The following is a 288,358-nucleotide window of genomic DNA, read 5'->3' as shown; positions in this document are numbered from 1 at the left end:
AACCTGAACAGACCCATAACCAGCAAAAAAATTGAACCAGTAATCAAAAATCTCCCAACAAACAAGAGTCCAGGGCCAAATAGCTTCCCAGGAGAATTCTACCAAACATTTAAAGAATTAATACCTATTCTCAAGTTACTTCATGAAATAGAAATGGAAGGAAAATTTCCAAACTCATTCTATGAGGCCAGCATTACCTTGATTCCAAAACCAAATAAAGACCCCACCAAAAAGGAGAATTATAGACCAATATTTCTCATGAATATGGATGCAAAAATTTTCAACAATATACTGTTAATCAAATCCACAGCACATTAAAAGGATTATTCACCATGATCAAGTGGGATTTATTCCTGCAATACAAGAGTGGTTTAATATCTGTAAATCAATCAATGTGTACACCACATTAATAAAAGAAAGGATAAGATCTATATAATCCTCTTAATCAATGCAGAAAAAGCATTTAACAAAATATAACATCCTTTCTTGATAAAAACCCTCAAGAAAATAGGGATAGAAGGAATATACCTCAACATCATAAAGACCATATACAAAAGACCCACAGCTAAAATCCTCAGTGGGGGAAAACTGAGGTCTGGAACAAAACAGGGATGTCTGCTCTCACCACTATGTTGTTTAACATGGTACTAGAAGTCCTAGCCTCAGCAATCAGACAACAACAAAAATAAAAATCATCCAAATCATCAAAGGAATCAAACTTTTACTATTTCAAACAACATGATAATCTATGTAGAAAACCCAAAGACTCCACCAAAAAAATTTCTAGAACTGATACAGGAATTCAGCAAATTTGCAAGATAAAAAAAATCAACATATAGAAATCTATTGTGTGTCTATACATCAATAATGGAGCAGTAGAAAGAGAAATCAAGGAAATGATCTCCTTTACAATTGCACCAAAACCCATAAAATATCTAGGATGAAACCTAACCAGAGAGATGATGGATATGTACACCGAAAACTTTAGAACACTTATGAAAGAAATTAAGGAAAACACAAAGAAATGGAAAAACATTCCAAGCTCATGGATTGGAAGAACAAATATTGTGAAAATGTCTATACTGTCCAAAGCAATATACATTTAATGCAATACCTAGCAAAATACCATCCACATTTTTACAGAGCTAGAACAAACAGTCCTAAAATTTGTACGGAACTGGAAAAGATCCCAAATAGCCAAAGGAATGTTGAAAAAAAAAAGTGGTAGGTATCACAATTCCAGACTTCATGTTGTATTACAGAGCTGTAATCATCAAGACACTGTGGTACTGGCACAAAAACAGACACAGATCAATGGAACAGAATAAAGAACCCAGAAATGGGCCTTCAACTCTATGGTCTTTCACAAATCAAGAAAATGGAAAAAAGATAATCTCTTCCACAAATGGTGTTGGGATAATTGGAGAGTGATATGCAGAAGAATGAAACTGCACAACTTTCTTACACCATACACAAAAATAAATTCCAAGTGGATTAAAGACCTAAATGTAAGAAAGGAAATCATCAAAATCCTAGAGGAGAAAGCAGGCTGCAATCTTAACTTCAGGTGCAGCAACTCTTTCACTGGCCATGTCTCCAGAAGAAGTCCCAATAGTTCCTTTCTTTCCCTTGCTTAAAAGGAAAAAAAGGAACTATTGGGACTTCATTAAGATAAAAACTTCTGCATAGCAAAAGAAACAACCAACAAAACTAAAAGGTAACCTACAGAATGGGAGAGAATATTTGCAAATGACATATTGGATAAAGGGGGCTGTATCCAAAATCTATAAAAGTCTTATCACATTCAACACCCAAAAACAAACCAGTTAAGTAATGGGTGGAAGACATGAATAGACACTTTTCCAAAGAAGATATCCTGATGGCTTTAGACACATGTAAAAATACTCAATATCACTTGGCATCAGGAATTACAAATCAAAGCCACAATGAGATATCACCACACATGGCTAAAATTAACAATTCAGGAAACAATGGGTATTGGTGAGGATGCAGAGAAATGGGAACCCTTTTGCACTGTTGGTGGGAATACAAACTGGTGCAGCCACTCTGGAAAATAGTATGAAGGTTCCTCAAAAAGTTAAAAATAGAACTACCTTACAAACCTGGGACAACTAGGTGGCTTAGTCGGTTAAGCCTCCAACTCCTGATTTTGGCTCAGGTCATGATCTCAGAGTTATGAGTTTAAGCCCCATGTCCAGCTCTCTGCTCAGTAAGGAGTGTGCTTAAGGTTCTCTCCTTATCTATCTGTCCTCCTCCCCCCTCAAATCTCTCTGAAATAAATCAATAAATCTTTTTTAAAAATTAAAAAAAAACTACCCAGCAATTGCACTACTAGGTGTTTATCCAAGTAAACTAGGTGTTTATCCAAAGGATATAAAAATTCTGATTCAAAGGGGCACATTCACTCCAATATTTATAGCTGCACTATCAATAATAGCCAAATTATTGAAAGAACACAACTGTCTATCAACTGATGAATGAATAGAGAAAATGTGGGATATATATATATACATATATCACACACATATATAATGGAATATTATTCATAGATCAAAAAGAATGAAATCTTGCCATTTGCAACAGCATGGATGGAACTAGAGTGTATTACACTAAGCAAAGTAAGTCACTCAGAGAAAGACAAATATATGATTTCATTCATATGTGGAACTTAAGAAACAAAACAGATGAACATAGGGTAAGGGAAGGAAAAACAAAATAAAAAGAGAGAAGGAAGCAAACCATAAGAGACTCTTAAATATAGAGAATAAATTGAGGGTTGCCAGAGGGTGAAAGATGGCTAAAGATGGGGAAAAAGATTGGGGAAATGGGGAAAGATTGGCTAAATGGGTGATAGGCATTAAGGAGGGCACATTAGATGAGCACTGGGTGTGGGTGACAAATCACTGGATTCTGAAGCCAGTCCTGCACTGTATGTTAACTAATTCAAATTTAAGTAAAAAAGTAATAAAGAGAATGGAATCCAAGTATATCATTAATAAATCCAATAAACCATGAGGCAATGGAAGAAAGGAACAGAGAAGAACTACAAAAACAGCCATAAAACAAACAATAAAATGGCAATAAATACAAATCTATCAATGATTAATTTGTATGTAAATGTACCATACATTTCAATCAAAAGACATAGCATGAATGGATAAAAAAGCAAGACTCATCTCTATGTTCCCTACATGTAACTTATTTCAGACCTAAAGACACACACAGATTAAAAGTGATGAGGTAGAAAAACATTCATCATGCAAATGGAAGTGAAAATAAAGCTGAGGTAGCAATATTTATATCAGACAAAATAGAATTTTTCTCTCACACACACACACAGAGAGAGGCAGAGACACAGGCGGAGGGAGAAGCAGGCTCCATGCACTGGGAGCCCGACGTGGGACTGGATCCCGGGTCTCCAGGATCGCGCCCTGGGCCAAAGGCAGGCGCTAAGCCGCTGCGCCACCAGGGGTCCCCGAAAATAGAGCTTAAAATAGAATATAAAAGAGACAAAAAAAGGACACTACATAATCATAAAGGGAATAATCCAACAAGAATAACAATTGTAAATAATTATGCACCTACAATGGAAGCACCCACACACATAAAGCACCTTTCAACAGTCATAGAGGAATGAATCAATAGTAATAAAATAACAGTAGGGGACTTTACCATCCCACTTAATTCAGTGAATATATCAACCAAACAAAATCAACAACAAAACAGTGGCTTTGCATGATACATTGGACCAGATGGCTCTATCAGAGATATTCAGAACACTCCATCCTAAACAGCAGAATGCACATTCTTTTCAAGTGCACATGGAACATTCTCCAGAATAGATCACATGTTCATGCACAAAACAATTCTCAACAAATTAACAAAGATTGAAGCCATACCATGTACCTTTTTTGACCATAACACTATGAAACTAGAAATCAACCACAAGAAAAAAATCTGGAAAGAACACAAATGCATGGGGGTTAAATAACATGCTACTAAACAATAAATGGGTCAATCAAGAAATAAAAGAGAAAATCAAAGAATACCAGGAGCCAAATGAAAATGAAAACACAATGGTCCAAAGTTTGGGGAAAAAGCTGTTCTAAGATGAAAGTTTATAGCAGTATAGGCCTACCACAAGAAGAAGAAAAAAATTTCAAGCAACCTAATCCTATACCTAAAGGAGCTAGAAAAAGAACAAATAAAATCCAAAGCCAGTAGAAGAAAGGATCAGAGCATAACTATATGAAATTGAAACTAAGAAACAATTGAAAAGATCAATGAAAACAGGAATGGTTCTTTGAGAAATCAACAAAACTGATAAACCTATAGCCAGACTGATCAAAGAGAGAGAGGACTCAAATAAGTAAAATCAGAAATGCAAGAAGAGAAATCACAAGTGACACTACAGAAATGCAAAGGATTTTAAGAGAATATTATGAAAAACTATATGCAACAAATTGGACAATCTAGAAGAAATGGATATATCACTAGAAACATATAACCTCTGAAAATTAATTGGAAAGAAATAGGACAGACAAATTATCAGTAACAAAATTGAATCAGTTATCAAAAAAATTCCCAACAAACAAAAGTCCAGGACCAGAAGCCTTCACAGATGAATACTACTAACCATTTTAAAAGGAGTTAATAGCTGTTCTTCTCAAACTGTTCAAAAAAAGAGAAGAAGCTTTCAAATTCATTCTAGGAGGCCAGCATTACCCTGATACCAAAACTAGATAAAGACTCTATGAAAAAAATGAGAACTACAGGTAAATATCTCAGATAAACATAGATGCAAAAATCCTCAACAAAATTTAGCAAATCGAATCCAACAATACATTTAAAACCTCATTCATCACAATCAAGTGGGATTTATCCCCATGATGCAGGGATGGTTCAGTATTAACAAATCAACCAGGATGATACATCACATTAACTACAGAAAGGATAAAAGCCATATGATCATTTCATAGTTGTAGAAAAAGCATTTGACAAAGTACAACATCCTTTCATGATTTAAAAAAAAACCATCAACAAAGTAGGTTTAGAAGGAAAACACCTCAACGTAATAAAGGCTATATATGACAAGCCCACAGCTAAAATCAAACTCAAAACGTATTAAGGGCCTAAATGTGAGACCTAAAAGCAATCCTAGAAGAGAGCACAGAAAGTAATTTCTCTGACATTGGACATAGCAACACCTTTCTATTGTTTTTAATTTGAATTCAATTAGCCAACATATTACATCATTAGTTTCAGACATAGAGTTCAAGAATTCATGAGTTGTGTATAACACCCAGTGCTCATCATATCACATGCCCTCCTTAATGCCTGTTACCCAGTTACCCCAATCCCACCGACCCACCTCGTCTCCAGCAATCCTGTTTGTTTCTTTTTTTTTTTTTTTTCCTGTTTGTTTCTTATAGTTAAGTGTCTCTCCTGGTTTTCTCCCTTTATGATGACTTCACATTCAGTTTTCCCTCCCTTCCCCTATGATCCTCTGCACTGTTTCTTATATTCCACATATGAGTGAAACTATACGACAATTGTCTTTCTCTGATTGACTTATTTCATTCAGCATAATACTCCACTTCCATCCATGTTGATGTAAATAATAAGTATTTATCTTTCTAATGGCTAAGTAATATTCCATTGTGTGTGTGTGTGTATATATATATATATATATACACACACACTCTTCATACAGCTTCATATATATATATACACACACATACACACAGCTTCTCATATATATGTATATATGTATATGTATATATACATACATATACCACATCTTCTTTATCCATTCATCTGTCAAAAGACATACACATCTTGGCTCTTTCCAAACTTTGGCTATTGTGGACATTGCTGCTACAAACATTCAGGTGTAGATGCCCCTTCGGATCAATACATTTGTATCTTTGGGGGAAATACCTACTAGTGCAATTGCTGGGTTGTAGGATACCTCTATTTTTAACTTCTTGAAGAATGTCCATACTATTTTCCAGAGTGCTGACACCAGTTCGCTTTCCCACCAAGAGTCAAGAGAGTTCCCATTTCTCCACATCCTTACCAACATCTGTTATTTCCTAAATTGTTCAGTTTAACCATTCCAGTAAGTGTGAGGTGGTATCTCATTGTGGTTTTGATTTGTATTTCTCTAATGCTGATGATATGGAGCCTTTTTTCATGTGTCTGCTGGCCATTTGTAGGTCTTTGGAGAAATGTCTGTTCATGTCTTCTGCCCATTTCTTAACTGGATTATTTGGGTTTTGGGTGTTGAGTTTGATAATTTCTTTATAAATTTTGGATACTAGCCCTCTATCTGATATGTCATTTGCAAATATCTTCTCCCATTCTGTAGGTTGTCTTTTAGTTTTGTTGATTGTTTCCTTTGCTGTTCAGAAGCTTTTTATCTTGACGAAGTCCTAATAGTTCATTCTTGTTTTTGTTTCCCTTGCCTTTGGAGACATGTCTAGGAAGAAGCTGCTACAGCCAAGGTCAAAGAAATTGCTGCCTGTGTTCTTCTCTAGGATTTGGATGGACTCCTGTCTCACATTTAAATCTTTCATACATTTTGAGTTTATCTTTGTGCATGGTATAAGAAAATGGTCTAGTTTCATTCTTCTGCACATGGATGTCCAATTTTTGCAACCTCCTTTGTTGAAAAGACTGTCTTTTTTCCATTGCATATTCCTTCCTGCTTTGTTGAAGATTAGTGCACCATATCATAGGACCCACATATGATTGTGGGTCCATTTCTGGGTTCTCTATTCTGTCCCATTGATCTATGTGTCTGTTTTTGTGCCAGTACCACACTGCCTTGATGATAATAGCTTTGTAGTAGAGCCTGAAGTCTGGCATTGTGATGCCACCAGCTTTAGTTTTCTTTTTCAACATTCCTCTGGCTCTTTGGGGTCTTTGCTAGTTTCATACAAATTTTAGGACTATTTGCTCTAGCTCTGTGAAAAAATGTTGATGGTATTGATAGAGATTACATTGAATGTGTAGATTGCTCTGGACATTTTCCAGAAAATGTCTATGTTACATAGACATTTTCACAGTATTTGTTCTTCGAATCCATGAGCATGCAGTGTTTTCCCATTTTTGTGTGTATCTTCTTCAATTTCCTTCATAAGTGTTCTGAAGTTTTTAGAGTACATATCCTTTACCTTTTTGGTTAGGTTTATTACTAGATATCTTTATGGGTTTTAGTGCAATCATAAATTTGATTGATTCCTTAATTTCTCTTTCTTCTGTATCATTGTTAGTGTAAAGAAATGCAACTGATTTATGCACATTGATTTTATATCCTGCCATGTTGCTAAATTCCTGTATAAGTTCTGGCAATTTTGGGGTGGAGTCTTTTGGGTTTTCCACATATAGAGTATCATGTCATCTGTGAAGATAGGGTTTGACTTCTTCTTTGCTAATTTTAATGTCTTTCATTTCTTTTTGTTGTCTGATTGCTGAGGCTAGGATTCTAGTACTATGTTGAACAACAACAGTGAGAGTGGACATCCCTGTCGTGTTCCTGACCTTAGGGGAAAAGCTCTCAGCTTTTCCCCATTGATAATATTTGCTCTTAGCTTTTTCATGTATGACTTTCATGATACTGAGGTTTGTTCACTCTATCCCTACACTATGGAGAGTTTTAATCAGGGAAGGATGCTGTATTTTGTCAAATGCTTTTTCTTCATCTATTGAGAGGTCCATTGTCCTTTCTTTTATTAATGTAGTGTATTACATTGACTGATCTGTGAATGTTGAACTAATCTTGCAGCCAAGGAGTAAATCCTACTTGGTCATGGTGAATAATCTTCTTTAATGTACTATTGTTTCCTATTGGCTAGTATCTTTGTGAGAATTTTTATTTTTATTTTTATTTATTTATGATAGTCGCACAGAGAGAGAGATAGAGAGGCAGACACAGGCAGAGGGAGAAGCAGGCTCCATGCACCGGGAGCCCGACGTGGGATTCGATCCCGAGTCTCCAGGATCGCGCCCTGGGCCAAAGGCAGGCGCCAAACCGCTGCGCCACCCAGGGATCCCTCTTTGTGAGAATTTTGATGTTGTTGATGTTGATCAGGGATGTTGATCCATAATTCTCCTCTTTGGTGGGGTCTTTGGTTCTAGGATTGAGGTAATGCTGGACTCATAGAATGAATTTGAAAGTTTTCCTTCCATTTCTACTGTTTGAAACAGCTTCAGAAAAATAGGTCTTAGTTCTTCTTTAAATGTTTGATAGAATCTCCCAGGGAAGCCATCTAACCCTGGACTCCTGTTTGTTGGAAGATTTTTGATTAGTGCTTCAATTCCTTGCTGGTTATGGGTCTGTTCATGTTTTCTATTTCTTCCTGTTTCAGTTTTGATAGTTTATAAGTTTCTAGGAATGCATCCATTTCTTTCAGGTTCCCTAATTTGTTGGCATATAGTTGCTCCTAACAGTTCTTAAAATCGTTTGTATTTCCTTGTTGTTGGTTGTGATCTCTCCTCTTTCATTCATGATTTTATTAATTTGGGTCCTTTCTCTTTTCTGTTTGATAAGTCTGGCCAGGAGTTTATCAATCTTATTAATTATCTTAAAGAACTAGCTTCTAGTTTTGTTGATCTGTTCTACTGTTCTTTTTGGTTTCTATTGCATTGATTTTTGCTCTAATCTTTATTATTTCTCTTCTCCTGCTAGGTTTAGGCTTTATTTGCTGCTCTTTCTCCAGCTCCTTTAGTAAGGTTAACTTGTGTATTTGAGACTTTACTTGTTTCTTGAGAAAGGCTTGTATTGCTATATACTTCCCTCTTAGGACCGTCTTTGCTGTATCCTAATGGTTTTGAACAGTTGTGTTTTCATTTTTATTTATTTCCATGACTTTTTTAATTCTTTAATTTCCTGGTTGATCCATCCATTCTTTAGTAGGATGCTCTTTAAGCAACAAATATTTGAGTTCCTTCCAAATTTCCTCTTGTGATTGAATTCAAGTTTCAAAGCATTGTGGTCTGAAAATATGCAGGGAATTATCCCAATCCTGTGGTACCATTTGAGACCTGATTTGTGATCCAGTATGTGGTCTATTCTGGAGAATGTTCCACATGTACTCCAGAAGAATGTGTATTATGTTGCTGGAGGATGGAATTCTCTGTATATATTTGTGAAGTCCATCTGGTCCAGTGTGTCATTCAAATCCCTGGTTTCCTTGATCTTCTGCTTAGATGATCTGTCCATTGCAGTGGATGAGGTGTTAAAATCCCCTACTATTTTTGTATTATTACCAGTGTGTTTCTTTAAGTTGTTATTAATTGGTTTATATAATTAGCTACCCCCAAGCTGGGAGCATAGATATTTATAATTTTTAGATCTTGTCGGATCGATCCTTTAAGGATGATATAGTGTCCCTCTTTGTCCCTTACTACAGACTTTGGTTTAAAATATAATTTGTCTGCAATAATAAGAGTCTCCTAAGCCCGAGAAACAAATAAAGGTTGCAGAAGGGGAGACAGGTGGAGGGATGGGGTAACTGGTTGACAGACACCAAGGAGGACACTTATCCAAAGAGGATAGGATGAGCACTGGGTGCTAGCTAAATTCAAGGGACCAAATGAAAACATGAGTCCCCTACCCTTCTTCCATCTTCCCTCTACTTAGAAACATCTTTCTAGATATGTCTTTTGAGGCAACGGAAGCAAAAGCAAAAATAAACTACTGGAACTATATAAAGATAAAAATCCTCTGCAGGCAAAGGAAACCATCAACAAAACTAAAAAACAACCTATGGAATGGGAGAAATATTTGCAAAGGACATGTCTGATAAAGGTTTAGTATCCAAAATATATAAAGAACTATACAACTCAACACACACACAAAATAATGTAAATAAAAATGGACAGAGGACCCAAATAGACATTTTTACAAAGAAGACATACAGATGGCACATGAAGAAGATGCTCAACATCACTAATCAGCAGAGAAATGTAAATCAAACCACAATGAGGTATCACCTCACACTTGATAGAATGGCTAAAATTGAAAACACAAGAAACAAGTGTTGGTGAGGATGTGAAGAAAAAGGAACCCTCACAGACTGTTGCTAGGGATGCAAACTGGTGCAACCACTATGGAAAATAATATGGAGAGTCCTCAAAAACTTAAATGAAAATACTACATAATTCAATAATTACATGACTATTTACCCAAAGAATACAAAAACACTAATTCAAAGGGATATATGCACCTCTATTTATAGGAGCATTATTCATAATAGCCAAATTATGGAAGCAACCCTAAGTATTCTCTAATAGATGAATGGATAACGATGCAGTACACACACACACACACACACACACTGGAATATTACTCAGCCATAAAAAAGAATGATGAGCATTGGGTGTTATGCACAACTGATGAATTATTGAACACTACATCTGAAACTGATGATGTATTATATGTTGCCTAAATGAATTTAAATTTAAAAATGAAATCTTGCCATTTGCAATAACAAGAATAAACTAGAGAGTATAATGCTAAGCGAATAAGCCAGAGAAAGACAAATACTGTAATTCACTCATATGTGGAATTTAAGGAAAAAAACGAAAAAGAGAGAGAGAGAGACAAACCAAAAAACAGACTCTTAACTATAGAGAACAAGCTGATGGTTACCATGGAGAGGCTGGGGGATCGGTGAAATAGGTGGAGGGGCTTAAGAGTATACTTACACAATGAGCACTGGATGATGTATAAAATTGTTGAATTGCTATATTGTACACCTGAAACTAATATAACACTATATATTAATTATACTGTAATTAAATTTTTTAAAAAAAGAAATCTCTTCATTTCTGAGTCTGCTTCCTTACCTGTAAATTAGAAGAGTGATTTAGATAACTACTAAGGCATCGGTCTGTCCGAAAATTCATACTGCTACCCCTCCCACTTCTTTTCCTCTTGATGCTTCTTATCTCAGTAAATTTTGGTACTACTATCCACTAAAATTAAACTTGTCACCTTTGACCCTTCTCTCTCCTAACTTTCCTCTTTTTAAACCATTCAAGAGCCAATTGTCCCCACCTCTATAACATCTCTGGGATAAATCTATTTTATTTCTACCACTGCATTTGGCTATGTGAATGAGCTCTCCTTATTTGGGGAAGTGATTTTATAAGCCAGGAAGGTTGAGAATTACATTTTTGGAGATATAACTAATTTAAGTCTGTGACTTTATGCTGCATTTATTTAATATCAATTTTAAGCATATTAGAGTATGTAAGAAAATTCAATATGCAAAAAACTATAATTTTATATATTTTATTAACTAGATTTTCTTAAATAGTCAAGAAGACTTGTTAAGGTTGTGATTTTGCCTTGCCAAGTATTTTTTTTTTTTTGCCAAGCATTTTAAATACCTGGGAAAAATTAAATATATTACTTTATGATGTTTATTATAAAATTTTTAAAGGATTGAATTCAACCAAGTTTGTAAATAAGGTAAGTTTTGTTTGCTGGACTGGAATCAAGCATTACTTAAAGTGATTATTAATATTTATATAAATATTAGAATAAGATTTATAGGCAAACTTGATAAAAATATAAATTTGAAAACAACATTAATTTTAAATAGAAGCAACTACTAATAGTCCTTTCTGGGCTCAAAATTCCCCTCCAAACATTAGCTTTGCTGACTATGGTAAAAAAAGATTTCCTTTGTATCATGGTACTGCGAACATGATATAGGGATTTAGTCTGGAACACTTTAACCTGTGTCTTGTTTCTCAATTAAATACTTGAATGCAAAGTCAAACGAAGTTCAAGAGCATACAGCAATTTAAATACTTTGATTTTAGTGTAACTTTTTGTGATTTGTTAGAGAAAAGGCACATGGTATCTTTTAGGGTCCTACTGAAATACTGCATCCCAAATGTTTTTCAAAAACAGAGAAAATGTCTTAGCAACTTGATTTTCTCCAAACTATGGCCCAGTCTTTTTTCCCTGCTATGTTGCCATTTAAAACAAATTTTTTTTATTGGAGTTCAATTTGTATGACCCAGTCTTGACTAGAAATTTGTCATTTCTTCTACATAACTAGACCAGCATCTCAGCTCCTTCTTTCTCTGGCTTGGATTTGTTATCAGTTGGATGATAATTCTTTTAAAAATAGCTCTTATGGGTTGATAAAATCTGAAAATACAAAACTATATTACCGTGTAAGAAAGAAGTTTCCCCAAGTCTCTGACATCATAAAGAGGTTTCTCTGTACTCACTTTGCTAATATCTCCATCCACACCATCAAAGTTTACTTTCCTTCCAGCTAATGTACTTTATTATTTTAAACTCAAATAAGCAGTAAGAACTGAATGAAGGGCTTTTCTACTTTACAGATAATCTTTTCCTTTGCCTGAAGACATTTTGGAAAGAATCCAGCTTGCTTCATTCTGACTCAAAGCTGTGCACAACCTTATGGAGAAGGGAAAGTTTGTGGGGAGATTTCTAGAGCCAAGTATTCACAGTGTCCTCTATATGCTGAACTGAATGTGAATAAACCAAGCATGAGTCTACATATACAGAAATCCATATGGTGGATCATTGCTACTTCCATCTCCCCACCCCCACAACCTCCCTAATAGCTGATTGTATGTATCTGCAATGCTTTTCCACTAGAGGAGGTAGAAAATGAAGACTCATAGATTATCTTCCCATGGCTTTTCAACAGGAGCACTGTTAGCATTTTCACTCCTGCACATTAGTAGAAACTTCTCATCTCTAGCCCCAAGTCACAAATACCACTAATCACTGGAAATTTGTAGGATCATATTTTTCACCAACATCCCACCTGTAAGGCACCCCTCCCTACTCCCCCAAGGACTACTAGACCTCAGTAGAACAGAGAAGACTTCCACTATTGTTTTCAGCCCCTTGAACTCTGTGTGTGTGTGTGGGGGGGGTGTCCAGCTTTTTGCCATGTCTCTGCTTTAACAGAATGAATGATCTCATAAACAAATGAAACTATGAAGCCAATGTATGTGAATGTCTTCACCAACATTTAAAAAAAAGATTTTATTTATTTATTGTCACAGAGAGAGAGCGTGCACATGTGCACAAGCAGGGTGAGTGGCACAGAGAAAAGAACAGGGACTTTGACACGGAGCTCCATCCCAGGTCACCCTGGGATCATGACCTGAACTGATGGCAGATGCTTAACTGGCTGAGCCACTCAGGTGTTCCTTCAGACATTTTCTATCCCATCTTTCTGCCATTAGGCCCAGAAGCCCAGGAGTGATGAGAAGCAGGAGTTATGTTGTGATATCAGTTTGAGCAGAAGAGGAGATAGTAGAACATTTGAGTTGGAAGGTATCTTAATAATCACCTAATCAAACACCCTCACTTTAGAGATGAAGAAAATGGGGTTGTAAATCATTACCTGTAAAATATACTCCAATGTGAGTTATTGCTATGATGATTAGTGATTTTTATATTTGCTACTACCATATCTGTCTTAAAATTGCTTAACCTCATAAGAGGCCATTTTAGTTCAAGTGTTCACCAGAAACAGCCTGATCCAAACATTTGGGTGAAAGATTCTAGCAGTGACCCAGGCAGTGTGGTGATGACTGGGGAAGTGAATCTATGTGGAGGCTGCACTGGACCAATGTGTCTACTTTCAGATCCCAACTCCCAGATGTTGGGCCTGCAGCTGGCAGTCTCTGGAAATTGATTTTATTCACAGTCATGTTCCCTTCCTAGGAGCAGCCTGTATCCAGGAACTGGTTGATGCAAGGAAGTCTATGTGTGCCACCCCCACTTCTCTAATTCCCAGCAAATCTGAATGGTCATCCCAACTTCAGAGCTTCCTGTTGGGTCATGGACTCCTTTGCTAACAACTGCCTCCTGTTCAAATTTTCCCTCTGCTCATTCTGCTCACTTCTCTTTCCCTGCAGGTGTTAATCTCCAAACAGTACCAAATAAATATTCTGCTTGATAATCTCTTTATCAGTATACTTGACCAGGGATCCTCACCTGCAAAGGGTAGGTACCAGAAGTTGTTAGAAGCAGAGGCTAAAAGGGAATTCTAGAGCTGAACCATGTGCCAGCCAGCTGACAACAAAGACCACGTTACTGGTCACACAGGGAGTCTACTAGCCCCTACATAAGGTAGCAGTGAAACTGAATACTTCTACTGGTCATGAACAAAAATAGATGGCAAATTGATTAAAGCAAATGTACTAGGAGATGTAATGCATCAGGTGTTTAAGAAATATGGGGGATTAGTAGTTCTAAGACAAATGGAATCAGATGGCTATTGCTGAAAGCATTAGATGATTTGGGAAAAGTAACTGAAGGACTAAACAATTGCCAGAAATAAAGACTAGATAAGAAAGCCAGAAAGCCTCTTTGGAGCACATTAAGAGATTTTCTTCCCCTGCTGGCAAAGATAAGGAAATCTGAGGACCCAGTCTATGACTTAACCATAATAGTAGAACTCAAAGAAAGTTCAACTCTCAGTCTGGCAATATGGGACCAGCAATAATGGGACCCTAAAACTGAGTTAGGAACTTTGAGGTTGATGCATGTGAAACATTAAATCTTCAGAATCCACTGGGGTCTTGAACCTGCAGAAATGGACAGTACTGTTGGAATCAGTACATTCTCCCCAGCCTTGATTTTTTAAAGATTTATTTATTTATTTATTTATTCATGAGAGACACAGACTGAGAGAGAGAGACAGAGACATAGGCAGAGAGAGAAGCAGGCTCCATGCAGGGAGCTTGATGAGGGACTCGATCCTGGATCCCAGGATAACAACCTGAGCTGAAGGCAGCTGCCCAACCACTGATCCACCCAGGTGTCCCTCCCACCAGCCTTGAAAGATAATGTGAGCCTCTTTCAGTTTCTGCCCTAACACTTTTCCTTCCACCAGACCAGTCAGTAGAGTAGATCACACACAAACATGAGGCCTACTAAGGGAGAAAAGGGACTATACCTCAGAGACCTGCAGAACCTAGTTAACATGTGCCAGTTAAGATCTGAGAAAGCACATGTGAAAGTAAATTCTAAGAGTGCCAAGTCAGGGGGCTGATAGGACATAAAATGGGATAAGGCAGAGTTATCCATATTCCCAATATGGGAATGCTTTCTGGGGTAAAGGGTTTAATCTCAAGGCAGACACACTCCTGGGTAGTTCTTAGTCTGAGCTGTCACTTTCTCAAGCTCCTAAATGAAATAGAACTTTTAAATTTGCAGTGGCAGACAGTGCAAGAAGGGATCAAATATTTCAGAAAAGTAGGCATGCTAGAGTGGAAGCACTATGATATAGGAAACCCCAGCATACAATTATGTCTGGTGAGAGGGATGGAAGTTTAATAAAACAGTAAGTAATGCTACTGAGAAGGCTTCTAGCATCCCTGAGATACTCTACTCTGTAGCAGAAGCCATGATAGAACTGGGCTCCCTGATTTAAAAAAAGTAATAGGGATGACAGCTTCTGGAAATAATAGAAGTGAAGTGGCAGCACTTAACCATCAGAAACAAGGAGTATACAGTTATAATATGCAACAAGGACTACTAGTATTGTATCATTGGGACTAAATTATAGGAGCTAACCAGATGGTTAGTTGAATATGTCACTCATATGGGCAAGATAGATGGGCTGCCAATAAGGGTATCGTTAAATCTATATTACAAAAAGTAGAAATTTATATACACAGACAGGAAGCTAAGATCAGATGTCACAATAAAGAGTTAAGGTCTCTTGCCTGGTTTTTGGACCTGAGCCCATTTTTGGTCCCATAAATTGTTGACTGAAGATGTCTAGTTCCCCAGGGAAAAGACTCAGCAAAATCATAAGTTGTGCATATGGAAATGATTCTCCCAAGATGACTCCAAACAGACCATTTACTAAGAAAACTATATGTGGGAAGAACAATACCCACATATTTGGGGAACTCTTAGACACCAGGAGTAAGCAGGCATGTGAAACACCATTATAGCCCAGATCCAGTTCACAGTGAGTTCACTGAGTTTATAGACCTACCAAGTAGTTATTTCCCCAATCACTAAATGTGTAATTGAAACAGACATACTTGGATATTGGCAAAATCCCCACATTTGTTCCCTGGCCTGTTGTACAGGAGCTATTACAGCATGAAAGATCAAGTGGAAACTCCCTTCACCACCCCCACCTGAATCCAGCAACACAGTAAATCAAAAAGTACAGCATAATGGGGGAAAATGGTAAAGATTAGTACCACTCTTAAAGACCTCAAGGATGCAGGAGTGATAGTCCTATCACATCTCCATTTCATTCACCAGTCTGGCCTATACAAAAAAGCCAGTTGGATCCTGAAAATATCCTTCTTCAAACATACTCAAATATTTACACTAATTGTACACTGGGCCAGGTGTGGTATACTGACAGCAGATTAACAAGTCCTCAACCATATGGTATACAGTCATTAATCTGATGAATAGTTTCTTTTCCATTCCCATCAGAAAGGAGATTCAGAAACAGTTTTCATTCTTGGAACAGACTACAATATACTATAAATACTATATTTATAGTTTAGCCTCAGGACTAAGTTTACTTTCCCATAATCTGTTATAATATAATCTAACATTCCCCTAGAATTTCACTCTGGCCCTCTATATTAATGACAGCATGCTGATCCAACTAGATAAGTAACAAATGGTAAGCATGTGAAAAACTAAGGCACATGTGCTCCAGAGAGGGTAAGACAAAAGAAGAGGTAGGAGTCAATCTTAACAAAGAAATGTTGAGGGATCCAGTGGTCTTATAATGCTAGTGCCTGATTTGAGTTTTGATTGCCAGGCATCCATTTCAAAGAGGTATCTGCCATAACCATGGTTATCTCCAGTAAACATACTGCCACGTGACTAAATAAAGACCAGGCTACCTCCTCCAACTCAGCTTCTTTTGTTTTAGAAATCCTGGTTGATTCTGATAACTGACTATATGGGGCATTTGTTTTCTCTCTTCCCAGGCTTTAAATTCCTACTCTTAAGCTTAAAATTCACCAGTAAGGAATAAGCCCAAGAAACCCTAGGTCTGCCACCTTCCACTCCAGTAAAAGCAGAACACCAGTCCCCTGCAGCATTCACATATGCTCACTTTATCCTCTCTCTACCTGCAACCTCACACTATAGCCCCAGGTGTGCTGTGTAGTTTCCAGGTCCTATAATAAACCTTTATTTTTTTCAGTCTCCTAAAAGATATTGCTGAAGGGTGACTTGCAATCCTTTTTTTTTTTTTAATTAATTTTTATTGGTGTTCAATTTACCAACATACAGAAAAACACCCAGTGCTCATCCCGTCAAGTGTCCACCTCGGTGCCCGTCACCCATTCCCCTCCAACACCCGCCCTCCTCCCCCCTTCCACCACCCCTAGTTCGTTTCCCCAAGTTAGGAGTCTTTATGTTTGACTTGCAATCCTAATAAGAACTACCAGGGACCAACTTACACAGATAACTTTCAAAACATCCTGAACACCTATGAATTTGGCCTGAGATTTAAAGAGAGAACACACGGAATGCTACAGAGAGAAGGTTCTTGCAAGAATAATCTAGGGTGAAATTAACTTAGGTCATGGTTGATATTCTTGACTCAGCCCACTCATATAGCCACTCTGCACTGAGCAAAATGACTAGAAGGAAGAATTCACTGCCAAAAAAAAAAAAAAAAAAAAAAGAATCAGAAACAGTACTCTGTGCCAGCGAGTTACAGAGTATGGATTACATTTTGATGTCAGAAAGCCAATTCAGAAGCACAATTATAAAGCTGCTGGTGGCTCTGGAAAAAAGCATAAAGGAGTCTAGAGACTTTGTTACTGCTGATTTTAGATCTAATCAGGCCGAAATTAGAAATCAATTAAATGAGATGCAATCCAAACTAGAGGTCCTAACAATGAGGGTTAATGAGGTGGAAGAAAGAGTGAGTGAATAGAGACAAGCTGATGGCAAGGAAGGAAGCTGAGGAAAAAAGAGAAAAACAATTAAGAGACCATGAGGAAAAGTTAAGGAAAATAAATTATAGCCTCAGAAGGAAAAATCTATGTTTAATTGGGGTTTCAGGGAGCGCCAAGAGGGCCAGAGGGCCAAAAAGTATATTTGAACAAATCATAGCTGAGAACTTCCCTAATTTGGGGAGGGAAACAGGCATTCAGATCCAGGAGAGAGAGGTTCCCCCTGAAATCAATAAAAACCTTTCAACACCTCGACATTTAATAGTGAAACTTGCAAATCCCAAAGATAAAGAGAAAATCCTTAGAGCAGCAAGAGACAAGAGATTCTTAACTTATATGGGGAAAAATATCAGATTAAAGCAGACCTCTAGACAGAGACCTGGCAGGCCAGAAAGGGCTGGCAAGATATATTCAGGTACTAAATGAGAAGAACATGCAGCCAAGAATACTCTATCCAGCAAGGCTCTCATTCAGAATAGAAGGAGGGAAAAAGAGCTTCCAAGATAGGCAGAAACTGAAAGAATATGTGACCACTAAACAAGCTCTGCAAGAAGTATTAAGGGAGACCCTGTAAAAGAAAGAGGAAGCCCAAAGAAATAATCCACAAAAACAGGGACTGAATAGGTATTATGATAACACTAAATTCCTATCTTTCAATAGTAACTCTGAACATGAATGAGCTAAATGATCCCATCAAAAGATGCAAGGTTTCAGACTGGATAAAAAAGCAAGACCCCTCTATTTGCTGTATACAGAGACCCATTTTAGACTTAAGGATACCTACACCCTGAAAATGAAAGGTTGGAGAACCATTTACCATTCAAATCATCCTCCAAAGAAAGCTGGGCTACCAATCCTCATATCAGATAAATTAAAGTGTATTCCAAAGACTGTAGTAAGTGAGGAAGAGGGACACTATATCATACTTAAAGGGTCTATCCAACAAGAAGATCTAACAATCATGAGTATTTATGCCCCGAATGTGGGAGCTGCCAAGTATATCAATCAATTAATAACCAAAGTAAAGAGATACTTAGATAATAATATAATAATAGTAGGAGACTTCAACATGGCACTTACTGCAAATAACAGATCCTCTAAGCACAACATCACCAAAGAAACAAGGGCCTTAAATGATACACTGGATCAGATGGGTTTCACAGATACATACAGAACTTTCCATCCCAACACAACTGAATACACATTCTTCTCAAGTGCCCATGGAACTTTGTCCAAAATAGACCACATACTGGGTCACAAATGAGATCTTAACCAATACCAAAAGATTGGGATTGTCCCCTGCATATTTTCATACCACAATGCCTTGAAACTAGAACACAATCACAAGAAGAAATTTGGAAGAAACTCAACACATGGAGGTTAAAGACCATCCTACTAAAAGATCAATGGGTCAGCCAGGAAATTAGAGTAGAACTAAAAAGTTTCATGGAAACTAATGAGAATGAAGATACAACCGTTCAAAATTTTTGAGATACAGCAAAAGCAGTCCTAAGATGGAAATACATCATGATACAAGCCTCCCTCAAAAAATTGGAAAAAAGTCGAATACACAAGATAACCCCACACCTAAAGTAACTGGAGAAAGAACAGCAAATAAAGCCTACACAAAGCAGAAGAGGAGAGTTAATAAAGTTTCGAGCAGAACTCAATGAAATAGAGGCCAGAAAACTGTAGAACAGATCAACAAAACCAGGAGCTGGTTCCTTGAAAGAATTGATAAGACAGATAAACCATTAGCCAGGCTTATTAAAAAGAAAAAAGACTCAAATTAAAATCATGAATGAAAGAGGAGAGATGACAACCAATACCAAGGAAATACAAACGATTTTGAAAACATATTATGAGCAGCTCTACGCCAATAAATTAGACAATCTAGAAAAAATGGATGCATTTCTGGAAAACCACAAATTACCAAAACTGGAACAGGAAGAAATAGAAAACCTGAACAGGCCAATAACCAGTGAAAATTGAAGCAGTCACCAAAAACCTCCCAAGACACAAAAGTCCAGGGTCAGATGGCCTCCCAGGGGAATTCTATCAAACTTTTAAAGAAGAAGTAATACCTATTCTACTAAAGCTGTTCCAAAAGATAGAAAGGGGGAGAATACTTCCAAACTCGTTTTATGAGGCCAGCTTCACCTTGATTCCAAACCAAAGACCCCACCAAAAGGAGAATTATAGACCAATATCCCTGATGAACACAGATGCAAGAATTCTCACCAAGATACTAGCCAATAGGATTCAACAGTACATTAAGAAGATTATTCATGGGCAGTCCGAGTGGCTCAGCAGTTTAGCGCCGCCTTCAGCCCAGGCCCTGATCCTGGAGACCTGGGATCAAGTCCCATGTTGGGCTCCCTGCATAGAGCCTGCTTCTCTCTCTGCCTCTTGCACTCTCTCTCTCTTCGTGTGTCTCTCATGAATAAATAAATAAAATCTTAAAAAAAAAAAAAAGCTTATTCACCATGATTAAGTAGGATTTATCCCCAGGATACAAGGTTAGTTCAACACTCATAAAACAATCAACGTGATAGATCATATCAACAAGAGATAAAACAAGAACCATATGATCCTCTCAATAGATGCAGAGATAGCATTTGACAAAATACAGCACCCATTCCTGATCAAAACTCTTCAGAGTGTAGGGATAGAGGGAACATTCCTCAATATCTTAAAAGCCATTTATGAAAACCCACAGCAAATATCATTCTTTTTTTAATAATAAATTTATTTTTTATTGGTGTTCAATTTGCCAACATACAGAATAACACCCAGTGCTCATCCTGTCAAGTGCCCCCATCAGTGCCCATCACCCAGTCACCCCCAACCCCCGCCCTCCTCCCCTTCCACCACCTCTAGTTTGTTTCCCAGAGTTAGGAGTCTTCATCTCAATCGGGAAACACTGAGAGCCTTTCTCCTAAGATCAGAAACACAACAGGAATATCCACTCTCACCACTGCTATTCACCATAGTACTAGAAGTCCTGGCCTCAGCAATCAAACAATAAAAAGATATAAAAGGCATTTAAATTAGCAAAGAAGAAGTCAAACTCTCCCTCTTCACAGATGACATGATACTGTACATAGAAAACCCAAAAGACTCCACCCCAAGATTGCTAGAACTCATACAGCAATTTGGCAGTGTGGCAGGATACGAAAATCAATGCCCAGAAATCAGTGGCATTTCTATACACTAACAATGAGACTGAAGAAAGAGAAATTAAGGAGTCAATCCCATTTACAACTGCACCCAAAACATAAGATACCTAGGATAAAACCTAACCAAGGAGGTAAAGGATCTGTACTCTAAAACCTACAGAACACTTCTGAAAGAAATTGAGGAAGACACAAGGAGATGGAAACATATTCCATGCTCATGGATTGGAAGAATTAATATTGTGAAAATGTCAATGCTACCCAGGGCAATCTACACATTCAATGCAATTCCTATCAAAATACCATGGACTTTCTTCAGAGAGTTGGAACAAATCATCTTAAGATTTGTGTGTAACCAGAAAAGACCCAGAATAGCCAGGGGAATATTGAAAAAGAAAACCAGAGCCAGGGACATCACAATGCCGGATTTCAAGTTGTACTACAAAATTGTGATCATCAAGACAGTGTGGTACTGGCACAAAAGCAGACACGTAGATCAATGGAACAGAATAAAGAACCTAGAAATGAGCCCAAAACTCTATGCCAACTGATATTCGACAAAGCAGGAAAGACTATCCACTGGAAAAAGAACAGTCTCTTGAATAAATGGTGTTGGGAAAATTGGATAGCCACATGCAGGAGAATTAAACTGGACCATTCTCTTACACCATACACAAAGATAAGCTCAATATGGATGAAAGATCTAAATGTGAGACAAGAATCCATCCAAATCCTAGAGGAGAGCACAGGCAACAACCTTTTGAACTTGGCCACAGCAATTTCTTGCAAGACACATCTATGAAGGCAAGGGAAACAAAAGTAAAAATGAACTATTGGGACTTGATCAGGATTAAAGCTTCTGCACAGCGAAAGAAACAGTCAACAAAACTAAAATACAACCTACAGAATAGGAGAAGATATTTGCAAATGACACATCAGATAAAGGGCTAGTATCCAAAATCTATGAAGAACTTATTAAACTCAACAGCAAGGAAAAAAGCAATCCAATCATGAAATGGGCAGAAGATATGAACAGAAATTTCTCCAAAGGAGACCTATACATGGCCAAGAAGCACAAAATGCTCCTCCTCACTTGCCATCAGGGAAATACAGATCGAAACCACAATGAGATACCACCTCACACCAGTGAGAATGGTGAAAATTAACAAGACAAGAAACAACAAATGTTGGAGAGGATGTGGAGAAAGGGGAACCCTCTTGCACTGTTGGTGGGACTGTGAACTGGTGCAGCCACTCTGGAAAGCTGTGTCGAGGTTCCTCAAGAAGTTAAAAGTAGAGCTACCCTATGACCCAGCAGTTGCGCTACTGGGAATTTACCCCAAAGATACTGATGCAGTGAAACACCAGGACACCTGCACCTCAATGTTCACAGCAGCAATGTCCACAATAGCCAAACTGTGGAAGGAGCCTCAGTGTCCATTGACAGATGGATAAAGAAGCTGTGGTCTATGTATACAAGGGAATATTACTCAACCATGAGAAAGAATAAATACCTACCATATGCTTCAATGTGGGATGGAGCTGGAGGGTATTATGCTGAGTGAAGTAAGTCAATTGGAGAAAGACAATCATCATATGCTCCATTCATATGAGGAATATAAGAAATAGTGAAAGGGACTATAAGGGAAAGGAGGGAAACTGAGTGGGGATAAATTAGAGAGACTCCTAACTCTGGGAAACTAACAAGGAGTAGTGGAAGGGGAGGTAAGTGCGGGGGGATGGGGTGACTGGGTGATGGGCACTGAGGGGGGGGGAGCACTTGAGGGGATGAGCACTGGGTATTATACTATATATTGGAAAATTAACTCCAATTAAAAATATACATATATTAAAATAAAAAGAAGCACAAGGTCTGGAAGAACCACAACTTTGGTTATCAGTAGGCTGAGACTGGCACACAAGGTAATGAGGGTGGGGCCCTCTTGATGGGATGAATGTCCTTACAAAAAGAGGAAAGAGACACAAGATCTCTCTCCCTCGACATGCATGCATTAAAGAAAGATCTTGTGTCAAGAAAACAGACATCTTTGAACCAGGCAGAGGGCCTTCACTGTATACCAAATCTGCTAGCACCTTAATCTTGAACTTCCTAGCCTCCAGAACTGTGAGAAATAAATGTTTGTTGTTTAAGCCACCCCATCTAAAGTATTTTGTTATAGCAGCCTGAACTATGACATGTATTCTTGATAACAGGTTTAACCGTGGGCCAGAGGCTTGGAAGGAGAAAAGTAGAAGAAAGGAAACAAAAAGGTTTAGGTTCAAAGTATGAAGATCTGTGGGAGTGGTCACACAGTGAAGACCTCTGCACTGCATGTTAACATCCATTAAAGCATATCCACTAAAGAAGAGGCACTAAACAACCAAGAACATAGAATGATTTAGTCAGATGACATCATCCATCTTCGTTACTGGCCACTTGAGTGCTGACATAGTGAGTATATGAAGAAACTAGCATAATCTCCATGGGATCAATGGCATGGTCTCCCATTCAACAATGCTGATCTAGATATTGCTGCTACCAAATGACCATCCCAATATCACCAAAAACAAATCCTGAACTCCCGATTTAACACCATCCCTTCAGAAGCCACATGGTGCCAAAATAATTGCATTTGACCCTTTCTATCCAAGAAGGGATGGAAATTCATTTTGACTGGAGTCAATATGTATTTTTTTAAGATTTTATTTATTTATTCACAAGAGACACACAGAGAGAGGCAGAGACACAGGCAGAGAGAGAAGCAGGCTCCATGCAGGGAGCCCAATGTGGGACTCAATCCCGGGACTCCAGGATCATGCCCTGGGCCAAAGGCAGGCTCCAAACCGCTGAGCCACCCCGGGATCCCCGTTAATATGTATTTTTGATGAGGCTTCTCCTTTCCTGCCCTTGGGGCCTTAGTCAGCCCCATTAACAAGGACTTACAGTATTTGATCCACATAACACTGCATCAGAACAAGGAAACTCCTTTAAAGAAAAAGATATGGTGTCGAATGCAGGATCTATAGATTTGCTGGTACAATTCTATATCATGCCACCTAGATGCTCCTAGTCTAATACAGTGATAGAAGCCCTTTGAGGGCACAACTGATGTGCTGCTTGGAGATAACAGACTGAGAATGAGGCACAGTCAAGAGCTCAATACAGTCTAAGTTAATGATCACTATATGGTGTTGTGTCTACAAGATGAAGAATATATAGTTCTAGAAACTAACAGGTAGGAATAGTAGGGTACTATTTACCATTATTCTCAGTGACCCTCTTTGGGATTTTTAGCTTTATATCCTCGCATCTCTTTGCCTTATACGTTTAGGTATACTAGTTCCCCAAAAGAAAAATGTTTCTGCTTGGGCATAAAGCAGAAATGGCATTAGATTTAAGCTACAGCAACCTCTGGCAACTTTGGACTATTTATTTCAAAGGACAAACAATCAAAAAGAGTCACTGTCTTAAGGAGGTAAGGGTGAAGGGAGTCAGAGAGGTTAGGCTTCATTTACACATGCAAAAAGGCATATTAGGAATATGTTTGACACCCCAGCAATTCACTTAGGCATCTCTTGGTCTTACTTGCCCAATTCTGCCTATAAATGAACAACTTCAATAGTTACTGCTTGAGAAGGGAATGGCAACCAGGTTAAGAGCCCTCAAAAATGAGATAAACCACAATGGAGAATAAAGGAAGAAGACAATGGATATCATTCACAGCCTTGATGTTAGCACTCTAGAGGTTGTCATTCATCCTTCCAAATTTCTTCTTATAAGTTTGCCACAGGAAAAGAGGTCCATCAGAATCCTAGAAACACTGCTCTATGACTTATATGAAGTGAATCTGAGTGGAGCAAGGGGTGGATCAAGCCATTAGCCTACAAAGGGACTTCATCCCCAGGGTAAGTGAGTGAATGCTGTGATGAACTGCTTAGATCCCCCTCCACGGCTGAAGGAACTGCTAGGAGTGCTGCTAAGCCCTGCAACCTCCCACCAGCCTCTCCCTTAACCCTCTCCAGATATTGCCTTCAGTGTCAGATCTATCTCATAAAATCATCCCTCTTTCCCAGGGACAGGTTAAGTTTGATAATAACTTGTCAATTCAGGGATATTATGGCCTGGCCCCTCATCCCAGTTCAGATAACTGTGATGAGCCATCCCAACTTCAGATCTCCCTGTGGGGTCAGTTGATGATTTTTGAACATTGCTGTTCAACTTCTCCCTTGGTCCAATCTTCCTTACTTCCCTTCTCTTCTTAGTAATTAATCAAATAGAGCATCTCAGGGAGCCATTTGCCTAGAAGGGACCTGCCCCCAGTGTAGAGGTTATAAGAGAAACATTGGGATCACTAGCAACAGAGGTCATGTGGAGTCACATAGGTCATTTCTATTGATGGGAAAAGGCTAAATTATGTTTGCAAATGATAACAGAAATAACCCCACAAAATGCACAAGATACATAGTACTATTATCTTCATTTTCTAAGTGATGGAATGGTGATGTAGAGAGTTTCAGTAATATAGTTAAGGTCCTCGAGCTGTTGAGTGGCAGAACTGATACCTGAGGCCCAGTTTTTCTGTCATATTAGTCATGGTGCCTGGCATGGAAAGGCAAGGTGGCCCCCAAACCCACAACATTCTGCAACATCAAAGATGAGCAAGACAATTCCTTTCCTGAAGAGCTTTGTCTCTCCTTCAACTCAGAAACCAGTGCAATGCTTGTAGGTTTTTAAAATATGGTCAGGACGGACCTTTCCCCCACAGCAACCCTATTGCACCTACCCCTGCTCTTCCAAGGCTGTCTCAGACACTCCATGCCAAAAATAGATGATAACAAAGAATCATTAGATGTTTACCCTTCTCCTAGCCTAAAACTATGTTGCTTTATTCCAACAGTCTTCCTGAGTTCATTTCTGTTATCAGGCTCCAATACGAATAATATTTAAATTTAGCTTCAAACTACACTATGTTTAAATGGAAACAAGTGACAGTCACAGTGGTGATTGACTGGAATCACTTGGATCACTTGGAGTCTGCTTATTAATAGTGTCTTTAAAATGCCTTTTGAACCAAGGCCACTCTACTCTACTTGATCTTTTTATGACAGTTTAGTATTTAAGAGTATGCTCCATTTTTCCAGAGCTGTTTTTTTTTGTATATTTTTTATTAGAGTTCAATTTGCCAACATAGAGTATAACACCCAGTGCTCATCCCATCAAGTGCCCCCCTCAGTGCCTGTCACCCAGTCACTCCATCCCTCCTCCCACCTCCCCTTCCACTACCCCTTGTCCATTTCCCAGAGTTAGGAGTCTCTCATGTTCTGTCACCCTCTCTGATATTTCCCACTCATTTTCTCTCCTTTCCCTATAATCCTTTTCACTATCAGAGCTGTTTTTTTAAATAATTTTTTAAAATGCATTATATCCTGAGTGGGAGAGTAAAGAAAAAACAGTACTTAATCCCACTAATTCCTCTTCTTCTGAGTATTATCCATCTTTCCAATCATTCCCCATTCATTTTACTCAGTCCTTGAAATGCAATGTTGGAAAGAATAAAATAACTTACTCAAGACTACTGGGGGAGAGTTTCAGGATCTGTTTTCAGGATTTTCATTCATTTTCAAATCCTTGCAGTTGTTGATTATTACCCCAAATCCCTGAATATGTCATCATCAGATTTTTTAGAGAAATTGTAGAATGACCTTATGCTTTATAGATTGAGAAAAAGTCTCAGCTGAAGGAAATCTTGAGAAAGTCACACACATACAAAAAGAAACAGAAAGAGTCCATTCCTAGAAGGCTGCTGAGAAAGCAGAGGACAAGGCAAGTAGAGATTATTTATGTTGAGAAATATAGGGGGGTGGGAATTGGGCTTTGTAATCTGCTAATCACTATTTCAAATTAATTTTCAGTCGGCAGTGGCCCAAAGCTATCTTAATTTATTTGCTGCTGGCAACCAATAATAATGATAATAATAATAGCTAATATTTACTGAATTAACATCCATTAAAGTACTTTGCATTAATACTCAGTATTAATACATTGTAATATTAATATGTTTGTATTAGTACTCAGTAAAGTACTTTCTATTAAGTATATACTACTGAATATTAAGTACAGTTAAGTGTCTATCATATATTAAGTACTTTGTAAGTATTATCTCAATTAACCCTCATTCCTGCCCAGTGAAATGGATTCTTTTATTATACCCATATTACAGCAGATGAGATAAGTGAGGCTTATAAGGGTTCATATCAATCAGAGTTCTGGCAGGAAAAAGCAAATGACTTCCTTCAAGCATTTAAATAAAGTGTTTAATGAAGAATCCCTTTGGCCTCCTTTATATAACTTGAATGGAACTAAAAGGAACAACAAAGGGAACAAGCAAAAGCTGGAGTTGTGGAGAGGTGCACTGCCAAAATCATGGCCCTGCAACCAAGGCATGGGGCCCAACTCCCTGCCCTCAGATCTCCTGCCAATTTCTCCCACTGGCTAACCCAATCAGACACCAGAGGAAAGGTAGCCCAGTTGCTGTATTTGGTGGAGGTAAGCAGGGCAAAGAAAGATGGAGAATAGATCTGGAATGGAAAGAAGTGAATGATCTGTTACATGGCTACTTGGTCATCCATCAAGAATGACTTGAAAACTCATATTGGCACTTGACGGGATGAGCACTGGAAGTTATACTATATGTTGGCAAATCAAACTCCAATAAAAAAATAAAATAAAAAAATAACAAAAAAGCTCATACTATGTGGCATATGAAGGCCTAAGGGACCTTAATTATAGTTCCCAACACAGGATCTAGAAATGAAATAGAATATCTTACTTATCCATAGCTTACCTGTCGCAAGTTCAACCTTCAACTTGATGAGCCTGAAGAGAAAGTGGAGACGGAGATGGGTAGAGCTAGCTTACTCTTACAGCTGTCTTAAAATAATGGTAGTAAGTGGGCTGGCCTTATTCAGGGATTATGACCTTAGGGGTTGAAGAAAACTACACAAAGCAAAAGTGATCACCATCCTATTTTCTTCCAAGGCAGTGATACCTCAGTTTCAATAGAGAAGACAAAGTCATTATAGTAGTTTCACTATCATCCTCACTTAAACTTTGATCCCTCTTTACACCCAGAGATCCAAGGGAATATGGTTATGGATCCCTTTTACTTGGAAAGTATATTTTTATGATAATACTAATAATAATATTACCATTCAACTAAGCAAACACTCATATAGCCTTTTTAGCCTATTGACATATTTAAATGAATTAACTCAAGGAACTTTTAAAGCTTTCCTGTGAAGTGGGCAAACAGATGTTGTAAGCTTCATATACAGATGGCCCATAAGTAACAGAGATGGGATAAGATCTATAAAATCACTTTTTTAAAAAAATTGAGTGTAATTAACACACAATGTTACATTAGTTTCAGGTGTACAACTTAGTGATTTGACAAGTTTATACGTTATGCTATGTTCACCACACATATAGCTGCCATCTGTTCCATTACATTGCTATTACAATATTATTGACTATATTACTTATGCTCTGCTTTTTATTCCCTGGACTTATTCATTCTATAACTGGAGGCCTCCTCTTCACCTATTTTGCCCAACCCCATCACCACCATCTCCTTTGGCAACCATCAGTTTGCACTCTGTATTTATATTTCTGATTCTGCTTTTTGTTTATTCATTTTTACATTCCATTTATGAGTGTAATCATATAGTATTTGTCTTTCTCCGTCTGACTTATTTTGCTTAGCATAATACCCTCTAGGTCCATCCATGTTATCTCAAATGGGATGATGTCATCCTTTTTCATGGCAGTGTAATATTTCATATCTGTGTGTGTGTGTGTGTGTGTGTGTGTGTGTACACACATGCATTTTCTTTATCCATTCATCTATTGATGGACACTTAGGTTGCTTCCATGTCTTGTCTATTGTAAGTAATGCTGCAGTAAACATAGGAGTGCATATATCTTTTCAAGTTACTGTTTTTGTTTTCTCCAGGTAATATCCAATAGTGAAATTATTGGATTAGATGGTATTTCTATTTTTTAACTTTTTGTAGAATCTCCATACTGTTTTCCACAGTGGTTGTGCCAATTTGCAATACTGCAAGAGGGTTCCTTGTTCTCCACATCCTCACAACATTTGTTTCTTGTTGTTGTTGTTGTTGTTGTTTTAACCATTCTGACAGGAGTGAGGTAATATCTCATTGTGGTTTTGATTTGCATTTCCCTGATAGCAAGTGATGTTCAGCATCTTTTTATATGTCTGTTGACCATCTGCATGTCTTCTTTGGAAAAATGCCTATTCAGGCCCCCTGCCCACGTTTTAATAACATTGTAAAATTACTTTTGTTGAAATAAAGCTTTCTCTCTCTGCCTCTCAAGATTATATTATATATGAAATGTCTTTAAACATATAACCTCTTTATATATGTAATCTTTAGGGACTCAAATAAGTGTGTATATGTGTGTGTTGTGTGTATGTATGTTGTGTGCATTGTGCATATGTATGTTGTGTGTGTGTATAAAAACCTGAGGATTAGACTCTGTCCTCGAAAATGCATAAGATGCAGGTACCTTCTATAACAATCAATGCCAGATTACAACTACACCAGTCAGGTAAAAATTTTTGTACACCAACCCTGGAGGAGGTAGAGAAGACATTATAAGTAGAGGACAAGTTTCAGAAGAAAGATACTACAAAAGCTGCCTATGTCCCTTCCTGACTATACATTTTTCACTTAAGACAAGCCTGAGCTAAGAAGAAACTTTAATTTGGATTATCCAGTCCCGTCTAATGTAAACATTTTAATCTCCAAAAAAATACATTCTTTATTAATCCTTGAGAATAACCACAAAAACTATGGTATTTGCCCAAGATTTTGTCCATGTCCTAAAGAGACAAATGATAACAAAGGAGAAAGTTGCTTTCTTCTCACCCCAAAATGTCCTGACACTGAGGTCAATGGTAACATGAGGAGGGCATGGTCTGATGGCAGGGCCAGATGGACTGGATTGAGGAATGAGAGAGATTGAAGAAATAGAGACAGCAAGAGTAGACACTTGGTCTTTTTAGTTAAGAAATTCCCTTTTAAGAAGTTTGACTGTGAAGGTAATAGAAGAGTTTGGAGGCATGCTAGAGATGATTGTAAGATCAATGGAGAAGTTTCCTTTTTTAAAGAGAGAAAAAATGGAAATGTGTTTAAATACTAGGGGGATTACCTAATGGAGAGTCAAGGGTTGATGACAAAGAAAAGAGACAAAACCTGGAATACAGGTCCAGAAAGGAGTGGGGAGGGGAAGACCTAGGTACATGGGGAGGTATTAGACTTGAATGTGGATGGAGGACAGTTATTCCATTCAACAGAAAGAAAGGAGGAAAGAATAGGTAAAAACAGGATCTGGGAATAGGAAAGTAAGATATTTTTTCTAGAATAGTTGCAATTTTCCTTAAGAAATTGGAAATAATATAATAGAAAATAAAAAACTGATCCATCTTCTCATTGATTTTATCTTGCATATTAATTGCCAATTGATATTCGAGAATCCAATAAATGGGTAAACTTTGACATTCTTTATGTCTTTAGTGGTTGGTAATGTTTTTAGTAACATTGCTGAAAAGGTTTTAAAAATTCCAAATGATCACTTCCAGCTAGCTTTTTGGACCATTTATATTAAATCATCCCACAGCTGCCACAGTGGAGTTTTGGAAGTTCCCTACTCAAATGTAAACAGAACACTCTCTCCAATTCACTTTTCTCTTTCTTTTTCCTTTTTTATTTTAAACCTCAGTCAGCAGGGCTCAAAAGTTCCTTCAGTGTGAAAATTAGAGGAAGCAGTAGCTGTGTAAATCCCTGTGGATGGATATTACTTTGCAGTTATAGTCTCTGATCTTTACTGAGCTCATAATTATTGCCCATAGTCTCTTTGCTTCTTGCAGGAAAATAAATGTTAATATAAAGGGTAAAGAATAATAAATTCCCATGTACCCACCACCATAATCAAGAAATCTGAATATATTTACTTCAGATCTTTTTTCTTTTTACTAAAAGAAATAAAGCATAACTGATAAAATTGAAGTCTCTTTGAGTGTGGAAAAGCCAATAGAGAGAATGAGAGAGAGAGAGAGAGAGAGAGAGAGAGAGAGAGAGATTGAAGATACAACAGAGTGAAGGTATAATCAATTGACCAAGATCCCTAAGATGGCAATTGACAGTTCAAGGCAATTCTGAGAATGCGGTAATATAGCATAGGCAGAGATATTAGGCTCCAACAGTAGGGGACCTCCTTTTGCCTTTCACAGGAGAAAGGGGGCAAAAAGTGGCTGTCAATTCAGAGCTAGTAGCAAGAAGTGGAGAAATTTTTTGTCTTACTGTTTCTATTTTTTCTGTGAGCTGGAAACCCATTCATTTGTTGAGAGTGAAAGGGACATTGGTATGATCAGAAGCTTGGGGAAAATAGAGATTTGAAACAATCCTTGGTGCAAGAGGCAAAATGAGACATGATAATAAGCTCTAGCTTAGCAGGTTGCTTCCTATAGGACTTTATGTTATAGTCAAGTCTCCTGAGTCTCTTCCATCTCAAGTTCTTCTGTAAAATGAAAGAATTCAAATAGATGATTTATAAGGTCTTTTCAAGTTGTGTATCATAAGACCTACCCTCAAATTGCTCCAAACCATTGGAATGGCTTCCGAAGACTTTTAGCAGAATTCTCAGATTAGGAGTGCCCCAAGTCTTTATCCTCGGATGGCAGTTTTCCTGGCATCATCCCCACCTCAAGTGACCCCATCATGAGTTCCCTATCCCCTCCTCATTGCATCCTTTCTCACTTCAAAGGTGGCATAACCAATTTTTCATTGGATAGCTAATATTATTACTTGAAGGACTTAGATATTTTAAATTAACATTCAGTGCACTTATACTCCACAGCCTTGGTGTTTATGCCATTGGTGAAAAGTGGTGTCTCTTCCCTGAGAAGTAGCTATTAAAAACAAGAACAAAATAGTCTTAGATGAGACTTGTCTGGAAAAACATATTTCTAATTTGTATGCTTATTGTTTGAGAAACAAAACAAAATAAGCTACTGTCTGAATCTTAAGATTTGACCATCATATATTTGGTTCATGTTCAGCAGTAATCATTAACATTTCACTCCTGTTTGCCAGTGAGTATTGATCCTAGTTTCCCTATGAAGAACAAAAGAAACCCCAGAAGTCCTCTCTTTGCCATGAAGGAATTTGCATGACAACATACTATTGTTCTGGATTATTGAAACAATGGCCAAATAGCTCTCTAATCAGACCTTTTTCCTTTAAGTTTCAACATAAGCTATATGAACAGCTAGCACTGTTTGTTCAAGATAGGATTTTTTTTTCACTAGAGCCCCTCCTTGTATGAGGGAGAAACATGAAAGTCATCATGAAAGTCAACATACTGCAGCGTGCTCAGGGATGTGTGACTTCAAACAAGGTATTGTTTTTTGTACTGAGCACCCTATTCTGAGAAATGTTTTCTTCCCCTTATTAACCTTTCTCATTAGAAACTGAAGTGTCTAATCTTAAGTGTGGTAAAGAAAAGATGATGGAATCACAGACTTTCAGAGTCAGAACAAATAGCAGAAGTCCTCTAACTAAATTATCCCACTTTCTAGATGAAGAAAGAGTAAAATCCAAGCTGGGTAATAGCTTTGCCAAGGTCATGTCCTAGTAGATGTAAGAGTAAAGATAGGGCCAAAAATAGTTTATGGTGTCTTCCTCATTCAATGTTCTTTCTGTCATCTGATCCTAATGTTGGAATAGAAAACAAAGAGGAAGACACACAGCTCTTAATTAATTAAATTTGAGGATCTAGTCCTTGAAGTGTCTCCATCATTCCCACTTTGCTCACTGGTTGTCTACAGATTACAAAATAGTGAGAGAGAAGTTCCAAGAAAGTTTAATTCAAAAAATAAATATTGGAGACAATACAGAATGAATTACATATTTCAGGCACCACAGTGATTGCACCATTACTTCAAGGCAGAGAAATCACAACATTTTGTTTGCATCTCATTTCTTAGATGAGAACTGAGGGCTAAAAAAGCTTAGCCCACAGAATATTCTTGGCACAGCCAAAAGGAAGACCCCAGCCCTCTGACTACTTGCCAGCTTACCATCTTAAGCAAGTAATCTCTCCATATCTCAGTTACCTAATCCATAAAATGGGTGCAATAATAGCACTGTCCTCATAAGGTTGTTATGAGGACCCAAAGCATAATATATATTTTTATAATGATTATAATAATATAATTATCAATATATTATTATTACTATATGTTATACTATATATAATCACAGTGTGTGGTACACAGTGAAATTGTATAGGTGTTTGTTATTCTACTTCTTGTTAATGTATCCAAAAGGGTCTTTTATTTAAAAATAAATTTTATTTATTTTTATTTATTTATTCATGAGAGATACAGAAAGAGAAGTAGAGACATAGGCAGAGGGAGAAGCAGGCTCCCTCCAGGCAGCTTGATACAGGACTCGATCTCAGGATCCCAGGATCATAACCTGAGCCAAAGGCAGATGCTCAACCACTGAGCCACCCAGGTGTCCTTAAAAGGGTCTTATTCAACAAAACTGGTTTGGGGGAATAGAAGCATGAAAAGCAAGCCTGAATTAGTACTTGTCAGATGCCCTCAAGAAAAATTTTCCCATAGGTACAGAACTGCACAACTGAATAACCTGAGAGTATAAGGAGGTTAAGAGGGGAAAGATTGCAGTGTGGTTGCAGAGAGGTATGAGTGCACAAACTGTGTTCTAAGATTAATCACCTTGGGCGTGAATATTCCCAACAGAATCCACCATCCTTTGCCACAATGCAGACCAAATTTCAATGGAAACATTTGGGGTACAGTTTCCTAAGGGGCAAGCTAATATATAGAATAAAATGTAATGAAGTCTCTTTATGTTCTGAATTCTATGACTTTAAGGGACGTACCTGAGACTACACAGCCAATCCTGGCAGGACCAGGGTTGAAATTCACATTTCCTTACTCTCACTGCACTTTCACTTCTCTATTCTTGCTCCCATTGCACAATTATTTTCTTGTGCTTTTGTGTTCTTACATTTTTTGCTCAATACTCTTTTTAAAGTTCAATTTTGTTAAATTGGATAGTGGCTTTATCCTAATTTTTTATAATAAATTTATTTTTTATTGGTGTTCAATTTGCCAACATACAGAATAACACCCAGTGCTCATCCCATCAAGTGTCCACCTCAGTGCCCGTCACCCATTCACCCCCACCCCCTGCCCTCCTCCCCTTCCATCACCCCTAGTTCGTTTCCCAGAGTTAGGAGTCTTTATGTTCTGTCTCCCTTTCTGATATTTCCCACACATTTCTTCTCCCTTCCCTTATATTCCCTTTCACTATTATTTATATTCCCCAAATGAATGAGAACATACAATGTTTGTCCTTCTCCGATTGACTTACTTCACTCAGCATAATACCCTCCAGTTCCATCCACGTCGAAGCAAATGGGGGGTATTTGTCGTTTATAATGGCTGAGTAATATTCCTTTGTATACATAGACCACATCTTCTTTATCCATTCATCTTTCAATGGACACCGAGGCTTCTTCCACAGTTTGGCTATTGTGGACATTGCTGCTAGAAACATCGGGGTGCAGGTGTCCCAGGGTTTCTAATTTTTAAAACATCTTATGCATTCAATTTTAGTCATTTATCTTATCAATATTTGAGAGACAACAAGCTATGTGGAAATAATAACTTAAGAGTTAGATGGATCTGATTCAAATTCTAGTTCTATTATTTAAGAGCAAGGTGACTTTGGCCCAGCTACTTACTTTTACTGATTCTCAGTCTTTCCATCTAGAAGATGGAAAGAAAAATATCGACTTCTCTTATTTGGATGAGGATTAAGATAACATCTTTAATGGAGCTGACACTCTACATCTTCTCCCTTGTACTCTCAGTTATAAGTGATAAAACTTTTTTAGCTTACGTATGAAAGGGAATTTTATTTGTGCCATGGAACTCAAGGATGGAAGGCAAGAGGTGAATGGTATAAGCAGAAAAGCAGAGGCACTGTCAGATTGCTCCCATGTGAAGTCAGTTGGAGCCCATGCAGAACTAGAACCAGAGACAGCTGAGGTCAAGAGGAGATAAGAAGTGTGTGATCAAGGTGGCTCCCCAGAAAGAAAGGTGCTGTGGAAACAACATGTGTCTGCTATTCCCCCACTGTGGATAGGCATTGGGAACACTGGGATCTGACTTACGTCACAGGCAGCTTATTGTTAATGTATGTCTTAGGGCAAATGTGCAGGATCAAAATTAATCCTAGCTCCCTAAGGTAACACATATTTCTAATATTCTGCTACATACACTACATTAACATTATCATCCTAGACTTCAACTTGGTGAGCCATACAGGCTGTTTCACAACTCTCATTACAAACTGTTTTACATTTTTCAGTATTTTCTCTGTGTCCTAAGTGATAGGCGTTCCATTTTGGTGATAAAATCTATTGATGTTGCCTTTAAAGTTTCATTGGCCTAGAAAAAAAAGAGTCAGCATTTTCACACCTGGTTCAGTTACCTTCACACATAAACCTTTAAGATAAATCCTCAAAACACATCCAATCATTTGATTATAGCACATGAAATTTAGTTATAAAAATTGCATTGTTTCTGAGCCTTGACTCAAAGTTCAGAGCAGGAGATACATGTTTAATTTTGTCTGTGCCAAAAATTCTAAGTGTAAATTTCTAAAGATTCAATAAACAAGTACACTTGCATAAAGGCCAAACCTCAGGCAACGTATCTGAACCTAGTTACATCCTCTCTCTGCTTCTGACTCACCTTACTGTTCCCTTTAAGTCACTACAATTAGAAAAAATTCTCCTCTTGCTCTGCACTGGGAAGCTCTGTCTACACTTGAGCCTTTTCCAACTCTGTTTCTATCCCAAGTGGCTTATCAAGAAATATCTTCCAAACCAAATAAAGTACTCTCAATGAAATATTCTAATAAAACATGTTCCACTTCACTTCAAAGCACGTTCAAATTAATAGAACAATATAGAGTATAAAGCTGTATCTTCCAGATATGGAATATTATTAACATTCTTATTATCATCACATAAAACTCTAAAATTTTAATTGTGGATCAAGACTATAGGGAGATTCTGGGCTGGGACCTCTAAAAGTCACACTGCTGAGTAAGTGAATTCTACCTTAATGTAATTAAGACTGGCACAGAATTTTCTTTCATTCGTACTTTCCTCAGTACAATGATTTAGCTTCAGAATCTTTTCTTAAGTTTCAGATTATGATATTGTTGGGAAATAGAATATTTATAATACTGCAGGAGTACAATGATGATGATTCATGGCTTTTCTAGGTGTTCCCTGGAACCATGGGGGCCATGACTAAAAATCAGCAATTTGATATAATGGGAATGTGTGGTTTTTAAAAACAGTAAAATGACTGGTTTTGCATAGGCCAGCCTCGGCAGCCTTAGCTATTCCTTCCCTACTTCTTCCACACTTCAGCACCTCTGTTTCTTCCAAGATTCTGAATGCATTATGCTCAAGAGTTTGAAGGCACTTGCCTCCCTTTTCTGCCATCTTTCCCCATTGAAGCATCAGGAGCAAATCAGACTTGCCTATTGGAGGCAGCCAAGGGCAACTTCCATTGGGAATTGAGAAATAGAGCAAATCATATTAATCAAGTTCATATGGCCTTGGAGATCTCAGCCAAGCATTACTAAGCTCCTACTTACTGAACTGTAAGGAGAAACAGAAATGAGTAAAACACAGTCCCTACTCAAGTTGCTCATCATCTCACTGGGAGATAACTATAATGCCAGGCAAAATGCAATGAGAGCTGTGACAGCAGAATTGAAAGAGGAGGGTTTGACTCTTACTGGCTGAACAAGGGAAAATCTTTTGGGTTTTGAAGAGTAAGCAGTGTTTATACTTGTGAATGTATTTTCAGGTAAAGGAAAGAGCTTGTACAAAGGCATGGGAACATATGAAAGTGTATTGCGTAGAGATGGAGCCCAGAGAGTAGAAATGCTGAGAATAGAAGGGCAAGTCTCCTAAGCAACAAGTACATTGTAGGGATGCCTGGCTGGCTCAGTTGGTGCAGCATGCGACTCTTGATCTTGGGCTTATGAGTTCAAGCCTCATGTTAGGTGTAGAGATTACTTAAAAGATAAAATTAAAATAAGATAAAATATTAAATTTAATTAAATTTAAAAGTTCATTGTAGAGCCACAAAATGGGCCTTGTCCCTGTTCATTTTCTTCATGGCACCTATTACAATTACTAAGTACATATTTATTTATTAGCTTATACTTTCTAATTTCTTTATAGGTTTATGGATTCCTAACATAATTTAAGCATGTTCTTGTGGAAATGCAAACTGTGTGCTGTCCCCATAGTAGCCATCGGCCACTCACATTGCTTTTCATTTTTCCATGTTCAGAATTATAGTAGAAGACAAATATTTTAACTGTCATTTATGAAAATATCAGTTGTATATCACTCTCGCCATTTTCCCATTTTAATATTTGGAGCTGTTGTTTGAGAGTACCATCATTCCTGATGAATCCCTTCCCTCTGGCCCCCATTGTGACATCCTACCTGTTTCAGGGCTTTGCAGCCAGGTAACAGAATCTCCTTGCTTGATTTTACAAGTTTTTAGAAGTTTTCGTAAACTTCCCACAGGAGAGAACTTAGTGTTGGCGCTATTCATAGCACTAGACCACCCAGCCAGCCTCTGAACAATCACTTTCTGAGGACACTGATATCCACATCCTAAGGAATCACCTCTCCCAAGTACTTACTGTACATTGTCTATCAGAAGCATGGGGGCAGTAGAATCACTTTTATTTCATTGGCCTTTCATGATTAACCTTTCTAAAATAGCAATGACCATGGCATTCCCAAATTTAAGATCTTTTGGTATCTCCTTTATATCTTTCAAATTTAAAGCCAAAGTGCTTGGCTCAGCATATGGCCCTACAAGCTCAGTCTCCTGACTTTGTCATCTCCTGTAACTCTCCCTCATCAATCTCCATTATAGCCATGATACAGCTTCCTGGAGGAGTTAGAATATTTTATGCAAACCTGTTCCTTCATATTAGAGTTATCCCTGTTTTATTTTCAAAATTATATATATATATATATATATATATTTGGTTTAGAACAGTGAAATAGTTCTACAAGACTTATGTAAGTTTCTTACCCCTGACTCTTACTACCCAGAAACAACCAAAATTTACTTTTTATTATGTCTTCTTTATTTGACTCCATATTTCTAAATAACATTCTTATATTATTCTTAATTTTTTTAGGTTTTGATATTATCAATTATTTATTGACTTCCAACTATATATGTTAAAGGATTTAGCTGTCTAACACACACACACACACACATGATTTCCAGTATCTTGATTCTTCTAGTTATGATGTATGGTTAGCTCAATATTTAGTATTAATATTACAGAAGGTCCATGTAGATACTTTGTTGTTTGTTTCCTTTTAATTTGGTAAATTTGTCATTTTTAAATTTAAATTCAATTAATTAATATATAATTACTATTAATTTTCAGTGGTAGAGGTCAGTGATTCATCAGTGTTATATAATACCCAGTGCGCATTATATCTTGTGCTCTCCTCAATGTCCATCACTCAGTTACCCCATCCCCCCCACTCTCCTCCCCTCCAGCAATCTTCAGTTCCTTTCCTATGAATAAAAGTCTCTTATGGTTTGTCTCCCTCTAGAGGGTATTATGCTAAGCAAAATAAGTCAATCAGAGAAAAGCAATTGCTCTATGATCTCACTCATATGTGGAATTTAAGAAACAAAAACAGAGGACCATGGGGGAAGAGAGGAAAAGGTAAAACAAGACCAAACTATGTAGATATTTTGATTACAGTTTCTGTTCTGTTTTGTTTTCTGTGATTTTTGTAATTGTCTTTTTTCAATTTATATTCTTTGTTTTCTTTTTTTTTTTTTTAAAGAATGAAATACTCAGGAATTTAACCAAGGAGGTAAAAGACTTTTTTTTTTTTTTTTTATGATAGTCACAGAGAGAGAGAGAGAGAGAGAGGCAGAGACATAGGCAGAGGGAGAAGCAGGCTCCATGCACCAGGAGCCCGACGTGGGATTCGATCCCGGGTCTCCAGGATCGCGCCCTGGGCCAAAGGCAGGCGCCAATCCGCTGCGCCACCCAGGGATCCCTACTCTTTGTTTTCTAAGCACTTATAATTTATTAACCTTCAAACTCCCTAAAAAAAGATTGCTCTCCTATAACTTCAATCATGTCTGATAATCAGTCGGTTTCACCTTTTTCTTCCACACATGTGTCCTGATCTTTTAATTCCTGTTCCAATCTAGGCTGATTGGTGCACAGTTGCCATCCTAGGATCTTCCTTTGCCCCTTTCCATGTTGGATCCACTGGCTGCCCCCTCCTTTGGTTGGAGCATATCCTACAATAGCTTTCTTAAAAGGAAGGGAAACTTTTTGAGATAACAATATCTGAAAATGGCTTAATTATAACTTTCTTTGTGCCTGATTATATCAAATTATAGGTCGGAATTATTTTCCTCAGAAGTTTAAAGACATTGCTCTTTCCAACTTCCAACCTCCAGCATTGGTATGAACAAATTTGATATGATTCTAACTACTGATCAACTTATATATAACCTCTGCTCCTTTTCTTTTTAATCTCTGAGATTTAAATATCTCCTATTTGGCTTAAGGTTCAGAAATATCATCCGTGATGTGAGTCCTTTATCACATCTATTATGTGAAGTTTATTGTAATGAATTATTCCACTTCAGAGTTTCCTTTACTTTCAAAGAAGATTCCACTTACTCTGGTCCACTAAGTTAATTACCCCTTGTTCGTTTGTTATATAGCTTCCTTTTTCTCTCAGTATCTTTGTTCTTGGGTTTTTGCCTTTTAAAAATTTCTTTAATGTCATTTCAGTGGGTTTTAAAGACTTCCAGTCTCTGTTAGAGGGTGGGTATCACCACAGTACTCTATATTACTGGGCAGGTTTGAATCCAGAATAGCCCGGGCAGCTATCCTCCCCTCCTTGAACCAGGCTGCTTTTTTCTGTGACTTCCCATGTGACCTGAGGCCTATGCCACCCAGGATCCTCCATGTTCAGGCTGGAAACCATCTAGGATGCTTGATCTAAATCAAATGTTGACAGTTCTTTAGGCATTTCTACCAGAATATTGGAATTGAACACACTGGCCAAATAAAGTTGAAATTAAAAAAGAAAATTTGAGAAAAGAGGGACTTCTTCAGCCTTGAAAACTGTAAGTTCATCCCTCAGGGCACTGAGAATCCTTCCTCCCCAGAAAACAAAGGTAGTTACAGTTTTTCTTCCCCTTGGTCAGTGGTTCCTAACCTTTTAGTTATAATGGCTTCCTTTTGTTGTGTATATGTTCTCTTGCTCCCTTCATTTTTTTCTGCACTGCCCCCCTCTTTTTTTTAATGAAACCACCCATTTTCCTTTAATTACTCCCTAGCAACACACAAAAACAAATGAACAAACAAAAAAATCCAGAGTGTTCATTACAGTTTTCTTAAGTTAAACCAAGCTATTAACAGGGTAAAGAGTCAAACTAGTCCATGAAAATTATATAAAGACATTTTATAATTTATAATTCATATTCTTAAGAAAGAAAATGTGAAACCCAATGATCAACATTTCATCCACCTTTGGCTTCCTCACAATCATATTAGAGATGGAATTATTGGAAGCTGGCTGATGATCATTGGATGTGATAATGCGGCAGATTTTTTTAAATGGCATATTCATCACTCTGCCCATGGTGATTGCTTTTCTTGGAACTCTTCTTTCCAGGACATATGTGTCACCTGTGTATAGAGTGCACCCAGCTGTCTCCTTTCAACATCAAAGTGGTGTTAATAGAGGTGGACAAAACTCACCTTGACTTGCACCCATATAGGGCTCTGGCTATTTCAGTCAATATTTGCTCCAAGGTCTGCACAGGAAACATTTCGAGCTCCTGAGCTAGTAATTTATACAATAACAGACAAAAAGCAGGAACAACTAACTCATCCTAGGAAAAAAGCCCAAGTGTTGATAAACCTATTTATGCTCAATTTATCGTATTCAACTGGGAGTCCTCTGTTTAGTCTACTCCTCACCTACCTAGAGGGTTGGACCGTATTAAATCTCCAATAACCAACCATTTCTGAACTATGAGAATGGAAATATCAAACCAAATAACTCTACTTGCCCTTCAGAACTGGCTCAGCTATTCCCTCATCAGGACTCCTTCTCTGGCTTCTCTTGTTTAGATGCTATTGTTCTGCTCCATTGCCTGCTGGGCATATCACTATGTGGAACTTATTTCACTATGACTGTATCTTGGATTTACCTCTCTGTCTTTCCCACCAGACTTAAAGTAAGGAATCATGTTTTATTTAACCTTTAATACCCTGAATATAACTCAGACACTTGTAAGCAGTAAATATTCAATAAGTGCTTAAGTAAATGAGGATACAAAAGAGAATAGCTGAGTGGGCAGTGTGTACTGGTACCAAAATCCAATCTTCTCATCTAAATGAGATCCTAGGATGAGGCTCTTGGATGTGTCCCCTAAATACAGTTCTTTTGAGTACAGTTTCTCTCAATCTGTAGATCTGTAAAAGTAAAGCTAGAGTTATCTGTCTCATATACACCAAAAATACAATAATGGTGCAGGCATAGGGTAATCACTATAGATACTACAGCTCTAGAAAAAGGGAAAACAAGATACAGAAAGGAGTCACTGCCATAGCAATTCTGAAATCCAAAATTGAAAATACTGGAGTTTCCTCTATTAGTATTCAAGGCCTGACAATAATTCTCTATGACTCTGGTCTCTACTTTCTGGGCTACTGAACCTCCTTTAAGTCATCCTATCTTTATCATGGAAAGCAGCACTTGCTTATAACTAAATAATTTTCTCAGCTTGTTTCCCCACCAGCAGAATTTTGGAGGACTTATTGCCTCTCATTGTGTTCTGTCCCTGTCCCTTTCAGTCCAAGCCAGAAGTGTTTTTGTTGATACAGTTTTCTCAAAAACTTGATAGGACTTCTGTGAAATGCATTGGTGTTCACACCATTAAATAAATTCACACCCATAAATCTCTTCTAAATAAGCCCTTCTCTACATTGGGCTTCTGCAAGAAGGCTGAGACCACAGTGTAAGCTTCTCCTGGGCCTGCTGTTGGAAAAGGCCTGTGAGTGCATGCTTATTCTCTTTATGTGGCCTTTTGTGAACTGAATAATAACCTAGTCCTTCAATCTTTCTGAAGTCTGAACATGTTACAGTTACTTCCCTGGTTTTATCTCTAGATCATTTGCCTGACAGTACACAGAAACCATTTCTTAATTTTTTTTGTTCTCTGGAGAGGAGGAGACTTTCCAAAACCGTCCATTTATGTCTCTTTTCTGATTAACCATTCTGTCCTCCTTCATTTCCCTTCTTGAATAAGTAGCAAAAAGAAACTATCACCTTCAACACTCTTCCTGGAAATGTCTTCAGCTACATTACCAAGTTCATAGGTACTTTTTCTGCTTCCCATGTAAGTGCAGATGAGTTTTTCTGCCAAAACATAACAAGAATTCTTCCAGTTTTCAATAGCATGTTTCTCACTTCCCTTTGATCCCTCCCAGGCAGTATCCCCAAGGTCCAGATTTCTACTGTCAGTTTGTTCAAGGCATCTTAGGTTTCCTTTATTGTGCTCCTCAAAATCTTTCCAGCCTCCTCCCACTGCCTGGTCCCAAAACAGCTCTGAAACTTTTTAAGTATTTAAGTACTTTTTAAGTACTAAGGCACCTCACCTCTAGTAGTAAAATATATATTAATATTAATCATATATTACTGCATAACAAATTATCCCAAACTTAGTGGATTAGAATAGCAAACATTTTGTCACAGTTTCTGTGGGCCAGGAATCTAGGTGCAGCTTAGATGAGTCTTCTGGCTCAGTGTCTGTCATAAGGTTCCAATTTTGCTGTCAGAGGGGCTACAATCATCTCAAGACTTGAATAGGGAAGAGCCCTCTTCCCAGCTCACTTCCATGATTGTTGGCAGGATTTGGTTCCTAGGACTGAGGGTCTCAGTTCCTTACCAGCTATTGGCAGCTCTTAGTATGGCAGTTTTCTTTCTTAAGAGTGAGCAACTAGAAACAGTCAGAGAGAGAGTACAAGCAAGACAGAAATCACCATCTTTTATAGCCCCATCTCAGAAGTGACATCCCATCACTTTTTCCATATTCTGTTAAATTATTAGCAAGCTTCTCCAGCCCACACTAAAGAGAAGGGGATTACACATGAGAATGAGTAAAAAATGACAGGGATCACTGGGATCCATTTTAGAAGCTGCTGAACTAGAACTTCATAAAGATGTACTATTGGGCAGTTCTTATTTTTAAAGTTAATATTTAATCGCTTCTTGGCCTTTTGGCTAAGATCAAGTGTAAAGTTAATATTTGTTCAAAGCTATTATTCTAAGTGTTTTGCAGACACTTGATTTTCATAACAGTCTTATGAGGAAAGTAGTATTATCACCCCATTTTACATTTAAATAATCTCCTAATTTAAGTTTAAAGTAATTTAAATTTGAGTTTAAGCAATTTACCAAGGATTTTCAATAAGTAAGCATCTTTTTTCAAAGATGTATTTATTTGAGAGAGAGAGAAAGGGAGAGAGAGAACAGGAGGAAGGACAAAGGGAGAGGGAGAGAGAGAATCCTCAAGGTTCTTATTCCTCTGAGTACAGAGCCCAATGTGGGGCTCATTCTGAGGACTCTGAGATCATGACCTGAGCTGAAAGCAAGAGTTGGCCATTTAACAGACTGCACCTCCTAGGTACCCCAAGCCATTATTGAAACCCGGGCAGTATGGCTCTACAGCCCCTTAACTACCATAATCTATACCATCTTGTTTAAAAAAAATGAGACTTTAGGGATCCCTGGGTGGCGCAGCAGTTTAGCGCCTGTCTTTGGCCCAGGGCGCGATCCTGGAGACGCGGGATCGAATCCCACGTCGGGCTCCCGGTGCATGGAGCCTGCTTCTCCCTCTGCCTGTGTCTCTGCCTCTCTCTCTCTCTCTGTGACTATCATAAATAAATAAAAATTAAAAAAAAAAAAGAACTATTGGGCTCCTTGGTGGTGAGGGCTGCTTGGTCCTCCTGTTTAAAGAAAAAAAAAAATGAATTAAAGCTAATGAAGTACAGACATTAATTGTCATATTTTTAAGAGTGATTAATGATATGGGAAAATTTTTACAATATGATAAAAGCAGCAAACAGCATAGTGTCTTAGGTAAGTCACTCAAATCTTTCCGATCCTATTTTTTTCTAATTTTTATTTATTTATGATAGTCACAGAGAAAGAGAGAGGCAGAGACACAGGCAGAGGGAGAAGCAGGCTCCATGCACCGGGAGCCCGATGTGGGATTCGATCCCGCGTCTCCAGGATCGCGCCCTGGGCCAAAGACAGGCGCTAAACCACTGCGCCACCCAGGGATCCCCGTTAGCTTTAATTCAATATTCATATCACACTGCTTCACTGACTATGGTATTTAATTTTTTTTTTTTTTTTTTTGAGATTAGAGGCCACACAGCCATTCTGAGCATGCTTGACACATTTGAATTAAATCCTTTGAAGTCACAATGTGTTGCTATGTGTGGAATTAGAAATTCTGAAGGAAATGTAATTTCTAGGGATGCCTGGGTGGCTCAGTGGTTGAGCATCTGCCTTTGGCTCAGGGAGTGATCCTGGGATCCTAGGATTGAGTCCCACATTGGGCTCCCTGCATGGAGCCTGCTTCTCCCTCTGCCTGTGTCTCTGCCTCATTCTCTGTGCCTCTCATGAATAAATAAATAAAATCTTTGAAAAATAAACAAAGCACATTTCTAGAACACAATAGTGTCAGACAGACAATATGGAACCTAGAGTCTCTTCTCTCCCATGTCTTTTGAAATTCCCATTTATATAAAAGAACTGTTATAAAATTTGAGGAACATAGCAACTACTCTAGAACTACTGTCCACATACAATATTCTTTGTGATATTTCTTTTAGATAAAATGGATTTTTATAGCACTGATTTCCTTATTTAATTATTACATTATAACATTAGAGGCTTAAGAGAAAAACAGAATTTAAACAGAAATTTCACATTACTGGATGTCTGTGTGGCTCAAATGGTTGAGCGTCTTCCTTTGACTCATGGCATGATCCTGGAATCTCGGGACTGAGTCCCACATCAGGCTCCTTGCATGAAGCCTCCTTCTCCTCTCTCTGCCTATGTCTCTGCCTCTCTCTCCACCTCTCACTCTGTCTCTCATGAATAAATAAAATCTTTTTAAAACAAAGACATTTCACATTACTACACAATATTTTTAAGATTCATCCATGTTTTCACACATATGTTTATTTCCTTTTTATTGTAAAATAGTATTTAGTTGGGTGTATAAACCATATATATTTCTCATACAATATATATTTTACTGCAGTTAGCAATAGATTAAAATTGTTTCATTACAAAATATTAGAAAGAAATATGGTTTAAAAAAATCAGACTCAGTCCAAAAGTTTTAAGTTGAAGTACTTAAGAGACTTCTCACAGAAAAATCTGAAAATAGAGTAAAACATAGAAAAAGACACTTTATTTTTTTGTATATTTTTTTATTGAAGTTCAATTTGCCAACATATACTATAAGACCCAGTGCTCATCCCGTCAAGTGTCCCCCTCAAGGCCCATCATCTAGTCACCCCAACCCCCCACCCACCTCCCTTTCCACCACCCCTTGTTCGTTTCCCAGAGTTAGGAGTCTTGCATGTTCTGTCATGCTCACTGATATTTCCCATTTTCTCTCCTTTCCCCTTTATTCCCTTTCACTATTTTTTATATTCCCCAAATGAATGAGACCATATAATGTTTGTCCTTCTCCAATTGACTTATTTCACTCAGTGTAATACCCTCCACTTCCATCCACATTGAAGAAAATGGTGGGTATTTGTCATTTCTAATGGCTGAGTAATATTCCATTGTATACATAGACCACATCTTCTTTATCCATTCATCTTTCGATGGACACCGAGGCTCCTTCCACAGTTTAGCTATTGTGGACATTGCTGCTAGAAACATCGGGGTGCAGGTGTCCTGGCGTTTCACTGCATCAGTATCTTTGGAGTAAATCCCCAGCAGTGCAATTGCTGGGTGGTAGGGCAGGTCTATTTTTAACTCTTTGAGGAACCTCCAAACAGTTTTCCAGAGTGGCTGCACCAGTTCACATTCCCACCAACAGTGAAAGAGGGTTCCCCTTTCTCCACATCCTCTCCAACATTGGTTAGTTCCTGTCTTGTTAATTTTCCCCATTCTGGCTGGTGTGAGGTGGGATCTCATTGTGGTTTTGATTTGCATTTCCCTGGCAGCAAGTGATGCGGAGCATTTTCTCATGTGCGTGTTGGCCATGTGTATGTCTTTTTTGGTGAAATTTCTGTTCATGTCCTTTGCCCACTTCATGATTGGATTGTTTGTTTCTTTGCTGTTGAGTATAATAAGTTCTTATCTTGTATACTAGCCCTTTATCTGATATGTCATTTGCAGATATCTTCTCCCATTCTGTAGGTTGTCTTTTAGTATTGTTGACTGTTTCTTTTGCTGTGCAGAAGCTTTTTATCTTGATTAAGTACCAATAATTCATTTTTGCCTTCAAAGATGTATCTTGCAAGAAGTTGCTGTGGCCAAGTTCTAAAAGGGTGTTGCCTGGGTTCTCCTCTAGGATTTGGATGGATTCTTGTCTCACATTTAGATCTTTCATCCATTTTGAGTTTATCTTTTTGTCTGGTGTAAGAGAATGGTCCAGTTTCATTCTTCTGCACGTGGCTGTCCAATTTTCCCAGCACCATTTATTGAAGAGACTGTCCTTTTTCCAGTGGATAGTCTTTCCTGCTTTGGCAAATGTTAGTTGACCATAGCACCGAGGGCCCATTTCTGATTTCTCTCTTCTGTTCCATGGATCTATGTGTCTGTTTCTGTGCCAGTACCGCACTGTCTTGATGATCACAGCTTTGTAGTACAACCTGAAATCTGGCATTGTGATGCCCCAGCTCTGGTTTTCTTTTCAATATTCCCCTGGCTATTCAGGGTCTTTTCTGTTTCCACACAAATCTTAAGCTGATTTACTCCAACTCACTGAAGAGAGTCCATGGTATTTTGATACGGATTGCACTGAATGTGTAAATTGCCCTGGGTAGCATTGACATTTTTCACAATATTAATTCTTCCAATCCATGAGCATGGAATATTTTTCCATCTCCTTGTGTCTTCCTCAATTTCTTTCAGAAGTGTTCTGTAGTTTTTAGGGTATAGATCCTTTATCTCTTTGGTTAGGTTTATGCCTAGGTATCTTATGCTTTTGGGTGCAATTGTAAAAAAGATTGACTCCTTAATTTCTCTTTCTTCAGTCTCATTGTTAGTGTATAGAAATAAAAAGAATATCTGTCAATTGCAGAATGTGCCGTGTTGAAGTCTCCCAGTTAGTCTATTATCTAAGTATGTCTTTACTTTCGTTATTAATTGATTGATATACTTGGCAGCTCCCACATTTGGGGCATAAATATTCATTATTGTTCATTATTGTTAGATCTTCTTGTTGGATAGATCTTTTAAGTATGATATAGTGTCCCTCTTCATCTCTTACTACAATCTTTGGGATAAACGTTATCTGATATGAGGATGGCTACCCCTGCTTTCTTTTGAGGACCTTTTGAATGGTAAATGGTTCTCTAACCATTCATTTTCAGGCTGTAGGTGTCCTAAGGTCTACAATGGGTCTCCCGGTGCATGGAGCCTGCTTCTCCCTCTGCCTATGTCTCTGCCTCTCTCTCTCTCTCTCTCTCTCTCTTTGACTATCATAAATAAATAAAAAAATTTTTTTAAAAACTTAAAAAATAAAAAAAAACATCTCTATTTCCAGGGGCACCTGGGGGATTCAGTCAATTAAGAGTCTGACTCCTGCTTTCAGCTCAGGTCATGATCACATGGTTGTGAGACTGAGTTGGCATGAAGCCTGCTTAGGATTCTCTCTCCCTCTCTTTCTACTACTCCCCTTCTTCCCTCTCTCTCTCTCAAAAAAATAAAAAAGAAGCTCTATTTCCAAATATAGTGATTATGATTTTGATTTTTGGGGGACACAAATCATTCCATAGCATTACCTATAAAATATACAAATAGCCTTCTTACACTAAGTTGATCAACTCTAGAATTTAGACATTTTTAACATCTGTTGAGTTTTGAATCTCTCCAGAATTATGTAGATAGCTTTTATTTCTGTACATTTAAAATATCCATTTAGAAAATATCTACAAGGTAAAAAATGAGAAGAAATAGCAATGTATTTTTTCATGAACATGTTTATAAACATTTCATCAAGTTTATTGATTAACCATTTCTTACACTGGCTATAATCAGTATTTGATTCAGAGAGGGAAGCATTCATTATTGATATAAAAAAATTATCAAATTATATTTTTATCATGGGAAAAAAATTCAACTCCCTAAGTCCTAATGTTGAACAGAATTGGAATGTTTTCTTTAGAATTACTTGAAAAGGCAAATGAAAGCTTATTATAGAATGCTTGTATTTTCTTTTCTCTCTCTAGAACCAGTATATTGCTGGCAGCTATTGTATTAAAAAAATAAAGTATATTTTCGCTATCATAAAAGGTTCTTTTTTCCCCCTCTCATGAAAATAAATAACAGCCTGGGGGGGGGAACCTTTTCATGACTCACAGCTCCACCAAGCGCTCCAAGGAGGAGTCAGCCCACTGGGTAACCCACATGTCCTACTGCTTCCGAAGCCCATGCTGCATTCCATGCCATGCGGACTCTGTTCTGTTTCCATGGGGGCAGGTGGCGTGGGTGTCCCTGTCCCCTGTACTCTGCTCGCTCTCCATTTGTGTGGGGCAATAAAGTCCTCCTCCCCCCCCCAAAATACAATACAAATGGATTAAAATTAAAATGATGGAAAAATAGAGCACCTGGGTGGCTGCGTTGGTTAAGCATCTGTCTTCAGCTCAGGTCATGATCCAGGGGTCCTGGGATCAAGCTCCCATTCTGAGCTCCCTATTCAGCAACGGTCTGCTTGGCCCTCTGCCTCTGCCCTTCTTCCCCCAGCTTCTGCTCTCTCTTTCTCAAATAAATAAAATCTTTTAAAAATAGAAATAAATAAAAGGAAGAAAAAATATCACATGCAAACAGGAAGCCAAAAGAAGCTAATGGGACTATATCAATATCAGATAGAATACAACTTAAGAATAAAGCTAATACTAGTGATAAAAAGAAATACCTCATCATGATAAAAGGAACAATTTACTAAGACATAACAACACTGAATGTTTATACACCTAATAAGACAGCTTCAGAAAATGTAAAACAAAACAGAAAACTAATGGGAGAAAGAAAAATTTGCAGTCATGGTTGGCTATTTGAATGCCCCTTTCTCAGAGCAATTTTATTTTATTCTTACTGAATAAACATTTTATTTATACTTTTACTGAATTTTATCAAGGAGTAGATAAAATTCAGTAAGAATATAGAAGATCTGGAAAACACTACCAACTTGATTCAGTTGACATTTACAGAATACTATAGTCCAATAACTACACAACACACATTCCTTTCAAGGGTAACAGCATACTCACCAAGATATACCAAATACGGGTATGCAAAATATTCACAATACAAAGGACTTATATCTAAAATATATAAAGAACTCTTACAACTCAATAACATGAAAACACATAACCCAGTTTAAAAATGGGCAAACAACTTTAATAGGTACTTCACAAAGAAAGCTTCTTTCACCTGGTGTAATATTTTTGGTATTCATCTACTTTGTTGCCTATATCTATCTTTGTTCCTTTATATTGCTAAGTAGCATTTCATTTTATGCAAATACCACAATTAGTTCAGCCATTCACTAGCTAATGGTTTGTTTCCAAATAACCACTTTGGGGCTATTATTAGTAAGGCTGCTAGAATATTCTTGTACAACTCTAATTGTGAACACCTGGTTTTGTTTTTCTTAGTTAAATACCAAAATTCTTGTATGTTTTCATACTCATACCAAAAAAAAAAAAAAATGTACAAGAGTTCTGATTGCTCCACATTCTTGCCAAATCTTGGTATTGTCAGTGTTGTTAATTTTAGAGATTCTAGTACTTAGGTGGTATTATAATACTATAGTTTTCATTTTCTTTTTTAAAGATTTTATTTATTTATTCATGAGAGAGAGAGAGAGAGAGAGAGAGATGCAGAGACACAGGCAGAGGGAGAAGCAGGCTCCACACGTGGAGCCTGACATGAAACTCGATCCTAGGTCTCCAGGATCACACCCTGAGCTGAAGCGGCGCTAAACTGCTGAGCCACCCAGGCTGCCCTATAATTTTCATTTTCATTTCTATGATGACTAAGAATACTGAACAGCTTTTATATGCTTAATGGCTATTCATTATTTTCCTTTGTGAAGTGTCTATTCAAATCTTTGCTCATGTTTTCAATTTCTTTTTATTATTGATTTGAGTGCCTTATATATCCTGGATACCATTCCTTTGTAGGATATATGTTTTGCAAATATTTTTTCTAACTCTGTGACTTGCCTATTCATTCTTTTCTAGTGATGTCTGTTGTTGAGTCTAAGTTTTAAATTTTTGATAACACATAATTTGAATCAACTTTTTTTATTTTTTTCATTTTTATTTTTTAAGGATTTTATTTATTTATTCATGGCAGACAGAGAGAGAGAGAGACAGGCAGAGGGAGAAGCAGGCTCCATGCAGGGAACCCGATGCGGGACTCGATCCCGGGTCTCCAGGATCACACCCCAGGCTAAAGGTGGCGCTAAACCACTGAGCCACCAGGGCTGCCCTCAACTTTTTTTTTTTTTTTTAAGATTTATTTATTTATTCATCATAGACAGAGAGAGAGAGACAGACAGACAGACAGACAGACAGACACAGGAGGAGGAAGAAGCAGGCTCCATGCTGGGAGCCTGACGTGGGACTCGATCCTGGGACTCCAGGACCACGCCCTGGGCCAAAGGCAGGCGCCAAACCACTGAGCCACCCAGGGATCCCATCAACTTTTTTTTATAGTTACTGTTTTCTTTGTCCTAAAAACAATATCTGCCTGTTCTCAAGTCACAAAGATATTCTCCTGTGTTTTCTCCTAAAACCTGATAGTGAGCTTTCATGTTAAAGCCTTTAATTCACTTCAAATTGAATTTTGCTTCAGATGTCAGTAGAAGTCAAGATTCATTTTTTAAATTCGGATTACATTAACTTACATTTAGAAGCTGAAGATATTTTTCTGCCATGCACTTTCCTTAAACAAGCAAACACACAAAAACTCCTGCAAGGAAATTCTATATTTTTTGTATTAAACATAAAAAAGAATCAGAATATTTATATCAGTTATGATTAGCTTTGCCTGTGTGTCATAGAGATTAGAAAAAAACAGTGACTCAAGAGGTTAGTTCTTTCTCTTTCACATAAAAGAACAGACTGTCTCAAGTTTTTACAGTACCTGAAGAGCCATCAGAGACTCAGGCTCCTTCCAGCTTCTTCGCCATCCTTAAACTGTTGCCCTCATTTTCATAATCTAATGTGGGGATAGAAATCCAACCTGTATGCACATGTTCCCAACAACAGGATAGATGAAGGAAAAAGAGCATTTGAACACCTTTCAGGTGACTTACCATTTATATATCATAGATCAGATTTTACTCATTTCATCACATTTAACTACAAATGAGTATTTTATCAAGGAGGTTAAGGCAGCTAGGATGGCTCAGTGGTTTAGCGTCACCTTCAGCCCAGGGCCTGATCCTGGAGACCCAGGACCGAGACCCACGTCGGGCTCCCTGCATGGGGCCTGCTTCTCCCTCTGCCTGTGTCTCTGCCTCTCTCTCTTTCTCTGTGTGTGTGTCTCTCATGAATAAATAAATAAAATCTTTAAAAAAATAAATCTTTAAAAAAGGAGGTTAAGTGATCAACTAAAAGAGTTCTATTGAGAGGAAGAGCAGAATTAATACATAAAGTATTTAATACTTCCTGAATGATGTACAGCATCCTGACACTTTAGAAAAAAATGTGTAACTATTCAACTTTAAACAAAACAACTCACTGGAGTGCAGGTGTCTCAGTCATTCACTGCATCTGTAACTTTGGGGTTAATCTCCAGCAGTGTAATTGCTGGGTGATAGGATAGCTCTATTTTTAACTCTTTGAGGAACCTGCACCCCAATGTTCATAGCAGCAATGTCCACAATAGCCAAACTGTGGAAGGAGCCTCGGTGCCCTTCAACAAATAAATGGATAAAGAAGATATGATCTATATATACAATGGAATATTCCTCAGCCATTAGAAATGACGAATACCCACCATTTTCTTCAACGTGGATGGAACTGGAGGGCATTATGCTGAGTGAATAAGTCAATCAGAGAAGGACATTGTATGATTTCATTCATATGGGGAATCCTAAAAAAAAACTCATAAGCTTTTCTTCTTGGACAAAATCCTTCACATTTGTTTTTCTTTAATTTTCAATTAATCTTTTAAATATTTCAATAAGTATTTTCCACTATGTAATGCTAATTAGAAGAAAAGGTCATTTTCCTTACGTTAGCATCACTTGTATCCTTCCTCAGCCTGTTAAAAGAAGCTTTAGAAAAAGTGTGACAGCAAACAGCCCTGTGTGGAAACAGGCAATTTATTTAATACACACAAAGAAATAACCCCCAGAAAGAACTGAATCTAAGGGAAAAAGGCATTTGATATCATTCCTAACCTCAATTTTCCCAAAAATAGGTTTCACAAAATCTTAAATTAAAATCCAAGTTAACTATTCTATAGGACTCATAACATATATATACTACATATTTCACTAGGCTTTGTTTTGTTATTGTTGTTTTTTAAAATTTTCTCCTTGGTCCCTAAGACCAAACTATTTTCAAATTTCAACTGCTGCTTAAAACTGCTGTAAAAATGGGATGCCTGGGTGGCACAAGTCGGTTGAGCCTCTGACTCTTGATTTCAGCTCAGGTCATGATCTCAAGATCATGAGATTGAGTGTATTGGGCTCCACACTCAGTGCAGAGTCTGCTAGGGATTCTCCCTCTTCTTTGGTCCCTCCTGTTCGTACTCTCTGCCTCTAACAAATAAATCTTTTTAAAAAATGATCATATATACCAAAAGCTCAAGCAAGAAAAGGTAAAATCAACAAGTGGGAGTACATCAAATTAAAAAGGTTCTGCAAGCAAAAGAAACAATAAATGGAATGAAAAGGCAATCTGTAGAATGGGATAAAATATTTGCAAATCATATATCTAATAATATCCAAAATATATAAAGAGTTCATTTAAGGGATCCCTGGGTGGCTCAGTGGCTGAGCGCCTGCCTTCAGCCCAGGGCGTGATCCAGAGTCCCATCCAGAGTCCCAGGATGGAGTCCCCCATCGGGCTCCCTGCAGGGAGCCTGCTTCTCCCTCTGCCTGTGTCTCTGCCAATCTCTCTCCGTGTCTCTCATGAATAAATAAATAAAATCTTTTTTAAATTCTGCAGTCATGAAGTCTCTTGAGTCCTTTATGCTTTTTTCTAGAGCCACCAGTAGCTTTATAATAGTGCTTCTGAATTGGCTTTCTGACATTGAATTGTAATCCAGATTTTGTAACTCTGTGGGAGAGAGGACTGTTACTGATTCTTTCTTCTGAGGTGAGGTTTTCCTTCTAGTCATTTTGCTTAGGGCAGAGTGGCCAAAAACAAGTTGTATTGGGAAAAGGAGAAAAAGAGAGGAGAGAGAGAAGGAAAGAAAAGAGAAAAAGAAAAAAGGCAGAAAAAAAAGAGAAAAGAGAAGAAAAAGAGAGAAAAAAATGTGGGGGAAGCAAACAGAAATCAAAAAGAAAAAAAAAAGAAAAAGAAAACCACGGGGGAGTATCCTCTGATTCTGTATACTGTAAGTCCCTTCACTTCCCCTGGAACTTGTCAGTCCAGCTGGTCTTCTGGGGGAGGGGCCTGCTGTGCTGATTCTCAGGTGTTAGCACTTGGGGGAGCTGCTCTCCCCCTGCCTGGTGCAGGGCTCAGTGGGGGTTGTTTGCCCCGGGAGGCCCCAGGAGGAACAGCCCCAGTGGCGGGGGCAGCTCTGCAGCCCTGGAGTCAGCTCCCGCAGTAGCTCCGGGGCTCTCCGTCTGCAGGGCCTGGAGGCTCCGGGGCGGTCCGCTGATCTGCTCAGCTCGGGGCAGGAGCGTCCTTGCTGTCCTGGGCCCTCCCGGCCTCTGCCTGTACCGGGGGAGGCCGGATCCTGGGCTGTGTCCCGGCGCCCTGTGCTCCGGGGCCTGCGCTGTTGGGTTCGCGCTCCCGCCCCGCAGCCCCCTCCGCGGAGCCGCCGCCCGAGCCCCTCCGAGCTGCTCCGGGTCCCGCCGTGCGCGCTGCAGCCCTTAGGGTGCTCGGCGCACTCTCCCGGGGCGCAGGTGCCTGTTAGTGTCCCAGGGAGCCCAAGGGCATCCCCGCCCTCCTGGGTCCTGCTCTAACTCCCTGCAGGCCCCTTTCCGCCCGGGAAGGTTGGTGCAGCTCCTGCTTCTCCGGGACGGGGCTCTCCTGTCCTGGGGACACTTGCCCCGGCCTCAGCCCGGCTCCTCACGGGGCCCCTTCCCCTTGGAGGCCTTTTGTTTCTTTATTTCTTTTTCCCCGTCTTCCTACCTTGATAGAAGCGCGAACTCTTCTCCCTGTAGCATTCCAGCTGTTCTCTCTTTAAATCTCAGGCCGAATTCGTAGATTTTCAGGATGATTTGAAGGTTATCTAGGTAATTTGGTGGGGACAGGTGACTTGGGGACCCTACTCTTCCACCATCTTGCCCCTCCCTCCCATATTATCAATTTTTTAAAAAAGCAGATAAGATTAGGTAGATGGGAATAAAAACTGGGGTTTCCAGTAAAATTGACAGAATGGATGAAATTGTGATTCAGAAATCTCCTTAAAACATATCAGAATTTGTCTATTTACAGGGTAGGGTGGAGATGGAGAATGGGGTGGTGCCAGCTGAGACTAAACCCACATTCAGATTTGTTCAGATATATGTTGACTAGAAGAAGCTTCTTAGGAAAGAACCCATATTAAGGAAGGAGAGAATAAAGACACAAGTTTTATCCAATAACAGTATTATCGGTCTTTGGTATGAAAGGGAAGTCATGTCTGAGTACTTTAATTTGTTCTCTGATCCAAACCCCTTGGAGTCATGTCAACACTCGAGAGCTATTTGGCACATAAGTTTGTATGTATATTGTCAAAAGCATAAAGCCATGCTACTTTGGGAACATAGTAAGAGTATGACACAGATATGGTAGTCAAAGATTCACCTAGATTCAGTAGATAGCAGAACAGACCCAGTACAGCTTGGAGCCAAAGCATTGTAGTAGACGGCTAATATCAAAGGCACAGCAATGACACCAGCAAGCCAACTCCCAGATGGCAGCAAAAGCGCTTTACATGATAGGCTCATCATGATCCCAAGTGTAGCATGGCTTAGAGTTGCCAATTAATTCAGTAGCAGTGACAGGCAACTTTTGAGTAAGGGATGGCACTCATAGTGTAGACATCAGTACTGTGGATGGTAGCCCTTGGTTTTGGGAGCAGTAGTAACCTCAGAAGTCAGCAGAGGTTATACAAATGTATTCATGCTCAAGTGTGTGTGGTATCCTGGGAACTCTCAGAAGAAAGAGTAAGAGATTTGCAATAAGTCAGAGACTCTGCAGAAGAGGACAGGAGATCCCACAGTGTGTATAGTCAAGCCAAGAAAACATCAGTTACTGTGGTGACCCCATTTTCTGCCCTGACTGCACATCTTAGGACATTCATGTTTCTGAAATTATGGACAATTTAACAGAAGAAAAGGGATCAACCTGGGAATGGATAAAGGAGAGTCAGGCATTTCCTAGAGTTTATCTCTCCAACACTATCCACAGGAAAGAAACTGAATCTGCAGGAGAGAAGGCCACAGATCACTGGAGAAGAGTTTACTAGGCCTGTAGAGAACCTCCCTCTTTTAATACCCATTTTGACATCCCAGGTGTCTTGATATTTAAAAGATGCTGCTCAGGAGAGTAGACGTGAATATTTCAATTACTGTAAACTAACTCATTGTTTTGGAGGAGTTAATTATCAGTGATACTACAAAGTACGTGGTCCCCTTCATAATCATTAAAAAATAAAGAGGCATTCTTGGTTGGAAAGAACCTGTTCTCAAGAGATCCATTGCTCTTGAGTTACACTGGTAAGATCACTTTTGAACCTACAAAGCTAAGGTTTGTGAGTCTAAAGAAAGGCATTGTAAGATATCTAATTATAGCTGCTGACTAAATTGCTGATATCATTAGCACACTCTTCAGCTGCAACAGAAATTGTAAAATGCATGTATATACACAAATATGTAAAATGTATATATATACATATGCAAAATTGTCAAATCAAGTTATTAAAATTTATATAGTAATCACACAATCAACACATATATGTACACATATACAAGAGAACAAGAGAAAATGAGAAAAAGAAAGAGTATGCTGGATATTCTCTGTGCCTTCAGATTTTTAAAAAGATTTTATTTATTTATTCATAAGAGACACAGAGAGAAGGCAGAGACATAGGCAGAGGGAGAAGCAGGCTCCATGCAGAGAGCCCCATGCGGGACTCCATCCCAAAACTCCGGGATCACGCCCTGAGCCAAAGGCAGATGCTCTATCGCTGAGCCACCCACATATCCCTGGGCCTTCAGATTTAATCTCCAACCTTAACTACCCTGTTTCACACCCTTGGTAGGTGACTTCTACTATGTCAACCCAATTTGTTGTCTCTGAACTTTATGGTGTCCTTCATGGAACATTTCATAAAGTCAGTTCCATCAACATGTTGCCCTATAGTTTGTGCTTTTAAGCTCTTATTTTGAAATACCTTTCCTATCTCAAATATTACAAAAATATTCTCCTATGTTTTCAATTCTAAGCTCTAATTCTCACATTTATATATTTAATACATCTGGGGTTCACCTTCACATGTTGTAGGACAGGAAACCAACCTTTTCTCTATATAGTGAGCTACTTTCCCCAAATTCATTTGGAAACATTCTATAATCTTCCCATTGATTGTGAAGTTACTTCTATCATATAACAAATACTCATATATATAACATTTCTGGATTTCATTCTATTTTTTCTATTTTGTTCCACTGGATTATCTTTCACTATGTTTCAAGTATAGCTTTTAAGTATTCCTATTATCTGTCACATTTTCCAGAGTTGGCTTCGTAACTTTCATGGATTTTTATTTTTTTAAATTTAGGATAAATTTGTTAAGTTTCTCAAATACACCTGCTAGAATTTTAATTGGAATTACAGTGGATTTATCAATTACTTTAGAGAGAATTAAAATGTTTATAATACTGCCTTGCCTGATCTAAGAACATGGAATATCTCTTCACTTATCCCAATATTTCTGTACACTATGTAGCATGATTTTAAATTGTTCTCTTAAAAGGCCTTGTGCATTTTTATCAGGTTAATTCCTTGATACTTTACATTATTTCTTGCTACAAGTAATAGTAAAACCTCTAAAAATTTTATAAGAAGGACAAATTTTGGAAAGACATATACCTGAGAATATTTTTATTTCACCCTCAATTTAAATGATAGATTGGCTGGTTATAAAATTGTGATTTCAACATTCTTTTCATTTACCACTTCAAAATATTTTTTTGTTTCCAGTATGTTGTAATTCTGATTCTTGGTTCTTATAGGTACTCTTTATTCTTGAAATTTTGAGAATTTTCTTTTTATCTTTGGTTTTAACATTTTTACTATATAATGCATTTAGGGACTTCTATGATTACACTTTCATTCTAAGGTCTTTCATTTTCTTTCAATTGAGAATCTTTTGGTTATTATCTATCTTCAAATATTTTTTCCTCTTTGTATGTGTATTTTTACTATCTTCCTAGTTGTACAATAAAACAGATGTTTACATTACTACTATAATCTTTTAATTTTTCTCTCATATTTTCCAGTCATCTCTTTATCTCTGTCTGATGTTTTATGGGAGAATTAATTGATTTGATCCTCTAGCTCATTTATTTGTTTTTCAACTGCATTCACTTTGGAATTCATCTCTATTATGTAGTTTTCTATTTTAGTAACTTACTTTTTATATACATTATGTGAAATCAGATTTAATAGGTTAAGTCTCAAATAAGAATCTTTCACCCCATATAGTTCTCAGGATATAGGAAGTAAGGTCAGGGTGAGGAAATGCTCAGAGACTGAAGTCTGTGGCATCTTTGGTTTCACTTCATTCCAATCACACTTGAATACTGTCCTGATATCATACTGTCTTTGGACCTGCACTGACTTCCAAGACCAAGTTGGTGGACAAAAAGGGGCATGCGTTGTGGAACTTTTCCCTGGTCTCTCTGCATCAGTGGCATTAGGTCCTCTTCCATTCTGGGGTGCCATTGTCTCCTGCACCAGAACTCAACTACCTTTATACTTTTATCTTAATTTTTCAGCTTCATTGATTTCTACTTCTGTGGCTTTGAGTGAGGAGTCATTGTTCTGGTAAATTTATCATCTTTTTGAAGTAGAAAGGGGAAATTCTTTCTAAGTTTAAATGCAGAATAGAAAGCATTTTATAGATCTGAATCTGGCAAAATTTTGTTGATATTCCTTGGGAATATCTATTGGCTTGTAATCAGATACAACAGAGAACTGTTAGCACTACTTTAAAAAATTAAAATACCTTCAGGGCATTCAATGTAATTAGAAGTGTGGTCTTTGATAGAAAATAGGGAACTCATCACTAAAAATGCTCATAAGCAAAGCTTTCAGAGTAAAAGTGAGGACTGTCAAGGGGCTCGCCTTATTTCCCCCCACTGAAGGCAAGAGCAACAAGGGGACTGGAGCTTCTGGGTTCCACAACTGCCCCACAATAGAATAGTATAGCTAGCAGGTGGGCTCAAGTCTTAGCAGCCACTACCATCTGGAAGATGAGTCAAAAAAGAGTCTCCGGGGATCCCTAGGTGGCCCAGTGGATTAGCGCCTGCCTTTGGCCCAGGGCCCGATCCTGGAGTCCCAGGATCAACTCCGGCTTGGGACTCCCAGCGTGGAGCCTGCTTCTCCCTCTGCCTGTGTCTCTGCCTCTCTCTCTCGAATAAATAAATAAATAAATCTTAAAAAAAAAAAAAAGAGTTTCCAAGAAAGAAGCAGAGTTGAACAGCAAAAGAGTGGAAGAAACATACATAAAAATAGAGCAGGGGAGATATTTTGATGACTGGATGAATGTAGACATTTAGGAAATGTTGATATTTAGAGAAAAATCATTCTACATGGTATGCTATATAAAACCCCAATAGTAAAGGTCTATACTTCTCAAGGCACCTGGAGTCATATTTGTGTCTTCACTTCCTAAGATTCTATGCAGAGGCTGGGCCTCTAAGGCCTTGGGTTTTATTCAGAATGTTGATAAATAAACCCCTGTCCAGGTACAAATTATTTTAGTTTGTTTGCTTTTCCAAGTCATCAAATCCTGAGTATCTCATGTGTATCCTTTAACACAGCATTTGCCAAAGTGGGTTTAGCAATCATAAGTTTGGGATGTGTAGGAGTATATAGTTTTTTAAATTTTTTATTTATATTCAATTTAATTAACACATACTGTATTATTAGTTTCAGAGGTAGAATTTTGTGATTCATCATTTGCATACAACACCCAGTGCTTATTACTTCAAGTGCCCCCCTGAATGTCCATCACCCAAGTACCTCATCTCTCCACCTCCCCTCCAGAAACTCTATTCGTTCCCTATAATTAAATCTGATGGTTTGCCTCCCTCTCTGTTTTCCTTATTTTATTTTTCTTTCCCTTCCCCTGTGTCCATCTGTTTTATTTCTTTAATTTCACATATGAGTAAAATCATATGGTCATTCTCTGACTGACACATTTTGCTTAGCATAATACCCTCTAGTTCTATCTACATTGTTGTAAAAAGCAAGACTTAATTCTTTTTTATGGATGAGTAACATTCCAATATATATATTTTATATATTTATATAATGCACCTCTTCTTTATAGATTCATCTGTTTATAGAAATCTGGGCTTTTTCCATTCATTGGCTATTGTGGACATTGCTGTTATAAATATTGAGGTGCATGTGCCCCTCTATTTTTTTTTTAATTAATTTTTATTGGTGTTCAATTTACCAACATACAGAAAAACACCCAGTGCTCATCCCGTCAAGTGTCCACCTCAGTGCCCGTCACCCATTCCCCTCCAACACCCGCCCTCCTCCCCCTCCACCACCCCTAGTTCGTTTCCCCGAGTTAGGAGTCTTTATGTTCTGTCTCCCTTCCTGATATTTCCCAACATTTCTTCTCCCTTCCTTTATATTCCCTTTCACTATTATTCATATTCCCCAAATGAATGAGAACATACACTGTTTGTCCTTCTCCGACTGACTTATTTCACTCAGCATAATACCCTCCAGTTCCATCCACGTTGAAGCAAATGGTGGGTATTTGTCGTTTCTAATTGCTGAGTAATATTCCATTGTATACATAAACCACATCTTCTTTATCCATTCATCTTTCGATGGACACCGAGGCTCCTTCCACAGTTTGGCTATTGTGGCCATTGCTGATAGAAACATCGGGGTGCAGGTGTCCTGACGTTTCATTGCATCTGAATCTTTGGGGTAAATCCCCAACAGTGCAATTGCTGGGTCGTAGGGCAGGTCTATTTTTAACTCTTTGAGGAACCTCCACACAGTTTTCCAGAGTGGCTGCACCAGTTCACATTCCCACCAACAGTGTAAGAGGGTTCCCTTTTCTCCGCATCCTCTCCAACATTTGTTGTTTCCTGCCTTGTTAATTTTCTCCATTCTCACTGGTGTGAGGTGGTATCTCATTGTGGTTTTGATTTGTATTTCCCTGATGGCAAGTGATCCAGAGCATTTTCTCATGTGCTTGTTGGCCATGTCCATGTCTTCCTCTGTGAGCTTTCTCTTCATGTCTTTTGCCCATTTCATGATTGGATTGTTTGTTTCTTTGGTGTTGAGTTTAATAACTTCTTTATAGATTTTGGAAACTAGCCCTTTATCTGATACGTCATTTGCAAATATCTTCTCCCATTCTGTAGGTTGTCTTTTAGTTTTCTTGACTGTATCCTTTGCTGTGCAAAAGCTTCTTATCTTGATGAAGTCCCAATAGTTCATTTTTGCTTTTGTTTCTTTTGCCTTTGTGGATGTATCTTGCAAGAAATTACTGTGGCCGAGTTCAAAAAGGGTGTTGCCTGTGTTCTCCTCTAGGATTTTGATGGACTCTTGTCTCACATTTAGATCTCTCATCCATTTTGAGTTTATCTTTGTGTATGGTGAAAGAGAGTGGTCCAGTTTCATTCTTCTGCATGTGGATGTCCAATTTTCCCAGCACCATTTATTGAAGAGACTGTCTTTCTTCCAATGGATAGTCTTTCCTCCTTTATCGAATATTAGATGACCATACATTTCAGGGTCCATTTCTGGGTTCTCTATTCTGTTCCATTGATCTATGTGTCTGTTTTTGTGCCAGTACCACACTGTCTTGATGACCACAGCTTTGTAGTACAACCTGAAATCTGGCATTGTGATGCCCCCAGCTATGGTTTTCTTTTTTAAAATTCCCCTGGCTATACGGGGTCTTTTCTGATTCCACACAAATCTTAAAATAATTTGTTCTAACTCTCTGAAGAAAGTCCATGGTATTTTGATAGGGATTGCATTAAACGTGTAAATTGCCCTGGGTAACATTGACATTTTTACAATATTAATTCTGCCAATCCATGAGCATGGAATATTTTTCCATCTCTTTGTGTCTTCCTCAATTTCTTTCAGAAGTGTTCTATAGTTTTTAGGGTATAGATCTTTTACCTCTTTGGTTAGGTTTATTCCTAGGTATCTTATGCTTTTGGGTGCAATTGTAAATGGGATTGAGTCCTTAATTTCTCTTTCTTCAGTCTCATTGTTAGTGTATAGAAATGCCATTGATTTCTGGGCATTGATTTTGTATCCTGCCACGCTACCAAATTGCTGTATGAGTTCTAGCAATCTTGGGGTGGAGGCTTTTGGGTTTTCTATGTAGAGTATCATGTCATCGGCGAAGAGGGAGAGTTTGACTCCTTCTTTGCCAATTTGAATGCCTTTAATGTCTTTTTGTTGTCTGATTGCTGAGGCGAGGACTTCCAGAAATATGTTGAACAGCAGTGGTGAGAGTGGACATCCCTGTCTTGTTCCTGATCTTAGGGGAAAGGCTCCCAGTGCTTCCCCATTGAGAATGATATTTGCTGTGGGCTTTTCGTAGATGGCTTTTAAGATGTCGAGGAAAGTTCCCTCTATCCCAACACTCTGAAGGGTTTTGATCAGGAATGGATGCTGTATTTTGTCAAATGCTTTCTCTGCATCTAATGAGAGGATCATATCGTTCTTGGTTTTTCTCTTGCTGATATGATGAATCACATTGATGGTTTTACGAGTGTTGAACCAGCCTTGTGTCCCAGGGATAAATCCTACTTGGTCATGGTGAATAATTTTCTTAATGTGTTGTTGGATCCTATTGGCTAGTATCTTGTTGAGAATTTTTGCATCCATGTTCATCAGGGATATTGGTCTGTAATTCTCCTTTTTGGTGGGGTCTTTGTCTGGTTTCGGAATTAAGGTGATGCTGGCCTCGTAGAACGAATTTGGAAGTACTCCATCTCTTTCTATCTTTCCAAACAGCTTTAGTAGAATAGGTATGATTTCTTCTTTAAACGTTTGATAGAATTCCCCTGGGAAGCCATCTGGCCCTGGACTCTTGTGTCTTGGGAGGTTTTTGATGACTGCTTCAATTTCCTCCCTGGTTATTGGCCTGTTCAGGTTTTCTATTTCTTCCTGCTCCAGTTTTGGTAGTTTGTGGCTTTCCAGGAATGCGTCCATTTCTTCTAGATTTCCTAATTTATTGGCGTACAGCTGTTCATAATATGTTTTTAAAATCGTTTGTATTTCCTTGGTGTTGGTAGTGATCTCTCCTTTCTCATTCATGATTTTATTAATTTGAGTCTTCTCTCTCTTCTTTTTAATAAGGTTGGCTAATGGTTTATCTATCTTATTAATTCTTTCAAAGAACCAACTCCTGGTTCTGTTGATCTGTTCCACAGTTCTTTTGGTCTCGATATCATTGAGTTCTGCTCGAATTTTAATTAACTGTCTTCTTCTGCTGGGGGTGGGGTCTATTTGTTGCTTTTTCTCTAGTTCCTTTATGTGTAAGGTGAGCTTTCGAATTTGAGATCTTTCCAGTTTTTGAATGGATGCTTGTATTGCGATGTATTTCCCCCTCAGGACTGCTTTTGCTGCATCCCAAAGATTTTGAACGGTTGTATCTTCATTCTCATTAGTTTCCATGAATCTTTTTAATTCTTCCTTAATTTCCTGGTTGACCTTTTCATCTTTTAGCAGGATGGTCCTTAACCTCCACGTGTTTGTGGTCCTTCCATACTTCTTGTCGTGATTAAGTTCTAATTTCAAGGCATTATGGTCTGAGAATATACAGGGGACTATCCCGATCTTTTGGTATCGGTTCAGACCCGATTTGTGACCCAGTATGTGGTCTATTCTGGAGAAAGTTCCATGTGCACTTGAGAAGAATGTGTATTCAGTTGAGCTTGGATGTAAAGTTCTGTAGATATCTGTGAAATCCATCTGGTCCAGTGTATCATTTAAAGCTTTCGTTTCTTTGGAGATGTTGTGCTTAGAAGACCTATCCAGGGTAGAAAGAGCTAGATTGAAGTCACCAAGTATAAGTGTATTATTATCAAGGTATTTCTTCAGTTTGGTTATTAATTGGTTTAAATATTTGGCAGCTCCCACATTCGGGGCATATATATTGAGGATTGTTAAGTCCTCTTGTTGGATAGATCCTTTGAGTATGAGATAGTGTCCCTCTTCATCTCTCACTATAGTCTTTGGGGTAAATTTTAATTTATCTGATATAAGGATGGCAACCCCTGCTTTCTTTTGAGGACCATTTGAATGGTAAATGGTTCTCCAACCTTTTATTTTCAGGTTGTAGGTGTCCTTCTGTCTAAAATGAGTCTCTTGTAGACAGCAAATAGATGGGTCCTGCTTTTTTATCCAGTCTGAAACCCTGCGCCTTTTGATGGGGTCATTAAGCCCGTTCACGTTCAGAGTTACTACTGATAGATATGAGTTTAGTGTCATCATATCTGTTCAGTCCTTGTTTTTGTGGATTGTTCCACTGAACTTCTTCTTAAAGGGGAATTTTAAGAGTCCCCCTTAAAATTTCTTGCAGAGCTGGTTTGGAGGTTACATATTCTTTCAGTTGCTGTCTGTCTTGGAAGCTCTTTATCTCTCCTTCCATTTTGAATGAAAGCCTTGCTGGATAAAGTATTCTTGGTTGCATGTTCTTTTCATTTAGGACCCTGAATATATCCTGCCAGCCCTTTCTGGCCTGCCAGGTCTCTGTGGAGAGGTCTGCTGTTACCCTAATATTCCTCCCCATAAAAGTCAGGGACTTTTTTTCTCTTGCTGCTTTAAGGATCTTCTCCTTATCTTTGGAATTTGCAAGCTTCACTATTAAATGTCGAGGTGTTGAACGGTTTTTGTTGATTTTAGGGGGGGATCTCTCTATTTCCTGGATCTGAATGCCTGTTTCCCTTCCCAGATTCGGAAAGTTTTCAGCTAGGATTTGTTCAAATACATATTCTGGCCCTCTGTCCCTTTCGGCGCCCTCAGGAACCCCAATTAAACGTAGGTTTTTCTTCCTCAGGCTGTCATTTATTTCCCTTAATCTATCCTCATGGTCTTTTAATTGCTTGTCTCTTTTTTCCTCAGTTTCCCTCTTTGCCATCAACTTGTCTTCTATGTCACTCACTCGTTCTTCCACCTCGTTAACCCTCGTCGTTAGGACTTCTAGCTTGGATTGCATCTCATTTAATTGATTTTTAATTTCTGTCTGATTGGATCTAAATTCTGCAGTCATGAAGTCTCTTGAGTCCTTTATGGTTTTTTCTAGAGCCACCAGTAGCTGTAAAATAGTGCTTCTGAATTGGCTTTCTGACATTGAATTGTAATCCATATTTTGTAACTCTGTGGGAGAGTGGGCTGTTTCTGATTCTTTTTTTTGAGGTGAGGTTTTCCTTCTAGTCATTTTGCTCAGTGCAGAGTGGCCAAAAACAAGTTGTATTGGGAAAAGGAGAAAAAGAGAGAGAAGGAAAGAAAAGAGAAAAAGAAAAAAGAGAAAGAGGGAAAAAAAGGGGGGGAAAAGAGAAGAAAAAGAAAGAAAAAGAAAGAAAGGAGATAAAAGAAAAAAAAGGGGGGGTGGGGCGGGGTAAGCAATCAGAAATCAAGAAGAAAGAAAGAAAAAATAAAAAAAGCACAAAACAAAACAAACAAATAAAAAAAAAACACACACACAAAAAAAAACAAAAACAAAAACAAAAAAAACCAAAAGCAAAAACCACGGGGAGTATCTTCCGATTCTGTGTACTTTAAGTCCCTTGACTTCCCTTGGAACTGGTCCGTCTCGCTGGTCTTCTGGGGGAGGGGCCTGCTGTGCTGACTCTCAGGTGTTAGCACTTGGGGGAGCTGCTCTGCCCCTGCCTGGTGCAGGGCTCAGTGGGGGGTGTTCACCCCGTGAGGCCCCAGGAGGAAGCCACAGTGGCGGGGGCAGCTCTGGGACCCTGGGGTCAGCTCCCGCAGTAGCTCCGGGTCTCTCTGGCTGCAGGGCCTGGGGGCTCTCGGGCGGGGCCGCTGATCTGCTCAGTTCCAGGCAGGAGCGTCCTTGCTGTCCTGGGCCCTCCCGGCCTCTGCCTGTCCCGGGGGAGGCCGGATCCTGGGCTGTGTCCCGGCGCCCTATGCCCCGGGGCCTGCGCTGTTGGATTCGCGCTCCCGCCCCGTAGCCCCCTCCGCGGAGCCGCCGCCCGAGCCCCTCCGAGCTGTTCCCGGAGCTGCGCCGCCCCCTCCGCGGAGCTTCTTCCTCCGCCCGAGCCGCCGCCGCCCAGCTGTTCCCGGAGCCGCGCAGCCCCCTCCGCGGAGCCGCCGCCCGAGCCCCTCCGAGCTGCTCCGGGTCCCGCCGAGCGCTGCAGCCCTTAGGGAGCTCGGCGCACTCTCCCGGGGCGCAGTTCCTCTGTTACTGTCCCCGGGAGCCCGAGGGCATCCCCGCCTTTCTGGGGATCCTGCTCCAATTCCCCGGGAGGCCTTTCCGCAGGGAAGGTTGGTGCAGCTCCTGCTCCTCCGGGACGGGGCTCTCCTGTCCTGGGGACACTCGCCCCGGCCTCAGCCCGGCTCCTCGCGGGGCCCCTCCCCCTTGGAGGCCTTTTGTGTCTTTATTTCTTTTTCCCCGTCTTCCTACCTTGATAGAAGCGCGAACTCTTCTCACTGTAGCGTTCCAGGTGGTCTCTCTTTAAATCTCAGGCCGAATTCGTAGATTTTCAGGATGATTGGATGGTTTTCTAGGTAATTTGTTGAGGACAAGTGACCTGGAGACCCTACTCCGCCGCCATCTTGCCCCTCCCCACCGCATGTGCCCCTCTAAATCACTATGTTTGTATCTTTTTTAAAAAAGATTTATTTATTTATGAGAGAGAGAGAGAGAGAGAGAGAGAGAGAGAGAGAGGCAGACACAGGAGGAGGGAGAAGCAGGCTCCATGCCCGGAGCCCGACGTGGGACTCAATCCCGGGACTCCAGGATCACGCCCTGGGCCAAAGGCAGGACCTAAACCACTGGGCCACCCAGGGATCCCCTGTTTGTATTTTTTAGATAAATATCTAATATGTAACTGCTGGGTTGCAGGGTAGTTCTATTTTTAACTTTTTAAAAAATCTCCATACTGTTTTCCAGAGTGGCTGCACCAGCTTGCTTTCCCACCAACAGTGTAAGGGGGTTTCCCTTTCTCCACATCCTTGCCAACATCTGTTGTTTCCTGAGTTACTCATTTTAGCCATTCTGGTTAGTGTGAGGTAATATCTCATTGTGGTTTTCATTTGTATTTCCCTGAAGCTGAGTAACATGGAGCATTTTTTCACGTGTCTGCTGGCCATTGTCTTCTGCCCATTTCTTAACTGGATTATTTGGGTTTTGGGTGTTGAGTTTGATTAGTTCTTTATCGATTTTGGATACTAGCCCTTTACCTGATATGTCATTTGCAAATATCTTCTCCCATTCTGTAGGTTGTCTTTTAGGTTTGTTGACTATTTCCTTTGCAGTGTAGAAGCTTTTTATCTTGATGAAATCTTAATAGGTCATTTTTGCTTTTGTTTCCCTTGCCTTTCAAAATGAGTCTAGTAATAAGTTGCAGTGGCCAAGGACAAAAAGTTTGTTGCTTGTGATCTCCCGTAGGATTTGGGTGGATTCCTGTCTCAAATTTAGGTCTTTCATCCATTTTGAGTTTATTTTTGTGTATGGTGTAAGAAAATGGTCCAGTTTCATTCTTCTGCATGTGGCTGTCCAATTTTCTCAACTCCCTTTGTTGAAGAGACTGTCCTTTTTCCATTGGATATTCTTTCCTGCTTTGTTGAATATTAGTTGATCATAAAGTTGAGGGTCCAGTCCTGGGTTTTCTATTCTGTTCCATTTTGATATATGTGTCTGTTTTTGTGCCAGAATTGTACAGTTTTAACATGAGTTTTTTTGCTGCTGGATTTCTCAGAATCTTTAAAATGCAAATGTTGCTATAATTGCCCAAGAAGGATACATGGTATGCCACATTTCTCCAATTTGACCACCGAATCCTTTTTCTCAAGACATCTCAGGATACTACAGTTCCATGGAACAAACTCCAGAAAATAATTCTGATGGATTGTTTGAGTTAGAATGTGGCCTTAGCAGATATGGTCAAGGGCAATATTTTTTTTTGTAAATGGTGAGAAATAGCATCTTGCAAAATACATTCGTCATCTTATTACAATCCAGCAATTGTTTTAACTATGAAATTGTTATTTTCCATTTATATCAATATGAAAGACCACATTTAATTAATTTATTTCAAAGTCTCTTGATTTTTCTCTCTTTGTGGCATTGCATGTGGTTGGTCTTGTTTTCCTAAAAGTGTGTAAGCTCCATAAAGTCAATTATCATGCCTCCACTTTCACTGAATTATGCGTAGCACTTTGCCGCAGTGTTAGATGCAAGATCAATATTCAGTAGGCACACCTTGATTGAAGAAAATAAAACTTAAAAATGGAACAGAAGCAAATTTGTATAAACTTCCTATGTATTTGATAATGTCATCTAAGATTGTTGTGTTTTAATTATCACTCTCTGCTCCTTTCCCTCTGTCCCTTTTTAGCATCAAATACACCCTGCAAGGAAGGTAAAGGCAATAAATCTAAACAAGGCAATATTTTGAAAAAAAATTACGTGTTGCAGATAAATCTTTGGCTAACAACTTAAAACTATTCCAATTAGTCTTTTGTTTGATTGCCACCCAGTTTATTCATTAATTGGCCAACATTTTCATTCATACTTTTCATGGCTATGTTTTCCTTAATTATAAAATACAGTATCTTTCAGATATTTTTCCTTGCTTTGCAAGTCAGGAAAAATTTCCCTGCCATCTCATTCTGAAAGCACTTGGCAGGTAAACTTCTGTTATCATATCCTTGTGTAAGAAGGTCCTTAGCTTAGTCTAATGGTATGTTGCCAAGTAAACAATTTACAGTCTATTATTTCCACTGGAAATTCCCTTTTTCAAATTGAAGAATTTCACAATAAAAAGAATCACTAGTCAGAAAAACCTCAAGTTCTTCTTAGCTTTGGCATTTGAGGGGTGCAACTTAACCAGGTTGATGGTACCAATATATCAAACTATAACGGAAAATTAAAGACCAAGTAGTTCTGTTAACAATTTCATTGTCCCCACTTCCCTTGTCTGCCTGCTACTTCCCCCAACACCTTCATCCATAAAATCATTGGCCCCTCTGCATAGACCTCTTCAGAACCTGCCCTTGCTATCATCTCAGCCTTATCCCTGCCCCCAAACTTGTCCCTAATCCCTACTTCTTCCCATTAACAACCTTTGCTGGCTTCTTTCACGGTTCCTTTTCAAACTTTGTTAACTGTCAACATACTTTCTCTTTTTTCTCAAATCTCTCAATTAATGGCCTTCCTTTCTTCCAATCTAGCTCAAAAGCAAGGCAGGATATGGTTGGCATACTCTTCACTGAAAGTTCCAGACCATAGGCTCCAAAACACCTATTCACAATCCCATTTACTCTATTCATACAGGATTCTCCCAAACATTCCTATGGCTGTCATCCATAGTCTCTAGGGCCATCCCTCAAGTTTCTTGAAGTCAAACTCAGTTTTCATTCCTACTCCACTCAGTAACATCCTGTATATGGATTATAACATCAAAGTTGACCATCCAGCCAACATCCTGGCCTCCCAACTCCTCAGACTTTTCCTCCTTTCTAATTCACTCTACCTAGGTGCCTCCCCACCACCCATACACACAGTTATGCCTTAGAGGTTTATACTGAGTGTTGATCATGTCTAAGATATTGTAACTGGCTTATCAAACAAGCTGAACTCAGTAGAAGAGACATTATAAACTAGTTTAGGTGTTTATTTTCATATAACTCTCTTTGACTCTATTGAGCTTGTTCTGTCTTTCCCATCCCTGAATAAAATTTCAGGCAGATCCTATGGGTTTTTTCTGGTTGCTCTCATTTGTTAATTAAAAGCTTCATCTTTGACTTAGTAAAAAAAAAGTTCAATTAAATCTAAATCAAAACTTCACTCTTTTAGTCCATTCAAGTATTCCTTCCCCCATACTCTTTGAGCTATTTTCCTCTATCTCCTCCTCCATTACTGTCACTTAGCCACTCATTTTGCCCTCTAGGGAAGGTAAGAGAGGTGGGAGGGAAAGATTTAAGGAAAAGGAGAAGTCTCATTACACTGATGCCACTGAAATCCCTGTGCTTCATGCCCAACTTCTGGCATTTTTTCTCTTTAGTGCTTTTACAAATTTTTAGGTGACCCATCTATATTCCTTTAGCAAAGGTCATGTCTCCTCCTCATGGTCACACACAACGTATCTCACAGGCTCTGAATTCTGGTGATCTATGGGAGTCTGACTGTCTCACTCTTCCCAAAAGGACTGTATGGCAGAAATCCTTTAATACAACTCAAAAACAGTTATCCATAACTCAATGATAAGAAGAAATATTATCCAATTTTTTAAATGGACAAAAGGATTTGAATACATTTCTTCAAAGAAAGTATACAAATGGCCAATAACTCCATGAAGAAAAGATGCCCAACATCAATATTGTCAGTGAAATGAAAATCCAAACTACAATCAGACACCACTTTATACCTATTAGACTGGCTATAATTTTTTTTCTAAAAAAAAGACAACAAGAAGTGTTGTGAAAGATATGGAGAAATCTGAACTCTCATACATTGCATTCTCATTGTTACTAAAACTGTACAATGCTACAGCAGCTTTGCAAACAGTCTGGAAATTCCTCAAAAGGATGAACATAAAGTTACATATGATTCCATTCTAAGATATGTATTCAAGAGAACTGAAAACAGACATTTAGACCAAAACTTGAAACACAAATATTCATAATAACATTATTTGTAATATCAAAAACAAATATCCCTCAACTGTTGAATAAATAGACAAATATGGTATACCCACACAATGGAATATTATTCAGCCATAAAAAGTAAAGAAGAAGTGATTCATACTATAACGTAGATAGACCTTGAAAACATTATGCTAAGTGAAAGAAACAGACCAAAAAAGGGGGTAGCAAGATTTAAGATATAAATTCCATTTATATGAAGTGTCCCAAATAGGCAAATCTATAGATATAGAAAGTGGGTTAGTGGTCAACTACAGCAGATGGGTGGGGAGAATGGAACAGGGAGTGACTGCTAATGGATAAAAGGCCTCTTTTGGGGGAGATGGAAATGTTCCACATTTAGATAATGATGATAGTTGCACATCTCTGTGGCTAATCTTAAATCCACTGAGTTTATACTTTAAAAGAATGAATTTGATGGTAAATAAAGCTGTGAAGAAAAAGACAAGGAAAAGGAAGACCTATATCAGGTCCTATCACTGCCACATTGGTCCTTTCTCCTTACTGTAACCAGCCACCCTCTAATTAGGATTTCCCTATGAGACTTTTTTTTAGGAACTAGTTCCTGTGTCATCCAAATTTCAGGAAGCATATGTTAAGCTCTCAAAGTGACTCTTTGAAAAAGCAGTGTGTTACAGGCAAAAAGAAAAAAAAAGAAATGAATGAGCATGGCTGTGTTCCAATAAAACTTTAATTATAAAAATGAGGGTGGCCAGAGTTGGTCCATGGGCCTTAGTATGTTAACCCTGTTCTAGAGTCAAGTAGAAGAATTGATAGTGAAGGAGGATTCTTGACAACTTTGTCCAACTGGAAGAGCCCATTTTAACATCCTGTTAGAGTATCACATGATGAAAACCCTCTCCCCAACACTACCATCCTGTCCTTATGCTGGGCCAGCATTTTGCTCTCATCACCTCTCCTGTCCCTTCACACCTCTCTGTTTACCTGCTTGCCTCATTTCAGTCATTTCCTCCCATTCTGGTCCATGATGTCAATTTTGCTATACCTTCATCCTACATTCCATCCTACATTCACTTACCTCTGATCTTGTACCAAACCTTTCTTAAGAATTCCCAAGTCTCAGTAAATCCAGCCTTGTGGGATTTTTCCTGGCCCTGTAGTGTCCAGTGGTGCCAGGGCAATCTCACAACCATAGTATTAAGCTGTTCTACCACATGGTTAAACCTCTGGCTGCATCAGAGCCTTGCCACAAGCTAGCAGGATTTTCTCTAACTCTCAACAAGGACTCTTAACTTCTGTCATGCAGAGATGGTAGGGACCACCTTTATGAACTCTCCTTCTCCAGCTTAAAAGTACTTTGTGTCTCAATCTGTACCTAAATTGTCCAATATAGTGGCCACTACCTACACATGGCTACTGAGTACTTGAAAAATGTATAGCATGACTGAGGAACTAAATTTTTAAATTTTATTAAAGCTTAATTCATTTAAATGTAAAAAAACTGAAGCAGTGTAAAATATTTTCTGCTAAACACACAGTTCAGTGTTAGCTGGACTATTTAATTTTAACAATTGAAACTGTAGTTTCTAAATTAAGATGTACTGTAAGAATAAAATGTACACTGAATTTCAAAGACAGTAATAAAATATGAAATATTTCATTGATAGTTTTATACTAATAACCTGTTGAAATAATATTTTGATATTATTTCAATTAGTGTGATGCTATACTCTTCTCAGTTCTTCCTGTATCAGAATAAAAGACTTTTTTTTTTTCCCCTTCAGGTCCATCTCCTACAGAATTTATAAATCCTAGATTCATTTACCCTATACCGTGCCACATAATATCACTTTTCTTAATTATCATCAAACATTTCCTCTCTACTAGTTCATTTTTTATTAATGAAATATCAGAAAATAAGGGAGGAAGGTTAGTAGCCAGTTCTATTGATGCTTCCAGGAGTAATAGATAGAGTTACTCAGCTATCTAAAGCTAAGGGCTTGAAAGTCCAAAGAAATTCCCTTTGGAATTTCTTCCAAAGAAGAGGAAGAGCCAATACCACCCCACCAAATGAAAGAGACCCTCAGTATATTTGCATTAGTATTGTTGCTAGTTATGTCTACCTAAGTAATAAAGAACTTAATCAAGAATTTAATCCAGACAGGGTTCTTAAAAACAGACAGTCCGCCAATTGGAATTTTGGAGATGTGGCTATGAAAGAACATATCTGCCCTCATTTAAGTGAAGACTAACCAATAACTATGTGTATTTGAGGGCATTTTTTGCTGCTATTTCTTGTTTATTTTTTTAAGATTTTATTTATTCATGAGAGAGAGAGAGAGAGAGAGAGAGAGAGAGAGAGTCAGAGACATAGGTAGAGAAAGAAGCAGGCTCCGTGCAGGGAGCCTGATGTGGGACTCAATCCCGGGACTCCAGGACCATGCCCTGGGACGAAGGCAGGCACTAAACCACTGAGCCGCCCAGGGATCCCCTATCCCTTGTATCTAATACGATATTTTTTATTCTGCATAATTGCTAACTGTAAAAACAAAAAGAAGAAATGATGAATGTGTATCCTCCTTTGAGAAGGTAGGGCCAGGGGAAATTACATTTCTCTCTCCTGAGACTCACTGGGTACTGAACCCAGTTTCCAAGTGGAAATAGAAGCTAGCAGGTCAAATCTCTGGGGTCCCAGAAAAAAAAAACCCAACACTAACCATTTCAGAGGCCCAGGCTGGGCTCTTGCAGGTCCATTACTCCTTACCAAAGAAGAGTGCTGGATTCATATTTTATTATAATTTTATCTCGAGTCATAAAACCTACACCCAGCAGAAGGAGAGTTAATAAAGATTTGAGTAGAACTCAATGAAATAGAGACCAGAAGAACTGTAGAAAAGATCAACAAAACCAGGAGTTGGTTCTTTGAAAGAATTAAAAAGATAGATAAACCATTAGCCTTATTAAAAACAAAAGAGAAAAGACTCAAATTAATAAAATCATGAATGAGAAAGGAGAGATCACCACCAACACCAAGGAAATACAAACGATTTTTAAAACATGTTATGAACAGCTTTACGCCAATAAATTAGGCAATCTAGAAGAAATGGACGCATTTCTGGAAAACCAAACCTACCAAAACTGGAACAGGAAGAAATAGAAAACCTGAACAGGCTGATAACCAGGGAGGAAATTGAAGCAGTCATAAAAAACCTCCCAATACACAAAAGTCCAGGGCCAGATGGCTTCCCTGGGGAATTCTATCAAACGTTTAAAGAAGAAACCATACCTATTCTACTAAAGCTGTTCGGAAAGATAGAAAGAGATGGAGTACTTCCTAAGTCATTCTATGAGGCCAGCATCACCTTAATTCCAAAACCAGGCAAAGACTCCACCAAAAAGGAGAATTACAGACCAATATCGCTGATGAACACGGATGCAAAAATTCTCAACAAGATACTAGCCAATAGGATCCAAAAACATTAAGAAGATTATTCACCATGACCACGTGGGATTCATGCCTCGGATGCAAGGGTAGTTCAACACTCATAGAGCAATCAACGTGATTGATCATATCAACAAGAGAAAAAAAGAAGAACCATATGATCCTCTCAATAGATGCAGAGAAAGCATTTGACAAAAGACAGCATCCATTCCTGATCAAAACTCTTCAGAGTGTAGGGATAGAGGGAACATTTCTCAGCATCTTAGTAGCCATCTCTGAAAAGCACACAGCGAATATCATTCTCAATGGGGAAACACTGGGAGCCTTTACCCTAAGGTCAGGAACGAGACAGGGATGTCCACTCTCACCACTGCTATTCAACATAGTACTAGAAGTCCTAGCCTCAGCAATCAGGCAACAAAAAGAAATGAAAGGCATTCAAATGTCAAAGAAAAAGTCAAACTCTCCCTCTTCACAGATGACATGATCCTGTGCATAGAAAACCGAAAAGACCACCCCCAAGATTGCTAGAACTCATACAGCAATTTGCAGTGTGGCAGGATAAAAAGTCAATGCCCAGAAATTAGTGGCATTTCTATACACTCAATGAGACTGAAGAAAGAGAAATTAAGGAGTCAATCCCATTTACAATTGCACCCAAAAGAATAAGATACTTAGGCATAAACCTAACCACAGAGGTAAAGGATCTATACCCTAAAAACTACAGAACAGTTCTGAAAGAAATTGAGGAAGACACAAAGAGATGGAAATATATTCCATGTTCATGGATTGGAAGAATTAATATTGTGAAAAATGTCAATGCTACCCTGGGCAATTTACACATTTAATGCAATCCCTATCAAAATACCATTGACTTTCTTCAGAGAGTTGGAGCAAATAATCTTAAGATTTGTGTGGAACCAGAAAAGACCCTGAATAGCCAGGGGAATATTGAAAAGAAAACCAGAGCTGGAGGCATCACAATGCCGGATTTCAGGTTGTACTACAAAGCTGTGATCATCAAGACAGTGTGGTACTGGCACAGAAACAGACACATAGATCCATGGAACAGAATAGAGAAATCAGAAATGGGCCCTTAAGGCTATGGTCAACTAATTTTTGCCAAAGCAGAAAAGACTATCCACTGGAAAAAGGACAGTCTCTTCAATAAATGGTGCTGGGAAAATTGGACAGCCACGTGCAAAAGAATGAAACTAGACCATTCTCTTACACAATACACAAAGAAAAGCCCAAAATGGATGAAAGATCTAAATGTGAGACAATATTCCATCCAAATCCTAGAGGAGAACACAGTCAACACCCTTTTTGAACTTGGCCACAGCAACTTATTGCAAGATATGTCTATGAAGTCAAGGGAAACAAAAGCAAAAATGAACTATTGGGACTTTCTCAAGATAAAAAGCTTCTGTACAGCAAAAGAAACAAGAAACAGTCAACAAAACTAAAAGACAACCTGCAGAATGGGAGAATATATTTGCAAATGACATATCAGATAAAGGGCTAATATCCAAGATCTATAAAGAACTTATTTTTATTTATTTTTTTTATTATTTTTTTTTCTATAAAGAACTTATTAAACTCAACAGCAAAGAAACAAACAATCCAATCACGAAGTGGGCAAAAGACATGAACAGAAATCTCACAGAGGAAGACATAGACATGGCCAACAAGCACATGAGAAAATGCTCTGCATCACTTGCCATCAGGGAAATACAAATCAAAACCACAATGAGATACCACCTCACACCAGTGAGAATGGGGAAAATTAACAAGGCAGGAAACCACAAATGTTGGAGAGGATGCGGAGAAAAGGGAACCTTCTTGCACAACCCTCTTGTTGGTGGGACTGTGAACTGGTGCAGCCACTCTGGAAAACAGTGTGGAGGTTCCTCAAAGAGGTAAAAATAGATCTGCCCTACAACCTAGCAATTGCACTGTTGGGGATTTACCCCAAAGATACAGATGCAATGAAACGCCGGGACACCTGCACCCCGATGTTTCTAGCAGCAATGTCCACAATAGCTCAACTGTGGAAGGAGCTTCGGTGTCCATTGAAAGATGAATGGATAAAGAAGATGTGGTTTATGTATACAATGGAATATTCCTCAGCCATTAGAAACGACAAACACCCACCATTTGCTTCAATGTGGATGGAACTGGAGCGTATTATGCTGAGTGAAGTAAGTCAATCGAGAAGGACAAACATTATATGGTCTCATTCATTTGGAGAATATAAAAAATAGTGAAAGGGAATAAAGGGGAAAGGAGGAAAAATAAGTGGGAAATATCAGAAAGGGAGACATAACATGAAAGACTCCTAACTCTGGGAAATGGACTAGGGGTGGTGGAAGGGGAGGTGGGCGGGTGTGGGGGTGACTGGGTGGCTGGCACTGAGGTGGGCACTTGATGGGATGAGCACTGGGTGCTATTCTGTATGTTGACAAATTGAACACCAATAAAAAATAAATTTATTAAAAAAATAAGACACAGAGATAGGGTAGAAATATATGGGGGGAGGGAAGAGATATGTTTAATAAGAAATTTTCTCCTGTGTATATGTATACAGAATATACAGTTGTTTGTATATACAGAGTATATATATGTATATATATATATAGAGAGAGAGAGAGTATATATATATACACACACGTATACATATTATATATATGTATATATATACAAATAAAAATAGTTTCCATTTAGCATATGTTTAAAATCTATAATGATGTATGTATAAATACATTTTAAAAAAAGAAATAAGTCAATCTCATCTTCTTTATCCATTCCCACTATTTGCTTCGATGTGGAGGGACCTGGAGGGTATTATGCTTGAGTGAAATAAGTGAATCGGAAAAGGACAAACATATGGTCTCATTCATTTGGGGAATATAAAAATTAGTGAAAGGGAATAAAGGGAAAGGAGAAAAAATGAGTGAAAATATCATGGTGACAAAACATGAGAGACTTCTAACTCTGGGAAATGAACAAGGGGTAGTGGAAAGTGAGGTCGGCGGGGGTTGGGGTGACTGGATGATGGGCACTGAGGGGGAACTTGGCGGGATGAGCACTGGGTGTTATGCTATATGTTGGCAAATTGAACTCCAATAAATTTTTTTTTAAAAAAATAAGTCAATCGGAGAAGGACAAAGATTATATGGTCTCATTCATTTGGGGAATATAAAAAATAGTGAAATGGAATAAAGGGGAAAGGAGAGAAAATGAGTGAAAATATCAGTGAAGATGACAGAACATGAGAGACTCCTAATTCTGGGAAATGAACAAGGGGTAGTGGGATGGGAGGTGGGCCGGGGGTTAGGTAACTGGGTAATGGGCACTGAGGGGGACACTCGACGGGATGAGCACTGAGTGATATGCTATGTGTTGGTAAATTGAACTCCAATAAAAAAAATAAAAATAAAAATAAAATACCCGTCAAGTGCCCACCTCAGTGCCTGTCACATTTCCTTTATGTTGTTGTTGCATGGATTTGGGTGCTCCCATCCTGGGTGTATAAATATTTATAACATTAAAAAAAAACAACAAAATAAAATAAATTTTGTCTCGAGTCTATCAAAACAAAAGGTAAAGTCTTGTTTCTCTGAGTTTCATCTTTAAGTTTCATTTTTTAATGCATCTGTATAATTTTTGGAGACTTCTCTTCCAGGATTAAGGAGTGCACTTGTGATGAGTACCAGTTGATGTACGGAAGTATTGAATTACTATATTATACACCTGAAACTAATATCACCCTGTATGTTAACTAACTGGAATTTAAATAAAAACTTTAAAAATCACCCTTCCTTTCAAACCTCTGGTTTCAGTGTATAGTCTTTGATAAACTTCTGGCACAGAAAGATTTCATTGGTAGCCTCAATTTTGACTTTGGATATTTTTGTGTAGAGACAAGAAAGAGAGATTTTGTGGTAAACACTTGCACATGAGTGCATATCCATGTATAACATGATCCAAAAGGTAATGCCAGAATAAAATTAATATAAAATTCAAATTTTATGAGATTCCTGGGTAGCTCAGTTGGTTAAGCGTCTCCCTTCACTTCAGGTCATGATCCCAGAGTCCTGGAAGCAAGTCCCACATTGGGCTTCTTGCTCAGCAGGGAGCCTGCTTCTCCCTCTGCCTGCTGCTCCCCCTGATTGTGCTCACTCTCTTTCTCTTTCTGACAAATGGTTAAATAAAATCTCTTTTAAAAAACTAGAATTTTAAAGAAATCTGAGCTGCCCTCAAAAGTAGGTGAATCTGACTTCCTTCCAAATGGATATAGATATGGTATGGAAACGGGGAGAAAGTAACTTTAAAATAAAGAAAACAAACACTATCATCAAGCAGGTGGTCTAATCAACACCAACAGCAATAAGATACGTTGATAGTATATACCTTTGATATTGTGTGATAAAAAATGGTCTTTATTTCTGTGGCCTTCCTCCCCAAAACACCTAACTCTAGTCTAGTCATGATTTAAAAAGAAATCAGAAAAATCCCAAATGTGTGGTTCAATCAGTTAAATGTCTAATTCTCGATTTCAGCTCAGGTCATGAACTCAGGGCAGTAAGAAAAAGCCCTGCGTCAGTCTCTGCGCTGGGCATGGCGCCTGTTTAAGTTACTCTCTTCTTCTTCTCCCTTAGCCCCTCTCTCCGGCTTTCTCTCTCTCACAAACAAAAACAAAAGAGGGGTATTCTACAAAATACCCGATAAATATTCTCCAAAATTGTCAAAGCCTTCAAAACCAAGGAAGGTTTAAGAAACTGTCACAGCCAAGAGAAGCCCAAGCGATATGACAAACGTAATGTGATATCCTGAATAAGAACCTGGAAAGGAAAAAGGACATTAGGTAATACACTAAAGAAGTCTGAATAAATTATGGACTTAAGCTAATAATACATCAATACTGAGTCATTAATTATAGCAAATGTATAATACTAATGCAAGATGTTAACAATAGGGAAACTGCGTGCAGAGTATATGGGAACTCTGCACACATATTGTTCTAAAATAAAAGGTTTTTTTATACACAAAAAGAGAAATGTTGCTTATTTGTTCTAGTACAGGCCCCTAATAGATTACTAAAGAATATGAATATAAATGACTTGTTATGAACCTTGCTATAAAAACATCCTGGAGCCCATGCCATATAATTAATTATCTTATTAATAAGATCTTCGTATCATAAGCTTCTATTAGTGTCTCAGTAATTCAATGCCCCAAATAGTAGTATTCCACCCCTCAAAAAAAGTGGGTGGATTCCTGGATCACACTATACTTGAACAGATAAAACTTTAGCCTAGCCAAGCCAATTATACTGCCCATTCTAGTATTGGCTGGAACCCACTGCTATTTATGCCATTAGTAATTGGATTTCCTTGGAAAAAATCTTTCTCAATGTAATAAAATACCATAAAGTTCAAACTTAGTAGCAGTAGGCAAATTTTAATAACCCAATCTGCTCTCCATTGCAAAGTACACCAATTTGGAAAGAAGCTTGTAGACATATAAAATAAAATATTTGTTTTATTTGCCAATCCCATTTTTCTGTTCATTTTTTTCAATCGAGGTAATAAGTAAAAGTTATAGATTGATTTAATACTAGTTTCTACTTGAAAAGCAGAATCTCTGCAACTTTTTCTTTTGACTTTAGACACACAAAGCTAGATTTTTCAAAAGATGTTGCAAATTTAATGTTATATGGTATTATACTTTTATAGATGATTGCCTTCAGAGAGTTTTTAATTATCATTCGGACTGTGTGCAAGTTTTTCGTTAGAACATAAATAATGGTGATGAGAAAAACAGATAACTTATGTTATCTATTCACCAAATATTGAACCATCATTTGCTATGTCCCAGGCCCTATGCTCAGTGTAAGGATATAGTGGGGGCCAAAAACAGATGCAGGCCTTGTCTTCTTGGAACAAGTGACATTAGCCAAATAATTTATGTCAGATTATGTAATCAATTTGATTCAGTAGCCTCAACAATTTGGATTTAAACAAAGAACTGTTTTATTTTTCTAGTAAATGTTCTAATTCTGCTCTAATAATTCTCCTTTTTACTGGGTATCAAGACCCCTACTATCATCTCTGCCCTAATCCATGATTTGATGTCTCTTACAGTTATTATAACAGAATGCTTTTGCTTATGAAGATTCATTTCTGTTTATTTTTAAATTTCAATCACTTATTTGATAGACACTCCCCTTACCTACCTTGCAACTAGACTTACAGCTTAGGCAGGAATGGCTAGAGTATGTGGGAATTCCCTTTCACAGCATAACCTCCTTTCCTGCAATTTCCCTTCTTCTGAGTCCAACCCCAGAGGGGTCAGAGAAAAAGACATCTGGTTATAGAAAAGCCCACGAATGTCAGTATCTCCTTTCTTTAGTCATCACCACTGTTCATGCTTGCTGCGCATAGATATGGTGAGGGGAACCAGTGCTCAACAGGTTCACTGATGAGGAATTTATCCCAAGTAATTTGTCTAGGTTTGGTAGTCCCTTGAGAGATCCAGCCATATTTTCCAACTGGATGTCTCATACGTTTACCCCTTCCCTACAAAGAATTCAGAAAGAGAGGAGTATTCTATACTGCCGTCTTCAATGGCAACTAGGTGTATCAACTAATTATGCAATGGCCTATGCCCCATCTTCTGAGATGCTTGAAGTTACTGGGCCTCCAGACAGGAAATATGGGTAATTATAGGTGAAATATATATGAAATGTATAAAGGAAATAGAATCTAAGCAATCCAGGTGCAGAACATCTGTTTTGCAGTATCTATTAAAGCTGAACGCACAGGTACCCTATGACAGTAGCAATTCTACCCCTGAGCATATAGCTAACAAAAATGAGTACATAAGCACTCCCAAAAGTTACAATAGTATTCATAATAGTCAAAACTGAAAATAAATAGTAGAAATTTAGTAAAACAGCTAAATAAGTAATGGCATTCACACACAGAAATACTTTGCAGCAAAAAGACAAGACCAACTCCTATTATATGAAACATGGATGAATTTCACAAATATTGAGGCAAAGGAGGCAAAGGGAAAAAAAAAGCTATATATGTAAACTTTAAAAGTAATCAACATAAATGATAGTGCTAGGTATCAGGATAATGATTACCCTTGGAGAAGAAAGATATATAATGGTGGGAGACAGGGTGCTGCTAATGTTCTATTTCCTGATCTAAAGTGTTTATTGAGCTCTACACTTTACAATCTGCATTTTCCTGTGAATTACATAAATTACACTTCAACAGAATAATTACTTTTTTATTTGATTTTTTTAAATATTTCATTTATTTATTCATAGAGACACACAGAGAGAGAGAGAGAGGCAGAGACACAGGCAAAGGGAGAAGCAGGCTCCATGCAGAGAGCCCAACGTGGGACTCGATCCAGGGTCTCCAGGATCATGCCTTGGGTTGCAGACGGCGCTAAACCGCTGCGCCACCGGGACTGCCTGAATAATTACTTTTTTAAAAAGGACAATGTAATTCTTTCTATAGTAAGTTAGCAGTTATTATGTAAAAACTGTGCCCAAGGAAGCAGATTTAACACATATAGTTTCAGGAGGAGCTAATACTTATATATTCCCAGATAAAGCATGACTTCATTTGGAGCAAACTTATAAATTATTTTACTCATTTTCAATTCTTAGTGTTTTTTGCATGTGCAAAAGGAAAGTGAGAACTATCAGTGTGTTGGCCCCGATAGCAGAAGGACTTCTCAAAGTCTTAAATTATGTCAGTTTTACATCAAAGTCAAAGTTCAGACACTTCAGAGAGAAAGTAATTTAGGTTGAGTTCAATAAAAATTCATTGTTTTCTTCTACTGCAGGGAATCAAGGTTAAAAGTTCATTATGATGAAAGTGAAACAGCTCTCATTATTATGAATGCCATTGTAAATTCAGTTTAAAATTTCAACACAAGATAAATTTATTTGGCTTAACATACATAGGTATATATTTTTATTGCAAATATTTTTATTTTTTTTTTTGCAAATATTTTAAAATAGAACTATTCCATATAGGCCTACCAGTATAACAAAGCCATTATCTTACACAGTTAGCAAATTCCAAAAATTACATGATTTTAACCACTCCATCTCAAAAATGTCCCAGTTGAGTTATAAGCTATATGTAAATTAAGTTCACTCTCAAAAGTGCTGATGTTGGGTGAGAATGAGAAGACCCAGACCTCATTCCCCCACAGAGACACCAACATAATATCAATAAATGGTACGAAGAGTCTTTTTGAGAACTACAGAAAACAGTTAGGTAGTTACAGTACTCCAGGCAAGTACAGAGGCAAGAATGATGGTACTGAAATAAGTAAGAAAAGTCATTGCTTGGGATGCCTGGGTGGCTCAGCAGTTGAGCATCTGCCTTCGGTTCAGGGCATGGTCCTGGAATTTTGGAATCAAGGCCCACACTGGGCTCCCTATAGGGAGCCTACTTCTCCCTATGACTCTGCCTTGTCTCTGTGTCTCTCATGAATAAATAAATAAAATCTTAAAAAAAAAAGTCATTGCCTTTTATCCAAGATAACACTTTCACTAAGCTGGTACAGTGCTTAGCCTGATCAGGATAAAATACCCAACTCATCATGGTTTCTCCTTCAGGAAGAAAAGAACAGAATACCATCTAACATTCTAGCTTTTCAAGTGCTACCAAGAACTTGTTTCTATATAATCCAGTTTGGAACACTGACAGGAAGCTGACATATAATCAATGTCTGAGGGACACTGAAAACAAAGGAGAACTCAGTAGCTTGTGTGGCACCTGAGAACCTGAAATTCAGATAGACATCAGAGGGAACAGGAGGTTATGAACTGAAGAAAAAGAAATAGGCAAATCTCTCTAGCTGGGAAATTATATGTACAAGCCCAGAAAACACATCCCAAGAAAACACTTTAGAGGCCTTCAAAATCAGGCCAGGCTGACTGGTAAAGGTCTTCTACCCCCATGCAAAGCCAGTCTGTAAAGAACAGGAGAGGTACTTTTTCTTTCAAATGCCCAAATTTGAGGGAAGGGGCAAGATGCTGGAAGAGTAAGGGTCCTCAACTCACCTGGCCCCACAAACTTACCTAGATAACTTTCAAAACATCCTGAACACCTATGAATTTGACCTGAGATTTAAAGAGGGAATAGCTGGAATGTTATAGAGAGAAAAGTTTTCGCTTTTAACAAGGTAGGAAGGCGAAAAAATAAAATAAATAAATAAAAAAATAAAGTGGGGGAGGGGCTCCGCGAGGAGCCAAGCTAAAGTGAAAGGGTGAGAGCCTCCGGGGCAGGAAAGCCCTGCCCTGGAGAAGTGGGAATTTTGAAAATCTGAGCCTGAGCCTTCCCTGACAGAAAAGTGCTTAGCAGGGAAATCAGGCAGAGTCGCAGGGGGTGGGGGTGGGAGAGGAGGGGTGGGGGTGGCGGGCAGTGAAGCCTCAAGATTCCCAGAGCCACTATAAGAGGAGGGGCACCTGGGAGGAAGGAAGCTCACTGCAAACAATGGACCAATCTTGGTAAGTGGTTGGAGTGGAGCAGCCTTCCGGGCATTTGGGAGAAGCCAGTCGGTTAGGCAGGCTGGCTCCAGAGCTCCCTTTATCCTAGAGCCCGGCTCCAGACAGAGATAGCTGTTCCCCATTTCCCCTCGGGAGAGGTGGCTCCCAGGGGGCATGGGTCCAGCAGCACAGGGCCCCGGATCCCACGGTGCCAGGGGACACAGCCCCTGATCCTGCGGTTCCCCCAGGACAGGCGGAGGCGGGGAGGGCACAGGACAGTGAGGACTCTCCTGCCACTGGGTGCCCCCAAGCCGTGCAGGTCATCGCCCCTGCCCGTGAGCATCTAGGCCAGTGCAGACTGGGTGACTGTGGTTGATTAATGGGGGAGCTGACTCCGAAGCTGGAGATCTGGCCACCACCAGTGTTGTTGTTCCTCCTTGTGCCACCTTGTGCCTGGGAGAGGTGGGGCCACCAGGGAACAGAGGCCTCTCGGGGTAAACAGCTCTCACTGAACCCAGCACCTGGTAGGTGGGGGGCATCGCCGCCAGGCACACACACCTGAGAATCAGCACAGCAGACCCTCCCCACAGAAGACCAGCTGGAAGGACAGGGGAAGAGCAAGTTCTTGACCAAGCAGGGCTGAAAAGCGCCAGGACTGAGGGAAAATAGTATATAAAACTAGAGGGTCCTTTTTTTTCTTTTTCCATTATGATCCGTTTTTATATCAGACTAAACTTTTCCAATATTTTTTCTCTTTTCCCACCTTAACTACAATATTTTAACAGCTCTTCAATTTTAAGTTTTTTCCTTTTTGACTTTAATATTTCTAAAATTACATGTCTCAGATATGTTTTTCACTTTGGGATTCCCTTTGGTGTATTCAACTTAATTTTGGTAGATATACAAGATATGGGTATTTGTTTTTTGTTTTTTTCTGCCTCATTTTGTTTTACAATAGTGGAAGTTGGTAGCTTCTAAAAAATGACCAACATACACCTAGAACCAAGAAAAACACCATGCTGGTCCAATCTGTTAGATTATATTCCCTCTTCCTTACCATTCTGCCCCCCTCTTTTATCATGTTTGTTTTTGTGGTCAATGTTGGAGCTTATATATAAGTATTGCTGGTCTGTATAAATTTGGGATTGAGCACCTTCTAACATACAGAACAAAATACACTCAGAACCAAGAGGATCACCTTAGGTAGACTACATTCTCTCTCCACTACCACTTCTTCACTACCACCATCCCCCTGCTTTTTTCTTTTTCCTCTTTTGTTTTGTTTTGTTTTTTTTCTTTTCCTTTTTCTTTTTCCTTCTTCTTTGTTTTTGGCTTATTTTTACTCCTTTGTTTTAAAATTTGGTTTTCACTTTAGTGGTCCTTTTGTTTTATTTTGTTCTGTTCTTCTTTTATTTCCTGGTCTCCAACCAACTTGGAATCATCTAGGGTATATTTTACTTAGGTTCTGGTTGGTATTTTTGACTCAGCCCACTGATACAGCTACTTTGCTCTGGACAAAATGACTAGAAGGAAGAATTCATCACTACAGAAGGAACTGAAAATAGTACTCTCTGCCACAGACTTACAGAATTTGGATTACAATATGGTGTCAGAAATTCAATTCAGAAGTACAATTATAAAGTTACTGATGGCTCTGGAAAAAAGCATAGAGGACTCTAGAGACTTCATTACTGCAGAATTGAGATCTAATCAGGTCAAAATTAAAAATAGATTAAATGAGATAGAATCCAAACTGGATGCTCTAACTGCTAAGGTTAATGAGGTGGATGGAAGAGAGAGTGAGTGACATAAAAGACAAGTTCATGGAAAGGAAGGAAGCTGAGGATAAAAGAGAAAAACAATTAAGTGCCCATGAAAGAAAGGCTTAGAGAAATAAATGATAGCCTGAGAAGGAAGAATATATGTCTAATTGGGATTCCAGAAGAGACTGAGAGAGAAAGAGAACCAAAAAGTATACTTGAACAAATCATAGGTGAGAACTTCCCAAATCTGGGGAAGGAAACAGGCATTCAGATCCAAGAGATAGGGAGGACCCTCCCCCCAAATCAATAAAAGCCATTCAACACCTCAATATTTAATAGTGAAACTTGCAAATTTAAAAGATAAAGGGAAAATTCTTAAAGCAGCATGAAACAAGAGATTCTTAACTTATATGGGGAGGAATATTAGATTAACAGCAAACCTCTCCACAGAGACCTGGCAGGCCAGAAAGGGCTGGCAGGATATATTCAGAGTACTAAATGAGAAGAACCTGAAGCCAAGAATACTTTATCCAGCAAGGCTCTCATTCAGGATAGAAGGAGAGATAAAGAGCTTCCAGGATAGACAGAAACTGAAAGAATATGGAACCACCAAACCAGCTCTGCCAGAAATATTAAGGGGAATCCTGTAAAAGAAATAGGAAGCCCAAGAAACAATCCACAAAAACAGGGACTGAATACGTAATACAATGACACTAAATTCACATCTTTCAATACTTTCTCTGAACATGAATGGACTAAATGATCCCATCAAAAGACACAGGGTATCTGACTGGATAAAAAAGCAAGACTCATCCATTTGCTGTCTACAAGAGACTCATTTTACACCTAAGGACACCTCCATCCTGAAAGTGAAGGGGTGGAGAACCATGCACCATTCAAATGGTCCTCAAAAGAATGCTGGGGTAGCAATCCTCATATCAGATAAATTAAAGTTTATGCCAAATACTGTAGTAAGATATGAAGATACTTAAAGAGTATATCCCACAAGAAGACCTAACAATCATGAATATTTATATCCCTAATGTGGGAGCTGTCAAGTATATCAATCAATTAATAACCAAAGTAAAGGGATACTTAGATAATAATACACTAATAGTAGGAGACTTCAACACAGCACTTTCAGCAAATGACAAAATTTCTAAGCACATCACCAATGAAACAAGGGCCTTAAATGATACACTGGACCAGATGGATTTCATGGATATATACAGAACTTTCCATCCCAACACAACTGAATACACTTTCTTCTCAAGTGCACATGGAACTTTCTCCAGAATAGACCACATACTGGGTCACAAATCAGGTTTCTACAGATACCAAAAGATTGGGATTGCCCCCTGCTTTTTTCAGACCACAATGCTTTGAAACTAGAACCAAATCACCAGAAGAAATTTGGAAGAAACTCAAACACATGGGGGTTAAAGACCATTCTACTAAAAGATGAATGGGTCAACCAGGAAATTAGAGAAGGATTGAAAAGATTCATGGAAACTAATGAAAATGAAAATATAACCATTCAAAATATTTGGGATACAGCAAAAGTGGTCCTAGGAGGGAAATACATCGCGATACAAACCTCCCTCAAAAAAACTGGAAAAAACTCAAATACACAAGCTAACCTTAAACCTAAAGGAACTGGAGAAAGAACAGCAAATAGAGCTTACACCAACAGAAGAAAAGAGATAATAAAGATTCAAGCAGAACTCAATGAAATAGAGACCAGAAGAATTGTAGAAAAGATCAACAAAACTAGGAGCTGGTTCTTTGAAAGAATTAATAAGATAGATAAACCATTTACCAGCCTTATTAAAAACAAAAGGGAAAAGACTCAAAATAATAAAATCATGAATCAAAGGGGAGATATCACAACCAATACCAAGGAAATACAAACTATTTTAAAAATATATTATGAGCAGCTATATGCCAACAAATTAGACAATCTAGAAGAAATGGATGCATTTCTGGGAACCCACAAATTACTAAAGCTGGAACAGGAAGAAATAGAAAACCTTAACAGGCCAATAACCAGTGAAAATGGAAGCAGCCATCAAAAACCTCCCAAGACACAAAAGTCCAGGGCCAGATGGCTTCCCAGGGACTATCAAACGTTTAGAGAAGTAATACCTATTCTACTAAAGCAGTGTCAAAGGATAGAAAGGGATGGAATACTTCCAAACTCGTTTTATGAGGACAGCATTACCTTGATTCCAAAACCAGACAGAGAACTCACCAAAAAGAAGAATTATAGACCAATATCCCTGATGAACATGGATGCAAAAATTCTCACCAAGACACTAGCCAATAGGATCCAACAGTATATTAATATTATTTACCATGACCAAGTGGGATTTATCCCCGGGATGCAAGGTTAGTTCAACACTCATAAAACAATCAACATGATAAATCACATCAACAAGAGAAAAAACAAGAACCATATGATCCTCTCAATAGATGCAGAGAAAGCATTTGACAAAATACAGCATCCATTCCTGATCAAAACTCTTCAGAGTGTAGGGATAGAGAGAACATTCCTCAGCATCTTAAAAGCCATCTATGAAAAGCCCACAGCAAATATCATTCTCAAAGGGGAAACACTGGAAGCCTTTCCCCTAAGATCAGGAATGAGACAGGGATGTCCACTCTCACCACTGCTAGTTAACATAGTACTAGAAGTCCTAGCCTTAGCAATCAAACAACAAAAAGAAATGAGAGGCACTCAAATTGGCAAAGAAGAAGTCAAACTTTCCCTCTTTGCAGATGACATGGTACTGTACATAGAAAACCCAAAAGACTTCACCCCAAGATTACTAGAACTCATACAGCAATTCGGCAGTGTGGCAGGATACAAAATCAATGCCCAGAAATCAGTGGCATCTCTATACACTAACAATGAGACTGAAGAGAAATTAAGGAGTCAGTTCCATTTACAATTGCACTCAAAAGCATAAGATACCTGCGAATAAACCTAACCAAAGAGGTAGAGGATCTATACCCTAAGAACTACAGAACACTTCTGAAAGAAATTGAGGAAGATGTAAGGAGATGGAAAAACACTGCATGCTCATGGACTAGAAGAATAAATATTGTGAAAATGTCTATGCTACCCAGGGAAATCTATACATTCAATGCAATCTCTATTAAAATATCATCAACATTTTTTCACAGAGCTAGAACAAATAATCTTAAGATTTTTGTGGAAGCAGAAAAGACCCCAAATAACCAGAGGAATATTGAAAAAGAAAACCAATGCCGGGGCATTACAATGCTGGATTTCAAGCTATATTCCAAAGCTATGATCATCAAGACAGTATGGTTCTGGCACAAAAACAGATGCACAGATCAATGGAACAGAATATAGAACCCAGAAATGGGCCCTGAACTGTATAGTCAACTAATATTTTATGAAGCAGGAAAGACTATCCATGGATAAAGGACAGTCTCTTCAATAAATGGTGCTTGGAAAATTGGACAGCCATGTGCAGAAGAATGAAACAGGACCATTCTATTACACCATACACGAAGATAAACTCAAAATGGATAAAAGATCTAAATGTGAAACAAAGATCCATCCGAATCCTAGAGGAGAGCACAGGCAACACTTTTTGAACTCGGCCACAGTAACTTCTTGCAAGATTCATCCACGAAGGCAAAAGAAACAAAAGCAAAACTGAACTAGTGGGACTTCATCAAGATAAGAAGCTTTTGCACAGCAGAGGATACAGTCAACAAAACTAAAAGACAACCTACAGAATGGGAGAAGATATTTGCAAATGACGTATCAGATAAAGGGCTAGTTTCCAAGATCTATAAAGAACTTATTAAACTCAACACCAACGAAACAAACAATCCAATCATGAAATGGGCAAAAGACATGAACGGAAATCTCACAGAGGAAGACATAGACATGGCCAACACTCACATGAGAAAATGCTCTGCATCACTTGCCATCAGGGAAATACAAATCAAAACCACAATGAGATACCACCTCACATCAGAGAGAATGGCAAAAATTAACAGGACAGCAAACAACAGATGTTGGAGAGGATGTGAGGAAAGGGGGACACTTTTGCACTGTTGGTGGGAATGTGTACTGGTACAGCTACTCTGTACCAGTGGAAGTTGTGGAAGTTCCTCAAGATGTTAAAAATACAGCTACCCTATGACCCAGCAATTGTATGACTGGGGATTTACCCCAAAGATACATATGTAGTGAAACGCTGGGACACCTGCATCCCCATGTTCATAGCAGCAATGTCCACAATAGCCAAACTGTGGTAGGAGCCATGATGTCCTTCAGCAGATGAATAAATAAAAAAGATGTGGTCTATATATACAATGGAATATTACTCAAACATTAGTAATGATGAATACTCACCATTTGCTTTGATATGAAACTGGAGGGTATTATGCTGAGTGAAGTAAGTCAATTGGAGGACAATCATCATATGGTTTCATTCATACAGGGAATATAAGAAATAGTGAAAGGGATTACAAGGGAAAGGAGGGGAACTGAGTGCGAAAAATTAGAGAGGGAGACAAACCATGAGAGACTCTTAACTCTGGTAAACTTACAAAGGGTTGTGGAAAAGAAGATGGGCAGGGGGTTGGGGTGACTGAGGAGGGGACTGATGGAATGAACACTGGGTGTTTTACTATATATTGGCAAATGGAACTTCAATAAAAACAAATGAAAAAATAAAAATATTTTAAAAATCAAATGCCCAAGTTCCAGCAAAATATAACTACACATCTAAAGCAACAGAGAATTATGGCACAATCAAAGAAACAAAATAAATCTCTAGAAACTGACACTAAAGAAACAGAAATCAATTAATTACTTGACAATGAATTTAAAATAACCCTTTTTTAAATGGTCAACCAGCTGTAAGAGAACACAGATAACTACCAAAAAAATTAACTAGGAAATGATGCACGAACAAGAATGAGAATATCAACAAGGAGACAGAAACTAAAAAAAAGAACCAAACAGAAAATCTGGAATTGAAGCATCCAACTAAATTGGAAAATTCACTAGATGATTTCAAAAGCAGACTTGATCAAGTAGAATAATTAGTAACTCAAACACAAGTCATTTGAAATTATTGAGTCAGAGTAACAAAAAGAAAAAAGAATGAAGAAAGTGAGGAAGAGAGGTACTTGGCTGGCCAGTCAGTGGATCATGTGACCCTTGATTTAAAGGTTATGAGTTCAAGCCCCACATTGGGTGTAGAGATTACTTAAAAATAAAGAAAAAAAGAAAAGTGAAGAAGACCTAAGAGATTTATGAGATGTGACAGAGGAGACCACTTATGGGAGTATTTGTGGAGTCTTGTAAGAGTCCTAGAAGGAAGAGAAGGGAAGAAAGGTAGAGAGCTTATTTGAAGAAGTAACAACCAAAACATCTTAATTCTGATTAAGAAAATGGACATCCAAATTCAAGAAGCTCAAGAGATACCAACTAAGATGAATCCAAAAAATCCCTCACCAAGACACATCATAACCAAATTGTGAAAAGTCAAAGACAAAGAGAAAATATTGAAAACAGCATAAGAGAAAAGTGACTTTTCATATGCAAGGGAGTTCCCAAAAGATTATCAGCAGAAACCTTGCAGGACAAAAGAAAGCATGGTAATTTATTCAAAGTGCTGGAAAAAAATCTTCCAAATAAGAATCCTATAGTCAGCAAAACTGTCCTTCAAAAATGAAGGAGAAATCAACTTTCCTGGATAAACACAAGCTGAGGAAGTTCGTCACCACTAGACTTGCCTTACAAAAAATGGTTAAGGGAGTCCTTCAGGTTGAAATGAGAGGATGCTAGACAGCAACGCAAACACACACAAAAATATTTAGCTCTCTATGAAAGCTAAATATATAGACAAATCAGAATCCTTTAAAATTGTAGTGGTGGTGTGTCAATCTCTTTTAATTCTGTTCAGAATTTAAAATATAGAAGCATAAAAAATAACTATAAAATTATGTTATAGACAAACATAAAAAGATGTAATTTGTGACATGGTTAATACAAAGGAAATAATGTTAAAGAGTAGAGACTTTGTATGAAATTGAAGTTAAGTTGCTATCAGTTTAAAATAGATTGTGACAACTATAAGATGTTTTAGATAATCCCATGGTAACTACAAAGAAAACACCTAGAGAAAGAGAAAGGAATCATAGTATACACTACACAAAATCAACAAAACACAAAGGAAGACAGCAAAGAGTAACAAAATAGCTACATGACATAAAGAGAAAATTAACAAAATGGTAACAGTAAGTCTTTATCAGTAACTACTTCAAATATAAAGGGATTAAACTTCCTAAAAGACACAGAATGGCTAAATAGATTTTTAAAAACCCAACTATATGCTTTCTACAGAAGTCTCACTTCAGATGTAAGAACACACATAGGCTGAAAGTGAAAGGATGGAAAAAGACAGTCATGCAAATGGTAACTTAAAGAAAGAAGAGATGGGTATACTTTACTAGATAGCATAGACTTTACATCAAAAACTACCATGAGACAAACGAGGACATTATACAATGATAAAAGGGCCAATTCATTGGGAAGACATAATATTTTTAATATATGTGCACCTAAAATCAGAATATTCAAATATATGAAGCAAACACTGAACAAATTGAAGGAAGAACTAAACAGTTACATAATGAGATTTCTGTATCTTTTAATAATGGTTGACCAACCAGACAGAAAATAAGAGAAAACGGAAGACTCAAACAATACTATAAACCAGTTGTACATAACAGTCTGTCAAATGGCAGAATACGCATTCTTCTTGAATACACATGGAACATTCTCTAAGATAGGGCACATGTTAAGCCACAAAACAAGTCATAACAAATTTAAGAAAACTGGAACAAATATTAAGTATCTTTTCCAGTCACAATAGAACAAAATTAGAAATCAATAGCAAGGAGTGCCTGAGTGTTCAGTCAATTAGGTGTCCAACGGTTGGTTTTGGCTCAGTTCATGATCTCATGGGTTGTGGGATTGAGCCCTGTGTCACGCTGTGTGCGCAACGTGGAGACTGTTGGAGTTTTACTCTCCCTCTACTTCTGCCCCTCCCCATCCCCATGCTCTCTCTCTCTCTAAAACAAACAAATAAATTCTTTTTTATAAACTGGCAAACTCTTATCTAGACTAAGAAAGAAAAGATTCAAATAACAAAAATTATAACTGAGACAGAGGACGTGACAATTTATACTACAAAAATTGAAAAGTATTATAAAAAACTACTATGAATAACTATATGCCAACAAATTGGATAACCTGAAAACACACAAATTCTTGGAAATGTACCATGACTGAATTATGAAGTAAAAAAGAAAAATCTGAACACACCTATAACTAGTTAGGAAGTTGAATCTGTAAATGAAAACTTCCCAACAAAGAAAAGCCCTGGATCTGAAGTCTTCTCCGGAGAATTCTACCAGACATTTAGAGAAGAATTAAACCAATCTTTCTCAAACTCGTCAAAAAATTGAAGAGGAGGAAGCATTTCTAGACACATCTTTGGGGGCCAACATTGCCTAGATACCAAGGCTAGACAAAGATACCATAAAAAAAGAAAAATACAGACCAATATCCCTATGAATATCGACGCAAAAATACTCAACAAAATACCCAAAATTGGTACAATAACTGTGGGAAACAGGATGGAGATTTCCAACCCCCCAAAATAAAAATAGGAATACCATATGATCCCGTAATTCTACTATTGGCTGTTTACCCAAAGAAAACAAAAACACTATCTAGAAAAGATATATGTACCTCTATTTTTATTACAGCAATATTTATAATAGCCAAGATATGGAATTAATCCAAGTGTCCAGTGACAGAAGAATGAATAAAGAAAATGTGGTGTATATATTTACAATGGAATATCACTTATCAATAAGAGTAGAATCTTGTCGTTTTTGATAATGTGGATGGACCTAGAAAGTCCTACACTAAGTGAAATAAGTCAGACAGAAAGTCAAATACCATACGAAATCTAAAAAACAAGCAAAATAACACAGTCTCTTAAACACAGAAAACAAACTGGTTGTTGCCAGAGGGACAGAGAGTGGAGGGTGGGAAAAAAATAGGTGAATATTAAGAGATGAAAACTTCTAGTTATAAAATAAATAAGTCACATAGATGAAAGTACACTATAGGGAATATAGTCAGTAAGACTGTAGTAACATAGTATGGAGACACATGGTGACTATAGCTACCATGTTGAACACTGAGTAATGTATAGAACTATTGAAATAATATGTTGTACACCTGAAACTAATATAACATTGTATGCCAGTTATAGTTCAACAATAAAAAAGTGTTCCCCCCAAAACAAAAAATAAAACATTGTTGAAGAGTAAAAGACATCAGAAATAAATAGAAAGACATTACATATTCATGAATTGGAAGACTTTTTACCGCAATTTATTTATTTATTTTTTTGTTTTTTTAAAGATTTTATTTATTTATTTATTTATGAGAGACACACAGAGAGAGAGAGAGACAGGCAGAGGGAGAAGCAGGCTCCATGCAGGGACCCTGACGTGGGACTTGATCCCAGGCCTCCAGGATCTGGCCCTGGGCTGAAGGTGGCGCTAAACCACTGAGCCACCCGGGCTGCCCACCACAATTTTTTTTAAAGTGTCTTGCTTAAGTCATGTTATGTGGTTTCCCTACCCGTGACACATAGTGATTCAATCAACTGATCATTTTTGAAGCAAGCCATCTCCAACACTCCTCTCCAACCCATTCCAGAGAATGAATCTCTAATTCTGTGAGTTATGATAAATTTTCCTGGGATGAGGGTGGTGTAGAGAACATTCAAACATGGTTTTGGCAATGTCCACAATAGCCAAACTGTGGAAGGAGCCTCGGTGTCCATCGAAAGATGAATGGACAAAGAAGATGTGGTCTCTGTATACAATGGAATATTACTCAGCCATTAGAAACGACAAATACGGGATCCCTGGGTGGCGCAGCGGTTTAGCACCTGCCTTTGGCCCAGGGCGGGGTCCTGGAGACCTGGGATCGAATCCCACGTCGGGCTCCCGGTGCATGGAGCCTGCTTCTCCCTCTGCCTATGTCTCTGCCTCTCTCTCTCTCTCTCTCTCTCTGTCTCTCTCTCTCTCTGTGATGACTATCATAAATAAAAATCTTAAAAAAAAAATAAAAGAAACAACAAATACCCACCATTTGCTTCGACGTGGATGGAACTGGAGGGTATTATGCAGAGTGAAATAAGTCAATCAGAGAAGGACAAACATTATATGGTCTCATTCATTTGGGGAATATAAAAAATAGTGAAAGGGAATAAAGGGGAAAGGTGAAAATGAGTGGGAAATATCAGAAAGGGAGACAGAACATGAGAGACTCCTAACTCTGGGAAACGAACTAGGGTGGGTGGAAGGGGATGTGGGCGGGGGGGGGGGGGGGGGGGGGGGAGGGGGGGTGTGACTGGGTGACGGGCACTGAGGGGGGCACTTGATGGGATGAGCACTGGGTGTTATTCTATATGTTGGCAAATTGAACACCAATAAGAAATAAATTTATGTTAAAAAAAAAAACATGGCTTTGCTTATGCTCTTCCCAGTTTGGAAAGTACATGACATATTTGGGAAACTAATTAATCTGTAGTGGCAGGGGAATGAAGGCTGAAGCAGTGGGAAAGAGGTAAGGTTAGAAAGGTCCAATGTTATAGAAAGGCTTCCAAACTCTGTCCCCATCCAAACAGGTGGAATTTTACCTTATGGTCAATGGAAAATCTCTAAGAAGTTTCCACAGAGGCAAGTGACAAGATCCCATTTGCACAAAGGATGTACTGGCAAGAACAAAGACTAGAAGCAAGGAGACCAACTGATGTAGTTAAGCTGGTGTCATCTGTATTTTTGCAAAAACTTCTTAAAGAAATTGTGGAAGGGATGAATTTAAGAGATGTTTTTGAGGTAGAAGAGGATTTGGTGACAAACGAGGGGATGAATTGAAAAGCAATTAAAGAAACAAATATTACTTGGCATAAGCCTGCACATAGTAGGCATCCAATAAACATTAATTTCTCTATTTCTTAAGAGTGTACATAGACATATAACTAGCATGAGTTTTCTGTTCCTTTGTTACTGGAAGAACTATGACTTTTTAAAAATAAATATATTTTCATCTGGGAAAATATGTCAAATACAATAAAAATTAAAACACCACTGAGGGGGGCACTTGATGGGATGAGCACTGGTTATTATACTATATGTTGGCAAATTGAACTCCAATAAAAATATATATATGAAAAAAACAACCACTTTGGAAAAATTTTGGTAATACTTGACAGAACTTGGCTACATTGAGTAAAGTTGAAGATACTCATATCCTAAGACCCTGCAAATCCACTTCTGGCTATAACCTCTACAGAGACTCTCACACATGTGAAAGCTGGAACCAATCAAAATGTCTGTTAAGAGGAAAGTGGATACTGAATTGTGGAACACTGATGTAATAGCATATACCACATATATAGTGTTTCAGCATGGATAAATTCCAAAAATGTATCAAGCAAAACAAAAAAAAAATATTACAGAGCGATATGTATGACCATGTGTTTAAGGCCTATTAAATAATAGTATGTAATAAGTAAGGGAAGAGGCTTGTGAAAAGAGGAGTGCACAGTAGATCTTAATTATATTTATGACATTTAATTTCTTTGAAAAAAGGACTTGAAACATAATGGTAGGATTTGATAGAGGTGGACACACTGGTATTCATCACAAGATTCTCTATCCTTCAAAGGGAAGGGGGGGGCAAACCAAGAAATATACTCTTCAATATAGAGAAAAAAACTGACGGTTACCATAGGGGAAAGAGGTGGGGGAATGAGTGAAATAGGTGATGGATTAAGGAGCGCACTTGTTGTCATGAGCACTGGATGTTGTATGTTAGTGTTGAATCACTATATTTTACACCTGAAAGTAATACTACACTGTATGTCAACAGGAACTTAAATTAAAACTTTTAAAAACCCCAAGATTTTCTAATTATTCATAGTTTGAAACTTCTGCAATAAAATACAAAGAAAAATGCAGTAGTCATTTGTCTATTGTCCTCTAAGCTGCCGAATAATATTATGTCCAGTATATGCTAAAGTTTTCACGACAGAAATTAGGCCACTTCTTTAACCTTGAATGATCTCCATAGAAATAGCAACCACTTTGGTGCACCACATAGAGAGTTCTGAGAAATTGGTGCTCATTTTGGCTCTGATCTTGAGCAACTCAATAACTGTCTTATGGAGAGGAGACAAAGAAAAAATCCTAAAAGTAGCTCAGGACAAGAAGTCTTTAACATACAAGGGTAGAAATACCAGACTGGCAGTAGACCTATCCTCAGAGACCTGGCAGGCCAGGAAGGACTGGCATGATATATTCAGGGTACTAAATGAGAAAAATATGCAGCCAAGAATACTTTATCCAGCTAGGATGTCATTCAAAGTACAAGAGATAAAAAGCTTCCAGGACAAACAGAAGCTAAAAGAACTTGTGATCACCAAACCAGTCCTACAAAAAAATATTAAAAGGATCCTTTAAGCAAAGAGAGAGCCCAAAAGTAACACAGACCAGAAAGGAACAGAGACAATCTACAGAAACAGTGACTTTACAGGCACTAAATTCATATCTTTCAATAGTTACTCTGAATGTACTCTAGACACAGGGCATCAGATTGAATAAAAAAGCAAGACCCATCAATATGCTATCTGCAATAGACTTAGACCCAAAGATACCTCCAGATTTAAAGTGAGGGGATGAAAAACCATTTATCATGTTAATAGATATCAAAAGAAAGCTGGGGTAGCAATCCTTATCCCAGACAAGTTAAATTTTAAACCAAAGACTATAATATGAGGAAGGACATTATATAATAATTAAAGGGCCTATCCAACAAGAAGATCTAACAATTGTAAATATTTATGCCCCTAACATGAAAGTAGCCAATTATATAAACCAATTGATAGAAAAATTAAAGAAACTCATTGATAATAATACAATACTAGTAGGGAAGTTAGCATCCCATTCACCGCAATGGACAGATCATCTAAACAGAAACTCAACAAGGAAACAAGGGCTTTTTTTTAAAAGATTTTTATTTATTTATTCATGAAAGACACACAGAGAAAGAAAGAGGCAGAGACACAGGTAGAGGGAGAAGCAGGCTCCATGCAGGGAGCCTGATGTGGGACTTGATCACAGAACTCCAGGATCATGCCCTGCGCCAAAGGCAGGCACTAAACCACTGAGCCACCCAGGGATTCCTGAAACAAGGGCTTTGAATGCACCAGAGGAACTTCACAGATATATTCAGAGTATTCCATCCCAAAGCAACAGCATATTTCTTACATGTATATAGAACATTCTCCAGAATAGATTACACACTGGGTCACAAATCAGGTGTCAACTGGTACCAAAAGACTGGGATCATTCTCTGCATATTTTCAGACCACAGTGCTTTGAAACTTGAAGTCGATCAGATGAGGAAATTTGGGAAGAACTCAAATACATGAAGGCTAAAGAGCATCCTACTGAAGAATGAATGGGTCAACTAGGAAATTAAAGAAGAATTTTAAAAACTCATGGAAATAGATGAAAATTAAAACACAACTTGTTCAAAACCTTTGGGATGCAGCAAAGGTGGTCTGAAGAGGGAAGTACATAGCAAAAGAAAGCTTCTCAAGAAACAATAAAGGTTTCCAATACACAAGTTAACCTTACATCTAAAGGAGCTGGAGAAAAAAAAAACAGTAAATAAAGCCTAAACCTAGCAGGAGGAGAAAAATAATAAAGATTAGAGCAGAAATCAATGCAATAGAAACCAAAAGAACAGTAGAACAGATCAATGAAACTAGGAGCTGGTTCTTTGAATGAATTAACAAGATTGATAAACCCCTGGCCAAATTTATCAAAAAGAAAAGAGAAAGGACTCAAATTAATAAAATCATGAATGCAAGAGGAGAGATCACGACCAACATCAAAGAAACACAATTTTAAGAACATATTATAAGCAACTATATACAATAAATTGGGCAATCTAGAAGAAGTGGATGCATTCCTAGAAACTTAAAAACTATCAAAACTGAAACAGGAAGAATTAGAAAACCTGAACAGACCATAACCAGCGAGGAAATTAAGCAGTAATCAAATATCTCCCAACAAACAGGAGTTCAGGCCAGATGGCTTCCCAAGGGGATTCTAACAAACATTCAAACAACTAAGACCTATTTTTCTGAAGCTGTTTCAAACAATAGAAATGGAAGGAAAACTACCAAACTCATTCTATGAGGCCAGCATTACCTCAATCCTAAAAATCAAAGACCTCACCAAAGAGGAGAATTACAGAACAATATCCCTGATGAACATGGATGCCAAAATTCTCACCAAGATACTAGCCAATAGAAACTAATAATACATTTAAAAGATTATTTACCATGACCAAGTAGGATTTATTCCTGGGCTGCAAGCCTGGTTCAACATCCACAGAATCAATGTGATACACTACATTAATAAAAGAAAGGACAAGAACTATATGGTCCTTTCAATAGGTGCAGAAAAACCATTTGACAAAATGCAGCAACGTTTCTTGCTTAAAACTCTCCACAGTGTAGGTAGGGATAGAGCAAACATACCTCAATATCATGAAAGTCATATATGAAAAGCCCATAGAAAATATCATTCTTAATGGGAAAAAACTGAGAGCTTTTCCTCTAAGGTCAGAAACACGACAGGGATGTCCACTACTACCACTGTTGTTCAACATAGTACTAGAAGTCCTAGCCTCAGAAATCAGACAACAGAAAAGAAATAAAGGGCATCTGAATCAGCAAAGAAGTCAAACTCTCAGTCTTTGCAGATGACATGATACTCTGTATGTGGAAAACCCAAAAGACTCCACCCCAAAATTGCTAGAACTCATACAGGACAGCAAGTTGCAACCTTTCTGGATATACCATCAATGCACAAAAATTAGTTGAATTTCTTTACTCTAAAAATGAGGCAGAAGAAAGAGAAATTAAGGATTTGATCCCATTTACAACTGCATCAAAAATCATAAGATACCTAGGAATAAATGTAACTAAAGAGGCAAAGGATCTGTACTCAGAAAACTATAGAACACTTATGAAAGATATTGAGGAAGACACACAGTAATGTAAAAACATTCCATGCTTATGGATTGGAAGCATAAATATTGTGAAAATGTCTATGCTAACTAGAGCAATCTACACATTCAATACAATCCCTACCATCAACTTTTTTCCATGGAGCTGGAACAAATAATCCTAAAATTTGTAAGGAACCACAAAAGACCCCTAATAGCTAAATGAATATTGAAGAAGAAAACCAAAGCTGGGGGCATCACAATGCCAGACTTTAAGCAATTTTACAAAGCTGTGATCATCAAGACAACACGGTACTGGCACAAAAACAGATACATAGATCAATGGAACAGAATAGAGAACCCAGAAATGGGCACTCAACTCTATGGCCCACTAATCCTTGACAAAGCAGGAAAGAGTATCCAATGGAAAAGAGATAGTCTCTTCAACAAATAGTGTTTGGAAAATTTGACAGCCACATGCAGAAGAGTGAAACTGGACCATTTTCTTACACCATACACAAAAATAAACTCAAAATGGATGGAAGACCTTAATATGACACAGGAATACATACAAATCCTAGAAGAGAACACAGGCAGCAACCTCTGTGACCTCAGCCACAGCAACTCCTTCCTAGACACTTCTCCAAAAGGCAAGGGAAACAAAAGTAAAAATGAATTATTAAGACTTCATCAAGATAAAAAGATTTTGCACAGCAGAAGAAATAGTCAAAAAAACCAAAGTCAACCTATAGAATGGGAGAAGATATTTTCAAGTGTCTTATCAAATAAACAGCTAGTATCAAAGTCTATAAAGAACTTATCAAATTCAACACCCAAAGAACAAATAATCCAATCAAGAAATGAGCAGAAGACATGAGCAGATACTTTTCCAAAGAAAACATACAAATGGCCAACAGACACATGAGAAAAAGTTCAGCATCACTTGGCATCAGGAAAATACAAATCAAAACCACCATAATGTACCGCCTCACATCTATCAGAATGACTAAAATTAACAAGGCAGGAAATGACAGATGATGCTGAGGATGCGGAGCAAGGGCAATCCTCTTACACTGTTGGTGGGAATGCAAGCTTGTGCAGCCACACTGGAAGACAGTATGGAGGTTCCTCAAGAAGTTGAAAATACAGCTACTCTACAACCCAGCAATTGCACTACTAGGTATCTATCCCAAAGACACAAATGTATTGATTCTAAGGGGCATATGTACCCCAATGTTTATAGCATCAATGTGCACAATAGCCAACCTGTGGAAAGACCCCAGATGTCCATCAACAGATGAATGGATAAAGAAGATAATGGAATACTATTCAGCCATCAAAAAATGAAATCTTGCCATTTGCAAAAATGTGGATGGAACTAGCAGGTATTGTGCTAAGCAAAATAAGTCAATTGGGGAAAGAAAATTATATGATCTCCCTCATATGTGGAATTTAAGAAACAAAACAGAATAGCATAGGGGAAGGGAGGAAAAAATAAAATGAGACAAAGTCAGAGAGGGAGACAAACCATAAGAGACTCTGAATCATAGGAAAGAAACTGAGGGTTTCTGGAGAGATGGGGTGTGGAGGATGGTGTAACTGGTTGATGGACATTAAGGAGGATACATGATGTAATGAGCACTGGGTATTATACAAGACTGATGAATCACTGAACTCTACCTCTGAAACTAATAACACATTATATGTTAATTAATTGAATTTAAATTTAAAAAATTAATAATTGTCTTATGACCTTGAGCAATTCATTTTATTTTGGTCCTCAATTTCTTCACCTCTTCTTCTACCAGTTAGCTAAGAAGATAGTCTGAATCTTATTGTGAATCTTAAAAACAAGAAGGATGGCTGCCACATATTGCTACACCCAGATGCTGATAAGCATTTTAATTAGGATTAAATTGTAGATGCATTTATGTCCTGTTATAATCTCTAATCTATCCACCAGGAAACTAAGGCTTAGAAAAGTTAAATAACTTGCCAACAGACAAAGCAGGAATTTTAACTTAGATACATCTATCACTTTGCAAGTCCAAAGTCCACGCATGGACTTAACCTGACCCAAAGACTCTTACTAGTTGGCAAATTGAACACCAATAAAAAATAAATTTATTAGTAAAAAAAAAAAAAGACTCTTACTAGCTCAGATCATACTATTAGTGAGTATTCCTCTTAATGTTCTGAGTAGGTTAGACATGTAACTTATCCTTCAAAGAAGGATACTTCAAGAGTAAAAGGGACACTGTTAATAATTATGCCAGGCATAAACCAGGACTGTACCAGCAAACCCAAATACATGGTCACCACAGTTCTGACTCTGTAGCAAACAAATTCCAGTAGGCTTTTCAGAGATATGATACAAGCTTAGTGGTTTTCTAGTGTAATAACACAGGTCATTTAGATGCCCAATCTAAGGTTCTGTTGCTCTCAGCACTAGAAGTTCTCCCAACCCAGCTGGCTAAATAGAGGGCTGGAATGGTGCCTTCCAATGGTGTCTTTATACACAGCTGTTGCCCACAGAGGGGCATAGCAGCTGTTCCAAAGTCCTTCCATGGTTTTTCCTTTACTGTCCTATTCATGTTCTAACATACAGTTTCTGCTTCCTCTGTTACTGAGGCACTTAGAAAAATCCTATCTGCAAAGAAGGCTCTCACTCCTGAAGCCTTTGATATAAGAATGGGATGATGTTGCCCTCTGGTGTTATTAAGGAGGCAGCAAGGCTGTCAGGATGGTCAGGACAAGGGTGCCTAACCTTTACCAAGCAAGTGCATTAAAACCTCTTCATATTTAATGCTTACAACAACTTTAAAGTTCATTCTTATATTCTCCATTTTATAGATAAGAAAAATGCTCAGAGAAATTAATTTATTCAAGGTCACACAGCTAGGAAGTAAATTGAAATTCGATCTCAAATCTGTCTAGCATTAAAGCCCATGTCTTTCCTTGTATTAGTCTATAGGCCACATAAAAACCGAGTCTTTAAGTATTCAAAATATATTAATGGAACGCTATTTTATAAAAGAAATTGAAGGGCAGCCCGGGTGGCTCAGCGGTTTAGCGCCGCCTTCAGCCCAGGGCCTGATCCTGGGGACCCGGGGTCAAGTCCCACGTCGGGCTCCCTGCATGGAGCTTGCTTCTCCCTCTGCCTGTGTCTCTAACTCTCTCTCTCTCTCTCTCTGTCTCTCATGAATAAATAAATAAAATCTTTTTAAAAAGAGAGAGAAAGAAATTAAAGTTGAGGATAGGTTGACTTATTCCATAAAGAGATCTCGGAGTACTTTAAAATGAAAAATGAAATATATATACCCTTATATGCTTGGGGGCTGGGGGCAGGCAGTCCATTTTGCCTTGGCTTGTGGGATTTTTTTCACTTTTAATACATTCCTACATCTTTATTAACATTTTCCTACATTTTAAAAAAACTATCTCATTGATCCTTGTTTCTTATTTCTGAACCTCCTGCCACTTTCTCTGTACCAGGTTTCTTAGTCCCCTTGTGTTACAGTCATTGGTGAACCTAATTCTGCCATCCATCATCCTCATATTACATAATAAGCTACCTGAGAGCTAAGACTATGTCTTACTTTTTTCATTTCAAACCCTACAGTATCTATCACAGCACTCCACAAAGAATAAAGCCTCAAGGCATTTGCAGAATTCAGACTGCAAGAGATGTCAGCCACTGTCCTTGATTATATTTTAATTCCACAACATTAATATTTTCTTCCAACTTGATAACATCCCACTGGGTCCTCTTACAGAGTGAACTGGCCATGTTAAATGCCTAATAGCCTGACAAGATCAATGCTCTCCTACACACATCCACATACTGGCAAAAGCATACGTCAGTGAATGTTGAGGTTGGGCTAGAGATGTGGTCTCTTCCACATCTCAAGAGTGGAGGCTGTGGGGCAGTCTGCTGCCCTTGTCTCTATCTTCCCTCATTCTCCCATTCCCTTCCTCCATATTTAGTCATTATTCTGTTCTACCCCAGCATCATCTACCCTCTCATTCGATTGCTCCCTTAAATAGAGCCTTTCTACTTTTTCCTTTCCCTAAATGGCTTTCACTGATTCTGGCTTTTGTGAGTCCTCTGTTTTCAGGGAAATGTAGCTAACCTCCTGACCTCTAATTCTGCTACAGACCAGCTGTCTTGCCACAGGCCATGTATTAACCCTGTTTAAGCAAGTCTTTAAATTCCTGGGATGCTCAGTCAGCAGCATCACCATCTGCTAGGAGTTTAACCCCTGGCTCCCTGGGTTTTAACAGTGGAGGTGGATCAGACACACAAGTTTCCATATGTGAGTAGGTATGAGCCACATAATACTTTAATGCTTCTCAGCAATTCCACTCAAGGTCAGCAAAGTAAGTTTTGATATTGAAAAGCATGTTTATGTCAGTTTGTTTCAGTGATATGTAATAGCAAAATACTAGAAGCAATTTATATATTCATGCAATACAAAATTCAGCCCTATGATAACACAACAAAAATGTTTTAAATGGCTTTAGAATATTCTATGGTTTTGAAATATATTTCTTAACCTGCAGAAATGCTTAAGTTATAATGTTAAGTGGAAAAGAAGAATATAAAAATAAATTAGGGACTCCTGGGTGGCTCAGTTGGTTAAGCATCTGCCTTTGACTCAGGTCATGATCCCAGGGTCCTGGGATAGAGCCCTGCATCAGGCTCCCTGCTCAGTGGGGAGCCTGCTTCTCCTTCTCCCTCTGCTGATCCCCTTGCCTGTACTTTCTCTCTCTGTGTCAAATAAATAAATAAAACCTTTTTAAAATGCATCAAATATGGGGTGCCAGGGTGGCTCAGTGGTTAAGCATCTGCCTTTGGCTCAGGTCGTGATCCCAGGGTCCTGGTATCGAGTCCCCGCATCAAGCTCCCCGCAGGGAGCCTGCTTCTTCCTCTGCCTGTGTCTCTGCCTCTCTCCTGGTGTCTCTCATGAACAAGTAAATAAAATATTTCTTTAAAAAAGCATCAAATAATAACCATTTTGAGGTATTTTATCCAATTATTTTTTCCTGCAACATACATTCTAGAAAACATTTAAAAAAACACTTTTACATATTCATAGTAATAAATCAGTACAAATACAATAGCTCTGGTGTAGGTACAGCATATTAACTAGCATAAACCCACAGCTGACAGGTGGGATAAACTATTTTTATTGCTTCCACCAAGTCCTGGAACTTTCTTCTGTTAACAATTTTTCAACAATGCCTCCATAAAACAAAACAAAACAAAAAAACTACTTTATTTCTCTCGTCTCTTCTCTCTTTCTTCTCAAAGTCATCCCAGGTCTACTTCTTGGCACCTCTCTGAGTCACAGCTCAGGGAAGTAGAAAAGCAGAATACAGCAAATACTTCTATTTCATCTTTCTACTAAGACTCTCTTGCTTGAATCCCTGAGAAGACACAGGACACTGTCATCAGAGAAAAACTGGTTGCCCCTGAGTACACAATTCTATTAAAAAACTACAATCTAAAAAAATAGAAATAATAAAAATAAAAATAAAAAATTACAATCTCACCACTGTCATTTCAGACAGGTGAGATTAGAACTTTGTATAGTAATTGCCTAATTCTGGCAAATAGGCAAGTAAATACAATACTTTTAAAAACTGTAATATAAGGCACTCTCAGGCCTTTGGCATGTATGCAGAAAGGGTCTTATTTCTCTCTCTTGCATTTGTTTGCAGGATAGGGCAAAAACACTGAGAGCCCACATGACAAAACATTTGTCCCTCCAGACAGCTGAGCATTCCCATGGATAGACAATGGCATCTACTTGGAGGAGTCCTTTAATATGTATTTAAAAAGCAGATGTTTAAAATATAATTCAGCTCTGTCAGACAAAGAACCATCTCCAGTTATTCCATTTGTATTCATAATGGAATCATGTTGGAGGACTATCCATAGATAATTTAGAGAGAAAAAAATTAGGTCAGTATAGGCCAGTAACAAACTCCATTCATTGTGGCTTGAAATTTGAGGAAGTATATGGAAGAGAGGTACAAGGAGATTCAATTAGTTCCTTGACAAGTTTTCCATTTTTACAAATGCCCACACCTGATAAAGTTCTCATTGTCCTTTATTGACTATTGCAAATATTCACATACACTACCACCCAAACTGTGGAGATTAAGTTTCCAGATACATTTGACCATCTTAATAATTTTGATTAACAAGAATTGTGATTAACAAGGAAGAGCGTACACAAAGACAAGCCTAAGACCTTGAACTTTTAACACAAAATCTTAGGCTATGTAGTCACATTCCATAGTCCTATAGTCATAGGATAGATAGGGCTGAAAAGCATCCCCAAGTCTTAATATAGGTTGCAAAGCTGCAACATTAGTTAAATTACTTACCAATTATTTTATGTTAAGTTAAGGGCCCTGGATGGAAAGGAGTGTTTCACTGAGATTTTGGTTGGTGACATTTGGGCAGACAGAGTGGAGGCTGCGAATTCTTAACTCCCCCAATGACCTGGACCCTCCTAGCTAACAGAAGCAGTTCTCCTCTTGTAGGTTGGTCAATGTAACACCCCACCTGAGGCAACCAATCTTCACTTGCATAAAAATATTTACATGACTTCACTGTGGCAGTTGCCTGAGAAGAGAACACTGATTCTCTGCAGAAACCATTCTAACCACCCATCATTGTCTCTAGTCTCACAAGAGTTCTATCCTAACAGCCCAGATGGAAAAGTACAGGACCTATTCCAATGAGATACAGCAAACACATCAAAGGAGTTGCAAAATTCTGTCAATTTGTATTAAAAGAAATCTGGGGAACATGTATGAGAATATATCAGTCTGTTTAGGCTACTATAACAAAATACCACAGATTAGTAGCTTATAAACAATAGAAATTTATTTCTCACAGTTCTGGAGGCTGGAAGCCCAAGATCAAGGCAACATAGTCACCTTCTATTGAGGGCCCTCTTCCTAATTTATAGCTGACATCTTACTACTGTGTTTACACACTGGGGAAGGGGCACAGGATCTCTCTGGAGCCTCTTTTATAAGGCACTACTACCACTTATGAGGAATCCACCCGCATGGCTTACATACCTCCCAAAGGCATCACTTCCTAATATCATCTTTGGGGGGTTAGAATTTCAACTTACAAACTTTGGAGTGACACAATCATATAGACCATAGTAATATTTTTTTTTAAGATTTTATTCATTTATTCATGAGAGACAGAGAGAGAGAGAGGCAGAGACACAGGCAGAGGGAGAAGCAGGCTCCATCCTGGGACCCTGACGCGAGACTCGATCCCGGGACTCCAGGGTCACTCCCTGCACCAAAGGCAGGCGCCAAACCGCTAAGCCACCCAGGGATCCCCTTGAATATGTATTTTTAAAATTATTCTTTCCAGTGCTCAATAACCACATGAGGCTAGTGACTACCATACTGGGTAGCATAGCATAGGCAAAGGAGTCTAGAGAATCCTAGAGACAGGAATTTGGAGTGGGTTCATAATGTACAAACTGCTTAGCCACTCCCATCCATACCCTCACTGTGAAGAATAGAGAAGCCATTTCTCTCACCTCAATATCGAGAAATTCATTGGTGAAAGCATATTCATATAAAGGTTAGTTGCAGAACAAAGCTGGAAGAGTCACTCTTCCTGATGTCAAAACTTACTACAAAACTGCAGTTACCAAAACACTATGGTACTGACATAAAGATAGACATACAGACCAATGGAACAGAATAGAAAGACAGAGCAGAAATAAAGTTTCATGTAAATAGTTAAATTCTTAGCAAGGGGGCCAAGATCATTCAATGGGAAAAGGACAGTCTTTTCAACAAATAAAGCTGGGAAAAATAAATACCCAATGCAGAAGAATGAAGTTAGGTCTTAATACCATGTACAAAATTTAACTCAAAATGGACCAAGGATCCATTATTCAAATGTAAGACCTAAAGCCATAAAACTTTTTAAAAATAGGGTAAAAGCTTCAAGATATTGGATTTGGCTGTGATTTCTTAGATATGACACCAAACGTACAGGCAACAAAAACAAAAATAGACAAATTGGACTTATACAATGAAAAACTTCTGTGAATCAGAGGACACTATCAACAGAATAGAAATACAATCCCCAGAATGGGAGAAAAATATTTACAAATCACATATCTGATAAGGAATTCATATCCAGGATATATCAAGACTCCCCAAACTCAACCATTAAAAAAAAAACTCAATTTAAAATGCACAGAGGACTCAGACATTTCTGCAAAGAAGATACAAAAATAACTCATAAGAAGATGCTCGACATCACTAATAAGTAGGTAAATCCAAATCAAAACTACAATGAGACATTGCCACCTCACACCTATTGGGGTGGCTACTGCCAAAAATATAAAAAACTGAAATAACAAGTGTTGGTGAGGATGTGAAAATATTGGAACTCTTGTGTTTGCTGGTAAGGATGTAAAATGGCACTGTCACTGTGGAAAATAGTATGGTGGTTCCTCAAAAGAGACACAGAGAGAGTGAGAGAGGCAGAGCCACAGGTAGAGGGAGAAGCAGGCCCCATGCTGGGAGCCCGATGTGGGACTCAATCCTGGGATTCCAGGATCATGCCCCAGGCCAAAGGCAGGCGCTAAGCTAAACCGCTGAGCCACCCAGGGATCCCTATCCTACTCATCTTGATTGAAATAGAGTATCTTCTGGTCTTTTTCAACTGAATCCTACCTAATGTAATATTATTATAGACACTTCCAAACCAATCCACAAGAGACCATAAATCCCCATAAATTGTGCCATTTGATTCACAGACCTCTTTTTTCTTAATATATATATATATATATTTTTTATTTATCTTAGAGAAAGAGAAGAGCACATGCAAGCTGGGGAGGGACAAAGGAAGAGAATCTCGAGTAGACTCCCCACTGAACGTGGAGCCAGAGCCCAATGCAGGGCTCAATCCCACAACCATAAGATTAAAACCTGGGCAGAAACCAAGAATCAGGCACTCAATTGACCCACCCAGGTGCCCCAGATCTACAGGCCTTTTAAATAAGGTCTACATGTTTATTTCTATGTTTTGCACAGCTTTATGTGTTTGATATACATTTATAAAATATACACACATAAATACACACATACATACTGGAAATTTATCATATATGACAAGTACTATAGTTTTCTTTAGTAAGATTCTTATAATTCAAGAACACTAGTATAATTACCCACCTTGTGGATATTCCAAGAAACAGATTTTGAGATGGAGACTGGCATTCAGGAAGTTTTTTGGAGAGTGCCAAAATCAAACCTGGGAAGTGAAGGAAGCAATACAGTCGCAACAAAGATCCCAGCCATTGCCATGAGGGCTCTGGAGCTGGCCATGTCCATTCAGAATGGTCACATGTTGATGTGAGGAGGCCAAAGTCAGTAACCCCACATTAGCCAGCCATTGGCCCCAGACAGAATGGGGAATGATGTTGGGCAAGGCAGCTGTCCTTCCTCAGCCTAAGGTAGTTATTAGGAACATTCTCAGTGGCGAGCCCACTCCCAGATGAAAGAATAAGTGTTTCAGTCCACTTATTGTGGACTGAGTGGGACTGAGTCCCACTCCAAGAGAGTAATCAGAGTAGTATACCACACCGCCACCTTAAGTCAGTCACTCATTTTGCATAATACATTTTGAAAGCATCTCCATTCTCTGCCCCCCAAATCTTACAAGGGAAAGTTTAATAAGATGAACTAGTTTTGTGCTACAGCTGTTCTGGGGCTACAGTTGATATTCATCTCCCTTCTCCACTATCCACCCACCCTTAGCTCCCTCTCATTCTCAACTAGCATCCCTATTGCTCTTAGTGCCTGATCTGATGGGGTAACCTAGAATCTGGTTAACATGCCCTTTTCATGATTCTTGCACTTGCCAATTACACAGCAAAATGGAGCAGGGAAATGCCAAGAGTCACCCAAGTGTACGCCTGGGTGCTAAATATATTCCTCCCGCCTCTCATTGTGTAGTAGCAGCTGGACCTCTAATGCCATAGGTCTGCATGGCTCAATAGGAAGGGCCACTTGCACTGTAGCCTAAACCTGCTGCAAAGCCTTTTCCTGCTTCTTACACCAGCTCATGACCAAGAAATTGAGTTACTAACCTCTCAGAGCCTCAGTTTCCTCACCTGAAAAATTAAGAGAATTACAGTACATATTTTATTAGGTTGTTGTGAAGATTAAATGATTTCATGTATATAAAGCATACAAATAGTGCCTGGCACAAAATAAACCTTGAAAGAGGAAATTCTAGTTTTTATATTAATTTACATATTTGCCATGATCCACAATAAAGGGATACAAGTACCTATAATATGCTTAGAAAACACAGGACTACTCTTAAATTTATTTTAATAAGAACTTGAACATTTGCTGTTGTAAATTTAAGTACATTTCCTTGACTTGTTTTAATAGAAGTTCAAGATCCCCTACCATGTCATATTTGAGGATAAAACCTGGGCCTGAACAGATGAGAGAGTTAACATTTAGGTAAATGACCTTTGATCAAGAGGATCTAGAAACCATTGGATAAATCTCTTCTTCCACTCCTCAGGTGGACATTCACAGGTGCATTTTACTTGGGTCCTTGGAGAGCTCCTGGTAAGATCAAGCCTCAGCTGCTCACAGAAGTGATCAGCTCAAGAACTCACCATTGAATTGGCTTAGGTTCTTTCCTCATTTAACTTTTCCTAGTCTCCACCTGTCTTTGTTTTGTTTTATCTAAATTCAGTTTGCCAACATATAATATCCAGTGCTCATCACACATAACATGCCTGCCTTAACGCCTGCCATCCAGTTACTCCATCCCCCACGCCGCCCACGCCCCTACTGCAACCCTCTGTTTTCCCAGAGTTAGGAGTCTCTCATGGTTTGTCTTCCTCTCTAATTTTCCCCCAGTTTCCCCTCTTTCCCTTATGGTACCTCCCACTATTTCTTATATTCCCCGTATTAGTGAAACCATATGATGATTGTTCTTCTCCGATTGACTTACTTCACTGAGCATAATATCCTTCTGTTCTATCCACGTCGAAGCAAATGGTGGGTATTCATCCTTTTGGATGGCCAAGTAATATTCCACTGTATATATAGGCCACATCTTCCTTATCCATTCATCTGTTAAAGGACATTGTAAAAAAATAAAAATAAAAAATAAAGGACATTGTAGCTCCTTCCACAGTTTGGCTATTATGGACATTGCTGCTGTGAACATTGGGGTGCAGTTGTCCCATTTCACTACATCTGTATCTTTGGAGTAAATCCCCAGTAGTGCAATTGCTGGGTCGTAGGGCAGATCTATTTTTAACTCTGAGGAACCTCCACACAATTTTCTTGAGTGGCTGTAATTCCCACGAACAGTGCAAGAGGGTTTCCCCTTCTCCACATCCTTTCCAACATTTGTTGTTTCCTGTCTTGTTAATTTTAGTCATTCTCACTGGTGTGAGGTGGTATCTCATTGTTTTGATTTGTATTTCCCTGATGGCAAGTGACGTGGAACATTTTTCCATATGCTTGTTGGCCATGTATAGGTCTTCTCTGGAGAAATGTTTGTTCATGTCTTCTGCCTATTTCTTGACTGGATTGTTTGTTTTTTGGGTACTGAGTTCAGTAAGTTCTTTATAGATCCTGGATACTAGCCCTTTATATGATACGCCATTTGCAAATATCTTCTCCCATTCTGCAGGTTGCCTTTTAGTTTTGTTGACTTCTTAGGATCACATCCCAACATCAACAACCTGCAAGGAAGATCTCCTAGACTCTGTCCTTTTGAGAAACTTAGGCCAAGATAGTCAGTAACAGAAGTAGCTCAAAAAAAGCAAATGCTTCTGGACATGGATCACTCTCTAGTCACTCCATTGTTGGTTGATGACCCCAATGTGCTTTCACTCATGGTGGATTTGAAGTACAGGTAGAAGAGAAGCACTGGCTTATATGTAAAGCCGTAGCATTTAAACAGTATTGCACACACACACACACACACACACAAAACAGTATGGCACAATTTTAAGTATAAGGACTGTGAGGGTGTCCAGTTCCCAAAACCGACTTTGGACATCTTGAAAAAAGAAAATGACAAGCTCAGATTAGCCAACTGTAACTCAAGACATACTGTGAAAGCCAAATACATCCAGGGCAGTGCTTAAATGATTATTTCAGTAGCCACAGGGCAAACAATGCTAAAGATCAGGCACAGGGTTTGTATAACAGTAGTAGAGCCACAACAAATATGAGCATAATCTTCAAGGTTGTGCAAAGTGAAACTGTAAACGCTGGGATGGAAATATTTTGTAGAAAAGCCAGAGAAGGGGTACCTTGGTGCCTCAGTCAGCTGAGAAGCCAGCTCTTCATTTTGGCTTAGATCATGATCTCAAGGTTGTGAGATCGAGTTGCACATTGGGCTCTGTGCTCAGCAGAGTCTGCTTGAGATTGTCTCTCTCCCACTGCCCCTCCCCTTATGCTCTCTCTTAAATATTTAAAAAAAAAAAAAAAAAGATAAAAAAGGAAAAGCCAGAGAAGCTCAAATCCCCAGATGTCATTGAACCCTCAGGGCCCTCTCCCTTCCTAGAAGAAAGAAACCTCCTTTTGCCTGGAAACTTGCAAAGTTCTTACTTGCAGAAGCCTCAAAAGTCCTTCCAAAGTCCCATTCATGCCTCCATTCTTTGAACTTGGGACCAATAACTATGGTGACATTACAGTACCAACTGAGCAGAGGTATACAGCACTTAAACCAAAATAAACTAGCTTTCACACCCAAAGAATTCTAAGACCTGGGCTAACATTATGACCAGGATTAAAGAGAAATATGAATGTGGATCTTGAAAAGTGCTGAATCTGAGAGACCTGAGTAGGACTCTATATGGAATAATTTATTGACATAGTGGCCTTATATTGTGATTCAAGATTTAAAGTCTTAGCAAACAATCAGTCCTAATATGCTGCTGGCATGATTCCTTGAAATTTGGTGTGGCAGGCTGTGTTCCTTGGGAAGCATAGTCTGAAATACAGATTAATATGCAATTAGTAGGAAACTGAAGATGGGATGGTGTTTCAGAGGTGCTGAGGTGGACTTAGACTGAAACTTAATACCCACATACCTCCCAGGCATTGGATGCTCCCAGGAAGGGTCATTTAGGGTTCACAATGCTGGTGCACAAATATTCATCATATTGGCATGAGAAAATAGGGCTGCTGCTACACAATGGAAGGCAGGAATAAGTATATCTGGAACCCAAGGGATTCGTGGGGCAGCTCTTGGTTCTTCCTTGTTCAGGGGTGGCTGGGAAAACCCAAGCAACCTATACCCAACAAGCACAAAACATCTTGTTGGGACGACGGTCTGGGTCGCCAAATCTTAGGAAAGCAATCTAGATCCACTGATGTGCTGGTGCAAAACTGAGTAAAATCTGGAATGCATGACAGAAGAGAGAAGGTGACAAATATTAATCAGCCTCAAAATCAGTTGCGATGGATTGTACCTTGTTCTCCGACTCCTTATTTTGTTGAGATTACAGTGTATCATTACGTCAGATTCCTCAGATGCCTCACATCCTCTCAGCTCACTTCCTTACTGCAATCATAGCTTAGCAACCAGTTGCACACAGGTGTAACTTTTTTGTAAAAAAGATTTTATTTATTTATTCATGAGAGACAGAGAGAGGTAGACACAGGCAGAGGGAGAAGCAGGCTCCATGCAGGGAGCCCGATGTGGGACTCCATCCCTGGTCTCCAGGATCACGCCGTGGACGGAAGGTGGCGCTAAACCGCTGAGCCACCCGGGCTGCCCACACAGGTGTAACTCAATAGCGCTTTGCTTTCCGGACCACCACCCAGTGTATTTCCCCCCTATGAGATTCTTGCATGAATCTACTTAGTGAATTTAATAGATGCACACAGGTAAGAGTTAACACCCTTTTTTCCTGGGAGCCCCTACTCTCCTCTCCCACCCCTCATGAAGACAATTTTGAGGTGCACCCTACTGAGCTCCTCAGAGTCAGTGGTCAGTTTATGTCCCAGTTGCCCATAGAGGTGATCGGCTCAATATTGCATCCTTGACTTGGCTTTCCCTCTTTCTTGTCATTCCTACCCCCTTACTCTTTCTTGGGATCACTTCTCCAAATTACCTGCGTGCAAGCTTATCTTGGTGCCTTTTTCTATAATCTCATGAGATTGTTTCTTACATTCATTTTACTAGTATCGGTACATTTTTGTCAAGGTCATGTGGTGAAATGCAAGGACACTTAGTGTCTTGATTCCTCTATTTTAGAGTATCTTCTTAATAAGCCAGTTATCCTAAAGCCTGGTCCCTCTGAGATACAGTTCAAGTGATTCTACTTTTGGAGTACTTCCTGAAGGCTGCCAATGTCAAGACCTCTATATAGAGAGGATCCTTGGAGTCAGTGACCAACTTATACTGGATCCTTGGTAAAAAGGGCCAATCAATAGGCACTGGGCTAAAGATCTGTCAATGTTCACAATCTGTTCCCCCCAAATCTTCCATTATCTTCCCTAAGCACTTACTAAACTGGACAGCTCAGTTGTTTCATTCTCTTCAAGAATAATCTGGTCCCAAGTATACCATATCTTAAATAATTTTTCAACTGAATATCCCTGAATGTAGTTTCAAAATTGCTATTTCAGTGTGCCTTTCCCTCCCCCGTCCCAAGACTCTAAAGATGTAAGATACCATTACTATAAAACACTTCAAATATTTTGTGTCAAAAATAGAAATGTTTGAAAAGTGAATTCTTCGAGGATGAGGAATCTGTCCAGCCTTATATCCCCAAAGCAGCTTGTTCCTAGTAGATAATTGAAATGTTGAATGAGTTTACTCTGTCTTGGGAAGTCTACTTATTAAGACTGGTTAATGTGGTAACTCAGCAGATCTGAAGGTTGCATATCAGCCAGTATGGGTTAGATCATGCTGCAATAACAAACCTTTATGAAGACACTAAGATTTGGCTGTTGTTTCTCACACATTTCCGTGTACGTCAGCAGGAAAGCTCTGTTCACCACTCAAAGATCTAGGATGGGAAGTTGAATCTCAATATATGCTTCCATTATCACCAAAGCAACAAATGGGAATACAGCAAACTGCACACTGGGTCTTAAAGCCTCACTCAGAAGTGACACATGTCCCTCTGCTCAGATATCTTCAGCCAAAGCAAGTCATAATTATGGCTAACTTCCAAATCTATTCTAATCAAGGTACTGTTTAAACAGTAATACAGTTTTCACTAGAAAAAAAATGTAGCATGAATTTATAATTTTTTGTCTGAATTACCTTGGCTTCTTACTTCACTTTCCAAGAGATGTACTGACCTAAAAGCAGACACATACTGCACAAAGAGTAAAAAATCAAGACAAAGGTACGCAGTTGCAAAATGGCCATTTATTGCCTACAGGGGAAAGGGAGGGAAAGAAGAGGAAGTACACAGGTGCAAGGAAACAAGCATATATTTAGCCCTATACATCATGTGTGATCAGTACCCAATCTCCAAAATGGAAAAAAGTATTTTGTCATCTGACATAGTAGTTAAGGTTCTTAAGCACCTCCCTTCTGAGCTGCCACAAGATTTAAAAGGCAGGACTGCTTTGTTTAGTCAATGTTCACATTAATGAAAAAATACTACCACCCAACTGTGTCCTTTTGCACGCACATTTTGTACAGTGTCTACTGTGAAAAACATCTCAGCTGAGCAGTTCGGTCAAGTTTCAGACCTCATCAACTGTTTAATAAATAGAAAAATAAAGCAGCTGGTGATTTTGTCAGAGAGAATGTGTTCAGTAAGAGTAGAACCACTTTCTCCAAGGATAACAGAGTGTTAAATGATTAGAACGCCACAGAATCAGTCTATTAAACATTAAACACTAGTAAGCTACAATTACATGGCACTTCATTAAGTCTTCTAACAAGAGAATGAATGAAAAAAGAAAAAAAGGAAAAAAATCTTAGATTTTTAAACTGATTAATGGAACTCAGTAACAAATTGATTTAGTGCTTGGCTTTTTCTTAGGACAAAAGTAAAGTAAATATATAACCTAAAACAGGAGAATCTGTTCTGGAATAGTACCACTAGAAACTCCCAAGCATTCAAGGGATAAATTACCAAAATATCTTGCTCAGTTTTAAACTCAAGTGTTTTGCTTTCCAACCATTAATTACAAAAACACTTTATAGGCCACAGAATGACTCAAATATATGCAAAACAATGTATTATTAATTTATTGCCAAATAATGAAAATAGATGAATCCTTCCCTATTCAAATGGTAAGTTGAGTTGAAGAGTAGATCGTCATTTATTTGGCACTTGTTTTATGTTTGAAAGAAATCACAATACAAGATATAAATTAACCCATAGTGAATATGGCAAACACCCTGGCCTTTCCGAAAGAGAAGGTACAAACACACTCTCTTTACCAAAAAGAAGTCTCCCTCATTACCACCCCATCCAGAAGTAAAAAAAGCCAAAGTTTGAAATGTTCATCCTCCTCAAAATATTCCAAGTAGTCCAATGAACTCTATTCCTCAACCTTTCCTAGATCAAAGAAATGCTTGCATTTGGACAACTGTACGAATGCCCATAGTGCACTTCTCAGTGCCGCTGGTGTTTAAGAAATTTGCCACTCACAACACTGAACAATTCCAGATCCAGTGTGCAGTAATACAGCCATCCAAACTCCTCCCACCCCCCCCACCCCCGAAAAAAGTTGGCAGAGCAACGCTCAGGAATTTCACAGGTAAGGGAATATATTTTTAGCAAGTTAAGCACAGAGAAAGAACAGTACAGCTTCTGAATACATACACACCCAGACTACTGCATCACTTATTGTACCAAGACTGAAACAAGTAGCAGGAAACTAAGCCTGTTAAGCAAAGCCATTGTTTGACACATCAACACTGAGCCAATTGTGTGAGTTAAGATAACTAATTAAACAAATGTGATTCATATAACCATTAATAGCTTCAAAGAAAATACAGTTATATGTCAGTAACACAAAACTGAAGCAAGAAAGGGCCACTTTTGAGAGGGTTACCATGATTCTTATGCTTTTAGATTTAAAAGTGACAGAGGTACAAGTAGGGAAATAATCTAAATCTGGGGAGACTGTTGTAACAAAAAGAAGTACTAACAGGTGCCAAACTATGCTTTCTCCAAGTTTTTGAAAACTGCATGTACCAAGTATGCCAAGAGTCATATCCCTTGGCATTTACATACCCTTTTCAAAATGTGATTTACTGTTTCTGATAACATCATTTCTAGTTTTGGGACAATGCTACTGAGTTTAAACTAAGTGCCATAAAAAAAATGAACATTTAATAGGCAGAAATGTCCTTATTTTATATGCTTTGAAAGTAAAACCTATTTTACTTAAAAACATTCCATTACTTTAATGTCATGATGTATGTTGAATAAAACCTCAAACATGCTTGTTTTCCTTTGGTTCCAAGAATAACCCAAACTTACGCCAAAATAAATTACTAAGTAGGTTAACAAAGCTTGCTTTTCCTAGTACCTGCCTACTTCCTACTGTAAGACTTGAGTAAGTAATTCAACGAGAAACTTACATAAAGAAGGTATTTGGTTAAAATAAGAAAACATGCACATTCTCCCTCACCACCTTCCTGAAAAAAACTTTTTTTTTTTTTCATGGATCTTATTCAGAACACCCTGCAGTATAGGTATAAGAACTTTCTTCTTCTTATCCTTAAGCTTTAAGATGACACTTATTCACAGAGATTCCCAAATCATTTTCTGTAAAATCAAACACGCCCTTGGCATCCTGTTCTTAAATTACAACTTTGGTAAATAAGCCAGGTTAAAGGTGTAGTAATTAAGTTTCAATCTGAATTTGGTGATCATGATGCAATAAAAAAAATTAAAATCATTCAAAGTAACCATAAGTATAAAAGTTTTGTCTACGAACTGGAAACTTTAGTGGAATTTCCTGGCTTAGAAAAATATCCTAATTTTCCTAGCTAATTTGTCTACCTATAATTCTCAGAGTTCTATAAACCTGATATAATTCAAAAGGAAAAGGTTAAACAAATCTACATATTAGTTGATTTTTTTTTTTTAAGGTGAGGGCAGGTAGGAAAAAGATAGTACCTTATAAATGTGACAATTCACATTTCTGTCAAAATATAAGTATATATGAGTGCTATTTTGAAAACGTGCCATAAAGTTACTGCTTGCTATATAACCATTATTCTATGGCCCTGCCAAATGTATCAGAAACTGATTATGTTTTCTGTGACCAAAGCTACTGATCAGTCAGTGCATTTTACAAAGCTATTAAAATCGCTCAGAATGTAAGACTTAGAAACAAGTACTGTAAGTACTGGGACACAGTCAATTTGCTAGAAAACCTAGCCTTGTATTAGGAATGAAAAACCATATGCCTCTGGTTCCATCAAAGAACACATTTAACCTATTTTGTCTTGTGCTTTCTCTACTTCTTGCTATTTGATTTGAGAGTATAGATGGCATTTGTGATTTTTAGAAACTCTTGGAAATGCAAATACAAACTTAATTTTTCACCCACTTAACAACAGATACTTAGGAGATACAATTTCAAAATGGAACATAGTTATGTTTGCCCATGTTCCAGTTCTAATGTGTCACATCCTCAATTCTAATATAACCCATCATAGAATCAAGTGATACGAGTTTTAGGTATTTTCTCCCTTCTCTGTGATTCAATACATAACTGTAACACACCAAATAATAGGGACAAATAAGAAACAAAGCTTTATATTTCTGCAAACTACAACACTGAAACACAGTGGCTTATTTAATACATTCACACAGGATGCTTATTAGTAAAATTAAATATCTGCCTATGAATATCAGAAAAGTAATTTGAAAAGAAAGAGCTTGGAACAAGGCAAATGGGAGGGTGGAAGGGTGGGGGGAGGGGGAGGGTGAAGCTGGTCTCAGAACCCATTGTGCCATTACCTGACTTTAACATGTGATATTCAAACGAATGTTCACACGCCTTACATCAAAGAAATGAAACAAAAATATTCAGCTACATTGTACAAAATTTTTTTTACATAAAACATCATAAATCTTGAACAGATTTATTATATCTGAATTCTAAAAAGTTGCCTATAGAATGGTGCTGGGATTCTGTTCTCTGCTTGCTTTTAGGCAGTGCTGTTGCTTAAAAGTTGACACCAGGCACAATATTTTAAAACAAAGTCAACAAGCAAGGAGCAGTAAGTGGATTTGAGCCTTTCCCAGATGTCAGTCCTGAGGATGCTGCAATATTCCCCATCAAAATGTGTAAAGCTATGAGGCAGAAACTGATGCCTGAGAGAGTGGGTGACTTGACATGCACTTGTATGACTGTTGTAATAGCAAACAGTGCAGTTTTCCCTTCCTCAAACAACACTGTCTTAATAAATTTAAAGAACACTCCAGTTCTTAGACAAATATCAGAAATCATATTTAACAGTTAAAAAAAACCACACATTATCACAACCTAAAAATGCCCAAATTTTCTCTTAACTTCAGATAAAATATGCAGCAGCCCCATGGCGTAAAGCTTATTAAACTTATTCTGAGAACTAGAAAGTATATAAGCATAAATATTTTACTTTCATTGAATATATACCATATGTCATTCACCTCTTCCTTTTGGCTTCTCACTGCCAAAGTTCCAAATGGCATGCGTTTTAACAAGACAATACTGAGGAGAGCAGCATTTCTGATCATCTGAATTGGCAGCTCAAAACAGATACCACTCCTTTTACAAAGGGAACAAAGGGTGAAAGGTGTGTGAAATTTGGGTAGTGGGCTAAAGGGAAACCGTGCACATGAAATTTGGGTTACCATGCCCCAAGTGTGTGTGCCACCCAAAACATAACACAATTAATTACCTACTTCAACAGAGCTATTACCAACATTTACTAAAACCACATTAAAAATACACAGGATAATGAATGGTTTGAAAGAGTGCATTTGGAAGCAGAGAGAACCCAATTACACACCTTCCTGCAACAGAGTGCCTCGATCATACACAAAATAAACTTAAGCTGTTTACAATGTTTCCCAATTTTTTTTATTTTTTCCCTCTACATTTAACTATTAAAAAAGTTTTTTATTAATAAATGGGCTCCTCTGTGGTTCATATACAATCATAAGTGAACTTTAAATTCCATTTTATACAAACATCTCAAAAAATATTGGGAGTGAAGTATGGTAGGAAATATTGCTCACATTGCTAATTAACATGCACATATGAAAGGAGGAAAATGTTTTGTTAGTGCATATACCTCCAGAGCAGAAAACCCACGCAAAACAAAAGATTTAAAATAAAACATACAGTAGCTGATTACAAAAAAAGGTAATGTCCACAAAATTAAGTTTTTCATGCTATTCTACTTTCCAGTACTATGGTTCAGGTAATCAATTTGCATGGCTAGATGTTGAATGTTTGAGGTATATAAGAAGGGATACCTGCACACTGAGGAAAATCTGTCACCTTAAGGGTTGTTTCTTTGTTTATTCTGGTACTTTACCATTTTTAAAAGAATATTTTATTTACATCAAACTCCACTCAACTACAATGACATTCCAATTATAATAGATGACAAACAACGCCTCTATCACTAGGCACTTTTAAAAGGGAGGTTAGGCTCTACAGAACCCTTCTGATGCAATCCCATATATGACGTTACATCATCCCACCACCCTCGTCCCACTAAAATCACCCTTCTGGGGAAACATTATCTTATATAGCCTGATTAATTTACTATGGAAGAAATTAGTAGAAAATGACCAAAGGAAATGCATCATTTAAGACTAATAAAACAGCCTAAGATGTCAGGTTTGAAAGAGGAGGCAAATTGTATATATTTAAAACTAATTAAATAATTTAGATTTGACCTGTACTTTATATATTAGTGAGACACAAATATAGGCTATTTTCTTTTAAAATTTCATTCACATAATGGAAAATTTGTTTATTAAAAATATCACATTTTGAGACTAGAAACAGTAAAGTGCATGAAAAGTTTAAAATATAAATTTCAGAAAACTCTTATAGCAGCAAAAAAGCAGAATAAAGAAAAACTTAAAAACAGAGACACAACCTTTTCCTGTTAACTGTGCCCTAATTAACATCAAGTAGCCAACCAATTTTTCCCCCAGAAAACCTATTATGTTCACTGCCTCTTGAGTCATAGATCTTCAACTGGCCCCTCCTGGGCAAAAAAAGGATTCCAACATTTCTAAAGAGCAACAACAGTTGGGAATAAACCAGTAGCTTCTTAATTCAACCCTGACAGACAACGGAAACAAAGATTAAAAGCATATAATGGCCATTTGGCAACTAGAGTCAGGAAAAAAATGATCCAGGGTTTTCAATTACTCCATGTTCTCTCTACCCCTCAAGTCCTTGCCACTGTCACCTCAAAAAGCCCAAACCAGCAGCCACCTGTCCTACTTCAAGAAACACATGAGATATTTGTATCACTTTTCCCTTTTAAAACTTTGATCAGGGCCTTTTTATTCAGCAGTTGTTTGGGTTTTGTTTGTTTGTTTTTTTAAACACTGAACTATAACAGCAAAAATTAATACCCAGATCTTATCTGTTTCTCCAGCACAATCAGGCAGAAAATGGTGGGTGACAATAATGAAAATATTAGACACTAATTTTGTGGGCAACCTAAATATAACAAATTCTACTTTCAAGACATGTGGCAGTAGAAATTACCTACTATTTTCCAATAAACTAGAGAGAAAGGCTTAAAATTAATACTTCCAATGAGGTTATAACTAACAGAGGAACTAAATACAGAGTGATTCCTCAAAAAAAACAAAACAAAACAAAACAACCAGTGCTTGCCCAACAAACTGTCATGTGCTGTTGAATGCTTGATTTTGAAAGCATATTGTGCAACCATCTTTAATTTCTCTCTTCTTCTATTATGGTTAAAGCTGTATCATAGTTTATGTACAGATCTAGCAAATTTAAGTGCTTTGTTAATGTGCAAAAGACCAGGGGAGCCAAAAATCAGTTTGTTATAATGGAAAACAGAAATCTAAGAAATTTTTCCTGTAAGGCATGCCACCAGTTTAAAATGTCTTATTTATAGTTTTTAAAAATTGCCTTTTACAAAAATAGTTGGCTCATGTGAAACCATTCAAAAGAAAGTATTTGTTTTGGAAAAACAAATACACTGTTGTTGGGCCTTGAATTGGTGATTTATTAATTACGAATGCTGACTCCTAATATAATATGAAGAAGGTCCAACTTAAAAACAAATTAAAAATTTGGAAAGAGTAATACTTTGGTTCCAGCCCTAGTGCCAAATGATACCAATATACACAAAAATGTACAAAATCTTAGAGCAAACACATAATGAAAGGAACCTGAAGAAGCAGCTTAAGGATGGCCATACTTCACTCCTACATACTTTGATTTACAACTGTACAGGTCCATAGCAACAGATCCCCCCGTCTTTGCGGGGTAGTACTCCACTACCTCCGATTAGGCAAGTGAACACCATTAACAAGAGGCAGAAGTGGAGGGTGGAGTTCAAGTTGTGTTAACAGTGAGAAGTGGTCTGAAGGGATGTGAGGGTGTGGACACCCAGTGATGTTGTTCTCAACCAGCCATTGAGGATCTAAAGGCCCCAGGACACCAAGCACGTTCATATGAGTCTTGGAATAGAAAATGTAGTCAATCACGCCCTGGAAAGAGATTAGGGGTTGGGGAAAAAAAAGAAAAATATATGCTTAGAAAAAAAGAATAACTCAAGATATATAAAGAACAATTCATAATTTGTAAAAGCCAAATACCTGATTAACCTGTACTTCTAGTACCTGTTATCTTGACAATGGGTCAAATACGACTCAAGTCTTCAGTGGGTATTACATAAAATAAAGATGGCTCAACAGGGAAATACAGGACCCAACTGGCGTCATAAAGCCTTGTATGTGTGCATAAGTGGTAAGCAAACGGAGAAGCTAAACACACCAAACTGTCTAGGCATCTTTAAAATTGGCTTGCTTGGGGATCCCTGGGTGGCGCAGCGGTTTGGCGCCTGCCTTTGGCCCAGGGCGCGATCCTGGAGACTCGGGATCGAATCCCATGTCAGGCTCCCGGTGCATGGAGCCTGCTTCTCCCTCTGCCTATGTCTCTGCCTTTCTCTCTCTCTCACTGTGTGCCTATCATAAATAAATAAAATTAAATTAAAAAATAAATAAATAAATAAATAAAATTGGCTTGCTTAAGTTAGTGAAATCTAATACATCAGTATAAACATTATGGGAATACACTAAATCTATCAGTTACAACAAGCTTTTTATATAAATGCATAATGAAAAGGTATGACTCAAATTAACTTTTTAATGTTAACTGGCATTATTTTCAATTATTTACACATCAAGATATCCAAACACATATGAATGAATCCATGGTAAAGCAGGTTTTCAGATTTGCCAATTCTAGTTCAGCTTTCTCAGATATGCTACCTATGTACAAATACTACATACAGTTAATTTTTCCAATGTGTTCTTCAGAATACTCATTTTCACAAATTCTGGTATACTGTAAATTCTGGATTCCTTAGCAAAAAATACTTGACAGGTATATATATAGAGAGAGCCCAGCATGGAGCCTAATTAAAAAGGGGAGGGGAAGATAAAGTTAAATTTCTTCCTATCCATTTCAAAAGAGCCTGAGCCCAAGTGTGGAGAAATATTTCCAGATCTGGAAATATCTATTTAGAAATAGTAAACATAATGAGTTCCCGAAATATTATAATATTATAGTGAAATGGGCTACTTTAAAAAATAAAAAAAAAAAAAGAAAGTAGAGACTTTTAATGAAAAAAGTTTGTATTATGAAATTTGGAAATAATTACCTCAGTTTGTTGACCAAGACCAAAATAATGAGATTGTGCTTTTGAGCAAGAGGGCCTCATTCAACATTTAGAAACCTTAATTTTGCCACAAATTAAGGTACCTACTTGAATCCAAGGAAGGACTTTTTGCCATTAATACTCAAAGTCTAAACAGTTAAAAAAAAAAATGATAGTACAAAGCATTATCCTTTCATTTTGGCTAATGCCCAGTTTTGCAGTGACATTTTAGGAAAAGGGTTACCAAGGGTCAGAGTGGATTTGTCTTTATGAGATCACTTTTGCTTCAACTATAAACAAAACATAAATGAAATACTCTGTTACTTAGGTTGAATAAATCTCCTGTATCACTTCTTAAGAGTGCCATTATGCACACTAGCTGCTAGACTTATAGAATCCTTTGCACACACAGGCCCCAAGAAGATGTTAAACACTCTAGAGAGTAAGACACATTTAACTGGAGGAATCACTTTTAACTATTTTCTTAATTTGAAACATTGAGAGTAAAAGCTCTTATCAAAACCCTTAGCAAGGTCCTATCTGCAAACTCACCCAAATATTTGTACATATGTATGTACATTTACATACTGTCAAGCCCACAAAGTAGGTTATTAGACTAATGATTCTTAACTTTTTTTTATTCAAACTTTTTTTTTAAGGCTACAATGTGGGGAAGTAGCCTTAATATTAGTAAAGACTATAGTAAGTTTATAGAACTGTATTTGAAAAAACAAAAAAGAAAGAATAATGGAAATAGCTTATGAGCTAACATTATGCTAATAAGTTTTAAAAGAATGTGAGAAAATTATATACTCTAATAGAGAAAGATTTACTACTTGACAAAATAGGAAAAGTGTCCTTTTTTCATTAACTGGTTCAGGCACACCCTTAGATTGGTGGGGCAAAGAGCAGCAGCAGCAATAGTGATGGCAGCAAATCTGCATTAAGCTGTCAATTCAATTTATCTGTTGTTACAGTCTGAAGGTTTCTGTCCCCCCAAAATTCACACCCTGAAATCCCCACTGAGCAGGGAGCCCAACATGGGGCTCAATCCCAGGGCCCCAGGGTCATGACCTGAACCAAAAGCAGATGCTTAACCAGCTGAGCCACCCAGGCACCCCTGCATCTGAGTTCTAATATCACTTTTCTACATTTCTAACTTATTCAAGGACCAAGAAAGTAAACAGATGCTATAAGCCAAGTAAATAAAATTTAACAACACTCCACTGATGTAATGGCAGAATTTTGTATTTGGAACTGTATGTAATGTTAATTACATGACATTTTTTATGTCTGATACTATCTTTCCTTTTTTACTGATTGCCTTCAATACTGGGATGGCATAAAATGCTTTACATAAAACTGAAACACTGTTATTTGGACTAAAAGCTTCATTTTCTGTTGTTAGGTATGCCCTTGGTTTGTTCTCTGGTCATCCTATCTTTAAATCTCCTCCCACTCTCCCATCCCATCCATCTATCTATCAAGCCAGCCAGTGTATTTATCTTCCTGTACACACCTGTCTCTCATGGATTTATAGCTCTGTCCTTCTGTCTCATCCTATCCTACATATTCAAACATCAAACACTCTCTGAGTCATGTGCTTTTGGTTCTTTTCCTGTACCTCTTTGGACAATGTAAATGGTTCAGTACAATTTTTGATTCAAATTATCACCACATGTAAAATCTTTTGAAGAAATAACAACAAAGGATTTTAAAACAATTAGATGGTTAAGAAAGATGGCTTAGATGAATATCCCAAATTTTGTTTCTCTAATTTCCATTGATGGACAAGGAAAAATAACCTTTATCAAAGCCTAGATGAGGTAGAAATTTGGTCTTTCTACCACACCCATGACAAAACAACAAGAGTAGCAGAATTATTAAACATTTTAGGGAATTTTAATTTGGATTTTCTGGGTTGTGCTGGCAAAGATGTATTATATATCACTATAGTCACAAGGACAGAAATTAACGTATAGTAAACTGTGTATCATTAAGCCTAGAGGTTTTCCTTTAAGCTTGCAAAAGAGCAGTGGTATGCTACAGCCAGCTGTACCTGCTTTCTTAGTGTTTCATCTCAATTCTGAATTCAATGGTATTACGTTGGGAGCTTAAAATCTACCATAGTGGGGAATACTTACACCACAGAAATCAACAAACACTGCAAGTTAGGGTTTCTTTTTCTGGGAAAGCTGGTTATTAAATGTCTACTAGCACATTACTGCATATGAGTGATTTGAACAAAATGAACTATCACTGGGGATATCACTATCTAACAGCAAGTACTAAAATTAGATTCAATTTATTCTAAGCAATTTTTTCTCTACTCTATGATCACAAAGTTGACTAATAACATCCCAGCAATTTCCCTTCCTCCTCCTCCAATTTGTTCCTTAGAAAGGGGCTAACTAACAACAATCACTGAAAATAAAAACATAAAAAGATTTTGGAGATGTGAAAGAGCTCATTTCAAAATTTTTCTTTGGTATTTTTATGTATGACCCCTAGGCTTCTTACACCAAACCACTTTCTAACACCTGTACTTTTTTCCAGGAAAGTATAAGATTTTAATATAGATGCCTGAAATGCCAGAAAGTCAAACAGAAGTATAATGGAGAACTATAATCCAAAAGACTGATCAGATAATTGGCAATAGGAAAGTAATCTTAGTTACAGAAAACCACTACAATCTTTATTTTTATTTTTTATTTATTTTATTTTATTTTATTTATATTTTATTTTATTTTATTTATTTTATTTATTTTATTTTTTTATTTTATTTATTTTTTTATTTTATTTTATTTTTTTATTTTATTTTATTTATTTATTTTATTTTATTTATTTTATTTATTTTATTTTATTTATTTTATTTATTTTATTTATTTTATTTTATTTATTTTATTTATTTTATTTTTTTATTTTATTTTATTTTATTTATTTTATTTTATTTATTTTATTTTATTTTATTTTATTTTATTTTATTTATTTTATTTATTATTATCCATGAAAGACTCAGAGTCATAGGCAGAGGGAGAAGCAGGCTCCATGCAGGGAGCCCAATGTGGGACTCGATCCCAGGACTCAAGGATCACACCCTGGGCTGAAGACAGACCTAAACCGCTGAGCCACCCAGGCATCTCACACACAGTCAATCTTTCTAAAGAACAATCTGTCTTGTACAATGGGCCCTCTAAATTTTTTTATCTTGAAAAAATATCTCTCTTTTCCTTTTATTAATAAGCTGTAGTGTTCCACTGCCTGGGAATATACTAGTTTGACTACATCAATAGAGGGCTGTGTGTGTGTGTGTGTGTGTATAAAAACAGACCCTCTCTAACCCCATCTCCCAAAGAAATTTGGAAAATTTAAAGATAGATAAGACATCTATGAAAATTACTAAGAAAATTCTTTGAGAATATTATATAAATTCATTCAAAGTAAACTTACTCATATACCTATATCAAGTTGATTATATAGATTCTTACTGAAAGTTAGGGAGTAATTATATTAATAAATATGAAGATTAACTATATTAATAAATATAAAGTGTTCTGAACAGTGCCTGGCAAATAGTAGGCATTTTGAGAGTTTGGGCTGTTTATTAGCATTACTTGAAATGTGAAAAACAAGGGTTCAAAATAATTCTCAAGTTAGCAATAACAAAAAAAAAAGCTAACAAACCCCCTAACATTTAGTAGCATACTTCACGGCATTTTGAGAATCTAAAAATTCCTGAAGATTATACAATTAAGCATAAATAATACAGGTCTTTCTTATCCTATGTTTGTATTTAAAATAATTTCTATATCAGCTCAGAGACTGTCACTCACTTTGAAATCAAAGGTGTAATTGGTGTAAGGCATCAAGTTATTTTCATAGGCGCTCTTCAGTTGGAAGCCATGTGTGATTCTCCCTTCTGAGCTTCCATTCTTCCCATTGCAGCTGAAGTTCATAAGACACTCATTGTACCTTAGTTCCTTGAAGTCCTTATGGTTGTCAGCTACTCCTCCATTGCTCAAATATTCCACAACACCTAACAGAAAAGAAAAAGAAGAAATACTACCATTTAACATTTAGACCTTAATATAAGACTATACGACCAAAATTTCATTATCAGGTGGATATACCAGGTTCAGAGCAGCTTAATTAGGTTGAGCCATATATGAAACTGCCTTTTTGTAGTGGTTGGTTGTTAAAAAAAAAAATCAAACATCAATAACTTCATATGGTTAAATCAAACTGGAGGGTATTTGCCTGTTCCAAAACAAAGTATCAGGATCATCCAGAAATATCTTCAGTTTTTTAATGGGTTCTTCAAACTAAAGATGATTCCTTGAGGCAAAGGTGACATTCACCAAGAAAGACTTAACCTTGAAGGCTTTAGAATATTATCCTAAACCACTATCTCATTAGTATCTCACTATCCTATGCAGTCAATCAACAACTTTCAGGAATATGTATCATATAGCATACATAATAAAAAGTCATTTACAACAAAAATACACTTTGCATCTTCAACATTTCAATGTCTATATTAGGTAGAAAGTATTCTTTATTTTGAACTACAGTGAATTCTTTTAGTCTGATACTATATAAGGGACATTATATGCTACAAAAAAACTACTTGGTAAAAAATATTAAAAATGTATAAAAAGCTAAAGCAGAACCATTCACAAAATACACTGCTTCCATTTAACAAGTAAATATGAAAAATATATCACAATGCTGCTGCCGCTGCTGCTGCTGCTGATGATGATAATGATTGAATACTGTTAGCTATCTCTTTCTATCTGTGATCAGGAATGACAGCAACATATAATGAATAAGTGATGAGCACAGTATCAGTACTGTGAAAAGGAGCTATCATGTATCTAGCATTTAGTATACGCCAGGCACTGTTTTAAGTACTTTACACACTTAAACCTCACAAACAACTTTATGTGGTGGCTAAAATTATTCCCTTATTTAAAAATGAGGAACTTACAGATTGCACCTGTAAGTGGTAGAAGCAGGATCTAACCCTGGCAGTCTGGCTCTAGAATCAGCTCACCACGCTGCACTGTCAATGACAGCTTATACAAATCAAATGAAGTGGGGGAAACATATTTGAGAGGATTTCAACTCAAAAAAGGACTGAGAAAGGAAGACAGGTTAAGGTGCCAATTGGGCTAGGGGCTAAAGACAAGTATGCAAAAGGATGATTTCAGCATTTGCTAAAGAGAAAAAGTAAAGATATTTTCTAGATTTTTGACTTATGAAAATTGCAAGCACTTGGGTTCACATTTATTGTTGAGTGATTATTTCAAATAATTTAAAATAGTTTATTGAAAATATAAAAAATTTAGAATATGCTACAGTAATAGAAAAACAGTAACACTTAAATGTCTCACATTTGAACTTTAATATCTAAAATGCAGAACTGATTTTTTACAAAGATCTGAAATAATATAAATTAGGATATAAAGTGGTTTAGTACAGCTCAAGAAGTAATGTCAAATCCAAGGAGAATGTGGATCAGTTTTCTGCATCTAATTATCAGCATTCATATACCATTTAATGAATTCATTGAAAAGTTGCCAAGCATTAAATGTGTAAATTGCCCTGGGTAACACCGACATTTTCACAATGTTAATTCTTCAATCCATGAGCGTGGAATATTTTTCCATCTCTTTGTGTCTTCCTCAATTTCTTTCAGAATTGTTCTGTAGGTTTTAGGGTATAGATCCTTTACCTCTTTGGTTAGGTTTATTCCTAGGTATCTTATGCTTTTGGGTGCAATTATAAATGGGATTGACTCCTTAATTTCTCTTTCTTCAGTCTCATTGTTATCAAGACAGTATGGTAGCGGCACAAAAACAGACACATAGGTCAATGGAACAGAATAGAGAATCCCAAAGTGGACCCGCAACTTTATGGTCAACTAATACTCGACAAAGCAAAGACTATCCACTGGAAAAAAAGACAGTCTCTTCAATAGACCATTCTCTTACACCATACACAAAGATAAACTCAAAATGGATGAAAGATACAAATGTGAGACAAGATTCCATCAAAATCCTAGAGGAGAACACAGGCAACACCCTTTTTGAACTTGGCCACAACAACTTCTTGCAAGATACATCCATGAAGACAAAAGAAACAGAAGCAAAAATGAATTATTGGGACTTCATCAAGATAATAAGCTTTTGCACAGCAAAAGAAACAGTCAACAAAACTAAAAGACAACCTGCAGAATGGGAGAAGATATTTGCAAACGACATATCAGATAAAGGGCTAATATCCAAGATCTATAAAGAACTTATTAAACTCAACACCAAAGAAACAAACAATCCAATCATGAAATGGGCGAAAGACATGAACAGAAATCTCACAGAAGAAGACATAGACATGGCCAATAAGCACATGAGAAAATGCGCATCACTGGCCATCAGGGAAATACAAATCAAAACCACAATGAGATACCACCTCACACCAGTGAGAATGGGGAAAATTAACAAGGCAGGAAACCACAAATGTTGGAGAGGATGTGGAGAAAGGGGACCCCTCTTGCACTGTTGGTGGGAATGTGAACTGGTGCAGCCACTCTGGAAAACTGTGTGGAGGTTCCTCAAAGAGTTAAAAATAGATCTGCCCTACGACCCAGCAATTGCACTGCTGGGGATTTACCCCAAAGATATAGATGCAGTGAAAGGCTGGGACGTTTCTAGCAGCAATGTCCACAATAGCCAAACTGTGGAAGGAGCCTCGGTGTCCATCGAAAAATGAATGGATAAAGAAGATGTGGTCTATGTATACAATGGAATATTACTCAGCCATTAGAAAAGACAAATACCCACCATTTGCTTTGACGTGGAGGGACCTGGAGGGTATTATGCTGAGTGAAATAAGTCAATCAGAAAAGGACAAACATATGGTCTCATTCATTTGGGGAATATAAAAATTAGTGAAAGGGAATAAAGGGAAAGGAGAGAAAATGAGTGAAAATATCAGTGAGGGTGACAAAACATGAGAGACACCTAACTCTGGGAAATGAACAAGGGGTAGTGGAAGGGGAGGTGGGTGGAGGGTTGGGGTGACTGGATGATGGGCACTGAGGGGGGCACTTGGCGGGATGAGCACTGGGTGTTATACTATATGTTGGCAAATTGAACTCCAATAAAAAGAAATTTTTAAAAAAAATTGGAAAAAAAAAGCTTCTCTACTTGTTTGTTTAGTTAACTATGTAATAAAAGAGCTGATTAGCAAGCAGCATCAGATCCTCAAAAAAAAAAAAAAAAGTTGTCAAGCTTATTAAACTACTCGTGCTGAATATTTCCTCATTGTTTCTTCTCCATTGCACTCGGTGCCTCAGGATGCTGATTTTTTACTTGCATCAACAGCAAACCCCCCCCACCCCACTCTACCTTCTAGTTGAATTTGGTCAATGGGCAGCACTGGCAGGACAGTAGAGTGAGACAGGGGGATATATTACCCCTGGCTCCCTTTTTGTTGATGTCAGAGATTAATAGCATCAGTTAACTCAAAGCCATCACTCCTACTACATAATCCCCTCTTTATAATTACTTTTTCCAAGTTCTGGTAACAGTTCCCACCACTCTCCAAACGTTGAGGTGTAGATGTGGTATAGAGTACCTAATTCCCTTAGTAATAGAGTACTGCCTTAACCCTGTACAAATTTTTGGAAATAGTTTCTTTACTAAACTTTCTGCAATTACCCCATGTCCTATTATCCCTGGATTCTTACTAATACATTCCCTAATTTCACAGAAAAATTCTCCACTCAAAAGTTAGGAGCAAGCTAGCCCTTCAACTAGAAGCTAAAGCAAAACTAAAAGCAAAAGGAAATGATGTCATAAATACCTGAATCTGGCAATGAGTTAAGATCTGCACATAGCACCAGCGGGATGGAATTAGGATCTGCAGTTGGGCTGCCAGGCCTACTAGAGGCTTTCTCCAGAATGTTTTTAACCTCTGAGACAAACATCATGGTCTGGATGAGTTTCACATCAGAATACTCTGGGTCCCAATGCATGTGGGCATTTGCCACTATAAGCAGCTGTTTGTCTGCAGCATGAATAGGCTTCATACCTAAATTTAAACAGTAGAAAAAAAGGTAAGATTATGCTTTATATATCCAAAAAGCAATTAGCTTAGGTTTTCTCCCCAAACCCTGTAGTCCCTTATTTTTTTTCCCATTAATTTGTACTTTCCCTTTTATCTCATAATGTCTTAGAAGCTAAAGTGCTAAGATTCTGATAATTCCAACATGGGAATTACTCCTCTAGATCAGGGTAGACAAACTGCAGCCACAGACTAAACCTGGCCCACCACCTATTTTTGTACAGCCTATATGAGCTAATAGCCTGGTGTTACATTTTTAAAGGATTCTACAAAAATTTCCTTGAAAGACACTGACAGAGACTGTAGGTGACCCACAGAGACTAAAATATTAACTATCTGCCCCTTTACAGAAAAAGTTTGCCAACTTCTGCTCTTATACACCCAAGTTAAGAATTTTATCATGATATAATCAACATTTGATTTTAGTGCCTTGATTTGCTGAGTTCTTGAGGTAAACAAGCACTTTAAATAGCTATCATTTAAAGATCACAATTACCTAGTGAGGCAGGCTTTCAGTTATTTGAATTACCTAAACCTTAACTTAAATTCTTCCCACTGCCCAGTTACTCAATCCACCTTGCACGTCCTGAGCAAATCAGTGATGGATCGACAATAAAAGGCAGTAATACTATATATATTAATTTATACAAATTAACTAAGGAAGAAAGTTTCCTATTAAAACAAATTCATACCAAACACCCAAATAGGGCACCTGGATGGCTCAGTGGTTGAGTGTCTGCCTTTGGCTCAGGGTGTGATTCTGGAGTCTTGGGATCAAGTCCCACATTGGGCTTCCTGCATGGAGCCTGCTTTTCCCTCTGCCTGTGTCTCTGCCTCTCTCTCTCTCTCTGTGTCTCATGAATAATAAATAAAACATCTAAAAAAATAAAACAAAATAAAAACAACACCCAAATAGTAATTTTAAAATGGAGACTTAGGGGATAGTGTGCTCTCAAAATGTGGACACCTGGGGTTTTAAATCTTTTTTACTGTTTATTTTCGTGTTGGGATGGTCACATAACCTTTGGTACTCAGGTTCATTTGGAAAGTGAGAAATGCAATTAGAAAATATGTGAGGTTCTTTCTTCCCCCTAAAATTCTGTTTTTAAAATTTTGTCAAAATAAGTATTAACATAGTATTAACTTTCAAAATGGGAAACAAAATATATAATATATTAAAAATTGTGAACATTAAAACTTGGTTACCATGTACAGGCAGAGAAATATTCAAAAATATTTAAAATACAAAGCTCAGTAGGCATGGTATGAGGCCATTTAAATAAAACTACAAAAAAATAAATAAAACTACATACATACAGTCTATATCAGTAATGAGTAAAGAAATTAGCAAGAGCTTTTCCTAAAGAGTATGAATGAGATAAGGAACTTCTCTTTATTTTATATACTTTTGTATTATTGCAATATTAGTAAACATGCAAAATTCATTTTTTATTAAAATTTCTATAGAATTACCCTATGATCCAGCAGTTGCACTATGAGGATCAAAGGATACAAAAATACCATTTTGAAGGGATACATGCACCCCAATGTTTACAGCAGCATTACCAACAATAGCCAAATTATGGAAAGAGTCCAAATGCACACCTACTGATGAATGGATAAAGATATACATACACACACACACACACATAAAAATGAAATATTACTCAGCATCAAAAAGAATTAAATCCTGCCATTCACAATGATGTGGATGGAGTTTGATGCTACGTGAAATAAGCCAGTCAGAGAAAAACAAATACCATACATATGATTTCACTCATATGTGGAACTTAAAGAAAAAACCAGATGAAGATTGGGGGTGAGGGGGGCGGAAAGAGAGGCAAACCAGAAAACAGACTCTTAACCACAGAGAACACACTCAGGGTTGATGGAGGGGAGTGAAGGGATAGGTTAAATGGGTAATGGGTATTAAGGAGGGCACTTGTGATGAGCACTGAATACTGTATGTAAGTAATGAATCACTAAATTCTATACCTGAAATATTATACTGTATATTAACTGTAATTTCCAGAAAATCAAAACTACCAAAAAATCTATAGAAATGCCTCTTAAATTTTTCTATTGAAAATATAAACTCTACAGAAAAAGACCTAATTTTCTAAGTCTTCTATTTTGATAAAGTTTATTATATCTTAGTAAAGTGAAAAGAAACTTACCTTCAATGTTGAATAATAAACAAGTAACTGAAGTGTTATATGTGACAGAAGTAGTCATTTTTTAAAAATTCTATTTAGGTACCCACCATTTGCTTCAACATGGATGGAACTGGAGGGTATAATGCTGAGTGAAGTAATAAGTCAATCGGAAAAGGACAAACAGTGTATGTTCTCATTCATTTGGGGAATATAAATAATAGTGAAAGGGAATATAAGGGAAGGGAGAAGAAATGTGTGGGAAATATCAGGAAGGGAGACAGAACATAAAGACTCCTAACTCTGGGAAACGAACTAGGGGTGGTGGAAGGGGAGGAGGGCGGGGGGTGGGGGGGAATGGGTGACGGGGACTGAGGGGGACACTTGATGGGAAGAGCACTGGGTGTTTTTCTGTATGTTGATAAACTGAACACCAATAAAAATTAATTTATTAAAAAATTCTATTTAGGTATAATTAATATAATAATGCTTTCAGATGTACTATATAATGATTCAATATTTGTTTACATTGCAAAATGATCACTACAGTAAGTCTAGTTACCATCTGTCACCATATAAAGTTAAACTCTTGGGATTTACTCTCTTGGCAACTTTCAAGTACACTTTACAACATGAATGACTAGGGCACCTGGGTGGCTTGCTGGTTAAGCATCTGCCTTCTGCTCAGGTCATGATCTCAGGATCCTGGGATTGAGTTCCGTGGTGAGCTCCCTGCTCAGCAGGGAATCTGCATCTACCTTTCCCTTTGCTCCTCTCCCCATTTGTGCACATACATTCTCAAATAAATTTAAAAATATATATATATGAATGACTATAGACCCCCCATGCTGTACATATCCCCATAACTTATTTATTTTATTTTATTTTTTTAATAAGAGCTTTTTTTTTTTTTAAATTTTTTTTTTTTTTTTTTTTTATGATAGAGAGAGAGAGGCAGAGACACAGGCGGAGGGAGAAGCAGGCTCCATGCACCGGGAGCCCGATGTGGGATTCGATCCCGGGTCTCCAGGATCGCGCCCTGGGCCAAAGGCAGGCGCCAAACCGCTGCGCCACCCAGGGATCCCCTTATTTATTTTATAAGTAGAAGTTTGTACCTCTTGATCCACTTCACTCATTTTGCTCACTCCCCAGTCCCTCTCCCCTCTGGGAATCACCATTCTATTTTCTGTATCTATGATTTTGATTTTGTTGTCTCTTCATTTGTTTTGTTTTTTAGATTCCACATATAAGTGAGGTTATAAAATATTTCTTTCTCTGACTTATTCTATTTAGCATAATACTCTCAAGGCCCATCCATGTCATGCAAATGGCAGATATTCTTTTTTATAACTAAATAGCATTTCATACTACCTTTTCTTTAGCCATTCATCTGTTGATGGACACTTAGTTGCTTCCATGTCATGGCTATTATAAATAATGTTCCAATGAACATGGAGATGCCTATCTCTTTTCAAAGTTAGTATTTTCATCTTCTTTGGATAAATACCCAAAAGTGGAATTGCTGGATCACATAGTATTTCTTTTTTAACTTTTTTTTGTGGAACCTCCATACTGTTTCCCATAGTGTTATACCAGTTTATATTTCCACCAAGTATATAAGGGTTCTCTTTCCTCCACATCCTCATCAAGACTTGTTATTTCTTGTCCTTTTAATAATAGCCATATTAAGGTATGAGGTGATACTTCATTGTGGTTCTGATTTCCATTTCCCTGATGATTAGTGATGTTGAATATCTTTCCATGTGCCTGATGGCCATCTCTGTCTTCTTTGGAGATATGTCTCTTCAGTACCTCTGCTCAAATTTTAATCTGAGTGTTCATTTTTCTTCCTATTGAGCTTTATGACTTATTTATATATTTTAGATATTAATTCTTTATCGGATATATGATTTACAAATATAGAAATAGTCCATTTAAAGCAATGTGATAAGATAAAATCTAACAGCCCAAATTCTCTAAGTTTTACTCTTTTCTGAGAAGTTTTATAGTGTCACTTCTGGCTATAGATTAAATGTGCACTATATTAAAATTAAGAACTACTGGGTACCGGATCCCTGGGTGGCACAGTGGTTTAGTGCCTGCCTTCAGCCCAGAGCGTGATCCTGGAGTCCTAGGATCAAGTCCCACATTGGGCTGCCTACATGGAGTCTGCTTCTCCCTCTGCCTATGTCTCTGCCTCTCTCTGTCTCTCATGAATAAATAAGTAAAATCTTAAAGAAAAACAAAACAAAACAAAACTACCGGGTGCCTGGGTGGCTCAGTCGGTTAAGTGTCTGCCTCCGGATCAGGCTGTAGTCCCAAGGTCCTGGAATGGAGCCTGCATCAGGCTCCTTGCTGAACGGGGAGTCTGCTTCTCCCTCTCCCTCCCTCTGCCTGCTGTTCCCCTTGCTGTGCTTGCTTGCACACATTCTGTCTGCTTGAGTGCACACATTCTATCTAAATAAATAAATAAATAAATAAATAAATAAATAAATAAATAAATAAATGTGTTTTTTGAGATTAAGGAACTATTAAAAACAATGGAGCCATAAGCACCTTCTATAATATTAAATTCCTCTTATAGAAGTAAGAGACATATTTCAAAATGTGAAACTGTCTGCTGTATAATTTATAATTACTCTTCTGAAAATTAAAAGGAGAATAAAACTTCAAAAGAAATTCAATTTTCATGTTACCAGAAAGAGGTACCTAACTTTTGAAAAGAATGAGACTGCAAAGGACATAACAGTAGGTAAAAAGGGAAAGGCCATAAAAGAAGAAAAATTTAAAATAAAATATCAAAGATTATTTGATGATGGATAAACTGAATACCAGAGAGAAAGGTTTGGACAGATAGGTATGGTCTGAATAATCCAAATCAATACTCAAAACAAACATCTTTTCTTCTATGATAAGTATTTTAAAAAAAAGTTTACAAATAAAGCCCTAATGTGGTCTTAACATCTCCTTGCTCTTGCGTAAAATATACTAATTAAGTAAACAGTGAAATGCTCAAAGGCAGGCAGGAGAAAGGGGAAAAAAAGGTCTGGATATGCAAAGTACATATTGAGTTTCTGACTTTGAAGGAAGCTATAAATAATCTAAAATGCAAAAGATAACTACCAGGTAGATAAAAGATCCTGCTCTTATCCCAGTAATGACTGAGATATAACAAAGAAATTAGAGAAAACTTGCCAAGTACTTAACCTTAAAGATAAAAGATTTTGCACTCAAGAAGCTAAAAATATGGCTAAAAAGAGAACCAACTCATTTTAATTTCCAAACTCAGCCAACTAATAAGCATTTCCTACTTTAAATAGCCTTTTGGAAATAATGGCATATTAAAGACTTTCATTTTTACAGATTACCTGGTAAGTAATATCCCTAGATATATATGATGGTTTACATAATTAGTCCTATTTTCCTGCCCATTTCCCTTAAGCTTTCTTAAAGACAAAAAGAAAAAAATAACTGTGCAATAAATAAGCAAGAGTCTGTGTACTTGTTTGAGATGGGAAAGCATGAGATGGTATTTATTTTTAGTAAGAATATTTTAAACTGCACTCACCTGTTCCAAATAGTTCCTTGTGGACCTCTAATACCACAGCGACACCAATATTATCTTTTGTCATCACTCTGTTCAGCATAGCTTCGGATCCATCTGAATTAGCCATTGCCACTTGGTTAAATTCCACTGTATGCTTTTGCACCAATGTAAATCTAAAAGGCACAATGCATTATTAGTGTAATAGTAGATACCTGGACTATCATGCTGAAAGACATTAAATGAGGGAGCAAAAGATACACTGTTCACTGTCTCCCTAGTCATTTTCCATCTGCAAGGGGACATGCATCAGTCCTGGCCAGGGGGACATAAGAAGTGCCACCTAGCAAAGACTGCATACATATCTCTTTGCCCTTTTATATGTTTATCCATGTGGTAAGAAGCAAGAGGGCAAAAGCTAACCCACTATGGACTGGGAAGCAGCTGAACCAGTTCTGGACTGATGTGAGAAAATTGCCCTTCTCTCATTTCTTTAAGCTATTATTAGAACTTTCTGATAAACTTTCTGATATTTAAAGGTGAACACAACCTTAACTAGTCAATAGATTAATGAGAAAGAACAAAATAAAATTTAACTACCCTGCTGTTTGCAGTTTTATTCTTACCACATCAAGATATTTGTCACAGGGCAGCCCCGGTGGCCGAGCGGTTTAGCGCCACCTTCAGCCCAGGGCATGATCTTGGACACCTGGGATTGAGTCCCATGTCAGGCTCCCTGTATGGAGCCTGCTTCTCCCTCTGCCTGTGTCTCTGCCTCTTTCTCTCTTTCTCTTTCTCTGTCTCTCTCATGGATAAATAAAATCTTTAAAAAAAAAAAAAGATATTTGTCACACACACAAGAAAGTTATTTGTCACACCCATATCTCAACTAAGGAGAAGCCATTTTTTTCATCTGATCTTTACTATAAAAAGGTGGAGTTAAACATATGTAAGGGTTCAGAAAGACAGCTTCTATAAGGTGAAAAATGACTCTCCCTGTATAGTTTCTGCATGAATAGTATTTTCTTTCTTTACTTCCAAGCTAAGTATTGTAGATTTATAGGACTTAATAGAATTGAATCTAGCACTGACATTTAATAGCAGTAAGACTTTAGGGCAAGCCATTTAACCACTTACAGCCTAGTTTTATTAGGTTTCTAAGATATTTATAAATGGCCAAAACCAACTAAATATAATTACTTTTCCCTAAGTACTATGTGGACAGAAGACACCTTTGTTCTTTTAACAGGCTTCCACCCCATCTTCCTCCTAGCTTTGAAACTGAAGCATGTATTCATCTCTTTATAAATACAGACTAAAATCTTACTATGCTGCAGGACACTGTGCTAGATAAAAACAGTACTCCTCTCCCTGCCCCAATTCTGAAGTTCTCATGCATGGAGAAGAACAAGGGCAAGAGTAATAAAGAGAAGGAAGATTCAAAGTATGTTCTAGGTAGACTTGACGATCCTCCATACCAGACTTTTCCAAACATCTAAGCAGTAGAACATCTTTTTCAAACAATTTCTGGTAAGATTCTCGTACATAAAGTATTATGTTTGACTAAATCAATCACTGAAAACAATATGTTTTTATGAGTATAAAAATTTCAAATCGAAGGGTATAGATCATAGTCTTGTTATCAGTCCCTGCACCCAACTTATTTCTGCTTTTTCGTAAGCAGAACCTCTTTTATTCATTCAAAATGCTTAAGAGTCTTCTCTGGAAACCATGTCTTTCTTTCCTCTTGGAAGATTAATTTTCTACAGGCTGTAGTGTAGATCTCTTTTTTTTTTTAATTTATTGGAGCTCAATTTGCCAACATACAGCATAACACCCAGTGCTCATCCTGCCAAGTGCCCTGCTCAGTGCCCATCACCCAGTCATTCCAACCCCCTGCCCACTTCCCCTTCCACTACCCCTTGTTCATTTCCCAGAATTAGGTATCTTTCATGTTTTGTCACCCTCACTGACCGGTATTTTCACTCATTTTCTCTCCTTTCCTTTTTATTCCCTTTCACTAATTTTTATGTTCCCCAAATGAATGAGACCATATAATGTTTGTCCTTCTCCGATTGACTTATTTCACTAGCATAATACCCTCCAGGTCCCTCCAGGTCCAAGCAAATGGTGGGTATTTGTCATTTCTAATGGCTGAGTAGTATTTCTGCATTTTTGTTTGGGTTATAAAGTATTAATAAAAATCCTGATCCACAGAGACACACAGATATAATTTGCAAATAACTGACCTTGAACTCAGAGAGCCTTAGCATGTAGGCAAAAACTTGATTCAGAGGTCTACACCAAAACAATTCAACTAAGCAGCACATCCAACACATATTATTAATTTCCAAAGTGTTAAAAATTGGTATTTGAAACATTTGAGTGAATATATTATTTTAAAATTATAATTTATTTGTATTTACTTTTTGAAATATATTCTAAATATTTACAGAACTCTTAAGGTGTATTTACAGGAACCTTGTAAGAAAGTATAAAAAGGGACACCTGGGTGGCTCAGTGGTTGACCATCTGCCTTTGGCTCAAGTTCCGGGATCGAGTCCCACATTGGGCTCCCTGCATGGAGCTTGCTTCTCCCTCTGCCTGTGTCTCTGCCTCTCTCTGTGTGTCTTTCATGAATAAATAAATATATATTTTTAAAAGTATAAAAATCCTGCTTAATGGTAAATATTGTTAGTAATATTTTACTTCTACCAAAGTCAGGTTGTTATGGGGGGGGGGGGGGTATCTAAGAGTTAGAAATGTCTTTGTTAACCAGAATTTGTTTCCCCTTACCTAACTTCCATTTAATCTAGATCTAGATATTTTCCTTAAGCAAATATAGAATAAAACCTAGTATCTCTTCTACTTGCCACTACTTTAAATATCCAATCACATCTTTTCTAAGAAATGGCCAATTTTTAAAAAATATTTTATTTATTTATTCATGAGAGACAGAGAGAGAGAGAAAGGAAGAGACATAGGCAGAGGGAGAAGCAGGCTCCCTGCAGAGAACCCGATAGGGTATTCGATACCCAGGCTCCAGGATCACGACCTAAGCCAAAGGCATATGCTCAACCACTGAGCCATCCAGGTGTCCCAGAAATGGCCAATTCTTTATATGATATATGGTGTGAGACAGTTGTTCACCTGAACATCTCAAGTTTTCCCAAAGGTACAGTATCTAGAATTGGGCATAAATGAACTAGTGCGGTCTTCATTTTGGACCGTATTTTTGTTAATAAAGACTGAAACTGCACTTTGGGGAAAGCCATATTAATCATAAACCAAATGAGAACTAAGATGTAACTAAAACTTCCTGGACTTTTTCCCTCTTAAACCAGGTCTCTCCAGTCCCGCATTTCATAAATGCTTATCAACAAATAAGTGGGGAAAAAAATGTGCAATATACATATTGCACAGATTTGGGAACAAGCAAAAATACAAAGAAAATTGAGAGTTGCCTGCAACCAAATATCCTAACAAGTCAATATATTTCCCCAGACCTTTCTCCATGCATTTTCATGCAAATATTCCTATACAATTATGATAATACTCTATAATTTTATATTCTGGTTATTAATAAACATTCTATCAGGACATAAAATTAAATATTCAAAACCAGTATATATGAAATGTATTATAGTTCACTATACAGACTCACCATAATTTAACATTCTGTGGCAGACATTTAAATTGCTTCTGATTTGAGCTATTATAACTAATGCCATTATGAACATTTTTACATATAAATATTTCTCTGTACTCTCAAATGACTGTATCCCTCCCTCTTTCCCTTCCCTTAATAATCTAAATGTAGCCACTTTATTTCTGTTGAGTATCATTTCATGACTTTCTATTCATTAGTTCAGCCACTCTCAGTAAGCCACTCATATTAAGGATACTTTATTATTTTTTTAAATTTTTATTTTAATTCCAGTCAGTTAATATACACAGTGTTGTATTAGTTTCAGGTGTATGATATAGTGATTCAACAATTCATATGTCACCCAGTGCTTATCATAAATGTACTCCCTTACAGCCATCACCTATTTCACCCATCCCCCCACTTATCTCCTCCCCTCTGGTAACCATCAGTTTCTTCTCTTTAGTTAAAGAGTCTGTTTCTTGGTTTGTCTTTCTCCTCCCTTTGCTTAATTGTTTTGTTTCTTAAATACCAAATATGAGTGAAATCATATTGTGTTTGTCTTTCTCTGATTTATTTCACTTAGTTTAATAATCTCTAGCTCCATACATGTCCTTGCAAATGACAAGACTTCATTCATTTTCATGGCTGAATAATATTCCATTACATACACAGATACACACACACATCCCAAATCTTTCTTTATTCATCAATCAATGGACACTTGGTCTGCTTCTATATCTTGGCTATTGTACATAGTACTTCTATAAACATAGGGGTAAAATGCATCCCTCTGAACTGGTGTTTTTTGTAGTCTTTCAGAAATATTCAGTAGTGCAACTGCTTGATCATAGGGTAGTTTTATTTTTAACCTTTTGAAGAACTTCCATACTGTTTTCCAGAGTGGCTGCACCAGTTTGCATTCCCACCAACAGTGTAAGAGGATTCCTCTTTCTCCACATCCTCACCAACACCTGTTCCTTCTTGTGTTGTTGATTTTAGGCATTCTGACAAGTGTGAGGTGACATTTCATTGTAGTTTTAACTTGTATTTCCTTGATAAGTGACAATGAGCATATTTTCATGTGCCTTTTGGCCATTTGTATGTCATCTTTCAGAAATATTTGTTCATGTCTTCTACCCATTTTTTAATTGGATTATTTGGTTTTTTGGGGTGTTGAGTTGTACGGTTCTTTATATATTTTGGATACTAACCCTTTATCTGATATGTCATTTGCAAATATCTTTCCTCATTCTATAGTTTACCTCTTAGTTCTATTGACTATTTCCTTTGCTGTGCAGAAGTTTTCATTTTGATATAGCCCTAATAATTATTTTTGCTTTTATTTTCTTTGACTCAGGAGACCTATTTAGAAAAAATTTGCTATTGCTGATGTCAGAGAAGTCACTGATTAGGACACTTTGAAGCTTCATTCTTTTTTTCTAAAAGATTAAATATCCCTCCCTCCTTTTGGTTCTCACAAATCTTATGTGTGTTTATTGGTCTTCTCTTAAATAATCGAAATTCTCAATAGGACAGAACCAATAATAAAAATAATACATGCTGCCCATTACTGAGGATATATCTACTTTGTGTCAAAATTGTGATAGGGGGACACCTGGGTGGCTAAGCAGTTAGGCATCTGCTTTCGGCTCGGGGAGTGATGCTGGAGTCCCAGGATCAAGTCCTACATCAGGCTCCCTGCATGGAGCCTGCCACTCCCTCTGCCTATGTCTCTGCCCCCTCTCTGTGTCTCTCATGAATAAATAAATAAAATCTTAAAAAAAAAAAAAAAACTTGTGATAGGTACTTCGTATGTTTTAATCCTATAACTTGCAAAAACTTTGCAAAGGGATGAATATGAAACACACTGTCCAGATTCCTCATCAACCCTTCAGGAATTGCTCCAGCTGCAAAAAGCTACCTCACTCAAGGTCAAGTACTTCCAGGAGTGATCTACATCCAGTTATACATCGAAAACAAAAGATAAAAGTTTAGGGATTTTGATCCCTCCTGGGTTAACTCTCACAGACCATTTTAGCTCCAAAGCTAACAGGCAGGATCAGCTGAGGCTGTAGGCTTATAACACAATTCTGTTTTCTATGCCCAATTTGATTTCTTTCCTGCTCCCTTCCATTGGGGAACATCAAACTACCTTATCTTTTTGAAAAATAAGATAGGTTTGTTCATTTTCAATATCCTAGGAACTTCTCCTACACTTCAAGATTCATAATAGATTACCCATGTCAGCTCTGTAGTCATACTTTTGCAAGATCTTTTATTACCACGGAATGTAATTATCTTGATTTGGAAACCTAACTAGTTCAGGCAGTTTAGTGACTCTTGGCTTACCAATCTCCTCTTCACTTCGTCTTTAGTCTTTCCACTTTGAAGATAATTCTCAATAGAGATCATGAAAGCAAAATAGAAGTTGTACAGCTGTTTTTTACCTTGACCCTCAATTAGTGATTATACAATTCACAATGGGTATATCCCTTCTTTACAGTGCATGGTATTTAAAATATCCTTCTCATTGCCTAAGCATTTTCACCAAGCCTCTGCTTTTTCTTAGTCTTCTTAGCAAAGATCACAGATTCAGCCAAGTTGTTTTTAAAATACATGCTTGGTTACTGACTTTTCTTCATTTAAAAATGAATCCTGAACAATTATTCAGTTTATGACATGCTTCTACCTACCCTTCAACTTACTTCCTAATTGGTATAATTAATGATTGTATTGCCTCACTTTTGACTTTTACTTCCAATCTTCTTAAAGTATCAGCTTTTTAATGTCTGTGGTTTCAAAAAGTTCAGAAAAATAAACACAGTTTTCCTGAACGAAGTATAGTATGTACATCCTTATAACTAACACTCCCTTCCTTGGCCCTTACAAATACGAAAGAGGACAGGGTCAAATTCTTGAATCTTATCATTTCAGCTTCACCAATTATTTGTTTTGTTTTTTAGATTTACTTATTAGAGAGAGAGCAAGCACACATGTGGGGGTGGGGGTGGAGGAGGAAGGGCAGAGGGAGAGAGCATCCTAAATAGACTCCAAGCGGAGTGCAGAGCCTGATGCAGGCCTTCATCTCACAACCCTGATGAGCTGAAACCAAGAGTTAGATGCTTAACCAACTGCACCATCCAAATGCCCCTTCACCAGTAGTTGAAGAACCAAAGAGATAGCTGAGAACTAAGCAATCAAAGAAAGTTCCTTCTTTACAGTGAGAATTAAGAGCAAGATATGCTTCTTGCATGGTAAAAACTTTTCAGGTACTCTACCTTAAGGAAATCTCCAGCACTAGTGCAGATCATTGCAGTCTCCTACAATTTGTCTTGTTTTTGTGTTACACTGTATTTATAATATATTCATAATATAACAAGAAATAATTATCCATTTTCCATCCATACTACCTTACTAATACTATTTCTTAATTCCCCCTCCGACACATAACCAAACACACTCTGCTATGCTTTGACTTTGTCTCATAGGTGACATTTTGACATACAGGGATATCTTCCTCATTCCTTCTATTAGATGTTTGTTTGGAATAAAACATACTGGTTTATAGTTACTTTTCACTCACTAATCTAAACCATCAAGCCTTGGTAACATGTAAAATCTTGTAACTTGTCTCTATTTAAATTCATTTTATCATTCCTATTGTATATGTAGAACGCAGATGCTATAAGCATTAATCTTCATGCTTTTTTTTCAGTCTAAGAATTCTCCTATTTACCTCCTGAAAGTCTTATTTGATAGAAAGTTAAATGGGCTTAAAGACATCATATATAATAAAGACTGACATAATCAAAAACCAAAGACCCCACACCCTTCTTACATGATTTGAGAAAGATTATTAGGTTGAATCTTTCAAATACAGGAAAAACATGTCCAAAACAGTGCTTCAAACAGAACAATGAGATAGCTCATTTTTTTTCCCTAGCTTGTGATCTAGAAGTAATTTTATGGGCTGTGATGCCAACTGGTGAATGCCAACTATGAGCAAGCAAAACAGTATATAAGACTTCAGGAACAGCAAATAAGTCTAGTATCTAGATCTTCGTCTCCATTTGTCTCCATTTTCAATTTCAATTTCTCCATTTTCAATTTCTCCATTTTCAATTGTGCATCTGGATCCAAGCCCATTTCTACTAACTGCTAAGTATACAAAATATGGTAAGAGGAAATTTAAGTTTCTGAGTCTAAAAAAGTTATCTATAGTAGCAGTCTTTCTGTATACACACAAGAACAAAAAAATCCATCTATGTAGTTTATAAAATACTTTGCACTTAAGATAATAGTTACTGAGATAAAGGACAAGCAAATGCTAACTTCTAGAATTTTATGAATTGAAACTTTTATTTTCTGGTATCCATGCATCTAACCACCCAAAAAAATTTGTCATGATAACCAAAAGGTCCTGCCAAATCTTAAAGTGCTTTCTGAAACCCCGAAGACTAAACTACAATGAATATACTGCAAGTATATTATTTTATTGTATTCTATTTTAGAAATAGATAAGAAATTCTTATTATAGCATTTTGCTAAAAACTGTAATTATTATAGTTTCTATTTATTGTTACCTACTCTGTACCACCGTCTTCCATAAAGGGAAAAACTGTCATCAATGAAGATTAGGAATTATGAGATACTCTGGGGTTTTAGAAGAATGAGACTAAGTATTCTTCCTACAGCTATATTTTGACTTTGTCAGTTTTGTTAACTACATAAAGAAATTATCTTAGATGGTAATATACAAATATATACAAATGAGGAAATAAGCCCGGAAAGGGTAAGTGACTCATTCAAGGTTTTATAGCTACATAAGTAGGAGAACCACCAGGCTTCACAATTCTTTTCTTTGCATTGTATTATGTCTCCAACCTGAAGGAAGAGTAGAATAAACATGGTAGTATACTTTGTATTAAATTTCAAATAGTTTGGCATTGGATAGTTAGGTCCTATGACATCAACAACTATTTGATACTACTCAGAAGAGAATATAATAAAGATATTAATCTGTTACTAGATCCAGGTTATTATTCAGGCAAAAAGAGTTGATGTCTGGAAGAAAATCTAATGATGCACCTAAGTATTTCCTATGTGTTCATCCCTTAACTAATTCATAGCATTTTTAATAATTCAAGCATCGATTTTCAAATACTTAATTGTTTAAAGTTCCCCTAGACAATAGTCATATTTGTTAGTTAATCTTAATCATCTCTAGTAAATTATCAAGGCATTTTAGATTTTCCTCTCAAATTGTGAAGGGAATGATAAAAAGTATATTATCTTCCTTTGGGAAGAAACAATGGCAAATGGAAAAAGAACTTGATGTTTTATGTTAATATTACCAGTACTCTTTTTTCAATTATGGTGTTTGAAGTAAATGTATATATGAATATAGGTAACAAACAACAAATTCAAGGTAATTTTTCTAAGTGAGGCAACCTTCTAAGACGTACAAGCAATAATGGAAGATCAACAAGAAACCTAAAAATTCAGTTTAGCACTATGGTTAAAAGCACTGACTATGGAGCCATACTACTTTCTGTACCTTGGTTTCCTCATCTATAAAAATGAGGATACAATTCTACCTCTAGCTCTGAGGCTTGCTTTAAAAATTAAATAAGAGAATCCATAAAATAAAAGGCCTAACATTACTACGAAGTAGTATCTATTGCTATTCTGAAATTCATAAAACAAAAATCACCAACTAGAAGAATTTAGTATATTCTAACCTCAAATACTTTAGGGGCTATGTACTAATTATTAGCCAAAATGAGAATATCTCTACTCAAAATTCACAGAGTAAAATAAACAAAAATTCACAAAAAATATAGGGAAGTAGGTACAAATAAATGAGAAAAGTAGGCCAAGTATCTTTCAAATTCACTTAATTCATATACTTAACATAACATGCTAGTAATATGCCTGTATCAATAAAACATGTAACTGGCTTTGTTATAACTGGTACTAATAAAGGGACAATACTGGAATACAGTATATGCTTATCCTATAAGTAGATGATTCCCTATCTAACATATCAAACCCAAATTACTAACCATATGATTTAACCTCGATCAGACTTTACACATTTCAGTCTTCTATTGGAGATTCCTTCATATTTTCCACTCCTAAACTGGCAGCCTTTCTGAGGCAAAAATATGTTCCTCTCTTTTCCTCAAGATGATAACTAAGGAATATGCCTGTAACATTCAGGCTCAGCCAGCACTCAAAAGAAGACCACTTTCTGAGTGTGTTGTGGCTCTACACCCTCCAGTAGGAAATGCAGGTTCCTAAATCCAGTGTACACAAGATAACAAAGGCTTCTATAAGATCATTTATGTATTTTATTAAGCAGATTCAGAATATTCTCACCGCTGACTTAATCAACCATATTAACCCCCCAAAAAACACAAATTCTGTTTTCTGTGTGTCTGATGACTGTTTTCCATTGTCCTATCTCAATCCTTTAATTCTCCACCTCCATAGGCTGTGTTTCTCTTCCATCCTCCCTCATCTATCTATGCAAATCTCCATCTTATATATACCTTTTTTTACTTTGATTTTCTTATATGATTACCTTTTCCTACTAGACTAGAACTCTAGTGGGATAAGGAACTATGTCTTGTCTTTGTGCCTTTTTTTTACTAGCACAGCACCTGTCATAAAGCAAACGTTCAGTAAACATTTAGTGAATAAATGATTAAATATATGAAATGTGAATTGAAAAAGGTTAATAAAATTAAGGATTCTGAAAAAAGCCAACCTTAAAACAGAGAGACTCACACCACTCATTTCAAATCTTAAAATGTACTATGCTTTCTTTTTTTATAGTAGAACTAGTATTTTACTTCATGAAAACATATTTGGAAATACCATGCTAACACTATACTCAAGTATACACCTCTCAAAATTTTTATGTAATTTGGCAATAAAGCACTAAGTAAAATAAAGATTCTTAATTCTAATACACAGCCTAAGAAATATAACATTACCAAGAGTTTTTAATTTTTACATCTCTTGCTCTCTAACTTTTTGCTAATTTGTGTGTTAAAGAAATAAGTATGCACTATTATGCTTTGTTTCCTTAACTCACTTTTCTGTTTTGAAGAATATTGCACAACCATCCACATGCTTTCTCTCCTGCTCAGACATGATTTTGGCACGTGACTTTGGAGAAAAAAATCCATCGTATCCACGCTCCTTCAATGCTGGCAGAAAGAGAGTGAAGTATTGCTCTGTTTCCACTTCCTGAGGTGAAAGAAAAGTTGTCATCAAAATGACAGAGGAAAACACTGATTAAGATATAAAAATATTCAGCATTATGAGTAAAATGTGACTAAGTTAAAATAATTCACATAACAAATATTATCTATTCTAACCTTATTCCTAGCAGCAGCCATGTCACAATGGCAGCTTTTAAAACTCAAAGAACCTGACCTATTGGTATGATTTTTCTTGCTCACATAGCTAGTTGGTCCCAACTCTCTTTCGTCCCAGTTTAGAGTTCATTCTACCATACTTCAATTTATCAAAACTAGTAAAACTGGACATATTCCAGATTAAGCAGTAGGGAATAGTCAATTTTATACAGAGGTATAATATTTAAAATTATTTATCTTTCTCAACTGTGATAGAAAGGAATGATACCCAAAAGTGAGAAGTTTAACATCTATCAAGAAAAAGTTCTACTCTAAGGAATTTTTAGGTACCTGAACACCAATCATTCCAATGGTCCCTGTTAATCCAGTACTTTTAAGTTAGACTATTTTATTCTTGGACCCATAAAATATTTTTAACCAATCTTTCCAAATGAGATAATCAAATGTGAAGATAATGATTTATATAATGCTCATAACATGATTTTATAACAGTAAAAACTAATAAATAGCCTAAATTTCAGACATAGAGAAAATGCTAAATCAATAAATAATTATTCATATAATGAATCGGCATGAAGAATTTTAGTAATATAGAAAGTGCATTGAGTACAATAGTTTGATCTCAAATCTATTTTGAAAATATATCTGTAAATAAATAGGAAAATTGAATTAAAAAATACGTGCAATAAATATTTCAGAAGTTTTAACAGAGAAACTATTTTTGGATTATGACATTAGGTGTTTTCCTCCATCATCCTTTATATTTTTTCCAAAATATTCAATTTTTCTAGAATGAACATTTTATTCTACAGTATTACCTTATTACCTTTACAATAAAAAAATGCTTCTTAAATTATGACATTTTTATCCTTCAAACTATGCTTAGAAGAATGTGAGGCTATTATTACCGCGAATACTAAATTTTAAAAAAGGACAATTAAGTAACTACAACAAGGCTGACTTTGCCTCCTTCTCTCCCCCAATTCTAATGTCAGTTCTGTTTTTAGAAGAAAAATTAATGTTTGAAGATGTTTATTATTTCTCAGGAAATCATATTAACCATAGCCAACATAAATTATCAAGCTACTCTAGTTAAAAAAAAAAAAAAAAAGTTGTTTAAAAAATAATACCTTTTTTCAGGCTATGCTAAAAAGCAGTTATGAAATTATATCACTTAAAATTTTTAAATACCTTCATAAACATGTAACATGCTTTGAAAAGTTGCTAAGAAAAAATTACTAAACACTATCTAGAAACCTTGACTATTCATTAGCTAAGTGTTGAAAAGAAGTGCTAAAACACAAATTTCAACAGAAAGGTGCTTCTTCAGTTTAATTCATTATAATAAAGTGTTATAAAACACAAATGTCTAAATTTCAGATATGGTTTTTAAAATAACACAAAAATGCATGATTTATAGCACAGTATTTTTAAATGTTTACAATGTTTATCATTAAGGAATAGTGAACAAATAATTCTTTTTTTTTTTACAGAGTCTGTAAGTTAAATTTAGATTCCTAAGACACAACCTTCTGCAGTTTTCTCTTTCTACAATACCAATGATCTCTTCATAAGATGAACTGTTAACATGAATAATGGATAAGATTATTTTCACTTAATAGTAAATGAGTATAGGGGGAAGGTTATACTTAGCAAAATAGTTTCACTGCGCAAATATCTTATATGCTTATTAAAATTGCCCTTTTTAAGAGGAGAGAAAACAATTCCTTTTGAATTTTGTTTTGAATACAGACTCTCTCCCAGAAGTAAGAACTAAGTTCACCTTTAAGTTTCAATTTCTTTTTTTAAATTTTTTTTAAGATTTTATTTTTAAGTAATTTCTACACGCAATGTGGGACTCGAACTTACTTGAACCCCAAAATCAAGAGTTGCATGCTCTACCAACTGAGCCAGTCAGGTGCCCCCAGACAACTAATTTCTATAGTTTTACCTGAAGACTAATGATATCTGCATCACAGTTAACAATTTCTTCCATAATTCCCTTTTTCCTGTATTCCCAGTTTAATGCCCAGGATGGGCAATAGCCGTATAGCTGCCGGGTGGCGTATTTATCACATAACACATTGTAACACATAACTGTGAATGATGCTAAGAATTGGGAGAAAAAAACAAAAGACAAAAGGGAGAAAATTAGGCAACTTTTTAAAAAAAGAAATACCATGTGTATACCTGCACAAGCACACATGGCACACAAACCTATCCTAAATATTGTGGAATGCCGTTGGCAAAATTCTGTTAAACTATATCTACAAAGACTTCACTAGAATCCATCACATCAAAATTCTATTACTAGAATTAGACTTACAGTTCATACTTTAGATTTTTAGGAAATTTATTTTAACAAAAATTCAAATTCTAAATCTGAAAGCTAATTGTACATAATTTTTTGACCAAACTCTAAATGGAACAAAAGTGAATTTTAGTTTTATTAAAAGGCTCTAACTTCATTAATTTTTAAAAATATACATTAATACTTTTGGGAGCCTCTTACTGCTCTGAGCCAGAAGCATATGAACTAATAACAAAGTTTAGTTATAAGTGAATCCTTTTTGCCAAATCATATATCCATTTCTGAAACTGAATTCTCATTTTAAAATGCCCTTAGATTATAAAAGGACTGTGACCAAACTAATAGGACAATAAGGTTTATATCCTTGTGCTCTGAAGAACAAGAGCATCAGTTATCACCTAGGAACTCAAAAATGCAGTCTCTTTGGTACCACAAAGACCTACTAAGTCAGAACCCGAAAGTTGACAAAATCCCCAGGTGAATCACATGTACATTAGCCTGAAAAGCCCTGATTTTTTTATCAGTAATTCTCTATCCAGGCTACCCATTACAATCACTTTGTACAGCATTTTTTAAAAGTGCTCATACCCAAGGCCCTGCTCAAGACTAATTAAGTTAGTGTATTTAGGGTCTAGATAATTCATATTTTTAAAAAGCATCTCAGATGATTATAGTGGGCAGGCATTGTTGCAAATCACATACTTAAATAAAAGGTGAGGAATCCAAATAATGAAAGTAATAGTACTTGATTGAAGTTGGTTGGTTAAGATTCAGCTAAATGGGGGCAAAATTAAGAGAAACTCAGTTCAGTGCTTCCCTGGGTATCTGACTGGAGGCCATTTTGTACACTGTCAGCTTTTTCACTATCTGGTACTGATTCTTACAAAATAATCATTATCGTTTTGTACCTATAAATCATAAGTTATTATAAACATCTCCCTAACTCCCTACTTTTACCAGTAGTAAAAGCCACTTTATTTAGCACTCAGATTCTACTTAAGAAAGTACAACAAATCCTGAGAAAAATTCATTCTCATTTTTCAATAAGGAAGGCCCAAGGATACATTACTTTGAGAATTCAACTGATGGATGAAATCATGTTTCTGTCATTCTTTTTCTTAATGAAAATGTAGGTATGCAGTATGAGGAAGGCTTTTTTTCAAGATTATGTTCATTAGTGCTCAAAAAGGGATTACTTTGAAGAACCAGAATATGGTGTTTTTATAATCAGAAAGGTAACAATTAATTATGCATTAAGGAAGGCTAAACAAAATAAATCCATCTATGTCAAGGCTTTGTATAAAACCTTAAGTATTCCTTTTACTCAGACCATCAATGTGTATCCCGTTAATAGGAGTGTTATTCAACACGGACACAGTGCCTCCTAGAACAAGGCTGATACTAAGCATGTGGTAGTTTTAAGATCACTGCCCCTGGAATAAACAGAATTGTACTGTATATGCTGGTATTTCTCAGTGTTATTAACATACAAACAGAACCATGAAGATGATATACTTCCTACATTTCCTAATTTCAAAGCAAGTAATTTTTTCTGAATCCTCTAACTTTAAAAAAAAGCACACATACAGAAGGGCTTAAAAAGTACATAACAAGTTCTGCAATTCACCCTTTAAAAATTATTAAAGTGTCAGTATTCAGTGACTGGTTCAACCTTCATATTAAAACAATATAATTTTTATTTGTGAATTTTAAAATGAAACTGGATATAATGAAAACTTACTCTTGTGATTAAAAAGAAGGCATTTGGAAACATACTAATTCATAACTTATTTTAAGTAGAATTCCTAATCAAAAAATGTCTAATAAGCAGTAAGAAGCACTATAAATGATGTCTAATCTTTATTAGTCTCCACTGAAAAGATAAAGCTTTATATTTTCTACATTATTGCAGTTCTAGAAATGCTAACATATCTTTAAATTGATTAAAAATTCATGCTCTACAATTTCTACACCACTGGCCCGGCATTATATTTTGTTCCAATACAGCAAATATAGACTCAATCTAAATTATTCTTTTATAAATGTTATCACTCTACCCACTCAAGATAGATAATGTACCGAAGTAGTTTAAAATTTTTGGAAGAAAATTCATTATTTTTCATATTTTCTTTTTTTAAGTCACCCAATACCTTGTGTGAAGATGCCACCTGGAAGGCTTTATTTATTTTCTTATTGGAAGGCTTCATTATAAGGAATAATTTTAAAACCAAGAGCTCCATCACTATGAAAGATAGAGAAGATTCCTACATGTGGCCCTAATATGGGTTTTCTATTTTCAAATCTATCCATCAGTAGTAAGCTCATCTACCTTGTGGACATAAAATGAAGGTTTATTATACTTATATTACAAAGCCCAAATGCATTTCAAGTATTTCTGAAAATATTCAAGGAAGACTAAGGAAAACTATTTACCTGATGGCAGAATTTGGTCTCGTTCTTTTAATGTAATCCATGGCCTCGGAGGAAGCTGCTCTGGATGAACTAGGGAGAAGAAAAATCTTTTTTAAACATAAGTTAATTTCATGTGCTTCTAAAATTAGTATCATTTACTTTATAATGTCAAATCAACTTCTGTTTTCTCTTCAGCTCTAATGGCCCACAAACTGACTTAAAAACCTAATACTGAAACATAAAGAAGATTTAGAAGCCAAAGGAAGTTCAAGCAGACCTATGCTGAAAACATAATGAATATATGAAAACATTAGGAAACTCATTACTGACATTTCTACTTACACAGCATTTATGAGAAGTACCTACTTAAAACCTTAAGATCGAGGTGCCTGGGTGGCTCAGTCAGTTAAGCATCCAACTCTTGATTTCAGCTCAGGTCATGATCTCAGGGGCTTGGAATCAAGCCCCGAGTTGGGCTCTGCTTTCAGCAGGGAGTCTGCTTAGGATTCTCTCCCTTGGGAATGCCTGGGTGGCTCAGCGGTTAAGCATCTGCATTTAGTCCCAGGATGAGTCCCACATTGGGCTCCTTGCATGGGGCCTACTTCTCCCTCTACTTATGTCTCTGCCTCTCTCTCTGTGTCTTTCATGAATAAGTAAAATCTTAAAAAAAAAGAAAAAGAAAAAGGATTCTCTCCCTCACCTCTCTCACAGAAAAAATGAAGGCACTGGTTAAACATTAATTACTCAGATATGGTTATCAATACTATAGAACTAAAACCTACCCAACTATCAGATGAGAGAAAATTCACTAAGTTAAGATTTAACTAGCCTTTTACTTTTTTCCCTTTAAGAACATTTACAATTACAGGACAATTAGATTCAAGTTTGCAGATTTTCCCAGGGTATGCAATAGCTGAGAAATGTATTCCTTTAGAATAAAACACTCTTATCTTCATCCAGCCACAGAAATTTTGACCAGAGTATCCAAGATCTTTAAAAGCTTCTCTTTACTAGCCATTTTGGTGTTCCAAAAGTCTATCTAAAGAATGCATGTTTTAGCATCCATACTTTTCACAATGTGGAATGAACATTTTCTTTTGCATATTCCATATCTTGTCAGGAAAGGAATGAAGGATATCATTAGATGACGAACAAACCATCCAGCTGGATCAACATACTGAATATCCTGGAAAACAATCATGCCTGCCAGGAGTGCCAAGCCACAATCATAACAACTATCTAAAAAAATGGAAAGCCCAATATATAAATACAATGAAGTGTAAATAAGGAACTTTCTAGCTGCTGGGTTCCTTATCAGGAAATGGTTAAAAATTCAGAAATCAAAAAATCCTCAAAATAAAACCAGTAAGGTGATGCTGACATTTTGGTGCTTCCCAAAACTTTGCCAATATATTTTAATTAATTCATCACAATATATAAGTAAAATGTGTAGTATTCACTGACAATATCCAAAGAGCCAAAAACCTATGAAAAAACACTGTATCTAACCAGTAATCAAGAAAAATAAAGATGAGAGGGCATGTCTTTATCCAGACTGTCCCCCAAATTTTAATATAACCAGAATTGATAATGGTGATAAAAAACGAATACTTGCATACACAGCTGGTGAGAATACAAACTAGTACAGCTACCTGGGAGGACAAGTTGGATCATCTTTTAAAATTTAAACATATATGTCCCTATGACTCAGCAATTCTAATTTCCTGGGATCAGACCTATCTACTTGAAAAAAAGCATTCAAACAGATATTCACTACATTATTATTTATAACAGCAAAATCAAGGGTAAATGGCTAATACCCATTTTACAGAAGTCTATGCAACAGTTTAAGAAAAAAAAGCAGAGATACAAGTGTGCTAAAATGGAAAGCTATATAAGAAATACTGGGTGAAAACAACTAGAAAATATATAATGATGGGGTGCCTGAGTGACTCAGTTGGTTAAGTGGCCAACTCTTGATTTTAGCTCAGGTCATGATCTCAGGGTCCTGTGAGGGATCAAGCACCCCACTGGCTCCATGCTCAGCAGGGAGTCTGCTTGAGGATTCTCTCATTCTCTCGCACTCTGCCCCTCCTCCTACTTACACACACACTCTAATAAATAAATAAATATTTAAAAAATATATATATATAATGATAAAATAGAATATGTTTTATTAGAAAACATTTTAAAAACACACAGGAAAAGTAGTATTATCAAATTCTACTGGCATAATTTTTATATGTAAATGTCTATAAAAATACCTACAAGAACACACACTCAACTTACAAGTGTGTTTACTTATGATGGAGGGGACATGCAATTAAAGGTAGTGGTCAAAGAAAATTTTGGTCTTAATGGGAATTTAACATTTTTTACAAGGAGAATAATATATACATGTGTGCCATGTACTTTAATGTTCTTAAGATGAAACTACAATGTCAGTGATATGACAAACCATCAAATAAAATAAAGACTGTTTAAACTGACACAGTACTAGAATTTGGATTAATATGAAAGATAAGTCTGTTCTCATGAATAGAAAAGAAGAGACAGTAGTTAACATAGTAATAACTCTCTCAGGATCATACCTAAAATGTGATAAAACAGTAATCCTCCCATTTTATCTCCCATACATGCCACACCTGGTGCTAGACAGCCCTGCAACCAGCCCTGGAGCCATGAAGAATAGATTAGGGGCAGGGAGTAGGGCAGCAAGAAAATCATGATTTCTCTGGCCAGTGAAGCCAAAAAGAAGTGCAGCAAGTATTAGGTGGGAAACTTACACTCAGTGGCAGTTGTAATTCAATGTGCTAGTGGCAATCTAGCAGAGTCTAAGAGAGTCAACCCACCCCATCACTCCAGTGACGAGAAGCACTGGGCCTCATTTGCCCATGGTAAGTAAGGGTGTCAGCTGAGCCAGGAACAGCTGACAGAACCCATATACTAAATCTAAACTGGGCAACTGTCTGCTAAAATTGAGATTTGATTTTAAAAAGGATCAAGAGTCTCCAAACTTAACATTTGAAATAACCAGGATTCAACTGAAAATCACTGGTCATACCAAAGGCCAAGAATATCACAAATTAAGTGGAAAAAGACTATCAACAGAGACCAACACAGAGATGATTCAGATGTTAAAATTATCTGACAGACATTTTAGAGCAGCCATCATAAACCTGCTTCAAGAAGTAATTACAAATTCCCTTGAAACAAATAAAAAAATAAAACTCCCAAAGAAGCAGAAGTTCTACTTGCTGAAAAAGAAATTACTGAATGAAATTACTGAACTGAAAATCACAATAATCAAAATAATGAAACTCACTGGAAGGGCACAAAAATAAAGACAACCAAAAAATGAGTGAATCTGAGTATTCCATCTTAACAATTAAAAGGAAAATAAACTGTGGCAAAAAAATGAACAGAGCTTGAGAGACTAACAAAAGCTCTATGACTCATATAATCAGAATCCAGAATGACAAGAGAAAGAACATGGGCTTTTAAAAGTATTCTAAGAGATAATGGCTAAAATGCTTCAAATTTGGTAAATGACATAACCTACAAATTCAAGAAGGTGAGCAAACTTCAAGTAGAATAAACCCAAAGAAATCCACACTAAGACACATCATAAACTGCTGAAAACTAAAGACCAAAAAAATCTCAAAAACATCAAAGAGAAAAGATATATTACCTATCAGGGAACAATGGGTTTCTTTTCTGAAACCATGGCAGCCAGAGGAAGTGGCACATTTTCAAGTGCTGAAAGAAAAGAACTGTCAAACCACAAATTCTGTATCATGCAAAATTTCCCTTCAGAAATCAAGGGGAAATAAAGATGTTATAAAAGGAAAACCATGAAACTTCGTGGCTAGCAGAACTGCCCTTAAAAAATAGCTAAAAGAAGCTCTCTAAACAGAAAGGAAATGATAAAAGAACTGGAACATCAAAAAAGAAAGAGCAAGCAATGAGTAAAATTAGGGGTATACACAATGGACTATCCTCTCCACATGAGCTTCTTAAATCATACCTGATGGCTAAAGCACAAATTATAACATCTGTGTGGTACTCTGTAAGTCAAGGAAAGATTACAGACAATTATATTTTAATAAAATTGGGGAGTGTGAAGGCATATAAAAGGGAAGGCATCAACAAGGCACTTAAAAGTGATAACACCACTATCAGTAGACTATGCTAAATATATATATTGTCATATCTAGAGCAACCACTAAGAAAACTACAGAAGACAATATACTCAAAGATAGCATAAATTTAAAAAGGTACAATTCTAAAATATATTTAAGTAACCCACAGGAAACCAAGAATGATAAAGTAAAGGGAAACACAAGAAACAGAAAACTGAAAAAATGGCAGACTTAAGTTCTATGCATCAATAATTACTTCAAATGAAATGATCTAAATATACAAATTAAAACAGCAGAATCTTGGCAAGGCAGATAAGAAAAAAGTGATACCTGACTCAATTGTATATTGTCTACAAGAAACTCATATCAAATATAATAAAATAGTAAAGTTGAAGGAGGAAGGAAAAAGATAATACCATGCCAGTATTAAACAACAACCAAAAAAAGCAGAGTGGTTAGATTAACAACAGATAAAGCAGACTTAAGGGCAAGGAAAATACTAGAAACAAAGAAGGGCATTACATAATGATAAAAGGTTCAATCCACCATATCAAATGTAATATAAATTCTAAATATGTACATACCAAACAATATACCTTCAAAATATATGAAGCAAAAACTGATAGGGCTGAAAGGAAAAATATGCAAATCTACAATTACAGTTGGGGATTTCAACATTATAATGTCAGTATTTATAACAATATGAGATAAAAAACTAGAAAAAATATAGAAGAATGGAACATCACCACTAACTAACATGATCTAATTTACATTTACAAAACCATTCACCAAGACAATAAAACAAATCCCAGCAAACTTAAAAGAACTGAAATAATGTAGAATGTTTTCCAACTGATCCCAAACTGGAATAAAACAAGAGTAACAGAAAGAACAAGAAATTAACACATTTCTAAATAATCCATGAGTAAAAGAGGACGTTTCAAATGAAATTTTTAAAAATACATTAAACAGAAAGAATACACAACATATCAAAATTTGTGGTTAGCTAATGTAGTTCTGAGAGGGAAATGTATAATGCTACATGCTTGTATTTATAAAGAGGAAGAATTTCAAGTCAAAACTCTTAAGTTTTTATTTCAAACAAGAAAAAGAACAAAATAAACCCAAAATAAGTAGACAGAAGGAATTACTAAGATATAAGGAAACAGAAAGGTTAAACATAAAAGAACAGAAAAAGATATATAGTGCAAATTCTAACCAAAAAGAATTTGCATAGCTAGGTATTTTCATATAACCATACTAATATTAAAGTAATAAGAAGAGCATCAGGAGCTGATAAACACTTCAAATAACCAGAAAGATGAAATACATGAAAATATACCCTCAATATATGTAATTAAAAAGAAACACGAGGAACAAAGGAGGTGATTACATAATGATAAAAGAATTCATCTTTTTGATTCCTGCAAGAGCCGTAAGAAATAAACAAATCTGGGGTATGCAGGTGGCTCAGATTGTTATAGGTCTACCTTCAGCTTAGATCATGATCTCAGGGTCCTGGAAGGAAGACCTGAGTCAGCCTCTCTGCTCCATGGGGGAGTCTGCTTCTCTCTCTCCCTCTGCCCCTCCCATTGCTTGTGCTTTCTCTTGCTTTTCTCTCTCTCTCTCTCTCTCTCTCTCTCTCTCTCTCTCTCAAATAAATAAGATCTTTAAAAAGATATAAACAAATCTACAATTAAAGTGGGAAATTTTAGCAAAGCTCTATCAATAATAAATAAAAACAAAGTAATTACCAAGTGTCTATGTCATATTCAAACAGTTAACAAATGCTGTATTTATAGAAAACAGCACCAAATAACTACAGAATACACATTCTATTTAAGTACATACTTAACAATTAGAAAAATTAAGCATGTGCTGGCTAATAAATAGCACATTTAAAAAATTTTAACCAATTAAAAGTACTCTGACCACAATGCAACTAAACCAGGATTCAATGACAAAGAAAAACAACTCCTCTAGAAATAAAGACACTTCTAAGTGATTCATCTAAAAAGAAGTGATGAGAGCTTTTAGAAAACATGAACTGAATGATAATGAAAATAATACAATTAAAACTTGAAGGATGCAGCTAAAAACCATGTTTAAAGGGAGACATTAAAAAAATACTTTGAGAAAAAAAGGAAAGTCGAAGATTTTTTATTTATTCATTTGAGAGACAGAGAGAGAGACAGAGAGAGAGAGAGAGAGAGAGAGGGGCAAGCAAGAGCAGAGGGAGAGGGAAAAGCAGAGTCCTGCTGAGCAGGGACCCCAATGCAGAACTCGATCCCAGGACCCCGGGATCATGACCTGAGCCCGAAGGCAGATGCTTAACCCCCTGAGCCACCCAGGTACCCAAAAAAAGGAAAGTCCAAAAGTTAATGATTTAGATGTTAAGCAGTTAAAAAAAGAAAAACAAATGAAACCCAAAGAAAGGCAAAGGAATAAAAATTTAAAATCACTGATACTGGGATCCCTGGGTGGCGCAGCAGTTTGGCGCCTGCCTTTGGCCCAGGGTGTGATCCTGGAGACCTGGGATCGAATCCCACGTCGGGCTCCCGGTGCATGGAGCCTGCTTCTCCCTCTGCCTATGTCTCTGCCTCTCTCTCTCTCTCTCTCTCTCTCTCTCTCTCTGTGACTATCATAAATAAATAAAATTAAATTAAAAATTAAAAAAATAAAAATTTAAAAAAATAAAATCACTGATACTATTATTTATTAATAAGAGTATCAATAAAGCTAAAAATCGGTCTTTTTCTACGCATGAAGTAAATAAAAGCAACATAAATAATATCTGGTATGTAAAAAAGACATCATCACTATATATCAAATAAACATTAAAAGATATTCTGAATAACTTTATGTCAATAAATTTGAAGATTTAGAGAAAATGGGCAAATTACCAAAAAACACAACTTTCAGAAACTGATAAGAGAAATGAAGAATCAGAACAGTACTACAGTTATTAAAGAAATTAAATCAGTAATTGAGAACTTCCTTCAAAGAAACCTCAGACTCAGATATATTCTACCAGACATTTAAGAAAAAAAGAAACCATTCTTAAATACACTTTTCTAAATAATAGAAAATAAATTTTATGATGCCAGTAAAATCTTTATACTAAAACCTGACAAGAATATTGAAGAAAAGAAAATTACTGGCCAATCTCACTCAAACTCATATGCAAAAAATCCTAGGTAAATTGTTAGTAAACTGAATAAGGGATACACACACACACACACACACACACACACACACAAACTTTCTTAACCTATATAAAAATTATGGTGAATGTCACATTTAATTGTAATTATTAAAAGCTAGTAATTTTTGAAATTAGATAAATTATCATTACTTTTAGTTAGCATGTACTGTGATCTTTAGCAAGCACAATAAAGAAAAAAGAAATAAAAGATATAAGAATTAGAGGGTTATAAAAGTGTCATTATTCATAGATGACACAATCGTAGAAATTGAAATAAAAATACATTAGGATTAAAAACAGTTTAGCAAAGTGGCTGAATATGTATTTACCAAAGGCATTTTAAGTGTTCAGCAAGGTGCCTGGAAATCAAGAATATACAAAACCCAACTATTTTCCATAAATAAGCAATAATAATCTTATTAAGATAAAATTCATTTTTGAAAAGAACATTTATGAGGGCATCAAAAAAAATCAATACCTAAAATAAATGTAATAAAAAAACATGACGACCACTACACAGAAACATAAACTCAATAGAGAGAAATTAGAAAAATCACAATAAATCAAAGAATATTCAACGTTGTTAGATCAGAAGATCCAGTTGTAAACATATTGATTCTTTTTTTTTTTTTAAAGGTTTTATCTATTTATTAGAGACACACAGAGAGAGAGAGAGAGAGAGATAGAGACAGAGACAGAGAGAGAGAGAGAGGGAGGCAGAGGGAGAAGCAGGCTCCATGCAGGGAGCCTGATGTGGGACTTGATCCCAGGTCTCCAGGATCATGCCCTGGGCTGAAGGCGGCGCTAAACCGCTAAGCCACCAGGGCTGCCCTGTTGATTATTCTTTCCAAAGCAATCTATAGATTTAATATATTCTCAACCTAAATCTCTAACTTTTGGGAAGGAGAGAAATTTGAAAAGCCAATTCCAACAATTTTAATGAAAATACAAGGTAAAGGAAGAACACCAAAACTAGCTTGGACTTTAGAATCAAATCAAGAAGACTTACTCTATTGAATCTTAAGAATTTTATAAAAATATCATAATTACATTGTTATATTGCCATAAAGACTACCGGCAATGATCAGAAAACACAAAAATCAGAAATAAACCCATCATACAACAATAATTTATGACAAAGATGGCACTAAAAAACTCTTTTTTAAAGATTTTGTTTATTTATTCATGAGAGACACACAGAGAGAGAGAGAGAAAGGCAGAGACACAGGCAGAGGGAGAAGCAGGCTCCATGCAGGAAGCCTGATGTGGGACTCGATCCCTGGTCTCCAGGATCACACCCTGGGCTGAGGGCAAGTGCTAAACCACTGAGCCACCCAGGCTGCCCGGCACTAAAAAACATTAATGAAAGAACAGTCTTTTCAAAAAATGGCTCAAGATCAACTTAATCTACATATGGAAAAGTTATGAAAATTGACTCCTGTAAAAAAAAAAAAAAAAAGAAAAGAAAAGAAAATTGACTCCTGTGTTACTCAAATTTCAATTCTAGTAAGATATTAGTTTTAAATGTTACAAGCAAAAAATGGTATTTTTTAAAAGATTTTATTTATTTATTTATTCATAAGACATGGGGGCAGGGGGGAGAGGCAGAGACCTAGGCAGAGGGAGAAGCAGGCTCCATGCAAGGAGCCCGATGTGGGACTTGACCCCAGATCACCAGATCATACCCTGAGCCAAAGGCAGATGCTTAACCGCTGAGCCACCCAAGTGTCCCCAAATATGGTATTTTTAGATACAGTAAAATACATTCTTGAACTTGAGGTAGAAAAAAATTCTTAAATAGGACACAAAAGTAATACCATAATAGAAAAGATCAATGAATTCAATTATGTTAAAATGTTTTCTGTTCACCAAAAGACAAATTAAAAAAATAAAAATAAAAGACAAATTAAGAAAAGGAAGGCAAACAATAGCATGGGAGAAGATACCTGCAATATATAAAGCACCAAATGACTTGTATCTAAAGCACTGAAGAATTCCTAAAATATTATACACACATACACCCCACACACATGCCATATGAATGAGTACATCTATTTAGACAAAGGAGATATGGATTTTTAAAGCAGGAAAGAAATAGTGTACACATACTCTATATATAGCTAAATTAAACTTTTAGCCATATTATTAATTTGTTATAGAAAGGATCTCTCAAGTTTATTAACTCTCCCATTAATCAACTTTTAGTCTTTACAGCCAAAAAATTTTAGATGGTATTAATTTGGTTTTACATTATTGTAAATATTACTATTTTTTAAAATTTTTGTATGTAGATGTCTTCTGTGATGGAGAGAATTAAAGAATATAGACAACATATTGTGATGATGACCTCATGCTGGAATCTAGAGTTCTCTAGCTCTTTTTCAGGATTCTGTATTTTAGAAAGACATTATATTATTCCAAGAAAAATCTCTGAATTTAAACATCTACATACTTTTACTCATATTTTGAGTACTTAAGCAAAAAAAGAAAAAGTTTTGGGTCAAATACTTAAAAGACTCCTTAGAATACAACTATTTTAGTCAGGTGCATCTGGTGTTCTTAATCAAAATCCTGCTTCCAAATTTCCACATAGTATAGTGAATTCACAAAAAATGTGTACAGTGTATGGGATCCACATAATCTGCATCAAATTCAAACAATTAATAACTATGTATCTGGGATTAAGAGCAAGAGAATCTTGGGTTCACAGCTCTGGCATTAATCACCTGTGTTAACTTGGAAAAACTAATTTATTCTCTGAATCTCAGAACCTGCATCTGTATATTACCAGTAAAAATTCAGACCTCTTAGGTTCTTAGAAAGACTAAATGAGATAATGTTACTAAAGCTCCTAATATATTGCTTGGTAAACAGAAAGCACTCAGTATATGAAAAGAATGTCCCACTACCACGGGATTTAATAATAGGAGAAACTCTAAAATTATGATAAGCTTTAAAAAATGGTCAGATGCTCTTAAACAACATGTGACATATTAGCGAGTAGTAATACATGCAGAGTTCTCTGATTGGTCATTAAGAGTTACCTGCAAGATTGTCAAGCATGAAGTTCAGTAGCTTTCTGGTTCCATCTGGGTCCTGGTATAAATTGAGAATATCCTGTGATAAAGGATTGCCTAAAGCAGAATACAAAAGTAACATATGTAAGACTTACAACTGTAAGACCAGACAAATGTACACAATAAAACAAAATACTAATTTTCTAAAGTAAATTTTATAGTATTTTATCTGTTATTACATAAATTTAAATAAATTATATGAATCTAAAGACTCTTTAAGATAGTCATAAAGAAAAATTTCAAAAAAGTTCTTTCTTTCCAGATTTCACTGTTTATACTATATACCTACAATTTGTTTGCCAAAGTCACATATATAAACGTATATATATCTTAGTCAATTCTGAAGTAATATCAAAACTCAGCACCCTGAATTTACCTTTATAAGTTCTATATTTATCTTTGAAGACAATATTCTAACTGAAAGACAAACAGTCCATACAAGAAAGAATGAACGCTATAAAAAAAAAAAGGAGGGTCTTCCTAGTTAGAATACTTATATTACATATGGAGAAAGGATGACATTTCAACTAAAAAGGAAACCTTGTACAAATATATGACTTAGTTAAATATTAGAGGAAAATAAGAATTTTTCATAATGGTGATCAGGAATATCTGAGTAGTAACAGTATAAATGTATCAAACATAAAAAAAAACAAACAAGCTATTATTTTAAATTTTTTTTTAAATTTTATTTATTTATGATAGGCACACAGTGAGAGAGAGAGAAGCAGAGACATAGGCAGAGGGAGAAGCAGGCTCCATGCACCGGGAGCCCGACGTGGGATTCGATCCCGGGTCTCCAGGATCGCGCCCCGGGGCCAAAGGCAGGCGCCAAACCGCTGCGCCACCCAGGGATCCCAACAAGCTATTATTAATAGTCTATATATTCCCTTAAGAAATATAAGAGGGGCACCTGGTGGCTCCAGCAGTTAAGCGTCTACCTTTGGCCCAGGTCATGATCCCAGGTTCCTGGGATCGAGCCCTGTGTGGGGTTCCCTGTTCAATGGAAAGCCTGCTTCTCCCTCTCCCTCTGCCCCTCCACGCTACTCCATGTTCTCTCTCTCTCTCTCTCAAATAAATAAAATCTTACTAAAATATTTGGGTATTTTATTACATATAACTCAAAGTACTAAGGGAAAAAACTATGATCAATGAGTTAAGCAGTACATCAGACACAGCTAAAAATAAAATTAGTGAACAGAAAAAAATACATTCAAAGAAACTACCAAGAATGTATCACTAAGAGAAAGATATAAAGTAGAAGACAGCAAAAGATATGTGAGTTAGATAAGATATCTTAACATATATCAAGTTGGAACTCTAGTCTAGAGAATAGAAGTTGGGTCTCTGGCTCAATATGGACTCAGAAGTTGTCACTCCTGCCCCGACAACTGAAGTTATAAGGCAAACTGCTGCCCTGAACACAACAGGGAGATATGTAAAATCACAGTCTAGCGGCAGCAAAATACTGGACACAGAAGCCCAGAAATGGAACTAGTATCAGTTGGCACACTTTAAGTTGTAACAGATAAATTGCTGGAGGCTTACAGAAAATTAGCTTGAGAGGTGTAAAAAAAAAAAAAAAAAAAAAAAAAAAAACAAAGCAAAAGGGATCCAGTCTTAGGAACCTCCAACACTTCCCTGAGTTTTATCTCTAAGAGCCCCCTGGGCTTTTTAATATACAGTCTGCAGAAAAATTCCCCTTGTTGCTTTTAGTGGGGGAAGGAGACAGAGTGGGCAATGCTCTTCTTAAGTCCTACATGCAAAGAAAACTGTTTTACCAGAGTATAATCAGGACAGGTTTTACCATTTAAGCTCAAGTTACTCCACACTCCAGGTCCATCTAGCCTGATTTAGGGCAGAAAGAGTACGAAGCAGGATATCTAATTCAAAGGCCCATTAAAAGACTGAGACCTAATCATAAAACTATAGGACTCTTCCTCTCTTCCTACATCTTACACATCAGTATTACTCCTGTATAATTACAGATGATTATTGTAAATAGAACCATAAGCCTGGGATCCCTGGGTGGCGCAGTGGTTTGGCGCCTGCCTTTGGCCCAGGGCGCGATCCTGGAGACCCGGGATCGAATCCCGCATCGGGCTCCCGGTGCATGGAGCCTGCTTCTCCCTCCGCCTGTGTCTCTGCCTCTCTCTCTCTCTCTGTGACTATCATAAATAAATAAAAATTAAAAATTAAAAAAAAAAAAAGAACCATAAGCCTCAGAGTCTCTAGGAAAACCCATAGGCAACAGAGGAAATAAAAACAAGAAAACCGGAGGAAATTTTAGATTCTGACACACAACAGCAAACAGTTAACACAGACTAAGTCCTAGCCAGAAAGAATTCAGAGAGAAGTGAAAGACTCATTATTTTAAAAGAAAAAGGCTGCAAACTTTCAAAAGATAGTCCTTTAAAAATGAATAAACTGAGTCAAGAAGCACAATGTATACAAAGAAGTATATCAATGGATTTCATTTTACTTTGTACTGCAAACTAGAGAATGCCAATTACAAGTAGAATACTTTAAAATCTATTAGGGAAAATAATGAATTACTTAAAAACAGAAACTAAACAAAAAACATGGTAATAGCAATAAAAATAGCAAAATTGTAGACAAAAGTCCTATCTTATCAGAAAATATATTAAATATAAGTGGATTAAACTCAGATATTAGCAGTGAAGAAATTAGAATTCTAAAATGCAGACATTAACAGAATGAATAAAACATAATTCATTATATGCTGTCCACAAAAGATTCACTATAGATTCAAAGACACAAATAGATTGAAAATAAAGAACAGAAAGAGGTATGCCATGCAAACAAAAAAGAATGGAGTGACTATACTAAGAGTGGCTATACTAAGAAAGGGAAAATCTCAATGTTCTTTATCAATGAAAGAAATTCAGTTAGTAGTTAAAAACCTTTCAACAAAGATTAATTCCAGGCCTAAATGGTTTTACTGGAAAATTCTACCAATCATTTAAGAAAGTAATAATACAAATGTTCTGCAAACTCTTCCAGAAAAAAGAAGTATACACTTTCCAATTCATTTTATGAGGTCACCAGTATTCTGAAATCAAAACAAAGACATTGTAAGAAAAACATTACAGAATATGTCTTACGACCATTAATGTATAAACCCTCAACAAAATACTATATACACTAGTATATATATTCAGTATATATTTAGATGTTTCTCAATATATTAGAGAATATATAATGACCAAATTTTTTGAAATGGGAATAGAGGCTGACTCAACATCTGAAAAATCATATAAATGGAGTAAAGAAAAGTTACACGATCATCTCTATAGTCACACACAAAGTATTTGACCAAATTGGACTTAAATCAATAACAAAACCTTCAAACAAATGTGAAATAGAAGGAAATTTATTTAATCTGAATAGCATTACCAACAAACTTATCACTGATATAATTAATGGTGAGAGACTGTTTTTCTCTAAAATTGAGAACAAGGATGTGCACTGTCATCACAAGTATTTAATACTGTCCTAGCCAATGTGATAAGGCAATAAATTAAAAGCATATGCATTATAAATGAAGAAATGAAAGTCTCTTTGCACAGATTAAAAGTTTACCAATGATGCAAGAGACCAGCATTTGTAATATTTATAAAATATAAAAAATATAAAATATAAAAAAACATATGCATTATAAATGAAGAAATGAAAGTCTCTTTGCACAGATTAAAAGTTTACCAATGATGCAAGAGACCAGCATTTGTAATATTTATAAAATATAAATATTTTATATTTAAAAATTAACTGCATTTTAATTCTACAGTATCAATAAATAACTGAAATTTTAAAAGGCAGTATCATTTACAACAGCAATCAAAAATATCAAGTAAGTATAAATACAGCAAAGCTTTTGTAAGATCTGCATGCTAAAAACTATAAAGTATTAAAGAAATAAGGAATGGCTTCATAAATGAAGAGACATATTGTATACATAGATTGGAAAACACAATCTTAAGTCTCGAGATTAAGATACTGAATCTCCTCCTCAAACTCATCCATATGTTCATCAATATTCAAAAAAAAAAATTTCAGCACAATATTTTGCAGAAATAATAAGCTGATTCTAAAATTTATATGGAAATGTATACCACCTAAAAGTATAAAAGCAAATGTGAAAAAAATAAAAATTTGGAGATCTCATGCTGCATAACCTCAAGGCTTATCATAAAGTTACAGTAAATCAAGTATTTTGGCATTGGCATAGATCAGTGGGACACAATAAAGTATCTAGCAGTAGATCCACATATATTTGGGTTCACTGAATTTTGACAGAGTTGCAAAAGAAGTCCACATAGAAAGTATAACCTTTTCAACAAATAGAGCTTAATTACTGGATGTGCATAGGCAAAAGAACAAACCTTGCCCCATATACAGAAATTAACTCAAAACAAATCATATATCTAAATGTAAAACCTAACTATAACATTTCTACAATAAGGGATCCCTGGGTGGCGCAGTGGTTTAGCGCCTGCCTTTGGCCCAGGGCGCGATCCTGGAGACCCGGGATCGAATCGCACGTCGGGCTCCCTGAATGGAGCCTGCTTCTCCCTCTGCCTATGTCTCTGCCTCTCTCTCTCTGTGTGTGACTATCATAAATAAATAAAAATTAAAAAAAAAAAAACATTTCTACAATAAAATTTTCATGTACTTGGATGAGGCAAACATTTCTTAGAAATGACACCAAAGACATAAAAATCCATAGAAGAAAATAAATGATAAACTGGACTTCATCAAAATGGAAAACTGGCCCTATACAGAAAACAGAAATGCAAGCCACAGACTAGTAGAAAATATTTGCAAAACACTTAAACAGGATTTGAATCCAGAATATATAACTCAAATCTCAGTAATTAGAAAAAAGCAACTCAATTACAAAACTAGGCAAACAATGTGAAGACACTTCATCAAGGAAGACATACAAGAAATACGCAAACACATGAAAAGATACATTGTATCATTATTCATTACAGAAAAAAACTCATTATGAGCTATTCCTGCATCCTATTAGAATGGCAAAAATTGAAAAGACTGATTAATACCAAGTGCTGACAAGAATGCACAGTAACTAAAACTCATATTTGTAGTAGGAATGTAAAATGATACAACCACTTACAGAAAACAGTTTGATGGTTTCTTAGAGAATTCAACATATACCTACCATACGACCTGGTAATCCCACTTCCAGGTATTTACCCAAGGAAAATAAAATTTTGTTTCATGCAGAAATTTGTATTCAAATGTTTACATTGTGGCTTATTTCTAATCACCCGTAACTGAAAACAAAGTTCTTCAATTTGTGAACAGATAAAAATGTGCTGTATATCCACACAATAGAATACTACTCAGCAATAGAAATGAACTACTGAAATATCCAAAACGATTGAATCGCAAATGTATTATGCTAAATGAAAGAACCTACACTCAAAAAGCTACATTTTGTATGTTTCCCTATAGGATGTAAAGTAGGTGAAAGTAGATGTTGATTTCAACACAAATGAATTCTGAGGGGGTAAGAGAACGCTTCTATTTTTCAATTGTGGTGATGGTTATGAAAGCTAAATGTCTATCAACATTCACCAATTTTGAGTGTCTACACTCACCAAAGAGTTGAATTTCACTATATATAAATTATAACTTGGTAAAAAAAAAAGTTGCTAACAATTTAATTTTTTCAAAAATATATTAAAGGTATAATTTCAAGAGTAACCACTAAGAGTCTAGAAATAGAACATACTAACTCCAAAGCAAAAGAAAGTATATAAAACAAAGGGGAAAAAATATTCTTAGGCAAAAAAAAAAAAAAAGACACAGAAAGTTGTATCAAAAGGAAGGATAGCATAATATAATACAAAAACATCCATAATTACAATATAGGTGAAGCAATTGATCTGAACCCACATTAAAAACAAAATAAAGTCAGAATGTATTAAAAACAAAGTTCAGGGGTAGCCGAGTGGCTCAGTCAGTTAAGTGTCTGACCCTTTAATTTCAGCTCACTTCATGATCTCAGGGTCCTCAGACTGAGTCCCACATTGGGCTCCCCCCAACCTCAGCAGGGAGTCTGCTTGTCTTCCTCTCCTTCTACCCCTCTCCCTATTTGCACATGCATGCCTTCTCTTGGCTCAAATAAATAAATAAATCTTAAAAAAAACAACAACAAAAAACAAAGCATAAGCATAAGTACACAGAAAGGTTGAAAGTAAACAGATGAGAAAAGATATATTAGACAAACATTAACCAAAAGAAAACTTGCACAGCTGCAATATTAGACAACATAGACCATAAGATGAAAATACTCAACAAGGAAGGAAGAGGCTCACTACCTATTATCAGGTTCTATTCACCAAAAGGTATATAGCATGATATACAATATAGCAAATATACAGCAAAAGGTGTAGGTGGTATACCTAATAAAATAATTTCAAAGGATATAAAGCAAAAGCTGAGTGAACTACATGGGGAAATGAGCAAATCTACAATTTTAGTGGAAATTTTACATTAATTACCTTAATTACAGGCTAGAGTCAAAAATGCATAAAAATATTTAAAAATCTGAGCAATAAATCTGATCTAACGGACAAATAATATAGACCTATGCCCAACAATCAGAGAAACAATATTCTTTCAGATGCAATAAAACATTTACAAAAATATATCACATACTAAGTCATAAATTAAGAACCAGAAAATGTCACAGGATAGATTCATACAGGTTACCCTACCTGCCTATAAATGTTAACTTTAATGCTAACAATTAAAAAAGATTTAAAATCATGTATGCTTAGAAACATTAAATAATTAATGGGTCAAAGAAGATATGATAACCTATATTAAAAGTACTTAGACCAAAAGAAAAATGAAAATACTTCACGTTGAAATTGTAGGATATAGCCACAACAAAAAGAGCCAAATAGGCACATTTTATAGCCTTACTTAGATGTTTATACAAAATAAGAAAATCTAGGTATATATGAAACCACATATCCAACTTAAAAGGAGAAAAAAGGAAAATATAGAATAAGCCCAAACAAAACAGAACAAAGAAAAACAAAAACGAACCCGTTTTTGAAAAATAAAAAGCAACACTGATTCACTGAAAATAACATAACTGACAAATCCATGGGGAGGCTAAATTAGGAAAAAAGAGAAGGCACAAATAAACAATTCTAGAAATGAAGAAGGGGATGATATAGCTATAAATAGAACAGTCTAAAAATATATCAAGAAAATATTATGAACACTTTCATGCAAATAAATTTGAAAAATTAAAAAGCCAAAACATTCCAATGGTACATATATGGTCCAACAAAACTGACTCATTAACAATTAGAAATCCTCAATGGTCTTATAACTAAAAATATATTGGGGTGGCACTTAAATATCTTCCATAAAGAAACAACTGTCAATGATAGTTTTATAGAATTATAAAATAAATTCTAGTTTTATAGAATTATAAAATAAATTATATAAATATAATTTATATATAGTGAAATTCACATCTTTGGTGAGTGCAGACACTCAAAATTGGTGAATGTTGATAGACATTTAGTTTTCATAACCATCAGCACAATTGGTATATAAAATATACCAAAATTTCAAGAACACATTAGTTCAATCTTATACAAACCCTTTAAGAGAACCAAATAAGAATCTTACTTAGGTCTGTCTTGTTCATGAGCATATGTGTAAAATTCCTAAAAAAAATTTTTTTGGGGGCTCCCTGGGTGGCACAGTGGTTTGGCGCCTGCCTCTGGCCCAGGGCGCGATCCTGGAGACCCGGGATCGAATCCCACGTCGGGCTCCCGGTGCATGGAGCCTGCTTCTCCCCCTGCCTGTCTCTCTCTCTCTCTCTCTCTCTCTGTGACTATCATAAATAAAAAAAAAAAAAATTAAAATTAAAAAAAAAAAATTTTTTTGTTGGGAAAAGCAGTCCACCAGGGACCCAGTGCTTCCCTCTTCATTCTTGGTAAGGGTGACAGATTCTGAGGTCTATCAGTCTGATACTGAGTAGTTTTGTAGCTAGTTATATAGGCAGCTAAATAGGTTAAGGCAACCATAGCAATATTTCCATGTAACTCTTTGCCTCCTGGGCAATCAATACTGCTGCTTACTAAAGAATTTGCTGTTTGCTTGAAAAGTGCTAGAACATTAGACATGAACTTACTCAAATGCAATGTAAACTCACTGTGTTCATAGCATGTTTAGACCCATCTTGTTGCTTGAAGGGATAATGTTCTTTGTCTTGTCTCAGGAGTCTCAATGCCTCCTGCCACTATCCATGAAACAATCATTAACTTATCAGTAGGGTAAAATCTCAGCGCCTCCACAGTCCTTGAGAAATATTATCAAAATAAATCCAGGATACAAAAGCACAAGGTTGGCTTTATCTCAGTGATGCAAGTATAGTTTGAATTGGAAAAAATGGAGCACTTAGCTGACTTAGAACATTCGACTCTTGATCTTGGGCTCATGAGTTCAAGCCCCATCCTGGGTGTAGAGATTACCTAAATAAACTTTTTTAAATGAATAAATAAATAGGGAAAATATATAGATATAATTTACTAACTCAGCCTATGAAATGAGAAAGTTCTCCCACAACTGATGAAACATTTAATAAAATTCAGCACTTACATAACGATTAGCAAAGCAGAAATAGAAGAACTTCTAGAAACTAAAAGTGTATTTTATGAAAAACATAAAGCAAATATGGAAAAATATTAGAAGCATTTCTTTTAAAATTGAGAATAGAGGCATGCTCATCCAGTATTAATATTTCTACTCAACATTGTACTTAACATCCTGCTCAGTACATTAAGAAAACATGTAAGTTGAAATAATTAAACCCAAAAGAATTTGCAGACAAATTTTCTGAAAGATAAGAATTTAGCCAAGAAAGCTTACTACAGATCAATTTTTCCCTCTTACTTGTATTTCTATACCCCAACAGCAAATAGGCAGGAAAAGCAACTTTAAAAATAATTGTTAACAGGGGCAGCCTGGGTGGCTCAGCGGTCTAGCGCTGCCTTCAGCCCAGGGCCTGATCCTGGAGACCCAGGACTGAGTCCCACGTCAGGCTCCCAGCATGGAGCCTGCTTCTCCCTCTACCTGTGTCTCTGCCTGCCTCTCTCTCTCATTAAAAAAAAGAAAGAAAGAAAGAAAGAAATTGTAACAAGAAAAAGAAAAAAAGGTACCTAAGAAACAAAACCAATAAAAGATGTGCCTGAGAAAAAGGATGTGCAGAAAGTTATAAAATTTTATTTGAAATCATTAATATATAAATAAATGGGGGAAACACCAAAATTCATAGAAAGATTCAATATATTAAGGTTAATTCTTCCTAAATTGATCTACACATTCAATGCAATTCCAAAGTCCCAAGAGTATTTTTTGTGAAACATAACAAGCTGTTTCTTATTTATGAGGAATCCAAGACAAACTGCCAAGACACTATGAAAGAAAAATGTAAGGGGAATTCCCAGACTAGATATCAAGTCTTAATATAAAGCCATCATGATAATGGTAATGCAGTAATTGGTGCAAGGTCAGACAAATTAACTTCTGGATATATAAAATGGAGATCCTAAAACAGACCTTTACAAGCTGATAGGAAGGTGACTTTGCTGATTATCAGTGGGAAAAGGGAAAACTATTCAATAATGATAGTGAAACAGATGGTTATTCACAGAAAAAAAAAAAAAAGACTATATCACCCCCTCATGCCATATTAAAAAATTAGTTCCAAAATGGTACTGGAAGAATTGGATAGGTAAATGCAAAAGAATGAAACTGGACCACTTTCCCACACCATACACCAAAATAAACTTGAAAAGGTTTAATAACCTCAATGTAAGACCTGAGGCAGTCAAAACAGGCAGTCAAGTCTGGGACATTGGTCTTAATATCTTTGTGAATCTCTCTCCTTAGGCAAGGTAAACAAAAGGAAAAAGAAGTAACTGGGACAACATCAACCTTTTTTTTTAGCACAGTGAAGGAAACCATCAACAAAACAAGAAAGCAATCTAATGAATGGTAGAAGGTATGTGCAAATACTGTTTGGTTAATATCCGAAATATACAAAGAATTCTTATACATCAACACCAAAGAAACTGATTAAAAACGGGTAGAGTTTTCCAAAGAAGACATACAGAGAGCCAACAGACACATAAAAAGGTGCTCAAAATCACTAATCATCAAAGAGATGCAAATCTCTCTCTCTCTCTCTCCCACACACACACACACACACACACACACACACACAGAGGAATATGACTAAGCTATAAAAAATGAGATCTTGCCTTTTGTGACAACATGGATGGGTGTAGGGAGTATCATGCTAAGTGAAATAAGTTAGAGAAAGACAAATACCATATGATTTCATTTATATGCAGAACCTAAAAAAAATGAATAAAAAAGCAGAATCAGACCTATAAATACAGAGAACAAAGTTATGGCTGCCAGATTACTGCCAACAGACAAAATGGGTGAAGGGGAGTGGGAGATACAGGCTCCCAGTTATGGAATGAATTAAGTTAGAATAAAAAGCACATCATAAAAAGTCAATGGTGTTATAATAGTGTTACATGGTGACAGATAGTAGCTACACCTATGCTAAGCACAACATAACTTATAGAATTGTTGAATATCTAAGTTGTATACCTGAAGCCAATGTAACGTATGTCAAATATACCAAAAGAAATAATAAATCGACCTTTAAAAAGATATATGCACCCCCTGTTTACTGCAGCATTTTTACAACAGCCAAGATATGAAAACAACCTAAGCGACCAATGATAGATGAAAGGATAAAGATGTGGCATATATACATATACATATATATATATATATAATGAAATAATACTCATAAAAAAGAATAAAATCTTGCCATTTATGAAAACATAGGCCTAGAGGGAAATATGCTAAGTGAACTAAATCAGAGAAAAACAAATACCTCAGGATTTCATTTGCATGTAGGACCTAAGAAACAAAACAAAACAGGGACACCTGACTGGTTCAGTCCATAGAGTATGCAACTATTGATCTCAGGGTTGTAAATTCAAGCCCCATGTTGAGCTTAGAGTTTACTTTAAAAACAAACACACAGGGCAGCCCTGGTGGCTCAGCGGTTTAGCGCCACCTTCAGTTCAGGGCCTGATCCTGGAGACCTGGAATCAAATCCCACATAGGGGGATCCCTGGGTGGCGCAGCGGTTTGGCGCCTGCCTCTGGCCCAGGGCGCGATCCTGGAGACCCGGGATCGAATCCCACGTCGGGCTCCCGGTGCATGGAGCCTGCTTCTCCCTCTGCCTGTGTCTCTGCCTCTCTCTCTGTGTGTGTAACTATCATAAATTAAAAAAAAAAAATCCCACATTGGGCTCCCTGCATGGAGCCTGCTTCTCCCTCTGCCTGTGACTCTGCCCCTCTCTCTCTCTGTGTGTCTCTCGTGAATAAATAAATAAAATCTTTAAAAAGGGGGGGGGGGGACCAGGGCTGCATGCATGGCTCAGTTAAGCAGCCAACTCTTGGTTTCAACTCAGGTCATGATCTCAGGATCGTGAGGCTGACCCCCTATCATAGGGCTCCACACTCAGCAGGGAGGGAATCTGACTCTCTCTCTGGCTCCCTCTCCCACCCCCCACATTGGTGCTCTTAAATAAATAAATCAAAACACACGCGCACAGACCCCAAACAAAAACCCAAACAGTCTCTTCCAGAGAACCACCAGGAGGTTGCCAGGAGGTAGGAGGATGGGGAGGAAATGCATAAAATCAGTGAAGAAGATAGAGTAGTACAAACTTCCAATCATACAATGAATAAATCACAGGGATGATAAGTGCAGCATAGAGGATGTAGTCAATAATATTTCAATAATATTATATGGTAACAGATGGTATCTAACCTTAATGTGGTATTTTGTAACGTATACACATCTGTCAAACCACTATGTTGTACCTGAAACTAATATGTCAACTATACTTCAATTAAAAATTTTTTGTAATTTCAAATTAATGAGAGAACTCATTATGAAGAGAAGTTTACAAAACTTTTAGGAAATAATACAGAAAAAGAGTTTTCGACCTGGGACAGCATAGGATTTCTTTTACAAGACAAACATGCATTAATCATAAAAAATTTTTAAATTCAACTACAGTAAAAATATCAAATCTACTCATTAAAAGATACCTAAGAAAACAAAAGAAAAGCCACAGAATGGAAGAAGACATATACAATACAAAATAGACAAAAGAACTCCTGTAAGTCATTAATAAATACTTCAAGTGAAAATGCTCAGAGACATCAATAGCAACTTCAAACAAAAACCATGGCCAATAAATACATGGAAAGGTGCTCAGTCTTACTATCAATTAGGAAAACACAAATTAAGAGAACTAGAAACTATTTCACACTCAGTAACAGACAAAACTTTTAATTTTTTTAAAAGATTTTATTTATTTATTCATAGAAATGCAGAGAGAGAGAGAGACAGAGAGGGGCAGAGACACAGGCAGAGGGAGAAGCAGGCTCCATGCAGAGAGCCTGACGTGGGACTCAATCCCAGGACTCCAGGATCATGCCCTGGGCTGCAGGCGGCACTAAACCGCTGCGCCACCGGGACTGCCCCAGACAAAACTTTTAAAAGTTGACAATACTACATGTTGGGAAGAAGACATAAATGGAAACTGTATTACTTTTGGGAGTGTACTTTAGTACAACTACCTTGTAAAACATTATGGCATTACGTAATAAAGCTAAGAAATACAAGTAAATTTCTACAACCCAACTATTCCACTCCTGGGAACTCTATCAGGAGATGTATACAAGAATGTTCATGGCTACATTGCTTATAGTAGCCATAAAAAGGTCAAATCATCTAAATATCTACTGTGGAATGAATAATTATAGCATATTCATATATCAGAGACAACACAGCAATTAAATTACAATTACATGCATGAGCATGGCTGAATTATAAAAACCATAAAGTTGAAAAAAGCCAAGTCATAGAAAAATACAGTCAGTAGGATTTCATTTATTTATATAAAGGTTAAATCACCAGTAATAGTTACATATATAACCACAGCATCTAGCACATAGTAGGTACTCATCAATACCTGTTGTTTGAAAAAAAAGTAAAGGAATAACTAACACAAAATTCAGGACAGTATAACTTCTGGGTAAAGGGATGAAGATGTAATCATGAAAAGGCCCACAGGAAAATTGTAAGGTATAGGGGATCTATGCCAACAAGGTGTGACTGCCTATGTCCAATAATCTCACCAACAGTTTTTTATCACATTTTTGGAATTCTTCTAATCGGTAAAAGTTGAGAACAATTCCAATTTGCAGTTGCTATTATGCATATGTTGATGAAGCCCCTATGATTTAAAGCCTTGTGGAAATTCTCTTATATTGACTATTAATATATACTAGATTGTTCTCTAATTTCTCGAAACCCATTATAAACACAAAAATAAGTACTTTACCTCCTGTATAAATGACAGATTTTCAAAGTGCATTTCTTAAAAAGGTACTGAGAATATATAATGGGTGTCCAGTTATTCATCATATTTTAAAATTTAGGCTATACTTTTTAACTTCGTGAATACAAAAACATGTTATTCCTTTATGTTTTATTTTACGAATAAATAATTTCAATTTCACAAGTAAAAGAAGCTTCTACTGCCATGGTCCATTTTATTTTAAGGGAGATATGTAATTCCTGGAATAAGGCTAGAAATCTTCACAATTATTGAAGTTCTAAATAGTTTACAACCTAGGACATCAATGTTTAATGCATGAGTACAGCTCTTTGGCCCATATGTCAGAGAAAGTACTGCCTTAACACCGTAAGACATGAATTCTAAATTATTTAAAATAACTATAGAAGACCTGCTTTTACTTACTTCTTCTATAAAATTAATAGACTCTGGATTTTTCTTTTCAGTAATTTACTTGACTGGCCGTGTCTGTAGTTTTCTAACTTGCCTTCTTATTCCAACTCCTCAAATACTGTGCATACCCTTCACACATACTCCACAAATGTCAAAATAGAATTTCTAGAAATTAGCTTATTGGGCCAGGATGATCAAACTTATCAATATTTCCCTATCTGTGCTTCAGAGGAAGACAAGGAGATAGGAAAAAAGTGGTCCTTTCTTAAATTTCTAGACAAATGGCATCTCAGAGGTTGTGCATTCCCATTGTTTCTTTTAAATACATCACAGTGACATTTTAAATGCTCCATTCCAATTAGTCCCTTCCCTTTTCTAGACACAAAGTACTACTATGTGACTGCTAAAATGGATTAGGAAATTATTTTAATGTTTATCTTCCTAAGAATATAGAGCTACTATTCATTAGAGACATTTTATTTGTTCGGTTGCTTCATAAAACCAATCCTGTTTTTACTCTCTCAAACTTTTGAAAAATGACAGGAAGAGCTCCGAGTTTCTTTCATTTTTGAAAGGTCCTTGGCTTTTCTATATTAGATCACTTGAATAGAAATGAGCACTGCCAGAAAAATTCTCAAGAAAGAGAAAGGGACTGCATATAGGTATTTATCAGAGAACAAACTAGCTTAATGAAAAGAAATTTATTCACAGGCATGAACAGAGCTGATGCCTAATCTAAAGTACTAGAGTAGACGTCTAAGAAGAGATTTTAACAAATGTGAATCAGTAAACAGAAAGACACTAGGATCGAAGACCAGCCAAAAACAGTAGTTTGGAAGACTAAGACTTTATTTTATTTTTTTAAGACTAAGATTTTAACTAGTAAAATAGAATGAATGACAAAGGAGATAATGGATATTCAGAGTGATTCATTCAGTTGATGCTTAGTATAAATTTTATTGGAGTATGTCTCTACATGAGATAACAGTGTTATGAAACAGTAAGATATATAATATTTGCTTTTTTAGGAACATAGGGTACAAAGGGTAAATCCAGAGTTCAACAGTAAATTATTCATTTGCCACTGATATGCTCTCCATCGATATTAACAGGAGAATAGCTGTTCTTATTGGTGTTAAACAGTATGTTATTCTTAGAGACAAAAAAATTATTAAAATCAGTATGAAAGCATGATTTCATACTTCATGAATCTAGGATTATAAAAAATGACAATCATTCCATAATATTATTTAATAAAAAAAGAACAGACTTGTTCCCACTCCAACTCTAGCTGGATGCTTATTTGAACTACTTTTATAAGAATAAAATTTAGTATATAGAGGTTAAGGTGAAATGTCCCAACAGTTGCCTTGGGTTCATCTTTAAGAAAATATTTTAGGGACGCCTGGGTGGCTCAGCCGTTGAGCATCTGCCTTTGGCTCAGGGTGTGATCCCAGGATCCAGGATTGAATCCTGCATCGGGCTGCCTATGGGGAGCCGGCTTCTCCCTCTGCCTATGTCTCTGCCTCTCTATGTGTCTCTCATGAATAAATAAATCTTTAAAAAAAAGAAAATATTTTAGATGAAAGTATCCCCTGGTCTACTTTATATATGATATTAAATATCAATAAAGTTCTACAGAGAAACTAAAAACACAAGACATACCATTCATATACTTATGTAAATTTACAATTTATTAACTGTACAAAAACTCTAATACCATTTTGGTCATTTCAACCAATAAGGCCAGGATTCTTTCCATTCATATTCAAATTTCAATCTTAATACTCCATTATATGACATATGCAAAGGTAAACAGAACATGTTCATAGAAAGTCAAATTGTTGTTGAAGGAAAATAACAGAAGTGTTTACTTTATAAGGTTTTAATGTTCATTCCTCATGAGCACAGAATAAAACATTTAATCAATACAGTACATCTGTATTTAGCCCTCTGAATTTAAAATATACCGTTCTTATGCTGTGCCATGAGAAAATTTTAACAGATTTCACTATTTATATGAATTAAGAATGACTTTCATCCCAAACTGATTGAGAGGTGATTATTAAGGAACATATATAGATTTCGTTTTATTAGATTACTTTCCTTGCTTGGGATGCCTGGGTGGCTCAGTGGTTGGCATCTGCCTTTGGCTCAGGGTGTGATCCCAGGGTCTGAGGATCAAGTCCTACATCAAGTTCCCTGCAGGGGAGCTGCTTCTCCCTCTGCCTATGTCTCTGCCTCTCTCTCTGTGTCTCTCATGAATAAATAAATAAAAATCTTTTAAAATAATAATAATATATTACTTTCTTATCTTAGCAAAAATTAAGTAAGCGGCAACTAGATACTAATTCTATGCTATGTACAAAGACCTTAATAAGTCTTTGTAGATCTTAATATAATATATTGGGGATTAAATTCTTATATTGTAGACCTTAATATATTGGGGATTAAATTCTTATAACAGCTCTTGGATTTTTTTCATTTTCTTTGTAATCTATAAAATCCTACGATGGATGTCCATTTTCATATATAAGAGTATCTGTAACAGTATCTATATGCACAGTGGAACATATATTTTGGATTCATTTATTTAGAATAATCATACTTATTAGTTTATTTTTACTGTTATTGTGTTTTCTCTCTTACACCATACAATATGTCCATGCTATTTTATCTGCTCTATCAAAACCTGACATGGGTCATTCTGGGTAGGTTTACTTTATTAAGTCATTCTTTTAAAAGGGTGTGGTGGGGAGACTACAGAGTTAAATTTAAAGTATCTCCTTTAAGAATGGCAGCATGTTGAAATACTGAAGCTCACTTTGATACTAAAGAACCACTTTATTTTTAAAATCAAGCATAGTTACATTCGAAAAATTACTCTAAAACCTGACATATGTTGTAACTAAAATTGTGTTTAAAAGGCTCACAACACCTCAATACTCAGTGTTAATGCTGTCATCTTCTTAAAAAAATCACTCACCTTTCAAACCTAGAGTTTGTAGCTGGAAGAGCCGACCAAGTTCATAAGGCAAAACCCGTAACAGATTGTTATTTAAAAGCAATTCCCTGTTTTAAAAAACAAAACAAGACAAAACCTGTTTTAGCTTAATATATCAAACTTTATTAATATCTGTAATTGTTTTCTTAACCTTTCCTAACATACCATGAGTGATATTTACATTCAAAGTATATTTCTAAAAAAAAAAAACAAACACAAAGTATATTTCTATCCTTCCAATCAAAAAATATTGTGCAATATTAAAAGTACTACAAAATGTGTGACTGCCACAACTGTTAACAATGTTTCTATAACTTATCTTCTTAATATGAATATATTGAAGTTATAAGAATTGTATATCATTCTCAGGCTAAATTCACTCTTTTCTCTCTTACCCAAATGCTTACAAGACACAAATCAGAGTGACAGGTATTCTTAGTATCCAAAGACAACTGCTATCATTGAATCCAGTGTAATTCATAGAAAAAATAGACAATCACCTTTATCAGTTTTTATAACTGATTACAACTGTAATCTCATTAAGATACTATGATGAACAATCACTGACATAGAACATAAACACTGAAAACAAAGCATAAGATAATACAGATAGTAGGATAACATAGATAAGATCCACGTTTTTTTATTTTGAAATTTTGGCCAGACTATATAAGAAATAAACAGCCCCTTGTTATACAGCTAAACAGTATGAAAGAAAAGAAACAAACAAACATACAGTAAGGAGATAGTGAAGAGTAAAATTCTCAAACATAAATATTTAATTTTAAACATATGACAGCAATTTTTAAAAATTACGACTCAGCAGATAAACATAGAAAAGCAATCCCTGTTGATATTGAGAACATTTATACAAGGTCTTAAGGGACCTACAAAATTTTTTTCCTATGAAGAGATTTTTAAATAATCCTGAAGGACTACAAACAAATCCATTTATTATCAAGTTTTCAAGATTTCCTTAAAGAGCTGTGACATATAAGTATACTTTGCCTTATAGAGCAGAGATATGTTCCTGAAAGTTTACAAGATCGCAATATTTTCCCAATTATGTATGAGTATCTTATCATACACTTGAGCGTCAAGTTAAGAGTCATATTTTAACCCCACCCCACCTCAAGTCTGTCAAAAGAAACAGAATCACATTTAACTAGAAACCTTCAAATTAGAGGAAATGTTCAATGGAAGCCAACTCAAGCACTGTTGCTTACAGTCAATATCATCTGATTTTCAAACATATATAGAAGTCCTCCTGTAAGAGGAATATTCCATAATTTTCTTATTTGGTAAATTTAGAATTTTATATACTGAGTCATATCTATAATATTTTCTTACCTGAGAGACACCATGTTTCCTAGTTCTGCTGGTAAACTTCTGAGTTTATTGGATGACAGATCCAGGTAAACCAGATTATGAAGCTTGGCAATATCAGGTGGAATGCGACTAAGGTAATTGTCATTTAGGTGCAGCGCTGTCAAGTGTGTCAATGACCAAAGTGATGTACTTAAGCTCCGCACTCTACCTAAAAGGCAAAATATTGAAGCATTAAATTCAAGGTCCATGTATTAGAAAAAGTCAGAAAACATAGTTCAGAGTCTGATTTTTTACCATTTATTAGCTATATAAACCTGGGCAAATCAACTGGCCACAGCTGATATAAAATGAGATATTACCTTAATAATTTGTGTGAAGATCATTTTATAAACTTTACAAAAGTAAAATAGAATTTCATTTTATATCACTATTAAAACAACATATTTTGATTTAAAGAGCAGTGAAAGGTAGAGAGGACACAAAATCTCAGACAGTAACTGTTACATTCCACATAGCTATCAAGCAGTAAGCTCCAGCTTACATCTATCCAGGGTTCTTTCTGTCACAGGTTCCTTCATGCTGTCTATAAGCAGACTTAAAGTGCCAACTAGGATTTTGTATTTATAGGAAAGAAATTTTTCAAGTGAAGAGAGCTCTGGTCTAAAAGAAACTTATTTCCGTTTTATCTGGGATTTAATCAAGTGGTTCTCAACCAGGGGCAATTTTATTCCCCAAGGGACTTTGGCTATCTGGACACATTCTTGGTTGTCAAAACTAGAAGAGTGCTACTGGCATCTAGTGGGTAGAGGCCAGGAATACTGCTAAACATTATGCTGTACAACTGAAACTAATGTCTCATTGTGTGTCAACTATACTTCAATTTTAAAAAACTGTAATTTATGTAAATTATAGTCCTTAAGATCTCTACTGATATGTATTACAGCAATCTTTTATCTTATGTGTGTTTTAATGGAATTCTTTATAAGATGGTAATATCTCATGTTAATATTCATGTGTATTTAAACTTATATAAAAAAATAAAAATAAAAAATAAACTTAATATGTTAATTTATATTTAAACATATATATGACAAATTATCACATTAAGGATCCAAATTGCTGAATAACTATCTTCACCGTCAAAATTCCAATATCATGTCTACCATGAAATTAATGTCCATTAAATCTTTAAAAAAAAAAAGAGGATAGTACTACTGGTATCTAGTGGATAAAGACCAGGAAAGCTGCTAAACAACCTTACAGTGTACACAACAGCCCCCACAAAGAACTGTCTAGCCCTAAGTGTCAGCAGTACCAAGTTGAGAAACCCGGGGTTAGCCCATTAGGATTTACTCATATTCATTCTTATTACCAATCATTTATCCACTTAGTTACCTTTTAGCTAAATGTACAGGTAATTCTTGCTGTTAATACTATAATGGGGGTTTAATGCTTCCAAATGAAAGCCTACTGGGGGAAAGAAACCCATTCCACATATTGTCTGTATTCTATCAAATCATAGGAGAAATACAATAATTATATTCTATTTTTAATAAACTTTTAACTTTACAATAATTTTAGATTTACAGAGAAGTTACCAAGGTAATACAGAGTCTCTGTATGCACCTCATCCCATTTCCCCCACTAACTACTTATATTGCCATGGTACATTTGTCAAAACTAGGAAACTAATACGGGTACATTATTTTTTTGTATTGGTACATTACTAATTTACGGATTTACAGATTTTATTTGGATTTCACCAGTTTTTACAACTTTTTGGTGTTAGGAGTCAATTCAAGATACCATTTTGCATTTGACTAAATGCATATCTCCTCTGACAGAATCTGTCTCTCCTTGTTTTTCATAACCTTGACAATTTCGAGGATTACTAGTTAGGTATTTTGTAGAATGTCCTTCAGTTTGGGTTTGATTTTTTTTCACTAGTAGCCTGGGACTCTAAGTTTTTAGAAATCATATTTCATTTTAACAAATCCTAAGTATGAAGGGTCATGAAACATAGTTATTACTTACTTGTTACAATAAACAACTTCTAGGTTTCCTACTCTGCAAATACTAGGATGACAGAAGAACGGCAAAGATTTCAATTTGCAAAAATAATTACTCTGACAGCCAAAACAAAATCTATTATATCAAAGAATCGGATTTACTCAGAAACTGAATTCCCAATGTCCTCAATTACAAATGCCAACTTTGGCGTAAGGTATTATCTCAAGAATGAACAGGAACAAAGATATTTAGACACAGGTAAATTAAACACTAGTAGTACCTCTGCATCTGGTATTTTCTCAATGAATTCATCTATTTAAAAATGTACAATATTCAATTCATGTTCATAATTGCTATTATATCCTGGATTTAATGCTTCATATTCCACTCACCCGAGATTTCTAATTCTGCCCAGTGAGATTTTTTCCCATTGGCTACCTCCTCTGCTGACATGATGGTATAAATTCTGCGAGGATCTGGAGGATCATATTTTTCCTTTGGCATCCCTATTAGTCTGTTTAAACAAACAAACAATAAACAAACAAGAGGATCATCAATTACTATAGTCTTATAGAAAAAAAGAAAAATAGGATGGTAAGTTTTCTTTTCCTCTCTCCCCTTGCCAGGCTACTAATTCATTTTATACCACAAATTCTCACTAGAAGGAAAACACATCTGCAGTATGTTAGGCTCTTGCAGGAACTTGGTAACAGATGCCTAAGGGAAAATGTAAACAAACAATGACATTGGATTTCACATTGAACTTTGTGGTTGCTTCATGAACATCCATTCCAACCCTTCTCCTTCCTTTAGCTGCCTTGCTTTCCTAAACAGATTGACCCTACACCAATTTTCTGAATGGACTCTGACTAGTCTAAGAATATCAGAGTAATCCATCCTTCCTAAGTGATATTCAAATATCTCATATCCAAGACAATCAACACATGACATTCCTCCTGTCACAGAGATTAGTTCAGAAGTATCTAATAATCATGAGGCTTCAGATTCATTCTATGCTTATGGAAAGAGAGGCTTCTCTCTCCTACTAGTCATAAAAGAAGAATATAGTCCACACTGCTATTGGTAACCAACCAACAATTATAAGGAAGTCAGCCATAGAAGCCAGTGTCTAGAAAAACGATACCTGTAGGACTCTCAAACACTGGGCTTTCTGGATACACAGCCAACATATTTTGCTTATTGTTTAAACTAGTTTAGTTTGTATTTTCTGTTACTTGCAGTCAAAAGCATCCTACAGGATGGTTTTTTCTTAGTATGAGCCAGTCTTGATATAATCTGTTGTTCTTAGGTAATATGCCTTTTCTCTCAAAAGTGTCCAACTTGGGATGGGGGAGTACGCCTGGGTGGCTCAGATGGTTAAGCCTTCAACTCTTAATCTGAGCTCAAGTCTTGATCTCAAGGTCGTAAATTCAAGCCCCATGTTGAGCTCCATAGTAGGCACAGAGCCTACTTAAAAACAGTTTTAAAAGGGCACCTGGGTGGCTCAGTTAAGTGTCTGCTCAGGTCATGATCTCAGGGTCCTGGGATCGAGCCCTGCATTGGGCTCCCTGCTCAATGAGGAGCCTGCTTCTTTCTCTCCCTCTGCCCCTCCCCCCCTTCATTCACTCTCTCTCTCTCTCTCTCTCTCTGCACTCCCTCTCTCAAATAAATAAATTTTTTTCAAATAAAAAAAATCTTTAAAAAAAATAGTTTAGCGCTCGCTTCGGCAGCACATATACTAAAAACAAAAGTTTAAAAAAAGTGTCCAAATTTGAATGATGAGTTACATGGCCACTGTAATTGAAACTAATGCTATATATTCTTCATGTAACTGCCAAAATAATCACCAAATGATCATGATGACAACTCTGTATAAAAATCCTCGAGTGTGCAAGGTAGAAGCATATAATAAATGGCCCTAAATGTAACCATTTGCGGGGTCTAACACAAGAATTACTGCTTGGTAATTGTCAGAAAATAAAAGCCAGCTCAGATCTAGCAAGAGTAGCAAATGACAAAGCCCTGCATACTATCTCTAAATTGCCTTGTTTGCTTTTTTTATAGTTGGTTCTTTCATATTCAACACACACACACACACACACACACACACACCAAAATCAAGTGCCTAAATCTGGGAGTATTTCCAAGTAGAGTTTGGAATTTATAATTCAATAGAATTTACTTTCAGGTGGTCTGAAATTTGTTACATACAGAGAATAAAGAAAAAATGGTGGTATTCCAATTTGTTTCAAAAAAATCACAGCTACTTCATAAGAATACAATCAAAATTTCCCATATCATAATCTACTGTTTCTTTTTTTATTTTAAGATTTTATTTATTTATTCATGAGAGACACAGAGAGAGAGAGAGCAGCAGAGACACAGGTAGAGGGAGAAGCAGGCTCCGTGCAGGGAGCCCGACATGGGACTCGATCCTGGGTCTCCAGGATCAAGCCCTGGGCTGAAGGCGGCGCTAAACCGTTGAGTCACCCGGGCTGCCCCTCTACTCATATTTCTTTTTTTTTTTTTTTTAATTTTTTTTTTAATTTTTATTTATTTATGATAGTCACAGAGAGAGAGAGAGAGAGGCAGAGACACAGGCAGAGGGAGAAACAGGCTCCATGCACCGGGAGCCTGACGTGGGATTCGATCCTGGGTCTCCATGATCGCGCCCTGGGTCAAAGGCAGGCGCCAAACCGCTGCGCCACCCAGGGATCCCTCTACTCATATTTCTGAAGGTAAAATAGTCACTTTCCCCTTTACTAAAAGGGGCAAAGAGAAAGTTTTCCAAATTTATTCACCTGTTTAACAGCAATTTGCTTCCAAGTTTCCAGGTTAAGCCTTTTTGCTTTAATCTTCTCATACTTTCATTAATACTAACTCATATTTTATTTCCCATAAATATCCTAGATCTTTGTACAGCACAAAGAATATGATTATTTTCCACAGCAGGGGAAAAAAAAAAAACTTGACTTCTACTACACTTAGCCTATGTAAAAATACTTCTAAAAATAAAATTTTTAGATAACAAGGTTTTTGGAATTTCTACTATGCACAAGTTACGTGTATCTCTATGAGTACATCTGCATACTAATGTAAGATTCCACAAAAACACCAGATTAAGCAAAGCCAAATCCAACAGATCCAAACCCAATGACATGCTACAAAATCCATTCACTACATTGAAGATGGGAAAAAATAAGGGCTGCAAAATATGCAAAAACAAACATTTTCAATGTTTCTCTAAAAATTAATCCCAGGAAATGGTAATTAATCCACATGTTCAATTTCCCTAAATATTTTAACAATCTAGACAGGTCAATAATTGCTGTCTCTTCTTGGCTCTCTAATTCTAATTTAAAAAACAGCTACTATTTAGAACTTTTAAAATTTTTCGTAAGTTCCTACCTTCCTAAATCACTAAAATTTACAAATTCTGTTCCTGCAAAACAAATTCATGAAATGTTTACCAGTGTTTACATGTAAAACCAAAGGAATATTAATACTGTCATATTAGGGCTCAGAGATCTCTTTCAAATTTGATTAGGAAGCCATTAAAAATACAAGTCACTCAATTCAAAATGAATATAGATTTGGATAGCCTGATTAAAGCTATAACATCTTACATTTGGGTTAACTAACAAGCAATTTAGTAGAGTCTATAGTTCTCGTGATCACTACTATCTCAAACATCAGGTTTTCATATATGGTACTGAAGGTTTAGAGAATTCAAATTCAGGAAATTGGTAATACTGAAGCCTCCTATTCAGCTTTATTTCCCCTCTAAGTTACTCAGCATCAACTTTTCATGCTAGAGATATACCACAAAAACCTATTTCAAAATAATGTAAAATATAATTCAAATGTAGTTTAACTCTTTAAACATGACTCTTGATAGTGTGATTTCTAATAGTCTCATAAGTCATTCTAAGGCTGAATACTGAATGATGAGTATTTTTTATCCAAAAATTAGAAATGTTTATTTTGGAAAGCCTAACAGCTAATTCCTTATCTTCTTTTTCAAACTGATGAAACAGGTAGGTTTTTGAATTGGTTTTTCCAGGAGTTCTAACTTTTGCAACATCTTACATCAGTTTCCCAAAGGATCCTCCTGTTACATCAACCTGATTTATACTAGAGATCCTGATCATGTAACAGAGTACAATAAAAGCCCCTTTGGCAACACAACCTGCTTAACTTCCCCATCTTCAATCCTACTTCAACACTATAAAAAATACACCACCTAGCTCCTCAAATGTAACTACATAAGCTTCTTTAAACCTGCCTTCTTATATGTATACAATGGAATATTACTAAGCCATTAGAAATGACAAATACCCACCATTTGCTTTGAGGTGGATGGAACTAGAGGGTATTATGCTGAGTGAAATAAGTCAGTCGGAAAAGGACAAAACATATGGTCTCATTCATTTGGGGAATATAAAAATTAGTGAAAGGGAATAAAGGGAAAGGAGTGAAAATATCAGTGAGGGTGACAAAACATGACAGACACCTAACTCTGGGAAATGAACAAGGGGTAGTGGAAGGGGAGATGGGCAGGGGATTGGGGTGACTGGGTGATGGGCACTGAGGGGGGCACTTGGCGGGATGAGCACTGGGTGTTATGCCAAATGTTGGCAAATTGAACTCCAATAAAAAAATTTTTTTTAAATGTAACAAGGATTTTCAATATTAAAAATTAAATGAGATAAATACATTATTTTAATAGATGTTGAAATGTAATTGGAAAAAATATTTATTTATACTTGAAAAAAATAAAATATAGAATTAAAAAAAACCCTGCCTTCCACTTTCCATTCATTGAACCTTAGCATATCACCTACATGCCCCTCCCCAGATACTAGTGCAAAATTTCTTGAGTACCATCAAGAACCTGATTTTGTCCTACTTCTTAGTTCCTACATGAACTATCCTAAAAGTAAACTAGTTTAATCTCCAACACTGAAGGCTGATGAATCACTATCACATAGTGAAGATTTTCATTAATTTATTTCTCAGTCTTCTGTACCACAGGAAAAACTTCATGTAAACTTGTAAAATACAAACTGCATGGAAAATGTATTCTAATTTTTTCAGTTACAAGCCATATTTTTTTAACTATCTGTTTATTTGAGAGAGAGAGAAAGAGCAAGAGAGCACACATGCACACAAGACAGCAAGCAGCAGGAGGGGCAGAGGCAGACAGAGAATCTTCAATTGGACTCCCTTGTGAGAGGGAAGCCCAGTGCGAGGCTTGATCATGACCTGAGCTGAATCAAGAGTCAGCCACCCACCCAACTGGGCCACCAGTTACGAGCAATATTATACCTAGCACTAGAGCTACTTTGCCCTAGAAAAATTTAATTTGGAGTTTCTGAAACCATAAATAAAATGCAAGATACCTAAATATCATGTTGATTCAGTGAATAGCATATTATAAGATGTAGATGAAATAAACCCAAATATACTATTACTAAGGAATCCCAAATAAATCTCAGATTTTTATATCTGAGGCTAATAAAATAACACAACTTAACTTCTCCCTCCTCCAAAAACAACAACAAAACAAAAAAACTAATCTGAGCCAAATCAGAACAAACTATTAAAGGCTAGCACTGGATTTCTTTTTTTTTTTTTTAAAGATTTATTTATTTATGATAGAGAGAGAGAGAGGCAGAGACACAGGAGGAGGGAGAAGCAGGCTCCATGCACCGGGAGCCCGACGTGGGACTCGATTCCGGGTCTCCAGGATCGCGCCCTGGGCCAAAGGCAGGCACTAATCCGCTGCGCCACCCAGGGATCCCGGATTTCTCTTAATAGCGGTTATCTAGAACAACTTATAAAAAAAGAGCAGCCTCTATAATACATATAAAGATGTAAGTTCTTCCAGTGTTAAACCACAGCTTCCCACTCACCATCCTATCTAAATTTAAGGTCATTTTATCCAACTCCATAGTTGAGCACAATTACAATTATATCACTTAGAATTCAGTTTAAGAAAGAAAGTATGCTACAACTACCAGAGTGCTTCATAACGAATCAGAGACTTCTAACTACTCAACCCTAAAATACAAATCACTTGACATATATTTATTTCCATATAAATATTAAGTGGTCATTTCAACTGTAGTTTGCAGAGCAATCTTTGGCAGAAATACAGATGCTGGCAAAACTCCCAAAGTTAGAGGAAGACAAATTTAAGCCCATATTAGGTATTTCTGCTTACATTTTAGAATAAGATGTTAATGATTTGTTACATTTTACACATCTTCAGATAACTCTGTCTATATTGGCATTTATTCCCAACGGTTACAAAACACGTTGTTATTTAATGAATATCCACCCAACTAACAACCATCCTTCCTACCTAGTCTTAAGCATTAAGACTATTTTTCTTCCTGAGAAAATAAGGCTAAGCTCACCTTTTCTAATGAAGCAAAATAACCCCTGAGCTACAGCATTACTGAAGTTTCTACTTCCTCATTAATAGCTATTTTTAACTATACACAACTCTTAATTATTATAACTGTCACATAAAATTTATATTTTCCCTAAATGGGCTCACCACCTGATACTAAAAAACAGTACCTAACAAGTCACACTACATACAGTAGGATCATATTGTTAAAAATAAAGATTGATGACACTCAAGAGCTTAGAAGACACCCTGAGATAAATAATGATTTCATTAGCATTCCCCATTCTACTTTTACACCAAGGGCCTATCTGGATGGCATTTGTCTGCAAGAACATATTCAACTAAAGTTCATAGATGATGATAATGCAAACAAAAAAAGAACCCCATTCAAAGTTTTCATGAGTATCTCCCACTCTAAACAAAACACTAAACACTACTTTAAAAAAAAAGCAAAGCAAAACCTCTATCTTATGCTGATAAAGTCACACATCGTTATGAAAAAAATAACCTCCAATATTTGGAATTTCATGTTTCTGACCAGTTTAACATTTATTCAACATTTATTGCATGCCCACTACTATCATGTATATACTAAGCACATGAATTTCTACAGTAAACAAGATAAACAACATCCTTGCCCTCATGTATCTTATACCATTTTCATAGCACTACTTGAAAAATAAAGTTATGGAATATATATTTACTTTCAAATAGTGTTATAAAGAATTTGGCATTTCTTGATACTATTTTCTTTCCCCCTTATCAGGTAGCTGCACTGCTCCCTTCTGTCACCATTCTGAATACAACTAAAGAGAAAATAAAGCATCCTTACCACAAAGGATGAGGGTACTGAAGTTGACCCCTCAACAACGTTAGGTTTAAAATGCTTAGGTCTATTTATAAGCAGACTTTTTTACAGTACCATAAACATATTTACTCTTCCTTACAATTTTCTAAATGCCATTTTCTTTTCTCTAGCTTATTTTATTGTAAGAATACAGTATATACTATATGTAACATGCAAAACATATGTTAATCAACTATGCTATCAGTAAGGCTTCCAGTCAACAGTAGGCTTTTACTGGTTAAGTGTTAGGGCAATCTAAAATTACACATGAGTTTTCAAATACATGGCAGGTTGGCATTCCTAACCTCCAAGTTGTTCAAAGGTCAACCATAATAGGTAATCTACAGAATGATCAAGGACAGGTGGAGAAAGTACAGTTCCCAGAACAAGAATGGCAAGTTTTAATATTGGGGAATGGACCAGGTTATCCATTCCCCAATATTAAACCAGGTTATCAGTACATTTAATATATGGCGATGGCAAATACTTTCCTAACCCAGTGACATTATTTTTTCTATAATCCTTACTGAGAAACTGAATAATTAGGTAACAGTAGTAACAAGGATTCTTTTGGTCTTTAAGAATACTTGGATTCAGGGTGCCTGGCTGGCTCAATCAGAAGAGCATACAACTCTTGATCTCAGGGTCATGAGTTTGAGCCCCACACTGGGTGCAGAGATCACTAGAAATCAATTAAAAATAAATAAATAAAAACACTTGAACTCAACATGTCTTCTTTCTAGTTGGTTTATTCTTAGTGATCTACTTCAAATCCCAAACCAAACTAGTTACTTACCCAAACAAAATGAATAGGCATACATGGCAATAAAGCCTCTGGATGAAAATGAGATGTCATAATGCTTGCTGTATCTTTTTCTAAAGGTAACCTAAAGGTAATTTTATGGTATTCCACAAATGATAACCAAAAGAAGCTTCTAACGCTACAAAGGGTTAAGGGCACAGTCAACTTGTCAGCTAAAAAAGTACTAGGAGGAAAGAAAAAAAAAAGAATCAGAATATAACTCTTTTTCTGCACATTGAGAAATTTTCTCTCATATGTGCATTACCAGAAAACAGCAGCAGCAACACAAAACCAATAAATACTAAAAAGGAAAATAAAGACCTGGGATTATAAATCTATCACTTCAAAATTCCAAAATAATGAGACAAGTTTCATCTTATTTCATCATTAATCAAATTGGACAACCAAAGCTTGTAACTCTATCATTCCAAATTAGGTCTTAGTCTCTACCTAACAGTCACTATGCTTTAATGCCTCTTATATTTACTTACTGCCTCCCACTTATCTAAAGATACTGAATATGATCTAATTATCCTGCAGGAAATGGGAGGTAAAGAGACTAGATTAAAATTTTCACATCAGTTTTTCCAGGACTATGATTTCTTCCCCTTGATAACTTTCCACTTTTTTGGTGTAGCTTGTTTTCTATTTCATCAGATGAATACATTTTTATTTCTTTCAATGGATGTCAAATTCCTATCCATCCTTCATGGCTTAAGTCATCGTTCACCTCTTCTTCAGTACATTTCTCCATTTAAAAATCAACAAACCAATTCTAAAATTTATACAGAGAAATCTAGAATAGCAAAAACACTTTTGAAAAAAATAAAAACTTTGGTGCATGCACTATCTAATGTTAAGACTTACTATAAAGATCTAGTAAACCATACAGTTTTGCATGGATGAAGGGATAGACACATAGAGTTTAAAGGAAGAGAACTTATAAACTAGAAATAGAACCACATCCATATAGCCAATAGATTTTGCACAGATGTGCAAAGGTAATTCAATAGAGGTAAGTTTTTCAACAAATGCTGCTAGAACAACTAGACATCCACACACAAAAATAAATAAATAAGCATCAACCCTTACTTTGTACTATAAACAAACTTACAAGGATCATGAATTTATTTTTTTATTTAATAATAAATTTATTTTTTATTGGTGTTCAATTTGCCAACATATAGACTAACACCCAGTGCTCATCCCGTCAAGTGCCCACCTCAGTGCCCGCCACCCAGTCACCCCCACCCCCGCCCACCTCCCCTTCCACCACCCCTAGTTTGTTTCCCAGAGTTAGGAGTCTAGGATCATGAATTTAAATGTAAAACCAAAAGCCATGAAACTTACAGAAGAAAACATAAAAATCTTTATGACCTTGAATTATGCAAATATTTCTTAGATAAAACACAAAAAGCACAGAAGAAAAATACTGATAAACTGAATTTCATGAAAATTTAAAACTTCTGCTCTTTGAAAGATGAATGAAAAGACATGTCCAAGACTGAAAAAAATTTTTACATAACATAAATCTGAAAAAGCACTCAGAATATATAAAGAACTCTCAAAACAGGGGCAGCCCGGGTGGCTCAGCGGTTTAGTGCCGCCTTCAGCCAAAGGTGTGATCCTGGAGACTCAGGATCGAGTCCCATGTCAGGCTTCCTGCATGGAGCCTGTTTCTCCCTCTGCCTGTGTCTCTGCCTCTGTGTGTGTGTGTATGTCTCTGGTGAAAAAATAGATACAATCTTCAAAAAAAAGGAAAAAAAGAAAAACAACCCAATAAATAAATTGGCAAAAGATTTCAACCGGCATTTCATCAAAGGAGATACACAGATAAAAAAATAAGCACATGAAAAAATGCTCAACTATAGACATTTGGGAAATACAACTTAAAATGACAATGAGATATCACTACTGGAATGAGTAAATTAAAAACTTCCAATACCTAGGGCCAATAAGGATACCTCACACCTCACACACAGACCCATCCTTGTGTGTATGCTTATATACATATATAAACATATATTCATTTATAAAAATACATACTCACAGCCCCTCACATTTCTCTGGTAGAAAGCAAAACAGTACTATCACTTTGGAAAGGAGTTCAGTTGTTTCTCACCAAGTTAAATGTACTCTTATACAACCAACAATTCCATCCCCAAGTATATACCCAAGCATAATAAAAATTAATGTTCATTAAAAAAACCTGTACATAAATGTTTGCAGTAACTTTATTTATACGTTCCCACACTTGGAAACAACTCAAGTGTCCTTCAACTGACAATTAGATACTAACTATGGTACATACAATAAAATACTACTCAGTAATAAAAAGGATTGAACTAATGATAAAAACAACATGGATAAATGTCAAATGCATTATGCTAAATTAAAAATACCATTACCATACTCAAAAGACTATGCACAATGTTCCTTACCATAATAAAGACCATATGACAAGCCCACAGCAAATATACTCAATGGTGAAAGCTGAAAGCTTTTTGGGTTTTTTTTTAAGATTTATTTATTCATGACAGACACAGAGAGAGAGGCTGAGATACAGGCAGAGGGAGAAACAGGCTGATGTGGGAGCCTGTGGGACTCGATCCCAGAACTCCAGGATCACGCCTTGAGCCAAAGCCAGACGCTCAACCACTGAGCCACCCAGGAGTCCCCAAAAGCGTTTTATTTATGAGCAGGAATAAGACAAGGATGCTCACTCTTGTCACCTTTATCGAACATAGTACTAGAAGTCATATCCAAAGCAATTAGGCCAGAAAAAAATAAAAGGCACCCAAACTGTAAAGAAAGTAAAACTGTTTGCAGACATGACATTAATATAGAAAACCCTGAAGACTCTATCACAAAACTATCAGACTAATAAAGTGAAGTAGCAAGATATAGAATATACAAATTGTTTCATTTCTATACATTAATAAACTATCAGAAATTATGAAAACAATCCCATTTACAATTGCACTTAAGAAAATGCCTAGGAATAAATTTAACCAGGGAGATGAAAGATTAGTACAATGAACACTATATGACACTAATAAAAGAAACTGAAGATGACACAAAGAAATGGAAAGAGGGACGCCTTGGTGGCTCAGTGGCTCAGCAGCTGAATGTGTGCTTCTGGCTCAGGGCGTGATCCTGGTCTGGGATTAAGTCCTGCATTGGGCTCCCTTCAAGGAGCCTGCTTCTTCCTCTGCCTATATTTCTGCCTCTCTCTGTCTCTCATGAATAAATAAAATCTTTAAAAAAAAAAGAAAGAAAGAAAGAAAAGAAAATGAAAAGATAGTCCATGCTCATGGATTGGAAAAATATTGTCAAAATGTCTATAATACCCAAAGTAATCTACAGATTCAATGTAAACCCTATCAAAATTCCAACGGCACTTTTCCAGAGTAATAAAACAAGTAATTTTAAAATTTGTATGGAACCACAAAAGATGCTGATAGCCAAAGCAAGTTTGAGAAAGAGGAATAAAGCTGGAGCCATCATATTCCTTGATTCTAAACTATATTACAAAGCTATAATAGTCAACACAGCATGGTACTGGCATAAAGAGACATATAAATAAAATTTAAAAAAAAAAAAAAAAAAAAAGGGATCCCTGGGTGGCGCAGCGGTTTGGCGCCTGCCTTTGGCCCAGGGCGCGATCCTGGAGACCCGGGATCGAATCCCACATCAGGCTCCCGGTGCATGGAGCCTGCTTCTCCCTCTGCCTGTGTCTCTGCTTCTCTTTCTCTCACTGTGTGCCTATCATAAATAAATAAAATTAAAAAAAAAAAGAGACATATAAATCAATGGAATGGAACAGAGTCCAGAAATAAACCCACATATATGACCAATTAATTTAAAACAAATGAGTTAAGAATATATAATGGGAAAAGGATAATCTCTTCAACAAACTGTTGGGAAAACTGAACCGCCACATGCAAAAAAATTAAAGTGGATCTCTATCTTAACACTGTATACAAGAACAACTCAAAATGGACTAAGGATTTGAACATAAGACTTGAAACCATAAAACTCCTGGAAGCTTCTTGATTAGGTCTTAGCAATGATTTTTGGATTTTACAGCACAAAGGCAACAAAAAAACAAACATGTGGGACATCAAACTGGAACCCTTCTGCTCAGTAAAGGAAACCCATCAACAAATTGAAAAGATAGCCAAAAGAATGGGAGAAAATATTTGCAAATCATATATCTGATAAGGGGTTAAAATCCAAAATATATAAAGAACCCATACAACTCAAATGAAAAAAAAATCCAATTAAAAACTGGGTAGATGGGATGCCTGGATGGTTCAGTGGTTGAGCATCTGCTTTTGACTCAGGGCATGATCCCAGGGTCCTGGGATCGAGTTCCACATCAGGCTCCCCACAGGGAGCCTGCTTCTCCCTCTGCCTATGTCTCTTGCCTCTCTGTGTCTCTCATGAATAAAAATTGGGTAGCAAAACTCATTAATTAATTAAAATGGGTAGACAATCTGAATAGACATTTTTCCAAGGAACACCAACAGATATACAATAAGGGACTCAACATCACTAATCATCAGGGAAATGTAAATCAAAACCACAATGAGGTACCACCTCATACCTATTAGAATGGCTACCATCAAAAAGACCAAATATAACAAGTGTTGGCAAGGATGCAAAGAAAAGGGAGCCCTTCCCTTGTGTACTACTGGTAGAAATGTAAACTGATGTAGCTACTAGAGAAAACAGTATGGAAATTCTTCAAAAAATTAAAAATAGGGGGAGCCTGGGTGGTATAGTTGGTTAAGCATCTGACTCTTGGTTTCAGCTCAGGTCATGATCTCAGGGTTCAGAAATGAAGCTCTGCACTCAGCACAGAATCTGCTTAAAACTCTCTGCCCCTCTGCTGCTCTCCCGGCCTCATGCAATCTAAAAAAAATAAATCTTTAAAAAAATTACAAATAGAACCACCACATGATCCAACATTCCACTTCTGAGTATATATCCAAAGGAGCAAGATCACTATCTCAAAAAGATAACCTGCATCCCCATGATCACTGTAGCATTATCTACAATGCCAAGACATGCAAACAAAGTGTGTGTCTATTGGCAGATATGTGCATGAAGAAAATGTATTATAATGCACACACATATACATACACACCCCCAACACAGATTATTATTCAGCCATAAAAAGGAAGAAAATCCTCTCATTTGCAACAACATGGATATACTTTAAAGGCATTATGCTAAGCAAAATAAGTCAAATACTTTATGATCTTATACATGGAATCTAAAAACACGCACACACACACACACAACTGAATTATAGACACAATAGACTGATGGGCAAAATGGGTAATGGGGGTAATCTTCCAGTTAAAAAGTATGTCCTTGGGATGTAATGTACAACATGGTAACTATAGTTAATACTCTACTATATATATGTGAAAATTGCTAAGAGAATAGATATTTAGGGGCACTTGGCTGGCTCAGTCAGTAAACCATGAGACTCTTGATCTTGGGTTCATGAGTTCAAGCTCACATCGGGCATGGAGCTTACTTTAAAAATAGAGAGAGAGTAGATGTTTAAAGTTATCATCATAAGAGAATCAGATCTATGTGTGATAACAGATATTAACTAGACTTAATTGTGGTAATGATTTCACAATATAGACATATATAAAATCATTATGCAATACAATAAAATATGTTATATTTCAACTGTATCTCAATTTCTTAAGGACTATATACTATATGAATCCATTTAGATGTCATTCCAGAATAAAAACTATTGGGACAGAAAACTGATGAGTGGCTAGCAGGGGCTAGGAATGGAAGGAGACTGGAAAAGGAATGAGGGAGTTTTCCTGTGATGTGACCTAGATATACTGGTTAATTTATAATTACTCACAATATTACCATCAGAAATATACTCAGAAAATAAAATAACTTAAGCCTCTTGTCTCTTGGTAAAGTAGACCTTGGGGGAAAAATTGCTATAACATCCAAAAACCATTAAGAGAGTAAAAAATGGAAAATAAACTAACAAGATGTAGGATTTCCCTATCTCTTAACCTCTCTTCAAGGCATTTATAAATACGTTAGCCTAAAAACAGCATCAATTGACCTGCAAGTAAAATCGCAGAAGTTAAATCCACAGCATTTTGCAGTCTCTTAGTAACTTAATGTCAAAGAGTCACAATAAGTCAATTTTATTACTAACTAATAAATACCAAGAGGGTTTATGTGATCAGAGTCACTTGAAAAAAAATCCCCCCCTCTCTCCTTCCACTCCCCCAACACACACAAGAGAAGGGGATTACAAGCAGTGCAGGGTTGCTGAAAACTATCACACTAAATATGATGAAACTGTGTTGTATGGGAGGGCAGAAGAAAGATCATGGAAAGTTCAAAAGTCTATTCTGCTTTCCTGACTTCTTTCTATAGACTGTTTTCCTAATATAAATAACTCCCAGCCATAAGAAAGTCTAATAATAAACATGTACTATTAATCTTGGTTGCTTCCTTCTTTCATTCCCTTTTACTTTTCTTCTCTCAATAACATTTCTTCTAGTCACACTTCCAAGTGGGCCTATATCTTCTACTGAGTCAGCTATCACATTCTTAAAGAAATTATAAATGCCTTAAAAGCCATGTACTTATATGAAAAATAAAAATATTCTTGTCTCTTTGCATCATAAAAGCAAATTACAGCGTAGCATTAACTGTCATCACATTTAACCCAAGCTTCTCAGCATGCACAATTATAATTACTAGTGTAGTGAACACTTCCAGTTAGCATAAGATCCAATTCTTTTTTTTTTTTAAAGATTTTATTTATTTATTCATGAGAATACACAGAGAGAGAGAGAAGCAGAGACACAGGCAGAGGGAGAAGTAGGCTCCATGCAGGGAGCCTGATGTGGGACTCGATCCTGGGTCTCCAGGATCACACCCTGGGCTGAAGGCGGCGCTAAACCTCTGAGCCACCGGCGCTGCCCCATAAGATCCAATTCTAAAATACATACTCATATTCTTCTTTGAAACTGAGAGAATCCACTTAAAACAAATAATCTCTACATTCAGGATTCTTTAGGTCAGCAACTAGCTACCTTCTAGCTCTAAAATAAATCTATCAGATTTTGAAAACATATGTGAAATATAAATACATATGAAAACTACATGAAATAAATGTTAGGTAGGATCTAGACTTAGACTATTCCATCTAAAAGAATGATTTTATACTTCAGAAGAAAAGCAACAAAACTCCCAAATTTATGATTTATGAAAGTTAATTAAAAATTCCTACTCAGTGATACTTGGCTATAATTTTAGAAATATTTTTAGGCTATCCCAAATTCCTATTCAAAAATTTCAGAATTGGGCAGCCCAGGTGGCTTGGCACATTAGCACTGCCTTCCACCCAGGACGTGATCCTGGAGAGCTGGGATGGAGTCCCATGTCGGGCTCCCTGCATGGAGCCTGCTTCTCCCTCTGCCTGTGTCTCTGCCTCCTTCTGTGTGTGTCTCTCATGAATAAATAAAATCTTAAAAAAAAAATTCAGAATTAACACATATTTAATGAAAAACACCATTAATTTAATGTATACATAAATGGCTGCATTAAAAACATTGTAAGATGTCTAAATTAATACTTATTTAATAAAAGACAATGAAACTTAATTTTTATACAGGGATACACAAATATAGCAAGAAAAAGAGCTATAGCAATTCAACTCCATAAAACTAAGATAGACAAATGAATTGTCTTCAGGGAAAAAAATTTCCTAAAATTCATATTCCTTATGATTCTAAGATGGGAAATTAGAGTACAAAAAATATACCAAATAATAAACTCTCATGTTCTTAGAGGATGATTCTGAAATGAATTAAGTGAAAAATAACTCTCCAGTGATGCTAGTCATTCTAAAATGGTGACAAAAATATGTATAAGAGTAACTAAAAGGCCATATATTCTATACAATGTTAATACAATTAACTGCAATCAAAATATCATTCTCCTTGCTTTAAAGAACTAGCCTCCAATAAAACCAGTAACTCTTCCCAGGGTCCTAGGATCAAGTCCCACATCGGGCTCCCCCGCAGGGAGCCTGCTTCTCAGGAGCTCTGCCTCTCTCTCGCTTATGAATAAATAAATAAAATCTTAAAAAAAAAAAAACACTAACTCTTTTATATTGGTAATAAGTATTATAAGTTTCCTCTAACAACTGCCTGAAAATCCTATTATTTACTTAAGCCTATGGGACTTAATGAATTTTTCAAAGTTACATAAAACATAAAATACTACAAAAATTGGTTTACCCAGAATTCTATCAGTTGGTTCTAATACCCACCATTTGTGCTAACTTACAGTTCTGCACTAAATAATCCCAAAGAAAAACATTAAATTGCAATTAGTATAGTGTGGATATTTACTTTTTGGTAGCCCAACCAGAAAATTGGTAATCTATATTTAGTAAAAAGCATTTCTCTAAAACCCAGGAGTCTATTCTCCAATTGTGGATGGGCACTAATTCAGTTTTTAAAAATCACTGAACATTTAAGTATGTGGGAAAGCATTCAAGATGTATTGCTAACTGAAAGCAAAAGCTGGTTACATATAACATAATCTCATCTTTGTAACAAAACTTATATATATGTGTGTGTACCAACATGTACAAAAAAGGTAGGAAAGAATCACAGAATTTGGAGTAATTCTTATTTTTCTTATTTAGCTATATTCACTTTTCTATACGGACAATAAATTATTCTTGTAATATGAAGAAAGGACCTTATAGTAACAACTTTTTTTTAGAGAAGTTTTAGGTTCACAGCAAAATTGGCAGAAAGTAAAGAGTTCCCACAAACTCCTTGTCCCCACACAGTATCCCTCCCCCAACAACATCTAGTACCAGAGTAGTACATTTGTCTCAATCAATAAATCTTTACTGACACTTCATCACCCAAAGTTCATAGTTTACAAATGGGTTCAGCCTTGCTATTATACATCCTATGGATTTCAACATTATCTATAATGACAAGTATTTACCATTGTGGCACCATATAGAATAATTTCACTGCCCTAAAAATCCTCTGTGCTCTGCCTATTCATACCTCTCTCCCCTCTAACTCCTGGCAACCACAGATGTTTTGATTGCATCCACTGTTTTGCCCTTTCCACAAATGCTATGTAGCTGGAATCATACATTATACAGCCTTAACAGACCAGCTTCTTTTACTTAGTAATATGCATAATAATGCTCCTCTAGATCTTCCTATGGCTTGATAGTTCATTTCTTTTTAGCACTGAATAACATTCCATTATCTCGATGTGCCAGGGTTTATTTACTCACTCACCTACTGAAGGACACCTTGGTTATTTCCAAGTTTTAGCAAACATAAATAAAGTTGCCATATACATCTGTGTGCAAGTTTTTATGTGGATATAAGTTTTCAGTTTATTTGCATAACTAGCAATGAACATGACTGCCGGCTGGATCAAATGGTAAGACTATGTTTAGTTCCATAAGAAACTGCCAAATAGTCTCCTAAAGTGTCCATACCATTCTGCATTTGAATCAGCAATGAAAGAGTTCCTGTTGCTCCACATATTCTCCAACATTTGGTGCTGCAAATGGTTTGTGGCCATTCTATAATATTATTTTTAATTAAAAACTAAAAACGCATTATCAAATGCATTGAAGATACATTGATACAAATATCAAATATTTGAAGATTACATGTGAAAACTTTCACATTTTTTAAAATAATCCTAGTCATAATTCTAATAACGTAGCATGTTATCAATACTGAGAAAGTTATATACTACCTACAGATACCTGCAAAAATATCAAGGTAACAATCTTATACTCTAAAATACACAAAAGTGAATACAAAAGTGAACAAAATTCTGCCAAATAAACGCAATTTAAAAAAAATTTCACAAAATCAGTTACATAAAGAGATCACTGTCAATTGAGATATCTATATTTTCTTTGACCAAAGGAAATTATTTTTAAGCCTTTCTGTGAAATGTTTAGTTATTAAAATCTAAACCATAGAAGATATACTATAGCATACAATTTCTCTAAGGTTTATTCATCTGTTACACCCCTAATATTTTCCTAAAGCTTTTTCCATATTCTGATTAAGGAAATTAACTTGATTTTCCTTCAGCATTATTTAAGCTATGAACGTAATATAGTTTTCTTCTAAGTCATTCATATACCTATGTAACAGTATTTTTTTAATTATGAAAAATATTCTGATAAAGCAAACTGCATCTAAAGGAAATGATAGAGGTTTTTAATTTAGAGATTCAAAACCATATTCTTCCCAGAATATAGATACATACACACATCTGAAACATAAACATTATATTTAAAAGCATGTTTTGGTAACATACTACCAATAATACTTCACAATGTATTTATTCTTTATTTAATAATTTTAATTCAAATAAAATACCCTGAGTTACTTTTTTTTTTTTTTTAAGAGCCTAAAGGTCACTTTTAAATGCCCCTGGGGACAACAGTCTAACTCCAAGCAATAATTTTCTTTCCAGGGGTAGAAAGTATTTGTTTCCCCAACCACCTCTGAGCACACTATAAAAAGTAAAATTAGTATGTGATTCCCTGTCCTTTTTGAAACCAAAGTGTAGAGAGACATACAAAAAGTTAAGCCTGGGTGCTATCCACTGAAAACGTCACTAGGTGCCCAATTCCATAAATCCACACATCAACACGGGCAAGAAAGGATTTTTTTTAAGCCATCAGTTTAAGGAGTCATCAACTGACCAACCCCAGTAGCACAACTAAGTCAAGCAGCTATACTAAAATAAGAAAGATCTACCGCATAAAACTAATGGCTGTCTAAAAAAGTACTCATTAAATCAATGGTCATTACTCCCAAGAAATACTAAAATAATAAATCAGTCTCAAATCACAGCACACACTAAAATCCTCTCTAAAAGTGAGGGTTCTCGGGCTGCCTGGATGGCTCAGTGGTTGAGCATCTGCCTCCAGCTCAGTGCGTGGTCCCAGAGTCCAGGGATGGAGTCTCACATTGGGCTCCCCTGGAGGAGCTCGCTTCTCTGCCTATGTCTCTACCCCTCTCTGTGTCTCTCATGAATAAATATATAAAATCTTTCAAAAATAAAAGTGTGGGTTCTCAACTAGCTGTGATTTTGCTCATTAAAGTATCTGGCAAACATCTGGAGACATTTCTGGTGGTCACATGGGGGAATGGTGCTAATGGCATCTAGTAGACGTCATGGGTGCTGCTAAACATGAGCAATATCTTTGCCGATAATGGCTAATACGGAACAATGTTTCCTTAATTTTTTGTGCCATTCACAACCGACTCAAAGCATAATAAACTTTAAGCTAGGCACTTATTGTGATGAGCACTGGGGGTTGTACATAAGTAACAAATCACTAAAATCTAAACCCACAACTAACATTACACTATATGTCACCTAACTGGACATCGAATCAAAAAAAAATGTGTAAATGTTTATTTTTCATAATTTGCAGAGATTTACTTCATTCCTGAGTACATAATTAATTTTGTAATGGTACATGAAAAAAAATAAGCTGGATTAATATTTCCTCATCATTTTCTTAAGACTAGACAATCAACAAATTAATCTCTATTTGTGGCATGTGCCTATTTCTGTGGTGCAAATACCTCCATGTGTATTTGTGGTACAATATTACCCATATTTTGAAAGGCAGGTTTCAAGCTGTCAACAGGATGTCCAGTAACATATCATTATATTGTATTTCAGAAGTAAACAATCTCAAAATTATAATAGTAAAATAGTGAATTTCAGCATTGAAAGATTTTATCTATTTATTCATGAGAGACATAGAGAGAGAGGGGCGGAGACATAGGCAGAGGGAAAAGCGAGCTCCTCCAGGGGAGCCCTATGTGAGAAAATGATGAGTTTTCAGCATTTGTTTCTTTTTCTTTTTTTTTTTTTTTTTGCAGCATTTGTTTCTAACAGGGTTTAATTTTGTGTTATGTAATTTAATTTTCAATAGGTTGAACTCAATAACCAGCTTGCAACATTCCTGAAAAATTAACAGCTGGCTCTTTCAAACCAGCCCAAGCCAACTCTAGCATACCACTAAGTATATGAAATCCTGACTTTTCCTCTATTAGATGCTCAGTTAGTTCCTAGTAATTCTGCTTCACCAAAAAATTCAAATCAAACATCAACCTGCTCCATGTTGTACCTACCAAAATCTAACTTATTCCTACTTATCTCCAAGGAGGTTCATTCATTAAGTAGTAAGACACAGAACTTGTTCTTTATGAGAATGTATACAACCTATTATATAAGAATATATATAGACTATAAGAATTAAAGAATATAAGAATATAAGAATTAAAACTTTACAAATAGAAAGAAACAGATGATCGTATTCAGTCCAGTGATTCTCAACCCTGGATAGCTTTTAAGGAAGAAACAGTATGAGTCTATACAAGCTCTTCCATAAAATTGAAGTGAACACTATAAAATATCAAAACCAGATAGCACATTAATTTTTTTTAATTTTAGCAAATCAAATCTAAAAATATATAAAGGGGATAATACATCATACCAAGTGGTATTATCTCAAGAATACAAAGGCTAACATTAAAAAAAAAATCAATATAATCCACTTATATTCAGATTAGAAAGCAAAACCACCAAAATCCAACCACCATTCTTATCTAAAAAGAAAGAACTCAAATAATAAAAGGGACTATATTCAGCCTGATAAATACCATCTATAAAAAAGCCATAGGTAACATCATACTTAATATTTACCACTTAATCTCTAAATGCTTTCCTGAGATCACGAACAAGGTAACGATGTCAGCTCTCACTTCTATTCAACTTTGTACTGAATATTCCAGCCCACACAATTACACAGAAAAAAAATTAACAGGCATGAGCCTGGGAGGAGAAATCAACTCATCTTTGGTCTCAAACAACATGATTTTGTATATGTAGAAAAGCCTACAGAATCTACAAAAAAGATATAAAAACTAATTGTTTAGCAAGGTTGTAGGATACTAGATAAATATATAGAAATAAAATAGATTTGGGAAAGATATACAAGCAACAAGAACTTAGAAACTGCTTTTTTCTTTTTTTTTTTTAACTAAGCTCCATACCCAGCATGATGCCCAACACAGGGCTTGAACTCATGACCCTGAGATCATGAGCCAGATGCTTAACTAACTGAGTCACCCAGGAGCCCCAGAAACTGAAATTTTTTAAATACTATCTATAGGGGCACCTGGGTGGCTCAGTGGTTGAGCGTATACCTTTGGCTCAGGTCATGATCCTGGGGTCCTGGGATCAAGTCCTGAATTAGGATCTTCTGCCTCTGCCTATGTCTCTGCCTCTCTCTGTGTCTCTTATGAAAAACTAAAATCTTAAAAAAAAATAACTCTTTAAACATTTTTAAATAAATAAATATTATTTATAGTAGCATCAAAAACTATACAATTGGGGATTAATATGAAAAGAAATGTGGAAAAATAGCATAATGCATAAAACTTGTTAAATCACGGGATCCCTGGGTGGCGCAGTGGTTTAGCGCCTGCCTTTGGCCCAGAGCGCGATCCTGGAGACCGAGGATCGAATCCCACGTCGGGCTCCCGGTGCACGGAGCCTGCTTCTCCCTCTGCCTGTGTCTCTGCCTCTCTCTCTCTCTCTCTGTGTGACTATCATAACTAAAAAAAAAAAAAAAAAAAACTTGTTAAATCACCAGGCTGTACACCTGAAACCAGTATAACACTGTGTCAACTATATTCAAATTAAAAAAAAAAGAAAAAGATGTACAAAACCTGGATACTGAAAACACCACATAGTGACAAGAATTAAAGAGCTAAATGAATGGAGATATGCATCATCTTTATAGAACAGAAGATTCAACACTGTTAAGATGTTAATTCTCCCCAAATTGATCTATAGATTCAATGTAATAATTTCAATCAAAAATTAACTTCAATTAATTTCAAAAATTAATTTCAATCCCAGCATGTAGTTTTTGTAGAGATTGATTGACAAGCTCCTTCTAAAATGTAAAGGGAAGAGCACCTGGTTAGCTGTCAGTGAAACACAGGACTCTTGACCTAAGGGTTGTAAATCTAAGCCCCACGTTGGGCATAGAGATTACTTAAAAATAAAATCTTTTTGATTTTGAAAAGGAAAAATAAAATTAAAAGTTTACACTAAGGGACACCTGGGTAGCTCAGTCGGTTCAGTTAAGTGCCTGTGTTCGGCTAAGGGAACAATGCCAGGGTCCTGGAATTGAGCCCTATACTGACAGGCTCCCTGTCCAGTGGGGAGCCTGGTTCTCCCTCTGCCCCTCACCCTTTCTCTCTCTCTCTCAAATAAAATCTCAAAATCTCTCTCAAAATTTTAAAAAACTTTACACTACTTGATTCAAGAGTTATTATAAAGTAATTATGGCAATGGGATATTAACAAAAGTTAAACAGATTGAGTGCAAGCTGGTGCAGCCACTCTGGAAAACAGTGTGAAGGTTCCTCAAGAAGTTAAAAATAGAACTACCCTATGACCCAGCAACTGCACTAATGGGTATTTACCCCAAAGATACAGATATAGTAAAACAACAGGACATCTGCACCCCAATGTTCATAGCAGCAATGTCCACAATAGCCAAACTGGAAGCAGCCATGATGTCCTTCGACAGATGAAGGGATAAAGATGTGGTTGGGGCACCTAGGTGGCTTAGTGGTGGAGCGTGTGTCTTTGGCTCAGGGCATGATCCTGGGGTCCCAGATCGAGTCCCACATTGGGTTCCCTGCTTCTCCCTCTGCCTAAGTCTATGCCTCTCTCTCTGTGTCTCTCATGAATAACTAAATAAAATCTTAAAAAAAAAAACAAAAAGACATGGTCTATATATACAATGGAATATTACTCCGCAGTCAGGAAGGATGAATCCTACCGTATGGCTTCAACACGGATGAAACTGGAGGATATCATGCTGAGAGAAGTCAATTGGAGAAAGACAATCATCATATGGTTTCACTCATATGTGGAATATAAGAAATAGTGAAAGGGACTATAAGGGAAAGAAGGGAAACTGAGTGGGGAAAAATAAGAGAGAAAGACAAACCGTGAGAGACTCCTAACTCTGGGAAACAAAGGGCTTTAGAAGGGGCGGGGGGTGGGGGTGCCTGGGTGATGGGTACTAAGGAGAGTACTTCATGGGATGAGCACTGGGTGTTATACTATATGTTAGCAAATTGAATTTAAATAAAATATTTAAAAAACAAAACAAAGTAAAATAAGTAACGTATTAATTTATATCACTAATTCACTAGTAATTACAAAATTCTAGGTTGTAGGGGTTTTCATTATCTCTTATTTTAGAGAAGCAGGAGGAACTGTAAATGTACAGGCCAAAATTATACAACATCTAGAAGAAAACCTTAATGATCTTAAGTCAGGCAAAGGTTTCTTAAATAACACAAAAGCATAATCCAGAAAACAAAAAATCGTCACACTGAATTTCATCAAAATCAAGAACTTTTCTTCTTTGAATGGCAACAAGAAAATGAAAAAACAATCTACAGGTTGGGAAAAAAATTGCAAATCATATATAATAAAGAATGTGTATCCAGCATAAACAACCCTTAAAATTCAATAATAAAACTTTTTTAATGGAGAAAACATTTTAATATATAGTTCATCAAAGAAGATATATAGATGGCAAATAAGCACATCACAAGATGTTTAATGTCATTAGTCATTAGAGAAATGAAAATTAAACCACAATGAGATACCACTACATACCTACTAGAATGGCTATTATTAAAAATACTGACCAATTAAGAAATGTAGAGCAACTGGAACTCTTATACACTGAATATAATGAAAAATGATACAACCATGGGAAAACAGTTTTGTGGTTTCTCAAAAAGTTAAATATATATCTATATGACCTAGACACCCCACTACTAAATATTCACCCAACAAAAATGAAAAAGTATTTCCAAAGACTCAATTGATCTCCAATGTTCTTTGTTTTATCTGTAATAGCCAAAAACTGGAAACAACCCAAATGACTATCAACATGCTGGTAGATAAATAAAAAGTAGTAAATACAACAATGAACTATTACTCAGCAAGGAAAAGGAATGACCTATTTACACACACAAGAACATGGAAAACTTTCAAAATAATTTTGCTGGGTGAAAGAAAACAATTTTTTAATTACTATATTGTACAACTGAAACAAATTAACACAACATGTTAACCACACTGGACTTAAAATTTTAAAAAGACAGAAAACAATTTTAATAATTTCAGCAAACTGATTCTTCAGGCAAACTGATTTTCAAAAAAATGGTCTAGAAAAGGGGAATTGAGTAATAGGAGGTCCAAACAGGTACTGACTGTCCAGCACAATTTCTATACTAAGAAGTTGGTAATTCAATTCTCATTTTTCTTCATATGAACCCCAAGGATAGATGGGTAGATAACAGAGCTGGAGACCCAAGATACCACAGCTTATTACCATCATACCCTTAACACCCTGAATCCAAGTAACCTGCATGGTCTACACAGTAACTCAAAAAGTTTACTTTTCTGACAGAGAAACAACAAATTTAGCACCTATGACTGTACAGCTAACTATTCAACAAACTTAGAGATAACACAAGAGAAACCATGTTCCCATTTCTCTTAACAAATTCTTATACTAGCAGTCCCTTTCTTTCATTTCCTACTTCCTCACTAACACAGATACAAAATAAGAAAAAATGGTTTGGGATTTTTTTTTTTTAATTTGTACTCTTATCCTCCAATTCACTGTCAGCCTAACTTCAAAGTACTCACATCTCTAAGATATCCAGGTAAGCAAGAAAAAAGCCACAGATGGAGAACAAAGTTTCCATCCTGTTATGTACTCAAGATGTTATTATGTAGTCAAGACAGATCTATCCAATACATCTGGCATGTGTTCAAGGATAAAAATGGAAAGTCATTTGTCTATTCTCCAGCATTCTCTGTAGCATACTGATCATCAAAGGTCCGTATCCGACTGCTGCAAATTCTCATCTGAATTTCTTTTTCCCTATAGTAAACCTACGAAAATTAAGTAGAGAGGGAAAGAACAAAAGCACAGTACTATATTCACAAGGATGTCTACAATATCAGAAAATCTGCTTCAAGCATTCTCCTAAAACTGCTAATCAGTAAGAAGGACCGCCCAAAGTATTCTCCTCAACTGGATGTGCAATCTGAAAGATGAGTTAACAAGAATCCACAGCACAGTCTGTGTCTTCAACTACCAGAAATGAAAACATCTTTGCTGTTAAAAAAAAAAAAAGCCAAAGTAATAGTCAAAGTCAAGAGTAAATATGTTCCGATTCTGAGACAAGTTGCAAGGGCAGCTGTAAAAAGATCACAGATCACCCAGATAAGCCACATTGTTAAAAAGTAAGCATAACAACAACTGAGAGTTCTTATCAACTTTGACAAATCCACTAGAAAAACTGGACTCAGTCAACATGTTTAAATGTGAAAAAAATAAAACAACCTAAAGTAACATTCTAATATTTCATACAAAGTAAAATACTTCACCCTTTTCCTTCTCCTACCTCCCAATTTCAGGCTCTTCCTCTCTATTAATATATAAAACCAAAAATTTTAGTATTTCAAATATAATATCTTGAGTTGGCTTATATGAGCAAAAAGTCATCTGTGTATAAACTAAGAATATTGTACTGCATCAAGAAAATATAAACACTAATTCAAGAAACTGGTTTCTGTTACTAGAAAATTGAATCAGATAGTATCAAAAGCTAAAAATTTAATAAATTTCTCTTCACAATGAATACCTTTGCTAATTATTTTAGCTTTTCTATTTCTTTAGAAAATAATTTAAGGATTTACTTTAAGATTTGACTGATATGAAAGTTTGCAAGTAACCAAAATAACTATCCCATACTTTTAACCTGAACCAAACAATACAATGCTTCAGCATTAGATATACTCAGTAAGATATGCATTTAAAAGGTCTTAAAACTAGTTTGACTTATCTGAAAACCAGGATTTACAATTTGGAAAAACAGTATCTAAATGTACAAGATTCCATTAAAAATAGCATAGTAGGGGTGCCTGAGTGGCTCAGTTGATAAAACATCTGACTCTTGATCTCACCCCAGTTCTTGATGTCAGGGCTGTGAGTTCAAGACCCATATTGGGCTCCAAGCTGTGTGTGGAGCCCACTTAAAAAAAAAAAAAGTAGCAGAGTAAAACAGAAAAACCTTAGTTAACTAAACTCTAAAACTTGATAAGGCACAAAGAAAAGCTCCATCCAGGAAAGAGTTCTAAGGTGCCAGCATCTTAATTATGAAAGAATTTAAAAAGCAGGGCCAGGGGAATCCCTGGGTGGCTCAGCGGTTTAGCGCCTGCCTTCAGCCCAGGGCATGATCCCAGAGTCCTGGGATCAAGTCCCACATCAGGCTCCCTGCATGGAGCCTGCTTCTCCCTCTACCTGTGTCTCTGCCTGCAGATAGATAGATGATTGATTGATTGATAGATAGATAGATAGATAGATAGATAGATAAAAATCTATAAATAGATAAAATCTATAAATAAATAAATATAAATGAATGAATGAATGAATGAATGAATGAATGGCAGGGCCAACGCTGACTCACACTGATCCAAAACAGCATCAAACAATAGAGCTAATCCTTAACTTTTTGGCATGAATAAATGCCTAAGGAGAGTACCACTCTACTCATACAAATGATTGCCAAGAAAGTTGTGCTTTGTACTAAGCGGAAAAGGTTGGAAGGGAAGGGGTGTCAGCTTTCAAATAGCTCCTAAAGTAGTTGCTTAAAAAAGATAAAGAATTAGAACTTACAAAGGCTTTCAGTCAAGCTTGGTTCCAGGAAAAGGATACTTTGGTCCTATGTGAAAGCAAAAATCAGCCATTGTAAAATACAGATACCCAGATTTTGTCAGCAGAAGGATGAGCATTGTTCATTACTTCCCACAAAGGTACAGAGTCTTTAACTTGGATTCCTACTTTTTTTCCTAGCAGATAGATAACTCTGCAAAAGCAACAAAGCAAACTAAACATAAAATTCTTCTGAATTTCAATTCAGCAGTCAAAATGCCAACTTTACAAACTCATCAAAGGTCACAGAAAAGCAAATTTCCTGTTGTTACTTAAACTCATTACCTTCCTCCTAAGCTAACCAATACAGAATTTCCTTCTTGTTTTGAGGCTGACAAAATGGGGACAGTATACTTGCAACATACTAGGAAAAAAGGGCAATTACACAGAGTCAAGGAAAAGAATTTGACAACATTTTCTAAATCCCAATTACACATATTCCATGTCTATTATTTCTCCACTTGAGAAATATCTAAATAAATATTTTTATTAACAAATTTTTAAAACTTTGAGGGGCACCTGGGTGGCTCAGTGGTTGAGCGTCTGCCTTTGGCTCAGGTTGTGATCCAGGGTGCTTGGGATTGAGTACCACCTCAGATTCCCCACAGGGAGCCTGCTTCTCCCTCTGCCTATGTCTCTGCCTCTCTCTGTGTCTCTCATGAATAAATAAAATCTTTTTTAAAAAAAACTTTATTTTGAGGTTATTTTATAGAAAGAGGAAAAGTGTATTGCTTTGTAAACATTTGTCAAAAATACATAATAAACATCTGTCAAAAATCCACTATTTTGAGGGCAGCTAGATGGCTCAGTCAGTTAAGCATCTGCCTTCAGCTCACGTCATTTTCTCAGGGTCCTAGGATAGAGTCCCACATCAGGCTCCCTGCTCAGCTGGGAGTATGCTTCTCTCTCTCCCTCTGCTCTGCTCCTTCCCCCGTCGTGTTAGTTCTGCTCTCTCAAGTAAATAAAATCTTTTTTAAAAAGTCCACTATTTTGGGACTCCCAGGTGGCTCAGCAGTTGAGCTTCTGCCTTCAGCTCGGCGCGTCATCCCGGGGTCCAGGATCAAGTCCCACATCCGGCTCCCTGCAAGGAGCCTGCTTCTCTCTCTGCCTATGTCTCAACCTCTCTCTGTCTCTCTCATGAATAAATAAATAAATCTTTAAAAATTGAAAAAAAAAAAGCCCACTATTTTTATTTATTAGAACTGTGTTCATTACCCTAAAAACCTTATAAGAAAAATGTAAATGATGATTACTGTATGACATTTATGTATTTCCCATCTCTTTCTAAAACGCACATAAAGTTGCTTTGTACAAAGGATATTTATCACTCTTTACAAATAACTATAATTTAATGGAGAATGTATGCAAATTCCATAAAGGGCTACTAAGAAGAATAAAATACAAATAGTCAAGAACTACCGGTCTGATGTTCTTGACCAGTCTGATGGATTAACTGTGAAATGTGCTACAAGGACTGTAATTCTAAAAGTAAAAATGGCCTAAATCTATCTATAAATTATATACACATATACTATATATGTATTAGTATTGTTACCCCTGTCCTCTTACCAGCATCCTAACAATGAAAGAAATAGGAAGAGTTACAACTGTTTCTCAAAGATATATGTAATTATGGGTAACGTCCCATATGTACTTTTCATCCCTCATGTCTTCTATATTGCTCTACTTAGTAGTCATCCTATTAAAATATAGCTATTTCTCATCACTCCAATGAAAACTGTTCTTATTAAACATATATAACTTTAATATTACTAAATCAATTTTCAATCCTCTTTTTAATCAGCTCATCCTGTATGATTTCTCTAAAACTGAGGACCACCCTCTACATCTTAAAACTTCCCCTCCCTTATCTTCTGAATCAGATTATACATAGGTTGAAGGAAGACAGAGTTTGAGTGGGAGAGATAAGAAAACAGGCACTGAATGACCTGTGTGTCAACACTGTGCTAGAAGATTTGAACACATTATCACATTTAATTTCACTAAAATAAAAACTATGTATTATTCTCACTTTATCAATGACAAAGCTGAATGGAGAAGCTGTGAAACATTCAACGGCTCATTGTTAGTAAATGAGTAAAATGAAATTTGAATATGGATAATTCCAACCACAAAACCCAAGATTCTTTTTTTTTAAGATTTATTTTTATTTATTTATTTATGATAGACATAGAGAAAGAGAAAGAGAGAGAGAGAGAGAGAGAGAGAGAGGCAGAGACACAGGCAGAGGGAGAAACAGGCTCCATGCCGGGAGCCTGACACAGGACTCGATCCCAGGACTCCAGGATCGCACCCTGGGCCAAAGGCAGGCACGAAACCGCTGAGCCACCCAGGGATCCCCAAAAACCCAAGATTCTTCTACTAAACCATGACAAACTTAATTCTAAACATACATTTATAGAAGAAAATGCAGAATAATAATCTTATAATCTTGGAGTGCAGAAAACTTTTCTAAACAAGGTGAAGACCATAAAAAAAACAATGACAGATTAAATGATACAAACAAAATGTACTATCTGTAAGGCAAAGAGTAAAGTCATAAAGTCAAAAGATCAAGAGGAAAGCGGAGCAAAGTATCTAATACTTATAAGGGAGAATGAGGTAATGTTTCTAAAATAAAAACAGCTTTCACAAATCAATAAGAAAAAAATGTAAACACCCCAATAGAAAAATTGGGAGTAAAGTTAGGTCATGATCAAGCAAATTACAAAAGACTGGCCAAAAAAGTGAAAAATATAACTCCCCTATTAATCAAATAATTGCAAATTTTAAAAAACATATGACTTTATTATCGAATGGCTAAGATTAATAATGTAAATAAGAGTTTGGGAAAATAGGCACCCATCATGCAGTTGACAAGAATATAATTTTATACATTTCTAAAGGATAACCCAAGATGTATCAATATTTTAAATGTGTAATCATTTTAATCCAGCAAGTCCACTTCTAGAAATTCATCCTTTAAAAAACTGTGAAAGAGGGAGCCTGGGTGGCTCAGTCAGTTGAGCATCTGACTCTTGATTTAGACACAGGTCATGATCTCAGGGCTGTGAGATCAAGCCCACACCCAGTGTGGAACCTGCTTAAGATTCTCTCTCCCTTTCCTTCTGTACCCCCCCCCATTAAAAATACATAAATATAAATAAATAAGTGTAAAGTGCATATATGAATCTTTTCCTTGCATTAATGTTGATAATTGTCAAAGGAAATTAATTGCCCATCAACAGGGGATTGAATTGTAGCATATCAATAAATTGAATTACATTCCAGACGTTAGAAAGCATAATATGTAGAAATGTAAAATGATGCTGCTGTTGTGAAAGTTTGTCAATTTTCCAAAAATTGAAAAAGAACTGCCATATGATCCAGTAATTACACTCTTAGGTTTATACCCAAGAGAACTGAAAACATATGTCCACACAAAAATTTGTACACGAATGTTCATAGCAGAACTATGTGTAATAGCCAAAAAACGGAAACCCAAATGTCCATCAGTTGATAAACAGATGAACAAAATATGATATGCCCATGACAGCATATTACTCAGCCATAAAAAGTTACAAAGTACTATTACATGCCACAACACAAAATAATCTTAAAATCATTATGCTAAGTGAAAGACGCCATACACAAAAAGTCATAGATTGTGTAATTCCATTTATATTTAATGCCTGGAGTAGGCAAATCCATAAGAGAAAAAGTAGACTGGTGGTTGCCAGTAGATGAAGAAATAGGCAAACTGGAATTGCTAATGGGATTAAGGTTTCTTTTGAGGGTGATGGAAATGTTCTAGAATTAGATAATAGTGGTAGTTCACAACACAGTGAAATACTAAAACCACTAAAGTGTATACTTGAAAACAGTGGTTTTTGAGGGGCACCTGAGTGGCTCATCAGCGGAGCATCTGCCTTCGGCTCAGGTCAGGATCCTAGGGCCCTGGGATCAAGCCCCACATCGGGCTCTCTGTTCAGTGGGGAGCCTGCTTCTCCCTCTCCTTCTGCCTATTACTACCCTGCTTGTGCTGTCAAATAATCTTTTTAAAAAATTAAATAAACATGATTTTTATACTATAGTGATCTCTTTTTTAAAATGCTATCGGGATCCCTGGGTGGCGCAGCGGTTTGGCGCTTGCCTTTGGCCCAGGGCGCGATCCAGGAGACCTGGGATCGAATCCCACACATCAGGCTCCTGGTGCATGGAGCCTGCTTCTCCCTCTGCCTGTGTCTTTGCCTCTCTCTCTTTCTCTCTCTCTCTGTGACTATCATAAATAAATAAATAATTTTTTAAAAAATGCTATCAATTTTTTAAAAGCGTAAGGCATATCTACTGATGGAAAAAATGACAATATGCTGGTTAAATCAGAAAGCAAATATAAAAAGGAGCATATAGAATCATTCTATTTATATATGTTTATACATACATATATGTATATATGCACATATTATTGCCCAGAAACAGACGATGGTTCAATACTACTAACCGTCTTGATCTCTGTAAGATAATCAGGAAATTATGCTTTTCAATATAATTTTTTATATAAGGAACAGATGTTATTTCCAAAAGCAGACTTGAAAAAATATTGCCATGTGGGAAAAAAAATAAAAGACAGTAGTATGACAAAAATACACAAAATAGATGGAAACCAGGAGATAATACAAGCAAAGATTACTAACCTAGGGTCCATAAACCTTAGGAAATCTATAAATTTGCACAGGCAGATGCTCTTTCAATTAGAGCTAAAATATCTACCACGATATTAGCAGTACCTATGATTTTTGGTCACTAACGTGTTGTATTTTCATATCACGTGATAGTTGTTACAGATATCTCAAAATACCATCTGTATGTACTACTACTTCAAAATTATGGTAGTTATTGGGACGGCTGGGTGGCTCAGCAGTTGAGCGTCTGCCTTTGGCTCAGGGCATGATCCTGGGGTTCTGGGATCAAGTCCCACATCGGACTCCCTGCATGGAGCCTGCTTCTCCCTCTGCCTATGTCTCTGCCTCTCTCTCTGTGTGTCTCTCATGAAAGAATAAATAAAATATTTTTTAAAAATTATGGTAGTTATTATATTCACTACTAGATCCTGTAATTTAAATGCACTGATAAAGAGGCAAATACATTAATATTAATATATCACAAATCTGTTTTTTTACATTTTAGCATTTTAATGTAACAGGTTCCTTTTTAATCTTATTTTCTTTCATCCACTTAAAAATCATTATTCTAGGGATGCCTAGGTGGCTCAATGGTTGAGCGTCTGCCTCGGGCTCCCTGCAGGGAGCCTGCTTCTCCCTTTGCCTATGTATCTGTGTGTCTCATGATGAAATAAATAAAATCTCCTTAAAAACCACATTATTCTAAAAAGCCTCCATGGCGGCCTTCTCCAGGCTGCCAAAGGATCCATACCATCAAACAATCCACCCATATCCAAATATACCACCTATCTATTAGAGGTAGGAAAGGACATCAAAATCATGAGGATATTCTAATTATTCAGGCATAAAGCAATTAGGGCCTAAATCCAGGGGAAAAAGAGAAATCATCCCAATTTTAATCAATTTAACACAGAATTCAATCTGTCTCCCCCTCCTTCTGATTTCTTAGTCATCTGACTTCTTCCTTCATATTCTGACTTCTTCCTTCATATCCACCAATGTCACCTTATTAAAAGCTCTGGCTACCCTGATTGACAGATTTATTTCTTGACTTAGCACTTCATATTTTAACTCCTTAAAAAAGAGCCTCCCTCTTTCTATTCTGATCTCAAATGATTCTGCATACTTCAACCAGATATTCTTCTTAAATAATTATTTCAAATTGTCACCAACATGCTCAAGATCACTCAATGCTATCAGTGTGTTTAAGAGTCATATTTGTAATTACAGGATTCTAGGCCCATATCTGCAATTACTATTAATCAAAAGTAATATATTGCTATGTCTTACAAAGTATCTAAAACAACATTATAACAAAATTCAGACATTAATATGAGACCCTGAATTTATAGATGTAAAAGACCACTTAGCTGCTCTAGAGGTGAACAATAGGATAAAACTAAAATTCCTTACCTAGGCATTCAAACCCATCCCAAAAAATCATGTTCCAATATGCCTTATCAGCTTCCTGGTTGCCACTGAAGCTCTGGAAGTTAACCAGAAATTAACCAAATTTCCCTCTCATACCTGATTGTGGATTTGCCTTTCTGCTACTACCTATTTGTTGATGTCATTTCTATCATTTGCAATGCCATTTGATTATTCATTTGGTAAATAGTAACTAAGTCCCTAATATATACTAAACACTAAGCACACTGATACGAGTAGGGGTTTAACCCCTGCAAACACTTGGGCTACAAAATGAGATATCCCTGCTCTTAAAAACTCAACAGTCTGATGGAAAAATAGAAAGAGAAACCAGGTAAATACAAGACAATATGGTAAATGCTATATAAAAGGAATGCACAAGATGCTAGGGAAGCTAAAAGAGCATAAAGCAAACAACGAAGTGTCATCAGGTAAGATTTCTCAGAGTAGGAACAATCTAAGGTGAATTATTCAAAAAAATCAATGAGATCACAAAGTATTATAGGTATATATAAAACCATAAACCAAGCTATAAGTCATTCAGTATGGCAAACCTAAGGAATAGGTAGGTTCAGGAGAGAGATGTAATAAAATGATAAAACTGGAGAGGTACACAAGGACAAGATCATAATGGGTCTTACATATACTCCTATGAAGTCTCCACTTCCTTCTTAAAAAAAAAAAAAAAAGGAACAGCAGGATATCCTGGAAAGTACACAGGTTTAGGAATTCCAATGACCTAAATCTGAATTTGAGCTCTGTCATTTCCTTGCTTTGTGAGTTTCATCAAATTTGCCTCTCTGAGCTTCAGTATCCTCAACTATTAAATAGGAATTAATAATATCAATTTTGCCAGGATTCTAAGAAAATTTTGTGTAAATCTCCTAGCAGAGAGGTCAGCAAACTATAGCTTGGCTTGCCAGCAATGAATGGTCTTACTTTTTTTTTTTTTTTTAAATTCATGAATGACAGAGACAGAGACACAGGCAGAGAGAGAAGCAGGCTCCATACAGGGAGCCCGATGCAGGACTTGATTCCAGGACTCCAGGATCACTCCCTGAGCCGAAGGCAAACACTCAACCACTAAGCCACCCAGGTGTACCAATTTTTAAAGGATTGTTAAAAGAATAAAAAAACTACAACAACAACAACAAAAAAAACAAAACAAAAAAAAAAAAACAAAGAATACAGGACAGAGATCATAATGTAATCCCATGGCCAACATATTTACTATATAAAGCCCTTTATATAAAACACCAACTCCTGTCCTTAGCACATAGTAAGCAACCAAAAAATAGTAACTACTATTGAAGGATTTTAAGGAGAGAATTGAAGCAATGTCAAATGAATTTTGCAAGATTTCTCTGGTGACGATGGAACAGAAGTTAAAGGAGCTGCTGGGAGGACAAGCAAGGAGGATGCTGCAATGTTCCACTACCTTTTCCTTTTCTTTCTTCTCCTAACCATAAAGAGATCAACTTCTATTTCCTCCTTATCCCTGTAGATTACAAACCCATATGTAGATTACAAACCCATATGTTATAGCATTTAAATGGTCTTTGTCAGCATATTCTGCTTATACTTGCTATTTACCAGGGCTTAAATCCCTTATATGTATAAGTAGTGAAAGGGTAAGTATTATGGAGTCAAACAGATCCTGTTCTATTTTTTTTTATTTATTTATTTTTCAGATCCTATTCTAAATATTGATTTCACCAATATTTAAGACTTGTTACTTACTTGTATGGTTCCTAGTAATAAGAAACAGTAATGGCTAACTTATATGGAATTTTAAGGGTTTCTTTATCATGGATGTGCCACATACTATTCTAAGCACTTTATAGGTATTACTTGATTTAATGCTCAGAACAACTCTGTAAGAACTATGATCTCCCTATTACAAATGAGGAAACTGAAACATGGAAAAGGAAGTTCTCCGAAGAGCTAGGAAGTGAAGGATCCAAGGGCTCACATTATTGCCTACCTATAGAGTGAAGATCATACTCTACTTCACAGGATTTTCATGAAAACTAATTGAGATTACATATTTAAAGAGAAGGGTATGGCTTTTCATAGTTCTTAGTTCTCAGTAGTCCAATAAATAACTGTTCCATTTCCCAGTTAAAAAAAATTATATTCCAAACCCTGAATGAAATAGCTAATAGCCAATAGAAACTTAATATTTCTTAAAAGTCTAATACTTTAAAGTGATTAAAATTCTTATATTGTTTCAAGATTATCATTCTGTACATTATTCACAACATATTATTCTGTAAGTTGCAGAAAACTGCACTAATATGAACCTATAGCAGAACATACTCTTGCCAGTTTTTTGCTTTTAAATATAAACATTATGATCAGACAGCAATGAATATATACATAAAGATCTCAAGAAAGTATTTGTATAAAGGGACATTCCAGTTTAGTATAGCCTATATTTAGTTCTGTTCTCTTAGTAGTATTTGTAACTAGTATTATATAACTCTGATCTATGTTACTCATTTAGGGAATCTATTTAAGTAATGTGGGAAGAGAAAAAGATTCTAAACTGTAAGATTACAGAGAGAGGTTCTCTCTGCAAAAGATGAATGTAAGGTAATACAAAGTGTTATAACTTCTACTTTGTTGTCACCAATTTCTATTGTTAACAAACAATACGAAAGCCCCAAAATACCTAGCATCTATTCGGTATGAACAATGAGTCCCTCACAGAGCAAAGTGCACTTATTTCTTCAAAAGAATTAAAAATACATTTTTATTTCTAGTGAGATTTTAATGTGATCTAAAAAAAAATGGAACGTATCCTGCTACAAAAGAGAATACAAAACAAAACAAAAATATATATATATTACCACTTTCTAATCCTGACTTGTAAACAAGAAGATTCTTGGCTAAGCCCAAAGTTATTTAGGTTAATTCTGTGACATACAACATGGACAAAAATAAGTGTTTTTTTTTTTTTTTTTTTGAAACATTTTTCCGGGCAGCCCTGGTGGCCCAGGGGTTTAGCGCCACCTTTGGCTCAGGGCGTGATCCTGGAGTCCCGGGATCGAGTCCCACGACAGGCTCCCTGCATAGAGTCTGCTTCTCCCACTGCCTGTATCTCTGCCTCTCTCTCCTGCTCTGTGTCTCTCATGATTAAATAAAATCTTTGAAAAGAAAAAAAAAATTTCATCAGAATGTAGCTGCATGGGAACACTATTTAAGTTCCAAAACTTAAAGGGCAATCACCATAAGTGAAACATAACCTTGGGCAGCCTGGGTGACTCAGCTGTTTAGCACCGCCTTCAGCCTAGGGCCTGATCCTGGAGACCTGGGATGGAGTCCCGCGTCAGGCTCCCTGCATGGAGACTGCTTCTCCCTCTACCTGTGTCTCTGCCTCTCTCTCTCTCCCTCTGTCTCTCTCATGAATAAATTAAATAAAATCTTAAAAAAAAAAAAAAAAAGTAAACATAACCTTACTTTGCAGAGCAAAATTTCCTGAAAAAGTTATCAGGTTTTTTAGAAAACTTACAAAAACAAAACCATTCATGCTGAAATATTTTGGGAAAAAGTCAGGTAATAACCAAGTCCCAAGTAAATATGGAATTCTTAATTAACAATACCCTCAATAATCACAAAAGTGTGTTCCCATCTTTTTAATTCTATAGTTAGCTCATTTATGATTTAGTATTCTGCTTCCTGTGTCCCCCTCCACACTAGCTATCAATGTAATCAGAAAAAAAAAATCCCCACAGTTTTTACTGAATATTTTCCAAAAGAAACAGCATTTTCCACTACTCAAGAAACCTGAATTATTCAAAAAATCTTCAGTGAAAGATTAAGGAGCCTCCTAATGTGTTCATGGATTAATGAGAAGGCAATTAGAGAACATTAAAGGAGTAGGGAGGGGAGGAAATGAGGGAAAAGAAGGTGGTGAAAGCTAGCTCCTCCTTCTCAAATAGGTTAAAGCATTATTACCTGCCACTCATTACTGGACATGGTATCTTCACTTTTGTAATCCATATTTCATACTTCCCTCAACTCACCCTAACACCCCAGGGATCCCTTCATGAGAGGAAACACTCAACAAACTAGAAATAGAATTACCTCAACCTAACAAAGAGCATCTATGAAAACCCCACAGCTAACATACTTAATAGTGAAAGACTGAATGCTTTCCCCTGAGATCAGGAACAAGACAAGGATATCTGTTCTTGATACTTTTCAACAATGCACTGGAGATTTCAGCCAAGACCATTAGACAAGAAAATGAAATAACGCATCCAGATTGGAAAAGAAGTGAAAACTATCTTCACAAGTAACGTGACCTTTGTTATACAGAAAATGCTATGGAACGAACTAAAATATTGATCTAACAAACAAGTTCAGTAAGGTTGCAAGGTACAAAATCAATAGACGAAAATCAACTGGATGTTTATACACTTGCAATGAACCCAAAAGTAAAACAATTCAATTTATAATAGCATCTAAAAGAATAAGATATTTAGGAATAAATGCAGCAAAATAAGTATTATTAGACTATGAAAACTGCAAAAAAATCTTGCTGAAAGAAATCAAAGAAGAGCTAAATAAATGGAAAGATCCCATGTTTGTGAATAGGAAGATTTAGTATACTTAAGATGGCAACACTCCCCAAATTGATCTACAGATTTAACACAATTCCTATCAAAATTCCAGCTGGCTTCACAGAAATTGACAAGGTGATACTGAAATTTTTTTTACTGTATTTTTTTATTGGAGTTCAATTTCCCAACATATGGTATAACACCCAGTGCTCATCCCATCAAGCGCCCTCCTCAGTGCCCGTCACCCAGTCGCCCCATCCCTCCACCTGCCTCCCCTTCCACTACCCCTTGTTCATTTCCCAGAGTTAGGAGTCTCTCATGGTTTGTCTCTCTCTAACAATGTTAGACTCCCTATATCAGGTCATATGCAGAAATTAACTCAAAATGGATCAAAAATCTAAATGTAAGTAACAAAACTAAGAAACTCTTACTACAAAACAAGAGTAAATCTGTGTGACCTTAGATTAGTAAATGGTTTCTCAGATATGACAAAAAGCACAATCAATAAAAAATTAAGACTTCATCAAAATTTAAAACTTATTCTTCGGGATCCCTGGGTGGCGCAGCGGTTTGGTGCCTGTCATTGGCCCAGGGCGTGATCCTGGAGACCCGGGATCGAATCCCACATCGGGCTCCTGGTGCATGGAGCCTGCTTCTCCCTCTGCCTGTGTCTCTGCCTCTCTCTCTCTCTCTCTCTCTCTATCATAAATAAATAAAAATTTAAAAAAAATAAAAAAAATAAAACTTATTCTTCAAAAGACATCATCAAGGATCTGTAAGAGTAACTCACAAGCTGCAGGAAATATTTGTATCGATAATACTTATATCTATGATAAATAAAAGACTCTTACAACTCAGTGACAAAAGATAGTTCATTTAAAAGTGGGCAAAGGATTTGAATACACATCTCTCAAAACAAATATATACAAAAATAGCAAAAAACAAATGAAAAGACACTCGGCATCTTTATAGAAATGCAAATCAAAACCACAATGAGATACTAACACTCACTAGGAGACCTATGGTCAAAAAGATAACAAATGCTGGCAAGGAGTAGAGAAGCTAGAGCCCTCATATATTGCTGGTAGGGACAGGCAATGGTGAGGGTGCTTTAGACAACAGAAGTTCCTCAAAACTTTAAACACAGAGGCACCATGGGGCACCTAGCTGGCTTGGTCAGTGTAACATGCAACTCTTGATCTCAGGGTTGAGTCTGAGTCCCACACGGGGTATAGAGATTACTTAAAAAATAAAATCTTTAATAAAGGAGGACAAAGCCCCGGGGCCAGCCCCGGTGGCACAGCGGTTTAGCGCCACCTGCAGCCCAGGGCGTGATCCTGGAGACCCAGGATGGAGTCCCACGTCAGGCTCTCTGCGTGGTGCCTGCTTCTCCCTCTGCCTGTGTCTCTGCCTCTCTCTCTCTCTGTCTTTATGAATAAATAAAATAAAATCTTTAAAAAAAAGGAGAAAATAAACATAGAGGCATATGATCCAGCAATTCCACTCCTAGGCATTTACCCAAAAGAACTGAAACTATGTACATGAAAACTTGTATATGAATGTTCATAATGGAATTACTTATAATAGCCAAGTAATAGAAATAACCCAAATGCCCACTAGCTGATAAACAAAATGTAGTGTATATCCATACAATGGCATATTATGCAGCCATAAAAAGAATGAATTACTACAGCATGGATGAAACCTTGAAAACAGGGTAAGTGAAATAAGCCTGTAGTAAGACCACATATTACATTAAGATTCCATTTGTGTGAAATGTTCAGAATAGGCAAATATAGTCAGAAAGCAAATCAGCGATTGCCTAGAAGTAAGGGTACAGGAGAAGGGGGGGGAATACCCTTAAAGAATATAGGATTTATATTTCAGGTAATTTAAATGTTCTAAAATTGTGATGATGGCTGCACTACTATGAATATACTAAACATCACTGAATTACATATTTTAAATGGGCTACTTCTATGGTAAGTGAATTCTACCTCAAAAAATCTGTTACCTGGGATCCCTAGGTGGCTCACTGGTTTAGAGCCTGCCTTCCGCCCAGGGCGTGATCCTGGACTCCCAGGATCAAGTCCCGCATCAGGCTCCCTACATGGAGCTAGCTTCTCCCTCTGCCTGTGTCTCTGCCTACCTCTCTCTCTGTGTCTCTCATGAATAAATAAATAAAGTCTTAAAAAGAAAAAAAAAAAAAGCTGTTACCCAAAAAACGTTTTCAGTTTTTTAAGTAGTCCCTGACGCATCCACCATTCTATTTCATGTTACTCCCTTTCAGAATGTCTGCGGTTTATACTGTAGTTAGTGACTTGGGCTTGTTCATTCATTGCTTTGAAATAACTAAATTACAAGTTTTATCTCCTTTCCTCATAACCTACAAGCTTTGCAAGGGTTTCTTTTATTTCTTTCATACTTTAGAACCAAGTATAATAATGGATTCAGAATGGGCCCCCAAAAAAGGCTTGAGTTTTCAAAATACAAAATATTAAAAATATGTACCATGGAGATATTAACAAGACTACTCAAAAGTCTTCTTTGGAGGAATACAGATATATATGACTTCTCAGATCCTTAACCAAACCGTTCAGAATAAAAATAAGAGAAGGAGGGGGACCTGGGTGGCTCAGTGGTTGAGCATCGGCCTTCAGCTCAGGCCTTTATCACGGGTCCTGGGACGGAGTCTCACATTGGGCTCCCCCCAGGGAGCCTACTTCTCCCTCTGCCCATGTCCCTGCCTCCCTCTGTGTCTCTCATGAATAAATAAATAAAACCTTTAAAAATAAATAAATAATAAAATAAAATAAAAATAAGTGAAGGAGAACATAGAGCTAAAGTTTCACATTACAATAATCCTAGGTAATAAAAAAATAAGTTATGATTCAATTAAAATTAAAGTTGTCTAGAGATAAAATTCATTTAATATGCCAGAGGCTCACTGTTAGTGCAGTTAATCAAAGAAAGTTGTAGTATTCTCATCATGAACCATGAGCACAAGTTAATAATTAAATCTTTGTTGTTTATTCAATGATTTTATTGTTCTGAGTGAAGTCTCACATATATTAAAATGACTTTAGAATTACAAAAACAGCAATAGTAAACAATAAAACATAGTAAGGTCCACCTAAATATTTCCTTAAAGTATAAAGTAATAATAATACTTTATCCTAATACGAGAAAGTAAAAATTCAAAACTGTGTTCCCATGAAACTGTAACCCAGGAACTGAAATTCAGTCAACTGATTTGAAAGTACAAAGAGAAAAACTCAAACAGCCAGAACCCAGTAGACTACAATGACAGTAGATAATTAGATAGTAAAGGAGAGACGTTACTAAAGGTTATAAAATCCAATTGTTATGTTCTCTGTAAAATTTGAATCTTTAAATAGCTAGATTTCACTTGTCATTCATTCTTCATAGAAGAGAGCTCTTCTTCCTTTTGTAGCTTTAACTCCTTACTTCTCTCCCCCCTACCAACTGCCCCAATTTTACTCTTTGAAGATGGAAAGCAATTTTTAAGTATTATAACTCACCCTTTTGACATAATTTCATAAATATACACTACCATCTAAAGCAACATCATAAAATGCCCCAAGCTGTCCACCATCTGGGGACTACATTCTCCTCCCCCTTGCATTCAAATAAGACTCTATGACAAATTCTCACCAGTCAAATGTGGGCAGATGTTTGTCACTTTAAGTCTGGGAGTTCTTAAAAAATGGCCCGTAAGTAACAGGCAAGGCTCCAAGTCCCTAAAGAATGCTAGAGCCATAGATGTAAGGAGTGTGGGTCCCTCAAATACCACATGGAAGAAAGCCACAAGCCTGCTAACCAGGAGCACCTGCACAGAACTGTTACATGTGAGCAAAATACAAACTTACATGTGTTAAGCCACCGAAATTCTGGTGTATTTATCGCCCTAATTAGCATTATCCAGAGTAATACATACACAAAGTCTTAAGTATTTCAATTCCCTCTGATTAAAGACATTTGTAAGGGATATTTTGGAAAGATTGTTTAAAAGCCCATTTAAGTAACATTAAATTTTAAAATCTAAACAATTTTCCACCTTGATTTTGTTGAAACATAATTACTTTAAACAATGATAGCATGAGCAGTTCCATGGTTAATAAATTTACTGTCCACATGTCTCAATATTTTAGTTCAATATATTTTCATGATTACAAAGAAATGTTTTCCTCGCTTTTCCCAAATTAAAAAATCATTAAGTGTTTTAAAACACTGTGATTCATAATGTCTACTTTGTAACATCTAATGTCTATGTAGTTTAAAACAAAATTTTCTATTTTATTGTTCTTAAAGTATTAAAAATTATCTATTATTTCACTGTATTTCTTTACTTATTTTATTATCATCTATAATTCTTAAGAATTCTTCCTTTAAATATAACCATATGGCAGATAATTCTGTCCATTGTAAATGCAGACATGCCCATAAGACACATACTTTAACAAAACCATGACATTTCTCATTCTAATAAAGTTCCCCCTACTATCCTTCACAAAAGTGTTAAAATTTCAGCGATTTACAAGTGTGTTTTTTTTTAAGCTTACCATTGCTGATATAAATAAAAAATAAGGCCTAATTTGGAAACCTGGCTTTAGTAAATGGACATACTACAAACTTAACCCAATGAAACTCCTCACATTCTCTTCATCCTGCCTTCACCAAAATAATTTTTAAAAAGATAGAAAAGAAAAAAAAATCCTTCTTTAATCTTTCCATTGCCTTTACCTTAAACTCTGTATCATCATTTTTTTCTCCACCACAATTAAAAATAAATGAACAGCACATTCACTACTCCACAGAGAGTAATAAAAAATGGAAAACTATTCAAAGTTGATTGAGGATTTTTCCCTAAACCATCCAAGAATATATTCCAAGAAGTTTTTGTTTACCAAATCAGTCAACATGAACTCAAAGAATTACATAGCAATTTTTTTGGCACTTATTCTTTATGAATCTGTAAAAGTAATCTAAACTCTTGTTTCTTGATCCATTTTAATGCTTGATTGTATTGGAATGTATATGTGCTATATACAGTACAATTTTTTCCAGAACTACATAGCCAGAATCATAAAAGTAGTAAAACTGAGAGATGGCCTATTCAAAAATACAGAGGAAAAAAAAGTATGACTAGACAGTCTCTATAAACTAATATACTAGGCCACTTTAATGACAGTCTTATTTCTAGGAAAGACATAAAAAACATTAAAAGTTTATATATACCTTATATATTATCAAAGGACTCTGAAATGTTCTATTGCCTTGATTTTTAACCTACAATTACATAATATTGCTCTCAGTTATCAAATGGGTATTTGTCCTTACACATGTTTTTCAATACCCACAATCAGGGCTGCGGGAGGAATATTTAACTAAGCCTCTACTATGTGCCAAACATGTTTTTTCATTCCACCCTCAGGACAACCTTACTATAAAGGTATTATCTCCTTGTTACAAATGAAAAAAACAGAGACTTACAGACATTAGGTAACTTGCTAAGGTCAAACAGCTAAGAAAAATGGCACAGCCAGAGTTCTGAGGTAAAACAAGTCCTTTTTCCACTAAACTACATATGTTGTTTTTCCAGCAGTGGTCACAGAAAGCAGCTCTCCACTCCTATTCTTCCCTCCACTCTTGTTCCCAGGGCACAGCCTGGAACATTTGTGAGACCAGTTTTAGAAACAGGGCTATCTGGCCATTACACAGAGCATGGTCTGCAAAGATCCAATCTGTATCAGGACTTCATCCATAGGGTTTTAGCTAGATGAGCTTACGAAATGCAAACGGAAGGAGGGCGGAGTAAAGCAAATAATCATTCAAATACCATTTATATTTGGGTCTACAACGCACCGCACACCTATTGGCAGATTTATCTTCATAGTTCGGCTTTGCTTAGACCACTCTCAAAAATAGCTTCCCTGGAGCACACGCACACTGGGTGGACAATAAAGGCTCCTTGATCTAGGTTTTGGAGATTGTGAGTGAAACGTGTTTGTTTGTACGTGACTATCCTGATTGGCAATATAGATAAGCAGAAGCAGTAAGGTAGTAAAATGTAATGCTGTGCTTCCAACGTGTACAAACGGCTCAGCTAAACTCCCTGAACACAATCCATCTAAACAGCCTAAGATAAACAGGCCGAGTTAGGGACGATGACAGCTACAGTAACTTCCTCTTCCTTACCAACCTCCTCAGTTCCGCGTGTACACGCCTTTCCCCTAGGAGGCAGGATAAAACAATTTCAAATGCACAAAATCGATCCAATCCCACCAACACCACAGGACAGGAAAGCCAGCTTCCATTTCTTCCCTCGCCTCTCGGGAAAATTTTTATCTTAAAAATTGCACTCATGTTACCCACGAGAAAATATGTGCAACGAAAACTGAAAACGTGCACGCAGTCCCTCCACCGGGCCTTCAGAGAGAGCCGAGGCGAAAGGCTCTCCACGTCAAGTATTCCCGAGATTCGCTGCTTTGAGTCACTTTCCCTCGGGTCCTGCCGCCCGGAGGGGAAGAGCTCGCAGTTCGAACGCCAAACTAAGCCTTCGCCTCCTTCCTCGGCAGACGCGGAGGCGGCCGAGGCGACGGCAGTCCGCGCGTCCCGCCTCCGACCCTCACCTGCCCAGGCCCGAGGCAGCGCCCCGGGTCCTCGCGGGCCGGGCGTCCGGGAGGCGTCCGGGAGGCGGGCGGGAGGCGTCCGGGAGGCGGGCGGGCGGCTCGCGGGCGGGAGGCTCGCGGGCGGGCGGGCGGGCGCCGAGGCGGTTAGGCCGCGCTGCAGGCCGGCGCGCTTCCTGCCGGGCCCGGGAGCAGCGGCGCGGCCCCGACCCGCAGCTCAGCCGGCCTGGCTGCCGCGCGCGTGCGGCGCACACACTCCCGTCCCCGGTCCGGCCCGGCCGCGGCCGAGCAGCTCTCCCCCGCGAGGCCCCCGAGCCTCGGCCACGGAGGGGGGAGGGGGCGGGGGGCGGGGGCGCCACTCGGGGTCCCAGACACACGAAGTCCGCCCCCCGAGTGCCAGGCCCGGGCGGGGACCCCCCCACCCCGGAACCTTCGCCGCGGCCGACAGCGACGCGGGCCGGCCCCGCACCCGACACACACCCACTCGCCCCAGGTCCTCAGGCCGCCTCCCCGCCCGCCACGGCCTCACCTCGCACGCCCACACGCACATTTGTCCGTCTCCCACTTCGCGTCCCCGGGGACGCCTTCCTCTTCCCAACACTCGATCCTACCCCGAGGCACAAACACACTCTACCTCATTCTCCCCCTCCGGCCCAGACGGAGCAACAGCAGCCATTTCCCCGCGGCAGGGGAGACACAGACGCGCGCGCGCACCAGGGCCCCACAGATGCTTCCCTCCCAAGCCGCGGCCGCAGACGCAAACACAAACACCCACGGGCGGGCCTCGCTCCCGCCCGCCCCGCTGGGAGGCCGCCGCCACCCGCGGGGCCCGGATCCGCCCGCGGGCGAGTGGGAGCGCACGGCGCCGGGCCTGGGCCGCCGAGGGCCTGCCCCCTCCTCACCTGCATTCAGCGCGCCGGGGTCCGGGCGGCGGCGGCGGCGGCGGCGGCGGGGCGGCTGCTGCTGGTGCTGGTGCTGCGGCGGCGGGGGAGGCGGCGGCGGCGGTGGCGGCGGGGCTGAGGGCAGCAAAGACATGCAGGCAGCCCGCCGGGGGGAGAGGCACCGGCCGGAGCGGACGCGGGGCGGGCGGGCCGGGCCGGGCCGCCTGAGGAACCGCAGAGGCGGCGGCGAGGAGGGCGGCTGACGGGAGCGAGGAGACCGACGGGGGGCGGGGAGGGGGGCGAGGGCCGCGCCGCTGGGCTTCGGGGACGGTGACCCCGGGCGCTCGGGAGAGGCCCCGCGGCCGCGGCCCCGACGCGACGGCCCACTCCGAAGGGCGCTGCGCCTCCGCAGCCGCGGCTGTTACTCCGAGGGCGGCGCAGAGCCCGGCCTTGGCCTTGGCCTCCAGGCGCTGGGGCCGCTGCCGCTGCGGGGGTCGCTGCTGCGCCTGCTGCTGCCGGGCCCGAGGCTGCTGCACAGGGACGCCAGCTCTCGGTGCCTTCGCTCTCGCTCACACGTTCACAACCCCGAGGGCCGGGGAGAAGCGTCCGCGCGATATCGGAATTGGGATTAATAACAAGGTGCAGAGAGTGCGAGAAGGAGGAGGGTTGATTGACGTGGAGGGGCTGGCAAGAGTCAGACACTCCCCTGCGCGAGGGGGAGGGGGGTGAGGGGGAAGGAGGCGGAGCTCCGGCGGGGCCCCTAGGCCCCGCCCCTCGGCCTCGGCCCCGCCCCTCGGCCTCGGCCCCGCCCCCTGGGCCCCGCCGCGGGCCGTGGCGCGCCTGCGCGCGTGGCTGCCGGGGTTCTTACCCGTTTTCTCCTTTGCCCTTATCGCTCTTTTACTCTCTTTTCTTGGCTCGAGTGACAAGCGGAGCTGGGAAGACTGGTGGGCCATCAAGAATCCGCGTCCACGGAGCCATGGTGGGGAAGACACTGGCGAGCCCTCCTCCCCCTGTGTCCCTCCGGACTCGGCGCCGTTTCCTGCTCGCTGGCCGGAGGCTGCCTGAGCGGGAAGCCGAGCGCTGGCCGGGAGCTAATGAGACGTGAGGTGAGGTGAGGTGAGGTGAGGTGACGGAAGGAAAAGGCTTCCCGGCATCTTCGATGGGGTGTTTTTGTTTGTTTGTTCAACGTAAAACATCTGTAAGTTGTGTCGCGAAAGGTAAACTAGAGAACCTCCGACGCTCTGCGGCCATCCCTGTCCTGTTTGTTTTCTGACTCTCCCTTCTCGCGATAGAATCACGTTTGTTTGGCAGTGCCCCCCCCCCCCCTCAGGGAAAACATCAAAACGTAGAGAAAGATTAATGTTTACTTGGTGAATGTGGCCCTGACATCTTAAGTTTCTCGGGTCTAGCTATGTTTTTGTGGGTTAGCTTCTGCTTTTTACCACCGGTAGTCAAAAAAAATGATACCAAGTCTAGAGGCAGAGCACTATTGCACTTTTGCACAATCTCTCGGTGCATGCTCCAGGCTTGTGTACCTAAACAAGCAGCATAAGGGTATATTATTAGCAGTGTATTTTTCCCCACACAGGGGGAGTGTTTAGCACACTAAGCACGTTGTGTTGGTTGCAATTAATTAGGCCTTATTATTGAATGCCAAAGGCCTTCATCTCCTGGGGAAAGGAATGGTACATACAAATCATCATTTAGCCAGAACTAATCAGATATTAAGAGCCCATCATTGCAAAAGGACAATTGCACCTCTTTCACTTTTGTCACCAGAAAGTGAGTAAAGAAGCCCCTTAGGACAGAGGACTGTGGACTACTTTGTTTTCCACCCGTGTTAAGTTTCTATTTCCCTGTGTGGCAGTCGCGTTCCGGCGTCTGTAATAGGTGTTAAAATGGCCTTAATCCTAAAAGAAGCCTCACTCATTCCCAACTGTCTTCAATCTAGACTGATATATATGAATAGTTCTCTCTGACTTTGTAAACAACAAAGAAACAAGTCACTTCAGGAGCCCAGAATGGTAAACCTGCCTGAATGGCCTTTTGCCATAGCATTTCTCCTTGACACACACTCTTCCCCCAAGGAGAAACACTACCAACTGTTGAAGAAAATAGGAAAATAAACACCTGAAAAATATAAATGTGGTGATGGCATAGCCTCAAAGATTTAAGCTTATTCAAATACCTATAGACATATAAATTCGTAGTTCTTTGTTTATATATAATAATGATCTATGAAGGATATTATGTTCCAGACATTGTATTTAGCCTCAGAAATACAAAGATAAGCATATATAGTCCCTATTCTTAAGTAGCTCACAATGGTTGTAGGGGAAACAGACTCTAAACAGGAAATTCTCACAGAGCAACCAGAAATGAAATTATGAAAGGTAATACAAAATAAATAGTCACAACAGTACCCAGGAGGATAAGGCTGATGGCACTGGCCTTTTACTTGAGCCATATATCTTGTCATTCTCACAGGCTAACTAGCAAGTAAGGACTAGGGCGAAGGAAGAAGGGATAGCCTTTGTGGCTGATAAGGAAGTGCTAATAATAAATGGTGTGATGTGCTGGTCCTGAAGCTCAGGTTTATGTGGGAGATGTTCATTGTTGGTCTTTAAATTTTATATGGTAAATGATCACAGTCCATTGAATAATTGTAATTGTGATATTCAGAGTTAAGAACAGTAGGTGTTTGTTTATTTTAAAAAAGGCAAATTAAATGCAGATTAAGTTTGTTTGTTTGTTTATTTCTTCATGAGAGACACAGAGAAACAGAGAGGCAGAGACACAGGCAGAGGGAGAAGCAGATTCCATGCAGGGAGCCCGACGTGGGACTCGATCCCAGGACTCCAGGATCATGCCCTGGGCCGAAGGTAGGCACTAAACCGTTGAGCCACCCAGGCACCCCCCGATTAAGTTTAAATAATCTCTATTCTCAGGAATGTTCTCTTTATACCATAGCAAATGTATTGACTCACCAAACAAAAGGAAAGCAAAACTTTTGTATATTAATAAATATAACTGTATTATCCAAAAAACAGACTGTTGTTTTTCTCATTTGCTATGAGATAGAGATTAAAGAAATAATTTTCAAATAGTTGGCAATGTATAGATGCTGAGAAATTAAATCTTCACTGATACTTAAAAACTCATAAGATTCCAATTCAAAAGACATTCTAATAATAAAACACTAGCACTAAAAAAAAAAAATTAGCATTTAAGCCATTTTTAAAAAGCAGTTTTATAGTAGATCAAAGTTTGCAACCAAATGGTAACCTGTTTTGACAGCTCATTTCATGGGAATTTTTCATGTTCATCAGACATTTCAATTTTAATAAGATTAAAAATAACACAATATAAAAATCTCTCTTTAAAGAAAAGTGATTTATCCAATTGAAAGCTTCTGGCTTAAGTAAGGCCCTTTTGACAAAATTGGTAATAGCAATACTGTGAGGTACAATTTTCTGAAACAACAATTATATTTATTTGCACTGTTACAAAATTGTTCATTCCTTCCCAATAAAAAAAAAAGTACTTGATGTTCTAGTGACCACCTGTGTCTTCTCCAAATTAGCAATTAATATTTGATCTGAGTAAATCAGATCTCTACATGTTATTTCTGTCAGTAGTGTAACTGGATCTATAAGATCCCTGAGAACTATGTTGTTTTATCTATTTTCTGAAATTCTGTTGAACAGCTCGCTCAAAAGGGAAAGGTTTAAAGTTTTTTATTTAAGAATATTATTGCTATTTGATAAAGATTCAACTAAACTGATTTCAATACACTTTTCTATTAATAGCCACATAATTGTTAAAGAAAATATCACATATAAGTTATTTAGTAAGATGTAATTAGTAAAATAATTAAATGTAATTTACCTGATACTCATTAGTATAACTTTTAAACAAGTTCTTGAATTTTTACTTCCCAGACCTCCTGACAGGGCATCCTGTCTTTCCATCAGCCTCCCCTTTGTTCCTTTCTCAGGAATGACTGTGGATGACACCAAAGACCATTCCACCACCCTGGCCAAAGATGAACATTTTCCTCTCATTATATAGTGTGCCATATGATATGTTAGTTCCAGATAAAATGGCAAAGTCGGCAAAGTTCATCTTGGTGCCCCCTTACTTCCTTTTTCTATATTTCCCATTTCGAGTTCCTTGATCCCTGAATATTCAGAATCTCCACCCCAGCCCCATCAACATCAGCACCACTCTTTCTTGTGCTTTCCTTATTCCAAAACTTTTCTATTTTTTTTTTAATTTTTTTTTATTTATTTATGACAGTCACAGAGAGAGAGAGAGAGGCAGAGACACAGACAGAGGGAGAAGCAGGCTCCATGCACCGGGAGCCCGACGTGGGATTTGATCCCGGGTCTCCAGGATCGCGCCCTGGGCCAAAGGCAGGCGCCAAACCGCTGCGCCACCCAGGGATCCCCCAAAACTTTTCTAGTTAAGCACTACCACTATCAATAAAAATCTACTACTTCAGTTTGTCAAGGACTTGTAGGCACCTGGCATGCTATCCAATCAATAAAATAAATTATTTTAATGCTGTATTCCAAGGATCCTCATGGGATTTTCAAACCCACCTAGGATACACAGAGGAGACCAGATACGTGAGACTTCAACTAGAAAGTTTCTATTTTACATATTGACCATCTATTTGTCTCCCTGGTAACTTTCCTTTTCCTACAAACAGTGGCACCCACTTTTTTTCTTTTTTCTTTTTTCTTTTTTAAAGATTTTATTTATTTATTCATGAGAGACAGAGAGAGGGAGAGAGAGAGAGAGAGAGAGAGACAGAAACATAGGCAGAGGGAGAAGCAGGCTCCATGCAGGGAGCCCGACGTGGGACTCGATCCTGAGTCCCCAAGATCACACCCTGGGCCAAAGGCAGACACTAAGCCACCCAGGCATCCCAAACATGCTCCTTTCTTTTGGGGAAACTATTATTGCCTGTTCTATAAACAGGTGACTAGTGGCAGCTGCAGCTCAGTCCCCAAACTTCTTGGCTGTATACAGGGTGGGCATATGACACAAGCCCAAGCAAACAGCGCTCTTTCCCAGGATGTGTTCAGGTGGAACTTAAGGAAAGAAGGGCTATTCCACTTACAGTGGTAGTCTGAGAAAAGAAGGGAGTCTTGATAATGGCAAGTGGCCACATACTGCTTTACGTGGAATGAAGCCATTACACAGAGATGAAAGGAGAGATAGCAAGTCCTGGTGGTGCACCAATCTGAATTTCCAGTCACCCATGGGGTCCAGTTGCACCTTTGCACATAGTGTGGTTAAACTTGTAAATTGTCTTCTAGACTAACTTGAGTTAGACCTTAAAACGAAAACATCCTAATATGTTGTTTCTGCATAAAAACTCTTTCAAAGAAGGCTAACTGCTGCTAAATAAGTTTGAAAGTCACTGGACCAAACTATAATAAGACATTATTGTTGGTTGAATCTTAGTCTACCAAACGTTAAAAGTCACCTTGTCCTAATTCCTTTTTCTACATGAGGAACCTAAGGCAAAGTAACTTGCTAAACATCACACAGGCAGTCAATGGCTGTCAAAGTCAGTTTTAGGAACTGATTTCTAGATACCTTGCTTAGTTGTTCTCGTCATTACACTATCCTGTCACCTGTGTAATTCCTCCCAATGGTATTTTTAAGAGGCAATTACTTAGAGAACCTTAATCTAAAAGAATAAATCACAGCAGTGGCAATTTCACTTACTGACTGCTTAGTGGGAAGCTATTTGCCTGCATGGAGACCATAATAGATGCCTTTTCCTCTTTCAGCCTCTCACATGCTTTTCATATGGGACCCAAACATACTCTTTGAGTCTAAGATGGTCAGATCTACAGGTTTTAACTGCCGTATTTATGCTTATAATTTCCAATCTACATTTCTAATCCAGAGTTCTCTCCACACATTCAGACCTACATTGTCAGTTTCCTCCTGGGTATCTCCACCTGGACAGTCTATACATATTTCAAGATCAATATGCCTAAAACTGAGTTCTTTGTCTCTCCTCCAAAACCTGTTGCTGGCCTTATGTGACTCTTATTTAAAATGGTACCACCGGGATGCCTGGGTGGCTCAGTGGTTGAGCATCTGCCTTTGGCTCAGGGCGTGGTCCTGGGGTCCCGGGATTGAGTCCCACATCGGGCTCCCTGCATGGAGCCTGCCTATGTCTCTGCCTTTCTCTCTCTGTGTCTCTCATGAATAAATAAAATCTTTTTAAAAAAATGGTATCACCAAGGGGCATTTGGGTAGTTCAGTGGAGTAACTCTTAATTTCTCCCCAGATCATGATCTCAGTTTTGTGGGATCAAGCCCCACATGGGGCTCTATGCTCAGGGCAGAGTCGGCTTGGGGTTCTCTCTCCCCCTCTCCTTCTGCCCCTCCTCCCCTTGCTCTCTCTCTCTCTCTCTCTCCCTCTCTTTCTCTCCCTCTCTCTTAGCAAATAAATAGTATCTTTAAAAATTAAGTGGTACCACCATGCTAATTGTCATGTAATCATATGAATGGTTCCACAATGCAGAATCCTAGGAATCATCCTTAAGTTTTCTCTCCCATCATCACCAAAATCTACCAATTTGACCTACTAAATACTTTCAATAATCTATTCCCTCCATCCCAGTGAACTGCTAATGTCATAGGTCAGCCTGAATCCTCTTGCCTAAGTTTTTGCATTTTGTCTATTAATGCATCCCTACTAAGTATAATCCCAACATCTTTTTAATACATATTCTAATTCATTTTACTTTGCTCTTAAAATCTTTCAATGACTTCCCATAATTTATAAACTGAAAGCAAATTCACAAGCATATATGGCCTTAATGATCTGCCTCTCCCTTATCACCACCACCTGAAGCCATTAACTTTCAGCCTCTCTCTCTCACCCCTGATTTTAATGAACCACTTATTTCCAAAACAGGACATGCTCTTTTAGTTCTCTTTGCACAAGCTACTTACTCAGCATGGCATGCTCTTTCCCATTTTGTCCTCCTTTTGAAATCATCTTTCAAGATTTGGCTCAAGCATCACTTCCTCCATGGAGCCATCTCTAAAAGCCCTACTGTGAGGGCAGCCAGGGTGCCTCGGTGGTTTAGCGCCACCTTCAGGCCAGAACCCGATCCTGGAGACCTGGGATCGAGTCCCACGTTGGGCTCCCTGCATGGAGCCTGCTTCTCTCCCTGCCTCTCTCTCCGTGTGTCTCTCATGAATAAATAAACAAATTTTTTTTTTAAATTAAAAAAAAATAAGGGGGGATCCCTGGGTGGCGCAGCGGTTTGGCGCCTGCCTTTTGGCCCAGGGCGCGATCCTGGGGACCCGGGATCGAATCCCACGTCAGGCTCCCGGTGCATGGAGCCTGCTTCTCCCTCTGCCTGTGTCTCTGCCCCTCTCTCTGTCTCGCTGTGTGACTATCATAAATAAATAAAAATTAAAAAAAAAAAAAAGACCCCTCTGGGTGTTTAAAAAAAATTAAAAAAAAATAAAAGCCCTACTGTGTATTTCTTTAGCACACTGTGCCCACTTTTATTACAATGTATGTGATTAAGTAGTAAATTCTCTTCAACATCTAATTTGAGCTAGACCTCTACAACCAAAGCATGCGGACTAACACATTGTTTCTGTGTGAGAGTTCTTTCAGAGAAGACTACTGCTAAATAAATTTGGAAATCACTGAATGATAAGGCATTATTATTGGTTGAATCATAGTCTTTAAAGAAGAGACATCTCATATGTGGAGATGAACTATAAAAGATTCTCTGTTTGTGTGAATGCAGTCTATCAGAGCCCAGCCCACTCTCACTTCTTGGCCAGATGTCTATGTGCAAAATGCAAACTGAGCAACTATATCATGGTATACTGTAATTATATATGTAAGTATGCATCTATCTCACATAGTAGATCTTAAGCCCTGTTTTTATTCCTAGCACATCACAGAGTGATACATAATGCTCAAGAAACATCTGTATAATTGATTAATTACTAGTAGCCCTTCTTAAACCATACTATTTGGTCTTAATTTACTAGTAATTAGCTGCTATACAAGAAATCATAAATAAGAGTGACTTAAATTTTATTTTTCTCTCACATAAAAGAAGTTATGGTAGGAGTCGATTCAGAGCTGAAATAGCACATCCATGTTCAGCAGGAATCTGTCTCCTCCCTGCTTTCCTTAGAACATGGCTCCATTTCCTGCCTCAGTATCCAATACAGCTGTCAGGGCCACCTCATACAGTTGTGCAGTTTGTTTACTGCAAAGGCACCTGACCAAGAAGTGAGTGGGATCTATATACTGCAAGCTAATTCACCTGACCAGAAGAGGAACTTTTTCTAATTCATCTGCAAGGACAGGTTTCTATTCTGTCCAGAGGTACCAAAGAGGTTATCTGAGATATTGGCCATTGGGATTCCAGCTATCCCATGCATTCTCCTAGAAGAGCAACAATTATCCCCATCTCTAAGCACTTTCTTAGACGACCACCTGAAAAAAATATTTCCTTGGATTTCATTGGCCCAAATTTGATGACAGGACACAACTAGCTGAAAGGTAAGCTGAGAAAGACTGTTTCAGTTAAACATACTGCCACCATAAATAAATGTACTGGGAAGCTTCAATATAGGTGTAGCATACATACAATCCACCATTTTTGACATTGGATGGTTGAAGAGTCCAAAGAAATAGAATTAAGGCATTGTACTGAGTTTCATAATTAAAAGTTCAAACTCTAATAAAGCAAACTTAAAATTGTTTATCTAAATTAAAGCAAGATACTTTCAATAAAACTTTCATGGTCTGTTTTTGGAAGCCAATAATCAATCTCTCAGTTTCTCTCTTTCTCTCTCTCTCTCTTTCTAAAAGGTCAGTAGAGGGCAGCCCGGGTGGCTCAGTGGTTTAGCACCACCTTCAGCCCAGGGCGAGATCCTGGAGACCTGGGATTGAGTCCCAAGTCATCGGACTCCCTGCATGGAACCTGCTTCTCCCTCTGCCTCTCTCTCTCGCTCTCTCTCTGTGTTGCTCATGAATAAATAAAATCTTTTTTTAAAATAAATAAATGGTCAGTAGACTTTATTTTTGGTATGCCAAACACTCTATATATAAATTCTGAGTTATCAAGTAGAAGGATTCTCTTACTTACCCTTTATAAATTAAAAAAGAAAAATGTCCCCTTAAGAATACGGTGATAACCTTAAAAGTTACCATTAAAGTTTTAGGGCTGAGTGTTTTGTATTCATACCTATATTTCTAAGACAATGGTAATTAGTAAAGGCTCCACACTGCCTTTTGCTCAAGGATCTTTAGAACCTGGATTCAGACACCTTTCCAAACTTAGCACATTTTTCCTTCGCACACCCTAATTCCATCCAAACTTGTTCCCTGCATATGCCCTGACTCCCACTCTGTACCCTGTTTGACATTGTTCTTAGCTTCCACTTCTCAGCCTATCTCCACATAATGAAAACAAGCACACCTGTCAAGCACCATGTCCAATGTTCCTTCTTTTGTAAAGCTTTACTCGATGTATCCCCTCCCTACCAAATATATGTCTCTCCCCATCTAGATACCCACCACGTTTTGAGAGAAGGGACTCTGACGTTTTATTTGGTGCAGTAGAAACTCTATGGCTTTTGGGGTAAGAAAGACTGAGGTAAGACAGGATACAAATTCTGGCTCTGCATCTCACTATACCAGACAAATTCCTTACCTGCATCTGAAACCTAAGTATAAGATGTACTTACAAAGTTAGCATGAAGACAAGTGAAGTAGTAATTGTTAAGCCTGACAACAGTAGACACTCAATGTTTCTTGACTAAATTCATAAATATACAGGCTTGTGGTGAGTTATATTATTTTGAGTCATAATGTGTATGTTCCAAAGATACCTTCCATTAGATTCTATCAGAAGTAAAAATCATAAAAACAAAACACATTAAAATAAAACCACATTGACATAGTTAAAAGACATAATTACAAGTAGAAATTGCTTAAAGCGTGTGTTTACTTCAAAAAATTTCTTGAGACACCTGGGTGGCTCAGCGGTTAAGCATCTGCCTTCAGCCCAGGGCATGATCCTGGAGTCCTGGGATCGAGTCCCACATCGGGCTCCCTGCATGGAGCCTGCTTCTCTCTCTGCCCGTGTCTCTGCCTCTGTGTGTGTGTGTGTGTGTGTGTGTGTGTGTGTGTGTCTCATGAATAAAATCTTTATAAAAAATAAATAAAATGTTTAAAAAGAAAGAAAAATTTCTTCAACAGACATCTCCAGGTAACCATGGCCTGAAAAATTGTGGAAATACACACATCTGTTTGCACTGAATTAGGGAGACAGGAGTGATGTATTCTACTTCCAATTCTGCCATTAAACATGTTTGCTACCTTTGGCAATTTGCCAGGACTGTCATTTCCCAGCTTCATCTATCAAAAACAGTGAACTTGGGACACCTGGATGGCTCAGCGGTTGAGCGTATGCCTTCAGCTCAGGGCATGATCCCAGGATCCAGGATCAAGTCCCACATTGGGCTCCCTGTGAGGGACCTGCTTCTCCCTCTGCCTGTGTCTCTGCCTCTCTCTCTTTATCTCTCAGGAATAAATAAATAAATCTTTAAAAAAAAAAAAAAACAGAAAAACAAAAACAGTGAAATAAAATCAAGACACTATATACCCTAAACAACTTAAAGGTAGAGATACCAAGTGTAAATATTATGAGAAATAATAAATAATTTAAAATGTTATCTACTATAATACGTTATTATACAAAGACAAATAAATGGTTAAAGAAGTTATGTCTCTTTTGGTTCTCTTCCCACAATGAATTTCTTTATGAGTTTTCTGATAACATACCCTAATCAGTTCCCCAGAACAAACCTACCACCTACCTTACTTTTTTCTTCCATACTTCTTTCCTTTGATAGTGCAGTATTTATAACTGTCTTATCAATTAAGCTAATATTTTTACCTGACCAACTCTTTTGGTGGATAAGAAGAAATTATATGCTAATGCATGGGTTGACCCATATAACTGCTTAACCAAAAATACCAGATGTCACTGTGTTTTCATGCTAACTGCGTTGTGGAGGATATGCTTTTCTGTTTTTCTTGTTCTCATTTTTCAGGGCAACCTGCAATTCTGTGTACCAAACATGAACAAGAGATTGAAATCATAGAGAGGTTATATAACATCAACCCAGGCCCCACATGGATATGTGAATCGGTTAATAAAATTATAGTCAGTTGCTAAAGGGATGATTTTTCAGATAAGAATTTCTATGAAATTCCAAATTTCTAAAAGAATGTAGATGTTCACCTCTGGATTTATTTTGACTTTGATTTTGATTAAATGCTTTTTAATTAAAATATCAGAATATTCAATAGGGAAGTAGGAGTGCATGAATAAACAAAGAGGTAGAAAAACAGGTACATTTTATCAATATTCTACTACTTGACCTGTTATTCTGAAAGCACACATAGTATCGTAATTTTCCTCAAGTGTTGTGAGAAATGGATGCTTCATGTGCTCTAAAATTTCTGTAAATTTTTTGTGAAGTATTTTTATATTTCTTTCAGAAACCAATTACAAAACAAAAACAAACAAACAAAAAAGAAACCAATCACACTTTACTGGGATTTTTCCTGTCAACAAAGTACATTTAGTATAGCCTCTAAAAATATGTCCCCTACTGTGCAGAAGAGATTTTTGAACTAGCTACACTACTGGGCTGAAACAAAAATTTCTTCCCACAGAAAGGAAGATGGCTGGTTGGCTGACTTACCCCATTGCATGTGAGAAGCTGGAACAGCAAGAGAGAGAATGGTGGACAGACCGCTTAGCTACTCATAGAACACAGAGAGGACGACAGGCCATGTCTTCATGCTGTGTGGTGCTGAGGAGGCTCTGCCCAGATGTCGAGCTAGCATATCAAAGCTAGAAACCCGATCTCCTCGATCTGATATTAAAAAAAAAAAAAATTAAAAGCTCAGAGTTGCACGTTTGACCCAGCAGCCATACCCACCGGTAAATTGTGTCCTAGTGGATGTCAAGCCCTAGCCCATCTGGTTTGCCACTCCTCTATCCTCAGTAGTGAATAAGGCACCCAACAGTAAAAGAGTTCCATCCAAATTTCCTAAAAAGAGGAAAGAAGCCTACTCCTTTTCTCTGTGTGTCTTTAGGAGATAAGAAGAGTTTACTCTTAAATTGTGAAAGACTCCCAGAAATATTTGACTGAGAGAAGAATGGGGGACAGGAATGGAGTGGGACAGAAACATTCACTTGCAGAATCAACCCAGAAAAACTTAGCTTTTGTCAAATTTCCTCCCTAATACACAACCTGGTTAAGTCATACGGAACCTCATTTCCTTAAGGGCCATATATTTTGTTGTTGTTATTGTTAATAGCCCCTTATTAATGAATTCGCATTGTAGAAAATATAGACAAACAAAAATAAAAACATTACATTATCACTATATTTAACACCTTACTGATGTTTGTCTTCCTGGTTCTCTCTATATACACATTTTTAAACTAAATGAACTCATACTGTGTATGCTGTTTTGTAGCCTGCTTTGATCAATGATGTCCACCTATTTTAGTAAATGTTTATCTAACACATAGAATATAATCTTAAAAATTTCTTACTGACACAAAAATGTCATTTAGAGCTGGTTTGTCTAAACTGCTCTCCAATCCAGGACCACACATTGCATAGAGTTGATACAGCTAAGTTTCTCTTTATCAAGTACTGCCCCTTTTTTCTGACCTTGGCTTGTTGAAGGAACTGGGACAATTATCCTGGAGAATGTCACACTTCATTTCTTCCTTGTGTTATCATTTGGTTAATTCCACTGTCCCCTGTGTTTCTTGTAAATGGGCTGCTATATGTAAAGTTTTAATTGATTCAAATTAAATATTTTTGGCTAAAATACTTCATAGGTATGTTCTGAATACCATATTGCCTCTCATCAGAAGACACATACTATCTGGTTGATTAACAATAAATAATACTGATGTGGAACCTGGATCAAGGTGATGACATTCGCCCTCACCCACCCAGAAACATAGCATAATGACTTGTGCAGGTGGAGACTTACTGTTTGGTAAAATCCAGACTTCAGTGTTGTTTTTGTTCTTAAGAATTTTATATGTCAGTTAATCATTAATTTGGTTTTAAAATCCATTATCTGACTGTTTTGTTTTTATTTTGATGGTAGACTTATCATCGTGATTGTTTTACTTTGTATGTTTATTAAGATTAGTTTTTATATACCATCTTGTGTGGAAAACTGTGGCTCAGTTGTATGGTAGAGCAAATAAAATAGATGTTAAAATTTTGCATCAGGGATCCCTGGGTGGTGCAGCGGTTTGGCACCTGCCTTCGGCCCAGGGCGCGATCCTGGAGACCCTGGATCGAATCCCACGTCAGGCTCCCGGTGCATGGAGCCTGCTTCTCCCTCTGCCTGTGTCTCTGCCTCTCTCTCTCTCTCTCTCTCACTGTGTGCCTATAATAAATAAATAAAAATTAAAAAAATAAAAATAAAATAAAATTTTGCATCAGATATTCCACACATCAAATAATTTACGTTTTGAAATTTGAGATTTATATAACCTAGAATAACTCTTTAAATGTTAAACATTAGGTTTTTGGGTTTGGTTTTTTTTTTTTTTTTTTTAACTTATACCAACCGTTGATACACCTACACAAAACAATTTTGGCAAACTTCTACCAGTTGATCTTTAAAATAATCATCAAGGAAATTATGGGGCAGCCCCATTGGCCCAGCGGTTTAGCGCCACCTTCAGCCCAGGGCCTGATCCTGGAAACCCAGGATCGAGTCCCACATCGGGCTCCCTGCGTGAAGCCTGCTTCTCCCTTGGCCAAAAAAAGGAGATTATGCTATTTTCTGAAATACAAATAATTTTGTTATTTGTTTTCTTTCCAGAATTATACTCCACATTTTTATTTAGTTTGTCTACATTGGTGGCCCAATCCCCAGAATAATTTCCCATCTATGATATTATATCCTGTGTATATCTTACACTGTGCTCCATATCCACATTGTGTTGTTTTCTATGAATAACTTTCAGATATAGTATTTTAAACTGAATAGACCAGGCAAACCTGCTTTTTTGGACTGATTTTATGAAATAGAACAATCTTTTAATGTGAAAAGAACTTCTATTTCACTCTTCTGTTCTAAAATGATTTATGCTCATCATACATTTTGACTTGTATTCTTTTTTTCAAAGAGTTTATTTATTTTTTTATTTGAGAGAGAGGGAAAGAGAGCATGAGTAGAGGGGGAGCTGCAGAAGGAGGAGGACAAATGCAGAGCTTGATGTGGGGCTCAATCCCATGACCCTGAGATTATCACCCAAACTGAGATCAAGAGTTGGACACCCAACCAAATGAGTCACCCAGGCATCTCTCTGTTCTTTTTTTTTTTTTTTTTCAAAATTTTTAAAATTTGTATTCTTTTGTTAAATTTTTCAGTTTCTTCTTTCTCTCAGCCTAAACTTGAAGGTTAGGATTACAACATATGATGTGATTTAAGAGAATCACTGCACAAAACAATTTCCCTCATTGCTTGTTATAATGCCTAAAAACCATGAGGACTCAGTCTTTTGAAAATAAAAACTTTTCTAAAATATTGTGTTAAAATGTACATCACCTTAAATTAATGTATTCCAACAGCTGCTATATAGAACATTACTTCCATGAATTCTTAGAGTTTAGGGAAAGGGAAGTTTCTGTGGCAAATTATATACAGGAAATGCTACAACTGTACTACTTTTAAAAACTCATAATACCCTTAAGCTTAACAACAACAACAAAAAAAGTGGAAAGTCTTAGCTAAGGAACCATGCCTAACTTCATTTACACCAGTGCTTTCTCAAATATATTGATGACAGAACTCAAATATATTGATGACTACTTACTTAAGACCCATAAATATCCTATTGTTATCAGTGTTCCATGGACCATACTTGGGGAAAGGCTTAAAACTATAGAACCAGAAAGCTGGAAATCCTGCTATTGATAATGCATCCTAGGCCTTAGGTTTTTCAGATAAAGAAACACACATAAAAATTAAATGACTTGGCTTAAAAAATAAAGCCAAGATTAGAACACATATTTTGTTTCCCATGTGATTCCTAGGAACCCAAGCAATACACTTCAATAATCCTCCAAGTAAAATAAAGCACACAAATTACTTGACCAAAATACTACTAAACTATAGAGCACATAAGAAGCCGCTCAGTTGGGTTACTGTGATCCCATAAGGTATTACAGGGGAAGGAATATGAGTTCTTGTGGGTTTTGTTTGTATATAAAAATGGGATCAACCCATAGGTAATGCTTAGAAATTTTCTTTATTCACTTGATCTTATGTTTCTTAAGGGTTTTTTTAGTTTCTTTTTAATCCAGTTAACATAGTGTTATATTAGTTTCAGGTGTACAATATAGTGATTCAACACTTCCATACATTATCCCATGCTCATCACAAGTGCACTCCTTAATCCCCATCACCTATTTCACTCATCCACCCCCCCACCTCACCTCTGTAACTATTAGTTTGTTCTCTGTAATTAAAAGTCAATTTCTTGGTTTGTTCCTTTCTTTTTTCCCCCTTTGTTCATTTGTTTTGTTTCTTAAATCCATATATGAGTGAAATCATATGACATTTGTCTTTTTCTGACTATTTCGCTTAACATTACTCTCTAGTTCCATCCATGTATTACAAATAGCAAGATTTCATTTTTTACATGGCTGAATAATATTCATATATATAATATTTAATATTAATATAATAATATTCATATATATAACACATCTTTATCCATTCCTTAGTCAATGAACACTTGGGCTGCTTCCATAATTTCACTATTGCAAATAATATTCCTATAAACTGGAGTGCATGTTTCCCTTCAAATTAGTGTTTTTTAATTCTCTGGGTAAATAACCAGTACTGAAATTGCTGGATCATAGGATAGTTCTATTTTTAACTTTTTGAGGAAACTCCATACTGTTTTCCACATTTGCTGCACCAGTTTGCATTCCCACCAACAGTACACGGGGATTCCCCTTTCTCCACATTCTTGTCAATATCTGTTGTTTCTTGTGTTGTTGATTTTAGCCATTCTGACAGATGTGAAAAGATACCATACTGTAGTTTTGATTTGCATTTGCCTGATGATGAGTGATGTTGAACATCTTTTCATGTTTCCATTGGCCATCTGTATGTCTTCTTTGGAAAAATGTCTGCTCATGTTTTAATTAGATTATTTGGTTTTTGGGTGTTGAGTTGTTTAAATTCTTAATACATTCTGGATACTAACACTTTATTGGATATGTCATTTGCAAATATCTTCTCCCATTCTGTAGGTTGCTTTTTAGTTTTGTTGATTGTTTCCTTTGCTGTGCAGAGGCGTTTTATTGTTATGAAGTCCCAATAGTTTATTTTTGCTTTTGTTTGCCTTGTCTCAGAGAGCCTATCTAGAAAAAAGTTGTAGTGGCTGATCAGAGAAATTACGGCCTGTTCTTCTAGGATTTTTATGGATTCAGGTCTCACACTTAGGTCTTTAATCCATTTTGAATTTATTTTTGTGTATGGTGTAAGAAGGTGGTTCAATTTCATTCTTTTGCATGTTGCTGTCCAGTCTTCCCAAGAGACTGTCTTTTTTCCACTGGATATTCTTTCCTGCTTTGTGGAGGATTACTTGACCATATAATTACAGGCTTTTTTCTGGGCTCTCCATTCTGTTTCATTGATCTATGTGTCTATTTTGTGTCATATTGTTTTGATTACTACAGCTTTGTAATATAACTTGAAGTGCAGACAAAACCTCTAGCTTTGCTTTTCTTTTTCAAGATGGCTTTAGCTATCCAGGGTCTTTTGTGGTGACCTTATGTTATTAATATATTTTCTTGCCATGAAATATAATCCTAGAGCATGGTTTTCTAACCCCATTAGACCCAATATTTTCTTCTAATAGCAAGTATTTTATAATGCCTTCCTTATTTTCCTGAGACAAAATACACAGGTAATATATTTAATGAACATAAGTTTTATTTTTAAACAAATTTTTAAAAGCAATATACTACATTAGCCATAAAATATAGGATAATAAAAGCAAAGCAATTTATAATGAAATAATAAAATGAAGTACTCAGACATAACTTCATTAAAAGGAGAATGAAGAAGCTAGATACTTGTACCTATATGTAGCTTTAATGTAAATGTCATGGCCAAAAAAAGCAGACTGATCTTCAGATGTGTTAATTTGTCATAAGAGTAACACTGTTGAATGACGAGATTTTCCCTAAATGATGAACTATCCTTGGTAAAATTCCAAGCAGAACAAGGTACATTTTTTTCTTCCATTTAAATAATAGCTGCATTCCTAGAAAATTCATATTAACCACGGGGGGAAAAAATCCTATGTTTTAAGTAAAATGGTATTCAGTTCTAGATTCAGATCATTATACACAAGGTTTGGGTTATTTTTTTTTCCTTTTTTACCTACACTCATGTCCACAGGGACATTTGAAAATCATGTAGGATGCATAGACAGCACCTTTCTATGTGGAGGACTTCCCTGAGAATTATAGGACATATAGTATCTTCAGCTTCTGTCCACTAATCCCAAGTATAATTCCCCACTGCCACTCCCAAGATTATGTTCTCCAAAAACCTTTCCTACAAACTCTCAAAATGCACCCCCCCATGGACACACTAGTTACAAACCACAGTTGTAGAATGTATTTTAAAAATTGCTTAGCATTCCATTGAATTATTATGACACTAGTGGATTGATTACCAACTATTCACCAAATTAAAGAACACAATCTCCTTAAATCACCAAATGATTGTGACAGAAACCACTTACTGTGAGCTTACAATGTCCCAGACATTTTACTCACATTTGGTGTTTAACCTTTATAACCACCATAAAAAAGTAAGTAATAGTATTATTTTCTCCCACTCTACAGATAAGAAACCTGAGGTTCAAAGATGTCAAATAACCTTCTTCAAGGGAGCCAGGATCCAAAGCCAAGTCATCTTAATATTTAGGTCTATGTGCTTAGCTACAACATACTGCCAGACACAGTTTTTATTACTTCTGAAGCAGCCATTCTTTTTCTGTTCAGTGCTTTTCTTACTTTTTGATGCAGCTTCCCTTCATAATTGCCTTTTTTAAAAATTTTTCTAGAACAGTTCTTTTCTGGAAATATGAGCCTGTTTGCTACTCCCTCCTCCCCCAGTCTTTTAAAGTGAAGATCTGTGTTAGATTTGGATCTGCTACAATTGGTTCTAATTAATGTCCCTACCCCCAGGCAGTCTCTGAATGAATGACTCAATATAACTGAGCAAATTTAATTTTAAAAGGAGCTTGAGAATTTTTAACCTGAACCAACATGTCCAGGGAATATCTTATTATATGTTCATTGCCTCTTTTTCCTCACTAGCCATTCACTTTTTAAACTGTTGGATGGTTGCTTTAATCCCACTATTGTCACCTGAAAATATTATTTCAATGGTTATGAATAACCTCCTCATTAGTGGAGTGCTTTTTTCCTCCATTATTAGAATGGAAGTAATTTGAGGTCAGAGAACGTAAAGTCATTTTGTTTCCCGTACAATACATTGTAATGCTTGTACGTAGTAAATTTGCAGTAAATATTTGAGTGACTTCAGGAAGCTGAGTTCAATCTGATTAAGCACAATAATTATAAGCTAAACATGAGCAAACTTCTTCACTTACATCCTTTGTATTCTGTTTTCCACACCTATAAAATGAGTTGAATTCACACAGTTGTTGGGAAGTTACAATGAGATATTTATGAGTGTTGCTAGAACTGTATTAGCACATAGGAGACATTTGAAGAGTAGCTTTTCGTCCCTTCTATCTTTTCCTTGCAACCTTTTCCCCTTCACAGAGTGCTTTGAGCCAAAGTAATGATAGTTCAAATTTTGAACCTGTGTATTTACAGCCTTTTTTCTTTCCCTTTCTGTATGATATGTGTACAGAACTTGGTGGAATACCTAGACTCAATCAACAAACTTAGTTTTATAGTATTCTTATTTTTCTAAACACAAGGTCTATTTTCCTAATTATAAATGAAACTGGAAACTACAGCATAGTACCCTCATAACACCGAAATAACTTTCCCACCTGTACTATGACTGTAGGTATGTATCTCTTGAGAAATATTCAGCTTATTGTGTTGTGATACAGTCTGAACAACTAAATCTTCTTGTTGATATTTGCCAAGGAAAGGAGCTACTCCTCAGACCAATTTCCTGAGTGGCTGATATAAGTTGATATAAAGTAAGATTTGATCTCCAAAGGTCCAAGAATCAGAATGTTTGGAAGAGGTTTTGTTTTTGTTTTATTTTTAAAAGATTTTATTTATTTATTTGAGAGAGAAAGCACGTGAACAGAGGGACTGGCAGAGAGGGAGGGAGAGAGACAAGCAGACTCCATACTGAACACAGAGCCCAATTTGAGGCTTGATGCCAGGACCCTGAGATTGACACCTGAGAAGAAACCAAAAGTCACTCAATCACAACCAACTGAGCCACTCAGGTGCTCCTGGAAATGTTTTTTTGAGTGATTCCTATTAAAGATGTCTTTCATGATCCACCATGTGGTAGCAAAAGGATAGCCAAGAAGGAAGGACGCAGATAAGATCTCTTTTGTTTTTTAATTATCTTTTTTTTTCCCCCTTCAGGGTAGCACATGAGCTTTGGAGGCATGGTATAATTTCAACTCAGATTATCCAAATTCACACTGTTATTTAGCTATTGTTTATGTTGCCTTTTGCTATCCCCCAATCTTTAATAAACTTAAAAAAAATTTTTTTTAATTTTTTTACATAATCCCCCAACATGGGACTCAATTTACAATCCCAAAATCAAGAATCCCATGCTCTACTGCCTGAGCCAGCCAGGCACCCCACTTTAATAAACTATCTAACTGTATTACAGGAAACCAGGAAAAGGTTATTTGCCTATGCTTGAGCCAGAGTGCCAAAAAGGGGATCTGCACCCCTGCCTCAGTATGATCATCTCAATGACAATCAGTTTAAAGACCCATATGCCAAGAGAAGGCCAGAGGAAAAAAGAAAGGCCGTGTGTCCAACTATCTGCTAATCATTTGGAAATTCTTCTAATGTTAAACTTGGAAGATCTGGGTTATATTTTTGTTAAGAAAAACAGAATCCTAACACATATGATTCATTGCTTTATCCTCAGAGCCTTCCCAGCACATGGTGATCACTAAGAATTTGTAGAATGAATAAATGAGCCAGTATATACTTAATGAGCTTTTTGTCTTGTTTTGTAACTATTATTGTTTCATAGCCAGCATTTAACATACAGTACAGGTAACTTTTATTCAGGTTCAACCCAGTACTTATTGAGTACCTCCTATGAACAAGGAACGAAGCTAGTTGCTCTGGGAGACACAACCATGAATAAGATATGGCATCTTGCTTTAAGGAGCTAAAAATCTAGTGGCTGAGATAGACATAGACATAAATAACTATTTAATATGTAACCTTAGGGATATCTGAAGTTCCCTAGCTCATTACCTTTCTCTCTTTTTGTAAGCATTTTTCAATTTTTCCGTCCCTTAAGAACACTTGTGCTTTTGTACTTCATCTTCTTTGCTGGATTCACTCCCTTGACACCATTCTTATATTCTTTCATATCAACAATTCTTATTGTTCTAATAGCTCTTTCCTCTCTCTTTTCAGTAAGCTTTAAATATATCCTTCTTGACTGGAGAAAAGACTTCCCTGGAGGCTTTTCTTTGATTAACTCTCAAGTTAGGTTGCTTTTCATTTTTAAAAAAGTTTTTTCTGTACTTTAGGTTGGTCATTCTTAATTTTTAATAGAATAGCCCTCTTTATATTTCCCCCAGAAGATATTAGGTAAATGTTTTATTGGTAAAGTGAAAAATCTGTGCCTAATGTGTTTTTTCCATTTAACACATAATATATGACAGAAGCTGGTTGAAATTCTTAATGGAAAGACTGGCAAGATGGGGAGAAAGTAGGGGGTCTTCAACTTATCTGGTCCCACAAATTTACCTAGATAACTTTCAAAACATCCTGAACACCTACAAATTCGATCTGAGAGGTAGAAAACACCTAGATTGCTACAGAGAGAAATGTTTTCACTTCTAACAAGGTAGGAAGATGGGAAAAAATAAAAATGAAATTAAGTGGGGGAGAGAAAACGTGACTAGCTGCGCAAAAGCACTCAGGGCATGAAAGCCTAGCCCTGGGCAAGTGGGAACTTTAAAAATCCCCATCTGAGCTTTCCCTGATGGAAAAGTGCTTAGCAGGGAAATTGGGCAGAATCACAGCGTTGGCAGTGAAGCATCAAGATCCTCAGAGACACTTTAAGACTAGGGGCACCCAGGACAAAGCTCACTGCAAACCACAATCCAATCTAGGTAACGGGTGGGAGTACTGCATACCTCCGGGGCATTTGGGAGAAGCCTGCCAGTTTCACCGGCCAATCCTGGAGATCCATTTACCCTACAGCCTGGCAATCGAAGGAGGTGGCAAGAGGCGGTCCCAGGAAGTGGGGTTCCAGCGACATAGGGCCCTGGATCCGAGGGCGAAGAAGCAGACAAAGCCAGCTATCTTCCATGCCCTCTGCGACAGACAGAAGCAGAGAGGGCACAGGACAGCGAGAACTCTTCTGGCGCTGGACGCCCTGCAAGCTGTGCAGATCAGTGTACCTGTGCCCGCCCCCAAGAGCATCTAGGCCATTGTGGACTGGGACACTGCAGTTACTTACTGAGTGGGGAGCTCAACAACAGAGCTGGAAATCTGGCCACCACCCATTTTTTTTCTTCATTTGACCATGCTCCTGGGAGAGGCAGGGAGGGCCTGTAGGGAACAAAGGCCTTACAGAATAAATAGCTCGTACAGAGCCCAGCACCTGGGAAGGGGTGGGGCATCTCCGCCCAGGCACAGACACCTGAGAATCAGCACAGCAGACCCTCCCTCAGAAGACCAGCTGGGAGAACAAGGGAAGAGCAAGTTTATTGACCAAGCAGCACTGGAAAGCTCCAGGACTGCGGGGAAATAGTATAGAGAACTAGAGGGTCCTTTAAAAATATATTTTTTAAAAAATTTATTTACTTATGAGAGACACAGAGAACAGCAGAGACATAGGCACAGGAAGACACAGGCTCCCAACAGGGATCCTGATGTGGGACTCGAAGCCCGAACTGGGACCACTCCATAAGCCAAAGGCAGATTCTTAACCACTGAGCCACTGAGGCTTCCCTAGAGGGTCCTTTATTTTTTTTTTTCATTACAACTTGTTTTATTTTTTTTTTAATTTTTATTTATTTATGATAGTCACACAGGGAGAGAGAGAGAGAGGCAGAGACACAGGCAGAGGGAGAAGCAGGCTCCATGCACCGGAAGCCCGATGTGGGATTCGATCCCGGGTCTCCAGGATTGTGCCCTGGGCCAAAGGCAGGCGCCAAACCGCTGCGCCACCCAGGGATCCCACAACTTGTTTTAATATCAAGTTAAAATTTTCCAATATTTTTTATCTATTCCGACCTTAACTAAAATATTTGACCAACTCTTTGTTTTTAAGTTTTTTCCCTTTTGACTCTCATATTTCTATAAATACAAGTCTCAGATATATTTTTCACTTCTGGATTCCCTTCAACATGTTGAACTTAATTTTGGTAGATATATGATATATGGGGTTTTGTTTTTTGTTTTTTCTGTCTTGTTTTGTTTTACGATGGTGGAAGTTAGTACCTTCTAACACATAACCAAAATACAGCCAGAACCAAGGGGACACCATGGTGGTTCATTCTGTGAGATTATTTTCTTTCTTCCTTCCCATTCTGCCCCCACCCCTTTTATCTTGTTTATGTTTTTGTGGTTGATGTTGAATCTTTATATAAGTATTGATGATTTATATAAATTTGGTATTGAGCATCTTTAACATACAGAACAAAATACACTCAGAACCAAGAGGATCACCCTCTAGGACCCCTCAGGTAGACTATACTCTCTCTCTACTAACACTTCCTCACCACCATAATACCCTCAATTTTTTCCTTTTCCATTCTTTTTTTTCTTCTTCTTTGCTTTTGGTTTTATATTTTTGCTACTTTGTTTTAAAATTTGTTTTTCGGGATCCCTGGGTGGCGCAACGGTTTGGCGCCTGCCTTTGGCCCAGGGCGCGATCCCGGAGATCCGGGATCGAATCCCACATAGGGCTCCCGGTGCATGGAGCCTGCTTCTCCCTCTGCCTGTGTCTCTGCCTCTCTCTCTCTCTCTCTGTGTGTGACTATCATAAAAAAAAAAAAAAAATTATAAAAAAAAATAAAAAATAAAATTTGTTTTTCACATTAGCGGTCCTTCTTTTTTATTTTGTTCTGTTCTTCTTTTTCTTTTATTTTCTGGTCTCTAACCTTGTCAGAATTACCTAGGGTGTATCTTATATAGGTCATGGTTGATATGTTGACTTAGCTCATGATTACAGCCAATCTGCATGGGACAAAATGAATAGAAGGAAGACTTCACCACAAAAGAAAGAACCAGAAGCAATACTCTCTGCCACAGAGTTAAAGAACGTGGTTTTAAATACAATGTCAGAAATTCAATTCAGAAGTACAATTATAAAGTTACTGGTGGCTCTGGAAAAAGGTATAAAGGACTCTAGAGACTTCCTTACTGCAGAAAGGAGATCTAATCAGGCCAAAATTAAAAATAATTTAACTGAGATGCAATTCAAGCTGGATGCTCTAACTACTAGGGTTAATGAGGTGGAAGAGAGAATGAGTGACATAGAAGACAAGTTGATGGAAAAGAAGGAAGCTGAGGATAAAAGAGAAAAACAATTAAGAACCCATGAAGGAAGTCTGAGGGAAATAAATGATAGTTTGAGGCAGGGTTTAAGACTGGATAAAAAAGCAGGACCCATCTATTTGCTGTCTACAAAAGACTCATTTTAGACAGAAGGACACAGACAGCCTGAAAATAAAAGGTTGGAGAACCATTTACCATTCAAATGGTCCTCAAAAGAAAGCAGGGGTAGCCATCCTTATATCAGATAAACTAAAATTTACCCCGAAGACTGTAGTGAGAGATGAAGAGGGACACTATATCATACTTAAAGGATCTATCCAACAAGAAGAATTAACAATCCTCAATATATATGCCCCGAATTTGGGAGCTGCCAAATATATCAATCAATTAATAACCAAAGATAAGACATACTTAGATAATAATACACTTACTTGGTGACTTCAATCTAGAGCTTTCCACACTCCATAGGTCTTCTAAACACAATATCTCCAAAGAAACGAGAGCTTTAAATGATACACTGGACCAGATGGATGTCACAGATATCTACAGAACTTTACATCCAAACTCAACTGAATACACATTCTTCTCAAGTGCACATGGAACTTTCTCCAGAATAGACCACATACAGGGTCACAAATCGGGTCTGAACCAAAAGATTGGGATCGTCCCCTGCATATTCTCAGACCATAATCCCTGGAAATTAGAACTAAATCACAACAAGAAGTTTGGAAGGACTTCAAACACGTGGAGGTTAAGGACCATCCTGCTAAAAGATGAAAGGGTCAACCCAGAAATTAAGGAAGAATTAAAAAGATTCATGGAAACTAATGAGAATGAAGATACAACCGTTCAAAATCTTTGGGATGCAGCAAAAGCAGTCCTGAGGGGGAAATACATCACAATACAAGCATCCATTCAAAAACTGGAAAGAACTCAAATACAAGAGCTAACCTTACACATAAAGGAGCAGGGGAAAAAACAGCAGATAGATCCTACACCCAGCAGAAAAAGAGAGTTAATAAAGATTCAAGCAGAACTCAACAAAATCGAGACCAGAAGAACTGTGGAACAGATCAACAGAACCAGGAGTTGGTTCTTTGAAAGAATTAATAAGATAGATAAACCATTAGCCAGCCTTATTAAAAAGAAGAGAGAGAAGACTCTAATTAATAAAATCATGAATGAGAAAGGAGAGATCACTACCAACACCAAGGAAATACAAACGATCTTAAAAACATATTATGAACACCTATACACCAATAAATTAGGCAATCTAGAAGAAATGCACGCATTTCTGGAAAGCCACAAACTACCAAAACTGGAACAGGAAGAAATAGAAAACCTGAACAGGCCAATAACCAGCAAGGATATTGAAGCAGTCATCAAAAACCTCCCAAGATACAAAAGTCCAGGGCTAGATGGCTTCCCTGGGGAATTCTATCAAACGTTTAAAGAAGAAACCATACCTATTCTACTAAAGCTGTTTGGAAAGATAGAAAGAGATGGAGTACTTCCAAATTCGTTCTATGAGGTCAGCATCACCTTAATTCCAAAACCAGACAAAGACCCCACCAAAAAGGAGAATTACAGGCCAATATCCCTGATATACATGGATGCAAAAATTCTCAACAAGATACTAGCCAGTAGGATCCAACAACACATTAAGAAAATTATTCACCATGACCAAGTAGGATTTATTCCCTGGACACAAGGCTGGTTCAACACTCATAAAACAATCAATGTGATTCATCATATCAGCAAGAGAAAAACCAAGAACCATATGATCCTCTCATTAGATGCAGAGAAAGCATTTGACAAAAGACAGCATCCATTCCTGATCAAAACTCTTCAGAGTGTAGGGATAGAGGGAACATTCCTCGACATCTTAAAAGCCATCTAGGAAAAGCCCACAGCAAATATCATTCTCAATGGGGAAGCACTGGGAGCCTTTCCCCTAAGATCAGGAACAAGACAGGGATGTCCACTCTCACCACTGCTATTCAACATAATACTGGAAGTCCTAGCCTCAGCTATCAGACAACAAAAAGACATTAAAGGCATTCAAATCGGCAAAGAAGTCAAACTCTCCCTCTTCACTGATGACATGATACTCTACATAGAAAACCCAAAAGCCTCCACCTCAAGATTGCTAGAACTCATACAGCAATTTGGCAGCGTGGCAGGATACAAAATCAATGCCCAGAAGTCAGTGGCATTTCTATACACTAACAATGAGACTGAAGAAAGAGAAATTAAGGAGTCAATCCCATTTACAATTGCACCCAAAAGTATAAGATACCTAGGAATAAACCTAACCAAAGAGGTAAAGGCCCTATACCCTAAAAACTATAGAATACTTCTGAAAGAAATTGAGGAAGACACAAAGAATTCCATGCTCATGGATTGGCAGAATTGATATTGTGAAAATGTCAATGTTACCCAGGGCAATTTACACGTTTAATGCAATCCGTATCAAAATAACCATGGACTTTCTTCAGAGAGTTAGAACAAATTATTTTAAGATTTGTGTGGAATCAGAAAAGACCCCGAGTAGCCAGGGGAATTTTAAGAAAGAAAACCATAGCTGGGGGCATCACAATGCCAGATTTCATGTTGGGCTACAAAGCTGTGGTCATCAAGACAGTGTGGAACTGGCACAAAAACAGACACATAGATCAATGGAACAGAATAGAGAACCCAGAAGTGGACCCTGAACTTTATGGTGAACTAATATTTGATAAAGGAGGAAAGACTCTCCATTGGAAGAAAGACAGTCTCTTCAATAAATGGTGCTGGGAAAATTGGACATCCACATGCAGAAGAATGAAACTGGACCACCCTCTTTCACCATACACAAAGATAAACTCAAAATGGATGAAAGATCTAAATGTGAGACAAGATTCCATCAAAATCCTAGAGGAGAACACAGGCAACACCCTTTTTGAACTCAGCCACAGTAACTTCTTGCAAGATACATCCACGAAGGCAAAAGAAACAAAAGCAAAAATGAACTATTGGGACTTCATCAAGATAAGAAGCTTTTGCACAGCAAAAGAAACAGTCAACAAAACTAAAAGACAACCTACAGAATAGGAGAAGATATTTGCAAATGACATCAGATAAAGGGCTAGTTTCCAAGATCTATAAAAAACTTATTAAACTCAACACCAAAGAAACAAACAATCCAATCATGAAATGGGCAAAAGACATGAACAGAAATCTCACAGAGGAAGACATGGCCAACAAGCACATGCGAAAATGCTCTGCATCACTTGCCATCAGGGAAACACAAATCAAAACCACAATGAGATACCACCTCACACCGGTGAGAATGGGGAAAATTAACAAGGCAGGAAACCACAAATGTTGGAGAGGATGCAGAGAAAGGGGAACCCTCCTGCACTGTTGGTGGGAATGTGAACTGGTGCAGCCACTCTGGAAAACTGTGTGGAGGTTCCTCAAGAGTTAAAAATAGATCTGCCCTACGACCCAGCAATTGCACTGCTGGGGAGTTATCCCAAAGATTCAGATACAATGAAACGCTGGGACACCTGCACCCCGATGTTTCTAGCAGCAATGTCCACAATAGCCAAACTGTGGAAGGAGACTCGGCGTCCATCGAAAGATGAATGGATAAAGAAGATGTGGTTTATGTATACAATGGAATATTACTCAGCCATTAGAAATGACAAATACCCACCATTTGCTTCAACGTGGATGGAACTGGAGGGTATTATGCTGAGTGAAATAAGTCAATCGGAGAAGGACAAACAGTGTATGTTCTCATTCATTTGGAGAATATAAATAATAGTGAAAGGGGATAGAAGGGAAGGGAGAAGAAATGGGTAGGAAATATCAGAAAGGGAGACAGAACATAAAGACTCCTAACTCTGGGAAATGAGCTAGGGGTGGTGGAAGGGGAGGAGGGCGGGGGTGGGGGTGAATGGGTGACGGGAACTGAGGGGGGCACTTGATGTGATGAGCACTGGGTGGTATTCTGTGTGTTGGCAAATTGAACACCAATAAAAAATAAATTTAGTATTAAAAAAATAAATAAATAAATGATAGCTTGAGAAGGAAGAATGTATGTCTAATTGGGATTCCAAAAGAGGGAGAGAGAGAGAGAGAGAGAGAGAGAGAGAGACCACAAAGTATATTTGAATAAATCATAGCTGAAAACTCTCCAAATATGGGGAAGGAAACATGCCTACAGATCCAAGAGATAGAGAGGAATCCCCCCCAAAAAATCAATAAAAACTGTTCAACACCTCAACATTTAACAGTGAAACTTGCAAATTTCAAAGATAAAGCGAAAATTCTTAAAGCAGCAAGAGACTAGAGATCCCTAACTGACATGGGGAGAAATATGAGATTAACAGCAAACCTCTCCACAGAGATGGGGTAGGCAAGAAAGGCAATGATATATCCAGGGCACTAAATGAGCAGAGCATGCAGCCAAGAATACTTTATCCAGCAAGGCTCTCATTCAGGATAGGAGAGATAAAGAGCTTCCAGGATAGACAGAAACTGAAAGAATATGTGACCAACAACCCAGCTCTGCAAGAAATATTAAGGGGGACCCTATAAAAGACAGAGGATGCCCAAAGAAATAATACACAAAATAGGGACTGTATAGGTAATATGATGATGCTAAATTCATGTTTCAATAGTTACACTGAATGTAAACGGGCTAAATGATCCCATCAAAAGACACAGGGTATCAGACTGGATAAAAAGTCAAGATCCATCTATATGCTGTCTATAAGAGACTCATTTTAGACCTAAGGATACCTCCAGCCTGGAAATGAAAGAGTGAAGAACGATTTACCATTCAAATGGTCCTCAAAAGAAAGCTGGGGTAGCAATCCTCATATCAGATAAATTATCATTCTGAATGGGGAAAAACTGAGAGACTTTCCCCTAAGATCAGGAACACGACAGGGATGTCCATTCTCACCACTGTTATTCCACATAGTATTAGAAGTCTTAGCCTCAACAATCAGACAAAAAATAAAGAAATAAAAGGCATTCAGATTGGTAAAGAAATCAAAGTCTCCCTCTTCACAGATGACATGATACTGTGTATAGAAAACCCAGGGCAGCCTCAGTGGCACAGCGGTTTAGCGCCGCCTGCGGCCTGGGGTGTGATACTGGGCTCCCAGGATCGAGTCCCACATCAGGCTCCCTGCAGGGAGCCTGTTTCATCCTCTGCCTGTGTCTCTGCCTCTCTCTTCGCTCTCTCTGAATGAATAAATAAAGAAATCTTTAAATTAAAAAAAAAAGAAAAGAAAACCCAGAGACTCCACCCCAAGATTGCTACAACTCATACAGCAATTCCCCAATGTGGCAGGATACAAATTCAAGGCACAGAAATCAGTGGCATTTCTATACACTAACAATGAGACTGAAGAAAGAGAAATTGAGTCACTCCCATTTACAATTGCACCCAAAAGCATAAGATACCTAGGAATAAACCTAACCAAAGAGGTAAAGGATCTATACCCTAAAAACTACAGAATACTTCTGAAGGAAATTGAGGAAGACATAAGGAGATGGAAAAATATTCCATGCTCATGGACTGGAAGAATTAATATTGTGAAAATGTCTATGCTACTCAGCACAATTTACGTATTCAATGCAATCCCTTTCAAAATACCATGGACTTTCTTCACAGAGTTGGAACAAATTATTTTAAGATTTGTGTGGAATCAGAAAAGACCTCGAATAGCTAGATGAATGCTGAAAAAGAAAACCAAAGCTGGTAGCATCACAATGGCCAGACTTCAATCTGTATTACAAAGCTGTGATCATCAAGACAGTATGGTACTGGCACAAAAGCAGACACAGAGATCAATGGAACAGAATAGAGAACCCAGAAATGGGCCCTCACCTCTATGGTCAGCTCATCTTCAACAAAGCAGGAAAGAATATCCACTGGGAAAAAAAAAAAAAGACAGTATCTTCAATAAATGGTGCCGGGAAATTTGGACAGCCACATGCAGAAGAATGAAACCAGACCATTCTCTTACACCATACACAAAGATAAACTCAATATGGTTGAAAGATATAAATGTGAGACAAGAATCCATCAAAATCCTAGAGGAGAAACCCAGGCAACAATCTTTTTGAACTTGGCCACAGCCACTTCTTGCAAGATACATGTACGAAGGCAAGGGAAACAAAAGCAAAAATTAAGTATTGGGACTTAATCAGGATAAAAGCTTCTGCACGACAAAAGAAACAGTCAACTGACTAAAAGACAACCTACAGAATGGGAGAAGATATTTAGAAATGATATATCAGATAAAGGGCTAGTATCCAAGATCTATAAAGAACTTATTAAACTCAACAGCAAAGAAACAAACAATCCAATCATGAAATGGGCAAAAGACATGAAGAGAAATCTCACAGAGGAAGACATAGACATGGCCAACAAGCACATGAGTAAATGCTCTGCATCACTTGCCATCAGGGAAATACAAATCAAAACCACAATGAGATACCACCTCACACAAGTGAGAATGGTGAAAATTACCAAGACAGAAACCAACAAATGTTGGAGAGGATGTGGAGAAAGGGGGACTCTCTTGCACTGTTGGTGGGAATGTGAACTGGTGCAGCCACTCTGGAAAACTGTGTGGAGGTTCCTCAAAGAGTTAAAAATAGACCTGCCCTACGACCCAGCAGTTGCGCTGTTGGGGATTTACCCTAAAGATACAGATGCAATGAAACTCCCGGACACCTGCACCCCGATGTTTCTAGCAGCAATGTCCACAATAGCCAAACTGTGGAAGGAGCCTCGGTGTCCATCGAAAGATGAATGGATAAAGAAGATGTGGTCTATGTATACAATGGAATATTACTCAGCCATTAGAAACGACAAATACCCACCATTTGCTTCAACATGGATGGAACTGGAGGGTATTAAGCTGAGTGAAGTAAGCCAATTGGAGAAGGACAATCATCATATGGTTTCACTCATATGGGTAATATAAAAAATAGTGAAGGAGATTATAGGAGAAAGGAGGGAAAATGAGTGGGAAATATCAGAGAGAGAGACAAACCATGAGAGACTCCTAACTCTGGGAAACAAACAAAGGGTTATGGAATGGGAGGTGGGTGAATAGGGTAACTAGGTGATGGGCAATGAGGAGGGCATATGATGGGATGTGGGATGAGCACTCGGTGTTATGCTATATGTTGGCACATTGAATTTAAATTTAAAAAAATGTAGGAACACCTGGGTGACTCAGTGGTTGAGCGTCTGCCTTTGTTTTGGGGTGTGGTCCTGGGGTCTGGGGATTGAGTCCCACATTAGGCTTCCTGCATGGTGCTTGATTCTCCCTCTGCCTATAATGCTGCCTTTCTGTGTGTCTCTTGTGAATAAATAAATAAAATTTCTTTAAAAAATTGTTTTAATGTTTAAAAAAGTAATTATTTTTTAAAAAGAAAGAAATTCTTAATGGAGGACATAGATACAGTATCATATAAACAACATTGCTGCATTAAAATCAAAGACAATAAGCTTAGTTACCTTAAATACGAGTTGTGCAGCAAAGGTCCAATGGAGGTAAAGCAAGAAAATATAATGCCATTCCAATCCTCTCCAGTTTTCTTAAGTTTGGTAAAGAAAATGAGATACTACGTTGCATTCTAAAAGAAATATTTTATTACTATATTTCTGATTGCATAGCACTTTACAATTTACAAAACATTTTAAAGTACAGTTAGCTCATTTGATCTTTACAATATTATTGTTTTGAAGAAATCAGAGCTATATCACAAGTGTCATTTTTTAGCCGATAAGAAAATTCAGAGATGCCTGATGATACCTCCAAATTTACAAGCTCTCCTTGTATGTGGCAACCTAGATCTCAAATTCAGGCATTCTTACTCTTAGGACCTGATTTGTCTGCCACTAACAATAATTATTTCATCAGGTCACTTCTATTTAAATTTAAATGTAGTTTTACTTATCTTGAAGTTTCTGAACCACAACCTGTAATGTATAAATATTTTTCACTAAGCCCTTGTATAGAAAATTAGTATAGATTATTTATATATTTAACCTGTAGGACTAGACTTTTCACTATGTAGAAGTGCTATTTGAAGCATAGAAGCTGTAGAAATCCAAGAGATGAACTTCATGACCTAACTAATTGCATAATTGCATTTGACCTAAGAGAGATTCTTATGAGCTCTATTTAAGACTGTATAAAGTGAAAACACTGACCCAATTGTGTATGTCAATGATTTAGCACCAAATATCAAAATACTGGAGAGTTAAGGGGTTATTACATTATTAAATGAATATAATAATGATCTAACTCTCCACTGAAATGAAATTCAGTAGAATTAAATATTTGTCTCAGGGAAACACCATGGGTCAGCTTGACAATATCTTGAAATCAAGGTAAATGAATAGAAATCATCAAAGGGTTTTTAAACAGAAGGATTAGATATAAATGAAAAACTAAAAACGAAGTAAAAATGATTTTCTAATATTACTTCCAAATATCTTCACTATACCTATGTCTAATTCGTATAAAAAGTAAGTCTCAAAAGTCTCATGCACTTTTGAGGCAAACTGCAAATCAGCCAATGGTAAGCAAATTTTCTTACAACCTTTGTTTCTCATGCATCTCACATAACACCAGACCCCAACTAACAACAAAAAAGATTTCTTTCCAAAAATTTAGTTTTGAAATAGTGGTCTTGGGGCACTGGGGCTGGCTCAGTTGGTAGAGCACACAATTCTTGGTCTTGGGTTTGTCGGTTTGAGTCCCATGTTGGGTGTAGAGATTACTTAAAAGTAAAGTAAAATAAATAAAATAAAATGAAATAGTGGTCTAAAAGCCTATTTTTGCAACCTGGGTATTTATGAGTTGGATGTTTGTCACTCAAGGAGAATGACAATCAAAATCGTGTAAGAGGGCAGCCCTGGTAGCTCAGCGGTTTAGCGCTGCCTTCAGCCCAGGGCCTGATCCTGGAAACCCGGGATAGAGTCCCACGTCGGGCTCCCTGCACGGAGCCTGCTTCTCCCTCTGCCTATATCTCTGTCTCTCTCTCTGTGTCTCTCATGAATAAACAAGTAAAATCTTTAAAAAATAAAGAAAATTCAGTAAGGTCATTTAATATGTGGATTAAAATCTCTATTATCTGGGGCACCTGGGTGGCTCAGCTCAGATTGTGATCCCGGGGTTCTGGGATTGAGTTCTGCATAGAGCTCCCCTCAGGGAGCCTGCTTCTCCCGCTGGCTGTGTCTCTGCTTCTCTTTCTCTCTGTGTCTCTCATGAATAAATAAATAAAACCTTTAAAAAAAAAAACACCTCTATCATCTGTATTTTTATCATATTTTTCTATCATATTCCTAAGATTATACATTTGAACTAAGATTTGGCATAAAGCAAAGAGCCATAGAACAGAAATATGTCAACATTAATGTAATCCTTATAATTGAGAATCAAACCTCATTTAAGATGCTTAGTAGATGTAACAGTCTCTTCATGTATTCCTAGAATTTATTGCTGGGTTTTGTTCTGACTCCTGGAAAGTATTTTGATCTAAAACATCTTATAAGCAGTCTACATGGGGCACATAGAGTGTTTTACTCAGGAGTCTAAATTGTTAATCTCACCTTTGATGTTTCTTTAAAAAAAAATTTTTTTTTATTTATTCATGAGAGACACAGAGAGGCAGAGACATAGGCAGAGGGACATGCAGGCTCCCTGCAAGGAGCCTGATGTGGGACTAAATCCAGGGACTCTGGGATCACACCCTGAGCTGAAGGTAGATGCTCAATTGCTGAGCCACCCAGGCTTCCTGCCTTTGACGTTTCTTAAACATTTTTCTGTTTTTCTGCTCTCAATAGCAATTTCTTGGAAGTCATAAAGGACTTGTAAGCACCTAATCATGCTATATTTTGTATACTTTTAAAATATTGCCTTTTAAAAAAAATTTTGTTTTATTTTCTTGGGAAGCTTACACCTCCTAGAAACTTCTTTCCCTCCTATATCACTCTAACCTGGATAGAGACCCAGGTCCTCAGTTGACTGTGCCTAACAACCAGCTGTGTAATTTTGGAAAAATCTATTCACCTCCTTGACCTCAGTTTTCTGAGAAATTTAGCTTTAAGTTCCTCTCAGAGTATTCCTTCTCAAAAAAAAAAGAAGGAAGGAAAAGAAAAGGATTAATTTATTTATTTGAAAGAAAGAGAGAGTGTGTGCAGAAAGAGAGAGAAAGGGAGAGAATCCCAAGCAGACTCCGTGCCAAGAGTGAAGCCTGACATGGGGCTCAATCCCATGACCCTGAGATCATGACCTGAGAAAAACAAGAGTTGATTTGAGCCACCCAGATGCCCCTCAAGGTATTCTTCCTTACATATTCTTTGACATAAAGCAATTGTCCAGAAACAGACATTGAAGAAATAAACATTATCCTGCCTTTCACATGTGTTTGGCCAGAATTATGAGGGTCTCTCAGACATCATTGGAATGAGAGGACTGGCCAGGAAAGGGGGCATGTTAAAGTCCTCCCTGCTGGAAGTATCCAACATGAGGTGTCATAAATTCAAGTCTAGGAATATTAAGGACCACCTAAAGCCCTGTCAAGAGTGATGACCAAATTTTGATACTGTGATTATTTTGAAGTTTTCAACTCTTATGGTCATCAACAGAATAAGGAAGCTGTTGAAGAGATATGCTCTGTGTATTTTGCTACTCATACACTGGTGTGGCAAGGAAGCACCATAGACCACTGATCAATTACGGGAAACAAACAACACTGGAAATACACTGTTGACAGTCTTTGGGTAACGTAAGCTTCTCTTGGGTTCTCATCAATTATCAATTATAGAAGAGGTTTGACTGTCAAATTTCCCAATACTTGGGAAATTCCTACTTTCTGGGGTCATCTATTATAATTTAGTTTACAGAAAAACAAAGTCTAGATGAATAAACATGTTAATAGTGGTGAGTTAAGACTCACTCCTAAGGGGAATGGGATTGCTGGGGAGAGACTTCCATATTTATTTTATACTCTTTGGATTTTCACTACTTTTCTTATTTAAAAAAAAAAGAATTTTAATGTGCTATATTAACAATCCTAAGCTGAAAATAGGCTTGTTATCCAGACATTTCAGGTAATGGGTATCATTCTCAGGCTGAAAAGAAAAGAATTACTGTCTAATTTCTAGAGTAGATTTTACCACAATGGCTTAAATTTGTAGACATTTGGAAGAAAATTATTTTCATTTGCTTCCTTCTTTTCACAAGTATTTGATTATTTTATTGTATCATATTTTTGTGTGTTTATTTTTTCCAGGGTTAGTCTTGATACGTATATTCTTGGTACATGGCAATTGATCAATAAATGTTTGTTGAAGGAATACATTAAATAAACCTTAATCTTATTCTATTGCAAAATCAGAATAACTTTTATTTTATTTATTTATTCATGAGAGACACAGAGAGGCAGAGGCACAAGCAGAGAGAGAAGCAGGCTCTATGCAGGGAGCCTGATGTTGGACTTGATCCTGGGACTCCAGGGTCATGCCCTGGGCCAGAGGCAGACACTCAACTGCTGAGCCACCCAGGCATTCCCAGAATAACTTTTCAAATAGAAGGATACCAAGCTGGGCACTGAAACAGTGTTGGTTTTTTGTTTCTGTTTTTCCTAGTAACCTAGAAGATTTTACAATATTCTTTAAAAGTTATCTTAAAACTCAAAATGGATAAAAGATCTAAATGTGAGACAAGATTCCATCAAAATCCTAGAGGAGAACACAGGCAACACCCTTTTTGAACTCAGCCACAGTAACTTCTTGCAAGATACATCCACGAAGGCAAAAGAAACAAAAGCAAAAATGAACTATTGGGACTTCATCAAGATAAGAAGCTTTTGCACAGCAAAGGATACAGTCAACAAAACTCAAAGACAACCTGCAGAATGGGAGAAGATATTTGCAAATGACATATCAGATAAAGGGCTAGTTTCCAAGATCTATAAAGAACTTATTAAACTCAACAGCAAAGAAACAAACAATCCAATCATGAAATGGGCAAAAGACATGAACAGAAATCTCACAGAGGAAGACCATGGCCAACATGCACATGAGAAAATGCTCTGCATCACTTGCCATCAGGGAAATACAAATCAAAACCACAATGAGATACCACCTCACCCCAGTGAGAATGGGGAAAATTAACAAGGCAGGAAACAACAAATGTTGGAGAGGATGTGGAGAAAAGGGAACCCTCTTACACTGTTGGTGGGAATGTGAACTGGTGCAGCCACTCTGGAAAACTGTGTGGAGGTTCCTCAAAGAGTTAAAAATAGACCTGCCCTATGACCCAGCAATTGCACTGTTGGGGATTTACCCCAAAGATTCAGATGCAATGAAACGTCGGGACACCTGCACCCCGATGTTTCTAGCAGCAATGGCCACAATAGCCAAACTGTGGAAGGAGCCTCGGTGTCCATCGAAAGATGAATGGATAAAGAAGATGTGGTTTATGTATACAATGGAATATTACTCAGCAATTAGAAACGACAAATACCCACCATTTGCTTCAACGTGGATGGAACTGGAGGGTATTATGCTGAGTGAAATAAGTCAATCGGAGAAGGACAAACAGTGTATGTTCTCATTCATTTGGGGAATATAAATAATAGTGAAAGGGAATATAAAGGAAGGGGGAAAAAATGTTGGGAAATATCAGGAAGGGAGACAGAACATAAAGACTCCTAACTCTGGGAAACGAACTAGGGGTGGTGGAAGGGGAAGAGGGCGGGTGTTGGAGGGGAATGAGTGACGGGCACTGAGGTGGACACTTGGCGGGATGAGCACTGGGTGTTTTTCTGTATGTTGGTAAATTGAACACCAATAAAAATTAATTTTAAAAAAAACTTATTAAACTCAACACCAAAGAAACAAACAATCCAATCATGAAATGGGCAAAAGACATGAACAGAAATCTCACAGAGGAAGACATAGACAGGGCCAACAAGCACATGAGAAAATGCTCTGCATCACTTGCCATCAGGGAAATGCAAATCAAAACCACAATGAGATACCACCTCACACCAGTGAGAATGGGGAAAATTAACAAGGCAGGAAACCACAAATGTTGGAGAGGATTCGGAGAAAAGGGAACCCTCCTGCACTGTTGGTGGGAATGTGAAATGGTGCAGCCACTCTGGAAAACTGTGTGGAGGGTCCTCAAAGAGTTAAAAATAGATCTGCCCTACGACCCAGCAATTGCACTGCTGGGGATTTACCCCAAAGATATAGATACAATGAAATGCCGGGACACTTGCACCCTGATGTTTATAGCAGCCATGTCCTCAATAGCTAAACTGTGGAAGGAGCCACAATGTCCTTCGACAGATGAATGGATAAAGAAGATGTGGTCTACTGAGGGAGGCACTTGACGGAATGAGCACTGGGTGTTATTCTGTATGTTGGTAAATTGAACACCAAGAAAAAATTAATTTATTAAAAAAAAAGAAGATGTGGTCTATATATACAATGGAATATTACTCAGCCATCAGAAGAGATGAATACCCACCATTTGCTTCAAAATGGATGGAACTGGAGGGTATTATGCTGAGTGGAGTAAGCCAGTCTGAGAAGTACAAACATTATATGGTCTCATTCATTTGGGGAATATAAATAATAGTGAAAGGGAATAGAGGGGTAGGGAGAAGTAATGGGTAGGAAATATCAGAAAGGGAGACAGAACATGGAAGACTTCTAACTCTGGGAAACGAACTAGGGGTGGTGGAAGGGGAGGAGGGCAGGGGGTGGGGGTGACTGGGTAGCGGGCACTGAGGGGGCACTTGACAGGATGAGCACTGGGTGTTATCTGTATGTTGGCAAATTGAACACCAATAAAAAATAAATTTATTATTAAAAAAAAGTTATCTTAAAAATTTTCCTACTTATTTTCAGGGAAATCTGATTTAACAAATACGTTGATAGTGAAAAAAATTTGACTTAATAAACAAGTTGTATATGATATCTCAGTTTCTAAAGAAATGATTAATTTTATGTTGGCAAAGCACTTGCATATTATTTAATTAGCTATTCCTCACAACTACTCCTCTAGTGCTATTATCTGAGTTTAAAAAGAATGATTAAATGAATGAATGAATGAATGAATGAATGCTTTGCTTAAGATCCCAAAGGTAGGCAGCAGTGAAGACAATTTGATGTTCATTAGCCCTGTTGTCTCCCCAGAACAAAGGGTAGAACTGCAGAGCTTTCTTCTATGGCAGTAGTAGTGGTTCATTTATTAATGCTTGTCAGGAAAAGATGAAAGACTAAGCCAGATAAGAAGTGTCTGCCTGCTACAGGTATGGTTTAGCATCGTGGTTTATAACATATGTAGTAAATATTATAACCACTATTAGGCCTTGTGCTTTTTTTTCAGGCTTTGCACCCTTTAAGTGCACAAACTCACATTTCTTCTCCAGTGCCAAAATATAGTTTACTTCTGCTCTAGGCCTAGGAAGAGAGAGAAGAGAGAAAGAGAATATGAACAAAGTTTAAATGGATCTGAATTACTGAGGTTTCTTTGCTATATTTTATTGAATTCCACATTTTAAAATTGATGGAAAGGTGCTTACTGAAAAAAAAGTGCTCATATTGATAAGTATAACTTTGAAGGAAGAGGGGAAAGTTATATTTTTGGCAGTAGGTCAGCTTTTACTAAATCTATTTTCCTTTCCTTCTCTTTCGTTATTACATTTTTATTGAATATTTTCCTACAGCTTTTTTGGAATTAACTGAGTTACTCTAGTTGTTTGCATGCAGGAGTAAGGTTTTTTCCCCTCACTTCATTTAACATTCACATGAATTTTTATTCAATTTCTTTGGCTTTGGATATTCACCTCTCTTCATCGTCTGTGTTCTGAATAGCATTTTCTCTTCTGCCTATTGTTCATGTGAATGAGGCATTCACAGTTGGATTTACAAGCTGTTCTGGAAATTCAGAGTTTTCCTTTGTGGCATGTGACTCTTAGAACACAATCTATCCTTGGCATGTGCCAGTTAATGCCTAGACTTCTCCAAGGCTAAGCATCAGTTAAGATGGTTGAGGAACATCAATGTTGAACTAAAACTTTTGACTAATAAGCCCCAAACTCCTTTTGTTTCGTAGTTGCATTTTGAACATGAATTCTGAGTGATTTCTGGGTGCTTTACTTTTTTCAATCCCAAACTCTTGTTCTTAGCTTTACCTGCCTCTTTGAAGTATTGACCAGCCGTATGTCTCAGTATAATCACTGACAAATATACATTATTATTGTGTTGGCTTTAATTCCCTACTAAAATTTAAATAAATTTGAGGTATTATTAATATCCATTTACAATGTCCTCTTGATTTTTAATATGGAACAAATCCTGCTGGATAACATTATACAAACAGCAATTTGATTTCCTGAAAGTAAACCTAAGTAATGAAAATTCCTACCCCTTGGGCTTAATGCATGATTTTAAATGTCAAAATCTGCCTAGAAAAGTCAACTATATTCCCCTCCCAGGTAGTTAGCTACAACCAGAAAGGAAGAAAAATTGAAATACTTCTATTTAAATGTTGTTACAGCATTAAATAAATTTGTCTTGAGTTTCTAATATAAAATGTCTAATAGAAGTCCCTCTGTTTGGAAGATGCAGCCCACTTCTAGACTTTAGTTTGGGAAAAGATCATTTAGAGATCATTGCGTTTAGTACTTCTGCATTAAGTTCTATTTTTCTCATTTTTTAAGGAATGTGGCAGGTATCCCTACCTTTTATCGGTGCCTAAGGAGCTTTGTGATGAAGTTATTACTGTTTCTCCCTTGTCTTCATTAATAGCCTCCAATCCCTGAGGACTCCTGGACAAGTCAAGCTCAATAGGCAAGGGCTGCTTTTTCTGTCAGGTTTCCCACCCATCTTTCCTAACTTACAAATATCCTACACCACTTGATTTCCGAGAACCCTTTCTGACAGTCCCTGCTTTTGTTAATGCCAAACCCCTTCCAGAATCCACTATGCCTTGGATTCTCATTATAAACGTTTTCCATTACAAACTCAGCTGTGAAGGCTTCCCAAATAACAACCTCCCTCCCAGTTAGTGATCCCTCCAGGGCAGCGGCTTCCTAGGTGTGGTCTCCTTCAGGAATTATCAAAGTCACTTCATCACCCTGGAAACTTGTTAGAAATGTAAGAGTTGGGTAGCCTGGGTGGCTCAGCAGTTTAATGCAGCCTTCAGTCCCGGGTGTAATCCCAGAGACCCCAGATCAAGTCCCACGTCGGGCTCCCTGCATGGATCCTGCTTCTCCCTCTGCCTGTATCTCTGCCTCTCTCTCTGTGTCTTTATGAATAAATAAATAAGATCTTTAAAAAATGGAAGAGTTTTGGTGCACCCTAGGCCTAGTGAATTAGAAAGTCTGGGGGTGGGACCTATTGTGTTTTAACAAGCCCTTCTCTGGATTCTGACCCATGGCCATAGGGCATCAACTTATAGCCATACAAGTATCTCCAGACTCTCACTGGTTTTCATAGCAGGTTCTTAAGAAGACTTTCATGTAAAACTAATCCTAAACAAGCAAATAAAAACAAAAATACTTGCTTATAATGGCTTAGCTAAAACAAATTAGCCTGAAGCCAATTTTTCCAAATGTTATTTACTTAATGATCAGGGCTCTTTTTTTTTTTTTTTTTTTTTTTTTTTTTTTTTATGATCAGGGCTCTTAATGAACAATTTACCTAAATTCAATCTCCTTTGAATGTTTTTTACACCCTTATTGATGAAGTTTTGGAATATACGTGAGGTTTGGTGGGGTGAGGTCCAGAGCCGATGACCTCGAAAGAATTCTTGAGATGTCTTTGGTGCAAAATGGTGGTTTTATTAAAGCCTGGGAACAGGACCTGTGGACAGGAAGAGCTGCTGCCCCGGGCCTGTGACGGGTGGCTGATTATACACCTGGGAGTGGGAGGGGTTGGGAGGGGTGGGAAAATAGCCTACTCTCTAGGGAATTCTGGAAGCCAGTATTCCAGGACCTTGAGGGGATCAACTATTGTTGGGGAAAGGTCACTTATTACCATTTAATAAAACCTGAGTCATGAGACCCTTCAGATGTGTATTGGTGGGCCATGTACTGGCAGATGATCTCCAATACATATCTTGGGTTTAGAGATAAGGAGAAATTTCTAAGGCATTTTTATATGTTAAAGTAGACTCACAGGATCCTAGGGGTTAGAGTAAGATTGCCTTCTGCCCTTAGCAAAGTATGAATATGGAGGTAGTTGAATCTATAGAGGAATGTCACTCACCCTGTTTCAAGGACTTGTCAGTGTGCTTTGTCCTCAACTAGTCTCTTTTCCCCCATCACTTAACAGTTTCCACACCATTCTTTTTTTTTTTTTTAAGATTTTATTTATTTATTCATAGAGAGAGAGGTGGAAGGAGAAGCAGGCTCCATGCAGGGAGCCTGACATGGGACTCGATCCTAGGTCTCCAGGATCAGGCCCTGGACTGAAGGCGGCGCTAAGCTGCTGAGCCACCCAGACTGCCCCCCACACCATTCTTTAAGTCACTAATGATCTCTCAACTTTCATTTGAAACCTGAGATTTTCCCCACCTGGGCTAAGTTGTTCTCTTAATTGTTTCCAAAGTGAATTAGCTGCAGGTTTATCCCATAACATTATGAATTTCTCATGAGCAAAAATCTGTTGTTTCTCTTGTTATGTCTTATATTATGCCTCGTGTATGGTAGACATTTGAGGAATGATTGTTGGCTTCAATGCTGGTATACAGTATAATAGCAGACCGTACAGAACAGAGGCAAGCCTTGTATTCAAATGGCACTTCTTTCATTATTAGCCATGTGACTTTGGGCAAGTTTTTATTTTATTTTTTTTTTAAGATTTATTTATTTATTCATTCAGAGAGAGCGAGAGAGAGGCAGAGACACAGGCAGAGGGAGAAGCAGGCCCCATGCAGGAAGCCCGATGTGGGACTCGATCCCGGGTCTCCAGGATCACACCCCAGGCTGCAGGCGGCACTAAACTGCTACGCCACCGGGGCTGCCCCTTTGGGCAAGTTTTTAAAAAAATCGCTCTATGCCTCAATCTCTTTACCCATAAAATGGGCATAATATATAATAGTACTCACATCATCGAGTTGTCATAGAATAAGAGGAGTTTATATATGTGAAGTGCTTAGGACCGTACCAGCATAAAGCAAACATTATGTATGAGTTAGTTATTATTTCTTTAGTATCAAATCCTAGTTCTGCTTTTATTCAATTATGTGTTTTACTCACCTATGTTCATTTCCTTTTCAACATTCCTTGTTCTTGTAGCTAGAGCACAGGGGTGCAAGAGCACCTGGCTCCAGGGCTGCCAAAAAGACCAGGTGTAGCCGCTTACCACTAACAATATCCAAAGGCCGAGAGATGAGTGGTGGGTGAGACAAGAAAGCAATTTAGTTCAGTGAGGCCAACATCAGGAAAACAGTGGACTAGCAGCTCAAAGACTTTCTCCCAAGTGCCAAAAATACTTCCAGGTTTATATATGGAAAATGTGGGACAAAGGTGGGTGGATACATGCAGTTAGGCAGCAAAGGTCACAGCTATCATTGTCTTGGAGTCAATCACTGGTCTAGTATTTCAGGCTTAGGGCAGTGCTTACTAGGGGGGGGGGTAGTTTTGGTTTTTTGTGGGTTTTTTTTTTTTTTTAAGATTTTATTTATTTATTTGACACAGAGAGAGAGCACAAGCAGTGGGAGTGGCAGGCAGGCTCCCAGTGGAACAGAGAGCATGACATGGGGCTTGATTCCAGGCCCTGAGGATCATGACCTGAGCTGACCCAGGCACCCCAAGGGGCAGTTCCAATTCCCATCCGGGGATGCTTTGCTCTCAGAGTAATCTGCTTGAGCCAGGAGACCACCTGGAAGGAAAAACACAACCAGGTAGTCTGAGAGCAGCCAAGAGTCAGCTGAAATTCCTTCCATTCTTATTATACTGTCTCTGCCTCATTTGGAATTAATAGAATTAATATGTCTTTTATCAGATACATGGCCTGCAAATATTTTCTCCCAGTCTTCTCATTCTGTTTAGATGTCTTTCACAGAACAAAATCTTGAAATTTTAATAAAGTCTAATTTGTCAGTTTTTTCTTTCATGAATTTTGCCTTTGGTGTTTTATCTAACATGTTATGGCCAAAACCAAGGTCACCTAGAGTTTCTCCTACACTTCTAGAAGTTTTATAGTTTTTTTGTATCACATTTATGTCTATGTTCCATTCTGAGCAATTTGAGTAAGGTATAAGCTGTGTGTTAAGGTTCATTTCTTCTGCATTTAGATGTTCAATTGTCCTAGCATCATTTGTTGAAAAGACTATTCTGCTCTTTTTATTTATTTATTTTTTAAAGATTTTATTTATTTATTCATGAGGAACAGAGAGAGAGAGAGGCAGAGACACAGGCAGAGGGAAAAGCAGGCTCCATGCAGGGAGTCTGATGTGGGACTCGATCCCAGGTCTCCAGGATCAGGCCCTGGGCCGAAGGTGACGCTAAAAGGCTGAGCCACCAGGGCTGCCCTATTCTGCTCTTTTTAATGTCAAGTTCTATTCTTTCTCTCAAGAGAAAACACTCTATTTTTATAGTGTATTTTGAAACAGATATCTAGACCCAAGATGGAGCTTCTCCTACATGAGATGCCAGGTCAGCAAACTGAAACTGAGATAACTTTTGTGTCCCTGTAAATGCTCTGCTTGGCCAAAAACATAGCATATCACTTAGTTGATCCACAAATGCCAGCCAACTTGGGCTTTCTTACCTCAAAGTCGACTATTTGGCCCTAGCCAATCAGATATTTTCTGCTTTTCATTTCCTTGTTCTTTATTCCTTATCCTATAAAAGCTTCTCATCCTCCACCCTACTTTACAGTTCTCCAAAGGAGCATGTCGTGAAGTGCTCATTTTGTTTGCCTAATCTAAATTGTCTTCTTTAATAACTTTTTAACATGTGACTCAACGTGACTCTTCTTTGTGTAGAAGAAAGCTTTTTTTTTTTTTAGAAAGCTTTTTATTCAACTCATTTGGATTGAGTGGCTGGTTTGTTCATCATATAAGATGATAATTACAAAAAAACGATAACTACATACCTTAAAGATTTTTTAAAGTTTAAAATGTGTAGAACTCATTCATTTGCTAAACTTTTCTTTGAATATGGATCTGCTGATTGTTCTAAATTGTCTTTTTCAGAAAATACAGATAAAATGCATCGCCTGTGATAGCCAATGTTTCAGTTAGAACTCAGAATTCTTAGGTTTAAAAATGGGCTCCCCATGTAATTATCTAGAGCACCTTACCTAGCCTCTCTCGTCTTTAATTTCCTCATCTGTAAAATGAGAGTAATAATAGTACTTATCTCATAAGAGAATAAATTAATATATGTTAATCACTTAGAACATTTGTCTCACACATAGTAAGTATGTTATAGGTATTTGCATTAAGGTGGAACAAGAACTTGTGGTACAATCTGAAGGAAGAATCCTAAATCTTTATTCTCTTTTCTATATTTTTACAATTGCTTTGTTTGCAATTTGCCCAATTTGGCAGCAATGGCTTTTAGTGGCTTTTAGCAGCTTTCTCAAAATTCCAAAGCACTCAGATACATTTTCATATGAAAAACCTTTCTTGTACACACACATTTCATCAACATACATGGCAGATTTGGGGAATCAATGAACTCAGGTATAAAACTCCACTAGTGGGATAATCAGTGGTCAGACTACAGAAGAGATGGGAAGAGAACTTCAGCTGACTCTGTTTTGACCCCAGACTTTCTAGTTGGGTTATTCTTTCCAGCTCATCTCCTGGTTTAGGCAGAAAACCCTGACAGCAAAACAGTAAAGCATCTCCTCATGGGAGTTGAAACTACCCTTCAAGCAATAAAAACTGCCCTGAGGCAGCAATACCAGAAGTGTGATCGATTCCAAGACAATGATCAATTTGACCTTTGTTGCCTACCTGCATGTACCCACCCACCTTTGTCCTTATATAAACCTGGAAGTATTTTCGGAACTTTAGAGACAGTCTTTGAGACACTAGGCTAGTCCACCGCCAGTGTTGGTCGCACTGAACTAAATTCCTTTCTTGTTTCACCATCACTTGTTTCTCTGCCTTTGGATTTTTCAGTGGTGAGTGGTCTTACCTGGTCTGTTTGGGAGCCCTGGAACCAGGTGCTCTTGTATCCTGTGCTCCGGCTACAAGATTACTAGCCAGGTTTTCAGAGTGCAATGGAAATCAGTCAATTTGTTTACAGAGGCATTGGAAAGATTCAGTTAATTTGGTTAACAGATTACATACCAATTGGTTAATAGGTTCTACAAATGCAACAAGACCATCTTTTTCTTTACTGGTATTTTTAAGCTGGTAGTGATAAAGTTTAAATGGACTCTGTGAGGGGATCCCTGGGTGGCTCAGGGGTTTAGCGCCTGCCTTCGGTCCGGGGCATGATCCTGGAGTTCCGGGACGATGTGGTTCCCTGCATGGAGCCTGCTTCTCCCTCTGCCCATGTCTCTGCCTCTCTCATGAATAAATAAATAAAATCATAAGCAGAAGGAGAAGCAGGTTCCCTGTGAGGAGCCTGATGTGGGACTGGATCCCCAGACTCAGGATCACGCCCTGAGCTGAAGACAGATGCTCAACCACTGAGCCACCCAGGTGCCCCCTCTTTTTAAAATATTTTATTTCAAACCAAATAAAGCAAAATGTTCCATTTTATTTCCATACGTAATGCAAGAAGTCAAGTTTAAGAAATGGGTTGAGATTATAGTGGATATGCCTCAAAGAAGAATTCTGGTAAAATGTCTCAACTAGCATTGATGCAGGCTGGCTGCCTCCAAGGACCCAGATGGGGCGGAGCAGGAGTCCTGCAGTTTCAGCCAAAAGTGTCCTTGGCTTTGTGCAGGATAGAAATCAAATGCAAGCTGGAAGGAAGTGAGAGCAGAATTTATTGAAGACAGAGAGTAGATACAGATGGAGCATCTGGGAAACTCGGAAAGGAAAAGAGAATGACTCTTTTCTTTGCTTGGGGTCTAGGGTTTTTATTATGGATTGTGTTCTGGTGTATAGCTCTTCTCACATATCCAGGAACTGGTTAAAGCCGAATGCTCAGTTGACCCCTCTAAGTCATTTGTACCCTGGAGCCAGGGGTCTTGGTGAGTCAGTGGTCTTGGAAAATGTCACTCCTTAGATGTTATCTGTTGTGTTGAAGACTTCAAAGGAATTACTAACTCCTTGACCTCTACAAAGAAGACATACATTATCTGTATGATAAGGTATATGTAGGGTAGGGGTGCAGGTCCTAACAAGAATAGAAGCAGGAAAAGTAGCAAAAAAGCAGTCCTTCAAGGGATCTCCTTGATTTCCCTGTTTCAGTATATTACCTTCTGCAGCATATAAAACGGACGCAAAGTGGACAAAACTCACCCACGATTCAAATGGAAAAAAACATTTAATAATTCATCCACTTAAAAAGCATAATTGAGTGAGCTCAGACTAGTATAATAAAAGCTAGTGTATCTTGGGGCACCCGAGTGGCTTAGTTGATTAAGCGTCTGACTTCATTCAGTTCAAGTCATGATCACAGGGTGTTGAGATCGAGCCCCACATAGAGTACCATGTGTTGGGCTCCACACTCCATGGGAATGCTTCTCTCTCTCTCCGTCAGCCCCCCAGTACCGCTCGGGCACTCATAAGAGTGCTCTCTCTCTCTCAAATAAATTAAAAAACATAGAAAAAAATAAACTCTTAACTAAGAGTTGTGTCCAAAAGTATATAAAATAGAAAAAGTATCAGGATATATCCACCAACGTAACAAAACATAGCAAGTTGTATAAATAATTATCAAATATAATAAGATTCTGGGACTCCTGGGTGGCTCAACAATTGTGTGTCTGCCTTTGGCTCAAGGCATTGATCCCGAGATCCTGGGATTGAGTCCCACATCAGGCTCCCCATGGGGGGCCGGTTTCTCCCTCTGCCTATGTCTCTGCCTCTCTCTGTGTGTTTTGCAGGAATAAATAAAAATCTTTAATAAAAAAAAATATATAATAACGTTCAGTTGCAAAGACCCTTAAGTGAGTCACTTAAAATATGGAAGGCAAAGGGACTTTCTCTAAGAATTTAGTCAGACCCTTACAAGTGGTAATTTTGAAGCTTTGGCCTGGTGGTTTGCTAATGGAACTACCATTAGGAGGTTTATTCTTCAGCAATAAGCCTATTTCTCATTCTGATAGACATCAGGGCAGGACATTTGAAAAGTAGTGGGATTAGAGGGTCCAGACCCAAGTGTTTGCAGGGTCTAGGCGACTTTGTGAATGACTGAAATGCCTAAAGAGGCAACCATGATGATTGCGATGCTAGTGGAGCTTGGTATGCCATCTACAAAGTGCAATGCTTACTCAGTTCCAGTGGGTCGTGGCCATGTAGAAATATGGGGCCAGTATGGCTTGGTCTCCTAATTATTTTCAAAAGATGACAGAAATGTAAAATTTTAGCTTAATTAGTTGTCAGTATAATTAAAAAAATATTTGTGGCCCAATACTGTATTAATATGGCACATTGTCTCTGATAATTCATATTTCCCCTTAGGAGATGTGTATGTATGTCTCTGTCTCTGTGTATGAATGATCTAACAGCTTTCTGCTTAGACAATTGAAGAATGTGACATTTTGGCAACTCAAATTAGAGGGAAAAGCTAAAGAGGATCATACTGTAGTAGCTATGTCCTCCAACTGTTCTATGGGCCTTGGAACATGCTAGAGAACATGAAGAACTATCTTGTTAGAGCACTGGAGTCTCTAGGGCATTATTCTTGACTGAACAAATCTGAATATTGGATATGTATTGTGTTGGAAGGGTTATATGTTATGGTGGTAAGACCATCTCTTTTATGGACAGAAGGGGTTTCAGCAGACTGGTATAACACTGCACCTTGGAAATAAGATGAAGGTGGCGTTCTTACCATAAAACAAACCTCAGCACAGAGTTAAGAACAAAAATCGGGCAGCCCGGGTGGCTCAGCGGCTTAGTGCCGCCTTCGGCCCAGGGCATGATCCTGGAGACCGGGGATCAAGTCCCGCGTTGGGCTCCCTGCATGGAGCCTGCTTCTCCCTCTGTCTGTGTCTCTGCCTCTTTCTCTCTCTGTGTCTCTCACGAAAAAATAAATTAAAAAAATTTTAAAAAATCAACCATAATACAACCTGCTATGTATGACTTCTTGCCTGTGCTTCCGTTGAACTGTGGAAATTGTTCTTGTTGACATATTGTTAAAAATTTTTTGCTAAACATGTAATTCTTTTTTGTTTATCCCACCAGTTCAGTTAAAGTCTGATCTAACAATATATTGACCAGATGTCTGTACTAGTCAAGAGTCTGGCAGGAAACATGGCAAATTCAGAGTTTAACCAAAGAGAGTTTAAAAGGGGAACTATTTACATAGGTGCGGGCAGGGTTAAGGGCACTGCCAAGGAATGTTGAAATAAACATAGATGAGAAAGAGAGGGAGCTACTGCCACACCAGGCCTGAAGGAACAAGGGGAAACGTGGTTATTAGAAATGAGATGAGAGTTAGAGCTGTGGAAGGAGAGATGCCGGGAAGAACCAGTGGCCAATGACAAAATGCAGCCGCCACCAGGCCCACAGCCAAACAGAGGGAGCAGGACAATACCTTCTCTTCTCTTTCTTCCTGTCCTCTCTCACTGGAGCTCCCTACTGCCAAACCCAGAGAGAAGCCAGAGGCAAGGAAGCCCAGGTGATGCAGTTTAAAAGAGTCAGTCTCTAAGGGTACACCTAGCAGGGTGGACAAAAGTGAAGAATAAATGTAACCAGTGGCAAATGCAGTATAACCAGTACAATGATCTGTTAACATAAGGAATTACCAGTAATTTACCAGGTTATAACAAGGAGGGAAAAAAATCTGTTAGGAAAAAATGGGTAAAGATAATGAAATATTTTCATAGCAGGTAGATTTATGCCAACCATGATAAGGACAGTTTCATAAAACTAAGTAGTTTCTTTTAAATCTACTAAATTATTTGAAAGAGGTAACATAAATGACAAAGGAGGGTTAGCCAGTGAATTTAATTTATTCAGATTTTGCAATGAATTGTGGTAATGCCTTTTTATAGATGATGAAAGATATTTAATTCTCATGGAATAAAGGCTAAGATAAATAATCATAGGTAACTTTAAGATTTAGCAAATTAGTAAGAAACAAAACAAATGAACAAAGAAAAAAAGAGACAAACCAAACCAAACCAAACCAAAACAAAACAAAAAAACCCAGACTCCTAACTACAGAGAACAAACTGATGGTTACTAGAGGGTAGATGGAGGGATGTGTTAAATAGGTGAAGGGGATTAAGAGCACACTTCTCATGATGAGCACTCAGTAATACATAGAATTGATGAATCCCTATACTGTGTGTGTGTGTGTGTGTGTGTGTGTGTGTATATATATATATATATATATAAAGATTTCATTTATTTATTCATGAGAGACACACTGAGAGAGGCAGAGACACAGGCAGAGGGAGAAGCAAGTTTCTCCAGGGGGCCCGATGTAGGACTCAATCCCAGGACCCCAGGATCATGCCCTGAGCTGAAGGCAGACGCCCAACTGCTGAGCCACCCAGGCCTCCCTATACTGTACATCTAAAACTAATGTAACACTGTATGTTAACTGTACTAGAATTAAAGTAGTAATAATAAAAATAAAGATTTAGCAAATTAGACAAGGATTTCATATTATAATGTACCCTCAAACAACATGGGTTTGAACTGCATGGTTCCACTTATAGGCAAATTTTTTTTCGATAAATACAGTATAGTACTATAAATGTATTTTATCTTCCATTAGATTTTCTTAGTGGCACTTTCTTTTCTCTACTTTACTGTAAGCATACAGTATATAATACATATAACTGCAAAATATTTGCTAATCGATTGCTTATGTTATCCATAAGGCTTCCAGTCAACAGTAGGCTATTAATAGTTAAGTTTTTGGGGAGTGAAGAGTTATTCATGGATTTTTGACTCTACAGGGGATTGGCACCTCTAACCCCCATATTGCTCAAGGGCCAACTGTAATTCAACTGATACTAAGTCAAGATGCAGGGTACAGTGTGCCATATTTCAATCTGTAATTTGGAATTAGATATTTTATAAAAAGATGTAAGGAAAGAAACCTGCTAACCTTGGCCAAAGAAAATCTAGGAAAAATCAAACATTGGATGAGACCTAACAAACCTCATAACTGGGCAACATTATTATTTAAAAAAAATCATAGTTGCTTGCATTATTCTGAGATGGCTCTCTACATGCCACTGGTGTTTTCCAGACCAATGGTGAACTATATGGCCTTGATATTTCTTAGCCTTTAAGACCTCACTAATAATGATTGGCTCTATGCCTCCAGTATTCTTGAACTCTGGACAAATGAACTGGTTGTTATAAGGGAGTGTCGCATTGAGTGGAACCAAACACATATGCTACTGCATTATGTCTGCCCTTTTTGTCCTGTTCTGCTGCTTTTGGTTAGTTTTTGTGTGTAAGAAAGGTGCCAAAGCCATCAAAGCTATCTGTGTCCCAAGTATGTCACAGACTGTAGCATGCTGCATTCTAGGATTTCTCTCATGTCCTCTTTTGATCTGGTTCCCATAAACAACAAGCCCTATGCTCATGGGGCTCTAAGTGGTTTCAGCAAAATGTCTCTTTTACATGTTTTTCTTGTGTCTTCCAGCCCAGGTTGTAACAGTAATGCTTGAAAGGCACTGGGCAGAAGCAGGGCCCTAAGGATTACTTCTCTTCCACATGGGTGCTGTATCCTTCAAATGCTCCCACCTCCCTTACATGAATAGCTCCTTAGAGCCAAACACACCCTGCAACTCTTCTGTCTGCTTGACAGGTATCTGAATCTCGAGATGCACACAGCTTGGGTTAAGTGCAGTCCTTCGATTACACAGCTGCTACTTCCTGATTCTATTCTGGGTGCCCTAGAAGTGGGGAGTTGTGGTAACACTGCAAAAATCCCCACTCGCTGTCATTCACGAAAGGTTCTGGGTCTCTTCTGATAGTGGGCACTGGGAACCAGAGCATCTTACTCTCTCTAAATTTCTGCAGCCCTCCTTCTAGAGAGAGTTCAGAAAAGCAATGCATTCTTGTGGTTTCTTGAAGAATTACATGCTTTATATCAGTTTTGGTGGTACAATCTGTTTTAGAACCCGGATTATTACAGTTGAAAATAAATTTTATTTAGGAACCCATCTATTCTTATTTATATTCCCAGCCATTACTATTTTCCTTTGACCTTTGGAGAAATTCATTAATTTTTCTAAATACAATCTACTTTTCCTGATGGATTAGGATGCTCATTACTTCCCTGGACCCCTGGATAACTCTTTGATCTATGTTTGCTTTGATTTGTTTCCTTGGGTTAGAGCTCTGTCATCTCTCCTAGATGAGCCAGAAGCATCTTTTATTTGTCCATTAAAAATTAATCCTTAACAATTATTCATAGTTGTTTAGCATAACTTAACAAGTTGTAACCAAAGCTAAGGAAGTGCAATGGAGAATCACATGCCACAAAAATGTTGTCATCCCTATTTTCAGATGGAAAGACCACAGCGCTGAGTGGGGATATAACCTGCTAGGGTTGGCCATGTCAGGAAAGCGTGACCTGAACCTCTGGCTCCTTGATTATTAAAGGCTCTTCTACTCTGAGTCTCGTTCTCTCCCCATCTCTCTCATACCACTACTCTTCTACCTCTATTACTTGTTTACTAAGGGAAGAAGACAAATGCTAACCCAGCTGCAACAACAGAAACTTTGTTAGATGGAATAAGATAATTTAGACAAGGATGGAGATGTTACTGTATATGGATGAATATTGGAGTATTTATTTAATTTTTTTAAAAGATTGTATTTATTTATTCATGAGAGACAGAGAGAGAGGCAGAGACACAGGCAGAGGGAGAAGCAGGCTCCATACAGGGAGCCCGATATGGGACTCGATCCTGGAAGCCTGGTATCATGCCCTGAGCCAAAGACAGACGCTTAACCACTAAGGCACCCAGGCTTCCCAATGTTGGAGTATTTAGACTCAATATTTTTCAGATAAAATGACTAAGAAATAATTCTCAAGATTCCCTAAAAACCTTGGGTTCATTTCCTGAAGTAGTAAAAAGTAGATGTTTGGAGACAGAGAAAGAGCTTATTAATTCCTAAGGCTGGGGCTTGAACTCAGCTTCAGTTCAACCTTATCTAAAAAAAATACAGGATCTGAAAAAAGTGCAACAACAAAATGTCAAGCTCACTTCTGAGTCTACAAAAACAATAAAGCCACACGGTACAAAAGAGAGGAAGAGAGTCACATCCTTTCAGTTACTTACAGCCTACTTTTGTGGGTTGGGTACACTCTTCAATAAAAATAAAACATTTTCCTGAGAATTGCTTTGTTGGATTGTTACTTTTCTTAGAGCTATAAAATGTTTAAAATATGCATTTCCAGGGGCACCAGGCTGGCTCAGTCGGTAGAACATGTGACTCTTGATCTCGGGGTCATGGGTTCGAGCTCCACATTGGATGTAAAGATTTCTAAAAAAAATAAATAAACTTTAAAACAAAGTTTTTAAAAAGTTGGGTAAAACGGGCTCCTAAAAAATAAATTTAAAAAAACCCCACATTTCCATATTTAGATAAATATTTCAAGCAAGTTTTACCACTGCATGCATTGAAGATAAAAATTAACTCTAATTAGTGTTTTGTCGGTGCTTGTGATTTGCACGCTTGGCTCTGAAGATCAAAAAATAATACGTATGTGCTCACATGTTATTTACCTTCTCCCACACACTCTGATATTATCTGGCCATTTTCTAATTTGAAACATCGGCATCAAAAATATTGAGTCATGGGTGTGTATGTATGTTTAAACATCAGAGTTTCAGGACAGTGAAGCAGGAAGAGGGTGCAGTGATCAAATATACTGAACTGATATTAGGCTCTAACACTAGCTGTGTGGCCCTTGGCAAGTTACTAACTTCTTGGGCCTCAGTTACTTCATCTATAAAATAGGAATTAAGCAAGATCCCTATATGTATCAGCATGAAGTATGTTGTGTGATGCATGTCTAATAGTGGTTAAAAATGAAGTCTCTGGAGCCAGGCATCCTGGGTTGAAATCTCAATTTGACTACTTGTTAACTGGGCAAGTTACTTAACTTCCCAGTGTTTCTGTTCCTTCATCTGTAAAATGAGAATAATTATAGTGCCTATCCTATCGTGCTGTTGTGAAGATTTAAACAGTTAAATTATGTAAACCCTTTAAAAGAGTTTGGCACACATTAAGTGTTCAATAAATGTTAGCTATTATTATTCTTCTAAAATCGTGGTAATGTGGTAGCCATATGTGGCCATTGAGCACCTGGAATGGACTTAGTCCTAGTTGTGATATGCTCTACATGTAAAATAAATATAGAAATTCAAAGACAGTATAAAAAAAGAATGTAAAATATCTCAATATTTTTTATATTACATATTGAATTGATATTATGAATATATTGAGTGAAACAAATTGTTAAAAATAATTTTGTGTCTTTTTACTTTTTCAATGTAGCTACTAGAAAACTTAAAAGTACATATGTGACTTGCATTATGTTTGTTTTGGACAGAGGTATTCTAAAATACAGAAATCTTAAAGCAAGAAGTCCATCAAAAAGAACCTTACCTTTTGGTTTAGCTCAAATCTGGATACTTGTGGTATGAGGAAAAGCAAAGGAATTACAATGTACTAAGTGAAGCCATTACAAGTTGCTGCAATCTTAGGTTATGTTAATTTTTCCAGGAGTGATGCTCCTTTCTCCTCTGGAGTGTTTTGTTCAATCTTGGGATTGTATTTAAGAGAGGCACAGGCCACCTAGAGTATATGCTTGGTACGCCTCCTAGGAAAATGAAAATTTTTCTCACAATGCCTGGAAAAGAGGAACTGTGGGTGGGTAAGAATATGAACATACTCAGCTAAGTGAGAAGACATAAGAGACACGACAGCTGTCATTGAATACCAGGAATGTGGATTTGCCATGTGGAAATGAAATTGGAAATGGAATTGACCCAAAGGGTTCAATTGGGTCCAGGTTAGAGGGAAGATGATTTCAGCTTTAATATAGGGAGGAGCTTTAACAATTAGAGTCGTCCAAAATTGGAGTGAACTAGCTTATAGGATATTCAAGACTTTGCCACCATAGATTTAAGCAGAGAATTACAGATAGAGTTTATATATCAGGTAGCTAGAAAACCTCAAAAGGTTTTCAAACTCTGAGATTCTATGATTAAGGCTTCGCTGCTGATTCTGGCAGAGAGCTGCCAATTCATGCATCATAGCCAGAATAACTAGAGTTCCAAGATTTTAATTAGGTTTTTTTTTTTTGCTTCTTTGTTTATTTAGGAGATACAGAAATTCACTGATACAAGCTCAAGAAAACATGTTATTGTGGGCTATGTATGGTAGATAGGGATCTCACAAGAAGGCAGGGAGAGGGATAGTGATACAGCAGACTTGACGGAAACTGTAACAGGAACTGAGGCTGCATCTGCTATCTTCCTCTCTGGGGCGGCTGATCTCTTCATGATAGCTCTGCTTTCCCCCGCATCCTTATTCTAGTCTATTCTGGAAACTGACTGGCTTCATATAACTCTGTTCATTGCCATTTCTGCTAAGAATTTCAGCTTGTCTTTCAAAGTTTCTCTGGCCCTGAATCTACACGTCACCTTACAGCTCAATTCTCCCACCTATATGTTTCCATCTTTCATTTTCTTCAATTCCAGTTCCATAAGAAAAAGGATTGGCCTAGCTTTTTTCAAGCCAGATCACTAGCTATAGTATGGAAGGACTTTCCTTGGGTCAGATGGCTTCAACTGGTCAAAATTAGACCCTCATGCTCACCCTAGACCTACTAAATTAGAATTTACAATTTAATAGGATTCCCACGTGATTTGTATTCACACTGAGGTTTGAGAAGTGTGGCTCTAGGATAGGTTAGTTTGGTTCAGGTCTTTTAAGTTATCAAAGGCTTTTACTAGGAAACTTCCAGTAGTGTGTTATAGCCATGTGAGAACCAAGTGCTAAACTGTCAGAATATTGTGAATTGGTTGATTTTATGTTTGGGAGCTTGAAACCAGATATTGTGGGAATATATATACCACAGAAATGAGTACTACTACAAATTTGTTCCTTTTGTACCGGAGAGCCGGTTGTTAAACATTTACCAGCATTCCACTGGATAGTTTTAAATCTCCTAATTCAAGCTGGAATTAAAATGTCTAGGGTTTGTGGGACACAGCAACTCCCATATTGGGGTAGATGTGAAGCAAAATAAAATGAGTTCTAATTCCTCACAAAATTTTCCACCTTATGATTAAGAAATAATTATTCTAGATAGACATTTCTTTATAAAAAAATAATCTGAGTCTGCAATAAACAAAAGGAGGGAAGGCAGTCTAGGTGATACTTAAAATCCAGATGGACAAATAAGCAGAGACCAGAAATTCTCCCAGCTGGCAGTTGGACAGTTTTGGAGCTAAAACCGAAGTATGGAATAGCAGTTTCTATATAGAGGAGAAGATAAGACTGGGTAGATTCAGGTCCTAGAGACATATCACATACAGGAATTAATGCTTTTATTGCCTATATTATATTGAGTATAAAACTGTTAAACAAAACAACTCCTCCCCACATTAATGATAGGTATGGATGCAAATGTGTCATGGTATTTATTACATAGGGAGTGGTTTTTAAAGTGTGGTCTCTGGACAAGTACACTAGTTCTCAGCATCCCCTGAGAACCTATTATAAATACAAATCCATGGGCCACACCCAGGCCTACTAGGTCAGAAACTCTGGGGGCTAGAGCCCAGCAATCTGTTTTACCCTGGGTGATTTAACCTGGGTGCTTCTGATGCCTATTATTGAAGAAGGAAATGTCATTGAGTTCCTTATTTTTGTTCAATAAAATAATTCATTTTCAACTTGAACCCAAAATAGGAAGTAACTCTTCTTGCAAGAGTTTCCAGAACAACTGAAAGATGGTTGAAGAAAGAGAGCAAGATGAAGAGAACTACAGAGCCAGGCAAATATTTAGAAACCTCTCCCAGGGAAGTTAGCCAAGCAGGCAGGAGGCTGGCATGTTGCCAAGACTCCTGGAAAGTATAAAACCTTCCTGGAAATCAACTGGGAAAAGTTGTGTTTAAAGTGAACCATAAGGAAGTACATAAACACTTTCTACAAATACTAATGAAAGCTCTGATATAAAGAAAGGGACATCCTAGCCCATGTATCATACATGTATCAGAATGTATTGTATTAAGAAATAAGCAGATAATGGAAAAGAAGGTATGAGAACAGCTTATTCATTTTGCCTCTCTGGTTAAGAGTTCTCACTGGTTCCTCACTAATGACACGTTGTAACATGTAATGAGTGTTTACTCTGTGTCAGGTACTATAGTAAGTACCTCCATAAATTATCTCATTAGCCCTGTATCCCAGATAAGAAAACCCAGGCTCAAAGAGGTATAGCAACTTGTCCCACATTACATAGCTGGTAAGTGATGATACTGAGATTGAAGCCCAGAAAGTTTGGCTCCAGAGCACCATTACTTAACCAAAAGGTTACTGGCCTTCTTTAGTTAGAACTTCATTGCATATTAAATATTGAGAGGCTTGGAGTTCCCATTTCAGAGTGTGGATTTTTGTAGTTTTTAATAAGTTTCAAACTAAAAAACCTAAATAACCTCTTTTTAAAAAACTTTATTTATTTGAGATATAGAGACAGAGATAGAAGAGCACAAGGAGAAAGGAGAGGGAGAAGCAGGCTTCTCACTGAGCAGGGAGCCTGATGTAGACATCCATCCCAGAACCTCCGGATCATGACCTGAGCCAAAGGCAGACACATAACCGACAGCCACTCAGGCACCCCTAAATAATCTCTTTATGTATTGTTATATATAAATAAATGGACTCTGAACCCCATCTAATACCATCAAGTTCTGGTGGTCACAATAGCTAAACTGTGGAAGGAGCCACGATGTCCTTCAACAGATGAATGGATAAAGAAGATGTGGTCTATATATAAACGGAATATTAACCATCAGAAAGGATAAATACCTACCATATGCTTCAATGTGGATGGAACTGGAGGATATTATGCTGAGTGAAGTAAGTAATTGAAGAAAGACAATCATCATATGGTTTCACTCATATGTGGACTATAAGAAATAGTGAAAGAGGCTATAAGAGAAAGGAGGGAAACTGAATGGGGAAAAATTAGAGACAAACCATGATGAGAGACTTCTAACTCTGGGAAACAAAGGGTTGGAGAAGGGGGGTGGTATAGAGGGATGGGATGACTGGGAGACAGGCAGTAAGGAGGGCACTTGATGGGATGAGAACTGGGTTGGTTTTTTTTTTTTTTAATTTTATTTATTTATTCATTAGAGACACAGGGAGAGAGAGGCAGAGGCACGGGCCGAAGAAGAAGCAGGCTCCATGCAGGGAGCCCGAAATGGGACTCGATCCTGGGACTCCCGGATCAGGCCCTGGGCTGAAGGCAGCACTAAACCGCTGAGTCACCAGGGCTGCCCAGCACTGGGTGTTATACTATATGTTGGCAAATAGAATTTATTTATTTTTTTAGATTTTATTTATTCACTCATGAGAGACACAGACAGAGAGGTAGAGACATAGGCAGAGGGAGAAGCAGGCTCCATGCAGGGAGCCTGAATGTGGGACTCGATTCTGGGACCCTGGGATCATGACCTGAGCCAAAGGCAGCTGCTCAACCACTGAGCCACTCAGGTGCCCTAGCCAATTGAATTTAAATTAAAAAAAAAAAAAAAAAAGTTCTGGTGGTCAAAGTGGGCAGTCAGATAAGTTGCACCACTACAGGACACTGCTCTAGTAAGGTGACTACTACAAGCATACTGCCTGTTGTTACTCTGAGGAAAAGGGATGGAAACCAAAAGAAGCTCTCGAACCCGCAGGGAACCAACCGCGAACCATGCAGGTGTTTATATTATCTTGTTGTAATAGGAGACACAAAGAAGTACACAGGTGGGGGTGAAATTACTCTAGGTATAGAAATGGGGAGTTGTGGAGGCTATGGAAAAGCACTTTCATCACCTTTTTTGTCTGGAAATGGATTTGCCCTAATTGTTGAATTTACCCTCAAATGAAATTGGTTTTTAAGGATCATGAAGGCCATGGCTATGTTGGTTTCATTTGCTGCCTCCATGCGTAGCCAAGCACATTGCTTGACACATGGCAAACAGTCACGTATCTGTGAAAAGGAAGGAGAAAAGAAAAGGAGAGAGAAAGGGACGAAAGTTATAAAGGCAGATCCAAGTTCTTTGAATTTGTGTGTATACCAGTCGTAAATGGGTGTGGACCTTTTGAAGTAACTGCTTAGGTGTTAATAGGACAGGGGAATAAATTAGAAACCATGTCTGTCATGTAGTCAGGTACAATGTATACATATGAAATAAATCATCTGGGAAGTTCCTACTTTGATCAGTTCAACTTCTCATGGGCAGCTTCATCGAAGTAAGTTAATTTTGCTAGCTTGCCATTGGAATGGCCAGAGAGCTTGTGCGTGTGTGTGTGTGTAGGGATAGAGAGGGGTTGGCCTGGTGTTGAGGCTGGACAGAGAAGCAGGAGCTGGAAGCGAGCTCTGGAGGAAGGCGGGGGGTGTGCGGGGCGCCTGGGCGGCTCAGGTCCCCATCCCCACCCCAGGGTCCTGGGATCCAGGGCTCCCCCCTCTGCCTGTGTCTCTGCCTCTATGTGTCTCTCATGAATAAATAAAATCTTTTTAAAAACCCCACAAAACTAGGAAGGGATATAAACTATGATGATTTTTTTTTTTTAAGATTAAATTATGCTGACAACAGCTTTGACTGATGGAAAGGACACTGATTTTTTTTTTTTTTTTTGAGTCCTAATAACCTGTGCGTAGGTCTCAAGATCTCCCATTTTAAAACCAGAAGTGCTCTGCAAATTTTTCAAGTACTGTTCCGTTGACCCTAATGGGCCAGCTTGCCGGCAGAAGGAACATGTTGAGCTGATCGACGTGAAGATGAACTTAAGACCACGCTGATCTCTAGTTGAGACAAAAGGAAAGTTTTGTTAGCGGGTTGGGACGCCGCCTAGGGTGGGACGCCCCAAGTCTGG

The 288,358-nt window shown here is 37.3% G+C and overlaps 1 protein-coding gene and 1 long non-coding RNA gene across 5 annotated transcripts; one reads left to right on the top strand and one right to left on the bottom strand.

The window, feature by feature from the left end:
- Positions 1 to 115,224: 115,224 nt before the first annotated feature.
- On the bottom strand, positions 115,225 to 230,495 carry CNOT6L (CCR4-NOT transcription complex subunit 6 like). 4 transcript variants are annotated; one of them, XM_072745531.1, is made up of 12 exons: positions 230,084 to 230,495; positions 184,402 to 184,523; positions 182,021 to 182,207; positions 180,653 to 180,738; positions 163,701 to 163,790; positions 153,331 to 153,399; positions 150,538 to 150,695; positions 148,301 to 148,455; positions 137,574 to 137,725; positions 131,592 to 131,819; positions 127,562 to 127,764; positions 115,225 to 122,556 (listed from the first exon to the last, which is right to left on the bottom strand). In XM_072745531.1, the coding sequence occupies exons 2-12, from the start codon at positions 184,511 to 184,513 to the stop codon at positions 122,344 to 122,346; spliced, it is 1,653 nt and encodes a 550-aa protein (XP_072601632.1). In that variant the 5' UTR covers positions 184,514 to 184,523; positions 230,084 to 230,495; the 3' UTR covers positions 115,225 to 122,343. The 4 variants fall into 4 exon arrangements, with proteins under 4 accessions (XP_072601632.1, XP_072601631.1, XP_025854010.1 ...); XM_072745530.1 differs by lacking the exon at positions 230,084 to 230,495 and adding an exon at positions 229,237 to 229,887; XM_025998225.2 differs by lacking the exon at positions 230,084 to 230,495 and adding an exon at positions 228,969 to 229,105.
- On the top strand, positions 230,483 to 241,709 carry LOC112919715 (uncharacterized). Its single transcript, XR_011999190.1, has 2 exons — positions 230,483 to 232,097; positions 240,976 to 241,709. It is a non-coding gene; the product is annotated as an uncharacterized lncRNA (long non-coding RNA).
- Positions 241,710 to 288,358: the final 46,649 nt, after the last annotated feature.

The sequence above is a fragment of the Vulpes vulpes genome, unplaced genomic scaffold, assembly GCF_048418805.1.
Source record: "Vulpes vulpes isolate BD-2025 unplaced genomic scaffold, VulVul3 u000000899, whole genome shotgun sequence".
In the NCBI taxonomy this organism is placed as follows: domain Eukaryota; kingdom Metazoa; phylum Chordata; class Mammalia; order Carnivora; family Canidae; genus Vulpes; species Vulpes vulpes.
The sequence above is the reverse complement of the archived record's forward strand: the minus strand, read 5'-3'. Positions and strand labels throughout refer to the sequence as shown.

What these genes read in the sequence shown, in the direction of transcription:
- CNOT6L (XM_025998225.2), bottom strand. An exon ending in ACAAACTCTAGGTTTGAAAG is followed by an intron (nt 163,791 to 180,652) that starts GTGAGTGATTTT and finishes ATTCTGCTTTAG; the next exon opens with GCAATCCTTTATCACAGGAT. An exon ending in TAACTCATTGCCAGATTCAG is followed by an intron (nt 127,765 to 131,591) that starts GTATTTATGACA and finishes CTTTTCTGTTAG; the next exon opens with GTGTTGTGGAATATTTGAGC.